This window comes from Castor canadensis, chromosome 13 (genome assembly GCF_047511655.1).
Source record: "Castor canadensis chromosome 13, mCasCan1.hap1v2, whole genome shotgun sequence".
Classification (NCBI taxonomy): Eukaryota; Metazoa; Chordata; class Mammalia; order Rodentia; family Castoridae; genus Castor; species Castor canadensis.
In genome coordinates, this window is record NC_133398.1 from 20,134,758 (window position 1) to 20,386,484 (window position 251,727).

At 41.4% G+C, this 251,727-nt stretch overlaps 2 protein-coding genes, 1 long non-coding RNA gene and 1 pseudogene across 3 annotated transcripts; 3 read left to right on the forward strand and 1 right to left on the reverse strand.

The window, feature by feature from the left end:
- The first annotated feature begins 34,553 nt into the window (after nucleotides 1-34,553).
- On the forward strand, nucleotides 34,554-61,042 carry Tnfsf8 (TNF superfamily member 8). The gene is made up of 4 exons (XM_020185153.2): nucleotides 34,554-35,074; nucleotides 45,209-45,251; nucleotides 57,105-57,176; nucleotides 58,775-61,042. Exons 1-4 carry the CDS (start codon nucleotides 34,880-34,882, stop codon nucleotides 59,167-59,169), a joined length of 705 nt encoding a protein of 234 aa, XP_020040742.1. The 5' UTR covers nucleotides 34,554-34,879; the 3' UTR covers nucleotides 59,170-61,042.
- A 3,765-nt stretch (nucleotides 61,043-64,807) lies between these two features.
- LOC141415622 (uncharacterized) lies at nucleotides 64,808-237,822 on the reverse strand. The gene is made up of 9 exons (XR_012440617.1): nucleotides 237,021-237,822; nucleotides 231,467-231,561; nucleotides 230,479-230,611; nucleotides 114,165-114,346; nucleotides 109,838-109,928; nucleotides 101,241-101,375; nucleotides 100,099-100,220; nucleotides 82,408-82,489; nucleotides 64,808-65,087 (listed from the first exon to the last, which is right to left on the reverse strand). It is a non-coding gene; the product is annotated as an uncharacterized lncRNA (long non-coding RNA).
- On the forward strand, nucleotides 141,868-163,352 carry Tnfsf15 (TNF superfamily member 15). Its single transcript, XM_074051173.1, has 4 exons — nucleotides 141,868-142,217; nucleotides 152,881-152,923; nucleotides 153,964-154,011; nucleotides 158,024-163,352. Exons 1-4 carry the CDS (start codon nucleotides 141,996-141,998, stop codon nucleotides 158,482-158,484), a joined length of 774 nt encoding a protein of 257 aa, XP_073907274.1. The 5' UTR covers nucleotides 141,868-141,995; the 3' UTR covers nucleotides 158,485-163,352.
- Nucleotides 161,936-162,031, forward strand: LOC141415931 (U6 spliceosomal RNA; annotated as a pseudogene).
- Nucleotides 237,823-251,727: the final 13,905 nt, after the last annotated feature.

Sequence of the window (251,727 nt, forward strand, 5' to 3'; positions counted from 1 at the left end):
GGAGGGGTGAACTAATTTGGGATATAATACATATATGTATGTAAATGTCATAATGAAATTCCCTGTGTAGCTACCTTAAACAATTGAAATATCTTTTTCAAAAATGAAGGACAGGAAGGCTAAAAAGAAAATAAGTTCCTGCTAGGGATTGGCACCAGTAGAAGGGAAGAGGACAGAAGGAAAGGGTGAAGGAAGGTAAATATGGTGGAAATATTGTGTACTCATGTATGAAAATGGAATGAGACTATTGAAACTATTCTATGAAGGGGAGGGATAAAGGGGAATGATGGAGGAGTGAATCTAACTAAGATATATCGTAAGCACTTTTGTAAATGTCACAATGCACCCCCAGTACAGCAATAACATGCTAATAAAAATAGAGAAAAAAAGATGCTTGGTCACCTATATGTAAGGTACTAGTAGATAGTCTCCAAAATATAGAACACACAGGTAAGTATGTAGCTCCTCCTATGTTGAATCTTACAGTCCAGTAAATACATAAAAATTGAGTAGCTAAAAACATACATCTTTTGTCCATTTTTACAACCTATTTGAAACTGTTCCGTATGTAATGATATTGTGTTGGTTCAATTCTCACAAATGAGTAACACCATTGCTAAGATTTCCCTAGAACTCAGCAGGGCCGTAGACACTCAGCAGTACCTTGAGTGTTAGAATGAGAGAAGACTTCAGAGATAATTCTGTTCTTCATGGTTAAGAAAACTGGGGTCCAGAGAGAAAGGTACTTACCCAAGGTCCCTTCTTTAATCTCCCTTTTGTCAAGGGTTCCTATCTCTGCATGTAATCAACACAGTCTGTCAAGATTCTAAAATTCAAGAAGTAAAAGCTGAGCTTCCCTCAGGATTCCCCACCATGTATGACTCATAGGGTAAAACCCCTGGGGACAGACACCAGTCAACACTGATGCACTAATAATGTAGCTTGTGAGGCATTTTAACTTCTCATCATTGAACAGCCACAATGCCCCCTAAGATTGCTGAAATGCCTTTTCAACCAGCTTCTGTACCTAGAAAGAAACTAGTTAGTTGTGCATCCTGGATTTCATCCCTCCTCCAACACATACTAGCTGCAAGTCCTTGACCACATTGCTTAACCCAGGTGAGCTCCAACTTTTTTATCTCTAACTTGAGGATGATTATCCCTATACTATAGTAAGAAATGATCAAGTGAAGTGAAATGCCGTAGGTAATACCTTTAGCACAATTCCATACCCAATAAATGTTATTTTCCTTCACTTAAATTCATATATCATTGCCTCTAGGAAGACCATCCTGTGCAGAAATTAATTTGGATAACAATCAATTTTCACCCTTCAATGACTCCCAATCACTTACAGGAGAAAAGTACAAGCCCTTTGGCATGATTTTTGATAGCTTCTCTTTTAAAAATGGAACTTCTAAAAATCAAAGATGGAGCTTAAACATAAATCAACTGGCAAATAACTACATTACAATGTAGAAAGTTCTATGAGAGAGATCAATACAGAGCACTGGAGTAGAAAGGGAGTCCCATTTGTCATCACAGTTCTTACCTCTTTTCAGCCATTCACTTACAGAAATTACAATATTTATTAAAAGATTCATTGAAATAATTTTTAGGTGACAGATTTGTAGGTGAGTTTTTAATAATTTCATTATGTTTGAGTATTTTCCAACTTCTAAACAGAAAAATATTATTTGTCTATTAAAATGATAGTAATAATAATTAGTGCCTATAATTGAAAATCATCCCCAGGTGATGAAAGCAATGAAGGGTAAAGTTTATGAATGATATCAGATACTAAAGGATTTAATGACAAGATAGGCACAGTGGTCCTTGGCGCCATATGCAAGTATATATCACATTGAAGATCACCAGCATGTTATGCTGTCCCAAGTCTCAAGGTCATTTTTCTGACTCTGAGACTATGGTTACGTCTTGAGGCAGCACCCACAATTGAGCAACATTTTTTAGGTCTAGTCTAAACAGACACACTCTGGTCAAACATGTATCAGAAAAATCTCAGAACTAAACCAGCCAGTCATTGTCAAGGATCTCCTATCTTTTCTTTTCCGCTGGGGATTTGTTTTGGTTTTATTGCTTCTGTATATTAGTTGTGTGGAAGGGAAGCATAGGAAAAACTTTTCCTTTTAGTTTGAAATTTATCAGAGTAAGAGGAGACATGTCCAGGCCTGGTGAGGAGGCCACTTAACATTCATGTTGACCTTCTGGTTGACTCCACAGACTGTATGAACTATTGTGCTGAGCTCCAGTAGTGCAATCGGTTATCTCACGGTACTTATATGAACTATTGTGTAGACTCCCTTGGAGTGGCATGATTGTGTCTTGCATGTATAAATCCAGTGAGCTGAGTATTTGGAGACCATAAGAGCAGACTGTGGTCATCATTAATGCTGACCACCAAAGTATTCTAATTCCTTTCTCATAAACATGGGAGGATCACATTTCCCAAACTTCTTAAAATTAGTGTTACCATATGAGTTACTTTGGCCAAGGAGTGTGTGTGTGTGTGTGTGTGTGTGTGTGTGAGAGAGAGAGAGAGAGAGAGAGAGAGAGAGAGATCTTTGTCTCTTCTAAGACAGTGTACTCTTACTACTGTTCTTTCTTCCGCAACTGCATAAAATCTCTATGACAAGAAGTTAAAATTATAAATAACAGAGAGAAACAATGAAATGAAATTTGTTAGAATAAATAAGGTCCATTAACAATTAAGTCAACTTTTGAAAAAAGAATAAAGAAAGGGAATTCCTCCTACTACATAACTGACATGCCATGTAAACCCATAATAATTAAAAAAATGGACTTAGCACAGGAACAGACAAATAGGCAAAAGGAATAGAACAGAGTTCAGAGGTAGATAGATGTAGGAACTTGGTGTATGACAAAAGTAGGACCACAGATCAGATAAATGTTGGGAAATCATAGCTATATGTGCGGAACCTAGGCCTGTTTGCCCTCAGATACAGTTCTTGCTCGAAATCACAGGACGCATTTCCAGTCTCTCATGTCACATGACTGTCATCCAGGTGAGGCCAAGGAGGGGCAGTAGAGGAGAATGGAGAACAAGAGGAACAAAGAAGTCAGAATATTTCTCTTCCACCCCCTCTGCATTTAATGGCATTTCTGGAAGAAGCTGTATCTGTTCTTTCAATTCAGTTCCATCCAGAAATTCCTGCTTTGTTTCCAGCTTCCACTAGGTAGATCCTAGTCCCTGAGTCACAGTAATAGTGCCTCCTCTTTTGTTCCTCCTTTAACTTAAGAGGTACAGTGGTTTCCTATGACTTCTAAGTCCAGGTTGTCTCACCATCTCCTGGTTAGCTTATCAGGTATACCATCATCTGTGTAATCTGAGTCCCTACATAATTGCTTCTGTTTAAAACACTAGAAATAATGCTCATTTCCTGGGTAGATCTCAACAGGTAGAAAAAAATAAATCTGGATCCCTGACTAACATTGCATGCAAAAAGTGGACTCTAAAATAATATAAGATCTAAATATGAAGGCTAAAACTTTAGTAAATAGAAGAAAATAACCTAGGGTGGAAAAATTTTAATTCCAAATACATGAACCATAAAGAAATTGACAAATCAAATTATAACTAAGAATTTCTGTTTGATGAAGATGATCATAGATAAAGTTAATAAATACATGACTCATTGGAAAAGACAGATCTGTGAGGTCTAAAGCCAACAAGGGATTAATATCTAAGATATATAAGAAAATCCTGCCAAAGAAGAAACAAGAGCTGCCCCAATTGAAATATGGTAAGAGGGTATGAAGAGTCAATTTTCAGAAAAGAAAAGTACAAAAGCTAACAAGTTCTAAAGAGATGTTCAAAATCATTAGTGAATTACAAAATGCAAATGGAATTTTGGGCCCAAGAAAATTATAAACATTTGCTCTAGGTGACATTTTACAACTGTGTAAACAAACTACATTAGCAAGGATGTGGGAATATGCTGGCCATTACCTCCCAGTGGTAGGCTATCCCAGAGTCAGCTATCATAGAGAGCAAGCTGTCAACATTTAGTCTCACTACATGTGCACGTACCTAACAATCTTCCTCCAGGGTATAGCACAGGAAATTTTCACTAAGGTTCATCAGGGAATATTTATTGACATTTCTTTTTTTGAAACAAATAATGGAGAAGGAAAGATGGAGGAGAAGAAGACTAATTTTGACCTCCATCACCAGGATAGCTAGTAGGTAAAAGTAAGTGGATTCATAAATGCCCTAAAGTTCAAAGAAATGGATTATTTTCATAATAGCATACATGGATTTTTTTAAAAATTGACCTAGATGAGAAAAAAAATGAAAACCAGAATGGATTATATTTACGGTGATTCAAGACATATGTGTGTAAAATAATATACATTTTAACAGAACAGAGGCAAAGCAAAAGAGGTTCCCAACCACAAAAGCTTCTTTTTGGCTTCCCTCCTCCCATACTCCCTGCTAACCTACACTTGGATGCAAACTACACTGAGCTGCTGAAGTTCCCACAAAGTCAGCATGCTGCTTCACTGCTGCTTCTCTGTACAACATTGTACCTTCTCCAGCCATCCCCTCCAGGTCACCCAGGGATGGGCACACTGAGTTTTACTAGTTGTTGAATCATCAGAGTGTAGAGCTTGTGATTTGGGGAGCTTGGTAAATATTGTTGACTTTCAACTGAAATTGGGTGCACCACTCCCACCTCAATCCTCTCCCAGTTTTTTTGTATAATGGCTAACAGGCTGTTGAACATATTCTAAATCCCAATACTATGAAGGCACACTAGGGAACTCAACATTCTAGGAAGAAGACTAGGGGTGTCAAGGCTCCATATGTAGATGTTATTTAACCCTCGCACACACATCCATCTTCTGTAAGGACCCCCTTCTTCCAACTATGCCTGGAGTCTACTGTCCAGAAGTCCTCCAACGAGCCAACTGTCAACTCTATGCCAGGATATAGAAGGCATTACCTGACATAGTAGGGAGGGGCAGACCTAGAAGTTCCCTTGCTCCTTATTCAGATTTCCAACAAATTCTCCTCTTCTTAAGCTCAAATTTACCCTGTTCAGAAGTTCCTGAATCCAGAAACTTTCTGAGGATCTGGGTACAAATCTTGCTCTCCTGCTTCTGGCAGTTTAGGGTTCAGCATCCTCAGGTCTGCAAAAGTCAGTTCAACAGTTGTCCATCTCCTTTCTAGCTTTCAATATTCTTAGCCTCTTTCTTCTTGTTGTTCTTGACAGTTTATGTCACACTATGCTAAAATTTCAGTCACTTTCACTTTGTAGGTATTTAAAGAGAGCAGGGGTAAATGTATGTATTCAATATACCATCTGCAACCAAAGGTACTCACTTTTGGACACTTTTAAATGGTTAAAATGTCTTTCTTAGTTGTTGACAAACTCAGCACCTTAGTAAGATTTACCTCCTATTCTCGTTTTGACACACAGATGTTCAGACATTAGAGAACACCTTGATATCACTTTCATACTTTGACTCCTCTCCTCTCCATGTGTAAATACACTCATTAAAATTATTTTCCTTGTGGCCAACAGAAAGCACATCTTGGCAAACACACAAAGGGAGAGGGGCCTGGGAGGTGACTGCTTCAGAAGAATCCTGAGATAGTTCATTTTCCTCCTCCTAGATTAGTGCTCTCGATGTGTACTCCCAGGACCAGTAGCACCAGCAAGACCTGGAGTTTTACAACAATGCAACTGCATCAAACACTCTGAAGGTGGGAGTAGTCTGTATTCTAACAAGAAATTCTTAATGCACAGTCCAGATTAACAGGAACTGGCTTAGAGTCAACTATAGCCAAGGGCACAGAGAGATGAAGAACAAATCTAGCCACTGTGCTGCATTACCTGAGAAGGCACAATTCTAAACTAGAGACCTGTTCAGTGGATGTGAATTACATTCCAGTCCCCTGGTAATTAATAGTATTCCCACGGATGACCCAGCTAACTTCGAGGGGGCCTTTGCTAAAAATGACTCCTCTCAGTTCATGCTTAAGTCTTGTGCGTTACTTGCTTCTTCTATATATAAACAGGAATGCCTGATCCAAGAACCTGGACCTGATCTTCAACATGCTCTCCATTCAGTACCCCAGCTACTCACACCCAGACTTGAAAAGAGAAAATGTTTAATGTGTTGCTTATATCTTCCAAAGAACTTGGCGCTCAGAAGTTAATGCTTTAGGTGTTATTCACCAAGTGATTGCCTGTAACAGGGATGGTAAATCCCTTACCCCTGGTTTGGTTTCCTTCCAGTCTTAGGACACACAGAAGGAGATGCACAACAAAGGAAAATTTCAACATCAGTTCTTAGGTTACTGTGATTCAGAAAAATTTCCAAAAAGTTCAGCAGAAGAGTTGAAAAGTCCTAACTAATAAGTACTCAGCTTCTTACAAGAGCATCTTCTCCCTCTTCAGCCAACTTGCTCACAGTGCTACCAAGACTCTACTGGACCATAGATCCAATATCTTGAAATGAAGATAAAGACTCCCAGCAATGCACAAAGACTTACATATATTATCTAAATACAATTATCTTATACAATACTCCTGAATTTTATCTTCCTTTTAAATATGAAGAAGTCAGAGCCTAGAGCGGTTAGGCCACTTGATAGAGGATACACCAGTAGATCAGGATTATACCCATATTTATTTCCCTGTAACAGCCATAATTTTAACCACCTACTGCAAAGGCTCTGTGGAGAGATGCTTCATATAAACTTTTTCCCAGTTCAGAGAATACTAGCTCAAAAGCTATTCAGAGTATTCCTCTGCCCAGAACACATTCCTAAATGTGTTCTAAACACTTAGAGATCTGGTCTGCCTAACGAATGACTCAATTTCTTGTGAGACCCAGTTCAGGAACACCTGCTCTATGAAGCCTTCTCACCACCCCAGATCTGGGTCAGTCATTTATAATTCCACTGCTATTCATTTACCTGCCTATTTCTCCTGCAAGACAAAGCTCTTGGATGGCAGAGTCATCTTGATCTCTTGCCTTGCTAGTACTGAACAGATAGGGCTGAACAGACCATGTAGGATGTATTTAGCTGTTATTTATTAAATCAAACGATGAATGGATGGATGGATGGTTTTCAAAGGAAAGTGACAGCAGCAAATCCATGGATCAAATGTCAATTCTGAAAACCTAAAACCATTAGTCTGCAAATACTGTCATTAAGTCCTTTGTCATATTTTCTATCTCTAGCAAGTACAAGTCTCCTACCTCCCCATTTTCCTCTCCCTTTCCTTCTCTTTTTCTCTTTCTCTTGCCTTAAATACCTGTAATATAGAACTGAAATTAGGCATGCATTGTTTTCATTTGTTGTAATTTATGATTCAGACATAAATAATGTTTCCTCATTCTTAATTTCAAAATCCGGGGATGGAACATCTTTGTGATGTCTAAACACCCACAATTCTCGCCTTTGAGTTAACAACATACAGTAAATCAATTTTTTCCTTTTCTTTTTTTGGTGAATCAGCAACCATCGATAGGAAAAAAACAAACAATCCAGTGTTGTTCAATGGTAGGAATTAACATGACTTCAACATCTACTAAGTGCCACCAGTGTGTATGTGTGTGTGTGGTGTCTGTGTGTGTGTGTGTGTGTGTGTGTGATCTTCTTATCTGAATGACCTCGGTGAAACATCTGAGGCTCAGAAAGGTCAACTGTCCCAACATTACGTGATAAGGAAAAGGAGGAGGTAGGATTTAAACACAACCTCCTTGCTTTTTGTTCTAATATGGAATAAAAGAGTCCATATTGGTAGAAGAAAAGAACAGGAAATGCGCTGGCTGACAACACAATCCGGGATTAAGGAGCCATTTTTCCGGACAGCCCCAAGCCCATTGGACCATGGTGTTGTAGCCATGGGTGTACAGCTCCCACGCTAACACTTCCTATGATTCAGCTCTGCCGCCCTACTCTGCTCTTTGCAAAATTAAACCACATTTTAGAAAAGGAAACAATCATCAGTCTGATAATAACCTCTATTTAAAATCTGATAATATAAAACAAATGTGAAAACCCGTGGAATGACATAGATTTTTATCTCACCTTCTAGTTACAGAAATGTTGAATGTGAAAAACTTTGAATTCGGAATTCCAGAAACAAAACTTTCTTTGCTGGCTCTGGTGGTTTCTCATATTGTTTCACAACCTACATGCCCCACACCCCCACTCTCGTAGTGTCTGCTTCCTCCTCTCCTCCATAGCCCATGTCATGAACCCAATGGCATGCCACAGGGAGGAGCCGGGGGACAACCAGGAGCCAGGCCCTGCATGGGGTATTTTGGAAAAGCTCTAGCCACTTTACTGTGGCTTTTGCAGGCTGATCTGGCCAAGCAAGAGAGAAGAGGAAACCAGGCAGGATGTTGGCTTTGCTTGTGTTCTGAGAATTGCTGTTGACCACAGTTTTCGCTGGCTTGAACCATAGCATTCCGCAGGGTAGAAAGTGTAAGAGAAGAAAGTGTAGCCATCCTTTTGGGGAAATCCTCAGAGTGAAATCAGGAGGGGTCTTTGAGAGACCTCAGCCTTAGCCAGGGCCAAATCAGACTGATGAAGTTGTCTGGCCCAAACCCTCTCCTCCTCCCTGGAGGGTCTGAGCATCAGTTTTCTCCCCTCATGCCTCTTTCACTTTCTATGGCACCGGCACCTTCATTCTAGTGAAGGCACTGACCTTGATAAGTGGGAGTGCTCCCCAAGGCCAGTCCTTAGCCTTTGTTCTTCTAGGCCACATCCTGGCAAAGTTCAGAGTCATCACCCTCTTGCAGTGGACCATGGATTATGGATTTAGACAGTGCTGACTTCAAGTTCTGAGTCTGTCAATTACCACCTCTGTGACCTTGAGAAGGTAAACATCTGTCTTGTTGTCACCCTCTCCTTTAATCATCTGTGAGAGCAACTCCCTACTCTGTTTTCATTTCTTACCTGTCACATAAACAACTACCTGCCAAACATGTCTGCATGGCTGTTCCTTTCTTGCCCCAAGTATAACAATAACAACGAAGTCATCTCTGAGTCCCCACCCCTACTCCTTTGCACTGTTCCTTCCTTCTACTAATGGCAACTTCAGTCACTGAGAATCATCTGTAATGCCCCATATTGAATCGGGACTCAGCCTGTTGATTGATCCTCCACAAGCTCTCTGCTCTCCAGCTCTACCTTTCTCCTAGCTGCTTATCAGTTCATGCCATCTCATTCTCTGGCCTGTCCAAAACAAGAAAACAGTGGAGGGAAGTCCCAGGACTCCAGCAGGCAGGATGCAAAGAGAATTACCAGTATAGATGAAACAACTGAGTGGAAGTTTCCAGAAAAGGTATGTGAGAATGTGAAAATTTACAAAAATTAATTCTGATATATTTTATCATTTAGAATAGGGGTTGGGAAACTCCAGTCTGTGGACCACTTCTTGCCTGCCACCTGTTTTTGTCAATGAAGTTTTATTGGGACACAGCCATGACCATTCATTCCATGTTGTCTATGACTGGGTTACACATTGTCCATGACTGTTTTCCTGTAGAATTGGAGTAATTCCAAAAAAAACCTTTCATATCACAGCCAGAAAAGTTCTTTCTGACATCACTTTGACCAAAATACCTTACCACTATCCCCTCCACCACCAAAGAAACACCATAAATGAGCCTCCAACAAAGAAAACTTCACTGTTCTTGGCCTGGCACTAAGAGCTCAACTTCCTCTTCCAGCACCATCTCCCAGGACTCCCCCTGTCGAACCATTTTGTTCTATGTGTATTTGTTTTTTCAACAAATAGTCAAAGGGATTGGGGATGTGACTCAGTGGGAGAGTATTAACCTAGAATGCTTGAAGCCCTGAGTATGATCCCTAGCACTCCTCCCCCCCTTCACCCCCCCACATTGAGCCAGGCATGAAGGATATAGCAGCAGAATAAACAGACATCCAGGCATCTACACTTCCTAGTGGAGGAGCAGACAGGCTTTGAACAAGGAAACACATGGATGATCACAAGTTGTGAACTTCTGCTTAAATATGACAAATTGACCAAGCATTTATATCTTTTTCTTCTCTCAAGAAAATGAGCCAAAACAGTTGTTCTAAGTGTAAATGAACACAAATTTCAATTGGATTATGGAAGACAGGCTATAGATAGATGAATAATGATTAACTTAGCAAAATTAAGAGAAGTTCAACTTAAATAGGGCCTGGAGAGGAAAGTACAAAGTATAATCATTCTGGGTATCTCACCTAACACCTGCAAAGCAGGGCTCTTGGAGTCCCAATGCCCCTTGGAAGCAAGGACCAAGACATGAGTCTGTACATGTGCACACAAGTGTCTTAAATCCTTGGATCCTCACTGACCTTGGCCCCATAGACCTGATTGTCACTCTAGGCAGAAGACAGGGATACTTGTGTGTGAAGAAATTGCTTGAAGAAATTCCAGACTCATGCAACCAACACAGAGACGGTCACAAATAAAGCATGGCACTAAAAATGGTCATGCCACCCAGATATATCACCAGGCATCTCAGAACTCAGGGAAGAAGAGATGATGGGAAGAGCTAGGGATAGATGGAGAAGAAGATCAAGTTCACATACAAATGAGAATCGGAACAGTAATTGGGCTTCTATCAGAAATGCTGCAAGTTAAAACATAACTGGAGAAAGACTTTGAAATTCTGTGGAAATCTTTAATCTAGAATGTTTTACTTAGCTAAACTATGGGCAAACACAAAAGGAACATAGAGACATTTCCAAACATCTTACCTCCCAGACACACACTCTTTTTTAAGAAGTTACTCGAAATATCCTCCAGCCAAAGGAATAAAGCCAGAAAGAGGAAGATGCAGAGGCTGAGAACCAAGGAGTCCCAAACAGGAAAGCAATGGAGGGAAGTCCCAGGATGCCAGAGGGAGGATGCAAAGAGAACAATCAGCACAACAGCACTGAGCTAAGGGCTGATCCCAGAAAAGGCCTACAGGAAAGTGAGCAATTACTAAAATTAATTCTGATATTTTTATTATTTAGACAGGGTATATTCTGTATAACCAGAATATACAGGGAACTTAAAAAACTAAATTCTCCCAAAACTAATGAACCAATAAAGAAAGGGGCACGTGAACTAAACAGAACTTTCTCAAAAGAAGAAATGCAAATGGCCAAAAAACACATGAAAAAATGCTCACCATCTCTAGCAATAAAGGAAATGCAAATTAAAACCACACTAAGATTCCACCTCACCCCTGTTAGAATAGCCATCATCAGCAACACCACCAACAACAGGTGTTGGCGAGGATGCGGGGAAAAAGGAACCCTCTTACACTGTTGGTGGGAATGTAGACTAGTACAACCACTCTGGAAAAAAATTTGGAGGCTACTTAAAAAGCTGGACATCGATCTACCATTTGATCCAGCAATACCACTCTTGGGGATATACCCAAAAGACTGTTACTCCAGAGGCACCTGCACATCCATGTTTATTGCGGCACTATTCACAATAGCCAAGTTATGGAAACAGCCAAGATGCCCCAGCACAGACGAATGGATTAAGAAAATGTGGTATCTATACACAATGGAATTCTATGCAGCCATGAAGAAGAACGAAATGTTATCATTCGCTGGTAAATGGATGGAACTGGAGAACATCATTCTGAGTGAGGTTAGCCTGGCCCAAAAGACCAAAAATCGTATGTTCTCCCTCATATGTGGACATTAGATCAAGGGCAAACACAACAAGGGGATTGGACTTTGAGCACATGATAAAAGCGAGAGCACACAAGGGAGGGGTGAGGATAGGTAAGACACCTAAAAAACTAGCTAGCATTTGTTGCCCTTAATGCAGAGAAACTAAAGCAGATACCTTAAAGCAACTGAGGCCAATAGGAAAAGGGGAACAGGTACTAGAGAAAAGGTTAGATCAAAAAGAATTAACCTAGAAGGTAACACCCATGCACAGGAAATCAATGTGAGTCAATGCTCTGTATAGCTATCCTTATCTCAACCAGCAAAACCCCTTGTTCCTTCCTATTATTGCTTATACTCTCTCTACAACAAAATTAGAGATAAGGGCAAAATAGTTTCTGCTGGGTATTGAGGGGGGGAGCGGGAGGGGGTGGAGTGGGTGGTAAAGGAGGGGGTGGGGGCAGGGGGGAGAAATGAACCAAGCCTTGTATGCACATATGAATAATAAAAGAAAAATGAAAAAAAAATTCTACTTATTTTACATTTATTGAAATTTGTTCTATGGTATCATATGATCTACTTTGGTAATGTTCCAAATGTAATAGAAAAAAATATATTTTTTCTGTATTGAAATTAGGTCAAGCTGATTCATAGTATTGTTTCAATTTTCTGTATCCTTATTGATTTTCTATTCTATCTGTTATATTGAGAGAATGAAATATTCGACTACACTTATGAATTTGTTTATTCTTTTAATTCTGTCATTTTTGCTTCATGTATTTTGAATTCTGACAGATGCACATTGGTTTAATATTGTTGTATCATCTTAATGAATTGGCTCCTTTATCATTATGACATGTCCCTTTCTTTACCTGTTTAGAAGACTTCTTTGTTAGATGCAGAAAAAGCCTTTGATAAGATCCAACATCAAAAAAAAAAAAAAAAGAAAACTCCAGTCCATGGGCCACATCTTGCCTGCCATCTGTTCTTGTCAATAAAGTTTTATTGTGATGAAGCCATGATCTTTCATTCTCATATTGTCTATAGCTTGGTTACATATTATCTATGACTGTTTGGTCACAACAGTGGAACTGGAGAAGGACTAGAAACATACACTGTGTGGTCCTTTATAGAAAGAATTTGTTAACCTCTGTATGAAAAGGAAAAAAAAATCCTAATCTTGTGGAATAGGTTTAAAAAAATAGGTGAAAAAAGATAAGAATAAATGTAGAAAAACAATGCCAACTATGGGCAAAGAAGTTATTAACTTGGGAAACAGAAAAGCTATTCAAGAAAGAAAAGATCATAATACATGTCTTCCACAGTGAACAATATTTGCATGATTATCAAAGTGAAAACACTGATTCTGATTTATCCAAAAATTGTGACATAAATATTTAGGGAAGGGGAAAAATGGAAAGATGTCCAAAAGTTCTAAATTTCCATAATCTATAGCAGGAAGCCAATAGAAGTCTAGCATTGATAGATAATAGTGTAAGTACATTTGTTAGAATTATGGAGCCATGTGCCAGAAGAAATAGCTCAAGGAGGGAAGAACCAAATGAGGTAGAGACTTATATAAAGAATGCTGCTGTGTTCATTATCAATCTCTCAGCATGTTTTTTCTTAACACTATGTACATGTTATTTGATAAAGTAGCAGTTTTCAAACCTGTGCCATCTCAAAAATTACAAAATACAATTAATGATATGAAGTCCAAAATAAGAGAAGGTTGTTGGTGGATGAGCCACAAACGTACTTTCATTTCCAGAGATGGCTCTGAGGAAGTGACATTTAAGTTGAGCTCTGGAAAGCTAGCCCACCAGTTTAGGGAAAGGACCTCCCAGGAAGAAGGACAAGCATGTGTGAACTGAGGTTCCATTGTGACTTAAAGGACTTTAAGTGGTTGGAACTATCAGAAGGGAAGAGTGGGGGTATAGAAAGCTTCAGAAACAAGCTAGCAAAGAAAGCAGGAAAAAGACCTTCATGAAGCATTAGTATCCAATGCTATTCCAAAGCTAATGCCAAATCTCTGTAGCATGTATGGATTCGCAAGAATGGGTTGCAGGATAAACTAACATTTGGAGAAAGTTTTTTTCCTTTCATGAATTTTGTGTAAAAACAGATTGGGTGTGATGGCTCATGCCTGTAATCCAAGCTACTTGGGAGGCAGATATTAGGAGGATCCCCATTCAAGACCAACCTGGGCAAAAAGTTAGTGAAACCCCATTTCAACAAAGAAGCAGGGTGTGGTGGGGCATGCTTATAATTCCAGCTACATTGGAGGCAAAGGTAGAAGGATCACAGTCTAAGGTTATCCCCAGGCAAAAATGCAAAACTCATGAGATCCTCTCCGAAAAATAACTAAAGCAAAAAGGGCTGGAGGTGTGGCTCCAATGCACTTGTCTGGCAAGTGTAAGACCCTGAGTTCAAACCTACTATCACCAAAAAAAATAAAGATTCAAAACCTAGCAAAACAAGCTACCATGCTACCAGAAACTTGAGCCAGACCACCTCTGTTTCCTTCAAGACAACATGTCAAACTCAGCCATAAACCAGTGAAAGAAACAAAATGTTCCCACTGGCTCTGGAAGTTGCACTTAGTCCTTTGATGTGCTGACTCTCATGACCATGTGACAGCTTCTGTTTGATTTGTCTCCTTGAGGACACTCCCACTTTGCTCCTGCCCTGCTCTCTCCTTCCCCTTCTTGGAATTCCTTCTTGGAATTTGGGGTACGAATTCCTACCCTCTCTCCTGGGCTCCCACTGGCCTTCCTTTGGCCCAATCAAAGTCTTAGCATTTGCATCACTTCATTGGTTCCCCAGTTGCCTGGTTCTCACCCCCTCCTCATTCTGCTTCAGACTTGGGTCTCTGAAGAAGTGATCCAGTGACGCCCAGCTAGCTCCATGACGAGTGGACTCCTGAGAAAGAAGTGCTTTTCCCAGCCACCATTTGCAGCAAGCAAGTGGCAGAGTCAATGTCCCATGAAGGTGCATGGATTTGGAATTGTGAGGTGCTCCTCCCAGACTGCAGGAAAGACTGCATGCAGGAGCATGTCCTGAGGCTCCCAGGGCAGGGGCCTGACAGCATGAAATCCCAGCAGGTAGATTTCCTCTCTTATTTTCCTCCACAAATAGCAGATTCTTTCTCTATTAAAGAAATAGCAATTAATAGTTAAGGAAATATGTTCTAATTACATTTTACAATCCATGCCCTTGGGTTAAAGTATACCCAGATGTAATTATTTTTTGTGAAATTGTGCCTTAGTCTCTGCATATTAATTCCTGCTTCTTCAAAAAGCAACAGGAACCTGCTGGCATTTTCTTGTTGGAATGACGAAGGATTAATTACAAATTATTTTTATTGTACTGGGACTAGGCAGACTGAATTAATAACATGTCCTAAACATTAATGTAGTCAGTGGTTCTCAGACATTTTGGTCTAAAAACTTCTTATCCTTTTAAAACCCAAGGACCCCAAAGACTTTCTGCATATGTGGTTTTATCTATAAATCTTACCAGATATCAAAACTAAAAAACTTTAAAAAATCTTTGTCCATTCATTTAAAAATAATAATAATAAGCCCATTGCAGATTTTAATGAAAAAATAACTTTATTTTTAAAAATACTAAGAAGAGCAGTTTTGGTTTTACATTTTTGCAAATCTCTTTTGATGTCTAGCTTAATATAAGACAGCTGGATTCTCACTTCTGCTCCTTCACTCAATCTGCCACGCAGACAGAGACACCACACGTCCCATCACCTCTGAAAATTCCATTCGCACTCATGAGGAAATGGACTTGACATAGGTCCAGAGCATAGTGGTATCATCACATAAATAAATTTTGACCACATGGTCACTATAAAATGGTTTTGTTTTGTCTTGTTTTGTGGGACTGAGCAGGGCTGCAAGCTTGCAAAGCAGGCTCTCTACTGCTTGAGCCACACCTCAAATCCATTTTGCTCTGGTTATTTTGGAGATGGGAGTCGTCTTGAGAACTATTTGCCCAGTCTGGCCTCAAACCATGATTCTCCTGATCTCAACCTCCCAAGTAACTAGGATTACAGGTGTGAGCCACAGGCACCCGGCTACCACAAAGGGTTTTAAGGATGCTTAGGGGTTGCTGGATCATATATTGAGAACTCACTGGCTTAATTATAATAACATAGTCAAATTCCCTTATTTCTTCAAACATTTTGTTCTCATAGGAGTACTTCCACGGAACCGTCCCAGGCAAGCAGGGAAGACATAGAGAAGTTTCTACACCATTCGTAGGTTAGTGGAGTGATCCTGAAACATTTGGACACAGAAACCAGGAGTCGAGATTTCTGAATCTCTTTGTGGTGTCACTCAAGGGTGATGGTCTTGCATTAGTCTTTCACTCTGTCCTCAAATATCCATTGTGAGCAGTTCATGGGGAGCCATCACTTAATAGCTAATCTCAATTCCATTTCATCTTCCTAAGTGGAGATTCCTATTTTAGGGTGCAAAAGGTCTTATTTTAGATTCTCTTTCTTGTCTTTCTTTTTTTGTGGAAAGTACTGGGGTTTGAACTCAGGGCCTTCTCTTTGCTAGACAGATGTCTATCACTTGAGCCATACCCCCAGCCTTTTTTGGTTTTTAGTTATTTTTCAGATAGGGTCTCGCAGTTTTGCCCAGGGCGGGACTCCAACCTCAGTCCTCCTGATCTCTGCCTCTTGAGTAGCTGCAATGACAGCCATGCGCCAACATGCCTGACTGGTGTTTCTTATCCCTTGTTTGTACCACTCTTGGGGGAGGCAATGATCTAAGTCTGTCATGCACTAAACAAAATAATAAACACAGCAATAATGAACACTGAAGTTGAGGAGGTAGAGGTGGAGCACGGGAAGATACAGCTCAGTAGTTGGATCTGGATTCTAACATAGCTTGACCATCTCTCACCTGAAGGACTTGGGAAAGCTGTGGGTCTCTGTGAACCTCACCATCCTTATGGCTTAGCAATGGCAGTCTCCCAGGGCTCTTGAGAAGTTCCTGTAAGAAAACACATGGAAAGCTCCTTGCACTGTGCCCAATATGTGGTGAGAGTTCCCTAAATGGTAGCTGTGCTGATGTGGACCACAGTTAAGGAAGGTACAGCAACACCCTCTGGCATTGGCATAGCCAGGTTGGTTCAGGACCTGCAAAGGGTCCAGGATTAGCCACAGCTACAGTCATCCCTTCTCTTCTCTGTATTGCAGCCACACAAGCCACCTTTCAGATTCTCAACCACACCAGCTTCAACTAGCCCTAGCAAAAATGCAAGACCCTACCTGAAAAAATACCTAAAGTAAAAAGGACTGGGGACGTGACCAAAGTGATAGAGTGCCTCCCTAGCAAGTATGAGGCCCTGGTACCACCAAGGAAGGAAGGAAGCAAAAAAATCATAGCACCTGAGGCTGTCCCCTTGACTTCACGCCACACAGATTTGCTGGAAGCACAGCTAAAAGTCCCCAGGTATAAAATTCTCAAAGAACCAATAGCCCCAAATCTTTTAAGGCGAATAATAAGAAAGACAGCTGCTGTGTGTTGAGATGTTCCCTGTGCTGGGCATTGTGTTTACACAACCTGTCTAGTTTTCCCCACTACCCAAGTTTGCAGATGGGATAAAAGATTCAGACAATAAGGAAACTCACCTAAGGTCAAAGTCAGCAAAGAAGAGTTGAAGTTCAAATCCAGGTCGATTGGACTCCAAAATCCATTCCCTTCTACTCTGTCAAGACTTAGACAAACACTTCATATTTTTAACCTTTAAAAAATTTTTTATTAGCATATATTAGTTGCATAGGGGGTTTAATTGTGACATTTCCATAGACATCTTCAACCTTTTATAACATTGATTCATTATTTTTATACTGCCTGGCATTGTGCTAGGTACCAATATGAATTTCCTCAATCAGTCCAAACAAAAACCCTGTGCTATGGTTATTATTAGTAGCTGCACTTTATAGAAGGGAAAACTGAGTCTTAAGAAGTTAAAAAATTTTCCAAGATAAGATAACTAACAATTAGTAGCGCATATACTTTTTTTCCCTTGAAATGGAATCTTTTATTCATATGTGCATACAATGTTTGGGTCATTTCTCCCCCCTTCCCCCCGCCCCCTCCCTCTCCCCCCACCCTCCTCAATACCAGGCAGAAACTATTTTGCCCTTATCTCTAATTTTGTTGAAGAGAGAGTATAAGCAATAATAGGAAGGAACAAGTGTTTTTGCTAGTTGAGATAAGGATAGCTATACAGGGAGTTGACTCGCATTGCTTTCCTGTGCATGTGTGTTACCTTCTAAGTTAATTTTTCTCGAACTAACCTTTTCTGTAGTTCCTAGTCCCCTTCTCCTATTGGCCTCTGTCACTTTAAACTATCTGTAGAGCATATACTTTTAATCCATAAAAAAATGTCAAAGATGAAATCTATTTATCAAGCAGGTCTTCCTCTGACACGTTGTCATTGTGAAAGGCAAAAGTTTGTGTCCTAGCTCTGACACTTAGTATCCCATTTCTAATTCATCCATCCTTCATTCCCAATTCCAGTAGGTGCACATGTTCACCTCTTGAGGCAGAAGGATACCTGCCTTGTGTCTGACTGCTCCCAGCTTAAAGTCCTGAGTTAACTTTCTAGTGGTCATTGTAGCCTCCAACCATTCAATTCCTCATGCTCCCAAGAATCCCACGGGGAAGGTCTTTGCCATCTAATACCAGTCTTTTGAAATAGAAAGTAGGCTTTCAAGAAATGTTTACTAAATGAATTAACAAATAAAAGTAATAACCATCTGAGAGAAGTGTTGAAGCATTAAGAGTCGGGAGTGAGGTAAGAGAACCAGAAGTAGGGTTCAGGAAGTTAAGTCTGGCTCTGAAGACAGAAGGAAAACCCAACTTCAGCAGAGAGAGGTTCTCTCACAACATATTTACAGCTCAGGTCACTTCTGACATCAGACATGTGAGGGTTTTCCCCACCCACCAACCAAGCCACCCTGCAGCAGTGGGTCCAGCAGGGCATCATCTAATCCAATTCAGTCCTGACCCTATACCTGGCATTAGGGTCAGATCCCATAGGTAGAAGACTCAGGCCCAAAGACTATCCCTGAAATTTCAGATGCAAGTCCTAGGTTTTTGTTTGTTTATTTGTTTTTTACCAGTCTTCTCAGGTTACACTGTTCTCCCTAAACTATTTTCTGGATAACAATTAGTGAAGTGATTGTATAATTGCACATTGGATATCTGCATTCTGCTTTCTCTTTATCTTCTATAGAGTTGTAAAGGAAAAGAACGTATGGCGGGTTGTGATGGTACACACCTGCAATCCTAGGTACTCAGAAGGTGGAAACCAAGAGGCTCTACCCACACAAGTTTCACTCTTCCTGACTGTGTGCATGTAGGCTTTCTCCTGCCCTTCCTTCTTTTTCTCTTCTATAAATCTTATTTGGGGTCTCTGTTAATAAAATAATTGATATTTTTTGTCCAAAACTAAATGGTGCACTGATGATTCACCAAATTTTCTACATAACTCTTTGACATCACTCTGAAAGTGAGGAGGGGACCTAGTCAAATTCTGTAATTTTCTGAGTTCACACAAGACACAGTTTACAAAATAGATACTGCTTCCCAGCCCACCCCCTCAAAACTCAAATAGAAGATTAGCCACCTGTAATTAATTTTCGTTCCTAAGACTTCTGTTTTATTTCACTGACGACCCTAGCTTTGTTCACCAAAAGTGATGGGGGTTATTAGAGGTCAGGTGCCAGTGCCTCAAGCCTCGTTACTCAGGAGGCAGAGATCAGGAGGATCAAAGTTTGAAACCAGCCTGGGCAAATAGTTTGTGAGGCCCTATCTTAAAAATATCCAACACAAAAGGGCTAGTGGAGTGGCTCAAGCAGTAGAGTGCCAGTCTAGCAAGCATGAGGCCCTGAATTCAAATCCCAGTACCACCACCAAATAAATAAATATTCATCATCAGAAATTAACATGGAAGGGAAGAGGTAAATAATAGCACATTTTAGGTTGCAGCCAGCATCTCAAAGATGACACATCTCTTGTTCAGTTGATGAAACCTCAAGACAGAGAATTGAATATCCACCATGGTTTTCTGATCACTGGTTCACACTTTCCTTCCTGGGATCTATCCAGCTTTTCCCTGCTAGATAAAAGTTCCGACATGAAGCTCAGAATGTGCCATTCTTTTCAAAAACGGTCCATGGCCCAACATTCACTACAGCATAAAGTCCCCAGCATCTTGCCCTGGAATTGCCTATGGTCTGATCTGGCTGGCACCATTTTACCAACTTTCTCTCTCCTCATCTTCCTCCTTGTTCTCCTCTTCCTCCTCATCCTCCTTGTCCTGTTCCTCTCCTCCTCCACCTTCTCTTGGTAAGTGCCAGGTGGCCCCCGGCAAGTCTTCTTGCTGAAGGAAACAGTGCATTTATTTTCATTCAGATACAAGTTTCCTATCTCATCACAACACATGCCAGCCACTTTGAATCCACTGGTTAACAGAGCTATTTCTCTGGGATGTCTTTCCACTGCCAAGGTCAAAAATCTACCTATCTGGTAAAGTCCCTATTGAATGCTACCGCCTCCCCAAGTCTTCCCTGTTCATGTTGGGCACAGTTTCCCCTTATACTACTTGCACCTTGTCTTCTGTTAGCAGTTGAACCATCCTTATGCTGATGGTTGCAGGATGCAGCAAGTGGAAGGGCTAGGCCTTATATGCTCTGTATCTGCCTCTTGTTGCCCATACTCTGAATAGGTCCTGGCATACATACAGTGACAATTAGTGACTCCCAGCAAATTAATAGATTAATGGATCAAATATAATCGTGACACTCTCCTGCCTAAACTCTTTTGGTGTCTTCTATTGCAGTCAGATTAAATCCAAACTCCCTAACCGCTACTATTCCTGTTCATTGCTCCAGCCTCATCCAGCACCACCTCTCTGTGTCCCTACATATAGGTCTCCCCCAATATGTCCTTTGAATACATAGAGTTCTGTCTGGCATAGGGCCTTCACACATGTTCTTTCTTATTTCTAAAACTCAGTTCCTCCCATTAAATTACCTGGTCTACAATTTCTGGCATTTCACATCCTCAAATACCACATCTTCAAAAAGACCTTCTAGAATATACACCCATCAGGACAATGGCAGGAAACAGGTGTCATATACCAAATGGTGTAAACATTTGTTCATAAACAGTCTCTGTACAGAGGTACAGGCAGGGTTAGGTACACAGCAAGTGATAATGCGGCACCCATGGCGAGTGACAGCGGGAGGAGGCCTGAGGCAAGGGGAGGGAGTACATCCTGGAACCTAGAAAGAGTTAAGGAAGAAGCGGGCCACTTTAAAGAAGTGCTGACCTTCATTGGAGGGTCACAATGAAGCAGGAAGACCCAGTAGTGAGGGGGCAGAGGAAAGTACTCAGTCTTCTTTTCCTTCCACTACCCCAATGCCCACCACAACAGAGAACACAGGAGTTCTTCCCCTTCAAGACACTCCACACTACCCAGCCTCTCAGGTCTGGTGAAGGATGGGAGTGAGGAGGATTGCTGGAAAAAAAAAATTACTCATGCATCACCCATCCTAGGGACGCCCTCTACGCTCTTGCTATTCTGCCTCATGGCAACTGGTTCCTTTTCTTCTTAGTAGTCAATATAATTTCCACTTCTATATTTACCTTTTTTGCTTGATTTCCGACAAAAAGTACCTTCAGAGTGTCAATCCCATGGCCACAGAGACCTCAGCCTTGTTCCATGAGCTCATTAATGCATCCACAGAATTTAGTATATAGTAGTTGTTAAATACATCTTTGCTACTGAGCACATAGATCACATTGATACATCATTATCGTATGTTAAGACGTAATTATGCACTTACATATGTCACCTTGAAAGGAAGAAACCTCCTCTACAGAATGAAGAAATACCAGGACATTTCATACCTAAGTCCATTCAATGAAACAAAATGCTGCCTGGTACAGAGAACCAAACTCTAACTTCAAAAAGAGCTGATCATTTTCTAAAAAAGAAGAAAAATGTCTTTCCTACTACCCTTCTATGGAAACATCTGAGCCAATCTGGATAAAGAATCACAGATTTGGGCAAATCCTTCTCTTCCCCAATCCATCATGCAGATTTAAATTAGGTCAAGTGGGAGTATTTATTCCACCTTGAACTCGGTTCTTCATAATATCGCCATAGCTCCCACACTAAACTTTACAGCTCCAAAGGAAGAAAGGTGCTAGCCAACCCTGAATCTCCTCCTTCAGGTATTGGGTTTGATGCATCTTCTCAAACCAACACTTCCCTGGGGTCTTGTGGTTACATTGTGAGGAATCCATCCACACACAAAACCTTCAAATCAAATTCTCCATAACTTCCTATTACATGGTGAGTATGTTTTATAGACGGCTCATCTTAACATCCAAACACAAACTTCCACATTTGTTTCTTTCCTCCCTCCCCCAGTGCATTCACACTTTGATGGAAAGTCTTTTTCCCTTTAGTCTTTTACTCAGGATGACTCCAAATACTTTCCTTAAGTTCCTCAAATGAGTCAGGAGCCATGTTCTTTCCAACCACAGGGACCTTGTACTTCCTCCTTCTCACTAGAATTACCTCCCTTTCGCCAACTAATTCTGTAAACAAAAAGGGATGTGGGCTAATAGTAATAAATAGGCCATAGAGTGGTTATGAAAAGTAATTCAGGTAATCCAAATAAAGCACATAATACAGAGGTTGTCACATAGTAAGGTCTTAATAAGTGCTGTCATTATCATCATCGTCATCACTTGTTACTTTATTTCCAAATTATCCTACAGATCTCTAATCAACTATTACTTGTCCCAGGAAGTTTTTGTGGTCCCACATGGGATCAGGTGTCTCCATCACACTCAATCATATGACTTGTTGTAATTCAAAAAAGCATAAAAACAATGCATATGCTCCCAACTAAGAAAAAAATCTGTGAGGATTTGTATAGTCAGTACATTTGTTATTTGTCATCTAGTTTCTAGAAAAATGTTTTACACTTCATGCTCAAAACACATGTTAGCTGACCATAGTGGTACACATCTGTAATCACAGCACTTAGGAGGCTGAGGCTGGAGGATGGCAAGTTCAAGGCCAGTCCATGCTATGTAGTGAGACCTTTTTCTTTTTCTCTGCCTTTCCACAATAATCACCCTTTTCCATAGACTTTCTTCCTGTTCATGATTTCAACAACTCTAAACATAGATATTTGAGGAAATCATGCATCAAAAAGCCATATGAGGGCTGGAGATGTAACTAGTATGATGAGGCCCTGGCTTTGATCCCCAGTATCACAAAAAAATAAATGACATGACTGGAGATCCCAGTGCCCAGAGTCACATGTGGGCCAAAGTCCAATGATGCACACTTCAAATCATAAAAAAAATGGAAGACATTGTCTACTATACACTGAACTTTTGTGTCCCTTCCCCTACCACCACCAAGGTTCATATGTTGAATCCCTAACCCTCAATGTGGCAGTGATGACGATATTTGGAGGTAGGGCCTTTGGAGGCAACTAGATTTACGTTAGGCTGTCAGGGGAAGGTCCTCATGATGGGATTAGTGTTCCTAATAAGAAGAGACCACCTGTCTTCTCTCTCTCTCTCTCTCTCTCTCTCTCTCTCTCCTTTCTCCTTCTCTCTCTCTCTCTCTCTCTCTCTCTCTCTCTCTCTCCTTTCTCCTTCTCTCTCTCTCTCTCTCCTTTCTCCTTCTCTCTCTCTCTCCTTTCTCCTTCTCTCTCTCTCCTTTCTCCTTCTCTCTCTCTCTCTCCTTTCTCCTTCTCTCTCTCTCTCTCTCTCTCCTTTCTCCTTCTCTCTCTCTCTCTCTCTCTCTCTCTGCTCCTCCCTCTCTCTCCTTCATTTGGGGATACAGCAAGAAAGAAGCTGTCTGCAAGCCAGGAAGCAAGCCCTCACTAGAACCTGTTAATGCTGTCACCCTCACCTTGGACTCAGCCTCCAGAACAGTGAGAAATAAATGTCTATTGTTTAGGCCGCCCAGTCCAGAACAGTTTATTGTAGTAGCCCAAGCAGGCTAATGCAACGTCCTACTGAGGACAGGAGTGGAGGTAGAGGACACTTTGCTGCACTCATAAGATCTTCAGTCTTATAGTTTCCTATACAGTTGTTAAGGTCAATTGTTAAAGCACAATTCTCAGAGAGAATGAAAACAATTTCTTTATGCTTACCACAGTATTTCCTCTTCCTGGACACACAGAACGATTGTATTTCCCAGTGCTTGGATTGGGTCATATGACTGAGTCCTGGCCGATAAAATGCAGGCAACAGTGATATAAGCCACTCCCATGCCTGACCACACAATATCCTACGTGCAATATTCCCTACTGTCTTCCTTCTTGCTACAGTTTGGATATTGAATGTTCCCCAAAGGCCTATGAGTTAAAGGCTTGGTACTTAGGTTGAAGCTGTTGGGAGGTGATGGAACCTTTAGGACGTGGTGCCTAGTGGACAGCCCTTAGGTCACTGGAATTGTTGGACCCATGTCCATTCCTCTTCTGCTTCCTGGTCATGAGGAGAATAGTTTGCTCCATCACTTGCTCTTTGCTGTCATCATCTGACACTCACATTGGCGGTTTAAAAGCAATGGGTCTACCCCATCATGAACTGCAATCTCTAAAACCATGAGCCCAAATAAATCTTCTCTCTTTGTAAATTAGTTATTTCAAGTACTATGTTATAGTACTAAAAAGCTGACTAATATCCCCATACTACAAGGGTTGCCTGTCACCCATTATACCTCACATAAATGAGAATTCAACTTTTATTCTATTTAGTCCCTGATATTTAAGGGTTAACTTGTTATGGCAACTTATCCTAGTATTGTCCTGACTGAAACAAAGAGAGTATAACACTGGAAAAAGAAAGGGAAAGATGAAGAGTTTGAGGCCTGTCATCAGCTGACAAAGTAAAACTGGAAAGTCACATTCTCTGTAGCCCTGAATTATCTCTATGTGTGCAGCTCACACATGAATAGATCATCATGCATGGTCCCTAATTTGCCCCATACCTACCTGGAAGCTGGACTCATTGTTTCATTATATCCTTTTTTTCCCTTCCTCCCACTTACACATGGCTCTGTAGGCAGTGGTGGACAATTTGTTGAGGGAAAACAGAATAGATCATATCTAGAATCATGCTCTCTGCCATGCTTTCACTAGGACAGTCCCCTTTATATGTTTCCGCAGTGTGATTCAGTGTGGTTATTAAAAGAGCTACCTTTGTCTCTTAGTCATCCTGGTTTAAATAATAAATTATAGGTAAGGTTAGGCTAGTTCTACCACACACAACATACGGCATCTCTTACCAGACCTCTCTGCCCAGACCGTTGTTCTCCCTGTACCTTGAGGCCCCACCTTTCCCACAAGTCTTCCCTGAAATTCTTTACTGAGTTCTCCACATCCAGCCAGGTAGTTCATCAAGAAGTTGCTCACAGAAATGCCCTACTCACATGTCTCCCTCATAATCCATATCCTCAAGCTCATCATCACACAGCACATCACATGGAGACAGGTGATTTTAGACTTCCTGGTGGTCTTATGTGGCTCAGGAATAAAAAATGAATCATTGAGTATGCATAAAGTTTTAACAAAATGCCTTCTGTATAGGAAAATGAATATGGGTTGACCTTACAGCACTATTTAGTCCCTGGAAGCTATTTCCAGATGCAGGTGGAATGGCATTGTCAATGGGGAAAATGACTCTGGTTGATAAAGTGTGAATGAAGTGGGAATACCTGGTAGAAAGGAATTGATTTGGACTTCCCACCATGCAGGACCTGGAAGGTGTCTCAGCAGTTATTGGTTGCAATGGAGCCTGAAGCTTTTAAGTGGCTCCTATGCACATCTGTGTAGCTGCATTACAACACAGCACCTGTGTTGTTGGGAGAAGATGAGCCTGAGGATGGCCATGAAAACTCCTTCTGAAGAAACGTATGTGATGCTGCCCAGGTGGCCTGCTGTGCTCCTTTTGCTTTATTCTTCCAAGTGAAGCCGCCACTGTGTGGCGGGTCCATTATCTCCCCTTGCTATTCTTCTGTGGAGAACCAGCATTACCTTAGAACTTGTTAGAAATGTAGTAATCCCACCCCAAATTCTGAATTAGAATCTACATTCTCAGAAGCTCTCCAGGAAATTCTAGGTATACTGAGAGGCAGAAGTATAGATGAGCCAGGACCAGAACCAGTGATCACATAGAACAGGCATAGCAGTGAATATTAGCCAATTTCTGACATTCTGATGAAGTGCATACCCTTGGCCAGGTGGAGTCAATACTAATGTGTATGTTTTCTTTTCATTAATTCTAGTTTGTACTTGTAATTCCTAATCACAACAATACTCCACAGGGTTCTTTCTGTAAACAGATTCTGTCCTCTCTTAACCCACAATTAATTAACTAGCTCTCAGTCCCAATGCAGCATGAACAACAATGTCTCCAATGTTTTAAGTGTATTCACACTTAATCTTTATCTCTCCACACACACACACACACAAATGCTTGCCAGTCTCAGTCATATCAAAGCAAGGGAAAGAGGAAAGAGAGGCAAGGTCATGTGGTCCAGGAAGGGAGTGCCACTTGGTCCAGTGAAGCCCATGAGATCAGGACCAGTTCTACCTCAACTCTCCAATGGACATATACAAGAATCCATAGCAGAACTTCACAAGAGGTGGTCAAAGTCAAGACAGCCTTTCCCAGCCTTTTCCAGTTCTCTAAGGATAGAGGAACCATCTTCTATGGTATGTCCAGACTGGCAGAAGAAGGCTCTTGGACTGATAGCTTCTTCTCTCTAAGTTCACACACAAGGTTTGCAGTTTGTCCAGTTATTCTTCAGCTACACAAACATTTCCAGAACTGAAGGACAGAAGAGGCTCCTCAGAAAGTGACTTTATAGAGAAAAAATAAAATGGTGCACAGGACTGGCTCAACCACTCTGTGGGCTGGTTTCAGAGGGAGAAATTTAACTGTAGCTCTATTTATTATACATTCCCTGGAAAGAGGTGGTGAAATGTAGTACATGGTACTCAGACAAGGAAACACTAGACTTTCCTATGACACATAGGAAACTACATATATTTTAAAAGAAAATACTATAACATAGATTGAGTACAATCCTGAGATACTATGGGTAAGGATTATGAGTTGTTTCTATAATCTTCCTTATAAAAAGTGACACAGTCATTATAAATAGTTTGAGACAAACAAAAAAAAATACAAAATACAAAAAGAAAAGGAGATAAATATTGTTGATTAAATTGCAGCTGGGGAATCTGCATAAGAGATCTGAGAGCCAAGGAGGGATCAATGTCAGAAGAAGACAAAGAAGGAAAGAGCCTGAAAGCACAGAAGGAGGGGGAGAGAAATGGGCAAAGGATGTAAGTGCCCACTATGTACCAGGAGGAAGACTAAGGTGTTTTCAACACACAGCATCCATCTTTGAACCACTCTAAACATGAAAATGATTGTTGTCATGTTACCAATAAAAGCAATTGAGACTTGAGGTGATTAAGCAGTCCCCCAAAGGTTATAAACACCTACCTGACTATAAGCATTCACCCAATGTTTGTTCTTGGATAGAAGGAAGGAGGAGAGGACTTGACGTCAGGCCTGTATTTCCTGGATAACCCTCTGAAGTCTCCTCCAAATAGTCACAATCTTCCATAGCTGCATTTATGATGAATCTTCAGAAGGTGGCCCACTTCTAGTTTTCCACTCTTCAACACCTTTCAGCCTTTCCACATTGGTTATCCACCCCCCTCTTTATCCCCCTGCCCATGAGAATCAATTAGATGCCCACACTTGGGCATTTTCATTCTGCCAATCCCCTCACCCCCCGCCCCTTTCTTTTTGCACAGCTGAAGTTTGATGTTAAGAAGGCAAGGTTAAGTCAGGAGTTTTTGTTCTTTTTCCCAGTGAAAACAATTACTATGAAACATGAATTGGTGTGTTCTGTTGTGGTTCACCTGTTTCTCCTTTGCTTGTTCCCTCCCAACTGAAAATATGTGCCCTTGCACAGCTAACACAACTGTCTAACCTGAAATAGCTTGCTCAGTGGCCTTAACCAACTGGGATAAATTGATTTTCACTTCATAACCAAGACTGAAGTGCTTACAATTTCCTAGAAATTGGGGGGGAAAAAAAAACCTTAATCCACTTTAAAGAGAAAAAGAACATTTCCTGATTTTGCTAGCATCAGGAAATAATGCTTTAAGACATCTTTCAGCACCAGCTTCTGCCTCCAGTAAGGTCCACTCATCAGCACTAGTAGAATATACAGGCCTGATTGCACATGTAAAAAGTTCAGTTGGTAGGCTGGGCACCAGTGGCTCACATCTGTAATCTTGGACACTTGGAAGTTTGAGATCAGGAGGATCACACTTTGAGGCAAGCCTGGACAAGAGCTTCAACTAATATCTGGCTGCAATGGTGTGCACCTGTCATCCCAAGCTACATGGAAGGCTGATATCAGGAAGACCACAGTTTGAGGCCAGCCTGGGCAAAATAGTTTGTGAGACCCCCATCTCAATGAAAAAAGTTGGGCATGATGGCATGTACCTGTCATTCCAGTGATGGCAGGAAACATAAAATAGGGGGAGCATGGTCCAGACCAACATGGGCAAAAAGTGAGAACTTATCTCCAAAATAACCAGAGCAAAAAGGCTAAAGGCCCTAACAAGTAGGAAGGCCCGAGTTCAAACACCAGCATACCCTCACACACAAAAAACGAAAATTTAATGAACACAGATGAACACAGAAACAAGCCATTCTTCTTTTCAAAAACAGTCTTGGATCCTGTACTTCTGAAATGTACTCAGATCCCTTCTCCCCTCTTCTCATTTCCCTGAAATAATACTTATTCATCCAAACTTTGTCCACCAGTTAGAGCCAGGCAACATTCCAAGAAGTCATCAATTCCCTCAAACAGTCATGGGCCACAGTTTCTGTCTGTTCTATTTTGAAGACATACATGTTGGGCAAGGACTAGAGTGAGGAAGAGATGGAGTTGAAGGATAAGAAATAGCATTTGCAGGATTTTCATAAAATTTGTGAAATAATGAATGTATGAATAAGTGAAGACTTAGCACTAAATAGGAGCTCACTAAATGTAGGCAGTTCTTGAACCCATAAACTAATTATTATTGCTCATATTGACTGGAGGTAGAAGCATGCTATGAGACCCCATCGAGAAGAGAAGAATCTATGTTTTACTGAAAGTTGAGGGTGGGAGTGCAGAAAAAAGATAATATTTGAACAGCAACTTTAAAAATATGTGTTGAATTGCAAAAGCAGGAGATGCAAGACAGGGCTTTTGATGTTGTCGGAAGGATGCTGCCCATACAAAAGAGGATTAGGGAGGAGGTTAGCAGGCCTGGGGTGGGAGTAAAGCAGAGTACCTGCAATGGGGGTAGGGACTCGGTGGGATTGGGGGCTGGAAATGGGCTTAGAGGGAAGCCCAAGACTCACAAAGAAACATGACCAGGATTCTACAGGCAAGAGGAGATGCTGAACAATTTTAAACTGGAAGAGAGTGGAATGGGCCTTCCACTCTAAGAGTTTACTGTGGGTTCTCACTCGTTCAGCTAGTGTAGAGGTCAAAGAAGTCACCTCAAGAAGCACCTTAGAGAGTGACAGATCAGCTTGAGTTCTCCATGTATATATGTGACGCTGAGTTTTTGTTGTTAACATCACTCCCAGTATATAACTGACTTAACTGCCCATCTCACCCACTTGACCAAAGCTTCTTGGAAGCAAGGATGATTTTTTCTTACATGTTGTTACTTTGGCAGTGCCAAGCACAGAGCAGGCTTTCAAATGCCCAGTGGATTATGTATCTTCCTTTAGCCACTATTTTATCAACATAAATAGTGCAGTGGTCGCATGTCTCCTCTTGCAGTGACAATGGTGATTCTGAGGACCATTCTGCTACTGGAGTTTTCTAGTTCTTCAGCTGCACTGGAAGCCCCTGGCAGTAAGGAACATGCTATCATTCATTCTTCCACGTTTATCATTAATGCTTCATAGCTGAAAATTATAAAACCACATTTCTTTTTTAAATGTTCTAGTATTTTCTTGATAAGATTTCCTTTTGTCCTAATGCAATGACATATTTTAAATTCATAGATTATGATTGTCTGGCATTTCAAAATATGTTATATATTTCAAAGCACCTCCACAACCAGCAAAGTATCCATTTCTCCTTTTGAGTTCATCTGCTTTTTATGACCAAAGAAAGATATGCAATCCAATGTGTTCCCTCAGCTCTTAGGTATACATGTTGTGCTTAGGTGCTGAAACTGCCACCAGCCAGGATTTCAGAGGGCATTGAATTTACTCTCTGTCTTTATGCCTTTGACCTATATTAGCGGTTTCAATTCTTACATCTGTACATTTGTTTTAAATTGTCCTAAAACCTTTATAAAGCTTTATATGTAATTTATAAACATATACATATATACCTAATACTGAAATATACCTCTCTAAATAGCTTCCAGACATCTTCTGCCCCCCACCTCCCTTTCAGTTCCCATGTCCTCTCCAGCAGTCTTTTGTTCTCACATGCCACCCAGCACATATAGCTTCTCTATACTTAGCAAAACTTGAAAAGAAACTTCTTACATGACAGCATGAGTTAGCAATGTAGACATTAGTGACGATTTTTTTATAGCAGTCTTAAGAAACACATTTCAGTCATTTTCCCCAAGACCCCTTGGTTATCTTGTCTTGAGTTTATTTTAGTATTCTAGATCAGGGGTCAGTAAAGCTAAGTGGTCAATATTTCAGCCTTTATGGGCTAGGAGATCTCTATTGCAACTACTCATCTCTGCCATTGTAGTGAAAATAGAACCATAGATAATGCATATACAAATGTTCATGACTGTGTTTTAAATAAATCAAACTTTATTTATAAAACTAGGTGAATTCCAGATATGGTCGTGGACTGTACTTTACTGACCCTGCTTCAAACTCTTCCCACTGTCTGTAATACATCCTCTCAATAAAGTGTCACTGTCACTCAACAACAATGCCTAATCTCTTCCACTTAACCCCAACAAGACTGATGGTTCTCCAGTTAATGGGACAGGACCCTCCTTCCTCAAAAGGCAATTTTGTTGCATGTTTTATTGCTTAAATACAGCCTGGGTAAGTCTGCTGCCTCTCAGATACACCAATAGTTTGGTTTAGTTTTGTTTCAAATATATCTCCATCTGCATGAGCAATAGTACTTTTGGAGCCTACAGCCATAATTGAGGTTAGAAAAATAGCTCAATCAAGATACAGAAAAACTGGTCTTCCTACCAACAGTGCCCAGCCGCATAACCCTGAAAAAAATGACTTTGTTGTGCCTCGTCTTCTCATCTACACAGTGGGCATAGTGACCTTCCTACCCAAAGACCGGAATCAAGACCAGAAAGTCCCATGGGCATTAGACAAATTTCCCCAAACTCGTTTTTTCCAAATGTTTACAGAACTTCTTGAGGTGCCCCTTCAAACCACATTCCTGTACCCCAACCTGAGCATCTCTAAGTCATCAGCTCTAAGATTCAGCAGCTCTAAGTCATCAGGTGCTGCTAATGTTGAAGTGACTGGTTCAGGAGCCACACATTAGGACCCACTGGTTTATATGACAGAAATTCCACAGTCCGTTGCATGAAGATGCAATGAAGTGGGAGAGGCTACAGTTGGCTCCTCTCCATCTTTTCAAAACTGGATTCTCTCTTGAAGGTATGATAGATTAGTTGGGTTTGCCCACTGACTGCCAGGTGTGGAGGCACACCTTACCAGCTAATTACAGGCTAAAAGGAGTCTGATGACCGCTCTCACAAGGGCACGCTGAAACTTAAAGGCAGGTAAGCAGTCAGGTACCCCATCTGGGGAAGGATGGGGAAGAGGGGAAAGTAATTGAGAAGTGAGAAACAGAAATGTCATCACACAATTCCTTTGTATAAGCCACCCTTCCAGAACTTCCTCTTTCCATAAACACCAAGTCAGCAGAGTAAGGATTGACCATTCATAGGCCCATCTCCATGTAGTGCAGAGTGGGACGAGAGGAAGAGAAGGCTGAGAAGGTGAGGACTCCACCTCACTGGAAGTCAAAGATCTGATACATCGAGACAAGTGGATAATTAGTTCTTTTGGTTATGTTGCATGGAGAGAGAGGGTTCCAGAGAGTGGTGTGTTGGTGGACTAGAGAGATGGGGACAGGTTTTTCCTGGAGGAGGTAAAGCAGGCTGGCAGGAGCTTGGGACGACTGGAAAGGTGAAAGCATGCAAAAGGTGAAAAAAACATGAAAGGAAGACTGGATGGGCCTGGAATGTTAACAGAGAAGCCTGGAGGATGAGTGAAGGGGACAATTAAACCTATCTCTATCTCTCCTTATGTGAACTTCAAGTTACTCCCACTTCTGTGTCTCAGTTTCTTCATTTGAGAAATGAAATATTTGGGCAAAATTCCAAGTTTCCAAATTTTGTTCATCTGGAGAAATTCTGGGCCAGAAAAGGGTGAAATGACAGACTGGGCTCAGCCCTTTTCCTCCTCCATCCTCAGCTACAGCCAAGCAGTTCTACATTCTTACATTCCTACACTCCCTGCACAGTTCTGCTTCCAGAAAGTTTTACATATCACATAACAAGAAACTTGGTACATAGAATGGCTTGAGCAGAAAAAAGAAAGGGGCCAGTTAGCACAGGGAATGGACTGCTAGGTGAGCTGAACTTGACTCTGGAACATCTAGATAGCAGAGAGACGTTTAGAATAATGGGGGTAGGGACTAGGGAGCCATTGAATGTTTGTAAGTAGAGGAGTGCCACAGCAAAAGAAGTTAAAATCAGCCCACAAACTGCTTGAGACTGATCTGAAAATCTCCACTGTTGAGAAGGTTCTGAGTAAGAACAAAGTGTGATTTTCCCCCTTGTCAGCCTTCCCTCCCAGGACATTGTACTGTATGCAAAGCAAGTAACTGTAAGACAAACATTTTTTTCCACTGCCCTTCTTAGCCCCACGGGCCTTCAGGAAGATCTGAACTTCAAGCAAAGCCTTTTTATTTTTCAACACCCACAACTTCCATTCAACAATCTGAAGTTTTCCACTTTGATCAAAGGGGCTAAACAGAGAGGGCCAAGGGATCAGCCTGTTCTCAGCATCCCTGGGCAAATCACAGAGGCCCTGCCACCCACTCATTGTCCATACCTAACATACCCCCACCAGCCAGGCACACCCCCAACACACAGACTTGCCTCACTGCCTCCTCCACTACCAAGTGGAGGTGAATACATACACACGTCTTCGGAAACCAAGCTTGTCTTGGGCCCAAGGGGACCTCAGCTTCCTGACAGTAAATCCACCCTTCTATTAAACCCAAGAAAATAATTCATCAACTCATCTCCTACTGCCTCTTCCATCTCTGGGATTCAAGACCTTATGGGTTCCTAAGTCCAAACTCACTCAAGTGATGCTCAGAAGTTAGGAATCTCCCAGAGGGCACCGATGGTTACAGACCAAGCTTGGCTTTGGACAAAGGGTGTTTCCTTAGGGGGTTCTGGGCTCTCTGGTGGCCCACTTTGAAACCAAAAAGTGAACTTAAAGAGAAGAGGTGTAATAATGAGCAGCAAATGAGGTTTTCAAGGCCAGATCTGAAGCCAGCTGTTAGCAGTGATTGATACTTTAAATTGTGTTCTGAGATGGAGGTCATTAGTAATCACAGATGTGACTCAGCTCTGTATCCCAGAGAATCTACTTATTATATCTAAATTCCAGACATGGCCCAGGGGATGACTTGGGATGTTTAACAGGAATTGTCCAACACCAGCTGCCAAGTCTATTCCCATTCATGAAGTGGTCTTACATCATCTTGTTTGATGACTGTAATGCTGTGTGTGTGTGTGTGTGTGTGTGTGTGTGTGTGTGTGTGTGTGTGTGTGAAGGAAAGGCTACAGTGACTTATTCAAGGACACAGAACTAAAACAAGGAAAGACTAAAACTGGACTGAGGGTTTTCAGCCTTTAAGTGCAGTGAAGGTGAAAGGATTTTGTGCAGGCTTTGGGACCAGGTAGGATTAGATACACAGCCAAGTTCAAGTTCTTTCATAGGTTAACATTTGCAAGTTTGGTTGAGAATGTTTGCATCCTTGCTGAACCTCAATTCTCACACCTGTAAAGAAGAAATGTTACCTGCCTTCACAGCGTGGAGTGAGACCATATGTTTGCAATGCCCAAGACTGTGTTTGAATCAGGAGGCTTAATTATAACAATCACATCCACAGACAGCACGTCACACATCAGAACATCGTAGCACACACCAAAATTACACCGCACCGCATGTGGCATCACAGAGCGCACTCCCCAGAACACCCCCACACACTCCACTCTGCACCTCCTCCCCTCCCCCACCCCTGCAGCTAATTCCTTCCCCTTTTTGTGAGTTTTATAGCAGGCCAGGTTCATCTGCAAGTTTAACAGCTCCCCAAACGTTACAAGAGCTTTAATTCAAAAGTGCAACTTTTCCAGATTCCTGCTCTCTCTAGTCTTTGAATCTGTCCCCAAATTTCACACTGCCATGAGCTCCTATCCCCACGTTTGTGGGCTTTTCCTTCCCAGGAAATGGGTGTGACTTCCAGTTTTTAGTAGACTCTAATTTCATCAAACAACCCTGCCAGTCACTCTGCTGCCATCCAAGGAACACAGCTCCCCAGCCAAGTGACTTCATCTGTGAGGTCCTCTAAGCATGGGCCTCCTTAATGTAGTGTGCAGGCTCTGGGCAGGAAGGTGTTCTGTGGCTGAGTCTAAACGAAACAGAAGTGGCTTCGTGCACCACACACACACACACACACACACACACACACAAAACTGTCATGTTCCTACGCGCCCTCTGACATCAGCCACCTTCTCTGTCACTAGTTTCTCTGCACTCAAATTAATCCTGGGCGATGAAAAATGAACCTCTCCCCCACCCTTGCTGCCGCCTTTTGCCTCACGCCCCCAGAGAAGAGTTTCTCCGCCAGGCAGTGGGTGAAGGTTTTTTTCCAAGTCACATGATCCAGGATGCAGGGGGAAAATCCTTCTTGGAACAGAGATGGGCCCAGAACCGGATCAGATGAGGCGAGATAAGGTGTGATGCTGGACAGCCTATATAAAGCATGGAGCCAGGGCTGCAGCCAGCACGCAGCCGCGGGGCCCTTTCCCCTGAGCCAGCCATGCAGGTGCCTCCGGGCCCCATGGCCAGCCACTGGGGAGCCACCAACCGCAGCTACTTCTACCTCACCACCGCCGCGCTGGCTCTATGTCTCGTCGTCACGGTGGCAACCATTATGGTCCTGGCGGTGCAGAGGACGGTAAGTGTACTTCTCTTCCTGGCTTTTCCTTTCTGATTAACTGTCAGCTTCCTCCAGAGGAGCAGCTCTGAAACAAACCAATGCCATAGTTGGGAGCATAATTAAAACTATAAATAAATTAAAGTATGTGTATATAGAAATGTCATGTAAAAAAGAAAGGGAGAGAAAAAACAGGAACTAACTCCCTGAAATCATTTGAATTTTGGAGAGGAACATTACTGGACCATCATCTCAAAACTTTCCCAATCTACAAGAGCCAAAAGAATGGAGAGGAACTCTGGGCCTTGAGAAATTAAGATTTAAACCCTGCCAAGCCAGAGACCCATGGTATAGAGGAAAGAAATGACAGGGAGCCCTGATAGCTTGTCTGCAAGTCATGCTTGATACCATGTCTTCGAGACCTTTAGGTTGATTCTGGGGTTCTGTGTTCTCGGTCCAAGTAGCCCTGCAGCTTCTGAGGTCTCAGACATAGCCAAGGGCATTTGTACTGCTCTTGATTGTGTTTTTTGTTTTTTTTAACAAGCAGCTAAATTCACAGGTTTGGGCACTTCAGCGTTAAAACCCACAAAACAAATCGAAAGCTTCCTCACAAGCCACTGCTTTGAAGAGCTTAGGGTGTCGCAAGAACCAGCCGGCCGAGAGGCAGAGAAAGTAGACATGTTTTTCACCTGTGTTCTCTGAGGTGCCTTAGAACACTAAGCAAATGTGGGGTGCACAAATGTGGGGTGTAGGGCTAAACTGCCCCAGAAGTAAAGTTTACTTTAAAGGAGTAAGATTTGTTTCTGGAAACAGAAGAGATAAAGGAGAAAACTTCTTTGTATTTCAGAAAGTTGCTGTTGACACAGTATCTAAAAGAATATATTGTATAGAAAATACTGTACTAATAGCATATAAGGGCTCACGATTTTTTTTTTTTGGTGAAGTGTTTGGTAATTTGGATAATGTGAAAACTGTATCCCCACATAGGACACCCTGCCAATGGGAGGATGTTTCTGTTTATTACCTCATAGCTCCCACTTTTCATGGTTTACAATCCTACAGGATTTGTTCTGGTTTTCCTTCTGTTGTCTCAGGCCAAATACTCTGCAAGTTATCAATTGCTAAGAAGAAGTAGAGTTTAAAAGGCTTTGATATCAATTTCTCAAATGTTATCAAGTGTTGAAATGTAAACATAGCTTGGAAGCTCAAGTCTCCATCACAGTGAAAGAAAGGAAGTGCTCACATTCAGTTTGGATTGTGGAATCTGTACAATGGGCTATCACCTACTAAGAGTAACTCTCTTAGACACGTTCCAGTGTGCCTTTTCTTCTGTATTAATGCTACAACTCCTATGATTATAATATACCAGAAGTATGTTGTTGTATAGCCATGGTCAGAGGGAAAAAAATTGAGGTGGTCTTCAAGAAGTTCTTCAGGTAGCACTGCTGGACATGGAGGAGAAACCCAGAGACCGGGGGGAGGGAGGGTGTGGAGAGTGATATGTGGCACTACAGAGAATTACAAAAAATAGTTTTCATTCAAATCCAACCAGTAATTGAATTGATTCCTTCTTTGAAGAGATCTTTCTGCCTCCTTTTTGTAAATGCAGAAAATGAGCAATAGGGAAAATAAGAAAATGAGAATGGAACTTGAACAAAGCCACACTGAGCAAGTGGTAGAGTCAGGGTTGCTTGGTTGATTCTTAAAAGCAGCATTCCTTTCTTCAATACAGAGCCACAGAAGCACCAAGAAACTTGGTTCCCAGTCATCTCGGGGGCTTTTTCTTCTTGTGCATCTCTTTCCTTGACATACTGATGCTTTGTGTTTGGATGTGGAAAGATACACTTCACAATCTGAGTCTGCTTTGGTGAGCTGTGATTTCTTAGCCCATGATATCTCAAGCACTTGCTTACAAGTAAAGCCTACAAGCAATAAATATTAATAGTTGTGATGTTAGACACCAAATGCTTACTGCATATCATTTCCAACAAGTTGCTCAGACATTAACTGTGGTAAAAACTAGGAAAGCATGATTTCCTGAGCCTGTATTATCAGGAAAGCGTCCAATAGGAGGAGAGAATGTGGACTGACTTGAGAACAAGTGGAACTTGGCAAAGTGAGGAAGCTAAACAGGACTTCTAGGAAAGACATCAAGGGAGGAACCCAAGGATCTTAGACTCACATCCCATTGTTAAAAACAGAATGGGCAGGTGGCCACCGTAGCACTCTCCCTATGTGAGAGACAGGGATGGAGAACAATGAGGATGGTTTTACTTCCATACATGTGGGCAGTATTTTTTTCTTGGTGGTATTGGTGTTTGAACTCAGGGCCTCATGCTTGTTAGGCAAGCACTTTACCACTTGAGCCACTCTTCCAGCCCACTTCCATTCACATAGTCACTATGGGAAGGAAAGAGAGTGTTTAAGAAAAACTTCTCTGAAGATTAGAGTTTCAGGTTGGCTTGAGAACATACAGATGGAGATGAGGGCGCTTTAGGTCAATGACAGTATGAGGAAAGAGATGGAGGGGAGAACATACAGGTAAACCAACCAGGATAGCCTTGAGATTCGGCTTGAAGATCAATCAACTCAAAGGTCAAGATCCATGTAATTTAGCTTGCAATCTCAAGTGTTCCTTGAGTATCATATGACATTATTATAAGCACTGGGTATATTTCCTTGAACACAACCAACAAAAATCCCTGCTCATGCACTGCTTATAGAACTCTCCAATGTTGCCTCTAAAGTCTCTGTGGTAGTTGAAATTTTGTTTTACTTACATTTAAATCAGTATAGTTATTATAAAATATTCTCTTTACATTGTTTAAGAAAATAGCCAGCAAATAAGGAAAAAGAAAAGAAAAGTAAAAGTCTGTCACACCTACCCCCGAGCAACTCCTCTATGCTGAGATAGCCACCCTAAGCAAACTCTCATGTGTCCTCCATCAATCTGAGAATTGATAATGACACACGTCATTATAATAAACCCATTATTCTGAGCCCTGCTTTATGCACTTGACAGTGTATCTTAGAGCCCCTTCCATGTCTATATGTAGAAATACATTTTCTTCTGTTGAAGAGTCACACAGTATCCTAAGGCTTCACATCGTACCTGATGTTTCAGAATTTATTTCATCTGTGCCTAGTAGGAGACATGATTTCCTCTAGATTTTTTGTCCTCTCTGCACGTCTACAAATAGATCTGTGGAATAAATTCTCATAGGTAGGAATACAATGTATATTTTCACTTCAGTAACTTTTCAATCAGCTTCCAAAGAGATTATACCAATATACTTTTCTGTTTTGTTTTTCTGTTGCTGTGGTTGGTCAGTTTTTGGTCTTTGAGACAGGGTACTTAATATGCAACCAAAGCTGGCCTTGAGCTTGCCATCCTCCTGCCTCTACCACCTTCTTGCTTGTTGGGATTATAGACATGTGCCATTGCACCCAGCTAAACCTAAATTTTCTTTTTCTTTTCTTTTTGCTATAATTCTAGAGAATGAACCCAGGGCCTTGTACATACTAGGCAAGCAACTCTACCTCTGAGCTACATCTTCAGTCCTTTGTACCAATATAGTCTTGAGGAAGGAAAAGTCTTACCAACTAAGAGACAGCTCTTCACATCAGTATGGGATTATTATTGAGTAGGCTCATCAGTACATTCATACAAACAGCCTGCAAAATATTACAGAGTCAAGACAAAATGTCATTTAATATATACAGCAAAGCCATAGAAAAACAATAAAACTTCTCTTATCTCCTCAAAAGAAAAAGGAATTTATGATGAGACAGGCTCCTAGGTTATTCCAGGTTACGTTTCAAGGGGCCTGGAAACCCTCAATCTTGGAGATATCTTTTCTAAACCTGGAAACTGAACTAATTCAGCTCCTAATGAGAATTTAAATGGCCACATTCCAAAAGATCAGAGCAAAGGCTCAGGACTGTTCAATTCAAGAACTGTAGGCTGCCTCTAGAAAGAAAGAGAAAGCAGCTGTCTCTTTTCTCTTTATAAAGAAAAACAATTATTATTTTTAAATGTATCCTTAGGGCCAGTCATGGTGGTTCACACCTGTAATTCTAGCTACTCAGGAGGCAAAGATTGGGAGGATCATGGTTTGAGGCCAACCTGGTCAAAATTAGCAAGACCCCCATCTCAAAAAACAAGTCTGGCAGTGGTGGTCTATGTCTGTAACCCCAGCTATACAGGAGACTTAGGTAGGAGGATCAAGGTCGAAGGTCTGCCCAGGGGAAAAAAAACAAAGACCTTACCTACAAAATAACTTAAAGCAAATAGGGCTGGAAGTGTGGCTCAGTGATAGCACACCTGCCTAGCAATGTGAGGCCCTGAGTTCAAACCCAGATCCACCAAAAAATATATATATATATCTTCATGGTACCCCTCTTCCTCCTCACCAACAGTGTAAGTGAGCACCTATTTGAGGGTACTGATTGTTGGTAAGGGTGCTGGTGTGGTTTTTGTTTTTTTTAAGTTCAGATACAGTATAGGAGGTGAGTTGAAATACCCTGTGTCACTTCTCCCTTCCCAAGAACTCTCTTTATCTTACATTCATTCCATTAAAGAATCAAAAAATAAATAAAACAATAATAAAAACCCTCCCCTGAGAATATTCTGAGGACCAAGCCCTATGCCAGGCTATGAGGGAATGAACCACTGGGCAGAGAGGACCCTGTCTTCCAGGAACTCTGCTGAATTAATGATATGAGGCCCAGGAGCTCGTGCTCTGGGCAGAACACCACATACCAGAGGAAAGAGGCATTTCTGCCTGGGAATTGGAGGCATTTGTGAAAGAACTAGACTGGAAGCCAGGCTTTCAAGAACTAGAAAGATCATGTCTTATGCTCAAAGTTTTATTTTGAAAAATTTCAAAAATGGAATGGAAAAGCCCGTATAACCTTTCACCTGCAATGGCCAAGTGTTAATATGTGGCCACATTTGTGCTCTCTCTATATGAAAGTAAGCTGTGGTCAGTATGACCTTCCATCCACATGAACTTCAGGGCCCATTTCGAGCTTACCGTAATGCTGTTACCGTGGCCAAGAGAGTTCACAGTAACTCTATAATACTACCTAAATAATACACTAGTCCTACTTGTCAAAAAATGTCTTCTATGTCTATTGCATTTTACTTTGTTTGGGGACCCTAGAATCTAATCGAGAGTCACACGCTGTGATATATGTGATGGGTATATCTGTTTTAATCTAGAAGGTTGCTATTTAAAGGATGGTCCTGGGAGCTTGTCAGAAATACAGACTCACAGGCCCCACCGCAAATCAAAATCTACATTTTATCAAGTGCCCCAAAGAATCTTTATGCATGGTAAAGATTGGGAAGCCCTGGTCTAGCAATCTCCTTGCCCTTTGTTTGCTTTGTATCGCATTGAGTATTTTTAAGGGCCCACGTCAATTCTGTTGCAGAATAGTTCATGTTCTGAAATGATCTTAGTGTTTATTCTTAATTATGAAATATTTTTGGCAAAAAATAATCACTTAAATATTATTACATACTTCCTATAGTAACACAGCTGGGAGTACATGTCAGGTTGTCCAATTTGGGTGGTTATGTTTAGTCACTTGATTAATGTAGTCTGCTAGCTATCTCTTTTGCAAAATATTTTTATTTTGTATTAATATGTCATCATCTATGAAGACATAAAAGTCCTTCCCTTGGTAGTGTTAGCATTTCTTGATGATCTTAGTCTGAATCAGCTAATGCAGGGAGGATTGGAGAAGGATGATTGCCTGATTCTATCCTTCTGTACTCTTTAGCTGTTGCATAGAAACAAGCTCTCTGTTGACAGGAGGGTGACAGATGGAAGTGGAACTGGGTATTTCAGGTGGGACAAAGTAGTGAGGAAAGACACAGCCCAGAGGAAGGCAAACCCAGAAGATAGCTGGGACCCAAACAGAAGTCAGCCTAGACAAGAAAGGAGAACATCAGGAAGCACAGCTAGAAGGCAGAAAAGGTTTAACAGAGGAGGCTGGGAGGACAGGGCCTCAACTCCATCTTCAGATCAGGAATATTTCCTAGGCCCAAGTTTGGGCCCAAGTCACATTCAACCACCTGTGGCCATCACTCAAGACCACAGGTGTTCTGGTTGCCTATTGAGTGATGCCCTTAAGTCTTTGCTACTACTCAAGGTGTGGCCATGACCCAGTCACACTGGTGTCACCTGAAAGCTCACTAGAACTTGAAAACAAATCCCAGACCTTCTGAGTTAGAACCTGCATTTCATGAAGATCCCCAGGGGACAGTAATTCCTTGAAAGCAAACCACTGCCGTGAGCCACCCTGATCCAATTCCCATTCTCAAGGACCTGCCAAACCCCAGCCTCCTATTGTGACCTCCACTCACTTTTCCACTGATTTCATGCTAGCTCTGAAATCAGACTCTGCTTGTCTAGATTAGAGCAGAGTTTTATCCTTCTCTAATCTAGACAAGCAAGATAGCAAGACATTGAAGAGCATTGCCTTTAAGGTAGCCTTGAAGCCTGCGTTTGAATCCATCCTGTACTGTTTGTCTCCTGTGGTACTTTTTGTAATCATTAAATCACTTCGCTAAGTCTAGTCAATCCCTAACTTTTGGGGTCCAGGTAAAGGCCAAATAAGATAATTCACATAAAGCATTTAACCCCAAGAGTAACCTTCATTCAGTGCTCAATCATGTTAGCTTGAAAATAATAGAGATCTTTATGGAACATGAGACAGAGCCCACCTTACAAGGCAATGTAAGGCCACAAAGGAAGAGGATATGGATTTGTTCCTCGCATATCGCAAACAGTAGTTACCTTCAATCATTTTCACTCACAGAGAACATTTTGTGTCAAGAGCTAATTTGGGAGCTGATTGTTCCTATGCATCATTGCTCTGTGCCTTGGATGTCACTTCCCTGTGAAAGAATTAAGCAATTTTAAGGTACTAGGGTAAACTAAGCACATAATAAGGATATAGGCAGCCCCCCAACCAGCTACCTTTTTCAAGAAATTGCTACATTTATGTAAAATACCTGATTATGTCTGCAACAACCCAGTGGAGGGAAGAATTACTGGCCCTTTAATCGCAGTGGTTAAAGGAGAGAAGGAAACGGTGCTAGGCAGAGAAGATGACTGGGATGGGGGTCATTTCTCCTGGGACAAACAAGCTAACCTTGACCACTCTTCTTTCCACACACAGAAAGAACTTTAATATTGTTGGGCTACCCATCTGCTATCCACAGAGCCTGAAGGATGCTTTAGGAAGTATAGTGGGTTGGTAATCATGGAGATAGGGTTTCCTAAGCTACTCAAGAGAGCTGAGAATGACAGCCTGGGAGGGTCAATTTGTTTGCATCTGGGTCAAGACTGTGTACCACCTTGCTGAAAGCCAATCACTGAGCAAGATGGTTCAAACTTCTCTTGGGTTCAAATTCCCAGGCAGGAATTCGGAGAGAATTTCAGGACTGGGGCACCCTGACGAAGAGGAGTATAAAAACAGCTGTCAGCATAGTGCCTAAGGTATTTACAGTCTTTGATAAATTTTTAGCGGTCATCAAATCCTTAGACTCTGCTTCTCTTCCCTCAAATGTAATGACTGCTTATAGGAGGAGAAGGTGAGAGGAGTGAGCTTTTTTTGACCTTGGCTTTGAAAACCAGGGTCTTTCCTGGTACAATGAAAAGCGCACTGGAGAATTTGGGTCCAAGATTGGTCATTAACTCATCAGTGCCTTTGCTTCTTCTCCTACAAAATTAGCATGATGAACCGAAAGCTGTCTAGGTTCCTCTCTGGCATTGACTCTCTAATTGTGTCTTCCATGAGTAGCTGGATAAAGTTCCAAGACCCCCTGCCCTTCAAAATCGAAACTCTTCTGCCCTGTATTCCTTAGGCCCTGAGTAGAGGATGAGGCAAGAGGATTCTTTGTGGTGCTAATATGCCTCAATTTTGGCATACCCTTCCTTGAAGTTGGGAAACCAGAAAGCACTCAAATGACCGAGAAGTGAGGCCTTCCCTGCCTCCCACCCCATACATTGGGTTCTCCTTCCTAATATTGCCTCTTACAGCCATGCTGGGCCAGGGGCATCAGCATCACCTGGGAGTTTGTCAGAAATATAGAATCCCAGGCTCTACCCAAACTTGAATCAAGATTCACATTCTAACAAGAGCCCCAGGTGATCTATAGACACACTGGAGTTTGAGAAGCACTATGCTAAAGCACTCTGATTCTTTTATTTGATCACTCTTGCCCCAGCTTACATTCTGATATATATTTATATGGACTAAATGACTTCACTCATACTATAGCTTCCAGTGACTAACATAGCGCCTACCCCGGGCCTTGTGCTCACCCACCAGGTGCCAAGTGCAAGTGAGTGATTCTTTAGTATCATCACCCCCCCCGCCCCCGCAGACACACACACACACACACACACACACACACACACACACACACACACCCCACCAACAGATCTGATGGTTTTGAAATTCGAGTGTTCTCTCACAGTCTCTGATTAAGCCCTGGGTGACTGATGAGTTCATCCATCTTAGCACCACATTTAAATGTAAACGTTTTTCTTTGTGTGTTTGCACATCACACTAATCGATAATCATGCTCGGTGGTAAATTAGCTGTTTATTAAATTTTGAACTGCTGGTTGTTGTCTCACAGAGGTAATATAAAGGGGAATTTTGAGATGTCGGGTTTTCCTATGAACTGCATGCGTAGTTGATTGACCACAAACTTAAAGCACTGTTAGGTAGGTTAAGAACTTTCAACTAAAGCCATAAAATCATAGAATATCTCAGCACAGGGGAAAGGACCTTTTAGACCAAGTTCACCTCCCTTCATCTGAGAAACTGAAGCCCAAAGGTGCAGACGGACTGACTTCCCCTATCTCCAGATTAGTTTGCTTTGTCTCCAGGAGACTTGTGACTCAGTACCACCCACCTGGGCTAGAGAAGAGATACATTCATCAGATGACAAAGTGTCCATGGGAGGCAAAGGTCAGAGCTTCTGGGGATATGGTAAAAGCAGGGTAACTTCAGATGGTCCTAAGCATTCATACAGAACACTAAGAAAATCAGATGTAACAGTAAACTTCCTACTTTGTAGGGGTAGGGAAGTTGATTTTTCCCATATAAATTCTTACCTCTCTCTCATCTTTATTAATACTTTGATTCAGTACACTCTAGGAGATTCTAACTTGTACACATCAAAGATAAATAAGATGCTCCATACCTTCCTGGGAGGACACCTTCGGGTGTCTCCATAGCTGACATGGGAGGAAAAAGAGAGCAGGAGAAAGTTAGCCTCTGATAAATTTGTTGGAGGAGGAGAAGCACAGCCCTCCGCCTCTGTGGACTACTTGTTCAGATGATCTGAACTGGACCTCCCTTTACCTGCCTCTAGCTCCTAGCCCATGGCGCCCTTCTTCAGCAAACAATCTGGTTCCATCAGCCTCTTACTTGTTTATGTAAAAATGTATGTATATGCTTATGTTTATTATGGCAAAATAACGTGTAACATAATGTAAGTGTATGGATATATAATATACACTTATGCTTATTCATGTTCTATATTTATAAGTATTTGCATATTCTCTTCAGACACAAACTTGTAACAAACCCATCAGGGCAGGAACCCAGTTTATTTATAGTATTTTCTCAAAACTTGGAATATAAACACTTAATTCAGAATTTCCAACCACAGGAGAGATATAAATGAACCTTCCAGGTATGTTTATGATGTACTTTCACAGATGAATCAAACATGGAAAAAACTCATACATATTTATAAACTTCACTTGATCTTATATTGACTGAATGGGGAAAATAACACCTGTAGAGGGAGAGAAAGCCCTGGCCTGGGTGGTAAGGATTCCAGCTGTAGTCTCTGAGCTCCATGAAACTTGCTGAGTGGCCCTGGCAAGCCATTTATCTCACTCAACCTCATGTTTCTTGTCTGAGAAATGTGGATAGTAATCCTTGTCTTGTGTAGGAAGTCTACTGTAAACTAAGTCAGTGAATTTTTTTTTAAAATTTAAGAGTGAAATGGAGGGGGAATTCTAAATTGCACAGTGCTTTTCGGATATCCAAATTGAAAAAAGAAAAAGATGTTTCAATGGGATGCCATCTTCATCCTTCTCTTTTCTCTCTTTGCTTCCAGGACTCCATTCTCAGCCCACCTGATAACATCCCCCTTAAAGGAGGTAAGATCTTGGAATTAGGAGAAAATCTGTACTGGACCATCCAGATGATGTCATAAGGTGTGGTAACCCATTATCAATTAGAAATGCTATGATTGTGCCCAACAGGAGATGGGGGAGGGTGGAAGTTAGCATTGCTCAGGGCTGAGCTGCTGCATCAGGTCAGCCACACCAGCCTCACACCAGCCCTTGGCACTCCCAATAATGAACACTCTTCCTATAGCATAGCTATGGCATGTGCACTAGCAAGAACATAAAACAGCATTGTGTTAAGAACTGGAAACCCTAAATTGGGTAAATGTGGGTTTGAATCTTGACTCTAGTTCTCACGTGGGAGCCTCATCTCCTCATCACTTAGATGGGAATTCACCTCTTTGAGGTATCAGAGCAGCCAATTAGACCCATCCACAAATGGATTGGCATGGTGACCAGCACATAATAATGGTCAAATAACTAGTAATATCCAAAATGCATAATGAAGTTGAGAGCTTGTGAAAACAGACTTCCTCCTTAACCCCCTACATTACCAGTCACTGAAGTTAATTAATGCATTGTTCTACTAACCCAAGAGGGGTGATATGCAGAGTTCAATTAACATTGAAAATGAAAACTTTGAGATCATCTGACTGATGTTTTCATCACTCACAAGAGGAAAAAGTCAGACCCAGAGAAGGAAAGAGAAGCATCTGGTTCAAGGTCATACAGCCTGACCCCAGAGCTCCTTGTCTCTAATCCAGTGTCTTTTCCATTCAGGAATATCAATCTCTATCTCAGTCCTGTACCTGCAGAAGCTGGGTAGAGAGCACAGGTAGACAACCAGACAGTTTGGAGAAGAAAGGACAGAAGGGCTGGGTGACTCATCATGGACACTAGGGTAGGGATACCAGGGCATCTTTGGGACAGAGGACACAGATGACCTGGCACAACTCTTCACATCAACAAATCACACTTGGTGTTTTCTTTAGGATACCCTTGATAATGTCTTTCCTGTTGTCTGTCACCCAGAGACTTAGAAACTAGGGGCAGAGGGTCCCAAAAGCCAAGCATTCGGAATCTTTCAAGGCAGATGAACAGCTTTGTGAACAATATCTCAGTCTTGGCTGGAATTATTTAGCAGTTGGCATGTGGTCTCAATTCCTATGATACCTGCATAGACAATCACATTAATTTAAAAAGGATCAAGGTAAAATGCAAAGGTAAACTTCTTCCATAAAGGTCCAGATAATAAATATTTTAAGCTTTGTAACCCTTGATGTCTCTGCTGCTATTCTTTGGCTGTGCAGTTACAGTGATAAAGCAGCCAGTCAACATGCAAATGAATGGGCTTTGTTGCCTTTCCCTAAAATTTTATTTATGGATTGAGGTGCTGAGCTGGATTTGGCCATAGGCCAGAATTTGTTGACCCCTGTAGTAGAGATGATATAGACTTTGGAGTTAGATGTCCAAGGTAAATCCTAACATGTTTCTATGGAGCTTTACAAAGAACAAATGAACTGATTGAATCTACCCAGATTTTCTAAGTAAGACTCCCCATTTCTCAAAAGGGAGAAATGAGCTTAAACATGGTCATGATTTTGGTGACAAAGATAGATTTGATCAGTAACAAGACCTCAGCCACAGTGAATTGCTGTTTCCTTACTTGTGTGGTACTTCAATCACACATTGCCAAGCACTGGAGTACTAACTAATAGTTCTGGCCCCATAATAAAGTTTCCATCAACCCACAGTGAAATAGGTCAGTTATGTTTAATGTAAGGACACTTGTCCTCAGAGAGCATGTCCTTTCTGTAGGTTTTGGTGTTAAAATCCCTTTCTTTTACAGTATGAAGTTGGTAGAAGTGGGAGTTAAATTAGTTTGCTTTTTTTTTTTTTAGTTATTTTGTTTTAATGATCATAATAGGCAAAATTTAAAACTTTCCACTTCATATTGATCCCCAAATTTTCATTTTGAAGGGAAGTTTCTTTTCATAAAATCTCAAAATTTGGTTAACAGTGGGCAAGATCACTTATCAGATTCTTCCTTACCTGGGCCATGGTGAGGAGTATCAGAACACGAACTAACAAAAGGCAGTCTCAGTTGACAATTGAATGTTTCTGCAAGATTTTTTTTAAATGCTAGTAATTCTCCCACTGGACCTGTGAAACTATCGTTAAAGACCTTTCTCTACTTCTTTTGGGTTGATCTTAGCCCCAACAGTGAAATCCAGCAACATGGGAATTCATGTTGCCACTGTTAAACTAGGAGCTGAGGCCCTGGGGATCGGGGTATCTTGCATAAGCTCGAAGGAGTCAATAGCAGAGAAAGGGTGAGAAGCCAGGGCTCCTCCCTGCCCTGCTTGGTGTGCTTCTGCTCTGAGATGCCAGCATCCTCTGTGTGTGGTCCCTGACTTCCTCCTGCTTTTAATACAAGTGTTCACTTCTCTCAGATGGGCAAACTACAGACATTGTAGTAAGGTAAAGTACAAAGAACATCACCTAGGGTAGGACCTGGACTCCAGAGCTGGTTTCTGCACCAGCAGTCTGGGTCTCTTGGGGCCTTGCCTGTAGTTTACCCACAGTGTCTTGAAAGAACTGGAATAGTCCTTCCAGCTTTGACACTTTCTGAAACTGTAATTCTCCTGTCCCATATGTTAAGACAGAAAACAGCCTAACAACGATCTCAAGGATATCTGAAGCCACCGCCTCCTTCTTCAACAAACCCATTTTAAACCTGTACATGCAGCAAATTACCCCTTTTGGGTGAAAAAGTGCCATTTCAAAACATTCCAGGTAGAGCAGACTCACCTTCCAGAATTCTCTAGCAGGAAGCTCCAGGGCAGGAGTTTTATCACTGGAGAGGGACAGTGTGGAAGCCAGACACATTCCAGGGAGCCCTCTGCTATACCATCAGCAGGAAACAAGCAGTGGACAGAGCGGGGAGTAGGGCTCTATACACACACTAAAGTAACCCAACACGGGATACACTTAGCTATGGGGAAGCCACAAAAACCTATGCCTGGGCAGGTGATGAGTCCTAACACAAGCCTCCCATTCTTGGCCAAAATAGTCCCCAGCCAACTGTCACCTTGCACCTACCCCATTGTGCTTGGGACAGGCCATCCCCTCATTCATTTGGAGCTGAAGGCCAGCAAGAGAAGCAGGAGTTGAACTTTTCTCCATGTCCTTCTCTCTGAGTCTTATTGTCTCCTGTAGAAGATGGAGGGGATAATAATTACTGTGTGAAGCCACCATGAGAATGGGATGAGACAGCAAATATGCTTTCACCTACCACCTGGCTGATCTACATCCTTTGGGCACACAGTCCACTTTGCTCCTTCGTATTCAAATAAAATGATCCCCTCTTGTCCTTTATACAGCCTGGAAACAAGAAGAGTGGGTGAAGAGAGCATGGCTTGTGCTTTTTCACATCATTTTTTGTTCTAATTTGTGCTTCTGCCAAATTTTGAAATCTCACGTATGCTCATAGTATGTGGCTTAGTTGTCCAGATCACAGAATTCAGCCACCTTCGCCTTGATTTCCCTGGAGTTCCAACAAGCACACCTCAATTTGTTTATGCCAATCTATCTGTACGAGAATCTATATGTGGGCTACACAGAGAGCTGGCAAGGCAGTGTAGCATAGCCCAGCAGATGATGTAAAATTGCATCTGAGACTTCTCTGTTCTTATAAAGCCTCAGCTGTTCCAGCCACTGGGAATTTCTTGAAGGACACTCTCCTTTCTCAGGTTCAGCCCTCAGCCACATGGGCTGACCCACTCTCTTTCCTATCCATTTTTATATCCTTCTCCCCATTTCCACAGAAGAAAACAGCCTAACAACGATCTCAGGGATATCTTGAGATAGCTCACACACACACACATGAGTCTGTAGAAATTTAAATTCTGACTTTATTTTAAAGAATGATTTTGGTCCTTTGATCTCACCCCCAGGCCTTCCCAGTGTTCCCTGGTCCTTGTCTTAATAAAACACTCCACCCCCCAAATAGCTCTTCCTTGCAGTGGAAGAATTCCATAGACAATGTTTAAGATAGCTTTCTTGTATTTCCCCACTGCAACTGTATGAGGCACTAGCAGGGTGAGAGTGATGGCACTGAGGGACATCTACAATGTCACACTGGCTGTAAAGTTGGTGATGTGCTCATCCATCAAGTCCCTAAAGGTAATGATTATTCCCAATTCGCTTATAAGGAAATAGAAGCACAGAGACACCATGTGACTTTTTAAGATTTCACAGTGAGTAAGGATGGACAAGACCAGTCTAATGCACCTCAAAGCCATTATGCTTAGCCAGGACTAGACTGTGGAATGCTTATCTTCCAGGGCCCCTACCTGCTGTCCACATCTAGGAATCCCTTCTCCATACCTGCTCCCCTGGCTGTTCATTTCCATGTGTTATGGCTTTGAGGCAGAGAGAGTCACTGTGAGGTACGCACATGGGTTTGTAGGAAGGTGGGACTGAGGGATCATTTGACCTGGGTGATTTCATCACCCCTGCCTGTCAGCAGGAAGAGACTTGCCTTTCTTGCAAATGTCATGTGGCTGCGAAGCCTTGGGTTTGGGGGAGCCCTAAGGAAATTGAAGCAGTAGAGAGACCATGTGCGGGATCCCAACAACCCCTTCAGTGTATTCCCTGCCCTGCCTGAATTCTGCCTCCAGTTGCAGATGAGCACCAAGGCTGGAGATGGGATTGTAAATTGGCATAGCTGCATTCTGGCCATGAAAGTTGAAGTAGCTCACTTTTCCTCTCCAAGACTTGAGTTCCCATTTCTGTAGTGTTAAGTGAGGGGTGAACCCAAAGATGGTTTTGCCTTAAGCATACCATTCCACAAATCAAATAGACATCTTGAGATTTTCTGACATTTCCAATTTTATCCACTTTACCAGGCTCCTCTCCTCTTCCCCTGCCCCTGCAAAAAAAGAAAATGTGGGCATTAAAGGAGAATGAGTGAGGTGGGCTCTCTAACGAACCAACCCAAAGAAATAATAAAAGTTGCCCATTGAAGGCAGTGAAACTAACCCAAGGAGTCTGGCTCCTCCCCAGCACCCACCTGTCCCTGATGCTGTGTGGCCAAGTTCCAGACAGTAGCAGCCTGTCCTACACTAGTGACAGAAGAAACAAGGTGGAGGAGCAGCCCCTTCACCAAGAGATACTGAACACTAGCAGCAGAGACATCGCCTCTAGCAATAGCTAGAGATGGACCTAGAGTGTCCCATTCACCAATTTTGTTATGTCTTGATTTTCTTTCTTGTTTTACTTTCTCCTTCACAGCAAGGGGGCATGCTCCTACTCAGGAGGTAAATTGCTTTTCCAATAGTCACAGGCCACAGGAGCCAATTTGCTTCTCCATGCTCTTTAAACACACTCACTAACATCAGCTCTTAAACTCACTGTCTTTTTCTCAAGGCAGAGACAATAAGAATCAGGAATCTCTGTGATAGAAATAACTAGGAAATGAGTGACTGGGAATGGAGTGAGATAGGGTCCTGGGAAGGCCATCTAGAGTTCTGAAGTCCCTTGTCCCTAATCCTCACACCCAAAAAGAGAGAGGCAAAAGAAGAGAGGAAATGCAAGGGAAGGGAGAGAAAAAAAAAGGGAAGATGAAAGGAAAGAAATGACCAGGTCACTGAAATACAGATGAAAATTTATCTTGAGTTCATACATACAAATCAGCAACCTCTGAACCCAGAGGAAATCTCAGTGTTCTCCACCTTGGGGTGAGTAGGAGGCAGGAAGGGGAAGTAGTTCTAGTCCTCGAAATGGTTTCCTTATGTATTTCATTCAAGCTGTCTGGACACAACAGGAATTGGCCTAATCTCTACAAGCCTAGAAGCACAGGCTCAGGACCAGGGAATGGGAGCCAGTATTTGGCATAGTTTAGGAGATAGACAGCAAATTCATTTTTATGCATTATCTCATTTAATACTCCTGCCAACTTTTGAGGTCGGTATTATTATTCTCATTTTGAGGAAGAGGAAACAGTAGTTCAAAGAGACAAGAGACTTGTGCAAATCCACACGACTAGTAGGTAGCAGAGTTGGGATTTGAACCCAAGTGTGTCTGACCCCAAGCCTGACTTTCTAAGAGTACCACCATACTTCTGCATTGCAAATAAGCTGAAGAGGAGGTTGTAAAAGTTATTAAAAATTTTAGCAGGTTTCTATGGGACTTCAGATTCACCTTTCCTTTAAAATTAAGGACTTCAAGGAAGCTTCTTAAACAGTCCCTAATAATGTCAGTTCAACCTACCTTTAGTATAAATGAATTCCAAGGATATACCTGTAGAGTCAGACTCCCTAACCCCAAGGAATCTTCAGGGGATTTAAATGTATTTGTATTTACTGATTATTTTCTATGTGCTTAACACTAAACATGCTGGGTTGGCTGGATTGTCGTAAACCCAGGGTCCCCCCCACCGCCCATCGTTGTTTGTTTAATAAATGCCTCACCTCATAGTTCATTTCTCTGTCACAGTTGGCCTGGTGGGCATTAGGAAGTGGCCAGGTTAAAGCTCTTTGAAATGGCCATCAGGCTAAAGATTCACACTGACCCCAATTGTGCTGAGAACAGAGAGACTCCTCTGGATATCACTGTGGGACTCTCCTGGGTATTCACCAAGAGAGATGGAACCAAAATGCAGTCATTAGGATCACCCTCTTTTTCTTCCAAAGGATTAAAATATTTTTAAGAGATGAAAGAATTCTGCACACTTTCCTAAAAGCATCAGACAGCCTTGAACACTCAGGTACATAATTGAAAAACTAATCCATCAGATAATGTCACGGGCTTCCTTTTAATGAGTATTCTTAGACAATTCATTCTGCTAAATGGCATTGCTAAGCCATGCCACGATAACAGCAAGGAAAGGAGGCAACAGGGAGAAAAGAAGTAACTTTTATGGAGTGTTTCCTCTAGCCATGTGCCATGCTGGTGACTTGTCACCTGTGATCTCATTGCACCATGGCAACATCCACACGTTTGGGTTGGTTGTTACTGTCCTCACTTCACTGTGCAGTAACTCAGGTTCAGTGTGGGGAGGTGACAAATCCAAAGCTAAAAGCCTTGACCAGAATCACGTACTCTCTCTTGAGATGCACTTATCCTCCTGTCAAAGGTGCCATAGAGCAGGAAGTCACCTGACACCCAATCCACATACCATCTGGCTGGAATGATCCATGTGGTTTCTTTTGTTGAAGTACAGCTGCCCTGGGGATTGCTGCATCTTTATGGGAACCTGATTGCCCCTGAATTGTGACTTGGCAAGGTTCAGCATATGGGCCTGAAGTCACCTGCTGGCATTCTCCCACATGAGCCCACAGGAGCGACCAGGAAGGCACATTAGTACCGTTTTCCCAGCACCTCCAGCTGTCTTGATAGTTTTCAGCTCCGGTGCCTGTGGTGGTCACTTCTTCCTGCATTTAACCCTTCCTGCTGCAAAGAAAAACTAAAAGATGAAGACAGAGCCCTGGACAGGGGTCAGAAGCCCTGTGTTCTGAACCCAGCCCTGCTACTTACTTACCTACTAGGGAGTCTTGGGCAAGACCCTCAGTGTCTCTGGGTTCTGTCTTCCCACTCATAAAACTAGGACTCTGTTAACATGTGTGAAATTATGAAATTTCACAACAGGGGCTAGTTTTTAAAATCATGATAATCCCGGCCTTCTGGAACATGGTTCTTAAACTTACCTTGAGCAATCTCTCCTCCCTTTCTCCTCTAGCCAACTGGCCATTAGGTTTCACTGGCACATTTTTCTCTCCAGCTTTTCAAACAAAAATAAAGGTTCATGATCATTCTGGAAGAGTCCAGAGATTGGAGCCAAAACATAGTAGACCACCTTTGTGCATCTGAAGCTTTTGTCCTCAGAGGAATCCACAGAGCGCCTCGACTAACGGAAGATAGGATGCCCCACAATACGAGTCTAGAGCTCGGGGTTCTGGTCTTGTCTGTGTTACTAACACAGGTAACCTAGGACCAGCCTGCAGTGTGTGTACATTGGGGAGCACATGAGTTATATGTTTACCAACCTGGGACCAGGGGCTCTCTCAGGGAAATTCCATCATCCTCAGAGTTTAAATGCTCTGTTCTACCACTGCAGGTTTTTGAAAATCTGAATGAATATGAACATGGTCTCCTCCTTGGCATACAGCTACATGCCCACAAAAATAAATAGTTGTAACCGGGACTGATGCCCTGGCCACAGCCCCAGCCCCTTGCTCACTTCTGGCAGTGGAGAACTGAGTCTGTACAGCTTGCTAGAATAATCAAAAAGGCCCTCCTAGATCATTGGTCCACATTGCCCTTCATCTAGATAGGGACCCTACAGCCCAGAAAGAGGAAATTCCAGGATTCTGACTCCTGGGACATCAACTTAGCCACCACGTGCAGACAGTTCTCATTTCCCTCGTGTTCTGTTTTCAAAACAAAGCCCCTTAGGACATTTCATTCAGCTAGGAGACAAACGAAGCAGGAGTACGTTCTGCTCCCAGGCCTCCCAGGCCTCAAAGCTCCAGAAACATTGTGGGATTCCAGCTGCGTGTGGCATCCTCTGTTTATAAGTCACTCCTTGTCTTCATACCAAAAGGGAAAGTCATAGTATGAATTTACAGGGTGATGAGGACACTTGGGTTGTATGACTGATGACCCACAAAATGTTATCTAGCTCTGGACAAGAGCTTCACAATTCCTAAATCAGCCCAACCAGTCTCTGACTGAATAGCACTGACTGGCCAAGTGTTTGAACTGTCAGCTCTGTGACATACTGTGTGACTTCGGTGCCCTTAGTGGCAGTCTGCCCATTGCCACTCTGAGAAATTGGGATTAGAACATTGCTGGCCATCAGCTGAGGGCTTCATTTTCTTCAGCTCCCACCCAGAACCTCAGTGTTTGAGTCCCCAGTCGGGCTGCAGCTTTGTCAAATGTGAAAGCACAGAAATTGTGCCCTCCTCTGAGGTCTTCTCCAAGTTCAACAGTGCCCTTCTCTCAAGAGCTCCTCTAGTGTCCTGCTTTCAGCCCCCTTTCTGAACCAGCCCTGGCAATGCCATTCTTAAAAAGAAGCTACCCATGTTTATCTGTTGGCTAGAAACCATCTAAAAGATTCTTTAAGAAAAACTAAAATATGCCATGCCTTTTGACTTCAGGAAATGCAAATGCTTCACAATAAGGTTAATTTTTTCCATCCTTGAGTTTCTCAGAATTACAACTGAGGTCACCCCACTAAACATGTGAAGACCAAAGGGGAAAAACAGCAAAAGAACCTGCATGTATGAGAGGCAAACCTGGGCTTGTACTCCTGCCACCACTTGTTTGTTGTCACACACCTGATGCAGATGCCACCACAAGTGGTGTGGCATGAAGGGGTTTTGAACTGAGGTGGGGGTGGGAGCTGTCTCTGGTGTGATGTGCTGGCCTTTTCCCAGGGCTTGTGTCTCATCCTCCTTTGTAAGCTCACCTGCAAGCCTGCAGGTGACCTGACTTATTCCAGCTCTGAAGGGAATGACCAGCCGACATCCAGTACATCTCACTCATGCCCTGTGTACTTAGCTGGTCTCCACAAATGGAAATGAGAGAGTCAGACTCGATGAGTTGATTCAGCAAACATTTACAGAGCATCTTTGAGGCTGGACAGTGGGGAAGAGTAAGAGAGCTCACAATCTAATGGAGGAGGCAAATAAGTAAACAGAGGAAGGGTCAGAGAGAGTCCTAGGGATGACTGTCTGGCTGTGTTTCAAATGACAGCTGGCCTCATGAAGGTGGGGTTCCAGAGAAGCAAGTGCCAAACAGAATGACAAATCAGCTTGTTGTATTTGAGGGCACTGCAAGCCCCAAACTCTTGTGGAGTAGTCAGTAATCCACTTGAGCATTAAGACACATCCCTGAGTTTGACTCTCCACCCTACTACCAACAATTGTATAAATGTGAACCTGTCACCGAACTTTTTAAAGCCTTGGTTTCCTCATGTACATGATAGAAATGATGATAGACCTGCCTCCTGGGATGCTTGGGAAACTTAAATGAAATAACATGTGTAACAAGCTTAGCAAAATACCTAGAATATAACAGTTGCTCAATTCATATTAGTTCTTATTATAATCACTGCTGTTGTGATGATTGTGATGATGACCAATGATGATTACTGTTGATGTAGAGAAAAAGGGAAGGAAGGGAGATGAAGGATGAGACCGGAGAGTCTGGCAGGGGTTAGAACACAAGGGGCTGTGAATTCCATGCCGAGGAGCTCGGACATGCTCACACAGACAAAAGCAATCAGAAGGCCAATCCAAGCAGAGATTCAGCCAACCTGCCCTGGGCTTCCTTCTGACCTGATGTTTCATAGCCCCAAATCGGAGGTTAAGGCAGAGGATCCTAATGGTAATCTCAGCCTATCAAGGAAATAGCAGCATTCAGTGTGGGGGTTCTGATTCCATGTGCCCCAAGAGTGTAGGACAAGGACTGTAGCTGGCAGGACCAGAACATTGGTTGAAGGATGAAATCCAGAGAAGGGCAGCTGGCCTGCAGCCCTCACCACTAAAGGAGGGTGGATTCAGGTCAGAAGCTTTTTGTGGATCAAAGACAACTAAGGATGAAAACTGCCCCCTACTCTTGCTGGGGGAGCCCCTGTGTAAGCTTGCTCAAACAGCCTCTCAACTTCACTTTGAACCACTCTAAGGCCCCAGAGGTTTTCTCAGGCTGTGCAGAGAAGGCAATGGGGAAGGTTGGGAGCCCAACATATACTACTCAGAGACAGAAAGGACATGCGAAGGGTGTGGTCACCCCATCACATGAGCCTGTGGCTACCAGTTTCTAATGGATAGACTGAATGGTCATCTCTGGTGTCATCACCAAAAAGATGTCAATGCCAAGTTGGGGACCTTCCAGTTTTACAGATAAGGGATCCAACGCTCAAAGAAGAGAAGAGATTTGCTTCAAATAAACTGAATTCATGAGTCATTGCAGGAAATGTATAAGTTGATTCTTTGCATACAGAGTAGTTACTATAATAAGGACCCAAGCTATCATCTCTGGTAAAGATATTAAAATGTTTTTATTTCTTAACTACCATAATGACATAGATGGTGTGTTTGCATCTGTCAAAGAAGCTCCAGGTGGTAAGCTTCCTGTTAAAATATCTTTAATCCTCTGTTTTCTTAAAATTGAGTGGAAAGATGTTTTTATCTTTGTTGTCTAGTAAAATGGCCCAAATGAGGAAACCTGGCCTTTGGAATCAGACAGACATGGGGGAATCCTAGCATTTCTGTGTCCTTGCTTGACCTTGAGTGGGTCATTCACTATCTTAAGGTATCAGCGTTAACCCTGCAGGGTTACTCTGAAGACCAGACTAGCTAATGCAAGTGAAAGAACACAGAGTAGTCCCTGCTGTGTACTCAGCAGGTAGGATGACAATAATTATGGTGAGTATTACCAATTCTTATGGGCCATTGCTTGATTGAGTGCATGGTGCAATATATTCAACCTATCTGATCCCAAGGTATTTTTCTGCCTGTAAGAGGCACTTGATAATGCCTCTGTCATGTAATTATACAAGATGAAGTGAGGTGAGATATGAGAGTGACAAGAATAGTGGCTGGCACATTGCAGGATCTTGGGTTATATTTGTTTGCTTCCTCTGACTCCTACAGTCTTCTAAAAAATCCCAAGTGGATGCAATCAATAAAAAATAAACTTTAGAACCACAAACGTCCTAAGATACTTGACAGCAAAATGAAAACTCGAGTTTTCCTTTTACCCCCCACCCCAGTTGAAACAGAATAGTAATTGTCAACATCAAAGGGTCTTGGAAAAAAATCTGTCTGGAGTTCCCAGAGCAGCAAGAAAAATCATGTTTCATCTCTTTTCTTTTAGGAAATTGCTCAGAGGACCTCTTATGCATCTTGAAAAGGGCGCCATTCAAGAAGTCATGGGCCTACCTCCAAGGTCAGTAAACCCAAATTCAGGAAATCTAACCACATGAAGGCCACTTCCCATGGCAACTTGTAAGCCAGAAGTCCCAATTAGAGGCCCATGCTGAATATGACCAGTAGATATATTCTGTTTAGCCTACACTATATTTTTTATAACTTGAATCTGAATGCCTTAGGGGGAAAACAGAAAGTGTTTCTCTCCAAAGCTACAAGGCTCCTTTCCTCACCTCATTCACTCCTTTATGTGGCCTACTCAGCCTTTGTAGGCATTTTTGTCCCCCACTCTCTTCACCACCTATCCTGTCTATTTAAGCTACCTTCCAGATTGGGACAAGTACACAATCCTTTTTCCTAATGCAAGGGAAGTAGGCTCTTAGTCTCTGACTGTAGAAAGTTATTCCCAAGGGAACCACAAAATTGCCTTGTCCCTATATTGAGCCTGTTGGCTCAGGGCCTATATTCGTATTGCAGAGTGCTTCATGTAAGAGCCCCTTGTAAATGGAAAAATAAGAGCCTCTTACACTGAAGAGAATGAAATACAGAGATGACCAAGCTTCTCCAAATAGACATTTTGCTCATTCTAAAATTCAGTTTTGCAGTTAGATTAGTTCTTACCTTTCAGTTGAAATGCAGCAAGCTTTAAAGGAAAACATAGAATCAATTAAAGCCAACATGGTGACTTCCCAGTTCTGAAGGTACCTATACCAGTCAGTGCTTATTTTCATTTGTTAACACTCAGAGACTTGGCTTTGATATAGATGCATCATCATCTTAGAGTTCTGCAAATCTGTAATTCCCTGCTTTTCTCTAAAACCCAGATGGCAGAGCTCCTCGGTAAGCACATGATGGGACAGTACAATAGCATTTAGCTGCCCTTTAAAGAAAAGAGACATTCAAAACTTCAGAAAATTAGAGCACCTGCCTAGCAAGTGTGAGGCCCTGAGTTCAAACCCAGTACCACCAAAAAAAAAATTCAGAGCATGTTAAAGGATATATCTTTTTGTAAACATTTTTATTAGTGTGTATTAATTGCACGGAATAATGACTTGCATTGTGACGTTTCACACATGCATATAACACACTCTGATCATATCTTAATATGAATGCTAATGGAGATTCTTTTGGAAAATTCAATACCTAAATTAGTTATTAAATGAGTATCAAATGCCCTAGCTCTGCAACTTTCTGCAATGCCTCCCAAACTGTAGTCATCCACTAAATGTTCATTCATAATAAATGAATGCAATAACCCAGACCTGGTGTGGAATACAGTCCGGGAGTTTATGAGAAGGAAAATGGTCATCATAATAATATAATCATATAACATGAAAATAATCAGGGGAAGCCATTGTGTATGAAGGCAGGAGGACACTACTGACTGTGTGTATTCTGACACTCCAGCTTTCAGTATTGCAGAAAAAGGAAGAAATATGATTTTCTACCTGCACCTAAAATACTAAGTAAACCCCAGGGGTAGCACAGAAGATATTCAGATGTTTGGGATAGCAGGCAACTTTATAGAAAACGTGGGTCTTGAGTGGGAACCTTAAAGTAAGAGTTTTCCAGTCTGCACCTAAGATTGATCAATAATTCTGTTTGTACTCTTCCCAGTGTCAAAATATCTGAACAGTACCATGCTGTCTTGGAATGAAGATGGCATCATCCACGGAGTCAGATACAAGAATGGGAATCTGGTCATCCAGTTCCCAGGTTGGTACTTCATCATTTGCCAACTGCAGTTTGTTGTGCAATGCTCAAATCATTCTGTAGACCTGAAGTTGGTGCTTCTTGTCAACACAGAGGTCAAAAAACAGGCACTGGTAACAGTATGCAAGTCTGGAGTACAAACCAAAACCATATACCAGAATCTCTCTCAATTCTTTCTGGACTACTTGCCGGTCAACACCACTATATCAGTCATGGTGGATAAATTCCAGTACGTGGATACAGACACCTTTCCCCTTGATAATGTGCTGGCCATCTTTTTATACAGTAGTTCACACTGAACAGTTTCTCTTGGCCTTCAGGAAGAAAATTCTTTACCATACAATACTTTATCCATCCAAACACTTGGAAAAAAAATTAAAACAAGATTGAAACCACAAAGTGTATTAAATAGTATAGTATTCCTTCTGTCTCTTGGAAAGATATAACTCCTGGGATAAAACAGTGACATATCTTTCAGATGCAAGTGGGGAAGCAATGTTGAGTGATAGACGAGTACCACTTGGGAATCAGAAGGAATTGGGTTGCACCAGCCCAACCACTAATTCACTATTTGACATCGAGCCATTCTTTCCCTCCGTGGAATTCAAGATCCAGGTCTGAAAAATTAGGGGACTGAGACTGAATCTGTCCAAAGTCTTCACCTCAGTAGTTCAGATTTGTGAGATGAAATTCCAGGAAGAGTTCTAGAAGCTTCAAACCAAAGCAAAGCTCAACATGCCAGAATAAAACCAATGATACCAGTCACATCTTGCTGCATGTCTTTTCAGCAGGTCATGGGGACAAGGTTCAAAAGGTGCCTTGCAGAATGATACTGTGTTCAGCAGCACTCCACCTGCTTGTAATGGCCCAGGTGATACTGTCATTTATCAGGGAATCACTGCTGCCATCTCCTGCATGATATACGTCTATTTTCTGCTTCAAATTCTCAGAAAGTGAGTTGTGTGGAGAGTTTTTAAGTCCCCACAAAGCTGGATAGATAATGATGATCCTGAAAATGTTGAGAAGAAATGAGAAGGAACAACCTCCTCTCCTAATTTGGATGGCCATGAGATTTCTCCACACGTGAACCTACTGCATCATTCTTGAAGGAGCACCTTTTTGTTGAAGGACTTTGATAAATCACTTCAGTTGTTGTGTGAGCCCTAGGGTTATGCTTCAGTAAGAAAAGAGGAACCCTCATGTGCTATGCAAAAGAGTGGAGAAAAGCCCGCATATTTCTCAAGAAGGAGAAGAGAAAAGTGAAGTTTGTCAGAGAAAGGCTAGAAGAGATTAAAAAGAAGAGCCAGCTGTCAGAGTGTGGAGGATAGGGACACAGGAAAACAAAAATGGCTAATAGAAAATGCAGCGTGCAATGTCAACCTCCTTCTAGGTCTCCTGTAGGACATGTTCAGTAAAGTCTGAATTTCTCTTTAACACCTTTTGTGAGTAGATTCTTTGGGAAGATAAGGCATTGGAAGAGGGGTTGGATTCCACAAGTCAAGTGGTCCATGGTCAAATAAGAACAGATTTTGAGAACACAAAGCTAGAGAATAAGGGGACATCTGGCAACTGAGTTGTACTCAAATGTCAGATAAATGAATCTTGATTAAACTAATGCATACATTCTTGGAAAGTTATATGCAACCTAAGAGTGTGTAAACTTAGCAAATGTTCTAGCCTCTCCTATTCTAACTCAAGAAAGAGTCCATTTTCATTATTCAAAAACAATCCTCTGAGCAGAGGTACCTTTTTCATTCTGAGTGGTTCCCAATTTCAGTCTCTGTCAAGGAGTAGAAAGCCAACAGCCACAGACACAAGGAGCACATCATTTCAAAGAGGATCGTGGTTCAAGACCAACCCAGGCAAAAGTTAGCAAGACTCTATGTCAAAGAACGAGCTAGGCATAGTGGCTCAGAGCTGCAATCTCAGCAATGTGGCAGGGAAGAGTATGAGAATTAAAAACCAAGGCTAGCCCTGGGCAAAAAGTGAGAGACTCTATCCAAAAAATAGCTAAAAATTAAAAAGGGCTGAGAATGGGGTTCAACAGGTAGAACACCAGCCTAGAAGCACAAAGCCCTGAGTTCAAAACCCCAGTATAACCAAAAAAAAAAGGAAAGAAAGAAAGAAGAAATGTAGCAAAATAAAATTTAAAAAGCCAATAATGATTAATAAGTCAATTGGTAAATACATAGGAAGTGAACAATAAGGAAGTTTAAAACCAAATTCTGTTTCTCTTGAGGGTTAACCAGTCCCTGGGAACTTTATAAGTAAATGACATTTTCTGCTCCACCCCAATTACTCCAGGATCATCACTCAAACATGAGACAGTCTGTCTCCCTCTTCTGTAGATTCAGTGATTAAATACAGGAAAGAGCTAAAGTCCTGCAACATGGAAGTTCTGACCCTCAGAAACTAAAGATATATATATGATAAAGTCAATACTTTCCAGTAAAAAAGATTGTTGTTTTAATTTGAATTTATACATGTATATGTGTATGTGTAAGTATATCTGTACACTTGTGTGTAGTATGTCTGTGTATGTATGTGTATGCATGTAGTAAGCCTGTGTATGTGTGTGTGGTATGTCCGCATGTATGTGTGTATGTGTAGTGCTCTGTGTGTATATATGTATGTGTGTAGTGTGTCTGTGTGTATGTATATGTGTGTTTGTAGCTGTCTGTCTGCATGTGTGTGTGTGTGTGTGTGTATGCTTTCCTTTAATACTTGTTTTACATGACATCTGCTTAACCTGGTTTAGGGGAGGAAACCTGATTCTTACTCTGGGAATTGCAAAATTTATATATGCTTATATTTATTTTTAATTAAGACAAGAAGAGAAAATATTTCCAGAATATTTCTTCCATACTTTATCAGCTTATTTAAGAACTATTAATATTTTGCCATATTTGCTTCTGCTTTTTTTAAAATAAAAATATAGTTTGAGCTAAGGTCCTCCTCTCCCATCTCCTACTCACTCTCCAGAGATAATATGACCACTGCCTGGAAGTTTGTGTGTGTCCTTCATTTACATAATTTTGCATTTGTTTTCCAATAAAAATATATCATTTTGTGTGACTTTTTAATTTTTAATAAATGATATGCTTTATATAACAGTTGATGACTTGCATTTTTCATGTAACATTAAATTTTTTAGATTTGTCCACATTGATACATGTAATTCTAGCTCAGTCATTTAAACGCTGTATATTTCATGGTTTGAATATACCATTGTTTGTCCACTGTCCTATGGATAAACATTTAATCTCTTTCCAGGTGCTTGCTATTATACATAATGCTATCATAAGCAATTCTTGTACAACAGTCCCCATCCCTTGTTGCCATTTTGCTACATGGCAAAAAATACTCTTGGAGAGCTGAACAAGTGGCTCAAGTGGAGAGCACCTGCCTGGCAAGTGTGAAGCCCTGAGTTCAAAGTCCTGTACTGCCATAAAAAATACTCTTGGAAAATATATTAATGGTGCCCCAAAGCTGTTGTGTTAGCTATACCTAGTGAGGGGTTAGACCTCTCTCAGATCACAGCTTGTGAACTGGAGCTTTGTCTCTGGTATCTGCAGGCCTCTTCCCATCTTTTCTAAGCTCTGCTCAGCTCTGTACATCCCATGCAACACTCATGGTCTTGGTGCTAATTTGATTCCAGGTCCCATGGTAGGAGCCAGATTACTATCCAGCACGGTGTGTGTGTATGAAACACACCTTTTCAGGCACTCTGGTGCTCCTCTGGATCCAGCTATCTTTCTGAAGAGTAAATGGAAAAACCCCAGAGTGTATGAAAGACAAGAACAACCCTAGAAAGAAATTCCTCCCTTGAGATGAAATATCCAGATTCCTTGGGGTCTGACCCTTTCTCTTTGTCCTCCCCACTGTCTCCCTAGGTAATTTAACCAAATTTCATGACTTTAAGTGGCATCTTTCTGCCAATGACTGTCAAAGATATCTCCAGATTTGACTTTCTCCTAAAGTCCACCCCATATCTTCAGTAGCCTTTGGGCTCTACCCACAGTTCTCTCTTGAGACCTTGCAGTGAACCTTGGTATGAAACACTAAATACATTGGTTTTCTAACTCTTTCTTTTTTTGACCGTGACCCAGAAGAAGAAACATCTTACATTGTCAATAAGGGCTGAAAAAAGAGAATCTTGTTGTTAGCAGTTGATCTGATTTTACAATGCCCTCATCAGTCACACACTACAGTGTGCACATCACTGTCCCAGTGTGCCTTCCTGTGCTCCTGAAGTTGCAAAGCTAAAAATATACTTTCTTCCTTCCCTTGCAGCTCAGCCTCTGGTATTATTGGGTCTGACATGTGCAAGATATGGGGATGTTTTTCCATTAAGCCACCATGCACAGTTGTGGGAGGCACTCTGTTTTTTCTGCAGCTGTATTTACAGAAGTTCCAGTGTTCAGATACTAGCTTAATTAATAGCCATGACTCTGAGAGAGGGGGAAGAGGATCCATCTGTTAATGTAATCTGTTGCAGAAGCACATTGGTTCTAGAACTCACAGCAGTAACAGCTTCCTGACTGTAGTGGTTTCCTGTTCACAAAAACAGTGCTGTGGTTCTAGAAGGGCTAGTTTCCTGATTGCAAAATTATTGAAGAGACAACTGCTTCAATGCCATCTCGCTTCCTAGGAGTGTCTCCTGAAAGCTCATCTGTTTCCTCAGCCCTCTTAACAATTCTAGAAACCAGTTAGAATTCTGGAATTAATCCCTTGCTAGCCTTGCTAGCCTTGCTGGGCATGCTAACATGCCCAGTGAAGTCTGTCCTCTGCCACTGATCCCCAATTGATGCAACCACAATGTGTACAAACTGACTTCATGATACTCACTTCAGTCTTATCTCTATCCCACTTCCAAGTCTCATAGACTATCTCAGTCTCCATGGTCCTTCTCATCTCCTACGCGGTGAACCTCTGACCAGTCCATTCAGTCTCTAGTTCCAGCCACCAGCAACCCACATTGCTCACGGTACCTCTCAACTCACCTCCCTGCTCCAGTCTCACTCATTACAAACTCACCTTCAGACTGCATTACCTCTTCACTGCACTTGAGACTGAGAGTAATAATGGTCATTTATCAAGTTCTTACATGTTGTGCCCATTTCATGTGTGTAACACCCATTTAATCCTTAAAGCAGTCTTATGAAGTAAGAAGGACCCAGTTTGTCCGTCCCCACAGCCCACAAAATCCAATCATGCGAAGTCTATTTGACTTCCTGAACCAGAAGTTCTTTCCACTGGGTCCCTGTCCAACAAGATCCCTCACATCTCTCACTTCATGTCCACCCCCATCTTTGTGTGCTCTTTGCTCAAATCACATTGAACTTCTAGTTCCTCCAGCCTTCCACAGTTTCCCTTGTTAACAAATGTTTGCAGATGCTCTTCCTTCTGATCGAATACTCAGTGAACTCTTTTTCCCATTTCTCCAATTCATTTCAATGTTACCTCCTTAGAAGTTAACACCTTGTCCCTTGCTGTCTTCTTCCATGCTTCCCTCATCCTTAACAGCATGACACTTCACTGGACACCCTTAGTTGTCTCTACAGCTCTTCTCTATGATCCACACTCCAAAAAGCAGGGACCGTATCAATCTTATTCAGCGCTAGGTCCTCACAGCCCAGCACCATTCCTGGGGCATAGTAAATGTCTGTTCAATAAATAAGGAATAATTGAAGGAAGTCCCTTAAAATACAGGTTCACGTTAGGGAGCCATCCCTTACCCTGTCAAAAGAGGAAAAGCAACTCTAAAAAATGTGGAAATGTGAGTTGAAAGCCACCAGTTTTCTTTTCCTTTTTATTATTTTTATTAACATATATTAATTGTATAAAGTGAGGGATTTCATTGTGATATTTCCATACATTCATATAATGTACATTGATCACTTTTCTTAGAAATATTTTTTCAGCATTCAAAACAGCAAGAATGCATATTAAAGAAAGATGAAGTTTTCAAGGAACAGCATCCAACTATGCTGAGAATTCCCAAGGGGAAAAAGGCAAGACTTCATTTACTTTATTGAACCCCTTTTATGAGCAAAGTGTAACATAGTTGCTACATAATCCATCTGTCTTTCTCTCCTAGGATAGCTGTATGCCCTCTTGATCACTTAGTGATTAGAAACAATTAAGGTTTGGGAGTGTAGCTCAGTGGTAGAGCGCTTGCCTTCCATGTATGAGGCTCAGGTTTTCATTCCACCACCTTGAAAAAAAATAGAAACAATTAGTGAGGATGTTAATCTTAGAAAATTTAAACCAAACTTTGGTGTACCTTAAAATCAATCTAAAGATTTTTTAAAATCCTTAAATCCCAGGCCATACCTTAGAACCCAGGTGCATTAGCTAGCTTTCTTGTTACTGTGACCAAATACCAAAGAGAAACAATTTGAGGGGAGGAATTTTGGTTCACAGTCTCAAGAGGTGACTGTCTATCATGGCAGGGAGGGTGTAAAGCACAGAGCAGTTCACATGAAAGCAGCCAGGAAGCAGAGAAAGAGGAGGGGACTGGGGACCCAGTTTAACCTTCAAAGGCTTACTTCCTCCAGCTAGGCCTTACCTCCCAGTTTCCATAAACTCCCAAAATAGTGCCACCAGCTGGGGACCAAGCATCCAAAACCTGAGTCATAGGAAGACATTTCACATTCAAACCATATCACCAGGCAATAGGATTATCTTAAGCTCCCAAACTTTAAGATAAGTTCTTATTCAAATTGAGTCTTGGTGTCTGATATCTCACAGTGTTTGTTTAAAATGCAGCATCTTATACAGACCAAACTGAAACAAAGTGTGCATTTTAAGATTTGTGGAGGATCCATGAGCACAGTACAGTTTGGAGAACGCTGGTTTACTTAGTGGAGAAGACTGCTTTATTCATTGTCGTCTCTGTTTCCCCTAAGCTGCTTTTGGACTCTCCCTTCCCTTCTTTCTCCTGCTTATGCAAATGTGAGGGTCTAGACACTACAGACAGCATCACTAAGTCAACATGATACTGTAATTTGTAATTATCGTCACTGAGTTTCAAAAACCTTGCATTTTATCCCATTCTCTCCCTCGGGAATCTTGAGTTTAGCGCAGGGGCACAAAACCAGCTAGTATGTTGAAAGTTTTGGATACAGTCCAGATACTCAAATGGGAGGTGTCCTTTCCCTCTGGCCAAGGAAAGAGAGAAAACAAGTCCAATCTAGGGTGGCCAATGGGAAAGGGCAGTAATTGTGGCATTTGGCACTTGAGAGTAAATCTTAACTTAAGCAAATGCTATCACTCTGACCTTAGCAAGTCACAGAGGATCTCTAAACTTCACTTTCCTCCACTGAAAAATGAGAATAATCCTCCCCAAAAATACATACTACACTAAACTGGAAAAGCACACAATTGGGTATTTCATTATATTTGATATCTGTGAAGGAGTTTGGGAGAGAGGAGCAGAAAAAAGTAAATCAACGCAAGTTTGAGAGGATTGAAGGTTTCTCAAACACCCTGAAACCTGTTTACATCTGTATCCAGAAAAAACGAAAAAACACCCATTGAATCAGCAAAGGTCTCCATAAGGTGAATGCAGAAAAGATGCTTCAATACTATATGGAAAACTAACTGGATAAGGCAACTGGCTACTGGGGACACACGGTATTGGGGGTCCTCCCCACAAGGCCCCCTCAAGGCAGCCCTGGACACACTGGAAATGAGCCCATGCAGAAATGAAGTGAGACGCCCCCTCTAAACTGGCACATAGACTGATACTGGGCACAAAGTTAGCATCCAGGAAGTGTAATTTCACTCACCACGGGGTGAGGGGCTTGCCAGCTGGGTTATCAGCTAAAGTAGCTAAGGACGCACTGAACTGAAGGCCAATGCTCTTCCACAACCAGGCACTCTAGTGAAAACCAGCTGCAGCATTTCATCATTCCATTCCCATGGCCAGGACCACAGATGACATAACTGCTGTGACCTTCTGACTTTGTCTTCTGCTCCCGCTCTGGTTTCATTTTGCCAGCTGGTCTTATGCAGACAGCATCCAGAGCAGAAGTCAAGGGAAGGAAGGACACAACGCATTCCAGCATCAACACCACAAGATAAGGAACCACCGGAAAAATGCTTACGCAGGCCTCATCCAAGTTTCCACAATTACGTTCTTACACGCAAATACACAGCTTCCATTGTGTCTGAAGTTTTTCATCTTCTTCATTAGTTATGGTATGTTTATTTAAACAGCTCGGATGTCATTGCTAATATCTATTGGATGCTTGCTTACCAAGTTCCAGGCATATTTGTAAGAACTCAAGGTTATCGTTTGTATGTTCCAGATGGGAAAACAGAGGCTCAAAGGATGCAGAAGATTCAACTTTAAGCACCTCCTAAACTAAAGAACCAGGATGTAAATGTTCTGTGTCTGGCTCCAGAGCCACAGCCCTACCAACTCTATACTTCTTCCCATGAGGCCACCTGACATTGAACAAACAAGATTTCTTTATCCATAAGGTTCTAGCCCTCCCTTGTCAGCTTGGTTAACTTGACCTCCTTCACAAAATCTCAACACAGACATTATTTCTCAAGAACTACTCCCAGAATAAATTAGGTAATCAGTGTGAGCTTTGATGTCCTTCCCACTATTCAAACACTAACCACACCTCACTCTAATGGTTATGTCTTTGCTTCCATCACTAGACTGTGGACTTCTGTCAGAGCTGTGTCTAAATAAATGGAGCACACCTGTCCTGACAGTACCTGTAGAGTAACTATTCTTCCTTCTAGTTATTTTGGCGTCCCCCACCATTCACACCCCACTCTAGGCTCTGGAAAGTGGCTGGAGGACTTGGGACTCTGCAGCTCCTGAGCCTTGATGCTAATTGCTCCACAAATGGGGTACTTCCTCTTTTGGTTACTGTCACTGCTGAGTGAAAAATTATGAACTGGATGATACCAGTCACCCTAGGCTCTACCCAACATAACCAGGAAACAACTCACTCCCCCAGACAGAATCATTCAGGTCTTTCTGGGCTTGGAAACTTGACACAAGTCTTCCTGGCCCCAGAGAGAAAAAGAAGTTTGACCAGCCCCCAGTCCAAAAGGCCAACTCATTTCCTGCCCCGGATTAACAATTTCCTCAAACTGTTGCCTGTGTGAATCCATTTCTCTTCAAGGGAAAACTCCTTCCCGGCCCCTCACCCCCACTACCATCAGGCTGCTATCTTGCCCTCCGACCCCAATCTGACAATCACTCAGTACTCTGATATTGGTACCTTTTCCAAATGTTATGTGACTCATCTTTATCTACCATCACCTTGTGAGCTGGGAAAGCTCTTGACACACAGAAGATATTGAATGTATGTTTCTAGAGAAAATGTAGGATTGAGTGAATGACATCATAGATGGCTGCATAGCACTTTCCAGTTTATAAAACTATTCTTTTAAGATGAGAGAGAATAGTTTTACAACAGAGGATAATTTTACAGATGAGAGAATTAAGCCATACTATCAGCTGGAATCCCCTAATAATTCTGATGTCTTGCCCAGCACTATACTATGTTATAGGATCAGCAAACTACAGCTGTGGTGCCCCTGCCTATTGCTGCTCACAATATGTTATCAGAACACAGTTGCAACCTTCATTCATGGCTGGTTTTGTCCCACCATGATAAAGGTGAGTACCTGTCCCAGAACTCAAGAGATTCCACATGTCTGAAAAGCTTAAAATAGGAACTATTTGGTCCCTTACAGAAAATGTTCACCATCTCTGCTCTATATTATTGGTGACTCCGTGTATCTTTTGACATACACTTACAACATATACTCCCACCATAAATTTACCTACAAAGAGAATCATATGGCCACTGCCTCTACCTGAACTTTCCAATACTCACAGCTAAGAGATGTGAGTATCAAGTTCATTGGAATGGTATGGAGACAGTGGCTATGAGTGCTCAGTAAGAGGGTCTATGGACAAATACATGGGCCTTGATCATAGATTTGGTAATATCTACCCTAACTGTGAAGAAGTAACAAAACAAAAGAGAAGGCCTTTGAAGTAAATCCACCAAAAACAGTGAAGTTATCTCTATAACTTCCAAAAGAAAAAAAAAAAAGGAGGAGAATGAAGAGGAGGAGGAGGTGAAAAGAAGGAAAAAGAGAAGAAGATGAGGACAAGAAAAGAAGAGGAAGAGGAGGAGGAGACAGAAGAACTGTGAAGAACAGAATAATATAAGATCACAACTTGTTCACTTAAGATCAAAAGTGAAGCCTTATCCTTATGATGAGATGATTCAGCCATAATATTGTACTCTGAAATACATGGTTCTTGAGTTTAATCTTGATGACTTGAGTTAGGAAAAAGTGACTGAGACATTCCTAATGTCAAAAGCTTGAATTAACCTTTGGGGACTAAATGTTCTTTTGGCTTTGGAAAAACACATGAAAGGATCCTTTAGTCATGGAAAAATAAAGCAAAGATTGTGTTCTAAAGCAAGGAAGTCTGCCATGTGAGGATTTGAACTTCTTCATAATAATTAAAAGGTTTTTGAGCCAGTTGTGATGCCAGTCCCTACAATCCCTACTCTCTGGAAGCGGAGGCAAGAAAATCATGAAACTGAGCTACACAGTGAGAACCTGTCTCAAAAAAAAAAAAAAAACTTGAAAGGTTTTAAATAAAAAATCTCTCTTTCTAAAATAGTGATGAAGAATGTATTACTCCCAGAAAATGATTGTTTTTGAAGAACAAATGCATTAGACTTTTCTTCAATCAGTTCCCCAAGGGAGTTTAAAAGCAGAGAGCAGATGGTGACTTGGAAGGAGATGAAAATGTAGTTTCCACTGAAAGTAGTAAAGGGAATTTAAGTGAACTCTACATGAATTATAAAACCCTATTTATAGCTATTTTTAGACTGAGCTACTCGGGCTTCTAGAAATATACTATCCGACATGAGAACCTGCTGAACCATCAAGCCAAGCCACAGCACCGTAGGGGTGGGAAACCCAGTAGATGACCAATAAGGACAAGATATCTTTATTATTAACTCTCTTTGCATCACATGGTAGGCAGTTATGAAATATTTGATTTGAACAGAAGCTGCAATCACTTTTAAAAATACTTCCTATATTGAATTTTTCCTCTTGGTTCGAGCTCTTTACCTGCTGGAAATGTTCTATCCAAATTCACATTAAATGAACTATGTGCATATATTGTTAAAATTATTAACTCAAGTCTCATCTTATATAAAGGATTAACAAGAATAGTGTTCTATTTGACAAAACATAATACAAAAGGGCATTGTGAGACTTTGAAATTTAGTGAAAGAACTCTCATGAATCTGGAAAACTTCAAGCTTTCATTGTTTCCAAGATTTTTTACAGCCCTGAAAGTTGTAGAAAATTTATAGTAATACAGATAATTCTTACCCATAAAAATTCAAATTGCAGCCTAGGTAATGAAATGGATTCTTACTCTGTAGCTATTGCCCAGGTTTTCAAGTTTTTCAACTGTTTGGTACTTTGCCCCACCCAGGAGCCCCTCGTAGCATCTCTAGAGAAACTTCTTTGATAAATATTGGTCTATGCTCTTTTCTGCAATTGTCAAATCAACAGTTGTCAGCAGAGATGAATGCCAATCTGTTGGTTTCAATAAAGAAAGAATTCAGTGGTAGATGCACAGAGGAGTTTTAACAGAGCAAAGTTTACTGAAGTAAAGCAAAATAATACCCTGAAGACAGGATGAGGGCAGGCAACCTGACCAAGCAAAGCAGCCAAGTGCCCCAAGATCTCAGCTTGTAGGCACTTTTATGAACTGTAGGACATTAGATATGTTAATATCATGTACGTAATTATGGAGTTTTCTTAGAAATGGTAAGGCTTTTCCAGCAACTAGGGGATAAGAAGTGGTTTTACTTAATAAGGGTATTCCCTTGGATGAGATGTAGTGAGCCCTCTGGACAAATCGCAGAGTTGGGAAAGTTCCTTCTAGGGCTGTTAGCTATTGTTTCCAGAGGTGGGTCAACTGGGCTAGGGAGGAGGTCAGCTGTAACACCAGGATTGTTTGTGAAACAGGATGTTTGGCAAAATGTACTTGGAAGTGGGACTGGAACTATTCTGTAGCTCCTTTTGGTTTATCAATCCCTTTCTGCCTGCCTTCCCCATCTCACAAAGACACACGCATACATATACAAGTATACATGTGGGTGCACAAATTCACACACTAGTGATGAAAAAAATCCATTGACAGTATTCTAGCAGTTCATCTATTTTAGGTAGCACTTTAATTGATGAAATGCAATTACTTAGGTATTTTAGTCTGAATGTTGAAATATAGGAGAAAGCTAAACACTTCATTAAAAATAAAGCATTATTGTTCCTTTTAGTAATGCAGAGAAATTCAGAATCAGAAATGAAGCTTAGCCTCCTGATATATAACCAGGACTACAACCCAGATTTTCAGAGACCAAATTAGTTTTCATTCTATTTCTTGAGAGAAGCTTTTCTCATCTTTTTTCTGAGTATTGAAAAAAGCAAAAGCAAAATAGGGAATAATAGAAATATACTCATTACCTCTAGAATATCAGCACTTCAAAAAGGATCAGGGTAATGGTACATCAGAAATACAGGTGATAAAATGCTGAAATCCCAGTATTATTGCTTTACTATTGTTTTTGGTTAGTAAGTTTGACTAGCACAAAGGAAATGAAAGAAGAGTACAAGAGCCAGCGGTGCTTTCATGAGGCTTAGAAACTAATCTAGAAAATAGGTTTTATGCACACCAAACATTCTGATAAAAGTATGCAATGATATATTCAAAAGTCTATAAATGTGTATCAGCTTATAATATCTAACATGTAATGAGTTTACTGAAAACCAGGCACTAGTCTAAGTATTTTTGCATTAAAATAACTCTTTAAATATTCACAGATACTCTGTGAGGTTGGTCCTATTATTATCCCCAGTTTAAAGAAAAGGAAATGAGGCCCTGAGTGCCTGATTTAATTCAGGACAGGCCATAGTCAGGTCTACTAAGGGGTGACTCCTGTGATAGGTCCAGGCAGTCATCTTGTGGGATTTGGCTTTGGAGGGCCTTCTCCTCTGCCAGTTATGGAAGAAGAGGAATCCATAGAAGAAATTAGCCCAGCAGACATGGGGGGGTGGGCTGAGGGAGAAGTCTAGGGCTTTGGGGAGGGAAGGGTATACTACACATTTTTTTGTGTGTGTCCTGACAGAAGTGTTCCTTCATCACTGCTGAAACTTGGCCAAGAAATAAGAGAGAAGACTGCATAGAAGGAAAAAGTAATGGTAAAAGGACCAGATAAGCAGGATGAGGAAGGCCCACTGAAGATGGGCCCATGAAGATCATATTCTGAAAACGTCTTGCCTGATGAATTAAAAAAAATTCTTTGTGACAAGCTTTTCTTTTTTACTCAAAAGTACTGAAAATTGGACTGGGAGTGGTGGCACGTACCTGCAATCCCAACTACTTGGGAGGCAGAGATAGGAAGATCACAGTTCAAGGCCAGTCTAGGCAAAAGTTAGCAAGACCCCGTCTTAAAAACAAACTGGGCATGTTGACACATGCCTGTGGTTCCAGCCATGCAGGAGGCAGTTAGGAGTATAGCAGTCTGAGGCCAGTCTCCCAGTAATAACTCGAGACCCTGCCTGAAAAATAACTAAAGCAAAAAGCCTTGGGAGTGTGGCTCCAGTGGCAGAGTAACTGACTAGCAAGCACCAGGCCCTGAGTTCACCCCCCAGAGGCCTCCCCCAAAATACCAAAAGTAGTGCAACAAAAAAGTAAAAGTAACCTTTATTGAACTTGAAGGTTCAGAGATGGGGAGAGAAAAATAAATGGCACGATTTAATAGCAGCTAAACTCTTGAATAAATTAAAGATTAAAACAAAGATTAAGACAGATGAGAAATTAAAATAACAACATCAGAACTACAAAAGACTATGTTGAGAATGTAGCTGAGCTTCGGAGCCAAATGGGCTGACTCTGCCTTTTGAACCCCAGACCCAAGCAGGCTTGCTCATCATAGCATCCCTGAATCCTGGACAAGCACAGAGGTCACTAGGAGGAAGAGAAGCAAGCCCATAGTTCCCAGATTTACCAAGCATGTAATTCATTCCACCCTTCCTGTGACAGAATGAACAAAAGAGCCAAGAAAGATATGTAGTTATACTGAGCTTCTTTCATGTGAAAGAAACATCTGAGAATAGAAATGCTCCCTCTAAAAATCATTACTCTTTTAAACATTTTATGCCAGAAGCAAAAGAGCCATATTTATGAAAAGCAGAAGCAAAAATCATACTCAGTGATTAAATATTCAATGTTTTCCCTCTGCTAAGGACAAGAATTATTGCCACCAGTCTATCACTCCATATACTCCAAAGTAATAAAGTAAGGAAAAATAAATTGCATAAAGATAGGAAAAGAAGCAAAACTTTTTAATTAACAGATCATGCTAATAGTTTTTTAAAAATTGCAATGGACTTATAATTAAGTGAATTTAGCAAGTTACTAGACACAAAGTCAATATGTAAAATTCAATTCTATTCCTTATACTATCAATAAACAACTGAAGAACAAAATTCAGGAAAATGCACTATTAATAATCATGTTCAAAATGTCTCATGCATGCCTAAGAATAAATTCTCATGAAAGATGTTAAAAATCTTTCATTGCTGAAAGTAAAGACCCAAAGGGGAGAGATTACAGGTACATGATTTTAAAAGATTAAATATATGATAATGTAAATTCTCCCCCAGATTAATCCACAGAAAAAAATGTATCCTCATTAAAATCCCTACAGGTGTTTTGTGTGTAGAAATAAACTGGGCTAGGAATTTAGCTTAGTGGTAGAGCTTTTTCCCAGCATGCATGAGGGACTGAGTCTGATCCCCAGCAGGACAAATAAAAGAAAAATGACAAAGGAAAAGAAGTTGACAAACTGTGAAATCCACTTGGAAATGCAAAGAACCTAGAAAAGCCAAGAGAGCTTTGAAGAAAATGAGCCAATTGCAGGACTTAACCATCAGATATCAACTTACCAAAGCAAAGGGAACCCAAGCATGTGCTGTTAACAGGAAAACAGGTCAACAGAATCAATTCATGCAAATCTGATTATTTCAATTGTGAATAATCTCAACTTTAGTAAACAGTAAAGTTGTCTTTCACTTGCACACCTTACACCACACATAAACATTTATTTGAGATGGATTATAAGCCTAAAGGCAAATGATAAGACAACAAAGCCTCTGAGATAAAAATAGGAGAGTCTATCTTCATGATAGTCAGGATATGAAAGACACAAACTATAAAAGAAATAACAAAAAATCGGTGTTCGTTAAAGTGAAGAACTGTTTTCATCACTATGAAAGTGAGTACTGAAGCCACAGAAAGGAACAACCTTTGCTGTATGACAAAGGATCCACAGTACAAAGATCCCTGTAAATCAACTGAAAAGATAAATCATCCTAATTTTAACTAGCTATGTTTCCAGTATGATAATACTTTGAACAAGATTATATAAAAGAGATTATTTGTATGTCCAATAAATTAATTATTCTCTAATAGATTATTAGTCATCAGGGAAACACAGATTAAAACCACAATGAAATATAACTACACTCCCACTAAATTGCTAAAATAAAGATGACTGCTAATGTTAAGTGTTTGTTGGTGAGCATGTGGAGAAACAGAAAATCTCATGTTTATGAAGGAAGTGAAAGTGGTATCATCACTTGGAGAAAGATCAGGAAACTTCTGATAAGCAAACCCTTGCCTTTGGCACTATGATCCAGCCATTGGACACCTAGGCCTATTCTTAGCAGATATCAGGTTCTATGATAACAATAGGACCGGTAGAATGCTGATAGCAGCTTCATTCATAATAGTTTCAAAAGGAAAACAACTCCAATGTTTTCCAACAGAAAAAAATGAACAAAGACACAGTGGTACATTCATGCAAAGTCATGTGTGTATTGCTGGAAGGAAGCAATGAAAGGAGCAAGAAAAAAAAGACTTCTACATACAGTAAGATGAATGAATCTCAGAAAACATCTTGTGAGGCAAAAGAAACCAGACAGAACAGTACATTCCATAATGGAATGAAGTCAGACAAACCAGTACATCTGGTTTCATGAACCAAGTTCATGTATGAATTCATTTATATAATGTTTAAAACAGGTAAAACTGACTTGTGTTGATAGAAGTCAGAATATTGCTGAGGGTGGGGGGAAGTAAATGTTGACTGGTAAGGGACATAAAGGAAACTTCTGGAGTAACAGAAATGTTTTAAATATGTTCTGGGTGGGGGATACACAGGTAAAATCATCCATAAAATCTCATTGAGCTATTCACTAAAGATTTAAAATATTTTTAGAAGGCAGCCCTCCCCCAGTCATTGTTATTTCCACTCCAAAAGACAATTTCTAGTAATTCTTTGATGTGTATCCTGTTTCCTATTACACGTTTTTATCTTTCTACTCACTGCTCATTTATTTATTGACCAAATTTCATTTTGTGTCTCTGTCAATTGTAAAACGAACCATTAGTTTCTATGACATCAGTAAAGAAAAAAACACCACTGTCAATTAAGTTACAACACATTAAATATTGTAAGATACATATTGATTTCAGAGACACAAAAATATGACCAAAATATGTCTTAGACTGAAGTATAAAATGTCTTCACATATACTCTTTATGTGTACTCTTTTTTACTCACATATAGACACAGATACATATATCATAATAGTATAAAATATAGATATATATCAATGTACATGTGCAACCATACACACCATATATGCATGTATATATATATACATATTAGTCTATGACTTTATTTGCTTAACAATATAGGAAAAACTTCCTTTCCTGTCAATACTTATAGATCTGCCTTTGCTGGTGTTGTGTGGTTGATGTTGCTCGTTTTTAAACATTGCTGCCTAGTATTTCTTTGTAAAGACATGATAATTTTCAAACCCCTGCTCCATTGATAGGCAAGCAGGTTGTCTGTAATACCAAAACAACCAACATTTCTGAAATTATAACCTTATGCACCTAAAATACTATGAAAACTTTTTGAAGTTGTATTTCTAGAAGTGGAATTTGGTGTCAATGGATATGGGCATTTAAAATTATAACAGATGTCATAAATTATCCTCCATAAATTTTGAACCAATTCTCTGTCTAGTCTTAGTGGTTTCCATTTCCCACACCTTCACATGCCATGGATGCTACCAATCTTTAATTTTTTTTTTTTTTTGCTAATCTAAGGGGGGAGAAATGATGTTGTGCTGACACTTTCTTTTCCTCTTCAAGTAACTAATTGCACATGTATGCTGGAAATTGCCAAAATCAATATGAACTACACATTAGAAATAATGTCACATTAATTAAATATGTTTAAACACAAGTTACTGATTGTGCCATAGAGTAGATTTGGTTGGAATGGCTAAGTTTTGCACTGGAAGTCCCTAGAAGTACTTGCTCTGTCCACCCATATCCCTTACTTGAGGGAAATGGTCTGGGTAGCTTCTCAGGCACAGGAAGTCTGGTTCTGTATTCAAGGTGTCACTACCTGCCTCTCAGAGGATTTGCCCGGGGAGACAGTTACATAGACCAACCCTACAGAGTGACCAACTCCTCTGAGGAGTGTGACCTGTAAGCGTGGCTCCAGAGGGAGAAGAAGGAGTAAGTGGATTCACTTCACCATGCAGCTTTGCACATTCCCTCATCTAACCGAATTCACCCTCCACAAACCTTTAGACTGTAAGCCCCCAGAATCATGCTCTGGGGTCAGCAAACACTCCTAAGTTGTCAGCCTTTCCTTGGTAGGTTATTGCTACTTTTGCCTCGGTTGGAATCTGTCTGTTCTCTGGAATGCTATTTCTCCCGTGGCCCTCTCAAGTGGAAGGCGTTTTGTTCTCTTATACTCCATGGCAGTGAGCGGGGGCAGGGGTTCTCCTCACACCCCATTTCTTCTTCCATATCATTACTTCCCTCACTCTTAGAATGAAGGTCTCTTGCAAACTCACATCCTCTCTTAGTTGCTATTGTCTACTGACTTCCTGATTGCTCTTCCTGATTCTTTCCAATCTTGAAAACTTAAACTCCTGACTCAGTTACCCCTTTTACCCCACTTCTCCTCATCAACATCATGAGTTTCAGCATCCATGTGAGACACCCTGGTCTGTCTCCTCCTCCACTGTTTCTTGCACTTTCTCAGCTACCCACTCCCACAGTCACACTCTGGACCCTCTCATCAGCAGAAACTATATCATCTATGGAACATCAACTTAAACTCCCCTCCCTGACAGACACTTCCCATCATTACAGGTCATGTGCTCCATGACAGTCCCATCATCTCTTGGTCTCTCCTGACTTCATTTTACTTCTTCCACATCCTAGATCTCACAAACAATCATTTTGCAGATTTCCTGGCAAATCCCCCAGACTCCTCCACTTGCATCCCCTCCACCATACTCACATGCAAACTCCAGCCACCACATCTCTCTTCTCTGAGGCTCTTCCCACACAGCTTTCTGATGCTAGAGAAGATAGCCACACAACTGAGATGTCAAGTTTCATGTCAGTGCGCTCACACCACTGCTCAGAGAGCTGAGCATATTTCTCTAACAGGCTCACTTTTCCACTTTCTGAGATAAATAACCTCTTCTCCCTGTCACTCCCACACCTCCTCTTCCATCTAGTTTCAGCTGATGACCTTGCTTCACACTTGAGAAAAAAAGAAGTTACAGAAATAAACTCTTAACTCCTCACCACTCAAGGTCAAGTCCACAGTATCTGTGCCCATTTTCTCCTTTTAACCTGCTATTGGGAAGGAAATGTGTTCAGGCCTAATAAAGGCTAGCTCTGAATCCCATTCCACATATCCCCCCTGCCCTCTTAAGTGCTGGGCTTGCTCAGTTATGTTCTTTCTTGGAACACGGTCAATCTCTCCCTACCGTCTCCTAAATTGTCCCCACCAGCAAGCAGACATGCTTCCTTCCGTACCTGCCCTCTGCAAAGAGGCAAATCCTGACCCTCCCAGCATCAGACCAGTTCTCTGTCCCCTATACTCATAGTCAAATGACAAAGGGCTATCTATACAGAGTACCCCCACCTTATTGCTCTTTTATGTCCTACAGTATGTTATTCTATAAAGTTAAAATACAGAGAAAGAATTCAATATTTATTTACACATTTCCTTTTAGCTGGGATCGGGGGGCAACACTCAGAGCTTTGCACTTGCTGGGCAGGTGCCCTACCACTGACCACACCCCAAGACCTTTTGTGCTTTGGTTATTTCAGAGATAGGATCTCACTTTGTGCCCAGGACACCCTGAACTGCAATCCTCCTATTTTACATTTCCCGCTGTAGCTGGAACGACAGGCTCCACCATCACACACATCCTTTTTTTCTGCTGAGATGGGGCTCTCACAAATTTTTTTGACCAGACTGGTCTGGAACCGTAATCTTCCCAATCTCAGCCTCCCACTTAGCTGTATGAGAGACAGGTGCATACCACCATATCCAACTATTAATAGAGATGGTGTCTTGTAAACGTTTTGCCCAGGCTGGCCTCAAACTGCAATCCACCCAATCGCAGCCTCCCAAGTAGCTAGGATTACAGGAGTGAGCCACCAGTGCCTGCCTATGCATATGTTTTTAATGAATTAAAAGGATGCATACAATGTGCCCTACAGAGGTGGCCACTGTGGTGGGTATGGGAGAACAAAACTAGAGGGTGGGACAGAAGGGAACTTTCAGTGTCACCTCTTTACTCTCCATACTTCACTGTGGCTCCCACCCCACCACTCCACCGAAATTGTTCATAACATCAAAAGTCAATGAACTCAGTGTTTCTAAATTCCACAGTCATCACCTCTTTCTCATTTTACTCAACATGTCAGCATTTGTCATCACTGACAACTCCTTTCCTGTCATAGACTTCTCTCTCAGCTTCCATAACATCACAATCACCAGACGTTTTCCTACCACCTTACTGGGACCTAGCTGTGTCACCATTCTCAACGTCCATTTGAGGAGCCAACCACCATCCTCGTCCCTCTCTTCTTCCAACTTAGGCTTCTTTGAAAGATCTTCCTCTTCTCTGACTTTCCCTACGTTAGTTCTGACATGGCCATGGCTTCAAGTGCCAAGTATATGCACAACTACTAAATTTACCTCTCTAATCCAGATAGCTCTTCTGAGCCCTCCTTTTCCAAACTGAACTATATTTTCTTCTTGTCATCTCTAAGTCTGCCTGTCCATAAATTATTCTTTTAACATCTTTTTTCCCACCTGCCTCCCTTTTTCTGGATTTCCTTTGTAAGTTTTATCACAATCAACTTTATTGATCAAATCAGGAATATCCTTTCTCTAACTATCTAACACCCAAGCAACCAGAAAGTGGCTTTGCTATACCCTAAAATGGTCTCATATTTTCCCCCATTTCCATCTTTACTGCAGCACTGCAATCCAAGACATGATTCTTATTCTCAGGTGAATCTGAAATAGGCTCCCACCTGCTCTCCTGTCTTCTTTCCTACATCCATGACCCCTGATCCCCTGATGTATTCTCCATTCATGAAGAAGGGTCTTCTTAAAATAAGAATTGGATTGTGTGGGATTTTTTTCTCTCTCTCCCTCCCCCTCTCCCTCTCCCTTGTCTTTCTCCTTTCCTCCCTCCCCTCTCTCTCTTCACAACCACACACCCATACACCTTAGGGCCTACAACTCTTTCTTAATAAGTTTAATACACAGAAGCTAGCTCAACATTGGCACATAACAGGAGGACTGTAAACACTGGTTAAATGAAGCAATGGGGTCAACCAATCAAGATATCCAATCATCTAAAACCTAGACACAGGGAAGTAGAGAAACCAAAGCATAAACATGAACAAAGCTAAAATGACAGCCAAGGAGCAGTAGATAATAGGAAACTGGAAAAAAACATGAAAAATAGGAAGCTAAAAAATAAATACATAAAAATCAAATTCAGCATGGTACCTGACCTTAATAGGTATGATTTTTATTAAAGAGAAATGTGTTGATAGAAGCTGATCCAATGACAGCAACTACATAGTAGAGAAAGACTTGGCCTTTCAGTGTCCTCATGTGGTCTTTTGGGGGCCTAGCAGTGTGACTGAGAGCCTATTCTTTCTTATTCATAGCATATTCCTACAGCAGGTTGAAGGATCTCCTGAGTTCCTTGGAGTTGGAGTTCTATATTCAAGTAATATGCTAATATTCAGTATCTTCTGAGTTGACCTGGGGGGGAGGGGTCTCTGTTCTTACAAGTGGAGAAAAGAAAACAGACTGAGTCTGTATGGTTCTCTCAAAGCTAGGGCTCTGTCTGTTCACAGCTCTGCACCTAGTGCCAGCCCATGAGAGGAGCCTGAAAGATACATGTTCAAATGGATTCAAGAAACCAAAGGTCTCCAAGGAATTTTTTTTTTCCTGGATTTTTTTAAATGGTTTCTCCCTTGGTATGAGAATAGGTAAGACACTCAAAAAACTAGATAGCATTTGTTGCCCTCAACGCAGAGAAACTAAAGCAGATACCTTAAAGCAACTGAGGCCAATAGGAGAAGGGGATCAGGAACTAGAGAAAACGTTAGATCAAGAAGAATTAACCTAGAAGGTAACACACATGCACAGGAAATCAATGCGAGTCAACTCCCTGTATAGCTATCCTTATCTCAACTAGCAAAAACCCTTGGTCCTTCCTATTACTGCTTATACTCTCTCTTCAACAAAATTAGAGATAAGGGCAAAATAGTTTCTGCCTGGTAGCGAGAGGTTGGGGGTGGTAAGAGAAGGGGCAGGGGGAAGGGGGGAGAAATGACCCAAACACTGTATGCACATATGAATAAAATAAATAAAATGGTTTCTCCCTTTTAGAAAAAAAGAGGTAATAAGTTCTAGTGAAGTCTTTTTGCAGCTAAGGAAGCCTTAGACGCAGTATGTCCAAGGGTGAAGAATATTGTTACTTGGATAGACAGCCTGGGTGGCGGGAGTCTCCCAAACACATGACAGCATGCCATACTGTGGTAGAAGGCCTCTTCTACCAGAAACCAGTAAACCACACATCAGGAAAGCTGATTTTCCCAAAGTACTTCTCATTTCTACCCAAAAGGAGATTTAAACAATTACCTATGGTTCCATTGTCTTAAAAAGATGAAGGCTAAAATTCCTGAAACTAAACCAAATGGTGCCCACCAAATCAGGTCAAATGCAATGTTTTGGACTTTTCAATTCTCTCCCCTCCTAAGACCTATCCTATGTTCTAGGGACTCTCAATCATGTAGCCAAACATTTTATAGAACCAGTGTAATGAACAGGAAACCACATGGGCATTAGATCCAGAATTCCAGTCACACGTCTATTGTGTTTTAATGCCTTGAACAAGCCACACCCTTGCTGGGTCCATTTCCTCATGGACTTGGAAAAATGGAAATAAGTATGCCAACTTTGTATTGTGTTTGAAAAGTCTAGAGATGATGGAGGTAAGCCCCTGTTGTTTGGCTCACAGGACATGTTTGACACTGAGACAATTAGACATCTGTTATACTCTGGGGTTGCCTATCCTTAACTTGACTGTAAGACTCCTGAGGGTAATGTACTTTTTGATTTCCTGATTTGTTAAGTAGACTGTTTAGTTCATTTATTTTCTTTTCTACTTACTTAGTAATAAGAGTAACTAGAGATCCTAATTTTCTTTGGGGTGAATCCCATGTTTTGATATATATATTGCTCTGTTATCCATATTTACTTTCTAGATATTCTGGCATTGTCAGTTTTGACTTCTGCTTTGATTTTTAAAAAGATTTTTAAATGAGAGTTTACTATTTATAATTTTTGGAATTTTTTTCAATTTCTAAGTGGTTTGGGGTTTTTGTTTATTATTATATCTTATGCTTTATTTTAAATTTATTACAGTGGAAAAAAAGAAAACTGGACTATAAAAGTTACCCAATAGAAATATGAAAATTCTGGACATTAGGTAGTGTAATCTGCCCCAGTAAATGAGGTCAGATACTTCAGGTACAAACCAATAAATGCAATGTAAGGAAGATGGATCAAGACAAACATGCAGATTACAGCAGTAAAATGACTCCTGGTGTGCTGTAAATTCCTTCTGCTGTAAGTATAGAAGTTCAGCCTTTTATTTATTCAGAAACTATGTTAGCCATTGAGAAAAAAATGTTGAGTAAGGTATGATACTCATTCCATGAAACTTACAATTTAGTTTAGTGGTTTTCAAGTCTGACTGTTCATCAATATTGATTAAAATATTTTAGTTATAAACACCTTTGGCTTATACCTTATGGCATACTCTATAATCATAGGACTAGAACCCAGAAATCTGTATGTTTTAAAACTTCTTGAGCTCAAATATTAGAGGTATCACAATATTCAACTTCAAACTATGCTACAGAGACAAAGCAATTAAAAACAGCATGGTACTGGCACAAAAACAGACATGAAGACCAGTGGAACAGAATAGAAGATGCAGATATGAATCCACATGGTTATACCCACCTGATTTTTGACAAAGGTGCCCAAAACATATGATGGAGAAATGACAGCCTCTTCAAAAAATGTTGCTGAGAAAACTGGATACCTGCAGAATACAGAAACCAGATCCATGTCTTTCACCCTGTACAAGTATCAACTCAAAGTGGATTAAGAACCTTAGTATAAGACCTGAAACTTTGAAAATAGTGTAGGAAAGAGTAGGGATATGCCAGAACATATATGCATAGGCAATAATGTCCTAAATAGTACTCCAATGGCTCAGCAACTAAGAGAAAGGATTGACAAATGGGACTACACAAAATTAAAAAGCTTCTGCACAGCAAAATAAATGGTCACCAGATTAACGGAAGGGATGACTCAATTTGAAGTATAACACATACATGTATGTGTGTGTGAATATATATGTGTTTGTGTGAGTGTGTGTGTGTGTGTGTGTGTGTGTGTCACAATGAAACTCCCTATATAACATCATAAACAAAAAATGTCTTTTAAAAAAAATGCCAGGTGCCAGTGATTCCCACCTGTAATCATAGCTACTCAGGAAGCAGAGGTCAGGAGGATCACAGTTCAAAGCCAGCTCAGGCAAATAGTTCACAAGACCCTATCTTGAAAAACCCTTCACAAAAATAGTGCTGGTGGAGTAGCTCAAGGTGAAAGCCCTGAGTTCAAGCCCCAGTAATGCAATAAATAAATAAATAAAGGATATGAAGGTAAATCAGGTCCTATCCAGGGGTGGGTACCAATGGGAGGGAGGACATAAAGAACAGGTGAAGAAAGGTGAATATGGTAGAAGTATTATGTATTTATGTATGAAAATGGAAAAATGAGACATATTGAAACTGTCCTAAGAAGGACATTTTATTCTCTAAAGGAGAATAAAATGGAAAGATGGATGGGGTGAATCAAACTAAGATACATTGCAAGCACTTTTGAAAATGCCACAAGGTATCCCATGTACAACTATAATATGATAATTAAAAAAACTTTTCAGGTTCAGATACAATTTAGGACACTAGAAATTTTAGCTAAACAGTAATTTTAAGCACACTTGCAATTCTTACAATATTTTTGTTTATACAATTTAAGTCTCAAGCAACACAATGAAGGAAGAGTGGATTATATTCATTTTTTAAGTGTGAAAGTTGAGAAGCAGTGTGATTTCCCAAGTCCATAACCATTAAATGAAAAAGTCAAGCCTGGACTATGATTCATTTCTCTCACTCCTATATTCTTTATTCTATCTATCTATCTATCCATCCAGCCACCCACCCACCCACCCATCCATCCATCCATCCATCCATCCATCCATTATCTATCTATCTATCTGAGACAGGATCTTACATAGTCCAGGCTGAAACTCATGATCCACCTGCTTCCTAAGTGCTCATATTACAGGCCAGTGCTCAGTACCCATATTTCACTTATAATAATAAACACAAAGGGAAGTACATAAAAAAGTAAATTGCAGTTGATGCAAAAAAAATAAGACTCCTATTCTTATGATGGAGAACTTAGTTACAAGCTTACTACAGTGTCTGGCTTATAATAAGAGTTCAATAAATGCTTTTGAATTGAAACCACTATGTCCACTGCCAATGGAAACAAAAAATCAAGTCAGACTTATGTTGCAACTCCTTTAGCCCTGAGTTGATGATAATTGCTGGTCTGCTCACCAAACATTAGGCACTATTTATAGTTTATTACATGCATACCCACACACTCACATTCTCTCTCTCTCTCTCTCTCTCTCTCTCTCTCTCTCTCTCTCTCTCTCTCTCTCTCTCTCCTCTTCTCTTTAATCTTCACAACAACTTTGTGAGGTGGAAACCATCATCAACTGCATTTTCTAAATGAGGAAAAGTTAAGACCCCAAGCTAACAAGTATTGGAGGCAGGAGTTGATCTTGGCCTAGAGGCCATGTTTTTAACCATTTCACCATATAACTACTCTACCTAGTACTGGATTTCTGGCTAGAATTCAATTATGACAGTTTTTTTTCCACAGTTTTTTCAGTTGCACCATATACTCCATAGTTCCAGAATCATTACTCAACTAAGAATATCATGACTTGCCACATCCTCTTGGCATTGACCTGGTTTCTGGGCATACTACAGCTATTGCATGCACTTGGCCAGTATCCTACCTATGTGTGTCATGGTATCTCTACTTTTCTGCCTCAAGAGCTTCTCCAATTCTGTGGAATCCTGCTCAATATACTGCAAGTGCCGTCTGGCTGTTTGAAGGCAGTCACATCTCCAGAGCTAACCTTACCCAGAGGTGGATGTGGGTTGATTTATAGATTATCCAGGCTCATAATTTTCCAAAGGCACAATTCTGAGGCAAAATCTTCAGGTTCCTCAACCTCAGCACCATTAATACTTTTGGCTAGACAATTTTTTTATAATTACTAACACATTAATTGTACAAGTTAATGGGTTTCACTGCCACATTTCCATACCTGCATATATTGTTTTTATTATATATACTTCCCTCCTACTCTCTCTTGTACATTCTTCCTCCTCTCTAATAGTCCCTCTTCTGTTTTCATGTCATTAGTTTTTAGTTTCTACATATGTGAAAATACATGTGATAGTTCTTTCTGAGTCTGGCTTATTCCATTTAACATGATGACTGCCAGTCCATCCATTTTCCTGCAAATGACATAGTTTTGTTCTTCTATATGGCTAAAAATACTCCATTGTGTATATACAGTACATTTTCTTCATTCATTCATCTGTGGATAGTAAGTGAGATAACTTTATGCTGCAAGGATATCTTGAGCATCGTAAGATGTGTAGGAGCAAACCTGGATGCCATAATATCTCCCAGTTTGGCAACCAAAATGTCTCCATACATTGGCAAGTGGCACCTGGTGGAAAAGTCACTCCTGACTGAGAACTACTCACCTACATGGCTGGACAGAGGATCCCGAAGGGATAGCTCTCCAGCTCCCTACAACAGAAACCCTCTGTTGGCTTTTCTCCCTTTTCACCTTTCTATAACCTAAGGTCACCTTCCAAAGAAACCTCCCATCTAAGCCCTTACCTCAGACTTTGCTTTCAAAGAACCCATACACAAGTAGTAGACATTAGCAAGCAGTCCTTAATCATTTACAAGGATACCAATTCATGGAAGTATGCCATTGGCCACCTAAAAGTAATGGAAGGTCTCACATGTGGTTCTGTCTGAGGACCTCAGATAGGTCCTCCTGGCCCACTGAAGTCTGATAGGCACATGGATTACATGACAATCCTGAGCAAGAAGAAACTTCCTGGGCTCTCTCACATTCCAACAGATGGGTGAGTTATTCTACATAACATAATGGAAGACACCTAGGATTGTATGTGCAGCTTCTTCAGCCAAGAACAGTGACCACAACTTGTCTTTGACTTATCTGACCCAGAATCCACAAAAGTCCTGTGTATTTTAATACAATATCGTGTATTTTAATACAATATCCTTAGATCATGATGATACTTAAAGCTGCATACCCATGGTAACCTGCCCGTTCACAGGTGCAGTGCTGATGGGGCAGGTGACCCACACAAAGACTCATGGGGAAAAGGAGGCCGAAGACCCAGGCCTAGCCCCTGAGTCCTGACTGCTAGGTCTGATGCCTAACAGCTGTGTGGCAACTGGGGACTCCACCCCATCACTTCTCAATTCTAAGGGACTGGGGCTAGAAGGTAGAGGAGGAAGGGAGGAAAGGCCCAACTGTTGCCTTCTCTGGGAAACTACTATCAGAGAGAACCCAAATGCTCCTGATTCATATCAATGGCTTGTAAAGAAGGTTCTCGCTCAGGAAATGTAGATCCTAAAGCACATGTCTGGGGGAGAAGGCTCATTTAGACAGGTGGATGAAGAAAATATATCTCAGAGAACAGTTCACAAGCCCAAGACCATACAACACAGCAGGAAGCTGAGTAGGCACATCCAAGAATGTTGTAGCACTCCTCATCACAGCCAAGACATGGAGATAGCCTGAATGTCCACCAATGAGAATGTCACACACTCATTCACACATTCACACTCATATTCTCTCTCTGCCTCTCTCTCTCTCACACACACACACACACACACCCCTCAAAATATATATTTAGCTTTTCTTAAAAAAGAGGAAGGAAGTCCCACCATTTGTAAAAACACAGATATGCCTTCAGGATATTAGGTTAGTGAAGTAAGTCAGACCCAGAAAGACAAATGCTGCACCATCTCACTTCTGTGTAAAATATATATTTTGTAAACCCCAAAATCATAGTAACAGAATAGAATGGTGGATAGCAGGACCTGGGAGGTGGGCGGAAAGCAGTAATATTTGTCAGAATATAAACCTTCAGTTGAGTGATAAGTAAGTACGAGAGACCTAATCTAATGTGTGGCCACTACAGTTAATAATATTATATTGTATTCTTAAAATTTGCTAAGAAAGTAGATCTTCAATGTTCTAACCACAAAAAGGCAACTACGTGAGGTTAAGGACATGTTAATTAGCTTCATTGTGGTAACCATTTTACAATGTGTACATGCATTAAAACATCATAAACCCTATATAAATGTTTATCAATTATACCTTAATAAAGTTGGAAACTTTTTAATTTTAAAAAATAAACACTTTTACAGCCAAAATTGTTTTCCTTTCTTCAGGATATCAGATATGATTTCCCAGTTGCTAAGACTGCTTCTAAGTATCCAACATGATCCTTTTCAATTTGGTCACACAGTAAATGTAACTCAATAAACCTTGAGGCACTCCAGCCTTTCACCTCTATAAACTTGGTGTGCTTTTCTTACGAAGATGCTAGAACAATGTCATGACAGTTGTATATATTTGCAGTGTTACAGGTGGATGGGCTGAACAGATTAAAGTGTGCCTTTCTTTTAACAGATAAGGAAGTTGAGATCCAGAGAGGGCAAAGAGCTCACCCAAGTCCCAAAGGATGCTCAAAGTTCATGTCTCCTGGTAACCAGTTCAAGTTGCATGAGGAAGAGCAGAGAGAAGGAGAAAGAATGGGAAGAAGAGACAACTGGACTCTCAAATGTCTTCTGACTCAGTTGTCTCCCATTTATGTCCACAAATTCATAAATGGAAAAATCACAGATACTCTCCCTGGTAAAATCTGAATGGATTTCCCTGTGGGAGCAAACAACTTGAACTTTAAATTTTCTCAGAAAGTTCTTTGGAACAAGGAAAGCCCTGCTGTGATTTGTTTCTCTGCTTTATCTCAAAGTTTCCAGTTAAGTGGAGCCATAGGGACCATTTTCCACTTGGTCTCATAGGTTGTTTTTAACCTTGGCCATGACCTGAAAAGACATTTCCATTCTAAAGCAGACATTAATGTTCCTTTCTTGTTTTTCCAAAGCAAGATGTCACTTCCCTACCTCCACCACCACTTCTTAACTACATCCCTAGTTCTAAATTCTGTACTTTGGGCATTTTAAAACCAGAAAAACACCAGTAATGAGGCCAGATATGATTTTCCCAGCTGAGTAAGGATTCTGAAGCTATAGAAAAGACGGTGCCATGAAAGGAACAATAATGAATCCCAAACTTCCATAATATAACTGTAATCATTGATAGTTTATCTTTATTGTCATCATTTTGCTATTGTTAAATTAGGTCACTGTGAGTAAGACTGAACAATATTTTTTTAAAGTTTCCCATTATGCAGCCTCAAGGTTGGTAATGGGTTGGAACAGTATTTCCCAAACTCAACTGTAATTTAAAAAGAAAACTACCTGGAGAGCTTGATAAGGATATAAAAGCCCAGGCCCCTCCCCAGATCAGCACATATTGGATGAGCCCTGCAACCTGTGTCCATAACAAGCACTTCCAGTTAACATTTGATATTTGGGAAAGTTTGGGATCTGGTAAGCTTGGGAAACACTAAATGATGGCATAGAATTTTAAGCACACCCAAGAGAAGACATCTGCTTGCCAGTAGCCTAGAAGACGTGAGGAAGCTTCCATTGGTGACAGAAGAAAGTCCAGTCGTGGGCCAGGAGTTCCCCTCCATGGATGCCTGTCTCCATCCCGGCAGGCCCCTGCCCTGCCCTATGTCCCTGCATGGTGAGCAGTGATCTCACTTCTACAAGCCTGATCACCTTTCCACACCCAGCCTGGCCCCTGCCACTAAGCTCAGCTTTCTCAGCCTGTCTGTTCTCTTAGTCTTCAGAGTTCGTGTCCAGTTCAAGCTTCCTTTTCCATGTCAGCAAGGATGATCTCTCACTTCACAGAGCACCTGAGTCACGAGGACTGCTAAGAGTATTGCCTAGTCCCTGAATTGGCGCCTTTCCTCCCTAGAGTATCAGCTTCCTGGGAGTTGTGTTAAGCCCCAGCGGACCCTAAGAGCAGCTGTGGAAGGGAAAGCTGGAGGACTGAATGCACAGCTGAGCTCTCTGAGGACAGACCAACTGACTCCAATTTTACTTTCGAGGCTTAGCCTCATGCCGAGCACATGACAAGCATTCGGAAATATGCATTAAGCACGTGAGCAAAATTTCAACCCATGTGAGTCAAAAGGCTAAGTGCATTTCCAGCTATAAATATGTGAGAATTGGAATTGTGATTTCCAAAACTAACCTCGAGGTAGGGGTGTAACTCAGTGGCAGATTGCTTGCCTAAGCGTGCCAAGAAGCCCTGGATTTGATCCCCAGCACTGCAAAGGAAAGGGGAGAGAAGAGAAAAGGAGAGGAAGGGAGGGGAGAGGAGGGGAAAGGAAGGAAGGAAAACTAACCTAGATACAACTTAAGTCTTGGATCTACTCTTGATTCTCCACATGAGCAGTTTTCAAGCTTATTGCATAGCTTAATATTAATGCTATTAATGCTATTATTAATATCTTATTAGGTTTTTGTTGTGTGTATTGTATCTATTAACATGAGCTGGTGGAGTGTCCCAAGAGGTAGAAGGCCTGCCTAGCAAGCATTAAGCCCTGAGTTCAAACCCCTGTACTAACAAAAAAAATTGGTTACATTGAGAATTGAAAATGATCATTTAAAATAACAGTAGTAAACCCACTGTATGTTAATAGGTTAATACAAATAACATATTTTTATGAAAAATAACTGTTTTTAAAAAGAGAAATAACTTATCGGAAGAATAGCACTGTTTCACATTTTGTGAATCTCTTCATTGTCTGTTAGGATAGATGTCAGCTAGATTCTTGTATCTGCTTTGCACCTTATTGCTCTATCATACGTCACATGAGGATCAGGCAGCCCCTGTGAAACTCCACTGCATATGCCTCAGAGAATGGGAGTGAAAAAGCCAAATAAAATCTCTGCATGTATCTTGTAAAGTTTCTCAAAAAGCAACTAGAAAAGCAAACATTTCTATAGTTGATCTTATTCCCCATAATTAGCATGTCTTATAAACATTTGTTGGTAGCAGTAATTTTAAGGTTGAATTCACTTAAAATAGCCTTACTATAAAAGAATTGATTAATTGAGGTATCATTGCAGAATTGCCTGCTAACAAATCAAAAATAAGTCTCAAAAATTCTTCCTACAAACAGGCTGTGCAAATACCTTCTTCTCCAAAGCTTTTATGCTTTAGTTGTAATTAGCTTTTTTCTAGCAACTGCTAAATGGCAATTAAATTTAAGCTGACCCCTGGGTTAATTGTACACCAGTAAGAATTGTTAATGTCAAATATTTACTGAGCACTAAAAGATTCAAGCAGCACACACTAAACATTCACTACATGTGAACCCTAGGAGGGTTGAGGATACAGGAGGCACAAGATAAATTACTGCCCTCAGAGAAGAGCAGAGACATTCACAAGCATGGAACAGAGACACAGGCAAGATGTCCTGTATCTCTGTCTGCTTAAATACAGACAGAGAAAAGGCTTAAGAAAGAGAAAAGAGGTTATTTGGCTTGAGCCATCTGGGAAGACTTTGCCTGAATGATAATTTTTGGTGAAACGTGAAAAAAATGGGTGGAATTTTAACCAAAGGACATAAGAAGAAAGAAAATGGCACTAGCAGAGGCAGGATTTGGCATGATAGGCCAAGGTAATAAGACCCTAAGACACCCAGCAGTGAACAAGACTGGAAATGAATGAAATGTGGTTTTGTGCTAGTTAAGACTGGTCTGTACTCAACAACCAAAAAAGATGCCCTCAGTACCTTTTTTTGTGTCATCCAAAGCTTGGTATTTGAACATTAACATCACCTGCTCTATGTAGGAAGTTATTACAAGACAAGGAAACCAATGAGGAGGGCATGGCATTTGTCCAAAGGAAGAAGTGATTGATAGATTTGCAATGGGGGGAACAAAAGAGGATACGACTCTGCGTGTGTGCATGTGTGTGTGCTGCTAGAGATGGAAACCAGAGCCTGGAGCATGCTAGGCAAGTGCCCTACTGCTGAGCTACACCCCCAGACCAACATTTATTTTAAAAGAAGAATCCAGAAGATTAGAGGATGAATAGATGTCAGCAGATAATTATTCTGTGCTGGACCAGGGCTGTGTGTATTATGTAAAATTGGAGCATGTTCAAATTTACCCAAGGAAAATGGAAATTAAAACAGGTTTGGGACTTTCCCAGACCCGCCTCCAACTAAACCACCACCCTACTCTCCAAAATCTTTGCATCCAAGTTCTAGTTTCCGTTTGGCACCAAATGAGCCTCATGAGACTGCAGTCATAATTTTCCCCTGTGGGTCCCAAGATTGGCAACTTGTAAAGAGCATCAAAGATACCAGCCCTGAAAGAGGATGGAGTCCCACCCAAAAAGACTGAGAAAGGCCCAAACCCAATGTGCATAGGAGAATCCCCTGCTTGCTCTCCGTGGGTGTTGCAGCAAACATGGTGGCAGAATTCCAGCTGGGAAAGATTGTGGGGTGTGGTCCTGTGAGTTCCTCTTTCATCATGTCAATTATTAGTTCAAACCACTCTAAAATTTGTGGATTCCACTGGGGACTCATAAGCACATTCACTTTCTGCTTCCAGAAGCAGTTCTTGCTTGTGACATCCTCAGCACTGGCATTTTTCTCCTTTTATTACTGCATAATTAATTCTCTTGGAGTCTGCAATTGGACAGGAAATATATTCTGCCTTCACTCCAAATTTAAATGTCAAATCTTAGCTAACTATTTAGAAAAATAAAGAGAATCTTACCTCATGCTGTTAAGTCAAAATAAATCTCATGACAAAATTTTAGGGGTAAAATAGACTATAAAAGCAGTAAGAAAAATACAAATGAATATTCATAACACCTTGTAGTCATGTCACACATTCTAAATATGACACTGAAGGCAGATTCACAAAGAAAAAGATGAATGGATTGACTATAAGATCATTCCAAACTTCTGGAGTGGAAAACTGGAGATGGGGGGCCAGGAGTGAGGAAGAGAATAATTTGTCACTGTGTGTCTTTGTGTGTTGCTTTTAAATTTATGAATTATCTTTTCAAAAAGCATGGTAAAAATGTAGATTTCCATAGTCAAAACATAAATTAAAGCCAAATAATAATCTAAAAGAAAATGTATTGGCAACATCAATCACTTCCATCGCAGACATAGGTTATTGTATTTAATACAAAGGAGCTAATAAATATTAATGTCATGTAATCATTTGTTCAGAAATAGGCTTTGCTCACAGGAAGCATAGGTAGGAGGATCACAGCCTGGGGCCAGTCTTGGGCAAAAAGCATGAACCCTATCTAAAAAATAAGTAAAGCAAAAAAGGGCTAGAAGTGGAGCTCAAGTGGTAAAGCACTTGCCTAGTAAGTGCAATACCTGAGTTCAAACCCTAGTACTACCTTGAAGGAGGAGAAGGAAAGGGAGAAAAAGAGAGAAAGAAAGAGAGAGAAAGGAAATGAATAGAAATAAGCTTTCAGATAGACAGACAGACCAAGCCAGCTCCAGTGCTCCCTCTTGCCCACTCTCCTTGCCTTAGTTTCTTTCTCTGAAAAATGAAAATAATGTTTTTGTTTACTCCAGGAAGTGGTGTTGGAAAAGACATCACATTTGGTGTCAGGTGGAAACAAGAACCCCTTACCTCCTCACAGAGTTTCCATCAAGATTACAGAAGAAAATTGAGGCAAATAGCAGGACTAAATGAAGTATTAGTATTATCATTGCTGCTAGAAAAAAAGACACACCCACTAATTGAAAAATGGGCAAAGATAATTAAGAGGTAATTCACAAGAACAAAGCAAATAGTCTGTGAGACCCAATATCCAAAATAACCAGAGCAAAATGTTCTGGAGGCATGGCTCAAGTGGTAGAGCACCTGTTTTGCAATCGTGAGGCCACCCCAAGTTCAAATTCCAGTCGCACCAAAATAATAATAATAATAATAATGGCAATGCAAAATGTTGGCAAGGAGTCTCTTCAATGGGAGTGAAAATGTATGAACTTCCTCAATGGCACAGAAGTAACACACATCAAAAGTCTTGAAAATCATATGGCCGCTCTTTGAACCCACTACAGATGGTCCCCAAATGACGATAATCTGACATGATGATGTTTGACTCTGCAATGGTATGTATAAAAGTGAAACTGTACAGTATCCATAAGATCTGCAACAGCAGATTCAACCAACCACGGATCAAAAATATTTAGGAAAAAAAAATGTGTCTGTACGAAACACATATTGGCATTTTTTTCTCTTGTCATTATCCCATAAACAGTACAGCATAACTGCTTACCTAGCATTGGCTTGCATTGCCTTAAGTGCTGTAAGTAATCTGGAGATGCTCTTAAGTGTATGGAAGAATGTGCGCGGGTTATATGCAAATACTCTTCCACTTTATACAAGGGACTTGAGAGTGCACTGACTTTGAATATTGATCTTTCCTGAGCTGGCAGCAAGTAGTATGACACTGTCTTGCCAAGCTTGGCCGCTGCTGAGCAGCCACTCCCATCAGCAATGCACCTCTAAGGCTAAGCTACCATACTCACAGTAGGCTAGGAGTATTAGATACATTTTCAACTTATGGCGGTTTATCAGGACATAACCCCATCATAAGTCCTTGAGTATCTGTATTTTATTTCCAGGAATGTATTCTAACGAGGAAAAGGAAACATAAGTGGACACAAATATTTAGCTGCAAAGATATTCGTCATGACATCAGTCATAACAACAAAAAGAAAATATCTTAAAGGCCAGCATCTGAGAAAATCATTAAACGAAACAAACTTCTAATGAATCATCTTCAGTTGACATCATACAGTTATTAAAACAAAAATATGTAATGGCAGGAAAGATTTTCATAATATAATGACTGATTAAAGGGAGGCTACAAGACAGTTAATATTGTAATTGAAATTGTGTACATTCCTACTTGTTAGATAAAATGTAAGTGTGTATATCAAAATATTCAAGGTAGATTATTTCCAGGTGGTAAAATTATAGAAGGTTGTACCTTGCTCCTTACTTATCTATAAACTCCAAAGTATTTACAATAAACATTACTTTTGAGTGATTGTGAAACAATAAATTTTTAATGCAGTTTTTACTAAGTTACTCAAAAGAGCAAAAGTCCCACCAGAAAATTCTTTTAAATGTAAATTCTAAGAAATTAAGAAAACAAGTATTCTGTAAGTCTTCTTAATCTACCCTCAGTTATTTTATCCATTAATTCATTTTTTTATTTTTTTCAATACGTACACATTCCATTCAGGTCCCTGCCCTCAGTGAAACCCAGTTCAGGGTTAAGCATGGAAAACACAGGACAACAGAAGCAAGCAGAATCACAGGCATCCCTGGGTGGAGGAAGGTGAACACAGAAGCCTGCAGAGCAGAACCCTGCTCAAGCCTCACTTCAAGGTCCAGTTTGTACAAGAGCCAGCCTAATGAATAAGAGGAGGTAGTAAAAAGCAGTCAGGTGGAAGGCACAGCTCAGGAAAAAGCAAGGAGGCTCCCAAATGCAGGCACATGTAGCTTGGTGCGTCCAGAGAACGGGATCCTTAAAAGGGAATAGCTAGGGAAACCAGACTTGATCAAAAGCTGGTTTAGCATTCTCAATTTATAGCAAGAACCAATGAAGCCATGCAGAGCCTGCCATCCTCTTCTGTTTGTGGAAAGAGTGATATTGAGAGCTCTGTTCTGAGCTGGAGGCCACAGAGGCCTCAGGGGGCCACATTAAGTGAGACCTGGATAGGTAGCTTGCCTCCTCATGCTTCTTCTGTCTTTCAGATGTTAAAGATATGGTATTCTCTTCTTGTTCAACATTTAGCAACCACTCAATTAAGAAAATGACAGTCTTGGGGATATACCCAAAAGACTGTGACACAGGTTACTCCAGAGGCACCTGCACACCCATGTTTATTGCGGCACTATTCCCAATAGCCAAGTTATGGAAACAGCCAAGATGCCCCACTACTGACGAATGGATTAAGAAAATGTGGTATCTATACACAATGGAATATTATGCAGCCATGAAGAAGAACAAAATGTTATCATTCGCTGGTAAATGGATGGAATTGGAGAACATCATTCTGAGTGAGGTTAGCCTGGCCCAAAAGACCAAAAATCGTATGTTCTCCCTCATATGTGGACATTAGATCAAGGGCAAACACAACAATGGGATTGGACTTTAAGCACATGATAAAAGCGAGAGCACACAAGGGAGGGGTGAGGATAGGTAAGACACCTAAAAAACTAGCTAGCATTTGTTACCCTTAACGCAGAGAAACTAAAGAAGATACCTTAAAAGCAACTGAGGCCAATAGGAAAAGGGGACCAGGAACTAGAGAAAAGGTTAGATCAAGAAGAATTAACCTAGAAGGCAACACACACGCACATGAAATCAATGTGAGTCAATGCCCTGTATAGCTATCCTTATCTCAACCAGCAAAAACCCTTGTTCCTTCCTATTATGGCTTATACTCTCTCTACAACAAAATTAGAAATAAGGGCAAAATAGTTTCTGCTGGGTATTGAGGGGGTGGGGGGGTAGAGGGAGGGGGTGGAGTGGGTGGTAAGGGAGGGGGAGGGGGCAGGGGGGAGAAATGACCCAAGCCTTGTATGCACATATGAATAATAAAAGAAAAAAAAAAGAAAAGAAAATGACAGTCACACATGGAATTTTTGGAAGAGCAGTATTACACCGAACGAAAAAATGTGACTCAGTGCTCCCTCCCACCCTCCCTCTACCCAAACACAAACATTTTTGTTAGGTAGAAAAAAGAAGCAAGGAGAGAGGTGGGATTAAAGGTGGAACAAGAACCAGGCTTGGGCTACAAAGACAAATGTCTGACTGAAAGTTCTCAGTCCCATTGGAAGCCAACCCCTGTGAAGGCCTCACTCTCTCCACTCCAGCTTGGTTAGGGCTGGGCCCATCACTGTGGTTGGAAACCAAAAGATAACCTCCCTTTCCCTGTACAGCTAGCTTGTGTCTGCCAAGATGTGCCCTGCATGGTGCCCTCAGAGGCCCTCCAGTGAGCACTTCAGGAAGTTCAAACAACTTCCAAACCTCCAGCTGCAAACAGTGGTTAATCAGCATGTTATGAATAAGAATCAACGCTCCCTCCCCCTCGCGCTGGGTTCTCCCTAGGTGCCAGCACTGTGCTATGCAGTGTTCAGACTTCTCTCACAGCAATGCACACACAAGGTCCACTGTCTTTCACCTCACTTTAAGAAAGATGAAACATTTGTGGTTGCGACTTTAAGTTACCCAGCACTGGCTGGTAAGTGGCAAAAATGGGACTCTTGTCACCTGCCACCTCTCCTGATGCCCCTCCAGCTGGATCTCCTACCGCTCCTGTCTATTGTGCAGTCCACCTAAAGGGTCTCATTTTCTTAAGATACCAGGCTTCTCACTTCCTCAGTGCCTTTATTCAGACTGTGGCCACTGATCACAGTGCTATCTTTGTTTGGTTCATAAAACACTGTCTCTTACTCATCAGCTTAATAGTTATTTCCTCCAGGAAGCCATCCTGAGCTCCAAACTCTTCAGACCAAATTAAACACAGTGATTGTCTTGTCCTTCCCTGAATGTGCCACAACCAAGTTTATCTCTACATTTGGGTGAAGAGGGTTTGGATTTCTTTCACCTGAAACAGTCTTTTTTTTTTTGGATGGTTTGAACTCAAGACCTTGTGGGTAGTAGGCAGACACTCTTCTACTTCAGCCATGCCTCCAGCCTGAAAGTCTTTATTCACATGTACACACACATAGACCTGCACACACACCAGCATGCATACAAACGCCCATTCCCTAGTCCCATTCATTCTTCAGGTAACCTAAAAATCAGCAACTCTGAGAACCCTTCCCTGAATCATCCCCACAGCTCAAGATGAGACCCCTCTGCTTTGTGGCTCCACAGAAGATGCAGGAGATGGGGCCTCCTTCACGTCACACCCTTCACACTATTTGTCATTCTTTCCACATTATGACCCAATGCTGTCAAGGCAGTGATTGGCTCAAAGCCCAACACGTAATAGATGCTTAATAAATATTTGTTGAGTAAGAAAATGCTCACCCTCCCCACTTCCTTCTTGTCTGCTTTCAATGTGGGAATTGAGAATTACGCACCCAGTGTCTGATGTTGTCACTGAAAAGGAGGTCCCCTCCCCCCCCCCAACCCCATGCTATTCAGGCCGGAAATGAAGAATCCTGAAAGAATAAATGGAAATTCTTGCCATGAGTACTTTTGAGAATGAGCAGCACTGGGCTAGATAATATCATTTTTCCAAAGATAAGAAGTAACTTTGGTGGGGAAAGGAGTGAAGCATTAGTCAAGAGGAGGACAGCTCTTACTGAAAATTAAAGCTCTTATGTTGTATCTGTCATCATGAAAAGAGGGGATTGACTTGTAGGAAACTTTTACAGGAGACAGCCTTTCAGTGTAATGGTTTACAGTGATATAAGCTTTACTTTGACTCCAAGGTGTTTCTTTTTCATTTGCTTTGGGAAACTATATTTACTTGTTTTATATTTTCTATGAGAAACTAATTCTATTTATCTATTTATGCTTATAATAGCTTATCCGTTTGAGATTTTAAACACCTTGTCATATTTAAACCATGTGGCAACAAAATGATGCAAACCTTAAAATTGGTTTCTTCTTTCTTAGTTTACATAATTAACATTACTGTGTAAGATCCGTTGATAAACTTGATGGTAACTCATATACCCTTAATATGATGGGATAAAAATGACACTTTACCTCTGTGGTCTTCTCCCAAAGCCCCAAACTCTAGTCTAATTGCAAGAAAACTATCAGACAAATCCCAATACATGAATTTCTACAAAACACCTGACCAGCACACCTTAAAACTGCCAAGGTCATCAAAAATAAGAAAAGTCTGCAGAATGTGATCGCCAAGAGGAGCCCAAGGGCCATGATGACCAAACGTTCAGTAACATGATACCATACGTAAGATCTTAGAACAGAAAATGGACATTGAGTAAAAAACCAAAAAATCTGAATGTAATTCAGATATTCCCCACCATCCTATTTGAGGACATCCTATTTGATCACCCACTGCTTGGCGTACTCCCAGGCAGGTGATGACTCCAGTTAAGATTAACATGCTTCCTCCCTGACTCACAAGTGCCTGAGCAAGTTCAGCCCTGACTATGTGAACCCCACTGACTCCTGAGCTAAGAGAATATCTTGTGGCTAGTTGTTACACCGCATATTTGTGACAATGGAAAACCTCAACTCATAATTATAGGTCCATTCCAAATGGAAAGATGCCTTGGTGGAAGAACCATAAAGGGAAAGTTTCCAAGAACAACTTCCCCCAGAAGGAAAGAGTAGCAGGACTCGATGACCTGGCCTTTAACAATCAATTCCAGCTTCATCTTTAATCACTTCCAGCATTTCTCTCTACTGCACTCCAGGCTCCTCAGTCTCCCTGCATTAGTGTGGGAAGTAAGTCTAGGGTAGTGATTAAGGACGTTGGGCTCTGGCCTTAGACTGCCTGGGTTCAATTCACCACCACTTACTTGGTTGTGTGACCCTGAGCAAGCTACCTGACCAGATCTTTCCTGGGTAAAATGATGATGATAATAGTACATTATAGGATGGTGAGATTCAGCAGTGCCTGGTACACAGAGCACATACTCAGTCGATGTTATCTAGTAGTGGTGTTAGGAACAGTCATCTCCTCAGGCTAAATCACCAACATAGACTGTCCTTTCAATGTTTCTTTGTCTGAATAATTTCTTTTTTTAAATGACTGTACATATATTTAGACTAATAGGACATACTCCTTCACACATTGAAGATCATCTTATATATATAGTCATTTCTACTGTATCTACAGTATTTATTTATCAACAATTTGATCATAATTTCTCCTCTTAAAAAAGCCTTCTACAAGCCAAGTACAGTGACTCCAGCCTGTTATCCTAGCTATGTGGGAGGCACAGATGGGAGGATCATGGTTGGAGGCCAATCCAGGCAAAAAGTTGACAGACCACATCTCAACCAATAAAAAGCTGGGTGTGTGCTAAGCACCTGTCAGCCAGCTATGTGAGAAGTGTGAATAGGAAGATAGAGGTCCAGGCCAGCCCATAAATAAACATGAGACCCTATTTTAAAAAAAACTAAAGCAGGCAGGAGCAGGTGGCTCTTGCCTGTACTCCTAGCTACTCAGGAGGCTCATGGTTTGAAGCCAGCCCAAGCAAATAGTTCATGAGACCCTGTCTCAAAAAAAGACCAATCACACAAAAGGGATGGTGGAGTGGCTCAAGCTACAGGTCCTGGGTTCAAGCCCCAACACCACAAAAATAAAATAACTAAAGCAAAAAGGGCTGGGGGTATGGTTCAAATGGTAAAGTGGTTGCCTAGCAGTACAAGGCCCTGAGTTCAAAATCCCAGAACAACCAAAAAAAATTCTGCTACAACCCTAAGAATTCTTGTTATCATAGTTACAAGATACAGAAATAGAAGGGAAGATTGCTAAATATTCACTGGATGTCTTATTCTAAGCAAATCCTGATCACTGGCAACTTCACTGAAAATATAATCAAGTGAGAGAAAGTCACTCCTAGACATTTTTCCCATGACAAATATATACTCAAAAAAAAAAAAACCAAAAAAACACACACACACAAAATGAGATACTACTTTGAGGGTCATTCTTGTTCTTTCTTGTTGAAAATGTTATTACATGTAATCTGTGGGGTGCCACACAAAGCTTTGGCTCACTCAGTTTGCCTACAGAAAGTTTCAAAAAAATAGGCCAGGATTCTAAAAAGATGTGAGATGGTAGAAAAGATATTCACATGAGTTCATCCCTCTAGGTGTAAAGGCTGAAAAACTGAAGTGAACCAGTAAGATTAGAATTAACAAAATTCATGGCAGCACTAATAGAACCAAGGGTAGGATTAAATGTTGGTGAGGTACCTTTCCTTTTATCTTGATAAAAGCTTTCACATACCAATTTTATTGTTCCAACCAATAAGTCAACCATGTTACAGTGTTGTTTGGGGGAGGGGATAACAGTCCATCCCAGATTAAAACTTTGAAATGTATACCCTCTTCTATTTGTCACCTTGCTGCCATGAGTCATTCCTGTGTCTGTCTGATACCAGTTTCTGTGAAAAATGCTAATAAAAATCTAGCATGTTGATCCAAATCTAGTCAGTTGTTTCTCTCAAAGATAACCCAAACCCAATCATTTTAATACAGTCTCAGCTATGCAGTCTCTAATGTAGCTGTTAAAACTAAAATGAGTGCACAGATTCCTAAGTATACAAGTCTATTCACCACCCCAGCCCCTGGCCTACCTTGGCCCCCTCAAACTTGCAGGCAGACAGGTCTCAGCAGCCAAGGTACATGCAGTTCACTCCTAAGTTTGAATTACAAGGACAGCCAGAATGGCACCATCTTCTTCCTGCTCCCACCATCTCTGTGCAGAAGAACACAGGGAGCATGTGATGAGAAAGGGACACTGAACTATTTTCAGGAAAAAATACAAACTCTCCCCTGTCACACCCATCACAATGTTCCCTGTACCCCAAATGTGAATAAATCAAGCTGTTCAGAATGAGGCATATTGCAGCCTCACAGTTTTATGTCTCATGTTTGGAAATCCAAATTGCAATTCAAATCCATGAGCAAAAATGAATGGACCCTTTTCTAAAGCCTGATGTCCTAAACCTAAGTGTACACAGACCTTGAGTACAGGGCTTACTCACCCTACACCACTTCTTTTATCTAAAGATGAAGTAGAATTAGAACCTCTTTCACTGGACCTGCAGATTACAGGTGAGGCTGGTCCTATTCTTTACACCCACACATCAAGGTTATCTCACCTATCCTCTGACTTTGGTGACTAAATGGGGCACTACCTCTGTGCCCAAGGACCTGGAGGCCATCTCAAGCTTATCCCTTCACCTGGCTAATTTCCAATCCTTTCTTTGTACCACCATCCTTGGAAGTCACAAAGAGCCCAGTACTGGGCTCTATAGCTTGAGACGTGATCGTGGAATGTTTTCTTTGTGTAGTTGCCTTTCCATCTAGATTGTAAGTTTCTTGAGGCTACTCTACATCTCATTGTTCTTTGTATAACCCAAGTTCCAGCTGCACAGCTACAAAACTGTGCCCCTCAAGATCTACAAGCTTGAACATCATCCCTGTTCTTAGAGCAATGACAACTCCTAGGGAATTGTACTGTCATGACGTTCTCTAACTCCAGGTTCCCATTGACTGAACCAGTTTCTTTTGTAATTTGTCCTTCTTTCTAGTGTACATTTTCTTTCTTCTTTAAAAGTTGATGCAGATCTGGGGCTTACTTGCAGTACATGAGCTCACAGGCAGATCTGAGGGCCTGGAGTCTGGATTCCTAGAGACATGATGTGAGAAAGAAGATTTCATAGATATTTGAAGCCTGACAGGGAAAGGTGGTAGACTCTTGTGAGCTCCTTACCTGGCTCACAATGGTTTCTCTTTTCTCTTCTAATCACGCCAAGGCTCCATAAAGAAGATCCCCAGCTTCATGGAAGATCCACCGTGTAGGCTTTTTTACTTTGATTCCAATTATGGTTATAAATCACAGGTTTCTCTGTCAGCATTGAATGAAAGTATCCATTATACAACTTTCAGTTTGTATTCATAAGTAAATTGCATTTCCTAGAGAGCCCAATGAATGTCTTATATGTCTAAATGTAAGGCAATCTTAGTTGTAAAAAGAGACCTCATTTTTCCTATCATCATATCAATACACAAAAAAAATTTTTTGGTCAAGTCAATATGTAAACTTCTACAAATACATATGAACTCATCATATTTTTATTCATAATACTTAATTTGATGATTAATAATACAAACACACTTAAAATAACCTAGTATATAAAGCCATATCAATGTAAAAATATTGGTTTTCCTATTCTTACATATTGCAATAATTTTATTCAAAATCTCCATGTTCATCTTCAACATCTTTGACATCACTAAAGTCATTATGGGTTATCTAACTTAGTTTTTTAGAGTATATCATACACATTTCTGCATAAGGGGTGTGAGTTAATCTATGAATTGAACTCATACTATAAATGCAATCCTAAGCAACAAGTACCCATTTTTAGAACATATGCTTTGTTTTCATTTGCCTTCTTGTATATATTTGTGATCTTTAAATTGGAACCACTTAATTTTATTATTTTATGAAGTTATCTATTAAAATCTCACTTATATTTTCACTCACCACTTACATTTAGGAAAATATAGTCAAAAAAAGAAAAAAAGAATATGGGTTAGAATCCTTCATTTCATGCAAGCTGACTATATCAGGTTATGAGTGTAAGCATCTAACACTAGCACTGCTTGAGATCACTTCAAGCAATTTGTCTTCCTCCACCATTATATTGATGACAAAAAATAAGTTGCAAAAGCAGCACCTAATTTGACACTCTCCATAAGGACCTAAGGATGAAGAAACACCTGTTTCTTCTGTTTTTGGGAAATCAAAAGTAACTAGGGAGTAGGGTGAGTAAAGACTTTTCCTTATACTCAGATGCAGATAGAAATAGTTTTCATAAGTTTGTTTCATCCTATGGCTATTAAAATATATTGAAATTTCTTAGAGGAGAAAAGATGGTGAACTAGAAGTATGGTGTGACTCTGTAAATGAGAAGAGGTAGGGTAACAAATAACAGACTACATTTCAAAGAAAGAAAGAGAGGATGAGCATCAGGAACTATGAAAGAAGTGACAGGACAGCTGAAAATCAGAGAAACAAAGAAAAGTAGGAAAGAGCCCACAGTTCCAACCCTGACTCCCAGGGAGTTGGGGGGGAGAGCCAAAGCCACAACCACAAGATAAACCTGGCAAACCTGATGACAACAGAGTGGCAGTCCTATCCACAGAATAAGCTCTCAGTTTTCATAAGCCTTAAATACAATGTGGAGATTTGGTATAACAGTGACTCTTTCTGTGGCAGGCCAGCATTAGAGAAAAAAATCCATTTTGTCACTCCCATATTTTGGTGGACTATAACCAGGCACATCTTGAAAAGGTCTTATTGAATGAGACTGATATACTCTGAAGACCTGAAAACAAGGAACAATCACAAGTCAAGGAGCCTGGTGAAATTCTCTCACAGTGTCTGGGTGGAATACAGCCATGAGAGGCAGTCATGGAGAGGGGGAGGATCAGAAATGGACCTGCTGAGTTTTGGCAGCAGGAAGCTAGGGCTGCAATTGTTGTGGTGGATGGTGACCCCATCTTCTGTTGCAAACTGCAAATACCATCACCTGTGATCACAGTAGAGATGAAAGCTCTGAGTCCAAGCCTATGGCCATTAGATTGATTAGCATCCCAAGTTGCCATCCCCCTGCATGTGGTTTGCTACCAGGTAGGACTGAGAGCTCTGAGCCCAGGTCCTGGCTTCCTCTCTCCTGAAGGACAGCTTGCTACTGAGCAGGATCTGAAAGTGCTGATACAAGGTGGTGGAGTGATGGGTTCCCTTGGTTGTCCCCCTCCAATGCAGATCTCAGAGCTCTGTTTGTTTCCCCTAGCCTCCAACAAACATAGGAGAAAAACCTAGGTTTGAACATTTGCCACCCCTGGGTGCACAAACTGGAAGGCCTCTAGAGCAAGTGGGAACCTACCTGGTTCACAAGCTGAAAAGCTTGTTGAGACAACAGCAGCTCCAGGTATGCAAAGAAGTGAAGTTTTTAAGGTGAATCTAGCCATGAAGCTGACAACTAACCCTAAATCAGCCCAGCCCTCAGACCACATACATTAGCCTGAACAGGACTGTTGCTGTTATGGCTGTTATGGCAGTTTGTTTTCTCCTCTCTGAGTGGCACTGAGGATTGAACCTTCTAGAGAAGGCTGGCTGCTAATGAATAAGACCCCTGAATAAAACTGAGATATCCATCTAAGCAGATGCACAAGTCACAACTTAGAAACACAAGAAATACGAAAAGCAAGTCAATATGACACCTCTAAAAGTTCACACCTCTTCAGTAACTGAATCCAATGATAACTGAATGGTTGAACTGCCAGGCAAATAATTCAAGTCTTGTTTTTAAAATGATCAATGGCTGGGAGCATGACTCAAGTGGCATAGCAAGCACTAGGCTCTGCATTCAAACACCATTCCAAAAAAAAAAAAAAAAAAGATCAATGACTTCAAGGAGGATTTTAATAACTAGATGAATAAAGTAAAAAAGTCAATTCAAGACCTGGATGAGAAAGTCAACAACTTATATGAGAAATTCAACAACTTTCAGCAAACAGATATAGATTCTGAAAGAAAGGAAAATTGGACATGAGAATCTCAATAAAAAATTTAAAAATAAAAAAAAAGTTCAACAAAAATCATCACCAGTAAACTAGACCAGACAGAAGAAAGAATATTAAAGACTAAAAACAAAGTTGAGGAACCACCACATTCAAATAGCAATACAAAAAAATTATGAACATATTAAGACATCTGGGATACAATTAATAGACCAAGCCAAGAATCTATGGTGTAGAAGAGGAGACAAGATACATACTGAAGGCATAGAAAATTTATCCAGCTGGGTGCCTGTGGCTCATACCTGTAACACTAGCTATTCAGGAGGCAGAGATCAGGAGGATCACAGTTTGAAGCCAACCCAGGCAAATAGTTTATAAGACCCTATCTCAAAAAACCCTTCATAAAAAAAATAGTGCTGGTGGGGGTGGCTCAAGGTTAAGGCCCTGAATTCAAGCTTCTGTACCACAAAAAAAAGTAAAGAAAAAGAAAACATATCCAAAGAAATGATAGCAGAAAAATTCTGAGATATATGGAAAGAAATGGACATCCAAGTACATAAATCACTTAGAATTCCCAAGTAGATATGACCAGAAAAGAACCTCTCTACATCACATTGTAGCTAAAATTCCAAGTATAGAACAAAGAAAGAATACCTAAAACTACAAGAGAGAAGCAGCAAGTTATTTACAAAGGCAACACTATCAGAATAAAAGCATACATCTCATCAGAAAATCTTAAGGGCAGAGAGCATGGACTGATACACTTCAAGCCTTGAAACAAAATAATTGCCTACCAAGGCAAAATAGCAGCCTGCCTATATCCAGAAAAGTTATCCTTCAAAATAAAAAGATAAATAAATAAGTTTCATGATAACCATAAAATAAAGCAACTCATTGCCACTAAGCCAGTAATCAGAACATAGTTAAAAGGAATACTACACACAGATGGGGAAGAAAGATATACACAATCACAAGAGCTCATGAAAGGACAAATCTCACTAGGAAAATAGATAAATAAGTGAGAAGTAGTAACGTATCAAACATTATTAACTCAGTAAACCAGCAAACCTCTAAGATGAAAAAGGCAGAAGTTAGTACATACCTCTCAATAATAACACTAAATGTAAATGTTCTTAACTTTCCAACTAAAGGAAGAAGACTGACTGAAGGGGTTAAATGACAAGGTGCAAATATTTGAAACTATAAGAAATTCCCCTATCTGACAAAGATACACACAGACTGTAAATGAAAGGATGGAAAATGACATTTCAAGAAAATGGAAGCTAAAAGCAAACAGGAATGGATATACTTATATCTGACAAAACAGACTCTAAGACAAAATCAGTAAGAAGGGATAAAGAAGGTCACTACATATTAATAAAGGGATCAATCCATTAAAAAACATAAAAATTGCAAATATATATGCTCTGAACATTGGTGCACTCAACTTCATAAAAACAAATGCTACTGGATATAAAGGTACAGATAGATCAATGCACAATAATAATGGGTGACTTCAATATCCCATTCTTAATAATAGATAACTCATCCAGACACCCCCCCCAAAAAAAATCAACAAAGAAACTTAAGAGTTAAAACTGCACCATAGATCAATGTCCTTAACAGACATTACAGAATATTCCATCCAACAGTGGCAGAATACACATTCTTCTTGGCAGCCCATGGGATTTCTCCAAAGTAGATCACGCTGTAAGCCATAAATCAAGTCTTAACAAATACAAAAAAATTAAATAATTACTTTTAAGACAATAATAGAATAAAATTAGATATCAATAACAAGAGAAACTATAGGAACTATTACAGCACTTGGAGACTGAATAATACAGTTTTGAACTGATCAATGAGTCATTGAAGAAACTGAGACAGAAATTAAAGCACCCATGGAATCACATGAAAATGAAAATGCAACTTACCAAAACCTTTGAGATACAGATAAGGTAGTTCTAAGAAGGAAGTTGATAGCTAAATCAGAAAGATCTCAAACAAACAACTTAATCATGCACCTCAAGGTTTTAAAAAAAACAAAAGCAAATCGAACCCAAAATTAGTACATGGAAAGAAATAAACATCAGGCATAAATTACTGAAACAAAGACTAAAAGAACAATACAAAGGATTGATGAAACAGAGAGCTGGTTCTTTGAAAAGATAAACAAGATTGACAAACCTTTAGACAAACTAACCAAAACAGAGCAAATGCATAAATTAATAAAATTAGAGATGAAAGAGGGAGTAATGCAACAGACATGAATGATTTACAGAGGATAGTTAGGGAATATTTTGAAATCTTAAATTCTAGTAAATTGGAAAAGGAAGAAGTCAATAAATTTTTAGAAATATATGACTGACAAAAATTGTACCAAGAGGATGTAAATCACTTACACGGATATATAATGATCAATGAGATTGGAACAGTAGTAAAGAATCTCCCAGTAAAGAAAATCCCAGGACCAGGCAGATTCATTGCTGAATTCTACCAGACCATTAAAGAACTAACACCAATGCCCCTCAAACTATTCCATAAAATGTAAGGGATGGAATGCTTCAAAACTCTTTTTATGAAGTCAGTATTACCCTGATACCAAAACCTGACAAGAACACACAACAAAAAGAAAAATATAGACCAATTTCTCTGGTGAGTATAGATGCAAAAATCCTCAATAAAATATTTGCAAATTGAATTTAACAATACATTAAAAAAGATCAAACAACATGATCAAATCAGTTTTATACCAGGATGCAAGGATGTTTCAACATATGCAAATCAGTAAATACACAAAACATAAAATCAAGAACAAAAATCATAAGATCATTTCAATAGATACAGATAAAGCATTTGACAAAAATTCAATTCTTTCATGATAAAAGCCCCAAAGAAACTAGGAATAGAAGGATCATACCTCAACAAAATAAAGGGTATCTATGACAAATATTATACTGAATGGGGAGAAAAACTGAAAATATTTTCTTTAAAATCAGGAATGATACGAGATGTCCAATGTCTCCACTCTTAGTTAATATAGTGCTTGCATTATTAGCCAGAGCAATAAGAAAAGGTGAAGAAATAAAAGGCATACAAATAGAAATTATCCACCATTTTCAGGTGATACGTTCCTATACTTAAAAGACCCTAAAGACTCCACTAGAAAACTCTTACACCTGATAAACACTTTCAAAAGTAGCATAATAGAAAATCAACATACAAAAAAATCAGTAGCTTTTCTAGTTAGCATTAACAAGCATGCTGAGAAAGAAATTAGGAAAACAATACAATTCATGATCATTTCAAACAATACCTAGGAATAAATTTAACCAAGGAAGTGAAAGTCTTCTGCAGAAACACTGATGAAAGAAACTGAAGAAGAGGCTAGAAGATGGAACGATCTCCCATGCCTGTGATCAGCAGAACTAATGCTGAGAAAATGGCTATTTCACTGAAGAAATCTACATATTCAAGGCAATCCTCACAAAAATTCCACTGATATCCTTCACAAAAATGGAAAAAAAAAAAAAGTCCTAAAATTCATATGGAAACACAAAAGACCCTGAATAGCCAAAGCAATCCTGAGTAAAAGGAGCAAAGCTGATCTCAAATTATACTAAGAAAAACAGCATGGTAGTGGCAAAAACAGACACATAGATCAATGGAACAGAATAGAGGACCCAGAAATAAACTCTTGCAGCCACAGCCATCTGATTTGCCTCAAAAGTGTCAAAAACATACAATGGTGTGGGGAAAACTGGATATCCACACGTAGAAGACTGAAACTAGATCCTTATCTCTCACCTTGTACAAAATCAATTCAAAATGGGTAAAAGACTTTAACGTCAAGATATAGTCATATAATGACTTTCTGAATAGGATTCTGATAGCTCAGAAAATAATAGTAAAAACTGACAAATTGAACTGCATCAAATTAAAAAGCTTTTGCACAGCAAAGGAAACAATTACAAAGGTGAAGAGACAGCCTACAGAGTTAGATAAAATCTTTATTCATCTGACGGGATTAATACCAAGAATATAAAAAGTACTCACAAAAGTAAACACCAAAAGAATAAACACCCCTACTAATAAATGGGCACATGAACTGAATAGACAGCTCTCAAAAGAAGTACCAATGGCCAATAAATACATGAAAACGTTCAACACCTTTGCCCTCAGGGAAATGCAAATCAAAATGGCATTGAGATTCCATCTCACCCCCATCAGAATGACTGCCCTTAAGAAGACAAAACACAGCTAAGGCTGGTGAGAATGCAGGAGGAAAAGAACCCTTGTGCACTGTTGGCTGGAATGTAAATTAGTCTAATAACCATAAAAATCAGTATGGTAGTTCCTGAAAAAACTTAAAACTAGAGCTACTATATGACACAGATGTATCATTCCTAAGTGTTTACCCAAAGAGCATACAACAGAGACTTGCACATACATGTTTACTGCAGCGTGATTTACAATAGCCAAGTTGTAGAATCAGCCTAACTGCCCATCAGCAGATGAATGAATAAAAAAATGTGACATGTATACTTAATGGAGTATTATTCAGCCATAAAGGAGAACAAAATATACCATTTTCAGGAAAATGGATGGAACTGGAGATCATAACGTTAAGCAAAATAAACAAGACTCAGACAAATACCACATTTTATCTCATACATCATACATGGAATTGATTTATCTTATTTTTTAAAAAAAGACATAAAAGTAGAAGAGGAGTTGTTGAGGGGGGGCTTGTGGGAGGAGAAAGGTAGCAAGAGAGGATAAAAAATATGATCAAAGTTCTTTACATACATGTATAAAATGTCATGATGAAGCTCATTATTTTGTACAATTAAAAAATTAGAAAAAATCCTTAGGAAAGCAACAAAAAAAACATATTGAGAACATTATATAAATTTTTAGTGTTGGAAGTTTTAAGTTGTTTTTACATTTTAAATAATGCATATGAATGCTAGGTTTTTAATTTATAAACAATAAAGCCCTTAAGATGAAGATGAAGCCTGCCTACATCAGTTCCTCTCCCCATATAAAACAATCTCCAGCCTTTTAGTCCTTTAGCCTTCTCATTAACAACCCTGAAATTCATGCATTTGCCGAAAGGTCTCACTGAAAGCCCCTGCAATCATCAAATCCTATTAACTCAGGAACATCAAAAGACACAGACTGACCTCAAGTTGCCACAAGCTAATGACATAGAATGCAAATTCATCTCATACATAATCTTTGCCATTTTCACTGAACTGACACTGTTTTATTGTTCTAATTTAAGGAGAGTTGAATAGAAGTTTCTCTTGTTCTCTAAACTGAGCTTAGTTCATGTTCCTTTTCAGTTTCTTGACTTGTGAGATAATTCTCAGCATGACCAAAACTGGAAAAGCTGGAATGAGCCAAACATTGAAGGGGAATTCAGGAGCCCGGCCTGTCCAAACAGCAAGTTCATGCCAGAAAATGGTAAGAGAGGACATATCAGCACAACTTGAGCAGGTATTTGGAAATTTCCTTTTATGTAGAGGGCAGTTACTGAATATTTTTTAGCTGTTAACCGATGCTACGGTGTGGAAGTTTGTGTCCACTCCAAAATTCATGTTGAAACTTAACTCCTAATGCAACTATCTCAATGGGTGAGGCTTTAGGAAATGAGTAAGCTATGAGGGCTCCACCCTCGTGGATGGATTAGTGCCTTATGAAAGTGTTTGAGGAAGCAAGTTCAGCCCTTCCATCTCTTCTTCCATGTGAGTTCATCTTCTCTGAAGGACTTACCAAAAAGGCACCATCCTGGAAGCAGAGGCTCCCCTTGCCCAGACACTGAGCCTGCCACTGCCTTGATCTTGGACTTCTCAGTCTTCAGAGCCTGTGGAAATAAATTTCTATTCTTTGTAAATTACCTGGTCTGAAGTGTTTTGTTATAGCAACTAAGACAACTGGCATTTAAAAAGGCTGTAAGTCATTTAGCAATTTAGTATAGTGGTTAAGAATACAGTCTTTGGAATAAAAAAATACTACACTCAAGTCTGTTTGTAATTTCATAAATACAGTATCTTAGCTATCTTGCCCAGCATAATACTATGTACATCAAAAAGTTGTTGAGGGAATTTTTTTAAAACACTGTAAAATGTTTAGCACAGAACCTGGCATATAATAAGTGCTTAATAAATGGTGGCTGGTAGTCCTATTATGAAATTGGGTTTGGCAAAAATTCATCTATTGAGGGTGGGTATACATGACAGATTATATGAGCACTATAGTCTGAATATTTATGGCCATCCAAAGTTCATATGCCAGAATCACAACCTCATAGGTGATGGTATTAGGAGGTAAAGCCTTTGGGGCTGATTAGCTCATGAAATTTTCATCAATGGAAGTAGTAGCTTTATAAAAAACAGACCCCAAGTCAGGCGTGGTGGTGTATATCTGTAGTCCCAGCACTCAGATAGAGACAAGAGGATCATGAGTTCAAGGCCAGCTTGGGCTACATACTGAGACCCTGCCTCAAGAAATAGAAACAAAAATGTAATAAAAAGAGGCCCCAGAGAGGTAGCTTGCCCCTTCTACCAAAGGAGAACATAGCAAGAACCAAAAGGCACCACAAGAATTTGTTAGCCTCTTGATCTTGGACTTCTCAGTCTCCCCAACAAATTTGCCATCCACCTTATGATTTTGTTATAGCAACCGGAACAGACAAAGACAAGGAGCAAGAAGTTAGAGACTTATATCTCCAATCGAGAAAGATGATCATAATATGTAGGAAGGTTGGGATAATGGCCTAGAATCCTATGAGATTTGGTGATGAAGAACAGAGAAGACAAGACAGAGGAGATACTAAAGATAACCCAGATAGCCCAGCTGACTGGGTAAGCACAGGGACAAGTGCCATGCACAATGAATGACAGGACAGGGTGAAAAAAAGGATAAACTCGCTTTTAAGTATAAGTTAAAAATGATGGTGGTACATTCAAGGTAATGTTCACTAGGAAACTGGAATCATGAAAATCTCAGGAGATAAGGCACAGTGAGATGCGGGGACACTGAAAGGCTTTCAAAAATAATGAGTTAAGTGAGAAAGCCACAAGAACTCTCCACAAGGTGGGATATACAAACCCAGGTGGAGTCAGCGGGACAGGTGCCTTGTAACATTGGTTTTATTCCAGTTTGATTTTTTTTCCCTACTCAGTGTGAAACTCCAAGAGGACAGGGACTATCAGCAGGGCTGCTTATCACTGTATCTCCAAATATAATGAATCTCCTCAAATATTAGCTGGATAGATTTGCTGTGATCACTCTATCTCATGCAGTCCGGAAGCTCTGCTCATCTTTCTCCAGGTATTTGGTTCATATAAGATAGGAAAATTAATTACTAATGGAAAACATTGTTCAAAGTATAGACTAAAATTATTTCTGATGGAGAATAGAAAGCTGCTGGTGGGAGCAAAGAGAAGAGGGATTCCAAAACAAAAGGTGGATACAAGGTGAAGGGCAACCAAAGGTCAAGGACTCTGGAGAAAAGATACACTGCCAGTTTTTGCATGGGATTCCATCTGGGGGAGCAACCCACTTAGCCTGAATTACTGAAACAGGACTCTTTTGGGGAGCTCTGTCAAGGAGTATGGACCTACATGCCTAATGGGAGGGAGAGGAATGTGGGGGTTGAATAGGAGGACCAGGTTGGCTTGGAACACACCTGTTCTACAGCCCCTCCCTGCCAGGTGGGGACTCTCCATATGTCTGCTCACCAGCACTGCTGGGTGCTTTCCCCTGTTTTGTTTCTAGATTCCCAGCCTGACATTTTCTACCGCCAATGTGTCCATCTCTCACCATCTCACTAGAATGAATGCCATCTGCTGGGCATACTTCTCAAGAGCAATCAATACTCACTGCCCCTTACACACGGCAAGAGGAAAAGAGAAAGCAAGCATGGAAAACCCTATCTTCAGAAATTGAAAACCAATCACCTCTGAAAAGGATATGGTCAGGCATGGTTGATAATCAGGTTTTCCAAGGGACTTTCCACCACAGGCTTCCAGCCCTCTCAAGAGGTTTCTACTACCATCACAATATAGGGAATAACTCCACCAGGACAGGGAAAACAACCTTACATAGGTGAAAATAATCACACCCTCTACTTGCCAAAAGAGTTCTCTTGTCTGTTTCTCAGCCAAAATGTAGGGTTGGGGAAATATCACCACTAGGCAATCTGAGTATGGTTGCAGTAAAGTGTTCTAGAATAGCCTAACTTTTCCCCTTTATAAAAAAAAAATTACTAGCTTTGTTTCTACTTCCCAAGACAAGGATGAAATGAGATATCTTTCCTTATAGCAGCAAAATCTACCCCATAGTGTATGGAAGAGGCATATATGCATGATTGGCTGGTTTACAATAAAGACAACTGCCAAAAAATAGAGACTTTTAACCTCAGAGCCAAAGAGAAAGTCACAACTTGAGGAAACCAGGTGCACATCTCCCTTCCGGTCCCAGCAAAGGAAACAAACTCATGGACAGTACCCAGTGTCATTTTCCCCTTTCTGCAATAATGACTTGGACAACTGACGACCAACCCAGATGAAAAAGGCAAGGGAAAAGGAGTTTTGTTAACCCCAAAGGCAAGATTACCAGGCCCACGCAAAGTCTAATGATGACAGGAGAGGACATGATTGTCCCTCCCTACCAAGTGGTTCACCCAGTTTGCTGAACACAACAAGATCAGAGTCTGCTCTGAGATCACTGGCATTGGGAAGGTGCCAGATGTTTGAATATCTCACCAGGCTTAAGAATCCCTGCTAGCCCATAAGTAACTCTAAAGCAGAAATCTTGCCTATTTTGTCCAGTGCTGGACAACACGCCACACATAAAATAGCACCTGGAGCACAGTATACTATCAAAAATACTTGAACACATAAATAGATGCCTTGAATTTGGTTTCTATTTAGAATTAGTGATTTCTTTTAATACCAGATACCTGGCCCACCCATAGCCCTGAATGAGTTTCTGGAGATGAAAACAGAGATAAAGGTGCTCCTAAGTCATTTCCCTTGCCCCTGACATTCAGATTTCCATTTACAAAAAAGGAACAGTAATATTTACTTCATTTGATTTTTGTGAAGGCTAAAGAGAGTATTAAAATGCCCAGTGCAGTTATATACCATAACTAGTGTCATAGTCACCACTAAGGTCAAGAAAAGGAGGATGGACAGTGAGTTGCTTCCTAATGCCTCTGCATTCTCCTCTAGACACTGTTCGTCTTCTGCCCCAGGTTCCTGCTGACAAAAGAGGGAACCAAGTTGAGTGCTTAAGGTTGTAGAGGCCTGGTAACCACAAAACTTTATGTATATTACCAGTGATGAGTTTCTAGATGTTTAAAAACTTGGCTGGTAAATGTTAAATAACTCTTTGGCAAAGAAAGAGAACCTATGTTTTTAATTTTTGCCAGTTTCCATGGTGTAATAATTTTTCCCATTGCCACCTCCAAGCTGCCATTGTCATGTCACTAGACATAGAGTTGGGAAAGAGATAAACAATAACACATCCTTGTTCAGTACTTTCACCTTTCAGATACATGTAAATAACCTCGAGAGGATAGAAATCATAGTAATAGTAAAATAATTAAGAAGTGATGAATTTTGAATATTCTTTACTGTTGTTTTCAATATACATCATTTGATTCCAAGCTGATATAACTTTCAGTAATGGTTGTATTTAACCACCAGCTATAAAATTGCTGAGAATGTAACAAAGAGCCAGTGAGAGCTGGCTTCAGGACCAGCTGAAGCTCACTTGTACACACAGCTTTAGTTTCATCAGAACGGAGTTTGGGCACATGCAGTGGACTTTAACATGAAAGATTCCAATGACTTAAAAAAGGGACTTCCCTAGAATTCACAACTTTTAAGGAGACAAACCCTCCTTCGACTTTCTCTAAAAATGTCCCCAAGAGAAAGTAACCAATCTTAAGAGTCCTTAAAAAAGTGATCATTGGTTCCTTATATTCAGGGCATAAATAGGGCAAGTCAGCACACTGGGATAAGGGACTTCATCTGTAAAGCTAAAGGAATGAAGTGACAAACACAGGAAAGAACTTGAGCCATCATCTTACCTCTGTCCCCACACAGCTATGTGGCTTCAAGGCAAGGGACTTCATCTTCCTTGGCCTTATTTTCATCATCTGCAGAATGGGGACAGCACCGATCTACAAGTGTGGTTGTGAGGTTGACGAGATAATGTATTCCATTTGGCTTTGTAACCTCTGAAGCATCATTAAAACGTAAGGCATTGCTTCTATATGGGGAAAAACAGAAACCCGGAGTGAGAAATGTCTGGGTGGGGAAGGAAGGAGGAAGAAGGCAGTTAAGTTGGATAAGGACAATGGAAGAAACTAGGAAGATGAGGTTTGGAGTAGGAGGACGATAAGGGAAGTGAGGGTGAGAGAGGGCAGCACACAGCTATCACATTTATAGTCATTGCCTCAATGTTTCTTCAACCTTCTGGTCACACTCACGGCAGGGCAGAAATCCTTCCCTTTTTTTCCATGTGCATCCTATTGGTCATTGTCATGCTGCCTAGTGATCACAAGTTTACCCTGTGTTCATGCCCTGACATCATCCCCACCACAAGGATGACTTCACTTTTCTCAGCCTATTCCCTAGGCTGCCCATATGGACTTCTCATGGATGGAACCATGTTAACTGCCCCCTGGAATTAGCATTTGCTGGCTGCCAAACCTCTATTTTGAAGAAAATCCTTCTTGAGTTCAATCATATTTGTGACTGTTTGACAAGCAGCTGGAAATAGTATTGGACCTCAGAAGAGAAAAAAATGAAAATGGATTTCAATAAAGGCATGGACTTGCTAGTTGTAATGCCTTCATTAATCTTTTATGCAAAGATTCTTAGCCAACTCTCAAAGGCACTCCTTTCTCTGTCCAAGGGAGGTTAGAAATGAGATAGATGGGTGGGTGTTCAATGTTGAAATGTTTCTGAAGGGAGATGAATGCTTTGTCATTATAGAGGTGATCCAAGCAGAGACTGGACAATAACTTAGTGAGCATGTTATGATGGAGTTGAGAGCACTAAGTAGTCTCTTGTCTTAGTCTGTTCTATGGTGCTATAACAAAATATCCCATCCTGTTACAAAGAACAGAGATTTCTTTCTCACGGTTCTAAGAGCTGCAAAGTCCAATGTGAAGGCACAAGCAAGTTCAGTTGTCTTGTGAGGGCTGCTCTTTGATTCCAAGATGATACCATGTTGCTGTTCCTTCCAGAGGGGGTGAAGTTCTTGTCCTCACATGGCAGAAGGCTGATGGGCAAGAGCCTCTTTGATAAGGGCTTTAATTCCTTTCATGAGGGAGGAGATCTCAGAGACTAATCACCTCATAAAGGCCCCACCTCTCAATATTACCACACTGGTCACCTGAATTTTGGAGGGGACATCAGCATCCAAACCATAGCACCTTCCAATACTTTCCATCCTTCTAAACCTGAGATCCTTTTATCATGATTCAAGTATGCCCAGCTTCAAACCCTATCCTTCAAGTTCCAAAGTAGTTTCTTCATTTTCAACAGGTCTGTTATGATGGCTATAACCCCCACTAAATATAACCAGCCAATAAAATTATAGGGAGTCTACAAAGTGGCACTCTTCCTGAGGTCACTCTTTTCCCAGGGCATGCAAAATCCCAGCTGTGGTTACAATTCACGTTTGTTCTTGAGGCCATTAGAGAAACTAGAGTTCAGAAATAGTGAAATTAATAGGGAATCTGAGGCTTGATAATCATATTTCTTCATTTGTTTTTATCTGTCCCCCATCTCAAATTCTTTGCCCCTGCCTTTATCTTCTCTCACCTGGATAAACTAACAGCCTTCCACTGGTGGCCTTGCCTCCAGCCTCTTATCTCCTCTTCATCTGCCACATAGCTGCTGGGATGATGTGTTAAAATGTACATGTGATCCAGTTCCTCCCTTTCTGATGTCTTTCCATGGCTGTCACCTCCCACAGGGACAAAAGTCCCACTGAACCTTGTTTACTGGATCTTTATGATCTGCACCCTTTTCTCCCCCACTTTCTTCTCCATACAGCCCATGCTCAAGTTGTGTCATCACAATCTACTGCCCAGAGACACCATGCTTCCTCATGCCTCCAAGCTCTGCACAAGCTTCTCATTCCTCTGAGAACATTGTCACCTGATCCATCATCCCTTAACATGTCTTCATCCCTTAAATCTCATCTCAAATACCACCTTTTATATTTTTTAATTATTTTAATTGTACAAATTCCTTGGGTTCTGTGTGATAATTCAATACATGTATGCTGTGTGCAATGATCAACTTAGAAGAGTTAATGTATCCATCTCCTCAAACATTTTTACGTTTTTGATTAACACATAACAACAGTACATATTTATGGGGCACAATGTGATATTTCAGTATGTGTGTATGATAGGCACAAACAAATCAGAGCAAGCAATATTTCTGTCTCCTTATCATTACGTGGGGGTTGGAGACTTCAAGCTCTGCTACCTAATAATTCATAAAATATAGAATAGGTTATGGTGAACATAGTTCCCCCGCCCCACTGTCCTTTAGGACACTGGAACTAACTACTTCAATCTAACTTTGTTAGAGTACTAGTTATCTAACTTACCACCACCCCGTTCCCCTCTTCCCAGCCTCTAGTTATACTATTGTACATTCCAGTGGACTTTTTAAATGTCCGGATATGAGAGAGAATATGAGCAATTTGTTTTTCTGTACTGGACATGTCAGCTAAAAGAATGTTCCCCAATTCCATCCATTTTGCTGCAAATGATAAGATATCATTCTTTTTTAATAGCTTACTAATATTCTTTTTTTATGGTACTGGGATTGAACTCCCGGCCTCATACTTGGTAAGCAGGTACTCTATCACTTGAGTCATTCTGCCAGTGCACTAATGTTCTATTGTGTGTTTATATATACCACATTTTCTTTATCCATTCATCGATTAATGGGCATCAACATAGATTCTGTCTTTTAGCCGTTATGAATAGTGCAGCAACAAACACGTGCATATGTCTTTCTTTGGTGTGCTGGTATTATTTCCATTGGATATATACCCAGAAGAGGGATGTATTGGTAGCTCTATTTTTGGTTTCTTAAGGACTCTCAGTTCCCACCAACAATGGGAACATCCTCAACAGCATTTATTTTTTGTGTTTTTGATAATAGTAAAATAATATCTATTGTGGCTTTGTTTAGAGTTTTCCTGACAGTTAATGAGGCTGAGCATTTGGTCATACATTTCTTGGTCAATTGGAACTTCTTTTAGATAAGTCCATTTAGATCATTTGTGTCTTTGTAATGGATTTTTCTGTTACTGAGTTTTTGAAGTTCCTTAGATATTCTAGAGCTTTAAGAGATGGATAGTTTACAACATTGTTTCCTGGTCTGTAGATTGTCTCTTAGCTTTGTTGATTGCTTTCTTTGATGTGCAGAAGCTTCTTTGATGGAATACCATTGGTCTGCTTTGCTTTTTATTTCTCATGCTTCTTGGGGCTCTTATCCAAAAATATTGTTACCTCTACCAATGTCTTGAAGCATTTCCTCCCTGTTTTCTTCTAGCAATTCTGTACTTTCCAGTCTTACATTTGGATCTTTGGCCCATTTTTAGTTTATTTTTGTGTTGGGTGAGAGGTAAGGGTCAATCTTTGTGTGAATGTCCAGTTTTCTCCATACCATTTATTACAAAGGCTGTCCTTTTTCTAATGTACATTTTCAGCACCTTAGTTAGCTGTAAAAGCATGAAGTTACATCTGGGTACTCTACTCTGTTCTAGTAGTCTGTGTTTCTGATTTTTATGACACTACCATGGTAATATAACTGTAATATTTTTGAAGTCTGGTAGTGTGATACTTCTAGCTTTATTCTTTTCGCTTAAGATAGTTTGGGCTATTCAAGGTTTCTTCTACTTCCATATAAATTTTAAGAGTATTTTTTTCTGGTCTTGTGAAGATTGTCATTGGTATTTTGATAGTTAGTGGTATTTTACACTAAATCTATAAATTGCTGTAGGTAATATGAATATTTTAACATTATTAATTATTCCAATCCATGAACACGAAAGGTCTCTCCACCTTGGATTTAATCTCTAGTACCACAAAAAAATTATTCTTAGGTGTCTTATTTCACTTTATTTTGTAGATATTGTGAATGGGGTTCCCTATAATAATCCCACAGTCAACATTTTGCTGTATGGAAAGCTGGAAACTTTTTCAAATCTAAGGTGTGGAATAAGACAAGGAAGTCCATTCTCATCACTCTTAGTCAACATAGTCCTGGAAGTCTTAGAGCAATTGGACAAAAGAAAGAAATGCAAGACATAAAAATGGTAAGAAAGTTATCACTGTTTGCAGATGACGTGGTTCTGTATATAGGAAAAAAAGGCTCCTCTACAGAATATTCAAACTGATAAATGAATTTATGAAATGCATAATTAATATGTAAACATCAATAGCATTTTTACACACCAATAACAAGATGCTGAGCAGGAAACCACCTGCTTTTAAATTTACTTCTAAAAGTTCTCCAGCAGATTTGACCCCTCTTCTTTGTTTTCCCACAGAATCTTGAACTTTTTCTATCTCAGTCATCATTACTCTCAGTGGCACCATTCATTTACCTGTGTGCTTCACTTAGGTCTGTGAGAACAGACACTGACTAATACCTATTTCTGTCCCCTAGGGGGACTGAAACAGTGCCTTATTTTTGTACAAATGACTTGTCCAAGATCATACAACTCTTAAGAAGTCAAGGATAAACTTGACAGATTCATTTTTTCAATTGTTTTCTCACAAACTCTCAGCCCCAATATTCTCTGCCTTCCCCCATCCTGCTTTCCACCCTTTGTGAACACAAATCTGGCCTGGGAAGTCCTTAGCTTTCAATTGGAAGTCTTACCAAGCTGCTCATCCAGAGCCACATCGTGGCCTCGTGTGGCTCTCATAGCTTTTCCCAGGTCACTACAATGGAGTCTGGGTGCTGCTCACAGCACAGACCGCCTGCAGGCTTTCATCACTACCATCAGCTTTATAGTATAGTTCTGGGAAACAGCTCAGTCTTTGCCACTAAAACAAGTCTGAAGTAACTATAACCCACCAGTCATCAGCCACCTGAAAAGTTGACTATCCACTATTGACAAAAACAAACATCTCCAGATTTTCCCAGAGAAATTATAAAAAAAAAACTTTCATATCCTTTTTTGTCTTTAACCCACTTTACACCTGCTCATCCCACCTCATTTTACAGATGAACCAGAAATCCAGAGAGAGTAAAACACTTACCCAAGGTTACACAGTTGCTAATGAGCAAGATTACAAAGAGCTTCTGGGCTCACAGCACCAGTTCCTGGAATTCTTTTCCATTCTCTAAAAGCTGGTTCATTAATTCACTCCCTGAATGTTTACCATACAAGGGGACATATTCTAGGCACTGAGGGCACAGTGGTTACACAATAGTCTCTTCTCTTAGGAAGTTTACATTCTAGTTCCAGTCTTACTTTTTATGTACCTGAGTCACAGGGAAGATTAATTCTTCAAAGCAGACATGAATAAAAGAAAACACAGTGAATTTAAAATCAGGAGAATAAAAGTTGGCTTCAACTATTGTTGTAAACCACACACCATACCTAGATGGTTTGTAAGGCAAGACTTTTCCCAATAAGAGTGCCTCCAAGAAAAACATAACTAGATGATTTAGCAAACTTTGTAAAGGAGTGGGGCAGGGAGAGGAGTGGGAGGAATCTTGCTGTAGAGCTCCACGTGGTTAAAAATCAAGCTACACACTATAAAAATAATAAAAAGGCTCTTTTCCAAACCTCACAGCTTGAATTATGAATGCTCTGAATCTCAGCCCAAAGAGAACCAAATGCAAATGGATTACTACATGAATGCTTATGTCCCTTGAACATTCTGTCCCTTCCATCCACTGATTGGCCCAGCCCCTGCCAGTCATCAGAAGCAAGAGAATTGGTACAAATTCAGTTCTCACTGACCACACCAAGTCAACCACAGTCAACCAAACACTATGTGAGACCAGGTTATGGATAACCCTATACACCAGGTAACCTACCATTGAGTCACTATGTGACACTGGGCAATCTTTTTCTATCCCAGGGCCTTAGTTTCTCTTTCTGAAACTAAATGGTGTCTGCATCAGTGAGAGCCATGCATTGTAATATGCTAAATGTTTTGGGAGCCCATATTCATTTATCCAGGAGGTATTTGTTGAATACTGGCTCTTAGCTGTCACTAAGCCAAGTGATGGGATGCAGCTGTGACAGAAAGACAGAATTCTGTCTCCCTTCACACATTTCTTTACTGGTGCACATAGGGCCCTCTTTCTCCCAAAGGCATTATTCATTTATTCATTATTGAACAACAATTTATCAATCATTTCTATACAAGATTTTCTGGGAATTCAAAGTTGAGTCTGTTTCAAAGCCTCTCTTCCAGGAGCTCCAAGTGGCAGGAGAATGTATGCACACACCTAGTGAATCACAGCCAGTGTGAAAGTGCTCAGTGACTTGAAGAGATACAGTAAAGATGCATGCAAGATTCAATCAGAGAAGAACAGCCACTGAGATTAATCAACATCTGCTGAGACCAAATGTTGCGATGTTAAGTGCTTTCATGGTTGTGATCTACTTAAGTCTTCAGAACTACACTGATGTCTCCAGTTCCCCAAAAGCAGAAGCTCAAGAGAGGTCTGGTATGACTTGCCCAAGATCAGAGAACTGGGATTCACACCTGGTCTCTATCTCTACAGCCCCTGCCTTTATGCCACATACAGTTTCCTGTTTTGTCCCCAGGCAAATATCAGGACCTGCAGTTTGGAGCACCATGTTGGGCTCTTATAGATACAAACAGAAAATTGGCTTTTGGTCTGAAAAATGTGACTCTGACACCACTCAACTTTCCCACATCTGCTGATGTGGCCTTGGAGAAAAGAAATGTTTGAATCAGGTGAAAATGGGGCTGGTTCCTATTTGGAAGTACTGAGGAGAGGAGCCTGACTGGTTAAAAAGTTCAGGGGGTCCAAGAAGCTGTGAGTCACAAGGGGCTCAAGGAGGAGAGGGTGTAGGGAAAATGAGGTTGCTGTGTGCAACCAGACCATGAAGATCTTTAATTAGATCTCACTCCAGTTCAGATAAAGATTAGTCTGAAGTCCCTGAGGCCATATTGGGCACAATGGAAGAGGAAAGGATGTGAGTTTAAATTAGAAAGTCACCAGGGATAAACAAGAATTGACTTCAAAATCCTCAAGGCTTAAAAGAACTCAAATGGTCCTCAAGTCACCAGCCTCCAGAACAGGAAGAGATCTAGTAATTAAGACAAAAATTTGATATATCTCCATACGTAAAGGTGCAAAGTGTGAAGGGGAATAACTTGGGGTGCATGAGAGATTTTTTGAAGCTCACTTCTGGCTTTCTGTAATTAGAGGGCTCGGCACAGTCTGGGGGGCAAGAAAGCCACTTTGGAGTTGAATATAAGCACTGAATGCCAAGTCCTTGCTTTTTTAACTTGGGTAATTTCCTTATTCTCTCTGTCTTGATTTCTTCAGTGGGAATATAAAGAAAACAATGCTGACTTGATATAGTTGTTGCAAACTTAACTGGAATCACATATGTAAACTCACTTGCCAGTTGCCAGCACCAAGTTAGCACTTAATAAACCACAACTAATATTAAATTAGAATGATCTGTGCTGAAAAGACTGGGTATCTACCAGACACTCAGGGGTTCCCAAGTGCTATACACATATCATCTTTACCTCTGACAGCAGTTCCAAGGAGGTATTATGATCCCTACTCAGCAGACTACACTGAAGTATAGGGTGCTTAGGCCCCACCTATCATTGCTTAAAAATCTCAGTGTAGTCGTCTGGATTGCCTTGGATTTAACTTCTTGCTCTGCTACTTCTAACTTGGTTATCTTACGTAATTTTGTATCATCAACTCTCTGTGATTCAGTTTTTTGCATCCTTGTAGAAATTGATAATAAAAGTAACATAATCAGCCCACAGGAACCATTCAAAAATAGCATTATTTTTGTGGTAAATTCACACAACTATGAAGTGATAGAGCTGAGATTTGAACCTAAGCCTAAAACTCACTTTCTTCTAAATCACATGATAGGAAACAACTCTGGTGTGTAGATGTCCTCCAGAGATGGGGAACTTCCCAAAAAGCTCTAGCTACTCTGAGTCTAACCCAGCCCTTCACACTACTACCATTAGTTTCATGTCATTCAGTTAAGGCTCATTAATAGCTGAAAGTTGCACTTGGGAGGTGATACAAGCCCATGGTTTCTCGCTGAAGTGCCCCTACTTTTGCATTAGCTAGCTCTCACCCACAGAAAGCAGGAGGCAGGAAGTACAAAACTGAAGGCATAGAAGTTTCAATGATATAAAATGAAATACCAGCAAAAGTCTACAACAGAGTTCCACTCAAGGCTCAGCAAATGGAGAAATGGGTTCTCAGAATGGGAGGAAGCATAACAGAAACTTGGGGCAGTAAGAACCAATTTTTAGGCTAACTCACTATGTGACTTGAGGTCAAGTTTCTTTTTCTGAGCCTTGGTTTCTTCAATAACAAAGGTCTCAGACCATTTTCCAGTCCTGATAGTCTAAGCTGCTGAGGAAGAAGGGCAGCTAAGAAGTGACAGAATGGAACAGATTCCTCACTAGAACCTTGTCTCTCTTGACAATCCCAGAGAGAAAGAGTAGTATTGGTCAGTGGAAATAAGTTATCCAAACAAGCAGGGGCCTGAATTTTATTGTCCAAGGTTGGTTGCTAAGCTACTGTCCCTATCTAAATATTTCAGTTCACACATCTTCCAGATCACTCCTAACACCAGAACTGACTTAGAAAAATACCCACAACCTCCGGGACCTGACTGTTCTATTACTTATGAGAAGATGGCTGGAATCTAGAGAGGATAAGCTATTTGTCCAAAGTTGAATTCAGATAGGATGTATAAAACACTCTCACTACATGGCAGAATTGGCAATGGACTATAAAGCCAACTGCCTCCAAGGCTTCTTTGGCTCCATCAGATGGGCCCCACTTCTAATGCCCCAGGGCAGTGATTCTGAACCAGGACCATCTTTGTCCTCTGTACAGAGAACATCTGGCAATGTCTGGGGGGGGTAAAAGCCAAGGATGCTGCAATGCATCAGAACAGCCCCCCACAACAAGAATTATCTAGCCCAAATGTCCTCTCTGCCAAGGTTGGGAAACTCTGCTCTAAAGCATTCCAAACACTCACCTGGCCTTTCAAGTTACATCATCACATGGACTTGTCAAACTCTAACGGCTAGGCTAAGCATGAATCATAGGTCATATAGCTCCTGGCACTTTAGCCCTCCCCATCTGTCATTTAGAACACAGAAGGGAAACACTGCCTTCTTGTTGGATATAAGGTTAATTTCTTATCTTTCTTAATATCAAAGATAGTTACTCTGAGTCACATTTCCACCGAACAGGATCACCTCTCAAACGAGTTACCAGCGATTTCAAGGTGGAAAGAGGAGACTCTGAGCCAATCCCAGCCAATCCTTTAATTTGTGGGAGTCTATACCTCACCACCTTCATTTCTCCCCTCCTTCTTACAGCTACCCTCTAACCACACAATACCAGTTATCATTTGCTCGTGTTATAAACATTTATTATAACAATGTCTATGCTGGGTACCAGAGATTATAAAATTTTAAACACACCAACACCCTAGATGGCCTCAAAAAGTCTCAGTGTAGGGGGAAGACAAACATGTCAACTAATGGGAACAGCACAGAGCAGGAAATGCTAGAGTGGAAGACCCCTGAGGAAGTTCTTGATCCAGGTTCAGGGATCAGACAAGGTTCCCAAGTAGAAATGAACCCTAAGCTAAGGCTTAAAAGAATCACTAGGCCAAAGTCAGAGTGGCAGAGAAGTGTTCTATACTAGGCAACAGCATATTTAGATAACCAAAGAGAATTGGGAGTATGATGTCTATGAAGAAATTATGAGACATCCCACGAGGCTAAAAGAGAGAGAGAGAAAGAGAGCAAGAGAGAGAGAGCAAAGGTCTCTGGAGCCAGGATGAGAAGAGCTTTATGTGCTGGTTGAGGAGGCAAAATAGGAGGCAGAAACCCTGTTAGAGGTAAAGTGGAGGGATGATTCTAGATGCACCTACAGAAGGGGTAATGAGATAAGAGTGAAAGTACTGTCAGAAGGTCAAGTGAAGGGCCTGGTGGCCTGGCCCAGAGGAAAGGCTGGGGACTTAGCAAGTTCAAGGGTAGTGCATGGTTACCGCTTGTCTGTGAGAGAAGAGCTGGGAAAAGTCAAGAATGGCTTCCAGAGTCACCCCTTAGGACCACTCTGCTGGTCACTGAGAAAGGAGACATGGGGGAGTTGCAGACTGGGGCAACATGGCTTTTCCAGTCTTGGTTGTATTGAGCATGGGTTTACCTGAAGATTTCTGTCTATGCTGTTCTGGAGCTCAGAAGAAAGGCCTAGACACCCCAGGAAAGGCGGGACCAGCAACGGTGTTATATATGATGGCAACAGGTCTCCATCGACCCAAAAACACTGACACAACCACACCTGAGGCTGTGGGAAGGAATGAAAGCCATGTCCCAGATGTCTCTCCACCTCAGTCCATCCTCCAACAACCAGCCTGACCAGTTTTACCCCCAATTTAATAATGGCAGAAATGGAGTCAGTGTTGGGGGAACCCATCAGCATGGAGTTGATTCCAAATCAGGTCTGCCTGGCTCCAAAACTTATGTTTTTCCTAAATAAACTGTATTGCCTTGCTCTTCAGAAGACCATCCCTGGGCTAAGTGTGTAGTTTAAGAGGTAGACCACTTTCCCGTCAAGTGTCTGGCACTGGGTTCAATCCCCAGTACTGCAAGATAATTTAAAAAAAGAAATAGGTTTAGCGCACAGGCTCTAAAGTGGGAAAGACTTAGTTTCTAATCCCAGCCTCATCATTTATTAGCAATCTGTAGCCCTCCTTTGCAAAGTAGAGGATAAAAAGACCCACTTTGCAAGGATGTTATGATTGGGGCATGGGTATCTCTTAGCACAGTGACTGGTACAAGGACGAGTGATGTTTAAGTACTCTATGTCAGGCTTCTCAACTGAGGCAGTTTTGCTCCCCAGGAGACATTGGCAATGTCTAGAGTCATTTTGGGTTGTCACAACTTGGGGAAAGGAGTACTACTGGTGTCTAGAGGGGAGAAAATAAAAAGATTCTAGACTATTTGACAGTGCACAGAACACAGAATTATCTAGTCTAAAAAGTCAAAAATGTCAAGGTTGAGAAGTCCTGCTTTCACCAAATATAAAATATCTAAAGAGGGATGGGATGGAAATCAATTAGGTTTGAGATGATCTAATTTACTCATTTCATAGAAAAGAAAATGAAAGCCTAAAAAGGGAAAATAGCTTGTGTCTTGAGAAGGGATTGGATGGAGAGGAAAAAGACCATGTAGATTGAGAGCTGGCTGTCTGGAAGCTCAGTTCGGGGGTGTTATGTCTGGACTCTTCTTGTCATTTTGTTTGGGAAAGTGGCTCGTAAGAGGGGAATGAGGACCATCATCAATGGGGGCCAGGGAAAAGGATCCCAGGCTCAGCTGAGTCTGACCCAATTAAGGACAGTGATCAACAATAGGCATTGGAGGCTGTGTTCTGCACTTTATGAGAAGTGTATCTTTTGTCTTCCAGCTTATGGTTTTATTGCTGTCATCCTATGGTGACCAATGATGGCAAGGCTCTGAGGGGCCTACATGGTCAGGCCAGTCACACAACTGAGGGAGGTATGGAAGCCAGCAGCAGGACTGTCAAGACCCCAAGACCTACAAGACCCCAACCTGGGCCTCCAAACCCACTATTTGCCCCATGTTTATAGGAAACTAGACCAACTTTTTCTCAACATCAAGTTTGGGTGTCACCAAAATCCCACTCAGCCCAGATCATCAGAAAATGCATTTCCCTGGAACAGCTCACTTCCCTGGTGCACACACAAGAACTGGCAATCTGGATGGATGCTCAGTCCACTTTTTCTGGAAATCAGAGAGGGGATGTGCATGTAGACTGAAGTCACACAGCAAGTATGTGACTGGTCTCCTGACTCTTATATTTTATATTTGGAAACATAAAACAGAAAGCCCCACTCTGCACATTGCCTTCTCAGGATTGAGCAGAGGACTGAACTCAGGCAGTTTCCTTCTGAGACAGACATATTTGCATGAAGTGATTCCCCAAAAGACCTTGGAGGAAAAATTGTCTTACCTCCTTCCTGTCTCCAGCAAAAACAAGTGGGACACTGGGTTGTTAAAATGACAACTTGAAAGAGGTAACTTAAATTATGGAGTAAAAAAGAAAAGTTGTCACAAGGTCCCAAACCCAAACAGTTTCAATTCTGTAAATCTTCAAGCCTGGACCCAAAGCCCCACTTTCCTTTTTAAAGAAGGAAAGAGATACTTACTGCTTCCCTGATTTCTCTTTCACAGCAGCCGTCTGCTAGCCAGAATGCTTTTCATCCATTCACCTGCTTTACAGCACATGTCACCCCAAAAGTATTAAGGGAACAGACAAAGTATGTACTGCACAGTAAAGGGAGGTAAAGAAGAATAAGAACAATGGGAAAATGAGAATCAAATACTGTGATGATCCAGGGACTACTAGTAAGTAGGAATGACTAGTTGTTTTAATGAGCTACCTAGTAGCCACATCAATGAGGAAAATTAGTCCATGACCAGGATCCCAATGTCAATCATATGTATATAAAATGTTGATCAGGGAAAAAAAAATCAGATGTTCCCAGTTGATATGAAAAATAATCCTTTATTCTTTACAACACTGAGATTTAGGGAGGTGGATGATTGCAGCAACAAGCATTAATTACCCTGAGAAGTCCCCACCGTCCACCTCCCCCAAACCTCCTGCAGACACCAGTATCTATTGAAGGAATGAGCATGAACCCTGAGGCCCTCTGCTTTGAAGGTGAATTCCCATAAGTGGCTGTTAGTCACGATGTTGCACCTTTTCTTCCCTAGACCAGTTTCTCAACCTGGGTAATGTTGACATTTTAGACAGGTTAAACCCTTGTTGTAAGAGTCTGTCCTATGCATTGTTGAATGCTTTTGAGTATCCCTGGTCTCTACCCATTGGATGTCAGAAGCACTTCCACCTCCAGTGGTGACAAACAAAAATGTCCCCTGGTCAAATGGCTCCCTGCTGAGGATCTTTGCCCTAGAACTCAGATCTCTAAGCACATATTACACATCCCTTTCTCTCAACACCCCCTACTTCCCACCACACACACCATGTGTGTGAGATACGATGGTGGAACAGGGACAAGAAATTCTCAATAAACACCTGCTAAAAAACATGAGGCACATGAGAAAGCCACAAATCCAGAGCAGTTCTGAAATACTACTAGACAGTCTCCCATCTGGTGGAAGACTGCACACATTCTCTCAGGGAAGCTCACCCTCAGTCATTATCCTCAGGACCCCAAAGCACCACCTTTGTGCGGGAGGGGATTGTTCACGTGATCCTCCTTGAACACGTAAGAAGTGCGAGTTAGGGATTTGCCTCCCTGTGAGTGTGTGTAGTTTTCTTAATTCATTTTTCTGGTCATGAAAGGCTGGTGTCCCAAAGCTGTTTTAAATCTCAAACACTGTCTAGCCCAAGCTAGCTAATGGCAGCTACTTGACATTCTATGGAAAAATCAATGAGAAGGTCACACTTTTAATTTGATCTTTACCCTGAGCCATTTTTCCAGATAGGAGATTTTCCTCAGTCTTTGCCTCTTAAATCTTTTTTTTTTTCTTTTTGAAACAGAATCTTGCTATGCAGTCCAGATTGGCCTTCTTAAACTTGAGATTCTCGTGCCTCAGCATTCTGAGTGCTGGGATTATAGCCTGTGGCACCGTGTTCAGCACCAATTAGATCCTTTTTAAATCTAGTTTCTCATTCTGTGATGTCTAGAACAGTCTGCTGGTGCAACTCCACCCCCAACATCCCTCATTTCTGCATTTAGTATTCCTCTTAATTCCTTCACACAACTCATCTAATAGTTAGTCTTGCTGCTGCTACTCTTTTGTCTATCCTTTTCCTTGGACTAATGAGTTCAGAAAACAAAGAACCTGTCTTTGAGGTATCACAGGTGACAAATTCACAAATACCTTGCTGTCACACAACCTGGTCTCCGCCTTTCTACTCTCCAGCTCAGTTTTCCAGCCCCTGTTATTACAAAGCACTCTATTACTGATACCAATTTCTACATTAAGATAATGGACTAGTTGCTAAAACAGACAAATTCTAAAAATTTCAGTGGATCAACACAATAAAGGTTTATTTCTCACTCATTCAAAGTCCAAGAAAGTAGGCAGCCTTTTTTCGTCTTCGTGTTAGAGAAGAGCCAATTTCTTCTGGATACCAAGGACTAAAAGATGAGGTTGTGAAAAGACTTTGAGCATAAAGACACAGTAAGTCCCAGGAGGAGAGATCTGATTAGAGGTGTGCTTCCTCTCTCCCGGTGGCCACAGCGAATTCAGTGGCCACAGAGTCTGATGGAGCTCCAAGATGGAGACGGACCACTCATGGTATGATTGTCTGATTCCCTGTGGCATCATCTCCCTGTGAGATTCTTGCCCAGTACTGGCTCCAACATTCAAAAGAACAGAAAACTGGATGTGATGTAAGAAAGCTGAGGCAGAAGGATTGCAAGTTCAAAGGCAGCCTAGGTATATAGTGACACCCTGTCGCATAAAACAAGGAGTATCAGTAACTTGAGATTCTCCATAATCAGTGGAATAACTTCAACAGAGAGCTGGAAACCTTGGGATGGGAAAAGTCACCTAATCTCTGCCTTCATGATTTGGATTGGTGCCCTTATAACAAGGCTTGAGGACTGGTCAAAACAAAATACAAGGGTTAGGGGCATGACTCAAGTAGAAGAGCACCTGCCTAGCAAACACAAGGCCCTGAGTTTAATTCCCAGTACCTCAAAAAAGATGACTTGCCCCTTCCACTATGTAAGAAGCCAGCAAGAAGTTTCCATGCTTTGACTCCTTGCTAGGCATTGAATGTGCTGCACCTTTATTTTGGACTTTTCAGCCCCCAGAGCAAAGAACTATTGCTTGTAAATATCCCAGTCCAAGGAATTTTGCAATAGCAGTCTGAATGGACTAAAAAGGTGAAAAAAGCACAGACTCATAGGACCATCCAGTCTTTTAGCTAAGCAAAAGAACCCATCCTGCCGGGGAGACCGGAACCCAGGATTATAGCCCCTCTCAGGAAATTCATATGTGTTTTCTACACTTAACATGGGTGTGAATTGGGCATCTGTGTCACTGTTCCCCTTGCCCCTTTCTGTCCCTATCTCCCTGTGTCTGAGTCTCTCCATCCTGGTTTTCACCTGTCCCTGGATCTCTGACTTCTCATCTTTCTATGTGTCTCTGTCTCACTGTACTTGCATTTCTTTTGTCTCTATGCATTGCTGCCTCCTTCTCTGTCAATCTCTGTTCTATGTTCCTTGCTTCTCTTTCCCACCAGTCCCTCTGTCTGTCCCTCACATACATCGCCTTCATCGATGTTATGTAACTCAGATTTTTTTTAATGAAAACTAGTCCCTCGGCTTCTCACTCACACTGGTATGAAACCCATTTACTTATTCAATGACATTTGCAGTTTTTAATTATTTTTCTTTGTTTTTCCTTCTTTTTGGTCACTTTCTGTTCGTCCCAATAGTAGTTTGTACCACTTAATCACAGTTACCCGTTGCCAGACCTATCTGCTGAAGTCCTGTGCTCAGCCTCCTCCCCATAAATTCCAAAACTGTTGTCTTTGGCCCTGGCTCTAAGCCAACACTGTCTTCCACAGAGTCTGCTGTGTGTCCAGTTCCAGACATTCCCTGGAAAGGCCACTATCAGCATGTGACCACAATGAACTTTCTTGGGGAGTTACAAACTCCAGATTGAATGCTCCTGAACATGGATGCCCTAATAGGGAGCATTATCCACCCCAGCCTAAGAAGATGCCCTCCCTCTACTACAACCTCATGTCCTGCTCCAACCTCACACTCTCCCCTGCTCCAACCCGACAACTCCCCTGAAGTAGCTAATGACTTCTGCCTCACACTTGGCTCTGGACATGACCCCCAATGGCCATACCATGTAGAAGGAACAGAATACAGACTTGGGGGCTGGATTCAGCTTCAGCTCCAGCTTTGCCTCTCACTTTTTGGCAATCCTGAGCAAGGAGCATCACTTTTCTGGGTCCATTTCCTGCTCTTCAGAATGGAGTAACTGTGACTAATCACCAAGGTTGTGTGAGAATCAAAAACCATTGTATACATAAAGATCCTGATCCAAGGCTGGAATACAGGCAGTGATGCTAAAACATTTACTCCTGTTCTACCTTGGCCTCACCCCCAAACCAGACCCCTGTTTGTCTCTTAGGCTGACCTGAAGCTTATAGGCACTGAGGTGGCAATCCTGTTTATAGCCAGAGTCTACTCTAATGGATAGCAGGCATGCAGTTGTGGTTATTTACTTTGAATATCACCACACCACTAATATCAACAGCCACCAACACCCCCTGGTTCCATCCCTACTCTGCCCCTATCTCCATCCATGGAATGCATTTCAGAGATCAAGTTAAACTCCCACCATCCTTTCTGAACTCCCCTGGATCCTCCCAACCTTTGATAACCTGTTCCCATGTTGAGGTCCCATTCATTGGGCCCTGACCACAAGGTGCAATGCATAAAAAAAAACAAAAACATTTATTTAGCATCCGCCTATGCCTGAACTTGGGAGACTTGGCAATAAACCAGATATCCTCTTTGAGATGTTTACAGGCTACTGCATGGGAGTGCCTATATAAATAAACCATGAAAATGCAATGTGATAAGGCTGTGGGAATTGAGGTGTGGGTTGAACCCACTCAGAAGTCGGAGCTCTAATTTTGCCCAATCTGCCCATGTGGATGCAATCTACAGCTTAGCTCTCTAGTTCTTTTTTTTTTTTATTGTTTCTTTTTCTTTTTTTATTTCTTTTATTCATATGTGCATACAATGTCTGGGTCATCTCTCCCCGCCTCCCGTGTCCCCTCCCCCATCTCTCCCACTCTCCCACACACCACCCTCTCTCCCCCACACCACCCCACCTCTGAGCAGAAACTGTTCTGCCCTTATCTCTAATTTTGTTGAAGAGAGAGTATAAATATTAATAAGTGGTAATATTTTAATTAATACTAAAATATTAATATTTTTGCTGCTTGAGATAAGGGTAGCTATAGTGGGAGATTCCTTGCATTGCTTTCCTTTACATATGTGTTAAATTCTGAATTGATTCTTCTCGAATCAATGGCTGTTTCCATAACTTGGCTATTGTGAATAGTGCCACAATAAACATGGGTGTGCAGGTGCCTCTGGTGTAACCTGTGTCACAGTCTTTTGGGTATATCCCCAAGAGTGGTATTGCTGGATCAAATGGTAGATCAATGTTTAGATTTGTAAGTAGCCTCCAAAATTTTTTCCAGAGTGATTGTACTAGTTTACATTCCCACCAACAGTGTAAGAGGGTTCCTTTTTCCCCGCATCCTCGCCAACACCTGTTGTTAGTGGTGTTGCTAATGATGGCTATTCTAACAGGGGTGAGGTGGAATCTTAGTGTGGTTTTAATTTGCATTTCCTTTATGGCTAGAGATGGTGAGCATTTTTTCATGTGTTTTTTTGCCATTTGAATTTCTTCTTTTGAGAAAGCTCTGTTTAGTTCATTTGCCCATTTCTTTATTGGTTCATTCATTTGAGGAGAGTTTAGTTTTTGAGCTCCCTGTATATTCTGGTTATCAATCCTTTGTCTGATGTGTAGCTGGCAAATATTTTCTCCCACTCAGTGGGTGGTCTTTTCAGTTTAGAAAGCATTTCTTTTGTTGAGCAGAAGCTTTTTAGTTTCATGAAGTCCCATTTGTCTATACTTTCTCTTAGTTGCTGAGCTGCTGGGGTTCCATTGAGAAAGTCCTTGCTTATACCTGTTAATTCCAGAGTATTTCCTACTCTTTCCTGTACCAACTTTAGAGTTTGGAGTCTGATATTGAGGTCCTTGATCCATTTTGTGTTAATACTGGTATAGGGTGATAAACATGGATCTAGTTTCAGTTTTTTGCAGACTGCTAACCAGTTTTCCCAGCAGTTTTTGTTGAAGAGGCTGTCTTTTCTCCATCGTATATTTTTAGCACCTTTGTCAAAAATTAGTTGGGTATAGTTGTGTGGATTCATATCCGGCTCCTCTATTCTGTTCCACTGGTCTTCATGTCTGTTTTTGTGCCAGTACCATGCTGTTTTTATTGTTATTGCTTTGTAATATAGTTTGAAGTCAGGTATTGTGATACCTCCAGCATGGTTCTTTTTGCTGAGTATTGCCTTGGCTATTCACGGTCTCTTCTATTTCCAAATGAATTTTAGCATAGATTTTTTTCAATCTCTTTGATGAATGTCATTGGGATTTTGATGGGAATTGCATTAAACATGTAGATTGCTTTTGGTAATATAGCCATTTTTACTATGTTGATTCTACCAATCCATGAGCATGGGAGATCTTTCCATCTTCTGTAGTCTTCCTCGATCTCTTTCTTCAGGGGTTTATAGTTTTCCTTATAGAGGTCATCCACATCCTTTGTTAAGTTTACTCCTAGGTATTTGATTTTTTTTTTGAGGCTATTGTAAATGAAATTGGTTTCATATATTCTTTCTCGGTTTGTTCATTATTAGTATATAGAAAAGCTAACCATTTTTGCAAGTTGATTTTGTATCCTGCAACCTTGCTATAGCTGTTGATGGTGTCTAGGAGTTTTTCGGTGGAGTTTTTTGGGTCTTTAAGGTATAGGATCATATCATCTGAAAGTAGGGATATTTTGACAGTTTCTTTACCTATTTGTATTCCTTTTATTCCTTCTTCTTGCCTAATTGCTCTGGCTAGGAATTCCAGTACTATGTTGAATAGGAGTGGAGATAGTGGGCATCCTTGTCTAGTTCCTGATTTTAGAGGGAATGGTTTCAGTTTTTCTCCGTGAAGTATAATGCTGGCTGTAGGTTTGTCATATATAGCTTTTTATAATGTTGAGGTACTTTCCTTCAATTCCTAGTTTTCTTAGAGCTTTTATCATGAAGTGGTGTTGGATCTTATCAAAGGCTTTTTCTGCATCTTTTGAGATGATCAAGTGGTTTTTGTCTTTGCTTCTGTTAATGTTTATTACGTTTATTGATTTTCATATGTTGAACCACCCCTGCATTCCTGGGATGAAGCGACTTGGTTATGGTATATGATCTTTTTGATGTGTTGTTGAATTCGGTTTGCATTATTTTACTGAGTATTTTTGTATAGAAGTTCATTAAGGAGATTGGCCTGTAGTTCTCCTTTTTGGAGGTGTCTTTGCCTGGTTTTGGGATAAGTGTAATACTGGCTTCATAAAATGTATTAGGCAATTTTCCTTCCCTTTCTATTTTGTGGAACAGTTTAAGGAGGGTTGGTATTAGTTCTTCTTTAAATGTCTGATAGAATTCAGCAGAGAATCCATCAGGTCCTGGACTTTTCTTTTTTGGGAGACTCTTGATTGCTGCTTCAATTTCATTTTGTGTTATAGATCTATTCAGGTGATTAATGTCCTCTTGGTTCAGTTTGGGATGATCATAATTATCTACAAATCTGTCCATTTCTTCAAGATTTTCAAATTTATTAGAATATTCTCAAAGTAGTCTCTGATGATTTTCTGGACTTTGATGGTGTTTGTTGTTATCTCCCCTTTTGCATTCCTGATTCTACTAATTTGGGTTTTTTTTTCTCTCCTCATTTTAGTCAGGTTTGCCAGGGGTCTGTCAATCTTGTTTATTTTTTTCAAAGAACCAACTTTTTGTTTCATTAATTCTTTGTATGGTTTTTTTTGTTTCTATTTCATTAATTTCTGCTCTTATTTTTATTATTTCTTTCCTTCTGTTTGTTCTGTGATTTGCTTGTTCTTGTTTTTCTAGGAGTTTGAGATGTATAATTAGGTCATTGATTTGAGATCTTTCAGTCTTTTTAATATATGCACTCATGGCTATAAACTTTCCTCTCAGTACTGCCTTTGCTGTGTCCCATAAGTTCTGGTAGGTTGTGCTTTCATTTTCATTAATTTCCAGGAACCTTTTAATTTTCTCCTTTATTTCATCAATGACCCATTGGTTATTGAGCAATGTGTTGCTCAGTTTCCAGCTGTTTACATGTTTGTTGTTGAGTTCTAGTTTTAATGCATTGTGATCAGATAGAATGTATGGCATTATTTCTATTTTCTTATATTTGCTGAAGCTTGCTTGGTGCCCTAGGATATGATCAGGTTTTGAGAAGGTTCTGTGGGCTGATGAGAAAAATGTATATTGTGTAGAAGTTGGATGAAATGTTCTGTAGACATCAACTAGGTCCATTTGCTCCATGGTACGTTTTAGATCTAGGATTTCTTTATTGATTTTTTGTTTGGATAGCGCTCTACTTCTTAATAGCAAGATTCATTCAACTCAGAACAGCCCTGGGAGGCAGTACAGTGCAGTTGAGTAGTGCTACCCTCACCGATGGAATTATAGTGATATCCATACTCAGATCTGGGTCGTATTTCTATGTCCAGTTTTTGGGATATCTAGGTCATGAAATAAGTACCTCAAGAATGAAAGAATTCCCACACTCCCAGATTCAGGCCAGAGAAAGAAGAAGGGGTTCAATAATGATCCAATTAAATAGTCTGGTTGCTTGGTCATGACTCCTTGGTCTCCATTTTTTTTTGGCAGTACTGGGGCTTGAACTCAGGACCTTATACTTGCTAGGCAACTGCTCTACCACTTGAGCCCATGACCCTAATCCTTTTGCTTTTTTAGTGATTTTTTTTTTTAAATAAGATCTTGTGCTTTTGGCCCATCCTGTCCTCAGACTGCAATCTTCCTACTTTTGCCTCCTGAGTAGCTGGGATTACAGACAAGTACCACCACACCCTGTTCCTTGGGCTCCACCTTGCTTGTTCAGAACTTGTGGAACCACCTAGCACATCTCTCTACCTCTGGGCAACCCATTCATCATTGTGAGAAAATGCCTGACCAAAACAACTTAAGGGAGGAATGATTCATTTTGGCTCAAGGTTTCAGAGATTTCAGTCCATCATAGTGAGGAAGATATGATAGAGCAGAACACCTCAAATCATGGCAGCCAGGAAGAACCAGAGAGAAAGAATGCCTGCACATGGAGGCTTTCTCCTTTTTTTCATTTTTATTCCTTCTAGGACCCCAGCCTATGGGGTAGCATCACCCATGTTCTGGGTGGGGTGGTCTCCCCATTTAATGATCCATTCTGGATATGTCTCACAGACACACCCAGAGGTGTGCTTTGCTAATCTCCTATGTACTTCTCAATCCAATCAAGTTGGCAATAAATAATAGCCCTCACACTCTGCCATCCTGTCTCCACGTGGGCACTCTTCTCCCAGCCAGAGCCCATCACCTGTCCAGAGACAGATCTGAGAGACTGGAACCACACGATCAGCGAAGACAAACCCTATCGCCAGGCATTTTAAAGAAACCATGGAGCCAGGCTCACCAAGACCTCATGTATCTGGCAACATCTTGTGCCTGGATAGGAAAATTTTAGGCAGCCTATCTACCACTTAAGCCACATCCTCCCCAGCTTAGGAAGAAAAATGTTAAAATTCTTCAGGAATCTGGAACAAAGCCCCCCAAATTCACATAATTCACTGGGAAGTCTATTAGGACTACACATGGCAACCTCTGATTTAGTTCTTTTTTATTTTTGGATCTCAGATAAACAGAATTAGAATCATCATAATCCTTGGATTGTGACTTTTTATTTAGTCAGTTAGTTAATTGACTATAATATTATAAGTATATATCAACAATGTAAGAGCTAGGACCTTGAGGGGTATCAAATGATGTCATATGAAACCCATTACCACCACTTCAACTCACCCACTCATTCCATCATCCTGAGTCCTAGATTCACCATTGCTCTGCAATCCTTTTACAGTAGCTGTACCTGTGTGTGTGTGTGTGTGTGTGTGTGTGTGTGTGTGTGTGTGTATACTATTATTAACTCTAGGTAAGCTTGCCTGTATATAATCTTTGGGAACTCACTTCTGGTTTGATATTATCATGCTAAGACTCACCTGTACTGAAGTGTGTTGCTGAGTTGCTGATGTTCTTTCACTTGAATGATTGCTCAATGCCCCACTGAGTGACTCTTCTCCAGGGTCTTCACTGCCCATACTGGTGACAGCTTTTGGTGTGCAACCAGGTTTTTGCTACTGAGACAACTGCTCACAGGAAGCTCTTTGTTCCTTGTATGTTGCTTCCATTAAACATATGCAAGTGTTTCGCTATGCTTGGAAGGGGGAGAGCTGGTTCTGGCCCAGCTAGGAACTTGCTCAATCCAAAGGGTAGCTATATGTAAGCAAACTATAAAGAAAGTGATTGAGGATAGAGAGGAAGAAACATTCTAAAAACCTGATTTTCAAGGCACCTTCAGCACAGAAACAATTGATCTATGTGGTTCAGTTAGCTGCAGAAGACCTGATGGCTATCTGTTTCCTTTTGTTGTTGGGTTTTTTGTTTTCTAAAATCAAACTACGTTACTTTTATATTTGTTTCATGCTGGGATCCACCCCTGGGCTTTGTCCATGCTAGGCAAACACAATGAGCTACCCCTCCAGCCCTTATAATCACTTTTCAAAAACTGCCTTAGAAGTTTAAACTATATTTCAAAAAGGTTCCCATTCAAAATGGGTGCATTTTTTTTCTGTTGAAAAAAATTATCTTTCATCAAATAGTTCATTTCCCAAAAGAACCAGTGAGGGCAACCATCCACACCATTCCAGGAAAGCAGAGCTGCACACTACAATCTTACAGAAAGGCTGGGATGTTGCACAAGTCAACACATGCTTCAATATTTAGAAGTCATTACTAAAAATGACTTTTCCCAATTCAGGAAGCAACAGGGAAAACATCTGCTGGCCCTCTCAACTGTTCAGGCTAGTCCCTTATGGCACATTCTGGGGAACTTGGTATATGGCACAGAAGGATTTCTCTGTGAACAAGGATGTGTAGTGGTTGGGGAGAGCCAGATAAGCACAGACCCTGGAACTATCAATGCATCTACGCAATCACAAACTTCATTTCCCAGCCCCATCTGACAGATGGACAGGATGAGGCCCAAAGAGTAGAAATGATTTCAAATTGCCCTGTTTCAGAGAGATCAAGAGCTGTAAAAGGCATCAATTCCAATCACCTCTCCATTGTTGAGTTTTCTCTAAAATATCCTCAGTGAGTGGTTGTTCAGGTCCTGCCCTTGCCCTTGGAACAGAGAGCTAGGAGTAGCATAATTTTTCTTTGAATAATATTCACATTGGCTTAAAATTGGGCTGAAATATGCCTCTCGGTAATTTCCATTCATTGACTTTTTTCAATCCCTCAGATGCCACACAGGTAGCAACAATAATAGCAATAATAATAAAATAATAATAATAAAAATAACACTACAAAATTCGAACGGTTCAAAAAACTAAATGCTTTTAGAACTCATCAGGCAGCAAAAGCTATCATGAAAGGTTGTGTGTTGTTGGCAGTCCTTACATATCACCTCATACCAGTATGTTGGGCTGCAGGTGTATTTCTGGACTGGATCCTTGGAATCTGTTTCAGACCCTCACTGTGATGGCCACGTAACATCAGGCACATTAGTATATTATTCGAGTAAACCACACGAAACTATTATTATCAGATGTCAAAAATGGTCAGAGTTGGAAACTTCAAGTGGTTCAATGTAATGTTTTTCTAAAACCTTAGGCATAGGGCTTGAAACCATGGGAGGAAATGACTCTTTGACCACTATGGGACAAGTGCTGTTCCAGGAGTGACTCTCAAGTTAATGTCTCCTCTCAAGTGTCTCCCTGGGCATCCAGACTCTTCTTCCACCTACCAACTGGTCATCACCATGTGGTTACCTAAAAATCCACTTAAATGGCCCTCATTACCATTTGAGCTCTCCAGCTTCCTCCCCATCTTCCTTGTCCCATCAAAGACTTCTCCTTTCTTCAGTTTCAGACACTAGAAACCCCCATTTCACTGAAGGAGAAAATAAGTCCTACCCAGGCTCAGGAGGTCCTGCACATGGCCAGCCTCCTCCATTACTGCTCTAATCTTGTCACCCCTCCACCCTCATCCACTTTCCATCCTGGCCACTTTGACTTCGATTCCCTTTGAACATACCATATATACGTGCTTCAAGGCCAGAGTTTCCCTTTGCCTGAACACCCTCACTACCTCCCCCACCTTCTTTAGGTTGTCACTCACATGTCTCCTCTCAATGAGATTTTTTTCTGATCACTTTATTTTAAATAGCAATTAAGAGAATTCCCTGCCTCCTCTGTGTTTTGTTTTGTTTTTCCTAAACCACTTAAGAGTATCTAATATGCTATGAGCTAACTTGTGTGTTTTATTTGCTGGTCATCTCCCCTATAGTAATAAAATAGGCTCCCTGTGACCACAGTTCTACTTTTGCAGTTCCAGTTACCTTCAGTCAACCATAGTCCAAAAATAGTAAACAGAAAATTCCAGAAATAAATGATTTATAAGTTTCAAATTGCCCACCATTTTGAGTAATGTGATAAAATCTACACTGTCCTGCTCCATTCTTCCAGGACATGAATCATTTTTGTCCAAAGTATCCATGTTACACACCTGCTAGTCACTTAGCTATCTCAATTATCAGATTGACTATTAAGAGAAATGATGCTGGTAATTTTATTATAGTATATTGTTACAATAATTCTATTTTATTATTAGTTATTGTTATTACTCTCTTACTGTGCCTAATTTATAAATTAACTTTGTCATAGGATGAAAAACAGTATTTAAATATGATGCCAATTTATGATGGTTTGACTTACAATTTTTCATATTCAATATAAATTTTACTTCTTTGAATTTTGATCTTTTTCCAGCTAGTAATACTAGGATGATACTCTCTGGAGATGCTGGACAGCAATGGTGAGCCACAGTCCCAGTCAGCCACTCATACAGCTGATACTCTACAGTGTATGTTGTTGCTAAATGAGCATGTGTGGTAGGTTAGGTGTATTAAATGTATTTTCACCATGCACTGTGTCCAACTTACAATGGGCATATTGAGAGTGACCCCATCCATCATAAGCCACACCGTAAGTTGAGGGTTTAGTTATTTGTGGTTTCAGGTATCCACTTGGGAGGGGTCTTAAAACATATTCCCTGAGGACAAGAAGGGACTACTGCACAAGCCTTATGAAAGCAGGGGTTTTGTCTATTTTTCACTGTTTTATCGCCCTTACCTAAAGCACTTTCTTATACACAGTAGACAGTCAAGTATAGTAATTCATCATTTATAAGTAAGTTGTTTGCCTTCTGTCTTTGAATTCACAGAGTATCCAGAAGAAAGGAAGAAGTAATTGTAGCAACCAAAACAGATGTCTCTTTCGCCAAAGAGGATATACAGGTGACATATAAGCACATAAAAAGATGTTCATATTACTAGCCATTAATGAGAGGCAAGTTAAAATCACAGTAGGCTACTACTGTACACCTATCAGAATGGTTAAAATAAAAAAAATAGTGATAACCACAAATGCCAGGGAGAAGATGTTGCACCTTTTACACGTTGCTGGTGAGAGTAAAATAATACAACCCCTCTGGAATGGAGGGATTTCCTTCATTGCCTACACAAGGAAACATGTGCTCACCATACAACCCAGTAGAGTCATTCTTGGAAATTTATACCCGAGAAATGAAAACAAGTTTGCACCAAAATTTATACATGAATGGTCATAACAGCTTGATTTATAATAACTCAACTGGAATTCTGAAGGACTGAAGTCCTTCAATGGATAAATGGTCAAACTGTGATCTATCCATGCCATGATATGCTACTAAATAATCAAGAGAAATATTAAGTAATAATAGCAAAGATTTAGGGTGATCTCAAAGAACACTTTCTTAATAGATTTGCTAAACTAAGCATGGATAACCAAAGGGACATGAAAACCATCCTTTGCTGGAATTTCTTAAAAATATGTTTGATGCTTATTTTAGTTGATGTTAGATACATGTTAGGAGCAACAGCCTCAGGGAAGAGATGTGACTTAACACCTGCTCTCCCAGATCTGATGGTCTAGTGGGGAGAGAAAAATAGCCAAGCCTGGTCTAGTATGACGTGTTCAGTGACAGGAGAACGGGGAGCCATAAGAGCATAGCAGATGAGCATTTCACCCAGTTGGGGGAGGGGAATGTGAGAAAGGTTTCCACACACAGTTAAGGAATAAGGGAGCATGAAGCTACGAAGGAGGAAACTGGAAGTTTCCAAAGCAGAGGGGTCCGCGTGCACCAAGTACAGCTCATCCATTGCTCACCTAAGGGACTGCGGCTAGGGGAAGTAGGGAGAGATGAAGCTGGACCTTAGGGAAGGGTGACTGTCAACAGGGTCCAGGCCAGGAAAGGCCTTTCCAAGTGGCCTGATTGGTCTGGGCTGTGAAAAAAGCAGAAGCAGTCACTGAATGGAAGCTGTAGTGAAACTGGCCTCCACCGTGTCACAGGCTGTGTCTTGTGTCCCCTGATCTCTATAACCCATTTGCCTGCAGGGGCCTCTACTCGTCCATGCTATCACCCCTTCCTGAGCTCCAAGGTCAAGTTCCAACACCACCTTTTTCTCCAGAGACCTCCTCAGCACCCTCACTGGAAGGGATTAGCTCCTCACCCAGTAGAATGGGTACAGGTAGAGCTATGTGTCACCAAACAGCAAATGCAGCCTAATGGTAAAAAGGTCTGAAGCTGGCCTGCCTGAGTCCCAAGCCTGTCCTTCTCTCTTGCTGTCCATGCCATACTTGGAAAATGGGAATAGTCTTCTTGGAATCAAGTAATGTCACATTTAACTCAGAGCAGTGCCTAACACAAACTAAGTGCTTAACAAGTGTTGCCCTTATTACCTGCTGTACATACACAGCCAGTGTGAACAAGGCCTGTCACTGGTGCTCAATTAACTTTGGATTGATCGGGCCATAGGAGTGAATGCCCTCTTCTCATCAGTAGACACCTCTAACTATGACCTCCTGATCTCTGTGTAGACCAAGGTCAACACAGGGTAGAGGTAATCTTTCATTTCATAGGCAGCTGTGTGGTAGAGACCAGAACCCTAAATCATGATTTAGAAGTACTAGATCGTCTTCCTGGCCTCTGCCTTAATCCCTAGGTGATCTTGGTCAAATGCCTTCCCCTTTCAGAACATCAATATTCCCACCCATACAATGAGAACGAATTGCTATCAGGCTCAAAAAGACAGAGCAGAGGGTTGATTGCAAACGTGACTTCCATTTCCTGTTTGCAAACCACACGCCTCCTACCTTCCTGTCCCTCACTTTCACTTCCAAAAGAGACACACTCCCACTGAGACTGGCACAGCTGGCTGGCCTCCAGCGCAGGGAGCAGGTGGATTTTAATTTGCCCTGCCCACTGAGTCGATGAATTTTTTTCTCCTCCTCCAGGGACTTTCCTAACTTCCTTCTGTAAATGAAGGAAGAAGCACTGCGCATACTGTATATAAATATGCTTGGGAAAGCTTTCTCCTTCTTCTTTTCTTTTTTTTTTAATCTCAAACCAAACTTGGTTTCTGTTGTGGGCGGTGCATTCCCTAGCTGGGCAGGGCTGCAGAGGGCTGGGGGAGGGGAGAAAGGGGAGGAGAAGGCAAAGTGATTAACTCAGCCTGGGTTGAGAGCTGTTGGCTGCTCTTCTATTTAATGGAGGGTCTCTGGCCAGGAGTAGTCAAAGGCGTCTCCAGAACAACAGAAGCATGGCTGAGGAGCTGGGGCTGGGCTTTGGGGAAACAGCCAGCGTGGAAATGCTGCCTGAGGGTGACAGCAGCAGGCCCAAGGCCAGAGCCAGGCTAAGAGCCAGGAGCTACAACGTGCACTGGTCTCTCACCTGCTGCCTACTGCTGCTCCCTGTCCTCGCAGGACTCACTGCCTACCTGCTCGTTTGCCAGATTCAGGCCCAAGAAGACTGTGTGCCCCAGGTAAGCAAGCTGACTCCCAGCTGGGGATCAAAAGCCTTGCTGTTGGCAGCAGCCCCTCTTCCTGCTTTGGACAGAGGACAGAGTTCTTGCTATATCACATGCCTTCCTTGGACATGCAAAGGAAAATACAGAGGGGAGGGATGGACAGGTTCCATCTGGTTTTTCTCACTATTTCCAGGGAATTGAATTATTCCTTCTTATGTTTATATGGGAATAACTTCAAGCTCTATATTTTTAGATAATTATAATCTTAGTATACTGATAATTTGGGAACATTCCTTTTCTTTTTTTTTTTTAAAAAAGCTCTTAAATTCTGTAACACAATCATTGAAAAGTTAGAAACCAGTTTAGGGAAAAAAATCATCATTACTCATAAATCCTCAGGAACAACTACTGTGAACAGTCTGGGGTACATAATTCTGTATTGTTCTTAATAAAATGGAATCTCTGATTTTATGTACATGTTAATGAATTGACAGCACCATGATGATATGCATAACTGTAGTATATCCCTGTACTCATGTGCTATCATTTATTTAATCAGTTCCCTTTTTTGAATTTAGTCATATTATTTTTCAATAGGCAACAAAAAAGCCTCCTTCTTGATTCTAAGGTCTTGAGGGACCTGGGGAGAAGTTTAGTCCCAAATAGAATAGAGAGTCCACAGAAAACAATGGTGAAAGGAGTGAAGATACAGGTGACAAGAAAAAACTTATATGGGGCAAGGAATATCCAAGAAGTACAAAGCCTAAAGAATGTTATTTAAGTAATGGCCTTTGGAAAACAGATCGTGCATAATATGGAATGATCAATTTAATTTCAGTCCTAAGTAGCAAATTCTAAAGGAAAAAATGCTTGGCTTAATTGGAGACCTGGTCTGTAAGCAATCTTGGCCAACGTCCAAGTCAAGGGTAAACTGTGGCTAATGTGTAACTCCCACCATCCCATCAGGGTCAACAAACAGACCGTGACTCAGGCAGCAGCACTCTTGACCACATGCCAAGGCTCATAAAATGTAGAAACATGCCAATGACCCGGAAAGGCTGCTCGTGTTGGAGAACTGCAGGGTATGGGAGATCAGGCTGTGACCCTGGGACCACCCTCTTGAGAAACCCAGCCAATGGCAGCACCCAGATGGTACCCTGGGCCTCTCTCCAGCCAAAAGGGGACAGTTGTTCTGGAATGAGGCACTCAGTGACCGCCAGCTTCTCTGGGCTCTGAAGGGAAGCCTGAAGCAGGATGGGATTCTGCTACCCAGGATGATGTCTGCAATCCCCCATGTCAGCAGAGACTAGACAAGGCCTTCATCCATCTACAACACCAGTGAATGCCAAGGTGGAGGGAAGTAAGTTGGAGGCAGAAGCTATCACTAATTAGGAAGCTGCCGAATGTCTTGACTGGCCTCAACACCCCAGAGTCCTTACTGTGGCAGCCCCATTCAGGCATTTGAGAAATGAATGAGGTTAATACTAACCCCTCCATTGTAGGGAAACCATTCTCAGTTGTGTGGACATGCAGGGTTCCTTGGGGCTGTCTTAGTGCATAAGAAGAGAGAGAGGAGAGAGGACTGAGGCTGGGAGACATGTAGCAGCAATAGGCAGGGAGGAAGAGGGGCTGAAAAGAAGCAGTTGGTTATTCAGAGAAGCAAATTTAAAGAGTGATTATAGAAGAGTTGGAAAGGGGGTTGGCAAAAGGCCTCTTTGCTGAAACATACAGATCAATGGGAAGAGGAAGGACTGGGAGCATCCAGGAGTTAGCATCAGGAGGAAGCCAGCTATGTTGCATCTCTTGGCATGAGGGGTAGTTGGAGTTTTAGAGGAACCCACGGGGAACAAAAGCTTAGGTGAGGACCTGCTGGAGGGTCTAAGGGCTGGACGGAGAAGGCAATCATGACCAAAGCAGCAGGGGGCATGCAGAAGGGGTGGCAGAGAACACTGGCAGCTCCCCCTTCCCCACCTCTGATCCCACTGACCAGGCTCAATTGGAAGCCAGTGCTCAAAGGAGCCTGGGAGCTGCCATGCCTGCAAGTCAGCCACACCAGCCAAGAAGGACAGAGAGTGGATCTGGAAGGACTCACAGAACAACCAACCAGGGGGGATGGAAGAATGGGAGACTCAAGGAGGGAAAACCAGGCCAAAATACAGTCTTAGATACCTGAGTTTGAATCCCAGCTCAACCACTTCTGGCCATGGGAAAATAACCTCCTGGCTTCATTTCTTTGAGCCCATTTCCTTTCCTACCAAAACAGGGTATTAATGTCAGTACCCTAACAGTTTCCATAAGACATATGCGGCCTGAGACATGAGGGAGCATTTAGAATGCTTAAAAAGCAGCAGCATGAAATGTACACAGTTGCTACGATGTGGTCAATGCTCTATACTAGGCACCAGACAGCTACCAAAGAAATTTGATCTTGGACCCCAGGAAGCTTCAGGTCTGATGCAGAAATAAGTTATTCACTGTAGAAGTGCTATGGAGTTCCAGATGTTCTCAAAGCCCAGCACAGAGGTGGGTGTGGTTCAGGGAAGGCTTCCTAGAGAACACAAGGAAGATACCTATGGTGGGTAAGAAGCTGTGCCTGAGGTCAGGTCAAGGACCCCATTGCAAATAAAACCATGCAGAGGATCACAGGCCATTGGAGATATAACAAGAACTTTGAAGCTTATTAGGTCTATAGATCTTTGTTTTATAGATAGAGAGACGGAGGTACAGAGGAATGAAGAGGTTTGTGTAAACCTGTACCTCTAGTCAATGGCAATTATCCGGCCTATAGCTCTTTTTTCAGGGATAGGGAAGCTGAGGCACAGAGGAATGAAGAGATTTGTCCAAACTTGTACCTCTAGTCAGTTGCCAGAGCCAAGATTTGAAATCAGACCACATGACTCCTCCCTCAGTGTGTTCAGCTAGCAGCATTCATGCTGTGCCAGGTTTAAGACTGCCATGCGGTCACCAATGCCATAGAGCAAAGTAGCCACAACCATCCCCAGATATCTCCTCCCCAGCCCCCTAGCAAGGAACTTCACAAGCCAAACCTACATCACTCTCAGAATCACCTACCCAGGAGGTGGTGGCCAAGGGGTGGGTTAGGGCTGCCTATGTCTTTCCAAAGAGGAAATTAAGAACCAGACAGCTAGCTTGATATGTTCATGCTGCAGAAATACAGTTGAAAACAAAATTGTCACCCAACCCAGAAGTCTTCCTCATGAAAGTAATAGAGAAAAAGATACTTTTTACTCATGAGTAAGTCTTAAACCAGAATGTGATGGTCATCACAGGCAATCTGTTAAGAGATTGCAAAGGAACAAAAAAAAAAATCACCCTTTTATACAAGCAAGCAGATTCAACTCATTGTACAAGCTAAAAGGATCACAGCATACATAACAGGTAAAATTTTACCTACGTGAATGTGTTTATTAATGCACAGAGTCTCTCAGGAAGAGCTCAGAAGTTGGGAGCTCCGCTAGCATCCAGGTAGAGGAGCTAAGAGCTGAGACCCAAGAGGTACAAAATGTGTGTGTTGCCTATATAAAAAATATAGGGGAAGTAAAATGTTTTGGATCTTTAGACTTCTGGAGTATATTAGGCAAATTTGCTTCTTGGAAAGATCATAGGTTAAGGCTCAAAATCAGTCTGAATTCCAGCCTGCCCATTTGTTAGCCTGATGCCTCACTTCTAGGGCCTCTCGGCTTGTTTATGTAGGAAGTGGGGATAACTAGAACTAAGATATTTAAGGTGTCTGGCAGGGGCAGGGATTAGTACATGGGAGTGACCAGGGAACTTCCCTGCTCAGGGAAAATTACATCACTGAGGACAACTTCCCCACCTGCTCTGGAATCTGTTATCGTCGTGCCAAAGGAGGAGGTTTGGTTGCTGTAGGGCTTTTCTTGGTCTCTGGTATTTATCAGCTGTCTCTGCCTTCTTCCCCACTACCACAACCCTTCCCCCACTCCATCCATTCTTTTATCCAGTTGCACCCAGTTATCAGAGCTGTGTAGGAGGGCATCCTGCCCAGTGCCACACTGCTGTAATCTCTGTCTTCCCTTCCAGCTCCTACTTCTAGACTCATCTGCACATACTCTCCCCACTTTCTCCTTCTCCTTGTTTCCCTCCAATCTTGCTTTCACCCTCTCCTGGAAATTCCTACAAGACTTTGGTTCTCTACACTCCTCTTCCTCCACATACACACCTGAGACTCCTGGATCTCCAACCACACCAACAGGATCATGATGGCAGCTCACGCTTCAGAGTCAGTATGCCTTAGGGAAAACATGACCCAATCACAATACAACTGTAACCTCTTACTAAACTTATTATATACCAGACAGCATGCTCAATTTTTTTCATATTTGTGGTTTTGACACAAGTAAATGGGATCATGCCATAAAGTGCTTAGTGTGATATCTGGCATAGAAACACATGCAAACCTTATTTTCTATTATTACTACACATGTCAGCCCAGTTCATCCTTGACATCTCACAATAAGTATCTCTAAAGATGATGAAACCAAGGCTTAGAGAAATTAAGCAGTGTGCCCAAAGTTGTATAGTTATGAGTGACATTGGGATTCAAACCCACCATGCATGGTCCTCCTAATCACTGTGTTCATCTGCTCACTTCTTGGGGCACTGGGGAGGATTTAATTCTGCAAAGTCTGGCACATAGTAAGTGCTTAATAAATGTTAACTTCAGCTCCTTCCCTAAGAGTACCTATCTGTACCTGGCACACATAAAGCACTCACTAAGTGTTTTCTGGATGGAAAGAGGAATAAGGGGATGGAACCTCCTGAGCCTCAGACTCACTGTCCATAAAATGAGGAGGATAATGTACTTTCTTTAAAGCAGTATGGTGAGGATTCTGCAAGATGTCCAGAAAGCTACTGCCAAAGGGCTCCACCTTGGACAAGCCCTTCAAGTTGTTTCCTATTTTGAAAGGAAGACAATAACAATAATCCTTCTCAGTGTTGTCCAGAGGAAACAAACAGATGAGATAAGATCACTCTGTAAATTGTAGAACTGGATCCCTTGGTAGAGCCCCCCGCTGTAACATCAGGAAGGCCTAGCACGCCCAAAGGGAAGCCGACTCACTCCAAAGGTCAGGCTGGGAGTCCAGGGCAGGAAAGCATAGTGCACTGTGGAAGGGCAAAGGCAGGAAGAGCAAGTGAGTCATGCGTGTGGATCCCAGGCAACCACAGCAACGACCCACAGCTGGTCATTTCAGGATCCAATAACACCGTGACTATTCAGCAAACTCCTGCATCCTCCCTGGTAAAGTGTACACTGCCAGCCTGCAGCAGCACTCTGACCTAGGAGATCATCTCCCAGTCTGACCTCCATGAAAACAAGCAGCAGCAGCTGAGGATTTAAAATGCAAGGGGGGTCAAGTCAGTTCCCTCAACACTTTTGCACTCCATAAGGGCAGAATCCAGAATTATCTGTCTTTGCAGGCAAGAGGAAGCCACCCATGCTGTTTGTCATCAAGAGATATAAGGGTAGCTACTATTTACAACAGAAGTTATAACCAAGGAGAGAAATATGCAGAACCAAAGAAAGAGGGATGTGAGTTGGACAGCCACTTAACGTGTGTGGCCTTTCTGAGCCAGCACTATTGTCCTGGAAGGAGGTGAGCTGCTGGGCCAAAATTAGGGCATTAGGAAATAACAGAGCTGGGATTTCCATGTTTGCCCAGATGTAAACACCAGAATCTCTTCTCCGTTCGAGACTGAGTGTAGCATGGAAAGCCCAGTCAGGGCACCTGGGAGGATGACAAAACAAATGACCTCAAAATAAGACAGTCCCAGGTTAAATTTATCCTTGTGAAATTACACAGGGAGAAGCAAAAGGAAGAGATAAATGTCCGCATATTTCTCTTAGAAGTGCCAGGGGATGTTGTGGGTTATAAAACATTTATGCCTTTGCAATTGCAGCATTTATGACAGCAAGAAATGAATATGTCTTCCTGATTATGAATGGGCAGAGGGAGTGGCTACAGAACATAGAGGAGAGGCTAAAGGGATCATTACTTCAAATACACTCATGGGATTTTTCTGGGGAAATGCTAGGAAACCTCAAAGACCATCTCACTTCAAGCTTGTTCATCTGTTGTGTTCCCTGTCAATGTTTATGGAGCTCCTGATACAGCCAGGAGCTGTACTTGGGCCAAAGGTTCAGATCCCAGCCCCTCTATTTACCTTTGACCTTGAGCAGTTTCTCTATGTTCCCATTATAAGACTCACATAGATGGTGGAAAATGATGCTGGCTGTCCTTTGAAGTCTCTGGGGTATCAGATGAGGATCACACACCAATGCCCATCACAGAGCCTAGCACCCTGGAAGCGCTCAGCTAAATAGCAGTCTTCCCCTTCCCTCCATCCTTTCTTCTGCCTAGCTTAAAGAATTAGAGCAATTCCAGAAATGCCTATGGTAATAGGTCATAATCAGTTTGAGTCAGGTATTACTAGTTAACATAGAAAAAGGGGAAAAGGAAGGAAGGGAGGGAAGGAGAGAGGGAAGAGGGGGAGTTCTGACCTACAGAACTAAGATGGATGGATGGGGGAAGCACTGGTTTGTGTCTAGGGTTAATATTCACTGGTGGTCTCAGGTGTCCAACTGGCCTGCTGAGATATGTGCCTATGGCATGACATTTTCCTCTCTGATTCTGGCTGCTGGCCAAGCCTTGCAACCTTCAGTAACTATTCCTGAGCCACAGCTATGTTCTACACAGAGCCTATGAGGACCTTGAGAGGCCCTAGTGCTAAAGATCATGGCTATCTATAACTACATAGTTAGAATGTTCTATATAAACGAAAATACCTCTGTCCTAGATTTTTCAATTACAAAACTAAAACTCTGATTAAAGTTATTGAATCTGGACTTAACCCAATCTCCTGCTGTCTTTTCTGCCTCTGTCTGCTGGGTGTCTAGGATTCTGTACATTTTGCAGACTGGATAAACCAGTAGAAATGCCAGGCACTGTCATCAGCACTGGGAGTACAGGGGTGAGCAAGACAGGTAGACAAGCCCTCTACTAGATAGAGAAAAGCTATAAATACACAAATAGGGAGCAAAAATGGATTCTGGTTCTCAGTCAGTGGTTTGAGAAGATATGCAAAAGCCTCAGGTTTAGAGGCTAATGTCATACTGACTGACATCCCTCAGGAGCCACCACCTCCTTGGTGCCTGAGAGTCACCCAGAAGTACTGGAGAAGAGCCAGGATTGGAGAACAGTAAGATATTTTATTGGCCTGGTGTTGCCAGAAACCATAGGAGAGCAGACCTTAGAAAAGTTTAAGTGTCTAAACTCTTCTCCAAACAAGCTTCTATTTCATCCTCTCAAATCTCATTCATTCCTGCTTCCTGCCACAGTAAGCTTCCTCCTGTGATAGAGTCATTGTGAAGAGAAACAGCAAAGGAAAGCTAGATGTTCCCAGAGAGAAAGTCCCAAATGATTTTCTTCTAAGGGACACTTAGAATGTTGTGATCTTCAACAATGCTCTCAGGCACTGACACTGCCTGGTGGCATACTGGGCTACTAAAATCTATACATATCCATCTACATGAGAAAATAAAACGTGTACCCAAGTAATAGAAACCCAACTGAGCAACCAGGAAAATTGTGTTTGTATCTGAAATACATGCTAATGACCAGAGGATTCTCAGTCAAAAAAGAATGCTCCAAACACTTTGCCAAGTGTCTCTTTAGCCCAAAATAAGCAGGATATTTAAGAAGCTTTCTCGGAGGGCACTAAATGAGACAAAAGCAGGTCAACCAAGTCAGGTAGGCTTTCTCGCATAAAGGAATGCGATCATGATCTCCCTAATTCTCTTTGGGAACCCTGCTTTCAGTTTTCTGCCTTGTAAAAGGACTGAGTCCTTTATCAACTCTGTCAGCAGCGACTGGCTAAGCCCATTTCTGGGCTGCTTCTCCACCCCAAGTCCCATCAAGGTCATTGACATCGGCAAGTGGTCATAGCAATTGGGTTTAAGCTTTTCAAGGTAGAATCATTTTACTCATGAAGTGAACATAATGTCTTCATTCAATAGCAATGAGTCTTACAGTTTTCAGTTGTTCCCGTGTTCTGCTGGGCCTTCCTACACTTGCACAAGTTTTTGGCCTTGTCTGGAATAGTCATTACCTCTTTTATCACCTGGCTAATATCTATAAGACATATAAGATTCAGCTCAAGGTAATTTCCCTGGATTCTCCCGCTTCTGGACCTGGCCTCTGTTTTCTGATCTTTGGGCTTGTCCCGTGTCCCCATATGTGGAACTGCTGATACCCATTTTTCACTTCCCTGGGTCAGGAGCTTGTCCCAAGCTGTAGGCAGCAGTGGTTTAGGGCTTGGGATTCTGTAATCACCTGGCCTGAGTTAAAATCCTACTCTACCTGCCAGGTATAGCACATTTGGTGACTTATTTCTCCTGAGTTCCGTTGTCAATATAAGGATGTGACTAGTATTGTTGTGAAACTAAAGGAGATGATGCCAGTGAAGGGATTAGCACAGCTCAGAAAAATAGTACAAAATAGTTACTGCATTTTTATATCCCTTGAATCATGCCCTGTGGCTGCCTCTTATGGCTGGAACCACAGAGGACTTAGAGGAGTAAATGAAGGGTAACAAGACTGGGATGGTAGATTGCAATGTTGAATGCCAAGATAAGACAGGACTATGTCTTAAAGGCCATGGGGAGCCATTGAAAGTTTACAAGCAGAGCGGAGTCTTGATGAAGTGATGCTTTAGAAAAACCATCTGAAGGCAGGCTAGGAAATAGAGAAAAGGAGAAACCAGAGGCGTGAAGGCCCAGGCGGAGGCTGTTGGAAGATCCAGGAGAGCAGCTTGCTAAGGCCTGGAGTGGAGGCACAAATGAGAGGAGTGAAGAATATAAACGACACACTATGAATTTGTATCAGAAGAAAGAAGGCCTGGGAGCCAAGGGGAAGTAGTAGTAGTGCCATTAACAGAATCAGAAAGCAGGTAGAAAGGGACTGGAAGGCCAATAAAATGGGTTACTCATTCAAAGACAAGATTTCTGCCCTCAAGAGGGCTTCCAGCAGAGAGCAGGTAGGCTCTTGCATCCCGCAAGAGCTTGTCCTAGAAACCTAACTGGGGAAGATGGGAGATGCAGAAAAGACAGCAGACAGAAGACCATACATGCACAAAGCTGGGGCCAGATAGACTGGGTGCTCAGATGGAGACACAACAGCCCCCTCCACCTCTAGTGAGTTTATTATATACAGTAGCAACACGAGGCAGAGAGGCATTTCTTAGGGGAGGGAGCATGGCATTGTAATCCTTGGGTACAGGAGAAACCTGTGACAGCTTCTCTCCGAACATACACTTCTTAGGAAAAACAGCTGTACTGCATCTTGCCCACTTCCGCAGCTGAGATTGTGCTAATCAAGCGTGCAATTACGGGTATAACCATACTTGCTCTCTTCTGCGGTTTGGGGCTGTGCCAAACTCAAACACGCAGTTTATTCTATACACCTGTTGGCTCCCAACGTTGGGCCACTTGAGAGTAAGAAGAGATTAGAGGTACGGGCTCCACAAGGTCACTGTTATTGTGGAGCTGCTCCCAGACCTAGACTCAACAATGACACAGTTACAGCCACATGATCATAGGAGAGACATCACGCACACCACACAGACACACATTCAGCAGTTGACATTCCCACGGCAAGAGGATCATCTGCTAGTGGGGGCTAGATAGTTTTTATAGTTTTAAGAACCAAGCCAGAAGACTAGTTTGAGTCAAAATTAGATTAGAGAAGTTCTTTGAAAGATAGTATAGAATTTAAGATGGTAGGCTATAGAGTGCCAGCCTAGCAAGTATGAGGCCCTGAGTTAAAACCCCAGTATCACCAAAAACAAACAAAAAAAAAAGACTAAGAGCATAAAAGGTCCTAAACTTCGTTCAGACATGTGAGTGTGATTCGTTCATTTTCTGTTTCTTCCTAGCACTTTTCTGATTTGATCCTCACCTCAACTTTTCAAGTCATTTAAGGTTAGGGATGTTATTATCCCCACTTTACAAATGAGAAAATTAATACTCAGCGAGTAAAAGTGACTTTCCCGAGACCATATCATTAATAAATGATGGAAATTCTATTCAAATTCAGGTCTGTCTGCCTCCACTATCATGTGGAATCAGAAATGACTCACAAACCGGAATTTGCAGTAATAAAAAAGTCTTCATGTGTTGGGTGGAAATAAGGAAACACTGGTGAGGATGATAGGAAGGAAAACATAGACATTGTTCCTTTTCTGTATCATTTTTTATGAAAATTCCAATTATCAAATCATAGTTAGAGAAAATAAAATAAAGCAAGTGTCATTATTTATTCACCTAACAGAAGCAGTGATAAGATGTCAAGGTTTCCTGGAATAGAACAGGAAAAGCTCTCAGGAAAGAGCTAAAAGCTGAGATTCAGAAGCAAGCACAAAAGAGAGAAAGGCCATTGGGAATACTGGAAGAAGGAAGTAGAAAGCTGAGGTGCAAGATTCCTACCAACCAAAACACTTTCATGTCACACTTCCCTTGGCATGGGACACAGGCTAGGTAGCAGCAGAATCTTCATCATAGCCACATTCTGTGGGGAGCTGTATGGATGTTGAGGTTAGAAGGATGGCAGGTGATCTGAACCATATCTTTCTTTCTCAACAGATTCCAAATGGACAAGAGTCTGGATCTTCACACGAGCTGTCTTGTAAGTGTGTTCATATCTCATACCTTTTCTTGTGGGGAACAAGAACATTGATGATAGTTGTGCTATGTAGAAGTTTCAGAGATGGGTCCTTTAATTACCAAGTTTCTAAGCCTAGGGATGCAAATCTGGAGGAGCAGTAAGGCTCCTCCCTCATTACTAAGAAGGTAAAATGGCACAGTGGCCAAGTGGAGCTGAGGGCCTAAACCCAAAACCCAGCTCTGGAATTTGCTAGAAGTGTGATCTTCAGACAAATAATTTCACCTGTTTGTGTATCCATCCATTCACCCCTAAAAATGGTTGTACTAGGACCTTCCTGAGAAGGTTAGTGTGAATTAAATTAGTCGATTCTTATAAAGGGATGAGAATAATTCTTAGCACATCAGAAGTACTCAGTGGACATCAATAATGTCTATTTATCAGAGCAGTTAGAACACATTCGATTCAATACAATCATAGAGCTAAAGGGAAATTCTATGGTCTTCTCATGAACTAAGAGAGAAACAAAGGCCCATAGAGGGAAAAGGACCTACCAAATCCACATAGCTACAGAGTAGATCCCACTTGCCCCCATCTCATTTCCTCTGGGCCATCCATATACTCAGTGGATATAGTAGAAGAGACCACGAAGAAGTCAAAAGCTCGCCCAGCTCTCATGAGAGCCCTTTGAGGGAAGGGGCATCAAATTGTGCTTCATGGAGCTCTGGCCATGTGGTAAGAGTCACTCTGAGCACTCTCTAGACAAGGTAGGGATTGCTGTGCCCATCTTAGAGATGAGAAAAGAGAGTCAGGCTGTAACTTGCCCAAAGGCATGGGGCCAAGATTCATTTGTACTCAAGACTCTTTCTCCTGGGTCTCCTGTCCTCAGTGATGCTTAGTATAGGCACCACATGCCCATCCAAAACCCAAAAAGAATGAGACTGAATCACATTGGAGGAGATCCAGCTTGTCTTTTATTACAGGTGTCACGCAACTCCCAAAATGCTGTCTTCACTCCTATTACCCTTTGACTCACACAAAGCACATTTCTCCTTTTGTTATAGATGCACCTTTCAGAGCTGACAGGGACAAGCCAAGGGCACACCTGACAGGTAAGCATCCTTGTGTTTTCTTGGAAACTACAGACCATAATCCTGAGATTTTTTTCAATACATGCATCAAAATTCACTCTAGTGGCTTCAGCCTGAAAACCATAGCCCTTGGCAACAGACCTTTTGATCAGGAATTTTTGGATATCTTTCTCCCTACAAAGGATCTGAAGGCCTAAGTCTCTTTCTTTTCTGATTCTTCCTGTCTCTCTCTCTTGCATTCACATGCCCAGCCATTCAGAAATGGCATTCCTTGGTTTTAGAAACTCTAGTAATTCTAGATTTGGTCACGATGAAAGATCCTCTGAGTTGCCCATTCATCCAGTTCATCTGCCTGCTAAAGACCATGTCACTGGACACTTGCATTCAGAAGGTATTTCTAAAGAATTTCTGTTGATGTAAAGATATTAAGAAGGTGCTCACAGCATCACCAGCTGGCTCATTTCCCAAGCCTAATGTGGGAATTCCAGGTACCTCACACCTAGAGTTTGTAGACCTCTGAGACTCCAGAGGACAGAGCCACACAGTGCAGAAGTATGTTCTAAAAACAGAGAAACTAGAAGTTAAAAAGCAAGCAAATTCTCCTAACCCATAAGAAAATTTGCAATCAGAAAAATATCCCTGTGGCCCAAGATATTTGTAGTATGACTTCACTAAGGCAGAATTATTTGTGGTAAAACCTGAGTGAGGATTAAGACCTTGAAGGCAATACCAAGTTGCCATCACTTTCCCCCTGCCTGTAAGAATGAAAGGGATTAAACAGGCTGGGCTAGAAAATCCTAAAAATTGTCTGACTATCAAGTTGGCACCCCTCTTCTCATAAATAAGAGTATAGAAACTAGGGAGCTTCTACAAGCTATATGTGCCAGGCACTGTAGTAGGCATTATTTTACTTCCATTATGTCATTCAATCTGCACATCAGTCCATTGAAATTGGAAGTGCTTGTTCCCATTCACAGACAGGGAAACTGAGGCTTGAACAATTAAATTCATATGTCACAACTCAGATAACTAAGAAGTAGAAACTTATATGCAAGTTTGCCTCTCTAAATGGCTGTTTCCATAGCAATGTTCTTCCTATCCATTCCTGCTTGCCTCTGTGGTAACATAGCTGGGTGCATACCAATGGAATGGGACTTGCCTTGTCTAAAGACTTCATGGAGTTTTGTTTCCCATAATCTAAGAAGAATTTTTTAAAAAATCACTGCATGATCCACCAAGAAGGGATTGAAACTACCAGAGGTGACTGACAAAATTTCCTTATATGGAGTTTGCAGAGAGGCACCAGAGCTTTCTGGGGGCCATTTAATGTCCTCATCCAGGGCCAGAGGAGTCCACACACATTTGGGACATGTGTCCTTGTTGCAAAAGAAATCCTACTCAAGTTGACAATGGAAAAAACACTTTAGAAAACCCAGGAACTAGATTTCTGGTCACCCACTAGGTATGCAATTTGCTAAGTGGTTTCTTTAAACATAACCAATCCCCAAAACCATATGTTAGTAGAAACTGGTGATTGCTATAGGTTTCAGACAGTTACAGGAAATTTAAATGTTTTTATTTCTTCTGAAAAGAATTCACTTATTGCATATTATTTTAAATCAGTGGTTTGAATCAAGTTTGATTCTACTCATTTTCGTTTGCTATAGACATATTTCATAAAAACATTCATTGATATGTTCTATATAATATATACTTATGAGTAATGAAAACATAAGAACATATAAAAGAACATAAAATGAAATAGACTTGTTTTTTTAATCTGTCAAAATGAAGGAAGTAGGTATATTTGAGGAAAGAAAAATTGAAAAATTGAGTACAACCTTATCCAGTCATTGTCATAAAAAATGTCCACATCTGTTCTATTCCCTTAATTTTCAGAAAAAGACCCTTAAAGACAGCGACCTCAGTTTACAGATACAAGACCAGGCCTCAGAGAAGAGGATGAGCCTATAGTAGATTAGTGAGTGAGCATGTTGCAGAATCAGAGTTGGTACTGGGCCCAAGTGGCACAAAACCCAGGTCTCTTCTACTCCACAAGTCAATTGCATTGACTTATATTTTGGCCCTGTATATGTGAGTGAAATTCTAAAATGTTGTGGGTCTTTGGTTCTAACATAACACTCAAAGTAATTCTTTATGGATTACTGTCTCTTTCCTGTGACTTTAGATGATAGTGTCTATCTTTCTATCTATCTATCTATCTATCTATCTATCTATCTGTCTAAACTGTCCTCCTTGAAACAGATGATATCTGAAACAAGAAGGTCAATAAAAGTAAATGTAGTTCAGGAGATATTCCTAATAGCTAGGGATTCCACACACACCACCTCTTTTAATCATTTTCACATTTTTTAAAAAGGAAAGATACATCAAATAAATACAAACATAGATTTAGTAAGGTGAGATGTTATGCAAAAGGATTATTGATAGAGCATGGGAGGGTGAGGGAGAGAAGAGATTACAATCATGGGGAATTGGTTCCAGGATGCCTTGCAGATACCCCAGATTACTATGCTCAAGTCCCTCATAGAAAATGGCATAATATTTACATACAGCCTATGCACATGCTCCCTTATATTTTAAGTCACTCTAGATGACTCATACTTACATACAATGTAAGGGCTGTTTAGATTGTTGTTATACTGTCTTGTTTCAGGAAAAATGGAAAGAAAAAAGTCTGTACACACTCAGTACAGGAGCAATTTCTCTACTCACTATTTTTGATCCTTGGTTGGTTGAATCTGTGGACATGGAATCAAGGAGCATTTCCCCTTGGGAAAATGCTCTGACAATGAAGTCTGCAGATTTCTCAAGAGTTAGACTAGAAAGGGTTTTCTTTTATAAAGAGGAGTAGACAAAGCTAAAGAGAACCAGGTGTGGGAAGTGAGATGAACCTTTGGCATGACTAGATCAGAGAATGTTTTATCTAAAAGCTAGCCTGATCTTAGGAGGCACTATATGCTGCTTGGGCTGAGGATGGATCAAAGTTCATGCACCTGAAAAAAACTGAACCGAAGTGCAGTCAACAGCATTTTGTTCCAATTGTCGTGAAGATAAAATGGTTCAGCTCATCATTTATGAGGCAAATTTATGAGGCATTTATGGAAGGTCTAGTCTTGATACAGAAGGGGACATTTATGAGCTTATCTAAGTTATTTAGGGGGAGAGAACTCTTTGGAATAAGCTGTTTTCTGGAACACAGAAGGTTTAACCTTCACCATGTCATTGTAGAATAACAACTCTGAAATAAGAAAATAGTTTATCCAGAGCCAAATATGAGTGACCACGCTCCAGGAACACAAACCCAAGTTATCAGGAATAACATGGTCCCTTCTGTGAAAGACGTTATATAAACTTTCAAAGAAGGTGGGGGTCACCAAGTAGGAGGACAATAAACATGTGGGAAAATTTATAGGATTTGGATGTTATCTTCAACAAGGTGGAAAAATCCTACAGGATTCAGATGCTACCAAATTCTTAGTTTTAGAGTGGGTAGAGGCCAAAGGACTGTCGAGCTTAGTACACATTACAAGAGTTTTATCTAATGGTCACAAAAATGCTAAGTCATATATAGAGGTTGATAGTAAATGGTTATTGGAAGGGACTAAAGACAGCTCAAGATAACTTTAGCTTCTTTTTCTGCCACATTCCACCTCTCCACCATCACTATGCTCCAAATCAGTGAAGGTCAATTAGTCTGAGAGCTCTTGAGTATAGATGTGACTTCTTAGAACTTCAGCTCACAACTGTTGTCCAGAATCACAGGGCTCAGATAAAATTCACAACTGTCAGATCCAGAAGCAGAAGTCTTTTCCCCCAGGTCATTTATACAAGGTGCCACTCTCTCTGAACATGCATCCACTCACATAATCATTTACGCCCCCCTTCCCCCTCAGTCTTAGCTGTCGTTTGTGTTCAATCTTTTCATTCATCTTTGAAAATGACCCAGGATTCTTTATTGAGGTCCACAGGTTCTAACACAAACCAATTAACCTCTCTCTTGTCTTCACAGTTGTAAAACAAACTCCTGCAGAAAAACTCCATCAGAAAAATCAGTTCCCAGCTCTACACTGGGAACACGAACTAGGCCTAGCATTCACCAAGAACCGGATGAACTACACCAACAAATTCCTGGTGATTCCAGAGATGGGAGACTACTTTGTTTACACCCAGATCACATTCCGCGGGACCACATCTGAGTGTGGCGACATCAGCCAAAGGAAAGGACAGAACAAGCCAGACTCCATAGTCGTGGTCATCACCAAGGTAACAGACAGCTACCCTGAGCCTTCCCAGCTCCTCACAGGGACCAAGTCCGTGTGTGAAATAAGCAGCAACTGGTTCCAGCCCCTCTACCTCGGGGCCATGTTCTCCTTGCAAGAAGGGGACAAGCTGATGGTGAACGTCAGTGACATCTCTTTGGTGGATTACACGAAAGAAGATAAAACCTTCTTTGGAGCCTTCCTGCTATAGGGGAATAGCAAACACCATCATGAGAAGGTCCCTGCCTCCTAGTTCCCAATTTTTTTTGCTCATATATAATAATAGCTGGGGATTTTCTTGGAGATAAAGGTAGGGGGCATTCCATACTCACAGGGTTTAGCTATGAAATTTAGGGCCCCAAAGTTTACCTAAAAATGCCTTCCTGATGAGAATTTAAATAGGAAAAAAAGCAAAAGAAGCAGATGAGTTATCCTGGTTGCCGGAGGACAGTTGTATTTCTAAACATTGAAACATTGCTCACCAAATGAACAGGTGATTGACTGGGTCAGGATTTAAAAAAGAGTATCTCCATGCCTCTTGCTACATACTTGTCAGCCATGATTGAATTTGATCACAAACTTCTTCCATTCAGGAACTTTGAACAAAATCCAAAGAAAAGTTCAAGGGGATAGTGTAAGTCTTCCTGAGGCAAAATCCTTTACCAGCATTTCCACATACTTTCACACCTAACTTAAAAAAAAATGAAAAGACAGCTGGTATTTCTCATGAATGTTCCCCAAAAGGAACTGTTTTTCCATGTCGTGTGTGGCCTAAGAGAAAAGCTACCTTTCTTTCGGTTGCATACACAGCTGCAAAAATAGGCAAGTGTGGCTTCTACATGTCTATCAGAAATGCAGTGATAGCATATTTCCAATTGTCAGCACAGGTTCCTTGAGTGCCGATTATGTTCTGGGCACTCTTTGGCCCAGAAGACACAATGAAGAGCAACCAGATTCTATTCAAAATTCATATGAATACCACTCGATGCTTTCTGGTGAAATATCAATCAACATACTCCAAAGAAAAGTTCAAGTCCTTAAAAAAAAAATCTGAAAATGTTATTTCTGGCATTTTCCTATGTAAACCATCCAGCTGACTCAGTCACTCAAGAAATTTGGAGAGAGATTCCTTGCCATCTACACCAACCATACAAAAATGTGATCGATGCCAAGAGACAATGGACTTATTCTCTGGGGAGGAAAAAAATATGTCAGTTATCAAATTTAGAGAAATTTTTCCATGTCTGCTTTTGATTTGCAACTTTTATGCAGAGTGTAATGTGGGTATTTTTCCCTTAAAATAGTCAAAGAGATTTAAATGTGAGATTAGCTAATCAGTCCAGGTAAGGCCTCTCCCCCCATGTCAGCCTGACTCTTGAGAAGGTCCCCTCTGTGCCTCATCTTGCTATGTCCTCAGTAGCATGATTTTCCTGCGTTCATATGTGATGGGTGGGAGGGATAGCTCTGCTCTCTTAGCCTTTGTAGGCTGCTCCGTAAAGCTAGAATCCACCAAATTTTTTTCCAGGATCAAATGAACTCATTGGGATGAAATGGGTTAACTGCCTCTGTGTGAGTTGAGGGCATTTGGCTGTGACATGGCCAGGTACTTCCAGTACTGTGGACTCTGTTTTAAATGCTCCCTATCATGAGGGACCTCAGAGATCGGGCCCCACAATCGCTCTTACGATGGTTTCTAAGAAGCTATTGAAGCAGAGAGACTTGCAATGTGGCCCTTGAACACAATAACTGATAGGGTGGTAACTGATCAATATTTGTTAAATAATAATTAAGTGAAAATTTATTTCCCCATTCTCAGTTGAGAGGTTGACTCTCAACAAACTTTGTAACCCTTGTCAGGCTAACTTACACCAGGCCTCTTTCTTACCTTCAGTTTCCCAAAATAGTCAGCACAGAATTCAGTGAGAGCCCAGGGCAGGGTGTGGTCACAAGAGTGTTCACAGAGGAAGTGAACACTGAAAAAAGGTGGGTAGCCCCCAGATGACCACAGGGAAGGGCATCTCTGAAGGAGGAATTACCCGTTGCTTAAATCAGAAAGGAAAGGTCTCTCATGAACTCCAAAACCAGTTTGACAAAAAGGTGTTTCCTCCACTAACCCTGAGAACAATATTGATTGGTAGTCAATATTGGCTTTGCACTGACTCTAGCCAGGCTCTATGATCAGAACATCCCAATAAAAGAATAAAAGTCTCTGTCTTCCCCTGTCACCACCATGCATGAGAGCATCAAACTCAGGCTTCTCAGACAGAATTTGTACTCACCCTCTGCTAAAAGGAAGCCTGTGTCAAGAGTCTTCAATCCTGCCCAGAGAGGAACTGATGGATTTGGAGGTTTACCCAAGACAGGAATTTCCTAACACCCTGAAAAATATTACTCCAGTTTTCATTGTTAATTTTGTTAAATTCTTAACAATAGATATTTTACTATTCAGAAAAGTACAGCCAAACATTCCTCACAGGACTCAAAACAGACTTCTGTTTCCAAGGCATTAACTCCATAGGAAAAATTAGCATGGCATTTTTAAAAACTGAGTGTAAAATGCTTTTGAAGACTATGCAATGATCTCCTGAGAGGGGTTAATGGGATACATTCAATAGAGAAAAGGAACCAGCTTTTATAAAATAGTTAATTTAGGGAGAAAATTATTGTTTAAATGTCTCTGAAAAAACCAAACTCAAATCAATTCTACAAACATTTACTGAGTACCTACTTGCCTGGGGACAGAGAGATAATTTATTTTATTCTCAGATGTGCTCATTCTAACTGCTCAGTGTCTCCATTGTCTTAGAGCTTTTAATTTATTTTGGTTGAATTAGCTAATTAATTAGCTAGCTTTAGGTACATTGATATATTCTTATGAAAATAGATGCCATTTGATGAAGGATAATCATTAACCAAATGGTTTGTATTCCCTCTGTTTTTTTTTCTATAAATAACTACTCAAATACCGTTTCCATAAATAAATGGGTGTGGGAGAGACAAAGGTACTATTTCCTATGGGAGAATCCAGCATTTTGAACTTAACTTGGTTTAGATCTATTTGCTAAGCTAACTAAAATTTATTTTTTTTTTACTAAGGTACAATAGGAAAAGTGAAAAGTGTATCTTTTCATACTCTGAAACATTCCAGGTTCAGTTCAACATTAGGACATGCCAAGCCCTTGGCTGAATTTCAATCTATGTTACCCCGGAGGAAATTCCACCTCTGTGCTTGGCAATAACCTCTCCGGATTGTAAAGTTCACCAGCTCTCTGTTGGCCTGGTCGGTACCAACGTGCTCTTACAGGAATTTTCTGAAGTCCTTACTCAATCGTGTTTCCATGATTGTGACATTGGGGATTCATTTTTAGGACAGGTCTTTTTATGTTCTGTACCTTGCAAAATACATACAGATGTCTTGTTTTCTCAAAATTTTTAGGGCTTTTTTAGGGCCCAGAGTCCTGGAAGTGTTTTGCCATTTTCAGCAGAATTTTCTTTATAAGTGTACATTATTATCCTAAATATTAATAGACTTGTATCATATTGATTGCTAGGTCCTTGGAAAATTCAGCAAATAATTATTAGCCCTTGAATCTTTCTGCAGTGGTGAGAGTGGTCACATTTTTCGCCTGGCTCTACTCTAACAACCATATTTGCAAATTCTCGTGCTCGCTTCGGCAGCACATATACTAAAATTGGAACGATACAGAGAAGATTAGCTTGGCCCATACGCAAATTCTCAAGTTCTAAGACACATTTTTCTCCCACCTTTTCCATTGCTCCATTTTTAAAAGAAAATACACACCAGCCTGAATAAAAGTTACTTGTCCAGGACCCCACAATGGTAGATCCAGAGCTAGAATTCTGTCTTCCTGAATCATAAACCTGGGCTCATTCAATTCCCCTCTACTCTTGGGAAATAGTATTCAATGTGATGACTGGAGGAGAAACTGAAGAAAGATAGGAGTGTCTTCAAACACCAATGGGACAATGTAAAAGGGCAAGGAGACATCTTCCTTTTATCCCCAAAGGATACAGATGGAGCTGAAGAGGTGCCATTCCAGAGTCACCATCTCTGGCTTCATACCCAAATGAACTTTCTGCCCCCAAATAGAATTTTTTTCCAGGTAGTGAATTCTCATTCCTGGAGCTATTCAAGCAAAGGACTTATTAAAAGAGTTTTATGGAAGTCATTGCTTCATTGACGTTAGAGCCAGGATTGAGCCAAACGATTTCCAAGGTTTTTCCAAATCTATGACCATGTGGCCATAGTCGACTCCCATGTGTTCTGTTTGATCATGATGAACCCGGAAGCTTTGCCAAAAATTCAGGGTTCATGGCCAAAATGTAGCTATCATCTCCCACTTGATCAGAGCATGTCCAATACGAAGTAACAGAGGTCTTGGCCAACAGAGAAATGTCATAGAATTTTAGAACTGACATGGTATTCAGAGTTTACCTAATCCAAATTATATAATTTCAAGGATGAAGAAAATCATGTGCAGAGAGGTGACTTAAGTGGTTCATTTTCAGGCAGTAGCATGTTGGAGCGTTGAGACTAAAATTCCTATCTTCTGACACCAAGCCCAGCAGTCTTTCAATTTCATCCATGAATTGTTTATATTTTGAGCTTCTGTCACATGACACTACTTGCTTAGATGCTGGAAAGTTGAGAGGAACAATGACAGACAAGTCCTACTCTCAAAGTATATGCAAGCAGGAAGAAGACACACAATGAGTAAAAAGGTAGCTGACTTAAATGATTTTATTCTTAAAGTCATTAAACTATGTAACTTTTCCCTCATTTATTTCAGGGGGTGTATAAGTTGAACAAATGCAGGTGTTTATGTGATTTTAGTGAGAAGCCCCATGTGCTTTCATTGATTTTATGTTTTATGTTAAAACGTCACAATCCTGAGGTAAAATGCATATTGTATGTTGTTGGATATGTAATTAACTGGTATGCATCACATGTTTTCCAGCTCTGCTGATGAATTCTAATCTCTATAAATGAAAGGTTGTATATGTTAATCTATTTAACAAATATAACTTAGTAAACTGGCTGCAAAATTTTGACAATTATATCAGTTCTTTGTTGATCTGCTTGTTTATTTATCTTTTTAGATTAGGGTCCAAGGGCAACCTCTTGGGATTTTAAAAAATGCATCGAGCTCTTCATGGATTTGAATGCAACTGATTTTCACAGTTTATAATTAGTCTTCTAACAAATTGGTTGTGAGACATCACACTGGTCAGATGGGAAGAAGGAAAAGATGGAGAAAATCTTCTCAGTTCCTTTTATGAATTAGGGGACTGTAGATTGGGTAGTTTGATCTCATAGTGAACAACCTTGAAAACAAGAAAGAGGACCCAGACAGAGACATGGATGGGACCAGAATTTGGATCTGAGTCTGTCTCGCATTCTTGACCTTCTGCCTCTCATAAAAACAGCAATCAACAGAAATCAAAAGTGTTCAACACATCCATTTCTGCCCACGTTCTAGAACAGTAGCTGAGGTCACTGCTGCTGCTCAGTCTATATTAGTTTCAACCATAGTAAATGGCTATTTCTGAGGGTCCCATATCAGTTATACAGTTACAGGTAAAATCAGACATTAAAGAAGAGGGAGTAAACTCTCCTCCAAAACATTAGCCTCAAAACTTTCCTTCCTGGGAGGGATGGGGGAAAAGGTATTAATGTCTTTCTGAAATTCACTTTTCACATTAGCTTGTACTCATCCCTGGAGGTGATAAAGAACATCATTTTTTATGCTTATAACAAGAAATGAATCATTTGGCCTAACTTTATTAAAAACTAAATAGCTGTAAAAATCATTATGTTCTACAGATGAAAAACATTGATAGAAGTCTAATCTAGGTCACCAAAAAAGGTTTTTCAATCAGTTTTCAAAAGGTTTCTCCATCCCTAGGAACTCTGGAGCAAAAAAACAAAACTACTCCACTATCTCTCCCGATGTTGGTCCAGTAGTCCACAGGGACTTCCTATGTCCAGGTGAAGTCCAGCTAACATTCACTTAGGATGCACAGAGATGGTATGTGTTTTGATTTGATAGACATGATTTGAATTGACTGATGTTCATACCACACTGGTTGTTTGACTATTCTCCATGTACACCATCACAATAATATTCAACAATAATACTAATGTCCCAGGATGGAACTGTAAAGGGACATTGGGTGTAAAGTCGGAAGACCTGTGTTCCAGGACACGGCTTGCAAATTGTGAGGCCTTGGACCAAACACTTCTATAAATTTCAGTTTCCTCCTCTAATTAGGAGCAGGACTCAGTAATTCTATGCCCATAGTACTTAGGTTTCATATGAGCTTCCTTTTTCCAGTTATTTGGGAGACAAGACATTTGTTTCTCTAAGAGAAAGCAAAATTCCCTATGTCCCTTATGCTACAAAGCTCCCCAGATGGCACATGGGGACTTTTCATATCTTCAGTGAAGATTCGATTTAAGTTTAGGGTTAGGACTAGGGAAGGTAACTGGAACTGAGATGTGAATTCTAGATTCCACCAATGTTGTTCCTTGTTAATAGCACTCTTTATTCCCCTCTGCCCACCTGGCTCCTCTGACCTTCCACATAGCCACTCTCCATTCCACATAGCCAGAGGATGCCATCCTGATAGCCTAATATTAGTCTCCTTAACACCAGTATTTCCAGCAGGCATTTCTTCCTGTATTCTTAATCTAGGTCAGGCATTCAGCTCAACTTCTTGCATATCATCTTATTTCACAAAGCAATGAGATTTATATTATCCTCTCATTTTACAGATGAGGGAAATGAAACCTGAGACATAAGCTCACCTGCCCAAAATTACTCTACTAAACCAGGATTCTAGGACAGGAGGAGAAACTCTGAGCCCATTGCTCAGAGTTTACTTGCCAGTGATAAATAACAACAGCTAACATTGGGGGCACTTGTAAGTGCTGAGCACTTTACCCACATCATTTCATTTATCTTCAATCAAAGCGGCATTCCAAGGAATAAACCACCAAATCCTCAAAGGATGACTGAGTCTTCCACTTAAACCGGTAACTGTTGTTTCACCACTCTGACTCCAGCTAAGCTGATCCCATTCAAGGATGTAATGTCCTCCTTTCTTGAATGTCAGGTTCTACACGAAGCCCCATTCCTAGTACCTCTAATAGGAACACTAGCACCAACACAACCCTGCCAACCTTACCTTGCCCAAGCTGGGAACTCCAACTCTGGCCTCAGACCAGCTCCTGCTACCAACCACAAGGATATGTGGGTCCCTTCTTTACTGACTTCAAGGTCCTTGGAAGTGTCACTTTCCACCCAGTTTTGCCTCTGAAGCCCCATTTTTTGTCTCTTTTCTCTCCTCTGCTTTGGTCAACAACTGAAAGATCTGAGTTACATTCCTGTGACACTAAGCACTTTGCAAACACAATTTCCTTTCATCATCTGAGAACCCTGGAGAGAAGGCACTATTGTCACCATGGCAGATGGGAACGCCGAGGCCCAGTGATTTACCTAAGGCCACACAGCCAAAATGATCTATCTAGACCTGGACCCACCAGTCAGTGTGACTTGGCCTCTCACAAACTGTCTGGTTCTGCTTCTCAGCTTTTCCCCCATCTCTGCATCTTATTTATTCTTTAGCATTGGGAAAGTCATCTAACTTCCTTGGACCTCAGAGATCTCTAAGTTTACTTCCAGTCCTACTATTCTAGGATTCCTGCTAAGCTGAGCCAGAATTGTCATCACTCCCATATCACAGATGAGTACCTCAAGTCTGTATAGTGTACCCAGAGCCCTTTCGTCTCTGGGCTGTTCATTCCTCTTAGGGGCTATGAAACACATCCTCAAAGCCTTCTCCAGCAAACCTACCTGCAGCTTCCCCCAGGGCAGCTATTTCATTGCCTTTCAGAACAACATTCCCAATTTTGGCTGCATATTGGTGAGACTAGGAGGTAGGGATAGACTGAAAAGCTCACACTGTTCTCCAGATTGATTAAATCAGAATCTGAAATGGGGGACATAAGTAACTCCCAGGCAATTTCAATATGCAACCAGAGCTGAGAACCACAGTTTTCAAAGTACTGCACCTGAGGGAAGATCAGGATCCTAAAGCTAGACAGCTCTGCACTGGGTTCTCTGCTCTGCCATGTTCCATCTGTGAGACCTCAGTCTGTATGAGCCTCATTTCCCTCATCTGCAGAGTGGGAGTATTAGAGTAGGTACCTCGTGGTGCCCTTAAGAGGTTAAAATGAGACAGTGCTCATGAAGGTACCTGATAATGGTCCTAGCAAGGTCTCTGTTCCATGCTCAATAGGCAGTAGTCGTCACTGTAAGAAAATGACCTGGAAATTCTATACTCTTTATTTCTTTCTTCCCAATTTAGGAAGCAGAACCTAATTGCAGATATTATGAAATCATAATGAATTGGTATATGATGGCATAGGAACTTGATTATTCATTCATTCAACTAATATTTAATAAGCACCCTTGATGTGTTGGGCTCACTGGATACTGTGGGTGAAAGAGACAAGGCTATTGGCTTCACCAAACTTTTGAACTAAAGTTGGGAGGAGGGATTAAAATAAAGGAATTAAAGAAACAAACAGGGTATAGGGATAAAAAAAACAAAACAAAAAGATGAATTTACATTGCATATGAGTGACTCAAGAAGGCCTACTCAAGGTTGTTTTGCACACTGTACCTTTTTAGTTACACTAAATGCTTTACCCTTGTTAATTGAACCTTACCTACAAGATAGGTATGCTTATTCTCATTTACATGTAAAGAAACTGAGGCTCAGATTGCTTGAAAAAGTTGACCAGTGCTGCTCATTTCACAAACAATAAAACTAAGCTTCAGAGGCCTCTGGTTCACATTTCTGACCTTGACACAATCTTCCAACCACACTCCCTGCTGCAGCCCTCCCAGAAAATATCTTAAGTAGAAATGAATATTTCAGCATCACTAGAAAGAATGTAACTGAAAAAACAGTTGCTCTAGGAAGACAAGCTAATCATTAGAATTATTCAAGAAAACAGGAAGGGCTGGCAGAGTGACTCAAGTGGTATAGCAGCTGCCTAGAAAGCATGAGGCCCTGAGTTCAAACCCCAGTGCTGGAAAAAAAAAAAAAGAGAGTGAAGAAAACAGGAAAGTGACCCCTGATTTTATCAGACAGGTGCCCTAAGCAGTATTTTGTGGTTTTGTTAAATGAAGAAGGAAACTAAGAAGATAGTACCGAAAACTCCTGGACATTTCCCTGTGCTTTCCCAATGGTCCCTCAAAGTGAATCCTAAAAGGTTAAATGTGGTTTCACCACAAGTGTGGGTGTCAACTCCATAAAGGAGGGAAGAAAAGTCATTCATATGAAACTTAAGCCTTCTTTCCCAAGGATGTGTTGGGTAAACTTTGAGCACTCATTCAGAACCATTAGGGGAAAAAAAATGAAGTCTCACTTAATAAAGCATAGAAAAGTACAGACTGAGACACCCAGCATCCACATTTTGTTCTGCCAGCTCATATAGCAAAATTTTTTTAATTGAAAAAAGCACTTCATATTCAGTTGAATGAAGAGTAAAATCTCAAAAGCAGCCAGAGATAAAAGATACAGTACATTCAGGAAAATGATGGTGGGAATGACTTCTGACTTCTACAGAATGACAATGGAATAACATCTTTGAGCTGCTGAAGGAAATCTACCCTAAGTGAAACTATCCTTCAATAATGAAGGTAAACTAGAGATTAGATTTCAGGATGAGAAGAATTGCAGTGGTCTAGGTGTGACTGAGATAAATACACATGACTTTTCAGCTCTTAGATTAAAATCTCAGAGAATGACAGAGATCATGACAACGCCACAGTTACAAAAGGGCACCCTCTTCTATTTGTTCATCCTGAGCAACTTCTCCCTTTCAAAAACTTTTTGGAAACTTTTTTCTAGGGAAAAAATTCTCTGGAAATTTTAACAAATGCTAAGCAAAAACGCAGATGGAGAGGAATAGAAAAAGACTGGATAGAGAATTCATCATGATATGGACTAGCTTATTATAACATAGGGAAAATCTATACTGGATTTCCATAGCAGCAGTGAATTAAATGTGATCCTCTCTTCACAATCAAAACGAGGTCTTGGTGTGAGCATAGTAGAATATGTATTGAGTTCCTTTCCTGTTGATAAATTAGATTCTCAATCCAGGAAGGGAACTTTTGGCTCTAGAGATGTAGAACCAAATGGATCTGAGAAAAGAAATCAAAAAGTTCAGATGTGCCCATTTGAGGAAGACAAAACTAGAGACATTAAACAGGAAAATGATGATAATGTTAAAATAAGTGAAAAAGTGTAAAGTAGAATGGATGTTGATCAAAAAGACTTTCATTGTACTCCTGGAAGTTGTCAGGTCTCTCCAACTGGAATAGTAGAGCCCTTGGGGGGCCCAGTACTAACCCCCAAGGCAGATTAGTGTCTCTGTTGACTCCGACAGCTAATACACCACTAGTTGAAGAATGTTCCCATTAAGAAACTCAGAACCTGGATGCCCTGGAACAAGTTGGTCTGATTCCTTACAGGTTGTCTTGGTGTGCAGGTACTGTTAGCCTCTCCCTGGCTACTGCAGGCCCACTGGACAAGTCCCTGAAGTGCCTCTCCCAGGGAACGGACACACCAATCACTCAGCAGATAATGCAGGTCAACAGCAACAGTACACATTAGCTCCTGCTCAGCAGCCACACTGAGAAACTCTTCTAAAACAGAATGAAAAATAACCAAATCCCACATTGCCATAGCAACTTGGAAGGAGTCTGCAGCTATAGTCTCAGATAGCTTATTAGGACCATCTCTCTTCATGCCTGTATTTGCCAATAGTTACTCAAAGTGTGCAGGTCATTGATGACTTCCTTAGCATGACTTTCCCTGGTCATTCCACATAGAGCCTTGTATCTCTCTTTTATTTCCTTCATAGTACCTTGCATTGTTTGGGGATGGGGGAATAATGTGTTTATAAGGCAGTAATTATATCTGCTTTTCATTGCTGAATCTCATACCTAGCACAGGGCTTGCACACAGTAGGCATACAATGAAAATGTGCTGAAAGAAGAAATACTCAATTGGAAGACATTTAAATATTATACATCTTTAACTGTTGGCATTGAATTACTTTACTTTACATAAATATCAACAGGTTTTTTAATTAAAATGAGTCTAAGCCTGTAAGTTTTAAGTCAAACTTGAAGGTTATAAATAAAAACATTCCATAAAGATGTTAATTATGTTCCTGAGTTATACTACCATCATGAAATATATTTAAAATGCCACAGCTTAAACACCATTATAAAAATATCTTTAAAGTCAGAATATAGCCACAGTTTTTTTCTTCTTAATGAACTTCCCCTTATGCTGAATTTTGAATACACGTGAATTTTCCATTTTGGCAAACATAAGAACTTTAATTTTCATCTAACTCAATCACTCCTATTGGGGAGAGTTATAAAAAGAGTTAAGTTGAGAGCAGGAGATGTGGTGTGCAGAATGACAGTAAATCTTCACAGCAGCAAAGTTTTGGTGAAGGTAGTAAGACTCTTCAAAGTGCAGTTAGCTACCATTTTGAATTTTATCAATATAAAAACTATAGAAATTTGTTTTCTCTCTTGTTATATGACAATGTAACTAATATCTTTGATTTTTGCTTCTTGGCCACAAAATCTAAAATATTTACTCTCCAGCCCTCTGCCAAAAAACAGTTTGCCAACTCTTGCTTCACTCTGTAATCTACCAAATATGTTTACAAAACCTAAAGAAAACAAAAGAGAGTAGAGAAATTTACTTCTCAGTTGAAAAACTCAGTTTGGTTAAGATGTCATATTCCTCCTATTACTGATTGACAAATCCAATACATCTAAATCCACATACCCAGTAAGCTTTTTGAAATAAATATCAATAGATTGATTCCAAACTGCATAAGAAATTACGAAGTACAGCTGAGCACCAGTAGCTTATTCCCGTAATCCTAGCTACTCAGGAGGCAGAGATCAGGAAGATGGCAGTTCAAAGCCAACCCAGATGGTTCCGTGAGACCCTGTTTCAAAAAAATCCTTCACAAAAAAGGGCTGGTGGAGTGGCTCAAGGTGAAGACCCTGAGTTCAATCCCCAGTACCGCAAATGAAAAAAAGAAAGAAAAGAAATTACAAAGTGCCTACAGTATGCAACACAAAACTATGGAAGGACAAAATAGTTGGAGGATTAACTCTGTCAGATTTCAAGACTTAAGAAGATGCTATGATAACCAAGATAGTGTGGTGTTGACACAAGAATAGATAAATAGGTCAGTGGAGTAAAGTAAAAGTTCAAAAAATATTCCTGTATTGTAATCCTCAATTAATTTTGTATAAAGGGGAAAGGAAAGTCTTTTATATGAATGAGCATGAGCAACTGGATATGTATACAAAAATAATAACTCTTACATAAAAATAGTTTTTGGAATGGACCATAGACCTAAACATAAAAGCTTAAAGTAAAGGATATCCTTCCAACCTTGGAGTAAGCAGAGATCTTTTAGACAGGACACAGAAACTATTAACCATAAAAGAAAAATAAGTTAGATTTCAGAATATATTAAGAATGCCTTAAAGTTAATTTAAAAATTAGTCAACCTGTTACAAAAATGGGCAAAGATTTGAACATATATGACAGCAAGGTGGATATGTAAATAGCATTCCATACACGAAAAAATGCTTAAGATGATTAGTCATTGGGATAATGCCAATGAAACCACAATGGGAAACCACTAGAATGGCTAATATTTAAAAACATGACACTACCAAATGTTATCCAAGACATGAAGCAATTAGAACTCTCGCAAGTTGCTGGAATGACTGTAAAATGAGACAGCCACGATGAAGACCTGATACGTCTACCTGTGACTCAGGAACTCTATTTGTTGGTATTGTCTAGTTCAATAAAAATTTTAAAATACATTCCCACAAAGAATGTATAAAGATTTATTCATTGTACCCCCAAAATGAAAAGAGTCATGCCTAGAGAAGGAGGAATCCTCTCTGTAAGTGAATGAAGAGTAACACTGGAATATTTCCATTTTAGCCAAACTTCAGTATATTCGTACAGAAGGACACTGCTCAGAATGCAGCTCTATGTATGAATCCCAAAACATTCTGTTGAGTGAAAAAGCAAGACCCAAAAGAAAGCACACTATGAATCCATTCACAAGAGGTTGTACAATTGGCAAAACTAATCTTTACTGACAGAAATAAGAACAGTAGTCTCCTCTGGGCAGAGAAGAAGCAAGTGTTTGGAAGGAGTACTGGGGAACTTTCTGGAATGAATATCTTTATCAAAGAGAAGTGAGTTGCATAGCATTTGTCAGAATTCATCACCTGGCGCATGCCTGTAATCTGAGCACTTGAGAGGTGGAGGCGGAAGAATCGCCAAGGTCCAGGCCAGCTTGGGATACATAGCAAGACCCTGTCTCTACACTCCCCCTCCCAAAAACCCAAAAAACAAATCCAATTTAAAAATATCCTCATCACCCTAGAGGAGTTGGCTAGGTGAAGAGGAGTGTGTGCTTGTGTGTGTGTGTGTTATGTGTGTGTGTGAACATTAAAGCCAGAAAGAGCAATGTATAAAATAGAGGGAGGTAAGTAACAGAAGTGGATAGCAAGACAGTTTGTAAAAGGAGAGTGGTGGGAGGGGAGCTAGATCACAAAGAGTCATGCCTGGGAGGAGGAGGAGTGAAGAATGACACTGAAATACTTTCATGTCACACCAAAGTGGCTGCAGTGTGAGCACTTGCTGAAGGCTGGACAGCAGGCTGAGTCTGGCTCGGAGGCCCTGCAGTGGCAGAACTTCGATAGTGTGGAGGAAATGAGCTTGTGTGGGAGGGAGAGATGAGGAAGGGTTCCATCTGTGTCCTGAAGGTTGGAGTGTGAACCTGGTGGTGACAATGTCAAGGCCTTCTTATTTTAAAAAATTAAAATGTGATTTGCATACAGTGGAATAGATACTTGTAAGTATCTAGGGTGATGAGGATGATATGACACCAGGTTTGTATTTATGGAGCAAGGTGATGAATTTCCTAATCCTAGAACTTCAAAAAGCAATAATTACACTGAGGCCTGCTTTCAAAGATGTATTCCATATGCATATTGCATAATGCAAATTCAGCAATTTGTTGAAGTAAAGGAACACAATGACATGTACAGCTGTGGCTTCAATATTGTAATAGCAGAGCCCTTTACTTAAATGAAATGTGAGGGCTTGGAGTGTAGCTCAGTAGAGCACCTGCCTGGCTTTCTTGAGGCCCTAGGCTTAATCCACAATACTTCAAAAAAAATTAATTAAATGTAAGAAGCTTCAAAAATGTAGTAGTAATCAAGAGCCCAAGCTACCACCGTACTGCCTGAGAACACAAAATCAACAAGTTCAATTTAATGGGATTCTGCTGGTCACTCCACTAAGTGAACAGTGTGACATGCTAGACCCTTGGAGAGTCTCAACCCATGTTTCCATTAAGAAGGTGAGCTGAGATGGGGCAAGGTAGCTCACAACTGTAATTCCAGCTACTTGGGAGGCAGAGATTAAGAAGGCCACAGTTCCAAGCCAGCCCAGGCAAAAAAGTTATCAAGACCCCATCTCAACAAATAAACCAGGCATGTAAGCATGCATTTGGAAATCTGTAATCACAGTTAAACAGGAGGCATAGGTAGGAATTGTGGTCCAAGGCCAGCCCGAGACAAAAACATAAAACTTTACGCAAAAAGTAACTTGAGTCATGGCTCAAGTGGTAGAGTGCTTGCCTACCAAGTGCATTATTCAATAATCCTCCCCCGCCTTGCAAAAAAAAAATGATCTGAAAGTAGTTCCATCATTTAAAGATACAAATAAGTGTTACCCACACAACATGCCCAGTAAATGGAGGATAAAGTTGCTGAAGTAAATAAATAACAGATAAAACTGCCAAGAGTGGCTTTCTAGAGATAAGATTTCCAAAGGGGTTGCACAGGCTGACTTTCAAATCTTCTGGTTAAGATGGGATTCCAGTGCTTAAAAACAGATAAAGTAGAGCTTCTGTGACAAAGGGAAATAGAAGAAATTCCAAGAGCCCCTCCTCACCCCATTGCAGCCTCTCTGACTTTCTTCACACTTTAGAGCTCCAGGTCAGGGACACCTGTAAGAAGAGGGAAATGTGTGGTACCTTCCCTGCCTGCTGCTTAAAGGGCTGCTGAGATCATGTGACTAAGCTCAATTAATGAGCGTAATCCTATTGAAGTGGGGCAGAAGGTGGATTTTGAAGGCTATGTTGAGACAAAAAGAACAGGCAATTCCAGTTTTGTAAAATATGTAGGAACAGCAAAAGGAGTTGGATATTTAGAGAAGAAGATGCACTTACTGCAAAGAGAGATTGGCATAGAGAGCAACAGCAGGCAAGTGAAAAGCTGCAGGCAGAGGTAGGTTGGGGACCTCCTGAGGTTGGCCTTTACTGTGAGGATGATAGAAATCACTGAGTAGTAAACTAAGGTAGTTTCTTCCACTGAACTTCTAGCCCTTGGAGTTCATTTCATTTATATTGACATTTTGTTTATCTCTGGCTCAAAAGGAACAGAAAAGAAACAGGAGATAAAGGGCTATTTCAATAAATATTTGTTGAATATCCACAGCATGGCAGACATTTTGGAAGTGCTGGAGACATGACAGAGAGCAAGACAGGCAAGGTCTGTGGTCTCCTGGATATAATATTCTAGTGGTAACAAGCCAACCTCTACACAGACAGCCAAAACACAGTGATGGAATGAGGGATGACTGTGTGGGCAGAAAGGAACCAATTATAGATGACTCAAAGACAGACAATTCCAGGCACAGAAAATAAGTCATGTAAAGGCTTAAAAGTGTGAATGAGCTTAAAGTGTTCAAGGAGCCAACAGAAAGCCTAAGAAGAATGGGTGAGAAGGAATGCAGTGGGAGATCAGATCAGAGGGGACACTAGGTGCAAGAAAACCTGGGAGTGTGTGTCAAGAAGAAGAGCTGAATCTAAATCTACAGACAGGGTGTATTACAAATAAGCACAGTAGTGACAAAATCTAAGCAATACTTTCAAAGAGCAATCTTCCTAAAGGTTTAGGGAATAGACTGGAAAGATTCAAAAATGGAAGGAAGGAAAGAAGGAAGGACACCAGTTTGGAGATGGTTGAGATAATCGAAGGCAAGAGAACATGGGGTTATGGCCTATATATGTATCAAAAGGAAAAGAGTGTTTTAAGAAATTATGTTGCCACCAAGATAAGACTCAAGAAGTAGCTGATGGATTTGGAAGCATGAAAATTATTAGCATGCCTAATGAGCAGAATCTCAACATGGTGGTCACTGAGTAACAAGCCGAGTACTTAGTGCTTTCAAAGAAAACTTATCTTTCAGGATTTTGTGGGTTGGTCTGAAACCTACATGTCTCCTTCAAAGACTGGAATTTGTTGATGGTAGTTGGCTGTTTGGTGCTCAGCTTGGACTGAGAAACAGAGTGCTTGCATATGGACTCTCCACATCGCTTGGGCGTTTCACAACACCTCATTTCTGAGTAAGTGTCCCAAAAGGGACAATGACACCTAAGCAGAAGCTGCAAGGATTCTTAGAAATAGCCTCAGAAGTTACAGAACACTGTTTCTACTGTATCAAATTGATCAAAGTAAGTCCAGAAACAAGAGAAGAGGAACTAGACTTTACCTTTCAATAGGAGATTAGCAAAGAATTTGTGGTCATCTTTAATTTTTCATAAAACCTTAGCCTGATGGAAGTGGGCTGAAAGGAGAATTTGAGATAAGGGGGGGAGAAAAAACCTTAGACGATTGCAAGCACTTGAGCTCATTAATGTGACTCAAAAATAAAAAAAAAAAAAGCAAGGTTGTCATTCTATTTAAAAACCTATCAAAACTAAGAAATATGAAATATAGAATAATTGTTCATATAAAAATGGAAATGCTGCAAGTGAGCTATGTCAGAAACATAAACATACTTTTGTCTTTCCACAATATCAGAATGTATTAAATAACAATAAAGTCACAAGTTACATCAATTTTGTTGGCATTGATTTGCCAAATACTACTGATTTTGCTTAACAGCCATGAGTCAATTGGAAAACAGGTTTTCTTTTCTGATCTTGATTACTCATACTAACTCAGATGACACACTACACTTCACAATAATATAAAGGCTACAGGAAAGTAAGAAAATGTTAAAGTAGCTGCAGGCTCAAAGAGGCCTTGTTGAAGGCAATCACAGAGAGCCGTTACAGATGCAAAGTCACTACAGATAGATGGATAAGATATTAACATAACAAACCCAGTCCTGAAGCTCTTGAGGCCTGTGGTCCAAGGCATAGAGCTGGTTCAAGACACAGCATTGAGTTCATGCTTACTGGATCTGGACAGATGGTGAATTCTAGTGGGTCATGTCAAGCAGGAAGATCAAGATAAGCTGGAGCACCAGCAACAGAATCGAGTTCATTGCCTGCTGGTCCATGATGCATGCACCAGGTGGTCAGATGATGGGTCAGGGTGCTTAAATATTCCCCCTTTCATATAATCCAGGGGAGAGGGTTGCATCATTCCTTGGCCTGGTGCATTCAATAAGTTCATGGGCCTGGTTTTTCTGATATGGGTGATACGCCCATATGTCCATGTCTTCCTGATTTCACTTGATAAGTTCTTAGATGGCAATTTCTCATTTTCATAAATAAGTTATTCATCAGTCTACTTTATTGTTTGTACTGGACAGATGTTGTTTGTTTACTTGCACAAACAAGATGCAGAGTCTGCCTCAGCATTTGCACTTAAAATGGAGCATATTGCTGTTTTATGAAAGCTACTGTTCTATGCAATACAGAGTAACTTAGAACAGGGCACAGTCTCATCTCCACAGGAGATCTACCTAAAACTTCTGATGGTAGAGCCTTACTCAATGACAATGTCTTGAATTTCACACATCAAAAATGAGAATTAAAAAAGGAAATTAAAAACTAGAAAAATTGTTAATAAAATTGCTATTAAATGATTCTTATAAATCAAGAAGAAAAACAAACACCCCAATAGAAAATGGGCAGAGGATAGATAAAAGTAGTAAAGAAAATAGCCAATAAACAGATAATAAGATATTTAAACTTCACTAGCAATCCAAAAAAAAAGAGCAATTAAAATGTTGAACAAGTGTTTTTCAAAAATCTATTTGGCAATGTTTTTAAGTGAACACCCAAGGTAGATGAGGCACTGGGAAATGGCATTCTTAACTCCTGCTCCCGTACATGAGCAAACCCACAGGGATCTATTTGAGACCTGATCCTATCAGGTATCTGCTTCTCAGTCTACCTCTTGAGAGTTGGCTGCTTCCCTCTAAAAAACCAGTGTCCAAATTCAGGTACTTATGGAAAGTCACTCTGATGTTCTTTAGAAGGCTCTCTGGGGACCATCTTCCCCAGTCCACTGAGGCTTGACACCCCTCCTCTTCTCTCAGCCCTCCCATCCCTAGGTAGTCCACCTGATAGCCTCTACTTGCAAAATCCCTTTCCCCTGTCCAGTGCTCTGCTTAGAGGAATCAGCAAAAGGGCTTAACCCCTTGCTGGAGCTCACTCTATCCAAGGGAGACTCCCCTAGCATTTCACTGGGAACCTACTCGCCCACATTTCCTCTCAGTCCCACCAGTTCTCACCTACTCCATTCCCACACCAGCATCAGGGACTCTACAGGTCCAGGTCCTAAGATTTCAGAAGTGAGATGGTTCACCTCCCCAACATTTTGGAGAGGGAGAAAGAAGCCCTCCATGGGGAGAGGAAGAGGAAGAAGAGTTGAATCAGTCCTCTTCCCCCAAGACATCTCCTTCTGACTCTTGGACCTCTCTCCTTCACTCCTCACAGCTGAAGCTATTGAAGTTGCTCAGCCTATGGGAAGTTATCCACCTAGATCTAGACTTTCTTCAATGTAGGTTTGCAGGAATCTAGAACTCAACAGGGTAATCTCTCTCTCTGCTACAATTCCAGTATACCTGGTAACTTCTAGTGTCACGAAAATATCCTGTTTTGGACTAATCTGTTTCATTCAGATAACAATAACAAGAATTATTTAGATTAATAGTGGTAGGGTCAACCTAAATAACAACAGAGACCATGCCTCTCCAAAACAAAGGGTTTAGTAAAGAATAGCACAACAATACAATGTGGAATATGCATGCCAGAGTGAACCAAGAGCATATTCAGGGAAACAGTGGAAGACAATAATTTTTAAAGAAAGATGAAGAGGGTTAGTAAGTTGCTTTGAAACAATTATCCTTGAATATCAGGATCAATAGCAAGGGTGGCATCACTCCATAGCTGCATAGGAAGTTCCTGGGCAGGTGCCTACAAAGAACTATTTCATGAAAGGTTGTGGTTTTGGCAGTCTTTTGCGATAATTCCTGTTATCAGGTTATTTTGCTTAAGGACCCTGTTTTCATGATCTTTCCTGGCTCCATTTTGTCAAGATATGACACCTTCTATTCCATTTTGATTCTGACAACTTTCACAGTAGTTACTGTCCTTGGCTTGATGGGAACTCTTTCAGACAACAAACTCTATGTTGTTAAATTCACTTCGATCTAATCTAACAATTACCAGTTAAAGGCCATATGTATCCAAATATATGGCCAGTCCTTACCCTAAGGAGCTTGTGCCTGATATGGAAGAAAGACAAGGAACAGAAAAGGAAAGAGGTAGAACTGGTTCAGCAAGGCTGAGCTACTCCTCTAAAGCTGAATTAGAGTTACCCTGGCAAAAAGAGTCTGCTTTTAGTAAGAAGAGAGCTCAGGCAAAAGCCTAGAGGCTCAAGACAGGGTGGTGGTCAGGAAAACTGTAGGGGATGTAGTTCAATTGAAAGAAGTATTCTGGGGATCACAGGAGAGGTTGAAGAGCAAAGAGATAAGGCTGAAGAGGTAGGTGGCACCAGAGAACAAGAGGCACCATAGGTCATGTTCGTGATTTTGCATTTTCTCTGAAGAGTCCTGGAAAGCCACTCACACGCTCAAAATGAGGGAAGAACTTGATGTGATTTCCATATTGGGAAAGATTATTCTAGCTACACTCAGGAGAGGGAATGGTGAGAATCAAGGCTGGAGTCAGGAAGACCTGTTGGAAGCTGTTGTTGCCATCCAGGGAAGGGGTAACAGTAGCCTATACTAAAGTATTGGCAGAGAAATTGAAAGTGAGTGAGGACAAGAAATATTTAGAAGGCATATTCAGCAGCCTGTGGCAATTGATAGAACATAGGACTTGAAAGATAAAGAACAAGCATGATTCCCTGGTTTCTGGCTTGAGCAATTGAATGTGGTACTACCCCTCTTGGACCTACAGGGCCCTAAAGGGAAAACAAGTTGGTTGCAAGGACTAGGAAGATGGTGCATTTCATATCCTATAGGATTTATATACCACTTGCTTCAACCCGTGTAAGATAGATAACACTCTTCTCATCCCATAAACAGAGACACAATTGTCTGTGAAGAGACATAAAGTCAGGAAGAGGCAGAGCTAAGAGAGAATCCTCTCAACAACAAAGCCCCATAGAGCAAGAGAACTCCAAGAGGTCAAACTCCAAGACCAACATGAGGCCGATCATTGCTAATATCACACTGGAAGCTCCCACTCTGTTTAGGAGAACAAGGGAAGAAAATCCAAGAGATATCACCCATAGTCATTTCTGTTCATCTCAAAATCCCCACCAAACAGAGTTGGGACTTGGACTTCCTTTATCTCCACTGCACAAATTCCAGCCCTTCACTGGTTCCTATGTAGGGAGGTAACATCAGGCAAAGAGTAGCATTTCCTCTTGTGTGACAACTGTCCCCACCTACTCCCTAGCTTCACCTCATGCATTTCTGTGGTCTGAGTGTCACAGCAATGTCCACTACCCTTGCTTCTTCAAGCAATCATGCAAAAAGGAAGTAACCTCTCACCACAATTGCTCTTCTCAGAATAAATCTCCTTCATAGCCAAACCTAATTCAACCCATGCTTTCTGACGTCTGTTACTTCTGGACTTTTGGAGTCTGCAGGCCTCAACCCTCTCCCCCTCTCAGGAAATGCAATCAACCACCAGATTTGTATCGCTTGCTATAGGTTCATCATTACAGCTTGCACAGTGGAAAATCCAGGGCTGAAGAAGTCACATCATAAGTCAAGGCATTTTGTGTACAAGACCCTAATTAAAAACACAAATTCAAAAGATAAGGAAACTAGCAAACACCCACTACACACCACATACTCCATCTGTGCTTTCCATATGGCATCTCATTTGATCTTCACAATACACCATGAGGTGGAAATTAGTATCTACATCTTACATGTGGTGGGAAAAGATGCCCAAAGTAATAAAGACCAACAAGCTTCAAACAAACTCATGTTCTCTTCTTCCTGCCCGTGCACATACCCCATGCTCTCCAAACCTCCTTGCTGCCAGTTATGGCTATGGGCGTGAGTCCTGACCAGTAGGAGTTACATGTGCCACTTCCATTCCCAGCCCCTAAAACTTCTGTGATCTGTCACCACCACTTCCTTCTCTATGTCATACCAGAAGAAGCCTGAAAGCAACACACTGAAGAGCACAGAGACTCCTGCAGTCTGAATCTGAGTCATTGCATGGGCAGATGACTCACCTCCACTGGACTAAAAATGAGTAGGAAGTAAAATTTTATTGTGAGAAACCACCAAAACAGGGGTTTACCTAATTTTAAGATAGTTAAAAATCTTTAACAAATACAGAGACATCAAATTATCTGCACAAAGACAATCAACTAATATCAGAGAACAGATTTAAAAAATTCGGTCTGCCTTATTCAAAGCCACTGTTGCATATCTTTTACCTATCAACTTGGGTGACCAGGAGAGGTTTCCTAAAGGAGCTATAACTTTATCATGGCTGTAGCAAGTAAGATTTAAAAAGACAGAAATAAGGGTAGCAGAGAAAGGGGCCAAAAGAAGGAGGATATGAAGTATTTTTAAGGAATCTGAATAGAGTAAGGTTCTGTGCTAGATAATTACAGGACTGCACATTGGAAATGCAGACTGGGCTGTATCACTCTGGACAAGTCAGATTGCTTTGCCTTGACAAAAGGAATGAATATCTCAAGCTTAACCTGTAGCTCACACTACATGTCCAGTGTGGGACCCCAAGAGCTTGACACACAACACTTCTGACCCAATTTCTTTGACAAAGAAAGTGCATTTACTACACTAACTCAAAGTTAGAGAAAGTGCAATTCTACCATATACCCAAAATACCAAAGTAAACTGCTGGAGTTTTTTGATAAACAGCATTAGTGGTTACTGTAGGATCAACATGGGAGGGTCCTGGATGTCAAAGTAAAGAAATGCATGTTTCCTCAGGAGGAATTTTGTTAAAGGATTAACCATCTAACTCATTTTTTTGATATGTAGAGCAGGATTATAAATTGAAAGACCATGTAGAGCTTTTGGAAAGGCAATATATATTTATATTTATTTATACTTATATAAATACATTAGTGAATATATTATATAGTATATATTATGTTAATAGAATATAGAATATATATACACATATGAACTTTTAGGAATGTGTATACCTTGAACTGGCTGCAATAGTACACACCTGTAGTCTCAGATACTTAGGAGTCTTAAGCAGGAGGATCTCTTGAGCACAGGAGTTCAGGACCAAACTGAGTAGAACAGTAAGACCACTACCTCTTTTAAAAAAATAATAAATTTTTAAAAGAATTTGAATACCTTGAACTCCTTAAGTTTCAGTCATATCCAAAACTGCATAGTATTTTAACTCTTTGGTTCTGGAGTCAGACACACCTGAACTCAAATCCAGTGTGTGGTGATGAAACTGTCTAGCCTATTTTGGCCTGGCTTTCTCATCTGTAAAATAAGAATGATAGTGTCTGCTATTATAGTTTTTTTCAGGTTAAATATTTAACACATATAAAAGTACTTAGCACAATGACTGGAACTTGGTTTTTCTTTAAAAACATTAGCTACTAGTAAGTATTCAAGAATTCAAAGGTATAGACACTCTTTGTAATGCTGTTCATAAGGATGGAAAATAGGAAATTTTATAAAGTTCTAGCAATACAAAATTATTACATGTATGTGGAGAATAAGAAAGGGAAACAACAGTTATTTTTGAAATAAGATAGATCCATAAAGATATCCATAATTCATTGTGGAATTGGAAAAATGAAGTTACAGAATACAATGCATAGCTTGAGTTAAAGATATACATATCATATATATGTATGTGTATACTGGAAACTAGAATCCTTTAATGTGTCCAGAATTCCCAGTGAGAAGTATGTTAGGCTCTGAGGCAGTGCAGGAGACTGGGGAGATAGTCCAGGGTGTCTAAAGAGCAGAGCAAAGGCTCCTATAATATGGCAGTGCACTGAAGTCCTACAAGATGGAAGGAAGCTGTCTCAAACACAACACACCAAGACACTTGCCAGTTTTTGAAGTTATGGGCAATGTAAAGCTGAAGGACAAAGACCCAACCAACAAGGAACAAAACTGAAAGTCCCATAATCATGCAAGCTGAGGAGAAAGAAATTGGAAGGTTTACAAAAAAAGCAACAATGTTGATGTTGGTGGGATAATGGTGAGCATAGCTTCCTTCCAAAACACCAAAAAGTCCATCACTGAAGAGTAAGAATGAATCACAGATTAACTGAATCCTACTAAAATGGCTTCCCCAATCTAGCTCAATCATTAATGAGGTTGATAAATTAGCCCTCCCCTAACTACCTAACAGAGAAAGGGAAATTCATCTAGTGAACATTTGGAGCCATGGCATGCCTGTATGGCACACAACTGAAATTACAAGAGTTTATAAATGTAGAAAAACATAACCAATAAGACAAAAATAATGAAAGTTGGCACTGATGTTATTAAGCAGGGGCTTTAAAATGACTATAAATGATAGTTCAAGAAAACAAAGGAAGAGGTAAACAAAGCCATTGGACAAAAACAGAGAAGTTTGATAGATTATCAAATGTATAATAGACTCAAATGGACCTTTCTGAAATTAAGAATATTCAATGAATTAAGATCAGACTAGGAACAGCAAAAACAGGAGCCATGAATAAAATATCTGAATTGAAGCACAGAGACTAAAAGAAGAATAAAAGAAGCTGGGTGCAGTGGCTCATGCCTGTAGCTCTAGCTATTAGAGGGGTAAAGATTGAGAGGATCACAGTTCAAGGTTAGCCTGGGCAAAATGCTACTGAGATCCCATCTCAATCAATATGTAGGAGTGACAGTGAAACCTGTGAGCCCAGCTATACTAGAGGCTATAGGTAGGAGGATCACAGTCTGAGGCTAGAGCTAAGCAAATGCAAAACCCTACATGAAGAATAACTCAAGTGAAAAAGGGCTGGGGGCATGGCCAAATGGTAGAAAACCTGCTTAGCAAGTGCAAGGGCCTGTGTTTAAATCCCAGGACTACCAAAAAAGAAAAGAAAAAACAAAATAAAATGTAAAGATGAATGTTGGATCCAATCAGCTTGTATAAAATATATGTAATCAGAGAAGAAAAAGGTTGGATAGGCAAAAAGGCATGAATAATGTTTAAAGAGATAATGGCTGATAATTTTAGAAAACTGGTGATAGTTACCAGCCCACAGAATCAAGAAGCTCAGTTAATTTTAGTAGGATTGCATCCATCCCCAGCACTGACGAATGGATTAAGAAAATGTGGTATCTATACACAATGGAATTTTATGCAGCCATGAAGAAGAACGAAATGTTATCATTCACTGATGAATGGATGGAATTGGAGAACATCATTCTGAGTGAGGTTAGCCTGGCCCAAAAGACCAAAAATCGTATGTTCTCCCTCATATGTGGACATTAGATCAAGGGCAAACACAACAAGGGGATTGGACTATGAGCACATGATAAAAGCGAGAGCACACAAGGGAGGGGTGAGGATAGGTAAGACACCTAAAAAACTACCTAGCATTTGTTGCCCTTAACGCAGAGAAACTAAAGCAGATACCTTAAAGCAACTGAGGCCAATAGGAAAAGGGGAACAGGTACTAGAGAAAAGGTTAGATCAAAAAGAATTAACCTAGAAGGTAACACCCATGCACAGGAAATCAATGTGAGTTAATGCCCTGTATAGATATCCTTATCTCAACCAGCAAAAACCCTTGTTCCTTCCTATTATTGCTTATACTCTCTCTACAACAAAATTAGAAATAAGGGCAAAATAGTTTCTGCTGGGTATTGAGGCGGGGGAGGGAGGGGGCGGAGTGGGTGGTAAGGGAGGGGGTGGGGGCAGGGGGGAGAAATGAACCAAGCCTTGTATGCACATATGAATAATAAAAGAAAAATGAAAATAAATAAATAAATCAAAAAAAATTGCATCCATCAAGATCATAGTCAAAATGTTACAGAATCTTAAAAACTGATTGAGGACAGGAACAAGGGACCAACAGTAAGGCCAGCAGCTGACTTTTCAACCAACTCTATGGAAGGTAGAACACAGTGGAATAATATCTTCAAAGTACTGGGGGGAAAATTCAGACAATATTGAGTTCATACTCAGTGAAAATATTCCTCAAAAATGAAGGCATTAACTTTCAGTTGCAGCCATGTTGGAACAGTTTATAACATACTACCTTGTAAAGTGACTATCAAAGTAAATAAATGCTAAAATTGCTATTTGATAATATTGAGAGTCCACCTTACCACAGTCAGAATTGCCATCATCAAGAAAACAAACAACAACAAATGCCGGGGAAGATGCAGGGAAAAGAACCCAATATGCAGTGTTTTGGGAAATGTAAGCTGGCTCACTCACTATGGAAATCAGTATGGAGATTCCCTCAAAAACCTAAAAATAGAGCTATCACATGATCCTGCTATGCCACTCCTGGGCATATATCCAAAGGAATGTAAGACAGCACACAATAGAGATTCCTACACATCCATGTTTATTGTGGTACAACTCACAATAGCCAAGTTATGGGATCAGCCTAGGTGCATATCTACTGATGAATATATATACATACATATACATACATATGAGTTTACTCAGCCATATGGAAGAATGAAATTACATCTTTTGCAGGAAAATGGAGTGGAACTGGAGATCACCACATTAAGCAAAATAAGCCAAATTCATAGAGAAAAATATTGCATGTTTTCTCTCATACTTAGAATCTGACACATAAATATAAATAAACAAATAAAAGGTCATGAACCTAAACAGAAGACTAGTTGTAGTGGAAAATGGGGTGAGGGGGACAAGAGACAGTAATGGGGGAGAATAATACCAAAGTACATTATATGCATGTGTGGAAATGTCATAGTGTAACCCATTATTTTGTACAATAAAAATGAAAAAAATCACTGTTTGAAAAAAAACTTTGTTGCATGGATGTGCAACAAAGGCAATCATTAAGAAGCTATAGTCTTTGAAAGCAAGGAAGCATTTGAGGTAACTACATTCTTCACGGTTTATTTATGAGGGCATTTTCCACACCACAGTGGGAAGACTAGAACTTGAGCAGAAAGCAGCAGTCTTCCTGGGTTGAGGAGGCAGAGGCTGAAATTTAGTGCTGCCCAAATAGGTCAATATCATAGAAATAGGAAAATGCAGGACTCCCAGATTCTGCATATAAATCCCACAAGTGGCCAACTCCTAAGATGCTCATGTACAGAACAAGACTACAAGAAACCCTGGCAGAAAATAGCAGCTAGGAGTCCAAAGAGATGAGCAGAACTTTCAGCTGGGAGACCAAGGTTAGAATTCAAGCCTGCAGAAGAGGATGACCTTGCAAATACCCTTGGCTTTCAGTTGAGTCCCCAGAAAGACCATGCACTAGACAAAAGGGACCACAAACTAAGAGTAAAGACTATCTTAGGAGTAAGCAAAACCCTGAACTAGACCAGGTCTAATACAGATTAAAATCAGGCCTTGACAATTTCAAGGTGATCCATCAGTACTTTCTCTGCCTTTCAGAAGAAAACTTAACCATCTTCACAGGAAAGTAATGTCGTGCTGAGCCTCTGCAATTTTTCATCCACGTCACCCAAGATGCGATCAAAGCTTATGAGGCATGACAAAAATTGAAAACAGACAACCAAAACAAATTCAAAGGTGATTTAAATGCTGGATTTATGGATAGTGACTCTAAGTGACAGTCTTAATATATTCAAGAAAATAGGAGTATCGTTGACACAAATGAGGAGTTTCCACAGAGAATAAAAATCTCTGAAAAAGTTTATTTGTTAAAAACCTTGGATGGGTTAACAGCAGAATGGACATAGGAAAAGACAGGTCAATAGAATATATACAAAGTAAAGAATAGAGACTAAACAGAATAGAGGAAAAGCCAGAGCAGAGTGGAAGAGATGTGGAGCGTGAAATGAAATAAGGCAGACTCAAATACAAATATTGCATGTTTTTTCTCATATATGGAATCTAATTTAAGAAAAAAGAAAAGACATAATAATAGAAGGGGACTAATTGGGAAGATGAAGGGGACCAGTGTGGGGGATGGGAGGATAAGAGAGGATACTGGAATTAAAGTATGTTATATATATGTATGAAAATGTCATGATGAAATCCGTTAAAATGTTATTTCAAAAAAAAGATACAGAAGGGATTCAGTCAAAAAAAACCTAAGACTTAGAGAGATTACTCTCCCAGCAGGAAACATGTATAACAAGTGTTAGATCTGGGATTTGAGGGCAAGCAGATTGACCCTAGAGTTCATGGTCTTTTTTTTTTTTCAATTTGTGTGTGTGTGTGTGTGTGTGTGTGTGTGTGTAGTGCTAGGGCTTGAACTCAGGGCCTTCACCTTCCCTTTTTTCTGATGGGTTTTTTCAAGATACGGTCTCATCAACTTTTTGCCCAGGCTGGCTTCAAACTTCAATTCTCCTGATCTCTGACTCCTGAGTAGCCAGGATTACAGGCGTGAGCTACCAGCACCCAGAGAGTTCATGGTCTTAACCATTGCAATATGCCACCTTCTGATATAAAAGAGAAAAAAATCCCTAACAACAGACACCAAAGGCTGGCAAAGGAGTTTCACGGAGAACTTCCTTTGATGAATTCAAAATTAACACTTGTGAATGATTTGACTCACGGCAAGTGAAGAAAAAGAGAGAGAAAAGCTAGCTTCAGGCTGAGCTGGAGTCTAGATGCCAGTGGATCCCAGAGCTTGCATCCACCTTTCTCCATGATCACCACCACCACCCTCCAACCCACGGCATCTGTTTGTTTATGAATATCCATGGGAACATCTGTTTTATAACAAAAGGGAAAGTTTGTATAAAGGTCTGGAGACCAATTAACAACAACAACAAAAAAAAAAAAAACCAGAGGAGCCTTTCTTCCCCTCATCTGGCCCCTTGAACAGGATTTCTGTCTCTATGGTTCACCAGTTCAAACATTTATTGAATACCTACTCTGTGCCAGGCAGTGTTCTAATCTGGGGACTCAGCAGTGACAAAAAATAGAGGGAAACTTCAATTTGCCAATTAACAGTATTTCAGTGATTTCCGCTTGCAGCCATCTCTTTCAACTCTCCCGGGTGCTTTCTCTCTATTCAGAGTCAGGAGGCGGGAGTGGCATTAAGATAGAAGGTTTCTGCAATCCAAGTCTTGGCTTCTGGGTCCTTACAGAGTTCTGCTGAGATTCTGAGCCTGATCTGAGCCTTAGTGGTCCTCCCTGGGTAGCTCATCCCCTCCTTGACTCTGGCTGGCCCTGCAGGCCCTACAGGGTCTCAGTTACCTACTTCACCTGGCCTGTGACAAGGGCGCTGGGCCCAGCCTCTACCACACTGTCTCTTCCCTGAAATGAGTTGCCCCAAGGATGGGTGCAGGACTTGCCTGGATGACTCAGCCCGCAGGGGAGTCAGCAAGGTCAAGGTTGCTCCTGCCCAACAAGCCTCATCACCTCTGGCTTTGTCACCATACCCCTGTAGTTTTAACAATGTACCCATTCTCTGTACCACCATCATCTTCTCACTGGCATGGGCCAGCAGGCATGGAGGAAGCCTCCATGCCACAGCACAAGCCTCCTCTGCCTCAGTCTCCCTTCATCACATCAAACAGGCCTCCTGGTTCATGTGTTGGTATAGACAAGCAAGGTGAAAATGGGGCACACCCAGTTCAGTCTTTGCTTTCCTGACCTTCACTCTAATGTGGTCCAAAGGAGAGGGTTTCCCCATCCCCTTCCAGTCTGACCATGTGTTTCCCCTCACTCATTATGGTGTAGCTGTCATCAGGAGAGGGGAATCCTCTCTACATGATGCAAGACACTCTGTGGTCTAAGTTAACTAAGCTCAGCTGGACAATAGGAAGCAAGCATGGCCTTTAACAAAAATGTATGTGTTTACTGCTGGTAGGAATGTAAATTAGTTCAGCCACTATGGAAATAGTAGAGGGTCCTCAAAAAATCAAAAATAGAACTACCATATGGTCCAGCTATCTCACTTCTGATTATATACCCAAAAGAATCAAAGTCAGTTTACAATAGAGAAACTCATGTTTATCATGGCACTGCTCACAATACCCAAATTATGGAATCAGCTTAGATATCAATCAACAGATGAACAGGTAAAGAAAATGTGGCCTATATACACAATGGAGTTTTATTCAGCCATAATGAAGAATGAAATTATATCATCTGTAGGAAAATGGATGGAAATGGAGAGCACTATGTTAAGTGAAATAGGTCAGACTCAAAAAGACAAGTATAGCATATTTTTCCTCATGTAAAATTCAAAAAGAAAAAAAGGGACATAAAAGTAAAAGGGGAACTATTAGTGATGTAGAAGGGAAGGAAGAGTGAGTGACAGTAATAGGAGTGAACATCATCAAACATTACATGCATGTATGAAAATATCTTAATGAAACCAATTATCTGTACAATTAATATATGCTAATAAAAATGGAATCATAAAAAAAATGTATGGGTTTACTCACCTCTACTTCACCCACCCCAGAAAGGATCATGAAGTGTTAAGTCATGAATATTTTGACAATTCTATCATACAGAGTGATTGATTGGGAAGAGGGAGCTCTTGTTTATTGCTGGTCAGAAACGGCCTTCTAGAGAAACCCCAGCAACCTGGCAGCAAACAGAGGTCCTGGGAAAAGAAAGACATTTCCTGGACTTATAGACTGAGCTGTACCCTCCATTCCCATCAAGCCTTCAGCGACAGTCCATCCCACGCAGCAATCATCTACAGAGTGCAGGGGCCAGGAAAAGAAAGGGACTGGGCCAATGCTGAGAGCAAGCAAGACAGACAAAATCCTTTTTCTATCTGAGACCAGGAAAAAAAAAAAGCCTGGACTTCCAGAACTGAGCTGTGGATGACTAAACGTTATACATAAAAAAAAAATGCATAGCCCAATGCTCAGATACTGGTTTATAACACCATCACCATCCCCCAGTAAAGGGAACCAAGCTCCTAGGAGGAATGGCTGGGGAAGATAATATACAAGGTGAGCGTGGAGCAGCTTGTAGTATTAGAAAGTAAGAAAACTCTCAAAAAAAAAGAAAAGAATCATAGGGGTGTGTGCCAGGGATACGGTAGCCAACTAAGAGAGTACCCAATGGCCAAAACTAGAATAATATGAGCAACAAAATAAATACAGTAGTATTGGATATAGACCAAAATATAAATACTCAGGAGCCCATATTAATATAAATAAATGAGTGGTTAAATCAACAAATTGGGAAGAATAGACAAATCTCCCACACCAAAGAATTCTAAGTCACTTATATAAATACTCAGCCCTCAAAGAACTAGAAAATAATTCTGTAATCCTTTAAGTGTGGGTTGAGAACAGTGACTTGCCTCCAAAGAGCAGAGTAGGAAAAAGTGGGGAAAGAATAACATTACAAGCCAGGTGCACTGGTGCACACCTCTAATTACAGCTACTCAGAAGAATGAAGTAGGAGACTTGTGAGTTCAAAGTCATCCTGAGATCCCACATCCTCCCCCCCTCAATAAAAGGGTAACTTTACAATAGACAAGGTGACAAGCACTATCTCAGCCAAGTGACCAAGCTTTCCATTGTTAATAATAACACATCTTGATTATAAGAGGGTACAGAACTCTTCAGTCTTCCTCCCAAGAGCCTAAAACCCAGTCTAAAATCAGAGAAAACACCAACCCCAAATGGAGGCTATAGTACAATATACTTGACCTGTACTCCTCAAATCAATCAGGTCATCAAAGCAAGGAAAGTCTGAGAAACTGTCACCAACTGTTGGGCGCCGACAGGTGTATAGAATAAGCTCTGTGTTGTGTTTGGCACAGTCCCAAACCACAAAAGGGACCAAGTATAGTTATGCCCAGTAAATTGCATGCTTGGATTGGCACAGGCTCAGCTGCAGAAGTGGGCAAGAAGCAGTACAGCTGTTTCTCCTAAGATGTGTAGGTTCAGAGAGAAGCTGTCACAGGTTTCTCCTGTACCCAAGAAATGCCTTTCTGCCCGTGTTGTTACTGTATATAATAAATGCACTGGAGGTGGGGGCACTGGTGTGTCTCCAGCTGAGCACCCAGCCTACTGCCCAGCCTTGTGCATGTTTGGTCTTCTGTCTGTTGTCCTTTCTGCATCTCCCGTTGCCCTCAGTTAGGTTTCTAGGACAAGCTCGTGAGGGCCACGAGAACCAAACAAGGGAACCTAGCGAGATGTGACAACTAATGTAAGAGAGAAGCTGAGGCAACCACAAAAAAAATGGCAGTAGGGGAAAACTGCAGAAATCTTGACAAATTACGGGCTTTACTGAATATTATATCAATACAACTCCATTAGCTATAACAAACGTACCATATTAATGTAAGGAGAATGGGAGAGGGAGGCGACTTTTCAGTAAATGTAAAATTATTCTGAAATAGTTTCATTTTTCTAAATGAAATTTACCTACCTGAACAGAAGGAATAAGCTTTGAAATACTCATACAATGGGATATTATTCAACAATAAAAAGAAAGAAATTGCTAACACATGCACCAATATGAATGTCTTAAAGATATTTTGCTGAATAAAAGAAGCCATGCACAAAACAAGTACATATTGTATGATTCCATCTAGAACAGGCAAAAATAACCTGAAGTGATAGATGTCAAATCAGTGACTATTTGGGAATTTACCAATTTGAAGAGAATTGACTGGGAAGGGGTATGAGGGAAGTTTCTGGGTTGATAGAAATGTTCAGTGTCTTCCTGTGCATTCATCAAAATTATTGAACGGTACACTTAAGATCTGAATTTAAAATATTGTATATTCAAAATATACAATCTATTAAGAAACATAATTCAAAATTTAATATATATATTAAATTGTACAATGAGGGAAGGAAAACAGGAAGATGTGGTCCCATGTTTTTGAGGCCTTGGACATTTGTATTATAAGAAAAATTAAAATTGTGTCTAATTCCTCCTTCCACCTAGAGAAAAGCACTTGTTTTTAACCTTCCAGATATATAGAGAGATCTTTACAAATATATATATATATTGGTTATATACAGATACATAGATATTTAACCAAATATAGGTATAAATAGATAGATAGATAACCAAATGGGACCCTACGACTCACATTGGTCTGTAATCACTTTTGAAGTTCAAGCTGTCTGTTGTAATTTGTCACTTCATGACATTTGTAATGGCACTTACTAGTGCACAGTGACATTGTGTAGCACAGCAGTATTTCATAACATTGCATAGACACTGAGAAACCTGCTAGCTGCCTTGCCAGCAGTCTTCACCTGGGGGTCCAGGGGGCACTTGGACAGGGGTCTTGTAAGGAAATCAGTCATTAGATCATCCATGTCCATCTGAAAACTTCCCCAAAACCTACCTACTTGAAGATGCAGTCAGTTTGGCAAGGCAAGGTTCACTCTCCACGTCCCTCTCAAAGTCACTCTTTCCTGTTTGCAGAAGAAAGGCACGCCTTTCTTGTTTCCCAAGCACACTGATGATCATGGCCATGTAGGATGTCAGAGAGGACATTACAAAACTATAAAACGTCAGTGTTGACATAATCCACGAAGCTAACGACGGGGTAAAACCACTTTGACAGTCATAGGGAGTTCAACTCTTCCTTGGCAACTAAATGGCAGGATTGCATTGTTATAGGTGATTAAAAATAATGTTTGATGATAGAGCACTATATTTTTGACATTTACCTCAAGAGTTCAAAGAATTAAGAGACATTGCTCTAAAATTAGTCACTTCCATTCCATTTATTCAGATAAGGAACAAGGTTTGCATGCTACAATCTATAAAAAATAAAATTAGACAGATAATTGATGATGACATCTACTTTTTCTAGCACTAGTAGTCATCCACAGATACACTAATTTGTTTTCAAAAACCTTATTCCACTCATAAACAGCTCCATTTTACATTTCATATTTGTCACAATGTAGGCTATTTTTATTTTTTTCTAATCAATTTTATAGCATCGATTATAATGATTAAAAGAAAATTTTGAGACTTTTAGAATATTAAGTCACATAAAGTTACAACTTCCACTTCCACCCTTGTAATTGTGACTAAGAGGCATGACCAAGTCATCAATAAACTTTCAAGCAGAAAAAATACATATCAGAAAGATCTTTAGGGGAACTAGAGTGGGAAGAGGAAAAACAAGAAATCTCCAACTGTTCAAAAACTTGTTCTTTTGAGGAGGATGGTAGCTATTGCATTCCAGTGTTATTTGCAACCCCATTGGTGCATTTTAAAGCTGAGACAATAGTTTTATTTTTATGGCAATATTTACAAGGGCCCAGAAATTATATCCTTTGCATCCATATACAACTATGGAAATTATTTTTTCAGAGATAATTTATAAGTGTACAAAGTGACAAATAATCTTTCAAAATTCTTTTAAGGAGTACGTGAGCAAAAATTATTGAAGACTAAAGACCTACCTAATACCCTTTCTTTCTTCTTTTCATTCCTTGTGCCAAAACTGCAGGCAGTGTGCTCAGTTGCACCCCCACCTTTCCAAATCTTTTTGCAGATACACATAGCCAAATTCAAGCCACTGAAACACTCACTTTTGTCATTCCTCTCTTTTATACAGAATGTGACTGCAGTGGCTGGAGTTCCAACAGACACCTTGACCCATGCACTGACAACAGCAGTACCAAAAGACAGTCAGAACCTGGGTTCCATCACACCAAACCCAACCACTTACCTCCAGACTTCTTTCAGGCAGAAAAAAGTAAGTCCATATATGTTTGAGTCTCTTATCTGGGCCTTTCTGTTATGCCAAGTCTAATCCTACCAATGGAGTGGCTACAGCTTGCTTCATATAGTCAATCCATTGTTGAATGCTTAGATTATCTCCAGAATTTGCTATTTATTACAAACCATCCTGTGATCCTTATTAGATGTATATTCATAATTATTTTTCTAAGATATAGAGTAAGAAGTAAATTATTGGGTAGGAACGTTTTGAGACATATTGCAATTTCTTTTCTTTTTTGGTGGCACTGGAGTTTGAACTTAGGACCTTGAGCTTACTAGGGTGAATGTTCTTCTTCACAAAGGTTACCTTATGCTCAAGTCAATCACATATGAGACTGCACAAACTCCCACATGCCTTCTACAGCACCGGGGAGTCACTTGTCTTAAATATTGCAACTTGACAGAGAGGAAAAAGGCTATTTGCACTTTTTGATAACTAATAAAGTTAACGTTTTTCCTATTTATCTGCAATGAGCATTCTTTTTTATTTTTGCTATTTTTTTTAATTAAGAAAAAAAAAGCCTAAAGCATTTTTGCTCCCAATGACTTGAAGCTTAGCGAACTGTGGGTGAGCGGCCCCCTCTGGGATCTGTTTACTGGAGACTCCATGGCAACAGAGAACTTGTCTGACTTGCACTATGCCAATGCCTGTCAGACCAGCAGCTCATTAAACATTTGTTGCATGTTTGAAAACCGCTGTCTTACGTCTTTGAGCAAGAAATTTGCAGTTCTCTGTTTCCAGGCTAGTAAACTAATGAGAATGAATGAGTCTATGTCATGGTCTCTTCCAAGTCCAACGGCGTTTTATTGGAAGAGAACCACATTCAACCAATGCCCAAAGAGCATGGTGGGCGAAGGACTTCTTCCTTCAGAGCTATTTCTACTTGTCAAAGAGGGACTGGAGGCACAAGAGAAAAAACTAAGTAGAAACTGAGAATTCAGCATTCCGTTTGGTCCTCTCCTTCCATAAGCAGAGGAGTTACAAAGATGGTAAGAAATACCCAGAGAGAGAACTGTGCCTTTCCCTGAAATTGTCCTTTGGTGTCTAGGGAAAATCCCCAGCCTAAAGTCCATATTCTTTTGTTCTGTCGGAAATCAAACTTTGAAGTCCAAGAGGCTTGAGTGAGTAAATCATAACCTCCTCAAGCTTGCATTCCTTATCTGTGAATTAGGGATAAGGACGCCGATGTACAGGAATAAGTGAGATAAGGTGCTTGCCCAGCACTGCTTCTCCGCATAGGAGGCGGTGTGGGGTTTCCATGGAGACAGCCAGTCCCAAACAGCCTAAGTGTGCCGTGTTTTGCCGTGTTTTTCCTAGAAAAGGCCCCGCGGAGTGATGGGTCCTGGTTTCTGGCTGCATCATTTCAGATTCTCGCCTCTGGCCTCCTGGAGCTTCTAAGGGTTTCCTGATACCCTTTCAAAAATTCCTTTGCTATTTTAATGAACCAGAATGGATTCAGCTTCCTGCACCTCAGAAGTAGGGCCATTACAGTCCCCACTGGCCACCACACTTCACAGATCCTTTAGTCTAAATCCCAAAAGAAAAGCTTCACTGTAAAGTTTGTATCCACCTACAGCTCAGCTCCTACCCCAACTCTAATATGATTTCATCTTTTGCCCTCATTGATGCACTTGTAAATTGTCTTCTCGGTTCAACAGAGGCCCCTTAGAAGTAGAGGCAGTCTTCTGAGGTTCATGGGAAGAGGCCCAGAGGGACGAGGCTGGGATGGGGAAGGTAGAGCTGCAGGCCACCACTGCAAGCCCACGGAGCTCAAGGCTGGGCCTCGTGATTCCCTGGGCCTTGCAGCCTTGGCCTGTGCAATGGGAAGCTAGTGCCAGGCCCAGGGGACAGAAGTGAGAACAAAGAGGCAATGGACGTAAGACCTCCAGTCAACTGCAGATCTAAGGTACAACTTAACATAGAGTCTTTCTTTTCTTGTCTATCGCCACTGAAGGTGGGACTAGATTGGGTTTTCCTCTTTCTGGGCATTGCATGATTAGGGCTCTCAGACCCCGGGCAAGGCCTAGACATGAGACATATCGCCCTCTAGCGGATGTGAGCAGAAAAGGTATGGTTCTTAAAATTACCATAAAGCAGCTAAGTTCACAGAAACTGGGAATTCTGGAAGTGGAAAGGATTTTTGTGAGCATGAACTCTAACATCTTTCTTGTCAATGACAAGAGAGATGATGAAAGGCCGAAGAGGGAGAGCGACTTGCTTGAGGTCTCACCAAGGACAAATGTCAGAACTCAGGCCAGGCTTTAATTTTAAGACCCCATCCAGCGCCAAGGTCATTGTCTCAGACATGGAACACCAAACCCTCCTAAGTTATGGCTCAAGTCCGTCTATCCCAGCTCAGCCATAGCCCTCTAGCTGAACTCTGCCCGAGAGTGGGTAATTCCCACCCAGATTTATGGGCCAAAAATTATGTCACTTCTTTATAAAATATACTGTGTTGATGTTTCATTTTGGTATTAGCAAACTTAGCCATAGCTATGGCAGCTTCTTGGAAACATGAAAAGAAACACCCCCAAGCACAAATGGGTAATTCTAAGAGAAAAGAAAAAGAAGAAAGAAAACCTGACTTCCCCAGGAACTGGAGACAGATCCTAGATGTCAGACACCAATCTCTGCCACCCATGGTTGTCCATGGAGATAGGACAGTCCCTAGAGCATAAAAGCAAATCTCCATTACAGGAACACAGCTGTCAACATGAGGATTTACAGAAGCTCCTACATTCTAGTGATGATCAATTCGTAACATTAATAAAACCCAAAAAAAAGTGGGACTTATAGGTCTTTAAAAACAGAGACAAAATGCCCTTCTCAATAGGATTTTTGGATGCTGAGCACCAGGAACTCATGCCTATAATCCCAGCTACTCAGGAGGCAGAGATGGGAAGACTGAAGTTCAAGGACAGCCCATACAAAAAGTTAGTGAGATCCCATCTCAACAAATAAACCAGACATGGTGGTGCACACTGTAGTCCCAGCTACATGGGAGGCCATAGATAAGTGGATCGTGGTCCAGGCTGGTCCCAGGCCAAAACATAAAACCCTATCTTAAAAATAATCAAAAATGCATAAAAAGGCTAGAGGAATGGCCCAAATGGCAGAGTGCTTGCCTAACAAGCACAGGGCCTAAGTTCAAAACCCCAGTGCTGCCAAAAGGGGGGTATAAGTCCTTGTTTTTATTTTCTAAGTCCCTTTGAAGCATGCAAAGGCCTCAGAGAAGACTTCATCTAACAAGTCCAAGAAGCAACCTGAGAGCTCCATCCCTAAAAAGAGCAGGGTAGGGAAGAGGAATGGTAAGTAGATGAGGTGATGGATATATTAGCTTGATTTAATCTTTCTACAATGTATACATACATCAAAACATCACGCTGTACCCCACAAATTTATGTAAATATGACTTGTCAATTGAAAGGAAGGGAGGGAAGGAAAGAGGGAAGATAAAGGAAGGGAGGGAGGGAGGAAGAAAGGAAAAAGGAAGGAGAGAAGGGGGGAGGAAGGGAGGAAGGAGAAGGAGGGAGGGAGGGAGGGAGGGAGGCAGGAAGACGGACATTGGATGAGCTGCTGCTCCATGTTCACACTTAGCTTTCTGGTAGGTAGGAGGGGCCCCTGTGAGAACCTGAGGGCCCTGCAGGGCTCCTGAGAGGATCCAGTGAGCTTTGTGAGAGGATCACAAAGCATCAGGAATGGGAGCATCTTTAATCACCCACAATGGAGAAGCCATCCCTCCCACCTCTTGACAGGGCCCTGAAGCTTAGCATGAGTTGATGCTCTATTTCCTTTTTACTTGTCACTCAGTAATAGCAATAGCCATTGAGTTTTGACACAGTTTTAAGAGGTTTGCACAGATTGAATCAATCACCACAAGAACTCTGTAAGGAAGTCACTTAATTATTCCCATTTTCAGATAGACAAACTAAGGCTTGGATAGGTTAAGTAATTCATCCAAGATCACACAACTCAGAGGTGGAAGAACCAGGATTTGAACTCAAGGTCTCCCAACTTCAGAATCCCTACCCGTAAACCCAATCCCACACTGAAGATGACTGATTAACTGTGTGAATACAGAACTGCCTTACCTTCCCTTAGCTAAATCCTGATGGAGACTGGGTCTTCCACCAGGGATCGAAGGTCAAGAATCACAAAAGGTCAAGGATCTGTTTGGGGTTTGAGCCAAAGGCACATCTCAGTTGAATTTCTATGCCACCAGCCACCCTAAACACTTTTGTCATCCCTCTGCTTCCAACAACCTGGGTACATAAGCTTTAGTCAGTGCCCGAAAGGAACGACACCCCACGTGAGCAGCTCATTGGTGTTTTCTCCCTCTGGGGCAATAGGATATTTTTAGAAAGAATAAAGATGTTGGAAGAAAACATGTCTGGAGTAGAAAACCAACTCTGCTACCTCTCCTGCCTGTGTGACCTTGGATTATTTATTTGTCCTGAGCCTCCTTCTCCTCAATACAGCTAATAATATCAGCATCACACCAAAGATACGCAGACTCGCCTATGAGTACCTGGTACTGTGTCTGTCTGGCATTTGAGAAATGGTGTCAGATGCAGAGACTTTCCACTTATTCCAACCCCAGGAGCAAAGGTGAGGGCAGATGACAGGAGGAGAGGAAGGGATGGATGACTGTGACACACAGCATTGTATGGTGAGGCACACATGGGCTTTGGGTGGACTCCCGGCTCTGTTGTACAAATTACTTCATTTTACTGAATTTCACTTTCCTTCCCCACAAGTGGAGGTAACGTGGCCTTATTATAGCTTCTGTGTCCTATATCACTTGCCATCTGGTCAAGAACCCAGGACACAGACATGAAAGTGCAAGGAAGATTGTTGTGTCTAAATAGGAGTTTTTAGAGACAGATTAATGAAAGCTACTGAGTTAAAGATTCAGAGCTACCTTACTTCTTTAAAAAACTGAGATAAATTAGAGAGCTTGCTATTTTATACAATACAATTGCAGCCTTCTGGAATATCCAAAGACTAAATTGTTTCAAAGCAAAAAAAGTTCGTTTGTTTAATTTCAATCAAATAGAATTGCTTTAAGTATATTTATTTTATACTTGTCCACATTTTTTTTTTGTGGTACTAGGGTTTGAACCTAGGGCCTCATGATTATTAGGCAAACATTACCATTTGATGGACCGCCGTCCTTCTATTTACACCTCCCACATAGCTGGGATCACAGACATGCTCCACCAGGCCTAGCTTATTGGTTGAGGTGGGGTCTCACCAACTTTTGGCCTAAGATGGCTTCAAACTGTGATCCTCCTGATCTCCTCCTCCTGAGTAGCTGGAATTCACAGGCATGAGCCATTACATCTGGCCTATATTCTTTAAATTTTGGGGAGTTGTTTTGTGTGGGGGGGCGGTTTTTGGCGGTACTGGGGTTTGAACTCAGAGCTTCATGCTTGCTAGGAAGGTACTCTACCACTTGAGCCACTCCACCAGTTCCTTAGATTTTTTTAATTATAAAATTATCACAGATACATATTTTAAAAACATGTACAAGAATGTTCTCAACATCATTGTTTATTATATGGAGAATTGCAAAGAACCCAATGTCTACCAAAAAATAATGGATAAATTATAGACTGTTTACATGATGGAATACTACATAGCAGAGAAAATGAAACTATAGCTATAAGCAATATGAATGAATCTTAGAAGCATGATTTTGAATGAAAGGAACCAACTCAGGGAGCATTCCATATGAACATGCTACCACCTTGATAAAGTTCAAAGACAAACAACCTTAAATTAGGTAATGTTTAGGGGTTATCTAGAGAAGTAAGGCCATATTTTTTAAAGAAATTTTTTAAAATTTTTAGACAATGAGTGTCACTGAAAGAGAGGTGGAAGAATGAATTAAGGAGCAACAGAATTTGATAATATAGGAAAAGTTTCCATGGGTGTCAGGGTGACCATTGGGTTAGAGTGTACATAACTTAACGTGTGTTTATATTTTTATGTATAAGAGTACATTATATGCAACATCATATTGTAACAAGATTTCTTTAAACTCGGGCTATTCAATATTGAAGTATGAGTCTGGTTTTATTGCTCTTGGGCTGTTATTGTCTTAGGAATTTTTTTTCTGATGTCTGCTCTGTGAATAGATTTTATGACCCAGTGACTGATTTAAGAAGAGGTACATTAAGAACCTGAGATTGAAAGCTATATACTTAATTACAGGAAGAAAGTAATCTACAAAGACTACTCTATATCTGTTTTTCAAAAGTCAGGTGATAGGGTGGAGACTGTCACAGTCCTGAGATGACGGTGACACATCAGTATTTGAGTCTAGTATTTTTCCACAGGCCAACACTGCATAACTGAGCTTCTAGAGTTCAGTACACTCTCCTATGTTGTAAACAGAAAAAAAGATAATCACTATCTAAGTCCGCTCAGGCTGTCATAACAAAATATCACCCACTTATATGAATTAAACAACAAAAATTATTTCTTCACAGTTCTGAGGTTGGAAGCTCAGTATCAAGGGCTTCTTCTGAAGGCCTGGCTTATCTCCTCGACTTGCAGGTGTCTGTCTTCTTCCCATGCCTTCACAAGGTTTTCCTTCATTGTGAGCCTGAGTCCTGGTCTCTTCTTACAAGCACACCAGTCATACTGGATTTTTCTTAATCACCTCTTTAAAGCACCTATCTCCACATATACGCATTCAGAGGAGCGAGGGTTAGGATTTCGGCGTATGAATTTTGAGGGTTCGCAACTCGGCCCTTAACAGTCACAAAAGAAGGCCTCCTTGGGAAACAAGGCTTGACTGTGCCTCACACTGGGCCAGCATTGTCCCTTGCTCCATAGTGATGGAAATGTTTCACAAGTTCACTGCCCAATGGGAGCTTGGGTGTGTCTATGACATTGACTGTGGCCAGGGTCTGCAGGTGTTTGCATCTGTCCAAACTCATCAAATTGTACACATGTGTGTGCACATCTTTGTGTACCAATCATGCTCAATAAAGCTATTTTTAAAAGAAGATGAAGAAGATAAGAAGCAAGGGAGGGAACGGGGAGTGGGGAAGGAAGGAAGGAAGGAAGATGGCTGGCAGATGGATGGATGCCCCTAGAAAGGCAGCTTACAGCCTGTGCCTCAGCTAGCCAAAGCAATTGAAGCGACCATATTATACCCAGGAAATCCAATCAGACATTCACAAAGTAATTATTTGCATACAGTCCTGCAGATTTCTACCTTCGCAGCCTCATCTGAACAGGATAGCATCTTACACAGGACCCCTCCCAGGTGTGGGTAGCACTCACAAACCTAGCCCGACCCAGCACCAGGCACAACCTCCATAAAACTGCTCCTGCCTTCTGACAAAATGACTCCACTCTCAGGACTGTAGCAAAGGAATGGCTCCCAAAGGAAGGAGAGATTGGTGAGGAGAAATACTTTATGTGACTGAATAGCGTTTCTAAAACTCCCAAACATCCAGCAACAAGAGAACCGGCAAGCAGCCTGCCTGGTATGTTATAGGTATACCACAACCTTGTCCCAAACCCTTAGGGCCTGGTGGATTCTGAAAACCAAAGTGTTTCCAATTTCAGAACACCTGTTAGTCACTTCTATTCTATTGTATATCACCACCAGCAGAGTCAGAGCAGTGCAATGCCACAGACACACACATGGCCACCCTCAGTGGGGTAAATGAAGAGGACAAGGAGCCTCCTATCAGCTCAGGTGAGGTAAGGGAAAAGAACTTTCCCATGGAAGAACTTCTGGTTTATAGAGGAGCATGAGAGATTTCAGGGGTAAGGACCTGAACAAATGTCAAAAACACAACAGAGACTTTTAGGATAATGAGAAGATGGATCTTTGGTATGTAGTAGCACGGAAGAACTTATTTAGAAAAAAGTAGCTCAATGGGTCAGATGAGCTCCATTGAGCTGTATAACACATGCTAATAGGGAGTGGGGAGGAGTGGGGCCCCACAGATTCTCAGTCCATGAGAACGAAAGGACACAGATAAAAGGAACAGTGAGGAAATGGGGCAGGGGTGAGAAGGGGGAAGAACACAGAGCCATCAAAACCACTACCTCCTTCTTGACCTTCCTCCCCACCCAGGGCTCTGGATGCAGAGCATGGGGAAGCCAGGACAGAGGACCTTGTTTGGCAGCCATAAAGGCTTATCAGGGTACCGTCATAGAGCATGTATTAGGAGTTTTCGTGTAGCCATTGCTAGGGGCAGCAAAGAAATGTTGTCACTAGAGCCAAAGTCCATTCTGTGTTTCCATGTTTACAGCAGTGAAAACCCCAGTGGACTCTTTCACAGGGAACATGACAAAGGTTCTGAGGGCCAGTGGCTGGCCTGATTTCTTCAGGTGCACAGCCTGTGGAAGCTGGTAAAGCCAAGAAAGTTTTGATCTGGCATTTGGAAGATGAGAGCGTTCATCCTGTGTTAGCTTTCTAAATGTCCTTTCTAAATACGGGGTCTCCACTGCAGGTTCCTTCTCCCCAATAAAGTCTGTGCTGACATACAAAATAAATAAATAAATAAATACGGGGTCTCCCTTTTCTATCCTTCTTGATTTCAAGAAAGTGAAACCCCAAAGCTCATTTTTCCTTCATTTTTTCTTTCTTTACTGTGGTGAAAACACAAGACAGCTACCCTCTTCTCAAACTGTTAAGCGCACAATATAGTGTTGTTAACTCTCGCACAATGTTTGGATAATATGTCTCTAGAATTTACTCATCTTGCATAAAAAAGAAAGTTTATAACAACCGAACAGCTAGTCCCCATTTTCCCCTCCCTTCAGTGTCTGGCAACCACAATTCTACTCTCTGCTTCTATGAATTAGACTCTTTTAGATTCCTCAAAAAAGTTAAATCACGTAGCACCTGTCCTTTTTCAGGCTTACTTCACTTCACATATGTCCCCAGGTTCTTCTGTGTTGTTGCATATGGCAGGAATTCCTTGGTCTTGTGGCTGAATAAGATCCTATTGTGTATATCTAACACGTTTTCTGTATCCTTTCATTTGGTGATAGACATTTAGGCTCCTTCAACTTCTGGGCTATAGAGAATAATAGCACAAAGAACATGGGTGTGCAGATAGCTTTATAAGAGCCTATTTCCAATTTTTTTGTGGATATATATCCTGAAGTGAGAACATTGGATGGATCACATGACATGCTGTAGTTTTGACATGTTTTGAGTGTCACCCAAGGTTTCGTGGGTTGGAATTTAATTTCCATTGTAAGGTATTAAGAGGGTAGAAGCTTAATTCAATGATGGTGTTTACAGGCAGGGCCTCTGAGAAGTGACTGAGTTTGGATAGGTTCTTAGGGTGGAACCTCCATGATGGAGTCTTGGTAGCTTTGTAAAAAGAGGGAGAGAAACCAGAACACACACACACACACACACACACACACACACACACACACACACACACACACAATACTTACACACCATGCCCAGCACACATATACGTAGCATCTCTTGCCAACTCAGGACTCCACTAGCAAGAAGGTCATACCAGATGTGGACCCTCGGCCTTAAATCTCCAAGACCATGAGCCAAAATAAACCTCTTTTTTTATTAACTTACCCAGGCTGGGGTATTGTGTTATTGGCAACAAAAGGCAGACTAGTATGCAGCAGTTCCATTTTTAATCCTTTGAGGAACCTCTGTACTGTTTCCACAGCAGCCTCATCATTTACACCCCACCCCCAGCCACGTGCAAGGGTCTCCATTTCCCCACATTCTCACCAAAGCTTGTCTTTTGGTTTTTGATGACAGCCATCCTAACATCCTAACAAGGATGAAGAGGTAGAGAACTGTAGTTTAGATTTCCACTTCCCTGACAGCCCACATTTGTGAGCAACTGTTCACATAGCTCTTGGCCATTTGTGCATCGTCTACGGAGTGATAGCTACTCGACTCCTTTAATTAACCATTAATTAATTGAATCCCATTAATTAATTGAACCCATTAATTGAATCGAGATACTTGGCGTTTTGGCTACAGGAGTTCTAGATTTTGGATACTTGGTTGGCAAGTATTTTTTCTCATTCCCCAGACTGTCTCTTCGTGCTGCTGTTTCCTTTGCCATGCAGAAGCTTTTTCTTTTGATGCAGTCCCACTTGTCTATTTTTGCTTTTGTTGCTTGTGTCAAAAAATCATCGCCTAGAAAAATGTCAGGAAGATTTTTCCCCCTGTTTTCTTTTATAAGTTTTTTAGTCTCAGTCTTTATATTTAAGTCTTCAATCAATTTTGAGGAAATTTTTAAGGGTGGTAGAAGATAAGGACTCCTTTTCATTCTTTTGCAAATGGATATCCAGTTTTCCCAGCATCGTGTGTTGAAGAGGCTATCCTTTCCTCATTGTGCATTCTTGATGCCTTTGTCAAATATCAGACATGTGGTGCATTTATTTCTGGGCTCTCAATATGTTCCATTGCTCTGTATGTATGTATTTCCACAAATAAATGTAATGACATGCTGTGTTCATGGTTTGGAAGACAATGCTGCTAAAATATCCATACTGCCCAAAGTGGTCTATAGGTTCAATACTATCCCCATCAAAATACCAACTACATTTTTCGTGGAAGTAGAAAAACAATGCTAAAGTGTATATGAACCCACAAAAGACCCCCATATAGCCAATGCAATCTTGAGAAGGAGCCAAGCTGGAGGCATCGCCCTTCCTGATGTGAAAGGGTATTGCAGAGCTACAGTAATGGGAACAACATGATAATGCCACAGCTCTTTGCTTCGTAAGGTCACCTTGCAGTGGTCAGGAATTAAGCAACCAGGCTAACTAACCCCCATGGAGGGAACAGTGGGGATTGGCTGACATCATCTGGGTGCTAATTCCTGCTGCATCTTTCCCCATGCTCCTTAGTAACCTGTGATGATGCTCCAGTGATTTCCGGATAAAGACTGGAAGACAGAGGGATTCACCTGTTGAAGGCATCTATCTATCTGACCTGTAAAGTCTGCCTTGGACACAAAAGCAGATAGGAAGGACAGCCTCATCTAAGGATGATGCAGACGGTGGGTTTAAGTGCAAATTTTGGATGATCCTGGTGGTTGTGTGACCTTTAGTAAGTTTCTTAGAGTCTCTGTGCCTTGGTTTCCCTATCAGTCAAAATGGGAATGATGGTAGCATCTACATTATAGAGTTACATGAGGATTAAAAAAGAAAATCCAGCCGCTGCCTGTGGTTCATGCCCATAATCCTTGCTATCCAGGAGGCAGAGATCAGAAGGAGGGAGGTTCAAAGCCAGCCCTAGGCAAATCGTTCTCAAGAACCTATCTCGAAAAAACCCAACACAAAACAGGTTTGGCCCCTTGTTCCTTCCTATTATTGCTTATACTCTCTCTACAACAAAATTAGAGATAAGGGCAAAATAGTTTCTGCTGGGTATTGAGGGGGGGGAGCAGGAGGGGGTGGAGTGGGTGGTAAGGGAGGGGGTGGGGGCAGGGGGGAGAAATGAACCAAGCCTTGTATGCACATATGAATAATAAAAGAAAAATGAAAAAAAAAAAAAAACAAAACAAGTTTGGCAGAACAGCTCAAGTGGCAGAGCGCCTGCCTAGCAAGAACAAGGCCTGGAATTCAAGCCCTAGTACCACAAAAGAAAAAAAAAGAAGGAAAATCCAATACACACAAGGATAGTATGTCATAAGGGACAGAGAAAGCCAGCCTTTGTTGGTGATATGCCAATGTGTGTTGACTGACTCTGGACTGCCATCTGAACTTCTGCTTTCGCCCAGTTCTTCCCTGCTAGACCCCATTCTGAGAGTCCAGCTCCCTAACACATAGGGAACAGCTACCAGCTCATGTCAGCTCTGCATTTGGGGACCTTTAGCCCATTTTATAGGGGAGAAAACTGGCATTCATATAAAAGAAGCAGCTAGGTCTCAGCCAAGCAAGGATTTGAACCAGGTCCTCTTACTCCAACATGCAGCATTCCTACCTGGCTTAGTTGCTCCATGGAAAAATTTTATTAGTAAACCATATAAAAATGTGCTCTTGCAATAGAAAACAGACTTCGGGATCTTAGACAAGTCTTTTTACCAAACTGTACCTCAATTTCTTCTCCTATAAAATGAGTTTCTTAGACAACATAACCTCGAAAGGACATTCAGGAAAGGTTTGCACAATAAGGACCCCAGTGGCATTATATATTTGTCACTGGATATATACTGTTAGCTAAATCCTGTTTAAATTGTTGCTAATTTCATTAGCTAGATACTTCCAGAACAAGAGCAAACACTTTGTTTTATAAGAACAAGAACAAGGCCCAGAGAGGCATTAAATCTTCTTGAGGAAAAACAGCCATTGTCTGCCTCACCCCAGAGATGCTCTCAGAATTGGTTTCTTCAGCAGTTTAATCAGTAGCATCTAAAATTAGCAGCCAAGCTTCCTCCCTCCCCCACTTCATCATTTCTGAGAGGTTCTATAGATTGAAGAATTGCTTATAATGATGATGGAATAACTCATTTAAAAAATCACAAACTGAAAAAACAAGTTATTGCCTTATCTTTGAATACTTTGGGCCTGAAATGAAAACTCTGTCTTCTACCAAAGGGGGGAAAAAAAGCAATTAGCTGAGATGCAAACGCCCAGCCCATCATGAGGCTTATGGAAAGCAGAATCCATTGATCAGGACCAAGCGCTGGGCCTGGGTGGAAAAAAAAATAAGGTGCCAGGATCACTAATTTCAATGGAATCGAAAATAATGGGATGCAGCCAGGCAAAAACACAATGAAATGTGACGTCCCCGTCCTTTAAGTCATCTGCTCCCAGGGGACAAGGGACAATAGGGTAAAGGACACGCTCACACTGCTAGCTGCCAGGAAACTGGTCTTCAAAGCCACTCAACATTCTTCTCTTTTAATTGGGACATTTCAATCATTCAGGAAAATACAAAGGATCACACAATAAACGTGAATGCTAGCCCAGATTTAATTGATGTGGATATTTTGCCTTACCCTTTTGTTGTTGTTTTGGTTTTGGTTTTGGTTTTTCAGTTCAGGCCCAAGATGTCCTGAACTCTCAATCCTCCTGCCTCAGCCTTCTGAGTGCTGGGATTGCAGGCATGGGATTGGACGCCCAGCTCCCTACAGGATATTTGAAGGTACTAAAATGGTACAGATACAATGGAAACTCCACTACCTATTCAACTCCCTCCGTCTCCAGAGATAGTCACTATCCTGACATTGGTATATATAGTTCTTGTGCAGGTTTTTGCCTATCTATCTTCTATGTATCTCTATCTATCTATCTATCTACGCATCATCTATCTATTGATAGCGCTGCCTTTTTTTCCCTATTGTGGTATCCATCCATCATGAATTTTAACAGGGTAGCCATTCACAGTACACAATTTGGTGGCATTTGGTAGGTTCACTATGTCATGCAGCCATTACCGCCATCTGCTTCCAGAATATTTTCATCATCTCTGAAGGAAGCCTCATACCCTCTAAGCAGTCACCTCCCTCCCCTCCCCTTCCCTCTCTCATCCCTTAGCAGTCATTAATCTGGCTTTTTGTCTCTGTAGACATACCTGCACTGGACATTTCATACCATAGGTGACTTTTCATGAATGGCTTCTTTCACTTAGCTTCTTTGACTTGTCTTCGAGGTTCTTCCATGTAGCAGTATGCATCAACATTGTTCTTTATTAATGGCCAAATAATAATCTACTTGGTAGCTATGCCACATTTTGGTTTTCCGTTCATCTGTTGATGGATGCTGTAGTTGCTCCTACTTTTCAGCTGTTATGTATAGTGTTGCTATGAACATGAAAGTTTTTGTGTGGACATATGTTTTCAGTTCTTTTGTTGGAACTGTTGGGCAATACGGTTATTTGATGTTTAACATGTTAAAGAACTGCCAGACTGTTTCCAACACTACATATTTTCATATTAGTGTCATCTTCATCTGCTTTTTTCCACTTACCACTAAGTTTTGGAGATTCCTCCAATTTAATATTGAGCTGTGGTTCAATTATTTCGATGGTGGTGTAGAATACCACTGTGTTCATTTGCCATATTCCCCGATTCCAGATATTATGCCATTCCTAGTTTTACATTACTAGGTTTCCATCTCTGGACCAAATTGGCAGAAAAGAGGGGACTCTAGCAGACCGTGATAGTCACTGCTAGATGACACCCCTGGAAACTCCTGGATTGACGGTTCTAGCTTGCAGATGGGGAATGGAAGTGAGCAAGCTAAAGGGATGTATCAGACCATGCCCAAACAAATAACGAAACCATGGGGTGGTTGGCATGTAATTATTTACAAGCCTCCTGGGAAAGTTTCCTGGCCTTGCCCCCACCTTGACACCGTGTTTGACTGGTTCGAATAGCCTCGAGACACAGAAGGTGAGAATGCATGCAATCCATGAGTAAAGGTTTCAGGAACCCCCTGCCTCTTCTTTCTGCCATGGGAAGACCAAGCCATTCCTCAGCCCACAGCCATGAATAAAGGCCCATGGAGCAGGGCCACGAATGGCCCACAAGGAACTACAAAGTAAGCAAAACAAACGTTCAGTGTTGCAAGTTCCCGAGATGTTGATGTCACAGAAAAACCTAAGGAAACTAATAAAAAGAGCTGATCTCTATCTCAATCCCAACTGAACCCACTGCAGTGTGGACAAGAATGTCCACCCATCTCATTTTTAAACTTTTTCAGGCATCATTCAAACTCAAAAGCATTTAACAAGTTTGAATTGCATGCATGACCCAGAACAGGGCTTGCAGTTGAAAAACACAGGACAAAGCCAGGTATAGGGGTGAGGTCTGTAACCCCAGCAAGGAAGAGGCTGAGATGGAGGATCTCAAGTTCAAGGCCAGACTGCACTACGTAGCAAGACCCTGTTTCAAAAACAAAAAACAAAAGAAAAAAGGAAAGGAAAGAAGGAAGAAAAATTAGTAAGAGCTAGCACTGGTAAGAAACTGCCTGGACCAGGCACTTGTGTGGACAGTGTGTCACTTGGCCCCTTGCTGTCTGAGGAGGCAAGTGTTACAATTATCCCTACTTTATTGATGAGGAAATTCATGTTTCAAGGTGTCAATGGACTGTCCTATGTGAACACAAGATTAGCAAGAGGCAGATGGAGGGACTGAACCCATCACAGTGACTTCTGTGACCCCATAAGACACCTGACCAACATCCAAGGAGCTTGTAGACTTTTTTTTTTTTTTTTGGTGGCACTGAGGTTTGAACTCAAGGCTTCATGTTTGCTAGGCAGGCCCTCTTACCACTTGGATCATTCTGCCCCTTTTGGGCTTAATTTTATTTTATATTTTTTGCAGGGCTGGGAATTGAACCCAGGGCCTTGCATACACTAAGTAAGCACTTTACCACTGAGCTACAACCCAGCCCACTTGCAGGCTTTTGCAGAGAAATCATCCTTCCATCCAGCCACCACTATTTGTGGACAGTGGAGCACATCATGCCAGCCTCTTGGTGGGCCAGATAGACACAGTTCCTACCCCGAGGGAGATGACAACAAAGTGAAAATAATATTTCATGTAAAACCTCATTGCAGGGCTGGGAGCATAGCTCAAGTGGTAAAGCACTTGCCTGATGAGTGCTAGGGCCTGGATTCAATCCCCAATAGCACAAAAAAAAAAAAGAAAGAAAGAAAGAAAGAAAACCTAATTGCATCCATTTACATGAAATATTCAGAAAAGGAAAATCCAGAGATGGGAAACAGATTTTTGGTTGCCGAGGCTGGAATAAGTTTATAATGCAGACAAGAAGTATGTCTTAGTCAGCTCCAGCTGCTGTAACAAAAACACAATAAATTGCGTGGCTTTACACATGGAATTTTCTTGCTCGTGGTGGTTGGAAAGTCTAAGCCTAAGGTGTTAACCAATTCAGCTTCTGGTGAAACCCCTATTCCTGGCTTGGTCCTAAGCTCAGTGACGTTTCTCTGAAGAAATGACCCCGGTTATGACTCCAGAGTCACGAATGCTGCAGTGCAAGACTCGGCAGAGGAGACAGCCTGAGTGTCATGTGCCCTGTAAACTCCTCTCATAGAAGTTATGACAATCTCTAATTATTTCTTCTTCATGCGAGTCTTTATTAATTCACCCCTAGGAAGGTAATTCAAAGCCTTTTTTTTTTAGCTCTTGTGTAGACCATGCAGCCAATACAATGACAAGGACCCTGCTCCAGTGCAACTGGGTGCCTGGTGAGCACCTAGATGATAAGCAAACAGGTTGTGATCTGGCAAGAAAGTGAAGGAAACAAGAGGACAGCCAGAGAGAACACTAGGGGCACAGCTGTGTAGCCCTTAAAGTGCTGAGATCAGCTTCCTGGGAGGAAGGATGAGGCAGGAGTCACTCATGCACAGAGCTGGAAAAAAGAGGCTTCCAGGAAGAGTAAACAGCAGTGACAAAGCCCCGAGGCTGAAAGAAGCCACCACACATCCCGGGGAGATCAGTAGGAGGCTGCCAAGGGGATGCTGGCACTAGAGGAAATCTGGGGAGGCACAGGGTGTGTGTCCTTTCCCTGCTGGTAACAGAGCACCCAGCCCTGGCCTCATGCTCCTTGTTTCTGAAGGGAAGGATGGAAGCTGAGAAGCTCTTCCTAGGAACTTGAACACTGGATCCTGGTCCTAGCCCTCTTCCCACATGCATGCCTGGCACCTCTCTGGCCATTAGTTTCCTCCTCTGTAAATGGGAGAGGGTACTGAAGATCTAACTAGAGTTGACTTCACTGCCGTTCTGCTTCGTGTTGGCAAACTCCCACGGTGCCTGCCAGCAATCATCCACAGAGCTGTGGTTTCCTGAGCAAGGAGAAGGACAGCTGAGGAAAGAAGCCAAACCCTTTTCACAGGATCCTCTACACACACCACAGGGAGCATCCCCTGCTCCTTCCTATAGACTGAACTCAGAAAGCCAGCACAATGCAGCCTAAAGACTCCACTCCTCCTGCCCAACGCCCTGCTAAGCTCACACTAATGGCTTCGTTTTCACTTAATCACCTCTCTAAAGACCCCCACCTCCAAACAGTCATATTGTGAAGTCCTGGAGATTAGGATCCTAACATATGAATTAGGGTGGGGCATGCTTCGCCCCACAGCATCAAGGACATAACATGTCTGATGAGTGCTTAGCAGTAAGCACTCATTATGAGGTACCAAATGAAAGGGTGGTGATGGAGATGGTAGCTTTCCAGGCTGGAACCACTCGGCAGGGTGACGACCGACCCTGAGGGGCTCAGTGCCCATCCAAAAGTCCCTCTGAGTCAACAGGAAAACCTGGTAAACTCATGCATCCATTGGTTTTGGCTTCAGCTCTATGTGGGCTCAAGCCCTCCAGGCATCAAGCACCAGCTGGAGACCCCCCCACCCCGAAGCAGGTCATCCCAGTGAGCTGAGTGAGCCTCACCTTTCCTCAGGAGTTGAGCTAACAGATGGAAAGCACCTGGAGGTAAAGAGGTGACAATAAATACCCTTTCCTTCCTCAGTGGGCAGGTAAACTAGATACTAAGTCCCAGTTTGGCCAGCTACAAGTGATGGTTATGGACAAGCATTCTGTGCCTTTTTAACTCTCGAGTGGAAATTCTGATCCCCAGCTCCCAGGGCTGTCTAAGGTAGAAGTGAGCCAAGGTATGTGAAAGGGCTCTGTAAACGTCAGTGTGCCCGGTGCAGATCAGCTGTACCCTCCTCCCAGGATGCAACACTGTGTTGTAGAGGCCTAGGTGAGAGGGTGCTCGCACCCACACACGGATTCCAAGAAAAATGAAAAGGTGGGGCCCATGTGGTTTCATGACTCACACAGGCCTGCCCAGTATTCAAATCCTGTGGCCAGAGAAGCTGTGTCTGTTGACGATGCAAGTGTTTGCTAAGGACACCCTCTAGTTGCAACTCGTACCCCCTTCTCTCTGGTCCAGAAAAGAAGCAGTGGCAGACCAAAGAGGATCTGAAAATTTATTTCAAGACAGTTTCACTGTTTCAAGGTGGAGTGTCAAAGATGTACATTGGGGAGTTAAAACGGCCCCCGAAGTTCTGCTGAGGGAAAGAGGAGGACACCCATCCCTGATAAGGGACGACCCAAGTAGACAAGTCCAGGAGGTGGCAGGAGATGCTAGATGAGGGTCAGGAGAGAAATAGTAGACGGAATGTCACCTACAGTGAGGCTAGAATTTAAGATAGGTAGGACAGAGGACAGGAAAAAGAAAGGGAACAGGAGAAGAGTGAAAGGGGCTGGCAAAAAGCAGAACCTCTGAGAATGCCAACACCTGGAATCTGTTTTGGTTTGCTTTTTTTTTTTTTTTTTTTTTAATAGGATCTTAGGAGAAAGGAGGCAGCAGACTGGAGAGAGAGAAGCAGTCAGAGGCAAGAGGGAGAGCAGATCTATGAGGGAGAGGGAGGAGTCTCAGGCAGCCTGGCTGCATGGCCTGTAGAACTGGTGGCTTAAACAACAGACACTTAACTTCTCTGGGACTGGAGAGCAGAGTACCAGCAGTCAGGTTCTGGTGAGGCCCTGCTTTCTGCTTTGCAGGTGGCCACTGCCTCTTCATCATGTCTTCACATGGTGTGGGGGCAAAAGGGACTCTAATGTCTCTTCCTACAACAACACTACAATCCTATTGGCTCAGGATCCACCCTTATGACCTCATTTAACCTTAAAGACCCTGTCTCTAACCACTGTCATACCGAGGATTAGGGCTTCAGCAGAGGAATCGGGCATTTCAGCCCATGGCAGGAAGGCAGAGAGGGGATGAGGAAGGAAAATGGATGCCCTGCTGGTAGGAGGGGAGTAGGCCAACATCAAATCTAACCTTGGAAAAAACTCTTCCAGGAGAGTCTCTACGTGGGGGCAAGAGCCCTGCTCCCTGCCTGCCTCTCCCCCACTGAAGGCAGATGTGGAACTCTCTCCCTCCCCTCTCCACCTCAGTTTCCCTTTCGTGGGTGTAGGAAAGGATGCTATTCTCCAAGGTTCCCAAGACTCGGCCAAGCTCTCCCCCAGGAGGTGAAGGTCTCTGGGACTTACAGACTAGTGGGATACTTTTTCCAGAGGTTCTTCAAGGATGGAAGAAAGGAGACCTGGGAATACCGGGGTAGGAGGCCCTAAGTCCTCTTAGAAGAACAAGTGTGCCCAGCTCAGCCAGCACAGGAGGGGAGCAGCCTTCCTGCAGGGGCAGTGACCTCACCCACTCCTCCATCTCAATTCCAAACAAGAACTTAAGCCCTGAGTGTTTTACTCTTGGTGCAATGTTGACAGCCTCGGCCTTCTTAACAAAGGTTTGGCCTTTGAAGCAAAGGCTGACTCCAGTCTTTTTGCATGTTTAATTAGAAGAAGCGTTTTTTATGATGTGAGCCAGTGAATTTGACCCAGAGTCAGATTGTCATTTGTCCCACAGTCTGATTGGAGCCTGAGCCCTGGAAGGGCTCCTAGCAATGAGAGACAGGGTGTGAAAAGGGCAGAAGCCAAGAGAAGTTAAGCCTGCAGGTGGTGGGGGAAGTCTGGGAGGCTTCCTAGAGGAGATGGCACCTGGATGAACTGAAGGAGGAGGAAGAGTTGGCTAGGAAAGTGTATTGGGGACAGGGCAGCATTCCAACAAAATCAACCATAAAAGTAAGATGAAGGCTAATGCACTTGAACCCTGTTCCAAGTTGAGGGAGGAAGGCTAGAGGGGCTGGAAGGGCCAAAACACAAGAACCTGGAAGTCTATGATCGAGTGGGCTCTTACTGGGGATGTGACTCCATGGTAAAGCGCTGGCCTAGCACACAAGAGGTGGGGTGAGGAGGATCTTTCCAGGTGGCACTGGGGAGTCACTGAAGAGTCTGAGCAGGGAACAACCTGGTCTACTTGTTTTGTTTGCTTCTTTGGGTCTGTTGAGGAAGTTGGAATTGGAACCTGAACGCAGAAAATCTATTCTGGTTCGTTCATCCTTCCCCTTCATGAGCGACCCTCTTCCTTTTTTTCTCTCTTTGATTTACTTTTTGTTTGAGGTAATAGAGTTTTATTGTTTAGTTTCACTAAGCCTCCAAGGCACACATAAAATGAGGTTACAAGAGCTGTTTTGCAGAACAGAAGAAGGAGCAAAAATTATCTATCTCATGTTATAAAGTTATTATAACCTTGATACTTAAACCTGCTCAGGATGGTGACATAAAACTAAGTGTAAAGCAAGTTTAGATATGACCATAGATTTTTTAAATCTTCACTGAAACACTGGCAATTTGAATTTAGCAATGTGTAAAACAGCTGATGATTGAAATAACCTCACAAGGATATCCCTTCAGGTAATCCCTTTATACAGTACACCTGTTCAGAGCTCAATTTTATGCTCCCAAAATTCATATACTGAAGCCCTAACTCCCAGTAATTCAGAATGTGACTGTGTTTGGAGAGAAGATCTCTAAAGAGGTAGTTCAGTTAATAAAACTATTACCCTAGGTCCTAATCCAATTGATGGTGCTCTCTAAGAAGAAGTATGGACACAGCCATATACGTATGAAGACAGCCATCTATAAACCAAAGAAAGGCCTCAGGAGAAACCAACCCTGCTGACACCTTGATCTTAAACTTCCAGCCTCCACAACTGTGAGAAAATCAATCTCTATTTAAACCACACTGCTGGACTTCTTTATGCAAGCTCCAGCAAACTAGTAGAATGTGGCAGTAAAAAATTAAAGTAGAACACTCATACAAACACATCAGTAAACGCAAAATAAAAGCAGTGCTAACATTTGGGTGGTATAGAAATAGGTAGAAAATCCAAAACATGAAAGCATTTGATGTCCCCACTCCAGAGGAGATAATACAGAAACCTTAAAGCAACAGAGGTTATCATGAGAAGGGGATCAGTAACCAGGGTAAAGATCAGTTAGAGATGAATCAACATGGGTCATAACACGTGTACATGAAAGCAATGCTAGGAATATTTCTGTATAGCTATCCTCAACTCAGCTAGCAAAAACACTTTGTCTTCCTTATTAGGCTTGTCTCTTTTCTTCAACAAAACTCGTGATAAGGGTAGAACAGGACCTGCCTGGAACTGAGGAGGGAAGGGAGAAGAGGGTGGGGGAGATGGGCAGAGGTAGAAATGACCCAAACAACGTATGCACCTGTGAGTAAAAGAATTAAAACTAAAAAAAGCAGTACTAAAATTCAATTCCTGTTAAAAACTTTCATTGAAGGATAACATACCAACAGAAAAATGAACAAATTTTAACTGTACCACAAATTTTCACCAACTACACACACTTGGGTAACCAGCATCTGGATCAAGAAACAGGGCACAATAAACTTTCAGAGAGGTCTCCTTATGCCCTCTGCAAGACCAGCCGGTGGACAAGGTCTGAGTTGTGCCCTGTAAAGTTGCCATGTTGAAGCCCTACCCCTCAGGTGACTATATTTGGACATCCAGCCCGTGCTAGTTGGCTTTTTAGTACTAAAACAAATACCTAAGATAATCTTATAAAAAGAAAAAGGATTGTTTTGGTTCATGGTTTTAGAAGTTTCAGTCAATGGTCAGTTAGTACCATTGCTTTTGGGCCTGTGGCAAGGCAGCATATCATGGCAGGGACTACATGGCTGACCAAAGTTGCTCCGTTTATATCTGGGAAGCAAAAAGAGAGCAAGAGGAAGAGGTGGGGTCCCACTATCTTCTTCAAAGGAACACCCTAGTGACCCAAGACTTTCCACTAGGTCTCACTTCTTAAAGGTCACACCACCTCCCAAAAGCACCAAGCTGGGGACTGAGCTTTTACCACATGGTCTTTGGGGGCCATTTAAGATCCAAACTAGAGCAGAGCCTTGGAGGAAGTAATTGAGGTTAATGAGGTCATAAGGCAACTGGATTTGTGTCCTAATAAGAAGAGAAGAAGACACCAGGGAACCACACACTTAGAAGAAAGGTCAGATGAGGACACGAGGAGAAGGTGATTATCTCTTAGGAGACACCAACCCAGCTGACACCTTGGTCTTAGACTTCCAGCCTCCAGAGCTGTGAAAAGTTAATTTCTGTTGGTTAAGTCATCCAGTGTGTGGTGTTTTGTTTTGGCACCCTGAGCAATGCCTCTCTCCTGTTTTATGGTTGGTTGTTACTTTTTATTACTCCTCCCACACACATCCACACACATGTCATGTGTATCTCGAACTCCTTAAAATAATTACCCAGGGGGGATGATGAAGAAGTTAGTGAACACGGTTGTGTCTGACACACACTCAGGTCTGAGTGTTAACCAATAACATAGTACTGAGGCATCAAGCAAGCCATCAATGAATTAAGGTAAATTTATAACACACATGTGCACGTTCTTGCAAAAACACATGCACACATGTACTTTAAATTTATCTAAATGGCATGTGCAAAGGCATTATTCATAGCTGTGTGCCAGGCGTGACACAATTTTATTCTTACAATTGCTTGAGGTCAATGCACATTGGTGTATATCTATCTACTTCGTAGGCTCAGATGCTGGCATAGCGTTGTAATATTGCTTACACCATATCTCCCTTTCCCATTCCCCTATTGATGAACCCTAGAGACCTCCAACGTCCTGATCAAAACCAGTGCCTCAGTGAATACGCTTGAAGATGCTCCTTTTGGACCTGCATAGCAGGAGCTGAGTTGCTCACCAGCAAGAGTGCGGACGCTTCCATAGGGAAGCAATGTCTTCACTGAATTCTGCCTGGTGGTTCTCCAAAATACCTGAAGACACTTGTCCTTTCTCAACTGTCTCACTTTGCCCAACTACTAGTGCAAAGTAACAACTCACTGCTGTGTTCACTTCCATCTCGCTAACTATTAATAAGTTTGAGCCCTCTTCATATACTTATGACACATTAGGGCTCCCCCTTCTGTGAAGTGCTCATTTGCACACCTTTCCCAGTTTTCTCTTGGGTTCCCTGCCTTTTTCTTAACAGTTCATAGGGTTTCTTTCATAGTCTGGGTTTTAGGCATGTGTTGGTTTTAAATGTGGCATCTGTATATGACCGTCTATAGCAGCTGGGTTTCTCAGTCTTGGTACTACCTATATTTTGCCAGCTACTTCTATGCTATGGAGTTGTCCTGAACAGGCTTGTTCAGTAGCCACCCTGGCCTCTACGGAAAGGTGCCAGGTGTATCTCCCACTCAGTTGTGACAACCAAGAGTATCTTCAGAAATTGCCAGATATCCTGGAAGAGGGAGGCCTTGCCCTCAATTGAGAGCCACTGGTCAGTCTTCCATTGTATAATCAATGGTTATACAAACTATTGATTAGAGATGCATAATTTTTGATAAAATTTGTTCCTTGTTCATGTTCTGCCTGTGTTTGGGAGGTCTACTTTGAGACTTCCTCCTCGCTCCTGAGTTGTAAAAGCGAAGACTATTTTGTCCTCTACCAGCTTTCCTGTTGTACTTCTCACATTTAAGTCTGCTTTTATATTCTGGGTAAAACAGGAATCCAGTTACACTCTGATCCATGTCATCAGCCAGTTTTGCAAGGCCACGTACAAGTCAGTGGAACCTCACTCAATGATCTCGGACACCTTATTTGTCATATGTCAAGCTCCCCTATGTACAGGGCTGTCTCTGAGCCCTCTGTCCTGCTCCATTGAACCTCGAAATTCTTCCATTACTATGACTTTGTAATGTGTCATAATACCTAGGAGACAAGTCCCACCTTGTATATGTGTTTGTATGTGTTTATGTATGTGTGGGGGGTGACTACAGTTTGAACCCAAGGACCTCATAATTACTGGGCAGTTGTTCTACCATTTGAGCCATGTGCCCAGCCCCCTACACACACACACACACACACACACACACACACACACACACAAACACACTTTTTTTGAGACAGAGTCTTATTAACTTTGCCTGGGCTGGCCTTGAAACCCTAATCCTCCTGCCTCCACCTATCAAGTAGCTGAAATTACAGGCATGCACCACAACACCTGGCAAGAGAATTTTTTTTTTTGTGGTATTGGGTATTGGAGATTTTCGTGGTATTGGGGCCTTGAGCTCGCTAGGCACTCTCCTCTTTTTAAATGTTGACTCTGCTATTTATGGCCCTTTAGATTTATTCATGAGAGGTTAAGTCTATCAAGTTCCTCAACAAATCCATCTGCAATTCTCATTCAATTGCATCAAACTGATGAATTAATTTGAAGGAAATTGATATCTTTGCAATGCTACAATATTCCATCATGATCATGGAATAGCTCTTCATTTATTTAAAACTTCCTTTTCTGTCCTTTAATTGAATTTAAATTTCTCTCTCCTGAAAGGTTCCTTGACAAATTAGTTTCCTGTGAATGGTGTCTATTTTCTAACATGTTTTGTGATTGGTGTTTGCTAGCAAGAAGGCGTGCTATTGTTTTAGTAGTTGGTCTTGTGTTGACAATCTTGCTGAAACATCTTATTAGTTCTAACATAGGGTCCACTGACGTGGTTGCCTTTCTATGTAGCTGATCCTGGCACCTGCGCAAAAGGGGAGCTTTATCTCTCCTTCAGTCCTCCCACCTCCATATGGGTTTGCCGAGGGTACTGTAACAGAGACCCACAGACCAGGTGGCTTACCCAGCAGAAATGTATTCTGTCACAGGTGTGCAGGCTAAAAGTCTGAGATCAAAGTGCAGGTAGAGTTGATTCCTCCTGAGACCTCTCTTTCTAGCTATCCGAGCCTAAATTTTGGTCATCCACACGTGTCTCCACACCTGCCTGTGTTCCAATCTTGTCTTCTTATAAAGATAGCATGCTATAGGATTAGGAACCTCACTTAACTCTGTTCTCTTTTTAAAGAGCTCCCCTCCAAATGAAGTCATATTCTGAGGTTCTGATGTGTAGGACTTGCACATACAAAGTAGGGACACAACCCACTCTTATTGCTCTTTCTTGGCTTCAACTGCAGTGGCCACTCAAAATTCCCTGTAGTCGCCTATCTCACATGTGTACACCAATGCCCCAAGGCAAAGGGTGGGCGAGACAAAAGAATAGGCCTCACACCTATGTCCTGGGGAGGTTCCCTGTCTCCTCTGTCCCTGTCACATGTCCCCTCCACATTCCAGGCCAGCATGTTCTTCCTCCCCAGGGTTTTCCCAGATTTTATACTTCTCCTTCCATGGTGCCTCTGGAGTGTTGGTGGTTTGGAGGGAGTGGTGTTTTTTAGCTCCCTCCCTTGTTGGAGGGAGCTTTTTCTCTCGCTCTTGGTTATTACTGAACCTAACTGGGCTTAACTGGGGTTGACTGGAGATTCAGAAAAGACACAGTATAGACAGACAGACAGAAAGTGGGGTCAGGTGTGTTGGGAGCTCGGGTGGACACCCCCAACCCTAATTGCTTCTATTCTCTACCTTTTATTCTTTAAGGCCTTACTCCTTGCAGTTCTTTAAAACCTTGCTTGCTTCTAAAGTCTTCTTTAAAACCTTGCTTAAAACCTCTTTCTTTAGACTCCACTGTCCCTTGTTTTCTCTTAGCTTATCTTTAGCTTAATCGCTCTTAAAGTCTTTTGCCCCCAGGCTTGCAGCTTTTCTTTAGCATTCTCTCTTTAGCTTTCTTAAAGCCTCCGTGCTCAGACTTGCAAAGTCTTGGTCCTCTATCTTGCACTGTCCCATGTTCTCTTTGGCTTTTCTTTAGCTTCTAAAGCCAATGTTAAAGTTCTTTCTTTGGCTTTGCTTTTCTAAGGCCTATGTTAAAGTTCTCAGTGCAGACTTTCCATCAACCCCTCTTTAGCCATTCTTTTCCCTTTAGAAATTTCCTGTTAGCAATTCTTTTCCGTTCAGTAATTCTTTTCCTTTCCAAAAGCTTCCCACACCAAAAAGCCAAAAGCAAAAGGCCAAAAGCCAAAGCCCAAGCCAAAAGCCCCAAAAAACCTAATGTCCTCCTTCAGCAGGCCTTTTATAAACAGCAGCAAACAGGGTGGAGCAGAGGCCCTCAGGGAGGGGCATGACATTGTAACAGGAGAAACCTGCATTCCTGCTCCTCTGAACAGGAGCTTAGGAGACTCTGCTTTTTTCTGTTTGTGGCCTGGGCTGTGCCTATCTCGGCCTACAGGTAAAAGCAATTAAGCCGCATCTCACCTTGCTTCCATCCAGTTCTCATAGGCTTTTCATAATCCACTTTCCACAGTGGTTGGGCAGGTAGGAGGTGGGAATGGCACAGTGAACCATCTGGTCAGAAATCCCCATGATCTGAACGTACTTTAGAAAGCTGTCTCTGGCTGCAGTGTGGAAACTGAATGAGAAGTGTGGAAACTAGATAAGGGGCTTCTGCCATGAAGGAGCCATTGGTGTCTAGACAGAGATGACAGCAATAAGAATGGAGAAACAGGTGGTGCACGCAGAACCTGTGATTCTTTACATGTGGGGCACAGGCAAGATGGAGGTAAGGGTGTTCCCCACGTCTCTGGTTTGGACAACTGAGTGGATGGGGTGACCTTCACTGTCACATAGGTCATAGGAACAAGGGGAGGTCCGGGATGGTGAGGGGAGGTGCCAGTAAGACAAATCGTAGCTGTCTTTGTTAATGACCCTGTCTCCCTGCTGAGATGTGACCGGTCTCCTTCTTGAAGCCAGAACCACCCCACTAACCTACTCCCAGATTCCTGGTGCCCCAAACTGTGTAGGACAATAAATGTCTAACTTCCTATTAAGCTACTAGGTTTGGTGGTGATTCACTACACAGAAAGAGAAAACTATCGCAAGGAACTGGGGTTTGAACTCAGGGTCTTGTGTTTGGTAGGCACAAGCTTTGCCACTTGAGCCACAGTCCAACTCTTTTGTGCTTTAGCTGTTTTTCTAATAGGGACTTCTGTTTTTGCCTGGGCTGGCCTGGACTGCAATCCTCCTATTTCTGCCTCCCACACAGCCAGCATGACAAGTACACATCACAATGCCCAGCTGACTGGTTGAGATGAGGTCTCACTAACCTTTTGTCTGGGGTTGACCTCAAACTGAGTGATCCTCCAGATCGCTGCCTCCTGAGTAAATGGAATTACAGGCTTGAGTAATTGGAATTATAGGCTTGAGCAATGGCACTAAGTGTTCCTGAGCAAAGCAGTGACACTATGACAGTTTTATTTTACTTCCTTTCTTGTGGTCTCCTAACAACCAAATAGCTACATTTATTTTTGATCTGCAAGGCCGCAGGTAGTTAGCCCAAACCAGGAAAAGCCTGGGGGCTCTTCTTTGTGGACAAAGTAAGCAGCAAGGTAAGTTTCCTTGACAGAAGTTTCTAAGTTAACGCCGTACTTTTTTCCATCACGTCTACTTGCCTCAAGGTGACACTCCCTGAGGACAGAAAGGAGACCTTCAAGCTTCTGTATATAGAGAAGAGGAAGCTGATTTCTGACGCTTCAGAGCAAATGTGCAGCCCAGAAGGACAAAGTGACCAGGAATGAAGTCAAAGTCCCCAAACCTTGCAGCTTCCTTGCAGCTGGTAAGACACTGCTCCAGGTGCATGTGCCACTTTAGCTGCTTGCATCCAGTCAGCACAGAGGCTGGGGAGAGGGGACAATGGGAGAGGGATGCTGGGGAAATAACCACAGCATTTCACAAAGCACAGTGAGCAATCTTTTTCCCTGGGGTGGCAGTATCCAGAGCTGATTCCAAAAGAAAGCTCTGCTGCCAGGTGGTTATAGGGCTTTTTCCTAAAACAAATTTTTGAAATTGTCAAGGAATTGAGCACCCTGTGAGAGTGAGAGTGAAGGAATTGGTCCCAGAAACAGAGACAGTCTCCTGGGTAGAAGACACATGTCATGTCTTCATTCTGATATGCTATTAGGAGCTCAGCTCACATGCACATAGGGAGATGCTGGGCCAGATTAGGAGTCACTGCTGCACAGCTAAATTGATCTCCATTTCTGGGGGTAGAGGAGAGAAGAATGAGCAATTATCTTTGGGCATGGCTCACACTATAATAAGAAAACGTAGCTTCCCCCTAAAAAAGGCTAGAGAGAGTTGTCTTGTTTGGAGTGGTTTTACAATAATTTTTAAAGGTATTTTAACAGATCAAAATTTAAAAGACAAAGCGAGACCTTAGAATTTTACACAGAAGCCACAGAGACTCTAGTCTATTTCCTTAGAAGTTCTCCAAAGACCTCCTTCATGAGCAGGTGGGAAATCTGAGATCCAGAAAAAGGGAGCCATGGATCCAAGGTCAAAGCAAAATTATTAAAAGAAGTTGCACAGAACAAAAGGGCCACCTTGCAGTCCTAGGAGGCACGGGGTTCGAGCATGTATGAGATGGCCTGGGAACTGGCCAGCCATCATGACTGTTAAACTTCTGGGGAAAGTCTGCCCAGGCCACACAAGAGGTCACTAAGGGAACAAGCTCTAGGAAACTAGAGCCCACTGTCCAAACAGAGCTCACAGCCAGGACTGGCCCCCTGGTCTCTGGGAACTGAGCCTTCTTAGACCTGGGCCCAGCTTCCCCAGAAGCTGAGGCTGCAGACAAGTCAGCTTAAAAATTAAAAACAAGTGCCACTTGAAAGATAAGATGGCCTGGGCAGAATGAAAAGCAGCAGGCAGAGAGCTTAACACCTCAGACCCTGTGTGAGCACAGTCAAATGATCCTGGAAAAGTCACTGGGTTCCCAGGCCTCCATCTCCTCTGCTTTAAAATGAAGATAAATACACATTGTGAAGAGATTTCAAAGTGCAAATGCTTTTAACTCCTGTACCCATGCATGCATGCAAACATCCCCTGCCCACAGCGACCATCACAGCTGCTGTTTGTACACCATCCTTTCAACAGCCATAACACATACTAATTCCTGACAAAAGGAGTGCTAAGCACACCCCCATCTTGATCACCACACCTGCATGAAGTCCTCCACCGCCAGATCACTTCTTGGCTCTCCAATGGGTCAGATAAAATCCCAGTGGATTTTGGAATCGATCACAGTGCCTGATACCAGCCACCAAAACCTTCCCAGCTGTGCCAATGACAGCTTAGAAAGCAGAGTGAGTCCTGAGGTCAGGCAAAGCTGAGCTCAAAGACTGCTTCTGCTTATAACCAACCGACCAAGTGAACGTGGGCCAAGGGCCAGGCTCTCTAAGTCATGGTGTCCTCGTCTGTAAAACTGCAAGGATAAAAAAATACCTATTTTGCAGGGCTGTTGCAAAGTTTAAGAGGAGAAGTGACAGCCAGGCATGGTGGTACATGCCTGTAATCACAGCACTCATGAGGAAGCTGAGGTGGCAGGTCAGCCTGGACTACATAGTGAGACCCTGGAAAGAGAGATAGAGACATACAGAGAGAGAGAGATAGAAGTGATTTAAGAACAAAGTCAGCCAGTGGGTGTGGTGATCCCACTGGGAATTGGGGAACAGCTTTTTGGGGAAATGAGGGGAGCACCATATATGGTCTTAGCAATTCTGCCTCTACAGGGCAGTAGCCATGTGGTCCTACCTGAACTTCCATTGCCTCCTCTGGACAGTAAATACAGTACTGTCCATACCTCAGAAAGCTATAAAATTCAAGTAGAATAACAGAAATCAAAGTGGCTGTAAAACTCTCTACAGCTGGACAACTCTAATTCCAAAATGCTTTCCTTCCAGTTACCCAGCAGACAGGAAGACAGAGATGGAGTTGAGCTGTGGAAGGCCTAAGATAAAGCCAAAGGACCCTGAAAACCTGTAGCAGCACAAATACCACCCAAAGTGGAACTTTGAAATCCTGTCTTGAACTGTTTTGTCTTTCCTTTTGTTTAATTTGGGGCTTAGATTTGTTTGTTTGCTTGTTTGTTGTTTTTGTTTTTTGAGACAGGGTCTCACTATGCAGCCCAAGCTGGCCTAGAACTCATGACGACCCTTTCTCAGGCTCTCAAGTGCTGGCATTACAGGATTGGGCTTAGATTTTTTTTTTTTTTTTTGGTCTGTTTATTTCCCAAGAACATTTGTCTTTTTTTCTTGTCTCTGGTGTTGCTAAACAATATAAATACTCTGATTAAGAGGATCTAGTAGGAGCAATCCTCTGTGTAATTAGTTAGGAGCCAAGATAAAATTCTATGGCCCAACAAACCATGAGGTCACCCTTAACCAGAGCTGAGAATGAAGGAACCAGCTGCGAAAACTCAGAGCCACCTGAAAACACCAGTTCCAGAATCTTCCCAGGCCTTGAAAAGTGGTCAAGACTGCAGGGACATGGATGGAATTACTAGTCACCGTGATAAGCGAAATAAGCTCGACGAGGAAAGACAAGTATCACATGTTTGTTCTCACACATGGAAGCAGGAATAAATAATAATAATAACAAATAATAATAATGTAGAAGATAACCTGAAAGTAGGACTACTAAGGAAGGTCAGGGGATTGGGAGGGTGGGTAGGAAGGGTAAGAGAGGGTGGTTGGGAGGGTGGATATGACCAAGGTCTGATATGAGCATTATGGAACTGTCACCCTGAAACCCATCAATATGTACAATTGATACGCATTAATGATTATAATTTTTAAGAAGAAAGTAAAGTCTTGAGGAGCAAGAGCCTCTGCACTGTGCAGACATGGCTGGAGTCCCAGAGTCACCCCTCAAAGGCACCTGCCCTAGGTGGATGCCCTAAGTCTCCTCACCCATCAGCAGGGAGGAGATTGTGAGGAGTAAGTGAACAACTATGGCAAGAGCCTAGCCCAGGTGCCTAGCTCATAGTACGTGTTCAATAAATGGCAATTTTAAAAAATAGCTTGAAACATTGAGGCCTTCCAGTACTTTCCTCTCTGTAACTGATTTCCCATGATAAGGGATCAGCATTTCCAATCTCCCAATCCAAAAATTCAAAATACAAAATGCTCTGAAATCCAAAATTCTTTGAGTAACAGATAACCCTCAAGAAGTTTCAGATTTTAGAGTGCTTCAGATTTCAGATTTTCAGATTAGGGATGTTCAACTAGTAAATTCTGTGCAAATATTCCAAAATTCAAAAACTCCAAAATCTGTACCAATCCCAAGCATTTTGGAGAAGGGACTACCTTCTATGCCTTCCCCCACAACCCACAAAGGTCTATAGATTAGGACTCCTTATCACCATTTTGTTGCTAAGATAACTGAGTTTTAGAGAAGTGAAGTAACTCATCCAGGGTCACACCAGTGAAAACTCCAGGGTCTCCAAGCCCTGCCCTGAAGGGCCGGCTTCCCAGGTCAGAAACCACAATGACAGAGCAAAAGGCCAAGAGACAAGGCAGCATTCAAAACCTCAGTGCCCTTGTGAAGAGCAAATGTGACTCTGTTTCCCATCCCCACTCCCTTCCACCCCCCTGAGCCAAGACCTGGTGGCCATGCTGCCAGCTGAGCACAATCACATCTGCCCATACCTGCCCGCAGACAAGCTGCCAGCAGCCTCTGTGTTGCCCCCAAATTGTGTCTGTCGGCTCCAGATGGATGAGCCCAGCCTCAGCACAGCTGGAAAAGCCACAAGACTCTGACTCCCAGTTTCCAGGATCTGACATGGGTGTCCACTGCTCCCCTGCCGAGGGAAATCACTCTGCTTGCACGTCAGCAGATTTACAGTAAAGTCACCTTCTCAAAGCTTCCAGCACCAGCCCCTGACTAGTCATGCCTCTCCTGTGGCCCTTTAGAGGGAGGGATGGAAAGACCCCAGAAATAAGAACAGCTCTGTCATTATTGGAGCCTCCCAAGCTTGAATAGCATATCTGACTTATCCAGGTTAACAGGACCTAGACTTCAGGAGCCTGGGATTTGGAAAACCCCTCAGAGACTATCTAACCCACGGGCCAAATAATGAATGTTAGGTCACGTGGTCACGCCAAGTTTCTGTCAAATACTCCACTGTGTTCTGCTCTCATGGAGCCCTTCAAGAAATGAAGAAAACACTCTGAGCTCAGGGGTGATCTGGAGACTCCTGTTTCATCCAAGCTTCTCATTACACAGATGGCAAAACTGAGGTCCCAAGAAGCTAAGCAAACTTGCCCTAGTTCTGCTGCAGGTTAGGACTGTCACACGACTCCTGGCTTGCTCTGCCTCAAGAATTAGGAATGCCTTATTTATCCCATTTCTTTGAGAATCTGAAAACCCCTGGTTCTTAACCAAAATGCTTGATGAATTGTTTTTCAATGTTCAACTGTGCAAATGCTGTACGTGAACGCTACAAGAGAAAAAAATATATTTAAAATCAAACCTAGCTGTGGTTGTTTCTTCCTTCCAGTGACAATTGCTATCATTTTATCAGAAGAGACTATTCCTGTGCAGTGCCTTCTTATTTGACAGAGATGATGAGGGCTGGGTGCTGTGGCTCACATCTATAATCCCAACTATTTAGGATACTGAAATCAGGAGGATTGTAGTCCAGGTTGCCCTGGGCAAAAAGAGTGAACCCCTAAAAAAAAAAGTGCTGGAGGCATGGTTCAAGCATAAGGCTCCGAGTTCAAACACTAATACTGCAAAAAGGAAAAGAAAAAACCCATCTTCTGGGGAGAGAGAAATGAATAGACTGGCATTCCACAGCCTGTCCCAGGCTGTCCTGCACACAGGAGGGAGGGACCACCTATTGCTATCAGAATGTGGGGGCAAGCAACAGAGGCCCGATGCCACACGACATATAGTATCAGCCTAAATTACTTTACCTAGAGAGGATTGGGAGGCCTAATAATGAGTAAGTGGAGGGAGTGAGAGGAGAACCAGATGGCAGCTAAAGGTGCCAGGCAATGCCATATCCTGGCCAGGGTCCTTTCTGTGCCTCGCCAACCTTGGACAAATCGTTCTCTGACAGGCCCATGCCTCATGTGTGAGATGGAGGATAATGAAATGCTCCCACCTAGGTCAAGAAGTTACTTATTGTAGGGCTCAACTCAGAATGAAAAGAAATATGTTTTGTGAACAGTAAGGTGTGGGTGAAGAGATTCCCAGAGCCTCAGGAAGTCTCACCCCCAGCTCTGAGAAACAGAGACACCTGACATCCTGCTCTGATTGACTCTTCAGGCCTAGATTTCATCTGCAAGTAGTAGAAGGTTCCACTAGCCTTGCTAAGGGCCACATGAGGGGAGAAGCTGGGGACCCCAACTCTCATCGATGAACAGGGAGCAGGCACAAGACACCAGCCCTTTGAGTGACCCTCTCAGTTGGTCCCTGTCCCTACCCCTGCAGAATGCCCCTGGTCTCTGCTCCTACCCCCAGGTCCCAGGGCCACTCAGGAGGATGAAGGGTAGCAACAGTGGTATATATATATATATATATATATATATATATATATAAATCTCATCATGCAGAGCCAGTTAGATGTCCTAATTGCCCCAAAGGAGAATTCAAAGAACCACCTACACTATACACAAATAAGAAAGCAAGCTCAAGCTGCAGAATGTCTGCCTAGCAAGTATGAGGCCCTGAGTTCAAACTCCAGTACCGACAATAAGTAAATAAATAAGCAAGCCGAAATAGATTAACAAATAGACGTAAAGTGGGCTTGCTATGATGAAGGTGGGGTACACGGATTGTGTTTCCAACAGAAAACTTCATCTGCATACCTACCTATGGGCAAGAACTGGTCTCATGGCTCCCAGTTTTGGAAACTCAGAGACACTGAGAGACACTGAGAGACTTAGAAACAGTGTCAACCTAGTCATCTTTTGGATCCATTTCAGAGCAATCACCATTTTTCCTACACTAGCTAGTGTGTCACATGACCCACTCTTGCTACCCTTCATCCTCCTGAGTAGCCCTGGGACCTGGGGGTGGGGGTAGGGACAAGGGGTAGTCTGTCTCCCCCAGGTGTTTCAGACATACCCAAGAGTTGGTGGGGAGAAGCATCTTACCCACAATAAGTCACAGGCTCCTTTCTGGTTCAGAGTCAATTCATATGGACAGAATTCTGATTTTAGGCCCTGGGCTTTGGGGGCCCTAAGATCTTGGGCCACCAACACATTCCCCAAGTCAACATTACCCCATGAAATTTTGATGAAACACAGAACAAGAAAGGAGTGCAAGAAAGTGAAATCTAAAAGATAACCCCACTGGGGACTCTGGGGCAGGGGGCGGGCAGTGGGAAGAACCCCGGAGAATCATATCCCTACCCCTCACACTGGGAACTCACAAACAAAGACACCGAGCCTATTTCCCAGTACAGGAAATTGTTGTGACCTCAGGCAGGCATGGGCCAGGGCTCACGCTCTTCTGAGTCCTGATAAGACTGAGCCACCATCCCATAACCATATCCTCTGGGGAGCGATATGGGCTCAGTCCTTTCAATGCCACCTTCTCAATTTCAGGGCATCCCTAATGACTTTCTGCAGCATGGTTCACAGGGACCCCAGGGATAATAAAAGGAGGGGGCACTGTTTGGGCCAAACTATTTTAGGGTTTATGGGGGGTGTTCTCCAGTTCTCAGACTCACACACACCACCATAAGATGGTGAACCCTTTCCTTTTCTCTGAGAGAAATCTTTGTAAAACCACCCAAAGCCAGGCAGAAAGGGATCCTCAAAGCTGCTGGAATCCAGTCCCATACAATAACAGACGAATTAGCTGTTTTTTTTTAATTTCATAGATTATAAATTGACACCAACTTGCATATTTCATACATCAGTCTCTTATGAATCTGAACAAAATGAGTTTGCTGACAAGACTAATCACTACTCTGAGTGCTGGAAAACTCAGAATTTTTGGAATATGGGGATTCAAACCAGGATCAACGAGCAGAGATAAGAAAAATAGGATACACATATAAAAGGGTAAACAAAAACATTGCAAAAGTTCAGTTCAGCAGAACTGTTGCAGATAATACAGGGTTTGAGAACGGTGTTCTCTGGGAGTCTTTAAGAACTACAGTTTTAGTTGCCAAGCCTAAGCCACATTTGTCAAAGGGTAGAAAAGAGATCATGGTAGAAAGCTTCCTTCAAACACAATTTCACACATATTCTCGACTTGTGGAATTGATTGAGTTGCACCTCTAGCCTGTGCTAGGCCAGAGCCTTTCTCTTCAGCCTTTTCTGACCTCCTGAGTGAGGTCTGTGTAGACACAAGTCCCAGAAATGGCAAAACTGAGGTCAGAGAAGGTGAAATGATTCCAAGAACTCCAAAGAGAAATCTCTGAAGACTCTAAACCCAGCATCATGGAAGCCTTCAAAGCCAGTAAGTGGGACACAGTCACCTTCACTTTCTGTGAACAAACACAAGATAAAGAAGTGGCTGTGGCTCTTGACAGCAGGGGTGTCCCTGACACTGGCCACTGTCAGCAGGTGGGACAGAGACTGCAGCTTCTCTCTCAAAAAGTCAGGCTCTGTCACTGTGGGGCTCCAGGGAGGTCTCCAAAAGGGAGGAGGCCCCTACCTGGCCCTTGGGTATCAGGTTTGTGATTTTGTCACAAAAAAAGAATTTTAGGACACATCAGGGTATAAACCAAGAAAGTTTATTAGTAAAGCAAAGTGAAGGAAAGGGCAATACACAACCAACAAATAGGTGCGGGCACATCTAATTAAGTGACTCACGCTAAGTGCTCTAATGTCACAGGTATTTATGGTAAAAGATGGGTTGGGGTTGCTTTAAATTTGCCTTAGGATAAATTTTCTCCCTTGTTCTTGTGTCTGGATACCTGGTATGGAATCATTCTCACTGTTACACAGTTCTGACATTATCAATTATACTCAGAGATATCAGGTCTAGTTGGGTTACTAAATACAGGTCATTGTGACACAGATGTCTGTTATTCTTGAGCATCCCTTGAAACAAGGATGGGTTTCATCAGCTGCTCATTATAATCCAGTTTTCCTTCCTTAAAATAAATATTTTTCCTTTACAAACACTTTTGTGATACAAGGAATCATTTTAACAACTATTTTGTTCCAAGGATAAGTGTCTTTAAGATATTCTTGCTCAGTTTCTAGAATGTAGTTATCATTTAGGCAAAGTCAGAGGGAGAGAGCTGCTGTTCCTAGTATATTTTGTAGCTTAGTCAAAGAGTGTGAAGTTTAAAGAAAAGAAAGTCATGCCTGTGTGCTTTTAATCGAGGCATTCAGTAATACAATGCTGATCTCTGAATTCCTGGCTCCTGCTTCCTGTGCCTCATTTTCCCTTCCTCAACTCCAGCTGCCAAGTTTTGACCAAGGAGTCACGGAGAAATCTTTGTCTCATGACCCTCTTCCCTATTAGAAACCATCATTCTACCCACAAGCATCATTGTCCCACGTGATTCAAACAGACAAGACTGGAACTCCTGGACTGCTCCTTCTAAGATCCTGACCTCTGATGGAAGGGGATTCGACCTGCTTCCAGGGAGCCCTTCCATCTCACAGCTCCCCCATCCTGAATCCATATAAATTGTAGTCATAGACCATACACCAGGAAAACACGGCCAGCTCATTGATATATTTCAGCATAAGCCATGGAGAAAGGGGATAAAAGGATGGAGATAGATGAGATGGGTTCTGGATCCATTTAGCAAACTTATGGAGGTTAGTCTGGGTATACTTGAATGGTGAGAAAACGAAGCCACTATGGTCCCCTGGGGCAATGTGATGTAACATCTTTTTCTCTCTTCTGAAAGCAGTTTAAAATATATTTTAAACTAGTACATCCAGGAACTGGCAAGTCACTGTCTAAAGGGACAGCAGCTGTGTGGGATGAAAGGAGGTGATCCCATGCAATGTGCAGAGGTCAAGGATCCAGTGTTCCTAGTGGCCCCCAAGACTCCTGTAGGTAACTCTCTTTCTTCTTCCAGGGCTTCAGCATTCCCCAGAATTGCTTGGTGGGGTAAGAAGCTGGATAAATTTTTATCTTCAAATACCTGTGCTCTGACACACTGGGACTTGATGATGGTCACATTCGGCCCGTTCTAAAACAAGATCAGAAAAAGACACCCCCCCCCTCAAGCCTCCAGAGTTGAGCCCCTCAGAAATGGGCCCACTCAGTGCCCTTTACTGTGGCTTGGCAGGTGTCAAAGACCCTGATCTAACTTCTCTTGCATTTAAGCCAAGTAAGCAAACAAAGCATTTGCTTTGTGTTTAAGATTCTGGAAAATTGCCAAAATCACTTAGCTCTACTATAGAAAGAAAGTGACTGAGCAAATTAGTGAGTTGTGTGTCCTGACACCATCAAAACAAATAGAGGCTGTCTTCCCGTCTTTGTGAAAAACTTGGTTATCCTGACTGCTTGATCTCTGCATCAATTATTATGAATGTAAATCAGCATTAATTTTCACATTAGCAATGTTTAAGTTTCAAGCCAACATTTCATGACTTTGATTTATACAATATCCATTATTTTATGACTAACATAAATATTTAAGCATTATTTTGAAGGTATTTGAAACAACTAATGTTAAAGGATCTCCAATGTATATGGCAGTCATTATCACCAGAAAAATATTTATCTTCTTTAAAATATATATTATGAAGAACAGAAAGAACCATAAAGACTGGAAAGTGCCCTTTAAAATTTCTATTTTAGCTTTTTCCTTGCTGATATGTTCTAGAGTAATCAGAAATTGCTCAGGAGAAACCCACATCTCTAATATTTTAATATTTTTTATGACCTGGCAAAGGCAGGGCTGACACACAGATGCTGGTGTCCTGGTTCAGTTCTCAGGTCACAGTGTAACTGTTTTCATGTTATGAACATGGGGCCTCTGAAAAGATTTCTCATCTCCAAAACAGTCTTCCCAACCATGGGCCAAAGCTTAAAAAAACTTTCCTAATGACTCAGAAGGAGATTCCCCAGCAGAAGAGCAAGTTACACTCAAAATACTCCCACAGTGGGCTGCAGCAGTGTTCCAGGTCCTTCCTCATGTGCCACAGGCAGCCTCCAAGCCAAAATGGTCCTAGTGGTGGAGCTCCAGAGACCATTAGAGGTGGGACACCTTCCTTTGGTGTCTCTTTTCCCTTCCTATTGGGCACAGTGACTAGAACTCCCTCCCTGTATATTTTCTCTTTCTATCCACCCCTCCATTCATTCAGTCACCCATGTTAATAAATTGGATCATTAAGGCCCCAATTTTCTCCTTCCCTAGGCTCATGTCTTTTCCATGTAAGAGTGAAGTGTCCTCCTACCTTAGTCTGTCTCTGGACCCAGCCACATGACTTTGGCCAATGGAATATTAAACAACGGGACACAAGCAGAGACAAGAAAATCTTGGATGTTTCCATTCATTGCATGTGGCCTCTCCTGTTGGCATGGACTATGCTGAAGGGAAACAAGAGATAAGTGATCAGAGGTAAGCCATCCCAGTGTCCCAGCCATGACCATTGCAGATCACCCAGTTAACAGCCACCTCCCCACACATGTGACCAAGACCAGCTACCTCCCAGCAGAACAGATCAGCTGACAATCCCAAACACAGGTGCAGTAAACCAGCATTGTCATAAGCCACTGAGGGTTTGTGGTTATTTGTTACTCAGCTTTATTGTAGCAATAAATCGCCCAGCATGAAGGAGGAAGGATGGGATAGTGTTTCCAGAAGTGGCATTTATAAATGACACTGTCATTTATCTGTGATTGGCCAGGACTTAGTTGCATAACCACTTGTACTGCAAAGAAGGCTGAAAATTAATCCAGGCAGTGATCTGTCCAGCCACAAACTAGAGGTTCTTTTACTAAGGGAGAAATGGAGGATGGGAACTAGAAGCAACTAGAAGTTTCTGCTGCACTGGCAAACAGGTTTGGGAGCAAAAAAACCTAGGTCTATGTCATAGCCCAACCAGGAACTTGATGTGGGACCTCAGGCAAATTCTTTCCTCTTCAGGCCTCAGTGCTACACCCACACAATGAGGGCAAGGGACAAGGTTTATATAAGTCCCTTCTGGCTCTTTCCAGAACTCAAACAGTGAAGATTTTGTTTGAACTCAAACAGTGAAATCTTCACTGATGGGTGTTGGCCTTCCATCAGATGCCAGCAGAGATGTAGCTATTTACACATCCAAGTGACATGCCCCTTCTGCCTGAAAGCAGACATGTGGGGTTCTCAGGCCTCTAGTCATAGCCCTCAGCCCCCAAGTGGTGGTCAGAGAACAAAGATCCAAACCTGAGCTTGGCCCTTACCTCGTACTCAGCTGAAGGAAGCAATATGACCCCAAAAAATTGGGGGAAAGGAGTAGTCAGGTATTCAAAATCCAGTCAGGCAACATTTATATATCCTGTTTGGAGTGAGAACAGAGGAAAAAATACATTTTAATTTACCATTATCAATTATATAGCCCATATATGCACTTTATAATGAGGGAAGAAACCTTTGCTCAGAGTCTAATTACAGCCTTCAAAATGTCTTGTAAAGCCTTCAGCTCTGGAATGAAAGACTACTCACTCCCTTGTGGGCTGGGACAGTATTGTGAGGCTTTCAAATCTAATAGAGTGAAAGTCTCTTCCATCTCATGGACATAAAAACATAGCAACAGCTAAAGCAAACCTGTGTCTATGGCTTTGTCTTCATCTACTTTGAAATGGTACTTTTTCAATTTTACCTACTTTGTTGAATTTGTGATCAAAAAATACATTTTCATTTACTGCCATCAAATTATACAGCCCATAGGTAAGCTTTATAAGGCGGGAGAAATTTTGCTCAGAGTCTAACCAGGGCCTTCTAAAAGTCTTATAAAGCCTTACCATTCTATGATGAAGGAGACCACCCACTAACTAATCAGACTTATTTAGTTTATAATTCAGAAATCCTCTTTTAAAACTCAAATGTTTACCTCTCTCTTTAGGGGAAAAAGGAAATCAAAGGGGCACTGAATTCCAAGACCTGCAGGATGATACATCTGACACAGATCTGGTCACCCTAGATTTTACATGAAATATTACAACAAGATAGAAGCATTAGATATTGGGTTCAATGAGTCAATGGATCCCTATAAAAATCCTGTTAAGAATTATGACCCCATTTATAGGCAAAGACTGAAGCTCAGAGAAACTGCAAGACTTGTCCAAAGTCCCACAGCTAACACGTGGCTGAGCTGGGATGTCATTGCAGGCAGATGTTTCCAGAAAGCATTTAATATGGTCTCAGGCACAAAGGTAGCATGCGTAATTATTACTGTTATGCTGAACCCCTAAAAATGACTCTTGCATAGGCAAGACTGCTCTGAGAGACCCCAAACCCGCCATGTCTAATTGACTTACATTGGGGCAGTCCAAGAACTCTCTTGTGGGATTCCCACATCCCTACCAATCTTATTTGGTTGGTTTCTGAGAATGTTGATATCATTTTTCAGGGCTTCATCAAAACAGTCTTAATAAACAATGTTCTTGGGGATTTACATACTGTCTTGATATCGGTTATAAGGCCAAACAGAATCATCATGCAAAGGGTGGGGCCTCAGGCTTGACCCCATGGGGTCAGGTAAAATGGTGATGATCTGTGAGTACGAAAGCACCAGAGAGATGGGTCCCTAAATAAATCACAGCAAGACATCAGGGAAGGCACAGAATGCTTTCCAAGACACAGGATGCAGTTCAAAAGCAGCTTCATCCATGCAGGTTCTTCTTTCACTGGGCAAGGCAGGGCGTGCAGGGCCCGTTTCAGAGATGAGCAAATGAGCCTCAGGGAAGGAAATGATCTGCCTGAGTGACAAAGGCAGAAGTCTGAATCCAAACACTTGTGAATCACATCTTTGTTTGATCACAGATCTGCCAGGTGATGTGATTGAAGGGAAATGTCCTGGGGAGGAACAGGAGAAGCTATGCACTGACACTGGATCACATGCCACCCTACACTGCCACAACAGCTCCTCCAGAATGGAGGGAGGAAAAGGATAAAACCCAGGACCAACTGGCACTGTCCATCAGTGCTCCTCCAAAATGAACATCCATCATGACATTGCCCCGTGTGTCACCCAGGGAGCACAAGCTACTTAGAAAGGGACCTGCATCACCTCTTTGGAACCCAAGCCCTTTAGGAGCTGCCTGAGAGGCCAGAGTGATGCTCTCTAGCTCAGCTCCATAACAAACACTGTCACTGCAAGGCCCTGTAGTAAAGAGATGATTCAGTAATTACTCAGAAAAACCATAGAACTTCAGAGACATTCACCATGACCACGACGTGTATGAACTTCATCTTCCTGCTGCAGCCTTTGCATTCAGATCTGAGTAATGGGTGACATTAAATGACTAGTGACAGTATTCACCCTTTCTTCCTCCCTGGACCCACCACAACCGAAGTCAACCCATATGGCAAAATTTCAACAGCAAAACCTTCAACAAGAACAGTGAAACCTCTTCTCTCTGTTTTCCCATAAGTCTCAAATTGATACTAGAAATGTTCTTCTTCGTTGCCATGTCATCAGAAGATGTATTTTTATTAAGCAGAAATCCAAAAGTCAAGCGTATTTTTAGAATGTGAGATTGCAGAGGAGGATTTTTTTTTCCAAAAGGCTCTTAAGTATTGATAATGTAAGAGCCACAAAAGGGTTTTATTTGTGACAGTCACCTCGGGGCTTTGAAGGAATTTGGGGTTAGGATTCCTGGAAGCTGAAAGTCCCTATCCTTTGAAAGAATAAACCAAATTTCCACCTCCAAAAGCATCGATGAGAGATGAGTAGCTCATATCATAAGCCATAGCTTCTTAGAAGGAAAACAAGAAACATTCGTCCCCTAACATTTATTATCGAGGTCATAGCTATAATGGTGTGACAGATAATTGTCAACTTGACTGTGTCACAAGATAGCCAAATATCTGGTTAAGCATTGTTTTTTGGTGTGACTAGAGGAGGTAAGCACTGCAATCCATAGACTGAGGAAATCGAATTGCCCCCCATTGGGGGTGGGCATCAACCAACCTAGTAGCGGCCTGAAAAGAGCAAAAAGGTAGTCTCCATGCCTGATTGCTCCAGCTGGGACATCTTTGTCCCTGCCCTTGGCATGCCTGGTTCTCAGGCCTTCAGACTCGCCCTGGAAATAGACCATCTCCCCATTCTCATGGCTTTGAACTACATCACCAGCTTTCTTAGGTCCCCGGCTTACAGGTGATAGGACATAGACAATAGATAGATAGATAGATGATAGATCCCCAATGGCCATTGGTTCTGGTTTTGGAGAACCCTTATTAATACAAGGATGTGCATTAAGTCTGTGCTCCCTGAACTCCACTTACTCACACATCACAGTGACTCTGCCTATACCTCTATTATTTCCTTAACATTTTCTTTAAACCCTCTCATTCTTTTACAGCAAAACTAATGTACATATCATTACCATAATGGAAAATGTCAACACAAAAAATGAGTATAATAAAAACAAAATAATGTCCTTAAATTCTGGCTTGATGCAGTCACCTGTCAAAGACTCTGTGCCCACAGACCATTCTCACTTTGTGTGAAGGGAGGTTGGCAACTGTCTGTGGCTGAGCAGCGCCTCCAGGAGCCCTCTCCCTTTATGGGACCAGAAGGAGTAAACAGGAGTCACTCTTCCGCGGTGTGATTCAATGCTATGAAATGGCATGTCCGTGTTATGTCCACCCTCTTCACACCAGGGGACAGGCCCTACAGCATGGGAAACTTTCATTACTGCCCTCGCCTGGCAAATGTTCCATGGTCTCTAATGGATCAGAGCTCGTGTTCAACAGAAGGGGATCCATAGAAAGTTCAGTGAGTGATCTCAATCTTTCCTGTCATTTGGGTGGTACAGTTGTCCCTTTGTATCCATGGGAATTGATTACATGACTCCTCTCTTGGATACCAAAATCATGGATGCTTAAGTCCCTCCTATAAAATGATGCAACATTGGCATGGAACCTACCCACATCCTCCCTGTATATTTCAAATCTTCTCTAGATTATTTATAATGCCTAATGCAAATGTCATAAAAATAGTTTTCATATTGTATTATTTAGGGAATAATGACAAGAAAAAAGTTTGTGCATGTTCAGTGCAGGCACAAGTTTTTTTGTTCAAATATATTCAGTTCAGTTTGCTGAATCCACAAAGGTGAAACCTGCATCTATAAAGGGCCACTGTACTTTGTAATACATAAAGAGATCTCATGACTTGCGTCCCACTTATCCACTATGTGCAACAAACCATGCCAAAACTAGGTCATTTACTATCTCTCTCTTATCTGTGAGTTGGCTCACAGTAGGCTAATCTAAGCTGGGCTGAGCTGAGGGACGTATGTGAGGTGGTTCTGATCTGTGTCTCTCATCCTCCTGGGACGAAGAGGCTAGCGGGAAAGTGTTTTTTCCTGGCAATGGTGGAAGAGCAAGAGCACACGTGGAGACATGGAACCCTGATGCTGTCCTTTCTATCCACAAAGCACTGATCAGAGAAAGTCACTTAGTCAAATCCAAAATCAAACACAAGAAAATGCTTTCTGTGCAGATAGTATTTGCTCCCATTGAACAGGGAGCAACGAGGACCAACATTGCACTCTATCACACACTATTGTCTTATTTGATCTTTCTGGAAACCTCCACTGACTATCCCTTACAATCAAGTGCAACATGCTCAGAACTAACAATTAATTCTCATTAAGAGTGCAAAGACCATTTAATGGAGAAAGAATAGTCTTTTCAACAAATGATTCTGACCTCTTTACATCCATGCAAAACAAAGAAGTTGAACCCAACCTCACGCTGTATAAAAAATTCAAAATGACCCATATGCCTCCATGGAAGAGTTAAAACTATAGAACTCTGGGCTGGCAGAGAGGATCAAGCAGTAAGAGGGCCTCCCTAGCAAGCACAAGACCCTGAGTTCAAACCCCAGTGCTGGCAAAACAAAAGTTCTTGATCAACTAACAGAGTAGGATATAAATCAGATATATGTCTCAGCTTCATTACATTTTAAAAGCCAAGCACCGATGGCTTTTAAAATCCTAGCTACTCAGGAGGCAAGGGATCAGGAGGATTGTGGTTTGGAACCAATCCCAGGCAAGTAGTTCATAAGACCCTATCTCAAAAAAAAAAAAAATCCATCACAATAACGGCTCAAGAGATAAAAGCACCTGCTTAGCAAATGTGAGGCTCTGAGTTCAAACCCCAGTGCCACCAAAAAACAAAAAAACAACTACATAACTTTTAGAAGAAAAGAAAGGAGTAAATTTCATGACCTCTGTCAGACAACTGGTTTATTACACATGACACCAGCAGCACAAGCAACCAAAAATAATTAAACTGAAATGAAAAATCAAAGGTCTTCAAAGGACAGTGTCAAGAAAAACAGAGATCTAGTATTTAGAACATATAAAAACAACAATAGAAATACAAATACCCTAACTTTTAAGTAGGCAAAGAATTTTAATAAACATTTCTCTAAACAACATATGCCAGTGGATGGCTAAAATAGAAACGACAGTAACAAGTGCTGTCAAGGACTTGGGGAGACCAGAGCCCTCAAAGTTACCAGCAGTATCATAAAGTGATTCAGCTACTTTGGAAACAAATTGGCAATTTCTCAAAATGTTAAACAGAATTACCATATGACTGGGCAATTTCACTTCCAGGTATATACCCAAGAGAAACGAAAACATGATGTCCATGCAAAAACCTGCACACAGATATTTATAGCAGCATTATTCATAGAGCCAAAAAGCAGAAACAACCTAAATGTCCTCAACAGATGAGTGGATAAATAAAATGTGACACATCCATACAGTGTAAAATTACCTGGCAATACAGGCGTGTGCCACCCACGCAGCTTTTTATTGATTGAGATGGAGTCTCGATGAATGAATGAATGAAGAGCTGATACATGATACGTGAGCCTTGAACACGCCATCCTAAGTAAAAGCCACATATTGCATGATTAATGTATTGGGAATGTCCAGATTTAGTGTGTAATGACAGAAAGTAGATTGCTGGTCACCAGGGGCTGGAAGGAATGACGAATAGAGAATGACTGCTTGATAAGAACGGACTTTCTTTGAGAGACAAAAATATTTAGGAATTAGGTGTGAGTTTTATGGCATATGAATTAGATCTCAATAAAACTGTCATTTAAAGTTCAATTAGAAAATGGACAAGAGACAGGGAGAGACATTTCACCAAAGAAGATGTGTGGATGGCTAGTCAGCAGATATAAAGAGGGTCCAATATCCATTAGAGAAACACACAGTAAAATCACAGTAGACTGCAGAACACATCTAAGAGAAAGGCTGAAATAAGTAGTGAAGAAAAGCCAGGCACAGTGGCTCATGCCTATAATCTGCCTCCTGATCTCTGGAAGCAGGAAGGTGATGGTTCAAGGCCAGCCCAGGCAAAAAGTTCACAAGACCCCATCTCAACCAATAAAAAGCTGGGTGGGTTGATGTGCACCTGTAGGTGGGAAGCATAAATAGGAGGATCACGGTCCAGCTAGACTGGACATAAATGTGAGATCCTATTCAAAAAATTTCTAAATTGGGGTGTCTGGGAGTGTTGGCTCAAGTAGTAGAGCACCTACCTGCCTAGCAAGTGTGAGGCACTGAGTTCAAATTCCATACTGCTAAAAAAATAGTGAGGAAAATGCTGGAGAGGACGCAGAGAAGCAAATCACACAAACAATGCTGGTGGGAATGTAGCATGGCAAGGTCCCTCTGGAAAATAATTTCTCAATTCCTTTCAAACTAAAGATGGATTCAGCATACAATCCAGTAATTACAGAGTAAACTGAGCATTTATCTCTCAGAAATAAGTATAATAATAGCTTTCTTTGTGATAGCCAAAAACTGGAGACAATCCAAATGTCTCTCAATTAACAAATGGTCAAAAAATCCATGGGACATTCACAACTGTGGATGACTAGTTAGAAAGAAAAAGGGCTAACCAGTATTAATACACACTCTAACTGGATGAGCCTCAACCAAATAATACTTAGTGAGGGCTGGGGCGCAGCTCAAGTGACAGAGTGCTTGCCTAGAATGCAAGGAGGCCCTGGGTTTAATCCCCAGTACCACAAAAAAAAGTAAGAAGAAAGAAATTATGCTCTGTGAGAAAAGCCAGTCTTAAAGAGATACCTATACACTGTGCACTTCCACTTAGGTAACAATCATGAAGTGACAATTTGGAGCATGGAGAACAGGTAAGTGGTTTCCAGAGGTTAAAGAGGGTGGTGGATGGTAGGTGTGACCCTGAGGGGGAGACACCTTGTTTTCTTGGAACTGTTCAGTGTCTGGGTTGTGGAGGTAAATAACCAAGCCACACACAGCCACGCACACAAATGAGGATGTGGATGACTGGTGAGCTTTGAGTGAGCCCAGAGGATTGATCCAATGTTCTCTTCCTGGTTTCCTTCTTGTAGTGAAATAAGATGTAACACTGAGGGAGGCTAGGTGAAGGTTCCACGGACCTCTCTGTCCATTTCTTTGCAACTTCCTGTGAATTTGTAGTTATTTCAAATTAAAGTGTTCAAAAAACCTAAATCTATCCTCATCCAAAATTTGTTCCTCTTTCCAATTCCATAATTTCACATCCACCAGTGTGAAAGCTAGACACACTGACTTCATCTCAGACCCTCCCTTGCCCTTCATTCTCGACATCAAATGACAACAATACAGCAATGGTAAAATAATAATATGATAATAACAGCATTTATTGAGCGCTTTCTCTCTATCAGGACTATATTTCCAGCTCTTCATGGCTGGTCTAATTTGTTCTCTATATCAACCCTATTATTATTCCCATTCTAGGACTGGTGATATGGCTCAAGCAGTAGAGCACAGGCTTTGCAAACGTAAAGGCCTGAGTTCAAACCCCAATCCCACACACACAAAAAATCTCAGCAAAACATTCTTCCCATGCTAAAGATAGGGAAACTGAGGTTTCGAGGGGTCAGTGGTTATGGCCAAGGTCATACAGTAAGTTAAGACAGCAGGCTTCCCACCTAGGCATCCTGAGCCCAGAGCCCACGCACTCTGAAATCACCAGACTCAAGACCACCCACTCATCTCAGCCCTGTGCCTTAGTTCAAGATTTCATTATCCTCTGCCTGAACCGGAAGTCAATACAGGAGCTTGCTCACCAGTCTCCTCTCCTGGATCCAAGGGGAAGGAAGCAGTTATTCCATACATCCTTGAATGGTAAACGACCCCAAACAGGAGGCAATCCCCATGTTTCCTCACATAATCATTGCTTCTCTAAGTATTTTTACCAACTCAAATATATGAACATTTAGCACTATGGGTGAAATAACCAAGTATTGACTTACAAGGATTCATATGTGATATATATTTACAATGACACATTATATTTAAAAATCTGTTCATTTGGAAATGTTGCTATCCTCACTTTCCCACGTTCTAAAACAATTTCATTCAAATGCTTCACATGCATTTTTAACATCACGGTGTTCACAGCTTTCATTGAACACATTTTTATAATCTTCTTTTCCAAATTATTTGAAAAATGGTGCTGTTGAGTTCATGTGTAATCTTGTCCATGAAAAACTCATCCCAAGCTAAAGGGGTCCATTCAGATGACATCAGGAACTTTTAGGGTTGTTGTTTTTTGTTTGTTTGTTTGTTTAATTTGTTCTGGAAGCCAATGGCTTTCAATACTGCCTGGGGAGTTTTAAAATCTAACAAGGCTTGAGTCCCACCCCACCCCCTGCACAAGAGCGATTTCACTGGCCTGGGTACAGGAACTAATGTTTTCTAAAACTCTTGTGAATTAACATGTGGCCTGGTACTGGAGTGTGTGACAGCCAGCCCCACAGTGCAATTCAGCACTTGGTTACACACAAGAATCACCTGGAAGACTTTGTCAATCACTGCTGCGCAGGTTCCAGCCTTGCCCTAGGATTCTAATTTGTCTGGAGTTAGGCTGCAGGTCGTCTGAGTTTTAATAACACCTCGTGAGTCACATTTGCAGCCAGAATTGAGAATCCCAAACAAAACAGCGCCCCTTCAGAGTGTTGCTTTCCAAGCTAGCTGTTAAAAGCCATTTTACCCTCCAGCAAATATTTCAGGTTGGTACCGTTGTCATCAATGACTGGTGTGGAGTTTCCCTTTAAGTTGGGGACCTGCCACTCAGAGTTCTGTCCTGGGTCCCTGACTTTGATTGCAGAATAAGAATTTCTGGATAAGTCACAATGGTAAGAAAATTTAGCAATACTTTTGTGAGTGAGTGAGCAGAACACAAAGGCTTGCTCTAATAGTTAGAGCATCGGTGTTCCCAGGGAGACACACAAACTGTATAGAAACCAGTGGTATTTATGGTAAAATGTAGAATGGGGGCTTGACCCTAATTCACCCTGGCATGAGTGCTCCCCTTTGTTCTGGAATATTCCTGATATATTCTGTCATTCTTACAGTCAGACTACCTTAACTGGATCCAGAGATTTCAAGGTTGGCCCACTGATTAAATTTGGATCTTTATGACATAGATGTTTGATCACTCCTTGAAACAAAGGATGGGTCCTGCCAGGTGCTCCCTTCAAGCAGGTATCCTGCTGGGCGCTGGTGGCTCACGCCTGTAATCCTAGCTACTCAGGAGGCAGAGATCAGGAGAATAGCAATTTGAAGCCAGCCCAGGCAAATAGTTCGTGAGACCCTATCCCAAAAAATCCATCACAAAAAAAAGGGCTGGTGGAGTGGCTCAAGTAGTAGAGCACCTGCTTAGTAAGTGTGAGGCCCTGAGTTCAAACCCCAGTACTGCCAAAAAAAAAAAAAAAAGACCGTGTCCACCTTTGTGATAAGTATTTGCCTTTGTAAATACTTTCTGTGCTCAGAGGTGTCTTTTCCCAGTGTTTTCCCAAGGTGTGTCTTTCTCTGAGACTCCTTGAGAGCCCACTAATCATTTGGACAAGCAAGCAAGGTCAGAGGGAGAGAACAGTTTTTTCCTCTTTTTTTTTCATACTAGGTATTGCAACTTGTGATGTTTAAAGCAAAGAAAGCAGTATCTGGACTGGTGGAGTGGCCCTGAGTTCAAAACCCAGTATGAAAAGAAAAAAAAAAAAAAGCAGTATCTGCATGGTTTTAAGCTATTCATTAATACAGTGTTCATCTCTGAATTTCTGGCTGCTGTTTTCCATGCCACATTTTCCCTAATCCATTCTGCTTCACAGTCACATCACCCTCCTGCTACCACCCCTACCCCACAGATAACTCCAAAACTGTGCCCAACTGGCTTTCATTTGTTGTATCCAGTGACCTCTACACACATCCAAAGACAGCACCAACAGTCTAACCGAATTTGATTTCCCTAAGTAGCATGAGTTTGTCCCAAAAAAAGGAACTGAAAGAGCACCCCTTGGGGCAGAGATTTCTGTCAGGACTCCACTGGGAAGCAATTCCTTCTTCTGGAAGATAGATTGGGAAGAAATGTCACTTACTCTTGCACATTTTAACACTTCCCTTTCTTGGATTATTTACTACATCTATGTGACAATGTTCAATATTTATTACCCTGAACTCATTTAATCCTAAAAATATATTATTCCCATTTTGCAGAGGAAGAAACCAAGGTGTGAAGTAATCTGCCTAAGGTTAGCAGCCAGAGGTGGAGGGACACAGTGCTGTAGTGTCCTCAAAGAGCTGCCACAAGAGATACCAGGACTTGCATTCAGTGCCCCATTGAACAGCATGGTGGATTGCCATGGGTCACTGTAGAAAGGGCCTGGGGACAGCTTCCCTCCTCTCTGTCTTTGTGGTCCAGCCCAGGCCCCCTGCCCCCACATTCCCTGATTCCCAGCTCTGTGACATCACAGATAGCCTCCTGTCCACTCTGCCAGCTGCAGGTGAGTGAGGTTCAAAGGTGACATCAAAGAGGGAACATATTTCTCACAAAAGGGACAAGGTCCCCACACTCCGAGATGCCTGTTCACTTCCCTCCTTGGCTTTAACTCCAGTTTCTCTCTCTCTGGGTCCTCCTCTCCCCACCCGTGCTGAATGACCCCAAAGGGCTTCCTGAACTCCAGAAGCTTATCTGCTTGATATCATTGACCTGGCTTGCTCTGGTCAGTGTGCTGTGGGGTCACTAGAGACCCACTGTGGACAACCAAAGGGCCTTTTCTTTGGCTCCTGACTCCATCTAGAGGAGGGCACTGGTGGTGCAAGAAACTCCCCACTGATCTCAGCACAGACCCCCCTCTTCAGCAACAGCATCATCATTACATTCATGAAGCCTTTGCAACATGTCAGAAAGCTGTGCTGAGCACTTTCCTTCACTAATTAATTCTACCATAAATGCTACTTTTCTTCCATTTCACAGATCAGAAAGCCAAGTTTCAAAGAGCCTATACATTCTCCTAAATTAGTCTTTTAATAAGTAGACCTTCAAGAATCATAACCCAAATTTCCATGCTGCTTCCATACTTGTAACTTCCAAGATGCTCTGAGAGTTTTCATTTCTGAAGAGAGCTCAGAGACTGAAAACTCTTCACTGTCAACACTCAAAAGAGAAAGTGGTTCTGCTCCCCCTTTCCGCCTGCTGAAGATGTGGGGGGAGGGAGAGCATCAGCCCTGGATTCAGACAAACCTCTGGTTTTGGTTACCTTCTGCACTGCTAATGTGGAATGACCTCCCAGGTCTATTTTTAACTAAAAAAGGCATGGTGCAAATAGTGTGTAGTAAATATTAGCTACTAATAGTGTGTGCCACCATTCGTGTTTTAAAAAGAAGGGGGATTTTAATACCTGTATGTGCATAACTGCTTTGGGGAAGAAACTTCCATTCAACATTTCCATTCTACGTATTGAATGGAAGTAGTTGATCTCTGGCTAGACAACAGAGAGCTGTGTTGTCATGGCAGTCAGAAGCTAACGCAGATGCGTAAGGGGCTTGGGCTTGCTGAGTTCATGGACTGGAGGTGTACCAGAGGCAGGAGCACTCCCGCACAGGGGCCCATCTGCTGGGAAGTGTAACCACGGGCATGCCCCCCTCTTTCAGAAGACTGGGCATTAATGAATTGCATAGGTTTAAGGCAGCTTCTGGGATGCTTACCTGTTGCCATGGTTACAAGCAATCTTTGCTGAGAGTGTGGGTCCCTCTCTCTACTCAGTAAGAGGACTAAGGTGCTCCCTCAGTCCCACCTGCAGGACAATCCTCCAAGGTTATCCAGCTCTCCGTCACAGTCTCCAGCCTTCCTTGGAAACACGGCTCCATCTTTCCATCCTCAGAGATCTGGTTTTTAGTCCGTCAGTCTGGTTCTTTCTGGTTTTTGCCTTTAAATCATTCCTTGCACCATTCATACTCAGTGACAGGAGACAAATAATTTAAATATCTTAGGAAGGGTCTGAGAGCTGGGCATGGTGGTGCATACTTGTAATCTCAGCACTTGGGAAGCTGAGACAGGAGGATTGCAAGGTCTGGGCCAACTACATAGCAAGACCCTGTCTAGGGTTTAAAAAAAAAAAATAGGCTCTCCAGAAGCACCATGTCTGGTATCCAGACCTGGCCACCTACTTAAGGGGCCAGGCTGCCATCTCTCTCGGCTGAGATGTACATGACTCTCACCTGCGGTGTTGTAGGGCTGGCAATGGCACACACTCCCCACGATTAGCTAAAAGGAAATCCAAGGGTAGTTAATTATTCATAATTACTTGCGCTAAAGATTTTAATTTGGTCAGTTGAACCGCACGATGTTGACTGTGTTATTGACTGTGTCACCCATGGTGAAGAAAAAAGAGCACCTTGGTCATCCAAGGCTCACAAGTCTGCTCCACTGTCTGTAGTTCCAGCCCCAGAAAGGATTCTATTCCCTCAGACTTTGCAAGATGATGTCCACTGGAGGTGTGGGGAGGCATGTGCTTAGGATGCTCTAAGTACTCGCCACACAGAACAGTGTGCCTTAGTCCAAGTCAGCATTAAAGAGTCTGCTCACCACAGAGAGCAAGATTTACAAATAAGCGACAAACAGTAGTGCTGCCCGTCCATATGACACGTGACTCCTCTTGGGAGTTTGGAGGAGGGACAGGAAAGCATTGAGTGCTGTACTCTCCTCAAAGGGACACACTGGTGGACAGATGTGGACGGCCATCCCTCTGACATAGGGCACTGGTTCTTGTAATGGCTCTTCTGATCACAGTAAATACAATATGCTTTGTCACAGACTCTGAGTTCTTAAAGATCAGAGACTTTGTTCTGTTTTTATTCTTGGAGCCAATTATTTTATCCAGGAGAGCATAAGATTACTTTGATTTCTAGTTACTACTGTAAGAGTCTTTGAAAATCATCCTGAGGTCTCTGTTGATAATTCTGATTCATTTTTTCTAAGTCCCCTATTTCAGGTTTGAACCCTTTGCCAAAGAAGAAAAGGCTTCCTTAACTTAAGCTCTTGGTTACCCCAGAGTATTCTTTAAAAGTGTCTATCAAGTATCTTATTGATTCATCTTCATTGTGTGTGTTGCTCTGAATCTTTGTCCAAACTACTCCTAAGAGAGAGGCTTTTGAAATAGTCTTAGGTGATGTATTATCTATTTGTCTTACCTTATCAAGTCTGTTTTTTTTAACTTATGTATAAGTTATTTAAATATAGTTGGTCTTTTTCATCCTGGTGATTTTTGTCTGTTTTGCTTTTTGTTTTTTTTTTTCTTTTTTTTGTGGTACTGGAGTTTGAACTCAGAGCCTACATCTCAAGCCACTCTACCAGCCCCTTTTTGTGAAGTATTTTTTCAAGATAGGGTCTTGCCAACTATTTGCCCAGGCTGGCTTCAAACCGTGATCCTCCTGATCTCTGCCTGCTGATAGCTAGGATTATGGTCATGAGCCACCGGTACCTGGCTTCATTCTGGTGTTTTAAAATATTTTCCACATTATTAAAGCTCCAAAAATATAATAGTCCAGGACAATAAATAAGAGAATCCTGAATTACAGCACAACTTGCTGCGATTGTGAAGCTTGAGAACATTTTAGTGTTCACACTCTAGTAACTCTCACTCATGGTTTAAATCCCACCTTTCAAGATCACCCTCCAGTCTAGGAGTTTTAGGGGATTTTGTGAGTTCTGATTGCTCTGTTCTAACAAGGACTGTAAAGCAAGTATTTAGGCAACCAGGAGAGGTATTGGAGGAACACAAGTAGGCAGTAAAAAAAAAAAAATAGTTTGAGTGAAGAAAGAAAGGTTTCAGAAGGTCTGAGTAGGAGTAAGATCTTTCGTTTTTCTTTTTGTTCTTTTTGAGGCCAGCACATGTCAATCAAAGAAGGCTTGCCTTGAATACTTGGTGTTTTTATTTTTTTCTTCTCTCTTTTCTACAGTTTCTCTTAAGTCTCTTATTTTTGTCATCACAGTTTATCACAATGGCCATGGTAATTCTAAGTCTTCTAGTGAAATTTTGCCATTTATTAAAAGACGCACATGAGAGTACAGCTGGTGGGAGTTTTCCAGGAAGAGGCAACAACTTTACTGTAGATAGAACTATGACAAACAGGAAAGACTATCCTACAGCTGACTACAAGTTTGTACACGGGCGCAATCTTGAATCCCTTGGCCACACAGAGCCTGAAAGAGGCCATGTGATCACTCACTCTAGAATACAGGCTAAGTGAAGATACCTTGTATTATGATATAAGAAGACAGAGCAGCACTCACAGTTTTGAAAGACCCAAGTCAAAAAATATTAGCCATTTCCTGTGTACGAATAGACCACCAATCTAACAGAACTCCAACCGTTAGTTCTCAGGACTGACTTGTGACCGGTTTGTCAGACTTCTACTTCCACTCTTTCCTTAGGAAGCACTTCCTTCTACATTCCACATACTCACGACAAGCTGAAACAGAGCAATACACCATGAGGCAAGAGTTTGAATAAGTAGATGAAGAAAATTGAAAAGCTAAAAGGAATAGCAGATGATCAAGATTAATGGCAAGGATATTTGCTAAATAGTGCATCTCAAAAACAAAAGATCTAATTGTCTTACACAAATTTCTATTTGTTTATAAATCCTAGAAAATAAATCTGTAAGAGAGAGTTCAGTGAAATACATCAGAGCTCAAATCATCTCACCTGGCAACAGATCCAAAAAGACCACTGGAGATTGGGCTATATACACCCAATGGGTGTCACCTTCTGATCTGGGGACATCTGTGTGTGTCCAGCCTGCTGGGTGCATCTAACCAAAAGGAATAGTTTATTTTTTAATTTATTTTTTATTGTTGTGCTGAGGAAGGAATAACTTATGTGCAGGAAATTAAAGATCAGTTAGCAAAAGGGAGAAGTGAGATCTGTTAGATGTACAGTAGTTATCCAACAGAGAAGGATCTTGTGTTTATTCAATAAATATTTGTGAAGAATCTTTTCTCTGTCCAGCCCATCCTGGATTAATGCTGGGGATATAAAGTTGGAAAAAAAAAACCCGCTACCCCTGCCTCTATGTGAGTAAGGTATTTTGTTCACTGCTGTATTTCCAGCACCAATCAGTACCTAACACATAGTAGGTTCTCTATAAATATATGTTATATAACACATACTTATTTAAACAGAAAGGGCTCATGGACAACCATCCTGATGGTTGACAACAGACAATTAAAATACAACGTTTTGGCAAGTAGCTATGGCGCATTGACCATGAGTCAGGCAGTCACTCACAGTAACAGACTGTGATACAGGAAAACACAGGTGGGGTAGTGGTGTGTTGTGGAGCACAGGAAGGGGTCTCTAATCTATCCCAGAGCAAGAGGCAGCTTCCTGTAACCTCTGAGCTAAGTCTTGAAGTTTAGTGAGTAAAGGCGTGAGGTGAGACTATCCCTGGTGCAGTGAACAGAATCCTTTTGTAAAAAGGTCATGGGGGTGGCCTACTTAGCATCGCTCATGACTGTAGAGTAATGAGTGAAACCAAGAGAAGGTGAGGCTGAAGAGATGAACAGTAATCACAAAAGGAGTTAGATCCACCAACCTGGCAAGCACGAAGGGTTTGGGGCAGGACTGATACGGTGGGATGTACACATTAGCTGCGTAAGTCTAGCTTAAGGGAGAGGCAATAACCCAGTGAGAAAGTTTTGGCAGTGGTCCAGGTGAGAGAATGAAGGTGGATTTGGCTGTGGTGAGGAAAATGGCAATGGGTGGCAGCAAACAGGTTGAAGAGATATTTGGAAAGTAAAGGCCAAACAAACTTGAGGGATGTGGAGAATGGTAGGAGGCTGGCAGTTTCTGGCTCCAAAGATCATGAGAATAAGAGGATTGTTCTGCAAAATTAGGAACAAAATAAATAGATTTGGTTTGTAGTGGAGGGGTAAGGGATAGCTCCAAACAGTAAAGAGAGAGAACTAAAATTTCAGCCATTGTTGCTTCAAATATTTTTGCTGTTCCACTCTCCTGAGAGGCCAGTTACACATGTATGTTAGCTCTGTAGAACCTCTAACGTCACAGCTGTTCTCCTCGTTCTTCTTAAAGCTTTCCTCACTCTGCTTCAGATTGGACAATTTCTCATGACCTGTTTTCAAATTCATTGATGACTTCTCTGCTGTTCAGTTTGTTGTGAATACATGTTTTCTTTCAGATAATGTTTCTTTTTAGAACTAGAATTTCTATTTGATTCTATTCCAGAGTTTTCATTTCTTTCTTCAATACCCTATCACTCCATCTTTTATATCTATTTTTTTCCAGTGACTGGAAATTTGGAGAAGTGTGACATAATACTTTGTAATAGGACACTCCCTGCTTTTGTATTAATCATTAAGGGTGAAAAAAACAGAGGGACCAGTTAAAAGGCTAGGGAAATAATTCAGGCAAGAGATGATATTAGCTTGGGCCAGAGCACAGCAATTGAAAAAGTGAGAAGCAAAAGCCTAAGAGGAAACATGTCACATAGTGAATTGGGTATTGTGAGTGACAACTAACCAACACCTTGGTAACATTTCCCCAAAGGAAGTTTTGCCACAGAAAGAGGAGTGCAAAAAGGGAGTTTACAGAGATCTGGAAATGTTGATATACAGAAAAAGGAGTTTGGGACAAAAACAAGGCCTCACACTGCTGGACCACCAGCACTAGAGAAACCCTTCGTGAGACCATTTTCCTCATCACTGAGGAGTTGCCTGAGACACAGAAAGAAGCACTTACCTGTACCCATACAGCAAGTTCATGTCAAACCAGGATGTAAACCTACGTCACTGCATGTCCTTACCGTGTTCCTATAGGACTTCAGGGCTGGGATAATTTGGAGGCAATGGGCTCCCTAAGGAAAGAGAGAGACATGGAATAACTACTGGCTGAGCACTTAATGTATACCTACCGCCACGACAGTCACTTGCGTTCATTTAACCCTTGGCTTCTACAAAGTGGCACTGTCATGCCCATTTTCCACACAGCAAAAGTGAGGCTTAAGAAAACTAGGGAATCTGCTCAAGCACATGCACCTGGGAATGGGGTAGAATGCAGATCTATCTAAAACCTAAGCCTAATGGGTCACTTCTGCATGACCTGTCACTTCCACTGTGGTGGGGCCTAGCAGGAGTGTGAGCACAGGTAAAGGACTGTTGTTTTCAGCTACAGCCCTCTGTTTATATAGAAAACAGCCCAGTGAACTGGGCTCAAATTCAAGATCAACTGATTCAACAAGACACCCTGCAGACAAAGCTGGCAGAGTAGAGGCTTCAACTCCTTTCCATGGGTAAGAAAATTGTGTACAGAATAGGAAAATGGCTTCAAAAGAGGATAGCTTAGGTGGAAGGGACCATGGCCTGGGGATTCTCCTTGGGAGAAGGGAGGATTATCATGCTTTGGGAAAAGCAGCCCACAACCCTCACTCACTGCAGTAAACTTTCAGCAGACATGGAATTTGGCCCTAGAACTCACATCCCCCCATTACTTTACCTCTTACAGCAGCCCACCAAAACCTGGCTTCAAAGATCTGCTGTTTATGCTGCACAGAATGTGAGGAGCCCCAGGTCACCGACCACGCCAAGGTTCCCAGTCAAACCCAAGAGAAGCCTTCCTGGACAGGCAGTAGGTATCAAGCAAGAGCTCCTTGGCTTCTCTAGACCCTGGTGTGCTCATTCCCCTCCTGTTAGGACACCCCCAGATTTCTTGCATCTTTTGAGTGATAATTTCAACCTAAAATGAGATAGGGGTTAAGTGGCTAAGTACCCAAGTCAATAAACAAGAGAGCTTACAGTCTTGCTTCTTAAAATACGATCTGCGGACTTGCAATATAGGCATCACCTAGGAGTTGTTAGAATTCATTTTCAGACCCTGCTCCAGACCTATTGAATCAGAACTTGCATTTTGGTGTGATCTCCAAGTAAATTTGAATGTACAAGAAAGAAACACAAGGCAAAACCATAAAGATAGTGAGTAGTTAAGCTAGTGTAAGCTCCCTGTCTTGAGTCTGCATGTTACTTAGAATGTCAGCTCTGCCATAGAAGGTAGGCAAATCACTTAATCTCTCTGAGCCTCAGTTGTCCTTCCCTGTAAAATGAGAATATTCATAATCCATTGTTACTTTTGAGAATCACTGAGAAGGTAAAATGAGGCAATATTTGTAAGCACCTAGCACAGAGCCCAACACAAAGGAAGTGGTCAAGAAATGAAAACAACAGGAATTAGATTCTGATAAGCTCTGCAGTTAAAACAATAAGCCTTGAAATCTCTATTGTTTACAAAATGAATGTATTTCTTGTTCATGCAAAGTTTAGGACACATCGACCATTCCTTTTTCATTTTTAGCAAAGCACACGAGCACCCAGCTCAATCCAGAAAAGACAGGTTCCTCCAGCAGCAGTGAGTTTGAAGTTGAGTTCCAAATTGGGATCCTAACACTGACTGACATTTCTTTTGTGCCATATCAAGGAAAGAGGGACAGACAGAGAAGGCATCTTGGCTTTTGGTTTATAACCACAATCCTTGATATTCAGGGAGATAGGTCATTGCAGAGAAGACTGCGGTCAAAATCGGGGGGACAGGAAGCATTTATTATCAAGACCAGGCAAATCTAAAACTCACTCACCAGTGCTGGTGGGAATCTGTCACGGTTCCACTGAGAGATGGGACTATACAATCACAGAAAAAAGTTCTCATGGCATATTTTGCCAGAAACCTATAAGCGAGAGCGTCTTCTGTAAAACACTTCTTTTGGAAATGGTTTCAAAATAAAAATCTAGCAGTATCTTTTCCCAATATAATAATAATGACCATAACTGAGCCCTTGTCATGTGCAAAGTGATGTCCAGGAACCCACAGTGTCAGAGTTTACAGTGTACTAGTAAAATGACATTATTTTTTTTAACAGTACCAGAATTTGAACTCAGGGCCTCACACTTGCAAGGCAGGCACTCTACCAGTTGAGCCACTCCACCAGCCCTTTTTTGTGTTGGGTTTTTTTTAGATAGGATCTCGAGAACTATTTCCCCAGGCTGGATTTGAACCACCATCCTCCTGATCTCTGCCTCCTAAGTAGCTAGGATTATAGGTGTGAGACTCTGGCAGCCAGCATAAAATGACATTATTTATCTTCACAATCTCTCTAAGTAGTGTACATTTCTCTCCAAGATGAACATACCATGGTGCAGTATGAGCAGAGACAAAGCAATACATTCAAGGTACGCAGTCAATAAAAAAGAGATATTTCCCCATTAACAGACACAGCTCAGTCTGTTGACAAAGTCTTTTATTACTTCTAAAAGTCTATAGAGACAAAGCCTTAAGTTAAACAGTGTTTATCATCACATAGTCTTTATAGTCTTAAAATCTGAAAAGCATCTAAACACCCAACAACAGAACATTGGCTAAATAAATCTTCAATTCTCCATAAAGTAGAATGTTGTACAACTATGATTTTAAAAAATTTAGTGACATAAGGAAAAGGTTTCTGATATAATGTGTATGGAAAAAAGTAAAATTCACACATAATACATAGGTATGACGGGCTATATAAAAATACTCACAGGGAAAAACAAATGTAAGACTATCTAGGGGGAGGGACATTTAGGGGTCTTTTTTTCCCCGGCTTAGTACTATTGTAATATTCCCTAACTTTTTAATAATAGGTATGCATTACATTTACAAATAGAAAAAGAGTTAATGTTTTGAAAAGAATACATATTTTGACTCTGGTGCCTGCCCTGGAGAGATGGGAGGAGGAGATTCAGGTACTCCCCCACCCCATAATATCCACCTCTTGTCCATGTGTGCTGCTTCTGCATCAGCTAAAAGCTGAATTACCATTGCTAGGTTTGCAGGTTTTCAAGAATGAGCTCAACAAACAGAAATCTAAGTACACAGTCACCAAATCCCTGATGTCTCCAGAAACTACATCTTCCTTCAGCAGCAGTGACCTTGAGGGTGAGTCCCAAACTGGAGTCCTAACACTGGCTTCCGGGAACTAAGCCCTGTCCTGATGACCACACCCCATGGATATGTGAGCTGAGTCATCATCAGGAGGCCGTGATCACCATGCCAAGCACACTAGGAGAGGTCTGGTTCCTCCAAGCTAGGAACGCCATGAGGAGGACCAGGCCTGGAAGG

Bases quoted from the DNA above. Each gene is read 5' to 3' on its own strand.
- Tnfsf8 (XM_020185153.2), top strand. From the start codon at position 34,880: ATGGAGCCAGGGCTGCAGCCAGCACGCAGCCGCGGGGCCCTTTCCCCT. The intron at 35,075-45,208 runs GTAAGTGTACTT...CTTTGCTTCCAG, and splicing joins TCCTGGCGGTGCAGAGGACG to GACTCCATTCTCAGCCCACC. The intron at 45,252-57,104 runs GTAAGATCTTGG...CTTTTCTTTTAG, and splicing joins TAACATCCCCCTTAAAGGAG to GAAATTGCTCAGAGGACCTC.
- Tnfsf15 (XM_074051173.1), top strand. From the start codon at position 141,996: ATGGCTGAGGAGCTGGGGCTGGGCTTTGGGGAAACAGCCAGCGTGGAA. The intron at 142,218-152,880 runs GTAAGCAAGCTG...CTTTCTCAACAG, and splicing joins AAGAAGACTGTGTGCCCCAG to ATTCCAAATGGACAAGAGTC. The intron at 152,924-153,963 runs GTAAGTGTGTTC...CTTTTGTTATAG, and splicing joins ATCTTCACACGAGCTGTCTT to ATGCACCTTTCAGAGCTGAC.